This window comes from Bubalus kerabau, chromosome 18, assembly GCF_029407905.1.
Source record: "Bubalus kerabau isolate K-KA32 ecotype Philippines breed swamp buffalo chromosome 18, PCC_UOA_SB_1v2, whole genome shotgun sequence".
NCBI lineage: Eukaryota > Metazoa > Chordata > Mammalia > Artiodactyla > Bovidae > Bubalus > Bubalus kerabau.
Genome location: NC_073641.1, coordinates 37,771,416 through 38,059,773, shown reverse-complemented (window position 1 = coordinate 38,059,773; position 288,358 = coordinate 37,771,416). Strand labels below are relative to the sequence as shown.

Sequence of the window (288,358 nt, the reverse complement as noted above, 5' to 3'; positions counted from 1 at the left end):
CCTTCCTCACTGGAGTCTCTAGGACAAGGATCACAAAAGCCTACCCAGGCTGATCCTGCGGGGACATCTCCATAGCACCCCCTCCCCCATCAGGCCTCTTTCTGTGGACTTTTCCAACTTGCTTTTGCAGAAGTGGCTGAGGCGAAGTTGGCTCAAACCACTCAATCCAGTTCTTATTGGGGTGGAAGCAAGTTTACAAAAGGCCCATCAAGCCCTCCCAGATCTGAACACTGAGCAGAGCCTGCGGTGTGGTGGTCAAGGCAGAGGCAAGGCTGCCACCATCGGCAGAAGAACACGTTACACCCGGTCCCTCCAGGCCCTCCAGGCCAGGGGCCCAACTGCCCTCTGGGACAAAACCTTGGTAGTCACCCAACTTGAGAATCTTTTGAGCTCTTCCTGTCGCCATGCCCCACCCCATCCCATTCCACCCTGGCCTCTTTTTTCTCCTCCCTGGCAGCCACGGTGTTTTCAGATGTTTACCCTGGGTTAGAACCTCAGTGGCCAGCATGAGGCCTGGAGGAGAGAGGAGGGGAGACGGCCCAGGAAAAGGAATTCCTCAGAGAGGCATCTAGGGAGCAGCAGATGGATGCCCACTCTTTCTCTTGACGTCTGACACACTGTGTGTATGTCACACTATGTGTATGTTCCGCCTTTTTGAGGGAACACTCACCTCTGAATGCCCCATCTCCGTGGTCTCAGTCTGATCAGGACATCCGGATTCTGTAACATCACTGTATAACCATGCCCCCGACCCCGATTCCATCCTTCAGAGCTCTGAGGACATGTAACTAGAAGCCGCTCCAGTTTCTCTCCCCCTCTGTGGTGGACCCGTGTCACCTGCCGCCCTGGCATCATCAGCCAGGCATGCCCTGTCACACTCCCAACCGGAATGTCAGCTTGCTGTTTGAGATTCACACCGACACTGGGTCCCCAGAGGGCTCCTCCCAGAGCCAGGGCAGCCTGCGCTTGGGAACACATAAAAGCACAGGAGTCCCCTGGCTTTTTGGCAGCACTTCAAGCGCTAGCCCAATGAAGAGATCTTGACAGCATACTTGTAAACTCCACAGGCCCCAAGGGCTCAAACACCACGATATTTATGCTCGCGGGGTGGACAGCCAAAATAGTTGGGTTGTTATGCAGACGTGGGTCTCTTAGCCGGGGCCAGCATTTCTGACACCTGTTAATTGGCATTTGAGAGAACTCAGTCGAGGGGGGTGGGGGGCCTTTGGAGCTGCTGCCAACCTGTACCTGAACAGCAGGGCGACCTGTAAGCTTTTGGCCACCCGGTGGGCCCAGAGCAGGGGTGGTTTGGGGTTCCCTGGAAGTGGGAGGGAGGATGAGCAAGTGAGCCCCAGGGTTGCCAGAAAGGATCATCAGAGAAGGAAGAAAATAGGAAGGAGGGCGAGAAGAAAAGTAAGAGACTGAGAAGGAAGAAAAAAAATAGAGAGGGTGGTATTTTTAGATTCGCTAGCATAGAGCTTTGTGCTATAGCGCCCAGGGCCCTGTTTCTGCACGGCCAGTTCTCCTGGTCCAGGTTAGGACAAGCACTCCATCCCAGCTGAGGCAGACCCATCCGTGTTTCCAGGTCAGCTGCAAGACCACCTCCTCCCAGCAGCCTCCTCCAAAAACCCCCAGGTCCGGCTCCCTCTTCTGCCCATTGCTCTTCTCCTAACATAAGTTGAGCACTCCCTCACTCTTCCTGAACATCCGTGTTTCTCTCCTCAATGGCCTCCTCACCCTGATGTTCACTCCTTGGCATCATAATGGAGACTTTCTCTGGTCTGCACTGCCCACCACTGACCTAGACCCACAGGGGTCTTTGGTTTCCACAGCTGGATGGCTATTCTCCCACTGGAAGCTTAGTTCCGGGCTTTCTGCCTCAACTTCCACTCAGTGAAGCCCCTGCTCTGTCCCCATATAGACAGAGCTGACCTCAAGCTGACCTCAGGGCTCTGTGAACTTCATCCCTGTTCCTCCCTCGAGGTTTGAATTGTCCACAGCTCAACCTGAGGTGAGACTAGGTTTAAATGACTTAGTAAACATCACTTCTGTATTTCATTATTCACACATACACAAATGTCCAGAAAGTCCCTATATATGAACTGACTTACATTCCAAAAGTTACCTTGTAAATTAGTTGTTTGAATCTGGAAGTTCATAGGAACAATACTATAAATGAATTAGTTCATTCATTCATTCACCAAATGCATCTCAGCAACATTAAAAGGCAAACTTGCTGGGAACAAAGCCCCTCTCCTCAAGGAGTGTATTCCCTTGTCAGGGAGACAGATAACCCACAAATAAAAAAATATATATGGCAGAGGATCCAAGGTGCTACAGAAAGGAATACCACAGGGAAAGTGAATAAGGGTTACTGGAATGGGGCTGGGATTATAAATAGGGTGGCACGGGAAGGCTATTTAAGATTCCTGAAAGAGGGCGAAGAAAGTCCAGACACAAGGCAAGAGTCAAGTTGATCTGTTCAAAGACCTATAAGGCCAGAGTAGCTAGAGCTGAGTGAGCACTGGGAGACAAAAATACTGATTGGTTTCCTGGCCAACCCACTGGCGGTCAATTTAGCTGTAATTCTAAATCAATGCAAGACACCTTTATTGGGTGCTGACTCTCTGCCAGGGATTAGGACTGAGACTCATTCTCCCGACTTCCATAACCTAACTCTTCTCCCAAGACACAGTTTTCCAGATCTCTGAAGACAGATGCCTGTCCCACTGCCCTAGCCCCAACACACTCAGTTTAAGATTCTCTCCCTATCTTTGGTATACTTCAGTTTTGTCATGAGGTACTTTGTTTTTAAGTGCTTCCCTGTATACAGCTGCAGGAGTCGCAGGAGACACGAGTTCGATTCCTGGGCCAGGAAGATCCCCTGGAGGAGGATATGGCAACCCACTGCAGTATTCCTGCCTGGAGAATCCCATGGACAGAGGAGCCTGGCGGGCTATAGTTCATAGGGTTGCACACACATCTTCTGCCAAGTGTGAGGGACAGAGGATAAACGAAGTTTCAGGTCAAGAGCAGCCTCCTGAAGATAGTAGATTACCAGATTTATACAAAGGAAGGCATGCCTTTAGAAATTTTCTAGGCAATCATTTATTTTGAACACCATTGATTTCACAAATGAAAAAATGTTTTACCATCCTTTATGCTAATTAACCTGGTCTCAGATACAGGTTTTTAGATCAGGAGAACTGAACTGTTTTCTATTCTTCTTCTGTGGTGTTTATTTCTGAGTATGTGTCTCCGATATGCACGATATTCACTCACCATACACATCATGTTGTCTGCATTCAAGTATTTTTAAAGGAAACTACACGCACTGTAACAAGGATAGTTAGGCAAAAGACTTGGAAAGCCTCTATCCTTCAAGGGAAATCTGAAGATAGGAAATGGCAGTCACTTGTTCAGACAGAGGAACAAACAGCACACTCATTCTTGGAATGATTTCCGTTCCCTGGCTTGTTTATCATAACCCCTCTTTTGGCCAGAAAATGACTCTGTTTCCACTCAGAGTTGCTCATTCCATTACCATCCCACATAGTCTTCAAGAGACGCTTTTGATATAAAGATTTGAATGTAGACTCGAAGCTTCAGTGCTAGGAGAACATGAATCTATTCACATTTTGATATCATCTATATTTGCATTTCTTTCAAATTCAAGCTTGTTCAGTGCACCTGGATAGTTAACATTCCACCTTCGGTACTACTCTTTTCAATTCCTAAATTCTAACTTGTCCCACTGGTTTGGCAGAAAGACCTTGGGCTTCACCTACTGGCAGATTTTGATCAAAGGGTGGGGAGCTGGAATTCAGGAAGGTGGCACACACACTGACCTTGGAACCTAGCTGAAGGTTACAGGGACACCAGCAGAGTACTAGCAGGGTGTACTTGCCACTTTCCACTCATGGTGTAACCAAACACCCTCCATTGTACCACTCGTTTGGCTGCTTAATGTGAAGACCACACTGGGTTAAGAGCCAAATGTCTGGATTCAAGCTCCAGCTCTATCATCTGCCAGCTGGGTATGCTTTGGTAAGTCATCTGATGCTTCCCAAGCCCAATTTCACAATACATCAGATGAGGCTGGGGAGCGATCTCCGACTCACAGGGTGGACATCAGACCAAATGGCAGATTATGAAGACATAAGCTCTGTAAATTATAAACGTTAAGCAGGTGCAAAGAAGTATTATATCCATCATGCCCATGCATGTGATTGTTTCAGGCGAACATACCTGATCTTTACAAGTGGATTCTAAGATTCTAGAAAGGGGAGGCTATAAACTACAGGTCTTTGCACTACCTAACACCACCACATACCTACTGACACTTATTGGGTAAATGAAAGAATGAGATTCCAATAGTAGGGAAGAAGACAAGGACTTGGCTTAATATCATAGACCTGTGCGTGCTAAGTCACTTTAGTCATGTCTGACTCTTTGTGACTCTATGGACCATAGCCCGCCAGGCTCCTTTGTCCATGGGATTTTCTAGGCAAGAAAACTGGAGTGGGTTGCCATTTCCCCCTCCAGGGGATCTTCCTGACCCAGGGATTGAACGCTTGTCTCTTATGATTCTTGCATTGGCAGATGGGTTCTTTACCACGAGCACCACCTGGGAAGCCCATCACATACCTAGGAAGAGTATTCAACATCATCCACTCAACAAAACTTTATTGAAGACATGCCATGTTCCAAGTCTTGTGTAAGACTTTCAACATAATATGAGTGGCCTCTGACTTCAGGAGATTAAGTGGAATAAAGTGTTAAAAGGGCTAAGAAGAGAGTCTGAACTGAACACAATGGGAACACAAAGAAATGTTCGGGTAATTCTACCCCTTTGGGTGTTGAGGGTGGAAATGAGAAGAGGAAGGAAGAGTTTCATATGGAAGCTGATGCATGAACTGTTTTGAAAGATAAGTGGGCATGTGACATTTGGGGACTCAGAAGGTCTGGGTACTGTGTTCCAGAGGAATAATGTGAGCAGAACCAGCAAGTGAGCAGGGCCAAATCCTTACCTGTGGTTTGAAAGACCAGAGTAGAGAGCAAGGGAGGAGTGGTTAAAGAGATGAAACTAGGAAAGGACATCTTTCCCACTCTCAGTTTCTAAGAAAGGGGACCCCCTACACACACACACACACACACACACACACACACACACTTGACTTCTCTCTATGCTTGGGAGGTGCAGTGACTTCTCTGGCTGGTAAACTGGGAAGAACAGAGAGCATGTTCTGTTCAGCGCTGTTCTTCTTCTTCCTCTTGGGACTTGGAATGTCTGCCACATGGAAATCTGCTCCTCTGTACCAGTCCACACACCTGGGGCTGCAGGCTGGAACTTACCTAATGAGGAGTCAGCTGGCAGGCCCTTAGCCCTCATACTAAGTGGTGTTCTCCAGTTTAGCCTCGATCAGTAGTAAAGTGATGTTCTGGCCATGTTTGCACACTTGGTTTGCTTTTGCAGTTTATCCAGAGCCCACACGGGGAGGAGGGGCACTGTTTTGTGTTCAGTGTCCCTACCAGGGCCAGATCATGGAGGGCTTGGAAGGCTTTGCCTATACCTTTAAATCGCGTGGACCAAAGGGTCCCTGCTACAATGAGCATGCGACGAGAGGACCTGTAGAGGGAAACAGTTAATGAAGCTTTTGTAGGAAGAGTGTGGATCTGGATTTCAGGGGACCTGGGAGGCCCCCAGCTCTGATACCAACCCTCTGGATGACTTTGGGCAGATCACTTTAATGTTCCAGGTCAATTTCCTCATTTGTAGAATGAGTTGGTTTATAAAAATCTCTAGTGGTTCTCTCAACTTATATAAACTTAGAACAGGGAGGATTTCCTAACAGGAGGAAGTTTGGAACACCGGAGCAGGTTGAACAACATGGCAGGCTGTGGAATTTCTTTCCTTAAAGATCTTGAAAAAGCAACTGGTTTCACATCTCATTTGGATAAGCAATTTAACTTGTATATGCCATGTACTCGATCACAATAGTTATATGAATGTTCTTATTTAATTCTCAGGCTTCCCTGGTGGTTCCATGGTAAAGAATCCACCTGCCAATGCAGGAGATGTGGGTTCAATCCCTGGAGAAGGGAATGGCAACACACCCCAGTATTCTTGCCTGGGAAATCCCATTAACAGAGGAGACTGGCGGGCTACTGTTCATGGGGTCACAAAAGAGTTGGACACTACTTAGCGACTAAATAGCAATTTAATTCTCATGCTAACGTATGAAACAGATACTACTATCATTCCTTATTGATATTCAAGGAAACGGAGACTCAAGAAGACTTAGATAACTTCCCCAGGGGCTGACAAGTAGTAAGCACCAGCACTGGACTTTGAACTTGGGAGGTCTGACGCCACGGCTGCACTGTCCAGCGCTCCATTGCACTGCCTCCGTGCTAAGGGGCAGCTCTGGGTCTTTTCTCAAAAGCCCATCATGATCCATGGTGTCTCTGGAGGGACTCAGTGTGCAGCTTCTCAGACACGTGCAAAAGGCAGGTGCTTGGCTAGTGAGAGAAACCAAACTCTTTTGGCTCCCTCTGAGCTCTGTGCCCTCGCTTGTGACATTCAGGGGTGAGAAGCACTTGTTTGGCAATTAATAACGCACCGCCTTGTCACATCTCTTTATTGATGTCTTTATTGTTGCTCAGTTTCCATGTGCTTGAGAGTTGTCTCCTTCCTTCATACTGATTGCATAATTACCACCTGTCAGGCACTGCTCTACACACCTCAAATATGTCATTCCATTTAACACTCACAACAATGCTTCAGGGCAGGTACTATTATCATCCCCAGTTTACAGCTGAGAAAACTGAGGCACACAGGGAAGGATACTATAATATCGCCGATAGGACAGAGACGTTGACAGCGTATAGCAGAGCTTCGGTAAATATCTGCAAATGGATTGACTAGTCAAGGTTCATTTATTTCAAAGACTCCCTTTGCCCAGCTCTTTCCATAACCTTCCATTTATTCTCTGCTTAGCTTTATCTTTTCTATAATTCTTACACTGGCTGTGTCTAAGGTGCCAATTGAAAACTGAAACAACCATCCAGGTGTGGAACATTTCAAAACACTTGAGGGCAGTGTTATTCTAGTAGGCCCTGGGGCAGATACAGGAGGCTCCCAATACAGAATACACACAACACCTTCCACTTAATAATTGTGCTTCAGTTGACTACCTTATTGATGGTATATTTGCTTGGTTCATGATCTGCTGATAAGCCTGTTTGTTCATTCTTTTATGAATTTCAGGCCTGAGAGAATTTTTCTTGCTTTTTTCGTTCTGTATTCATCTGACTTTTGGCTTAAAAGTAAAATAGGAGAAACTAAAATCAGCAGAATGAGGGCTGCATGCAGTAGATATGCTTTTCTAAACAGACGTGTGTGTGTGTATTTTGGAAGGTGACTGTGGGCTGGCGGTGGCGGGAACCTCTCCTCTCTGCCCCTTGAATGTCCCGTGAACAATCTCAACTCCAAAGCCACAATTTCTATGTTTACTTTGGGCTCTGGCAATGAATGATTAGTCTTCTCCAATGGTGATGCACCCATTTTGGACACGCTTTCTACACTTGCGTTATACTTTGCAGACCACCGCCATGACTGTAGCTGGGACAATGATCGACAGTGGCGGCAGCAGTAATTCACATAAACCACAGACTAGTCAGATGTGCAAGCTGAGGTGGATGGACGTGTCCATCACCTCTTGTACCCTGACTTGTTTAAGCCCCTTGTGGACAAAATTAATTTTCCACGAGAAGAGTTAAACAAGAATGAACAGAAGAGGCTCTCTGCCTCTTTACTCCCGACCCTTCTTTAGTGAACACTCTGCTCCAAAATTGTTAGGGAAATCTCAAATTCAACCCTGGGCATGTTTCTTTTGGCTTCACTTGTGACACATCTCTAAATAAATGTTAGCATTTTACAACGTTGAAAAATACCAGAAATACACATTTCTCCATAAAACCCAGGAAATTCTCAGTATTAGCGCACGAGCCATAATTCCACGACTTTTTACTGGAGAATGAAGGTTCACAGTCTCCTCCAGTGCATGCTTAGGCCTCTCCAGACCAGGTGGTGCAGGTGGCCATCTGGATAGAATCACCATCAGCCCAGAAACAAATGCTCTGAAGACCCCAGGTTTCGATTTCCTAACAGGAGACTCACATTCTGCACCTGAACCGCTGGTGTGAAGAAAATATGGACACACTGAATGCACCTAAAGAAAGGTGATGCTCGTCCACACGTTCTTGCGGTACAAGTGGGAATATGTCATAACTTCTCCAAGAATACAATACACAAGAGTGAAATCTGGTCATGCAATCTATGACTTTCCCAGGACAGGTAGTAAATACAGTTCATCTATGTTACAAATCAAGAGTAGGCCACAAAAATCTGAAGAGGTAATTCACAGAAGAGGAAACACAAATGGCCACTAAACATAAGACGAGATGACTTTTCATGGTGGTTATTAGGGAAACGCAGGTGAAAACTACAACAGGTTACCATTTTATGCCATTAGATTGGGTATAAAATGACAAAGTGATAATATGGACGTTGAACAATGGGAAATCTTTGTGCCCTGCTGGTGGGAGTGTACACTGGTTCAATTATCTTAGAGAAAAATTTGGTATTGTTTAGTCAAGGTGGAGATGTGTATTCCCTCTCCCTTAGGTAGTCCACTGGTAGAATAAATATCATATAAGTGCAGGGTAGATACTGCATGGATATCTGGAGTAAGATTGTTGGTTAAAACAAAACAATGGAAACTATCTAATGTCCATCTACAGGGTACACATAAATGGTGGTACCTTCATATAATCAACTGCTAGATAGGGTGAAAATGAACAAGAGTGACATTCATCAATGTGGATGAAGTTAAGAGAACAAAACCACTTGTAGACTAATAAATACAGCATGATATCATTGATACTAAGTTAAAAGCAGGTAAAATACCACGTGTTTCTTAGGGATCCATATATATGCATATAATAAAAGTGTGAAGAAATGCATGAAAATGAAAAGCACAAAGTTCAGGATGATGAGTTGTTCTGGGAAAAAGAACACACTTGGGGAAGGATACACAGAAATCTATTATTTTGGTAACTTTTCATTTCTTAAGTCGAGTGGGTATTCTTTGTTTTCTACTTTATACCAGTGTGCATATATTAAATATTTTATAATATACTTTAATATGCATATTCCCTATGTGGGTGCACACACACAGACACACACTTTGAGATAAACCTATGGTGTACGAGACTATTATTAGCAGAATGATGCACAATAGCAACAAACCAGACACTACATATATATGTGATATATTGATATGATATATATATATGTATATCCATATTAAAACAAATGGGTTAAAAATAAAAATAAATAAAATATTCCTTTGAGATGCCAAAAAAATTTCAGAGTTAGAAAGGCTTTAGAAACCATCTAGATCAACAATTTCCCTTTAAATATGATGACAAATAATGAAAATCAGAAATGGAAGAGGAGGCATTATAATTAATGGCACAGAAGTAAAAAGGAATACAAGAGGCTACTATAAACAATTATACTCTAAAAAATTGTATAGCTTAGGAGAAAAGATACAGTCTTAGAAAAACATGGGATATTAAGAATGAATTAGCAAGGAATAGAAAATCTGAACATACCTATAGACAGCTAGTAAGGAGACTGAACTAGTAATCAAAAATATTTCAACAAAGAAAAGAAGAGGACCAGATGGCTTTACTGGTCCTTCAATCCTTCTCAAGCTCTTCCAAAAAATCGAAGGGGAAGGCCTACTTCCAGACTCCTTTTGCAAGGTCAGTATTACCCTGATATCAAAGTCAGACAAAGAGACTGAAAGAAAACTACAGACCAATATCCTTAATGATATTGATGTAAAAATCTTCAACAAAATGTTAGTTAACTAAATTCAACAGCACATTAAAAAGATTATACATCATGATGAAGTAGAATTTATCTCTTGGATGTAAGGATGGTTCAACAGACAAAAATCAATGACCATAACACACTACATTAAACAGAATGAAGGACAAAATTTACATGATCATTTTAACTGATGCAGAAAAAAGCATTTGGCATAATTTTAAAATTTTTTGATGAAAACACTCAATAGACTATGAACAGAGGGAAAGGTCATATATTAAAATCCTATAGCTAACATCATACTCAACTGAAAGCTTCTCCTCTGAGATAGAAACAGGACTAAGATATCCACTCTCACCATTTTTAGTCAACATAGTATTAGAAGTCCTAGCCAGAGCAATTAGGCAAGATAAATAAACAGAAGTCATTCAAATTGGAAAAGAAGAAGTAAAATTAGCCGTTTGCAGATTATATGACCTAATATGTAGAAAACCCCAAAGATTCTACAAATATGAAACTGTTAGAATAACTAAACTAATTCAGCGAAGTTGCAAGATGTAAACCAACACTCAAAAATCAGTTGCATTTCTATGCACCAATAGTAAAAATCAAAATAGAAAATTAAGAAACTGATAACATCAAAAAGAATAAAATACCCTAGAATAAATTTAACCAAAAAGGTAAAAGACTTACACACTGAAAACTACAGAACAGTGATGAAAGAAATGAAAGAAGAGATAAATGAATGGAAAGAAATCCCATGTTCACTGGAAGACTTAATATTGTTAAAATGTCCATATAGCTCAAAGCCATATACAGATTCAATACAATCCTTATCAAAATCTCAATGGCAGGTTTTTGTAGAAAGAAAAAAAGTCATAAAATACATACAGCATCTCAAAGAATCCTAAACACCCAAAACAATCTTGAGAAAGAACAAAGCTGGAGGCCATACACTTTCTGACTTCAAAACATATTACAAAGCTATAGTAATAAAAACAGTATGGTGTCAACAAAAAGACAAACATAAACCAGAGGAACTAAATAGAGAGCCCCCAAATAAACCCTCATGTTAAAGGTCAAATGATCTTTAACTGGATACTTAGGCTACAGAATGGAAAAAGATAGTCTCTTCAATAAATGGTGTTTGGAAAGTTGAATATCCATATGCAAAAGAATAAAGATGGACCTTTATCTTACATGGGTTTCCCTGGTGGCTCAATAATACAATAAGTGAATTACAACAAGACGTGAACCGAGAACTTCCAGATGTTCAAGTTGGATTTAAGAAAGGCAGAAGAACCAGAGATCAAATTGCCAACATCCATTGGATCACAGAAAAAGCAAGAGAATTCCAGAAAAACATCTACTTCTGCTTTATTGACTACGCCAAAGTCTTTGACTGTGTGGATCACAACAAACTGCAGACAATTTTTCAAGAGATGGGAATACCAAGCCACCTTACCTGCCTCCTGAGAAATCTGCATGCTGGTCAAGAAGCAACAGTTAGAACTGGACATGGAACAACAGACTGATTCCAAATTGGGAAAGGAGTACATCAAGGCTGTATATTGTCACCCTGCTTATTTAACTTATATGCAGAATACATCATGTGGAATGCCAGAATGGATGAAGCACAAGCTGGAATCAAGACTGCCAGGAGAAATATCAATAACCTCAGATATGCAGATGACACCACCCTTATGGCAGAAAGTGAAGAGGAACTAAAAAGCCTCTAGATGAAAGTGAAAGAGAATGAAAAAGTTGGCTTAAAACTCAACATTCAGAAAACTAAGCTCATGGCATCTGGTCCCATCACTTCATGGCAAATAGATGGGGAAAATCAATGGAAACAGTGACAGACTTTATTTTCTTGGGCTCCAAAACCACTGCAGATGGTGACTGCAGCCATAAAATTAAAAGACACTTGCTCCTTGGAAGAAAAGCTATGACCAACCTAGACAGCATATTAAAATCAGAGACATTACTTTGTCGACAAAGGTCTGTATAGTCAAAGCTGTGGTTTTTCCAGTAGTCATGTATGGATGTAAGAGTTGGATCATAAAGAAAGCTGAGTGCCAAAGAATTGATGCTTTTGAACTGTGGTGTTGGAGAAGACTCTTGAGAGTCCCTTGGTCTGCAAAGAGATCCAACCAGTCCATCCTAAAGGAAATCAGGCCTGAATATTCATTGGAAGGACTGATGCTGAAGCTGAAACTCCATTACTTTGGCCACCTGATGCGAAGAACTGATTCATTGGAAAAGACCCTGATGTTGGGAAAGACTGAAGGCAGGAGGAGAAGAGGACGACAGAGGATAAGATGGTTGGATGGCATCACTGATTCGATGGATGTGAGTTTGAGCAAACTCCAGGAGTTGGTGATGAACAGGGAAGCCTGGCATGCTGCACATGGGGTCACAAAGAGCCGGAAACGACTGAGTGACTGAACTGAACTTATCTTACACTATATACAAAAGTTAAAGTACTAAATATAAGACCTGAAACTATAAAAGTTCTAAAATAAAACAGAGGGAAAGACTTCATGATACTGGAGTAAGCAATGTTTTCTTAGATATAACACCAAATGCACAGGCAACAAAAGCAAAAACAGACACGTAGTGCTACATCAAACTTTAAAACTTCTGTTCCGCAGAGGGTACAATTCTCAGAGTAAAAGGAAACCTACAGAATGGGAGAAAATATTTGTGAATCAATTATCAAATAAGGGATTAATCTCAAGAATATACAAAGAACTCCAACAACAAAAAAACAAATAACGTGATTAAAAATAGGCCAAGGACTTGAACAGGTATTTCTCCAAAGAAGATATACAAATGGCCACCAAACAAAAGATGTTCTATATTGCTTATTATCAAGAAATGCAAATAAAAATATGAGATACCATTTCAAAACTGTTAGAATGGCCACTACCCAAACAAAGCCAAACCTCAGAAAATAATGAGCACTTGATATAAAGAATATGAATATAAAGAATTCCCGCTGTTGGTGTGATTATAAAATGATATACCATTATGAAAAACAATACAAGATTTCTAAAAAAAATTAAAATAGAACTACCATATGATCCAGCAACACCACTTCTGGGCACATACCCAAAAAATTGAAAATAGGATTTTGAAGAGATAGTCACACATCCACACTCATTGCAATATTATTCTCATAGTCAAGATCTGGAAGCATCCTAAATGTTCACTAACAAATGGATGGGTGAAGAAAATGTGTACAGACATTCAATGGAATACTATTCAGACTTAATAAAGAAGGAAATCCTGGCATGTACTAAAACATGGATAAAACTTGAGGATGATTTGCTAAGTCAAATAAGCTGGTCACAAAAAGACAAATATTGCATAATTCCACTCATGAGAAAGCTAAAGTAAACTCATAGAAACAGAAATAGGATGGTGGCTGCCAGGAGCTGAGGGGAGGGAAAAATAAGACGTTTTTCAGTGGGTATAGAGTTTTCATAATACAAGATGAAAATGTTCTAGAAATCTGTTGTATAATACCATGAATGACGTATAATTACCAACACTGTGCACTAAAAAATTATTTAGAGGGTAAATTTATGTTGACTGTTCTTTTACAACTAAAAAATGAAACAAAAACATGCTGAGCGCAAGGACCAGGATGATGGAATGACTTACCCAAGGTCATGAACTAGCTAGTGCTGGGACTAGAATGCAGGCTGGCCAAGTCCTGATCACTGCCCTTTTTCCTACACCTTGCCAACTCCTTGCCCTGCTGCTGCTGCTGCTAAGTCGCTTCAGTCGTGTCCGACTCTGTGCGACCCCACAGACTGCAGCCCACCAGGCTCCCCCGTCCCTGGGATTCTCCAGGCAAGAACACTGGAGTGGGTTGCCATTTCCTTCTCCAATGCATGAAAGTGAAAAGTGAAAGTGAAGTCGCTCAGTCATGTCTGACTCTTAGCGGCCCCGTGGACTGTAGCCCACCAGGTTCCTCTGTCCATGGGATTTTCCAGGCAAGAGTACTGGAGTGGGGTGCCATTGCCTTCTCCATGCCTTGTCCTGAGTTCTGTCTTATTTGTAATACCATTTTAGAGACTTGAGATGGCCTTTAGTGAGGACTGCTCCAAGGGGAGAGTCAAGTCTTTATTGAACATGATAGCTCTGTTTAAAACATGGCCTTGTATCTTTGTGAGGCTTGCCCAACAAGCTTCCACAATTGAGTTCCTAATTTTACAGCAAGCAATCACACATTCATATTGTGCTCAGCTTTTGCCGCTTTTCAATTATGGAGCTCAAGCCCCTTCGGAGGAGGTTAAGATTCATGATTTGCTTACTGTGTGAAATGACAGCTATATTATAGAGTGAAAAATGAGAGGCCTAGAAAGGTCAAAGGGCCTATCTAACACTACAATGCCATCCTTAAGGGGAACACGCTTTAAGGTCAAATTATTTAAAACTTCTCCCCCCCTCCTCACTTCAGCCTGATTGTTGCCTGTCTCATTCCCCAGCAGTGGGAAGTGGTTAAAATACAGAAACACAGAAGTTTTAGTCCCAGCATTATCTTTTGCCCTTGGAAATGGCCTCCTTGCCTCTGTGGGAAAGGTATCAAGTGTTTCCTTGGTTCTAAGGACAATTTTTTTTTGCAAATTTTTGTAAATTGGGGTGACTGAGACTCTGAGGTGAGGCAGGGCATGGGAACCCCTTTTCAGAGCGGGAATGTGGGCAGGTTGCAATAAGTAGCTCCTGCAAATGGAAGTGAATAGCCAAAAGCGCCCGGAGTCATAATTCCATCTGCACTGAGGCAGTCATAACTCATGGTTTCCTGAACACTCCAGACGCTCCGGAGGGTAATTAGGGCTGCCTTCTCAGGGGCCCACATGCCCTAAATGGGGTCCAGTTGGACCGACAGACCCCCCCCTTCCCCCCACACTTGGAATTGAGGTTGGGCACCTGGTCAGCCAGCCTCCTGGTTCAGCTCAGGCTCTGGGTTTAGGAAACAAGAAGCTGCCAGCCCTTCACCGTCTTCCCGGAGGGTGTGCTTCCTCTGGGTGAACTTGTCAAAGTTGGCTTCCAGGAGGAAGACAGACACAGACAAACGGTGGCCGCGTGGGGAGGGTCCCGGCATGACCGCTGCCCCCGCGTGGGAGCCACGTGGACCCCGATGCCACGCCTCTGAACGGGGGCAGGGGAGCGTCTGCTGGTGCCTCGTGGACCCCTGGGACCCCAGCATTTTGGGGCTCCCTGTGCCCCGCCGGATCTCCCACCTGGCATTCCGCACCCTGGGGCGGGCACGCTGATGTCCCTTCTCCAGCCCCCAGCCTGACCCTGACCTCTGGGTCCTGAGGTTGGCACGGATTTATAACCCTGAGCTTCTTTTTATCTCTTCGGGAAGTAGACGTTTTGCTTGGGAAGTTTTTCAATTTCCTCCTGGCCTGGACCAAACCGCTCAGATTTCCAAGGCCGAGCTTCTCCTCTCCTTCTGCCTGGGAGGCTCACTCCGCCTGCAGACAGGCCCCTGCAAAATGCCTTGAGGGTGGAGCAGACAGGCCTTCCTGACAGGCCTCCCCCTTACCAAAATGCATATGAGGGGCGGGGGCGCAAGGACGGCCAGCCATCAGCCCTCCCTAAACGTCCCCTCCAAAGCGACCACAGATTCTCCTAAGCCACAATCTCCCAGGACAGGGCCCCAAAGCGACACCTTCCCCCAGTGGCCGCGGTGGTTCTGAAACACCCCAAAGTTCCATTCCCACCGCTGGAGTCACTGTACGGTAGACAGAATGGGGCAAAGCAAACCTTAGTCCTCCTACCTTTAACCCTCCTGAAACTTTATAGCATCATTCGCAAGAAAAAAAAATGAACCCAGGACAGTCCAACAACAGCATATATCAGGCTTCTCACCAATAACACTGATGCCTTTTTTTTTTTTTCAGAGAAGTTTTCATCCAATTACACACAGATCTTTTTCCCCCCCTCCATAAATTCCCCTCCTCTAATCCCCATACTCACCCTCCCACGCAGTTTTCCCTCTTAGACACGATGTCATCTGAAAGTCAGGGAAAGCAGTAAAGTCAAGGCATCCCTTTTATACCTTGGTGAATATCTTCCGTTTTGATGGCTCTTTTATCCTGCAACGCTTCACCCACTTCATATCCCAGGATAACTTCACCCAGCACTGAAGTACCGCCAGCCGGCTCAGAAGGGCAAAGTGGCAGCTGTTGCTCTGTTTAAGGCAGGAAGTGAAGAAGAACATGATATTCAATTAAAACTGCAGGGGGAATTCAGATAGACAGCAGGGTCTAGTGGAGACCAATGGCCTGGGAGATCAGCCGGTCTGAGTTCTCTCCCCAGTCTCTGCCACCAGCTCCTGGGGGTGACCTTGGGCCTGTCACTAAAACGTTCTGGGCCTTCGTTTCATCTGAAAAATGGTGGTGATGATACCTGCATCCTCGCAGGGATAGTTATGAGGATTAGAGAGATTAGGAAAATAAACAGGGCTCTTTTGATCCCTTCAAAGTCAGCAGCAAAGGATGGATGGATGCAGAAAGCCATCTTAGGCTGAGTGGATTCGGCTGCCAATTACAGGATGTGATCTGAGGTGTAATGAAAAGGCGGCCAGAGCCGAGATGTCTCTCCCACCAGCCCACAAAGCTGCTCTGAAATCCCGCTGTTGGAAAACAAAGAGCTGGGTTCAAATATGAATGTGACCTCTAGGAGCGGCCTTCTCCTGAGCTAGCTGGAACAGTTTGCCAGTTTCCCAGGAGAAAAAAGGGTCCTGAGTGAGTGAGACATTTGAACAAGTCCGTGTTATTGGAGGAGAGTTTAGTACAAAGAGAGCGAAATTACCATCAGCATCATGGTGGTTAGGGACGTGGGAAGGGGAGTGATACTTCAGAAGCTGGTTTTTAAAAACACTGTAATCAATGTTAGGTTGTTGATAACAGTATGTTATCAATGTTATTATGATAACAGTAAGATCGCCCTGCTGAAGCAATGTTATCTGATGTTTGTTCTCTCTGTAAGATGCTGTATGCATCCTTTTTTACCAAGTTTTGTTCTTCATATGTCCATGCTCACTCGCTTTAGTTGTGTCCGACTCTTTGTGACCCCATGGACTGTAACCCACCAGGCTCCATGGGATTCTCCAGGCAAGATTACCATGGCATCCTCCAGGGAATCTTCCCGATCCAGGGCTCAAACTCGGGTCTCTTACATTTCCTGCATCGACAGGCAGCTTCTTTTCTACTGGTGCCACCTGGTAGCCATCCTATACGTGTATGTTCAGCACACCAGGAAGAAGAATGATACTGCAGAAAGCCTTATGAAGATGATGACTGCGGTTATGCTGACCAGTATCATCACTGCCACACACACGTCAGGCATCACACCGCCGAGGGTGGAGCGTCCCAGCTCTATCACTTTGTTCTGGGGCCCTGAATACTTGAGCTTTCTGAAACCCAGTTTCACCATTTGGGAAATTAACAGACCTGCTTCACAGCTCTTTCCAGAGGATCGAATGATGTGGTGTAAAGTGCAAAAGGCATATGTATACGACAGAGGGCAATTCAAAGGGGAACTGTTGTCTCAGTCAGAGTAGGCTAGGTTACACCACAGTAACAAGCAGCCCGTGACATGAGCGTTCTGTGGCTTAAAGCAATAAAGGTTGATTTCTTACTCTTGCTACAGGCCTACCACAAGTCAGCTAGGGGGTGCTCTGCTTGTGGTAGTCACAGTGGGACACAGGCAGAACAGCAACCTCTAGGTCAGAGGTTAAAAAGGAAGTGCCCTTGGCTCTTAAAGTTTCTGCTGCTCCTTCCTTAACCCAAGAAAGTCACAGGGCCCTATGGACTTCAGGGAGGCAGGGGATTTTAGTCCTACTATATGTCAGAAGAAGGGAGATCTGGGATATTTATTCACAGCCCTAGGGCAGGCACGGTTGCTGCTCTACAAGGCTGGGTAAGATGTGATCCTTGCATTCAAGGAGTTTACCCAGAACTAACCTCTAAAGCACACCCCAGAAGCTCCAGAAACAGCTCCAGAAGAGCACATGTGCATTCTGCCCTGGATTTCCACCCTTGCCCCCATCTCCTCCCAGCCTTCTCAGGCACTCATTCCCATCTCAGGAATGCCTTTGTGAAAGGAGGCTAGAACACCCTCCTGCTTCCTTAGCCTCTGCCACACTGGTTGTAAAATAACCTCAAGGCCTTTCTTTCAGAGCTGGTGTCCTCCCTTTGTCCTTCATCTAGACTGCATGGAGAGGTGCCCAGGCAGCAGGCCCCTCGGGATAGCCTCCCCTGGCTGCAGCTAATTGCACCAGGTGTGAAGCACAGCTCCTCCCCTGCCCCCAGCCCTTCCTGTGCCAATGCAAGTTGACCTTCCCTTGGCCCAAGCTTGGAGCTGGTATTTCGCCTGTAGGGAAGAAGCAGGCAAACTTAGGTCAGACTTTGCCCCTCCCAGTCTCCCTTAGAACCGGTTTCCAGCTCTCCCAGTGTAGACATCTCCCACAGCCCCTTCTCCTTCATCCAGAGATTCCTAGCATGGCCTCAGATTCAGCAAAGTTTTCCCTCCTTCCTCTTGAGTCATGTCCATTCTCGTAGGCATTTCAGTTGGGACCCAGAAAGAAAATGAAAGGGTTTAACGTAATATTATTAGTAATAATAATAAGCATAATAGCTTACTATGTGCCAGCCTCTGAGTACATTAAAGTATTAACTCATTAAATACTCACAACAATTCTACAAAATCGGGACAATTTTCTCATTTTCAAAATGAGGAGGAAACAAACCCAGAGAGGTGAAGTAAGTTGTCCAAGGCCACGCAGCTAGTAAGGGACAGAATTGGGATTTAACCCCAGCAATCTAGTGCACAGCACATGCAGACCGTTTTCCATAATGGTAGTTATTTATACAGTGTTTGACAGAGGTGGTTGATAGACTGCAAGACTGATTCACTTGCCGATGCCTTCCCAAGATATTATGAGGTCATCACTGCCCTCTGGTGGTCATTGATGAGCATTGCCACTCAAAATGCACTGACCATAACCCTCTGGCAAAGAGCTTCACAGAATTCAGGGTGAATGGGCAAATAAACGTTCAGCTCACATGCCACAATGTCGTATTGACTATTTCCCTCTGGCTTGGTGTGTTTTACATTTGTTTTTCCCCTGGAGAAAAAAGAAGGGAGAACAAAAAGCACATGGGCAACTCTCCACCTCTGTGAGAAAAAGCAGAAGAAAACCACAATTATGTAACTATCAAATAACAAGTCTGTGTGTTTATTGTCATGGAATTTGTGATGTAGCGTAGATGCCCATGAAATGTCATCCTAAACAGATGCAAAAGCACATTTTCAGTCGTTTATAACTAAGTTAAGGTGAAATTCTTGCCTTAATTAATCAGGGTGTTCTTCCACTATAGAAAGTTGCATACAAGAAGATCCTTATTTTTAAAGTTCAGCCATTTTGGACTATCTTTGTTCAAATAGAAATCCGAGGTCATTTTTTGTTTTGGTGTAGAAAGACGAAGATGATCATTTCTGACGGACTTGTAATAGGACAGCTTGGCCTGAGAAACAGTGTTTCAGTAGTGACTACAATTGTGGAGTGGGCCTCCCTGGAGGTGCTAGTGGTGAAGAACCTGCCTGCCAGTGCAGGAGACATAAGAGACGCAGGTTCGATCCCTGGGTCGGGAAGATCCCCTAGGGGAGGGCATGGCAACCCACTCCAGTATTCTTGCCTGCAGAATCCCATGGACAGAGGAGCCTGGTGGGATGCAGTCCAAGGGGTCGCAAAGAGCTGGACACGACTAAAGTGACTTAGCATGCGTGCATGCACAATTCTGGAGCTTCTTATTAAGCTCCAGCCAAAAGGACCCCTCAAACAAGGTGATCCAGTAAGTCTTCATGGGGAGGAGGGGGAAGGGGAGGGAAACGTGAAGGGGGACATGTATTCCTACTTGTAGCCGCAAAAAACTGGTCTCGTCCTGGAAGCTGTGCCCTGGAAATGGCACAGATGAAGCACCTGGTATCACGTGGGAGGCCTGAGGAGTCAGGGCTTCTGGAGGCTGGGTTTTCAGCCCCCAGACGGAGAATCATTAACCCTCAGCTCTTAACTTGGTTAGATTCCCTCCTTGAGAAGATCAAGTGAGTTATGCATGCACAGATCATTAGTCACACCAACAGCAAATCCTTCACCGATCAGAATTCCTCTGTGTATGTTTCAGTTCCTGCCAACACACCTTGTTCATATCAAGGTGCAAAATCACAAAAAAAACTGCTGATAAGAAGTGTTAGTAAGTCAGACCTATCTTCCAGACACACTTAGGATCTGCACTTAGCCTCACCCACAGATCATGTCTGGACCATGAACATTCATATCCTATCCATGGGTAACCTTTTTGGTCCATGTCCACACTTCAAATCATTATCTTGATATGGGCCATGTGCATATCCATTGTTCCTTGCCTCTGTCCCAGGGTCCCAATTTGCATCCAACTGCCCAGTGGCAAGTTCCACCCAGTTGTCCCTCAGCCCCCCTTGCTCAGCATGTCCAAAGTGGACCCACGTATACCATCCCTGGTGCCTCTCCTGGACGTCTTCAATTTATTTTACCAGTTTCACCATCTCCCTGTGATTCCAGATCAAACCCTGAAAGTCACCAACTTTGCTTCATGCTCTTGTCCCACCCACTGGACCTAGTCACCTGCTGAGATCACTCACATCTGCCCTCTACTTCTGGCTTCCCACTCTTATCACCTCGGATGGCATGATGCACTGGATGAGTATTCAGAGTCAAACATGGGTTCAAATCCCAGCTCTGTTGTTTATTATATGTATGAGTGTGGACTTTACTTAATATAATCAAGCCTCCTTTGTACAATGGAAGATTGATGATGAGTTCAAGGTGGGTAATCTAGGTTAAATGTCTGGCATGGGGGGCAGGTGCTCAGTTCAGTTCAGTTCAGTCACTCAGTCGTGTCCAACTCTTTGCGACCCCATGAATCGCAGCATGCCAGGCCTCCCTGTCCATCACCAACTCCCGGAGTTCACCCAGACTCATGTCCATCGAGTCAGTGATGCCATCCAGCCATCTCATCCTCTGTTGTCCCCTTCTCCTCCTGCCCCCAATCCCTCCCAGCATCAGAGTCTTTTCCAATGAGGCAACTCTTCGCATGAGGTGGCCAAAGTACTGGAGTTTCAGCTTCAGCATCATTCCTTCCAAAGCAATCCCAGGGCTGATCTCCTTCAGAATGGACTGGTTGGATCTCCTTGAAGTCCAAGGGACTCTCAAGAGTCTTCTCCAACACCACAGTTCAAAAGCATCAATTCTTTGACGCTCAGCCTTCTTCACAGTCCAAGAAGACTTTCACATCCATACATGACCACTGGAAAACCCATAGCCTTGACTAGACAGACCTTTGTTGGCAAAGTAATGTCTCGTGCTCAGTATATGTTATTTCTTTTTTCCATTCGGGCCTTGTTTCTCACCAGGACTGACTTGTGCATGCTAAGTCACTTCAGTCATGTCCAATTCTCTGCAACTTTCTATGGCTTGTAGCTCACCAGGCACCTCTCTCCAAGGATTCTCCAGGCAAGAATACTGGAGTGGGTTGCTATGCCCTCCTCCAGGGGATCTTCCCCATCCAGGGATTGAACTCACATCTCTTTAGGTATCCTGAATTGGCAGGCAGGCTCTTACCACTAGCTCCGCCTGGGAAGCCCAGGGCTAACTTGACAGCCTCCTAATTAGCCTTTGTTCCTTTGCTCTCAAACACTAGTATGGATTGAACACTGCCTATTTGCCAGACACTAGACTCTCTGCTGGAGAAGGCAATGGCAACCCACTCCAGTACTTTTTGCCTGGAAAATCCCATGGATGGAGGAGCCTGGTGGGCTGTAGTCCATGGGGTTGCTAGAGTCGGACACGACTGAGCAACTTCACTTTCACTTTTCACTTTCATGCATTGGAGAAGGAAATGGCAACCCATTCCAGTGTTCTTGCCTGGAGAATCCCAGGGACGGGGAAGCCTGGTGGGCTGCCATCTCTGGGGTTGCACAGAGTCGGACACAACTGGAGCGACTTAGCAGCAGCAGTAGCAGACTCTCTGCTAGGAAGAGAAACATTAAACAATTCCACAGGGTGCTGCCCCCATGAAGCTTATAGTCCAACAGAGAAAATTAGATTCTTTCCTTCCAACAATTTATTTTCACTCTTCTGACAAATGAATCTTGCTAAAGCACAGATCACTCATGTCATCTCCCTCCTCAAGACCGTCAGTGGCCCCCCACTTCCCATCTCATGAGATATGTATTCCTTTGCCTACACTCAGGCCCTCCTTAGTTACTAAGGCCCTTGCCTCCTCTTGCAGCCTAATTTCCTCCACCCCACAGACCCTCCTTTCTGTCCAAGCAGAGCTACTTGCCAGTTCCACAGTAGAGTAGATAATTATCTTCTTAAAAATGTCTATTATAATGTCCTTCCTGTTGGGAGAAATCCCCATGACTGAGAATCTTGGTGAGAAGCAGAACTCTCTTCCCATAGAAGTGGGAGCTTCCCACTCCAATGGCTTCTGAGACATAGGCCAAAGACCAAGGCTAGGACAGACCAGAACCCTACTCAGGATTCTGATTTTTGAGGGAGTGACATGATATCAGATGAGACACTTAAAGGTTTTACCTGGAAAGGTCTTAAGGAAGAGAATATTTACAGAAGTATGGGCAGGGTTAAGGGGGTTAAGAATATCACCACCAGGGATTGGCAATGCCCTTGGGATGTATTTATAAAGACAAAAGTTTATGTCTCCCCCTCCCCCCGACTTTAAAAAAAGTGGCAATTTTATAATTTTATCAGCAAATATGAAGAATCACATAAGAATGTACTCTCAGCTTTTTTTTGCACAAGGAGGAAAGGGCGTAATTTCTGCCTGTGACTTTCATTCAAGCGTCTGGAAATGACCCTAGTTGTTAGCTTGATTAATAGACTGAAGCTAGTAAATGACATCAAGACAAGACAAATTCCTTAGTATGATGTAGAAAAAGAACTCAAAGACCTAAAGAGAAGGGAATGCTGGAGTGGATTTAGCATATTTGATCCGCACCCCTCGTCTGTAACCTGCTCCAGTATTCTTGCCTGGAGAATTCCATGGACAGAAGAGCCTGGTGGGCTGTGGTCCACAGGGTTGCAGAGAGTCAGACACGACTGATTGATGGAGCACACATTACCATGTTAAGCAGAAGAGCTGACTTGTAATAGGAATCATCAGACAAGAATTTCTGACTGGGAATTCCCTGGTGGTCTAGTGGTTAGGACTTGGTGTTTTCCATGCCGGGGCCCCGTTCAATCCCTGGTTGAAGGATTGAGATCCTGCATGCAAGCTGGATGGCCAAAAAAAAATTTTTTTTTTAGCCAAAGTGAACTCATTCTGAATTTCCATGAGTGCATGGATTATCCTATTTGCATAACTAAAAATAACTTTCACCATAAGAGACTATGTTGTTGTTTGGTCCGTAAGTCATGTCCGACTCTTTTGCTACCCTGTGGACTGTAGCCTGCCATGGACTGTAGCCCTCCAGGCTCCTCTGTCCAAGGGGTTCTCCAGGCAAGAACACTGGAGTAGGTTGCCATTTCCTTCTCCAATGCATGAAAGTGAAAAGTGAAAGTGAAGTCACTCAGTCGTGTCTGACTCTTAGTGACCTCATGGACTGCAGCCTAACAGGCTCCTCCGTCCAAAGGATTGCAGTCACTACCGACACTGAGCTGGTGAGCCCTGACAGGAACACAGGAAGGAAAAAATACCTGCCATCTAGCAGCTGTGTGACTGCAGCCACTCCCCATGGTGAGCCCTGAGGAAACTCGGGATGTGAAAACACAAGATACGGGCTACAGATATCTGAGGTGCCTATCAGAGGAATGATGCCAGTAAGCCCAGACTCTTGCATCTTCCCATACATGGAAAAGCAGTAAACTCCCTAATCGGGAATATTGGTTTTCTTTAACTAACAATCATCTTTTGACATTCAGGCTAACTGCCCTCTGTGACAAAACTTCTATGTAAACCTGGCTGTCCCCTCAAACCCCTTGCCTCCTTGGAGCAGCTCTCTCAAGGTAACTGGAAATGCTGCCTCCCAGACTTAAGTTCTAAAAATTCTCACCAAATAAAACGTAACTGTCAAATTTAGGTTGTGAGTATTTCTGAAGTCTACATGACCACATGTCTGACTTGAGCTAACCACTATAACAGAAAGTGACAATAGACAGAAAAGCACATAAATAAGCCTGGTTCATTAGGAAGGACTCTGCAGTAACGTCTTGAGGACACAGCGTGGCTATTCATCTTAGTTTCCCAGAGATCCCCAAAGACCATTTACTAGGGTAACTGTGTACTGGGGAAAGATAGCATTTTGACACTGACTCTAAGCTAACAAATTCTTAGAGATTACAGAGGGGGCTTGGGGAGGTGATATGATGAGTGACATTTTGTCCAAATCCACCTTGAATACAACTTAGTGAGATCCCAAGCATATCCTGATTATTTCACCAGCCCCTGGATATATAGTTTAAATTAATATTTTTAACACTTAGAAAAATCCTGATCTGTAGGATAAGATGATCTTGTAAAAAACCCAAAGAAGATCCAAAGAGCCCTACCAAAATGGTTTAAAAAAAAAAGGAAGCAGTACCAGTGATGTGAGATGATGGACCATTAAGAAGGCTGAGTGCCAAATAATTGATGCTTTTGAACTGTGGTGTTGGAGAAGACTCTTGAGAGTCCCTTGGACTGCAAGTAGATCCAACCAGTCAATCCTAAAGGAAATCAGTCCTGAATATTCATTGGAAGGACTGATGCTGAAGCTGAAGCTGAAGCTCCAATACTTTGGTCAACTGACATGAAGGGCAGACTCATTAGAAAAGACACTGATGCTGGGAAAGATTGAAGGCGGGAGGAGAAGGGGACGACAGATGATGAGATAGCTGGATGGCATCACTAACTCGATGGACATGAGTTTGAGCAAACTCCAGGAGCTGGTGATGAACAGGAAAGCCTGGCATGCTGCAGTTCATGGGGTCACAACAAGTTGGACACAAATGAGCAACTGAACTGAACTGATACCATTCCTGGGTTAGAGGAGGAAGATACTCATATAAATTGTTGCTACTTGAGAGATGCAGGAGTGGTGATTCTCCAAAATAAGGATAATAATGCTATTCACCTCATAGAGATATTGCAATCATTAAATGAGTTAATACATATGTCTGGCACACTATAGCCACTTAATGCAACTTAGCTACTATTTCCATAAATATTGATAATTATAAATCCTATTTTAGTCTGCATGGGGGTATGCAGAGAACACCAAGATCTTGGAGAATTACTATAGATTAAGCATAATCCGTGGAAGAAAAGTTATGACCAACCTAGATAGCATAATGAAAAGCAGAGACATTACTTTGCCAACAAAGGTCCATCTAGTCAAGGCTATGGTTTTTCCAGTGGTCATGTGTGGATGTGAGAGTTGGACTGTGAAGAAAGCTGAGCACTGAAGAATTGATGCTTTTGAACTGTGGTGTTGGGGAAGACTCTTGAGAGTCCCTTGGACTGCAAGGAGATCCAACCAGTCCATTCTAAAGGAGATCAACCCTGGGATTTCTTTGGAAGGAATGGTGCTAAAGCTGAAACTCCAGTACTTTGGCCACCTCATGCAGAGTTGACTCATTGGAAAAGACTCTGATGCTGGGAGGGATTGGGGACAGGAGGAGAAGGGGACGACAGAGGATGAGATGGCTGGATGGCATCACTGACTTGATGGACATGAATCTGAGTGAACTCCGGGAGTTGGTGATGGACAGGGAGGCCTGGTGTGCTGCGATTCATGGGATCGCAAAGAGTCAGACATGACTGAACTACTGAACTGAACTGAACTGAACTGAAGCATAATCAGGTAGTGATAGGCCCTGGAAAGCAGACATTAACAGGGATTCTGGAATTTAGGTAAGAGAATGAAAAGTAAATCCTTCCCAATTCAAAGACTTTCCACCTCAAACTTCTCTTAGGGGTTCAGCAGTCTGGGCACATCAGGATATCTCCTCTGAGGTAAAGGGGTGTCACTGTACTTCACACCTCCTACTAAGAGGCCTTGGGACTGAGAGGCTGGGTGGCCTGTTTCAAGTGGGTGTTGAGGCTACCAGACAAGATGGCATTTCCCTCCTCCTATGGATGCACTGAAAATACATTCAAGAGACAGGCTTGGGAGGTGGGGATGAATTGGGAGATGGGGTTGACGTATATACACTACTGATACTATGCATAAAATAGATGGGCTTCCCAGTTGGTGCTAGTGATAAACAACCTGCCTGCCAATGCAGAAGACCTAAGAGACACAAGTTCAATCCCTGGGTCAGGAAGATCCCCTGGAGGAGGGCATGGCAACCCACTCCAGTATTCTTGTCTGGAGAATCCCATGGACAGAGGAATCTGGCAGGCTACAGTCCATGGGGTCACCAAGAATCAGACATGACTGAAGTGACTTAGCGTGCATGCACACATAAATAGATAACAAATAAGAACCTACTGCATAGCTCAGGGAACCCTACTCATTGCCCTGTAGTGACTTACAAGGGAAGGAAATCCAAAAAAGAGGGGATGTATGTATACACAGGGTTTCCCACATTGCTCAGTTAAAAAGATCAGTCTGCCAATGCAGAAAATGCAGGTTCGATCCTTGGGTCTGGAAGATCCCCTGGAGAAGGAAATGGCAACCCCCTCCAGTATTCTTGCTTGGGGAATCCCATGGGTAGAGGACCCTGGACGGCTATAGTCCATGCAGTCACAAAAGAGTTGGACACAGCTTAGTGACTAAGCAACAAATATGTATCTGCTACTGCTAAGTCACTTCAGTCGTGTCCAACTCTGTGTGACCCCATAGACGGCAGCCCACCAGGCTCCCCAGTCCCTCGGATTCTCCAGGCAAGAACACTGGAGTGGGTTGCCATTTTCTTCTCCGATGCATGAAAGTGAAAAGTGAAAGTGAAGTCACTCAGTTGTGTCCGACTCTTCGCGACCCCATGGACTTCAGCCTACCAGGCTCCTCCATCCATGGGATTTTCCAGGCAAGAGTACTGGAGTGGGGTGCCATCGCCTTCTCTGAACAAATATGTATAGGTATAGCTAATTCACTTTGCTGTACAGTAGAAACTAACACAATATTTGTAAAGCACCTATACTCCAACAAAAATCAAAATTTTAAAAAAGAGGCCTGTACATCATCTGGGTTTGCATTCACAAGTTCCATGGGATGGTAGTGAACAAAGAAGCTGGTGTTAATGGGTGAACCCTCCCCAGGGCTATTCCTCCAGGGCTCAGTAGAATGGGAGTAAGCAAAAACACCTATCTCCTGAACTTTCCCTGGAAGGAATTTGACAGCATACTTTACAAACTGTTGTTGACTGAGGGTCTGACTTCTAATTAGCATGCATCTGAGTGTTGACTGAAACCCTCCAGGGAGCCCAAAACACCTGACACTTTGGCCCATCTTCTCCCTCAGGCTCACTCCAACAATGTAACTAAGTCACCAGTATTGATTTTTCCTGTTGTGAGACCAACAGTCTTCTAGGAAGAGGTAGTTTCATCCCCCTGGTTCCCAGCATGAAGATGCCGGGCAGCAGAGTTCCAACAGTCCATGTAGTGAGTGAGAAACTTTTGTTGCTTGTTACGAATACCAGACCACCTGACCTGCCTCTTGAGAAACCTATATGCAGGTCAGGAAGCAAGAGTTAGAACTGGACATGAAACAACAGACTGGTTCCAAATAGGAAAAGGAGTACGTCAAGGCTGTATATTGTCACCCTGCTTGTTTAACTTATATGCAGAGTACATCATGAGAAACGCAGGGCTAGAAGAAGCACAAGCTGGAATCAAGATTGCCGGGAGAAATATGAATAACCTCAGATATGCAGATAACACTACCCTTATGGCAGAAAGTGAAGAGGAACTGAGGAGCCTCTTGATGAAAGTGAAAGAGGAGAGTGAAAAAGTTGGCTTAAAGCTCAACATTCAGAAAAAGAAGATCATGTCATCTGGTCCCACCACTTCATGACAGATAGATGGGGAAACAGTGGAAACAGTGTCAGACTTTATTTTTTGGGGCTCCAAAATCACTGCAGATGGTGACTGCAGCCATGAAATTAAAAGACGCTTACTCCTTGGAAGAAAAGCTATGACCAACCTAGATAGCGTATTGAAAAGCAGAGACATTACTTTGCCAACAGAGGTCTGTCTAGTCAAGGCTATGGTTTTTCCAGTGGTCATGTATGGATGTGAGAATTGGACTGTGAAGAAGGCTGAGCGTCAAAGAATTGATGCTTTTGAACTGTGGTGTTGGAGAAGACTCTTGAGAGTCCCTTGGACTGCAAGGAGATCCAACCAGTCCATTCTGAAGGAGATCAGCCCTGGGATTGCTTTGGAAGGAATGATGCTGAAGCTGAAACTCCAGTACTTTGGCCACCTCATGCGAAGAGTTGACTCATTGGAAAAGACCCTGATGCTGGGAGGGATTGGGGGCAAGAGGAGAAGGGGACAACAGAGGATGAGGTGGCTGGATGGCATCACTGACTTGATGGACATGAGTCTGGGTGAACTCCGGGAGTTGGTGATGGACAGGGAGGCCTGGCATGCTGCGATTCATGGGGTTGCAAAGAGTTGGACACGACTGAGTGACTGATCTGATCTGATCTGATGCTGACTGATACTACCTCCTTAGAAGCAGTGTGCTCTGTGAAATGTTAAGATGGCTTAGGCAGTATGTAATTAACAGGGCCAGTTTGTTGTGCTCTTCTGCAGATGGAGAATCCAGTGAAAACCAATGAGTATATTATGCAATTTTCCCCACCTTATGATTAGAGAACTGAGAAGTGGATGTAGAACCTAACCGAAGAATGCTGCCTCTCCTCTCTGAAGCTCCAGCCTCTGTCATTGTAGAGGTTATTATAAGCAGGAGAAGACTACTTCCCCCAGGGAAACCAACGATAACCACATGGACTTGGAAGCTGAGTATGCCACCTAACCATCCCACTGGATGAACAGGCAAGACAGTCGCCATTTGCTAGACTCTTGCCAGCTGTCTTCTGGTTGGGTCCTACCAGGGAGCAGTGACTGGACATTGGAAAGTGAGCAGGGAAAAGGACAAATGTGTGCTGTTTCTAGGTGCTAGAGGTATCTTTTCAGCAGATAGTAATAGATGCCTGTACGCTCTTGAGTCGGTAGACAGGTGCAGCCTTGCAGCATGGTGGAGATTTCCTGGTCCCTGGCATGGAGCTTGGTGCCCTCTCAATGGTCCCAGCACTGCCACACAGCGTGCCCTTGACAAACCAGCATTCTCGTGTGGCACTTCCTCCGCAGGATGCCCCAGCACCAGCTGTGGGGCCCTGTGTTCCAGGACAGCTCCAGGCGGCTTCTGCTCTGCAGCAGTCCCGCTGGCTGGAGGCACTCCTGGCAGTGGGGAGGATGAGTTGTCCACTGTGGGTGAAACCACTTCCTCTTCTTTGTTTCTGCAGCCATAGGGATGGAAACTTCTTCCTCCAGCTATGATTCTCAGCATTGCCTGGCCTTCCTGATTTTATCTTCTTGACCGATTTCGTGTTTTTGCAAACAATTCCCTGAATGAAATCCTTAGACATGTTTAGCTTGGTATCAGTTTTCCATATTGGACCCCAAATGATACGCTATCCATTTTAGAAGGCACATTCTGGGACATTCCTGGTAGCTCAGTGGATAAGAATCTGCCAACCAATGCAGAGGACATGGGTTCAACTTCAACCCCTAGTCCAGGAAGATCCCACATGCTGCAGAGCAATTAAGCCCCTACACCACAGCTCCTGAGCCCTCATGCCTAGAGCCTGTGCTCTGCAACAAGAGAAGCCTCCGCCAGCGCAGAAGCCACCACAAGGAGAAGCCTCACACCACACCAAAGAGTGGCCCCACTCGCCACAACCAGAGAAAGCCTGCGCAAAGCCAATGAACACTCACTGCAGCCAAAAATAAGTAAATAAATAAAATTATGTATATATATATATTTATTTTAAAAGCATATTCTGAATGCCCTCTCCTCCCTGAAGTCTTATCTGATCTCCCAGCCCAAAGTAGTCTATGAACTATTTGCAATTATTTAACACTTTTTGAACATCTTTTGACATTTGTAGTTTTCCATCTTGTATAGAATTCACTTATTCTATCCCACTCGATTTCCCATAGATGGTAAATACATTGAAAGCAATCACTGCATTGCAGTCATCGGTTTATCTCCTACAGCAACTAGCTCAGAACCATGAACTCAGCTGATGTTCTGAGAAAATATTATTTGATTTAAATTGCTGTTCCAAACGGTAACCCTAAGATCTTACCATTATTATCAGCCACCAAGATTGTATTGTCTTGGCTGTACTGTCTCGGTTGTACTCATAGCAATGATTAAATTTTGAGGTTAAAAAAATAGCTGAGGTTAAATTACCAAAAAATATATTGTATTCATAATTCCCCAAACCAAAATGGAAGTATTTATATACCTTATTTCCTGCCTTACACTCATTCATCCATACACATAAAACAGTGCTGTCTGAAAACATTTAGCTCATTTTAACTTCATGTTGATGATGAGAAATAGGAATTGATACACTTTTAGTTCACACAGTACTAAAAGGCAGAGTTTGGGCTCCTATCCAAAATACTAACTTCAAAGTCAAGTATTCTTTCTCACCTTTTGTCTAAAGTTGGGGTTCTGGAAAGTCAAGGTTCATATTTCTCTAAGTCATTTCTCCCTACGAACAAACTCCACCATTAGACAACCATATTTCCATGTTTTATGCAAAAGTACAAAATAACAGATTATTTTTTATTCCTCTTTCCTATGAAATAAAGGGGGAAATGACCATTTAATTCTTCTGGCTTAGAGAATGTGGACAATCGTGTTGTCAATTTCATAGTTCATTGCTCGAACATTTATTAGATTAGCAGCGGTTTAGAAATGCACCACCGAGCCTCCCCGTAGCTTGGCAGCTGCTTTTTGATTGCTTTTTGGAATTGTACTGCCTGTTCTCCCAAGACTACGACCAAGATTTAGTGAGTTAAAACTGAAATGCTGCAGGCAGAAACTGAATCCAATCCAGGCAAGGCTCAAGTTATTACTTTTTCCCACCTGTTTATTGTTCGGTTTTTCATTGGTGCCACTTCTTGTCTCGGGGGCTGATGTTAAAGAAGCAGATCTCCTATCTCAGAGCAACATTTGTGTCTTGGTAGAGAGGGGAGACTCATTCCATCACTAGCCCTGTATTGGCCCCCAAGCACCTGAAAATATAACTCCAGTAACTGATCTTGGGTTTGGCTGGAAAAGACTTGTTCTGTGGCCGAGGTATACGAAGTGCTATTTGAAGGGTACTGTGAATGTCCAGGCAAAAGTGTCATTCTCTACACTACACCCCTTGTTTTACACTGTGGTTGATGCCTAAATTCCAGCAACAAGTCACTTTTTCCTTTCCATTGGGTTTTTGAGTCCTTATTCCTGAGAAATTATCATGCTGATTTTGCTTGTCTGATCATACTAAATCTTCCTATCTGAGCAGGTAGTTTAGGCTCTAGAACCCAAAACGCAGAGTGCTTAGGATATTGCCTGGTGGTAAATCCTCCAACAATGGAAGTCATTACTGTCATTTGTCATCATTACTATTATTAGATGTGTTTTGTTTCCCAGATCAGCTAATCAGGATGGCTGATATTTATCACACACATACTACTCTAGGTTTATTCTAGACACTACTTTGCTATTTAATCATTGTAACCACACTAACAAATAGGTACTAATATTTGCCTCAGTTTTAAGGGTGAGGAAATGGAGCCAGAGACTTAAAGCAACTTTCCCAAAGCTAAAGGCCTAGAAAGGGGCAAAACCAAAATTCAACTGTTGGTTCCCTTAATAGTGTAAGAATTGAAGGGACCGCTGCAAGATGAGTCTACCAGACATGTCACCTACTCCTGTGAGAGTATCTCCCACATAGCCTACCTGAAAAACACTGAAACAAACTTGTCTAGACAAAAGGGGAAATTCAAAGGCTTGGGTCATTGAGGAGAGGTATAGGCCCTCTTTCTCTCCCAAACTTTCGAATAGGGCACATAATATCTGGAAGAGCCTGGTGTCAACTGGAAAAAAATAAAAGCACAATGTGAGAGTTGTGAGTTAAGTTCTATTTGGGGCAAAATGATAACTACAGCCTGGGAGACAGCATTTCAGATTGGTCTGAGCAATGGCTCCAAAGAGGCAGGGGAAAGGTCAGTATATATGTGATTTTGGTGAAAGGAGAGTGCATGCAATCAAGCCCGCATTTTTACAGAAGGTTACTGCTAGTCACAAGGAGCAGATGTCACCATGAAGGATTTAAAATATGAGGCAATAAAAGAATTGAGCTCATAAAATTTCATCCTGAAAATATCTAACTATCTGCAGACCTGTTCTGTCAGTCTTTCCCAGAGCACAGGGTGTCTCATTCCTGATCTCCACCCTGAACACCTCTCAGGGGTGCTGGCATTCAGCGGTCACAGCAGATTGGGATTTAGTCCTTGCAGAAGCAGATGGCCAGTGCCAGTTTGTAGCTGGCACTGGGCTGAGCACACCTGAAGGCAGAGGTGCATTGGGAGTATGGTTCTTGGTGTTCTCTTTGTTCACAGCCAGTGTGTGCAGTGGGTGACTCCCTGTGGGTGTGTTTAGGTTTGTGCACAACTTCCAGCCCTCACCTAGACATCTCTCCTCTGCCCCGCCATTCAAGGAAGCACACTAGAAATTAAGTGAATTAAGTTATGTCTTTGGGCCAAATAACTCTGGAGTGTTCTGGTGCCCCACTGGGCTGTCTCTAAGGCTCCCTGCAGGATGTCCAGGGAATGTGGTCATGCCTACCTCAAGAGAGCTCTGGACAGAAAAATGGGAGTGAGTAGAGGACAGAGGTATGACTGTGCAAACCCAGATTTTGACAACACATTTCAGACAAGGTGGAGAAGAGCGCGGTCATGTCATTTCCCCGGATTCCCAGCTTGGCAAACCCAGGCTCGACTGCCAGACTCAGGCTGCAGAAGGTGTCCAGTCAGCCATTGCTTCCGAGTGGGGACTGAGCCTGGGCTGACAACCAGGAGGGCAATGTGGCCGCTGGAGCGCAATCAGTAGCCATCTCTCTGGAGACCAGTCTGGCTCTCGAGTCTCCTCTTCCCTTGCTCTCCCATCCCACCTTTTCTGTTCTCATCACCTTCCATCTCAGCAGCCACTTCCCAGAACCAACAGTGGTGATGGTGGGAGCCTCTGCCATCATGTTGTAACCTGCCAAGTTCCAATGTCATGTCCCCAGGAGGTGAAATTATAACAGTCTGAAATGTGCCACGACATGATATATGAAAGCACGTGAAATCAGTAAAATGGAATTCAGAAATTTAGTTGTAATGCTACATTGCACATTTTGTTTATCAAAACAAGTGTATCTCTCTGTTAGTATGATGTAGAGGGGGAAAACCTACACTATGCTTCTCCATTCCCAACTTCCTGGATTTTCCAGGGAGAAATCTCTGTCCTTTTCCAGTCTGTCTGGACTTCTTTCCAATCTTCCCATTTCCCTCCTGCTCTAACCTAACCCCACGCCCTCCTTTTTCCTTTTTTTATATTCCTTTCACTTTCTACCTCACCTCTCTTTTAAAACTGTGACTTTGCAGTTCCTCCTACTAGAAGCAAGATATCCTTCCCAACCCCTTAATGTTGGGTTAAGCCAAGGAACATGCTTTGCTCAGTGGGATGTTATAAGATATGATGCAAACAGAAGCTTGAACTGTGCTTGGCCAATTGGACTTCTGTCTCTTTGATGTGAAGAACATTTTCCAAGAATCCCATTGATCCAAGGATGAGGAAAGACAATTAGAACAGAACCAGAAGCAACCTGCAGCTTGGAGCCCAGATCATCCCAGCCTGGATCAGCCACCTTGTAACTGATCTGCAGCTGAATGAGCAAAATTCAACTATCATTGACTGTAGTGGGTTTTGCAGTTATTTGTTAACTGCAAAATGACTAATGAAATGACTAATGAAAATGACAAAGCAGAAATCTGACCAAAAGTGACTCCCTCCCCTCTCCTCTTTTCCCTGAGACCTGGAATATGCATGTAAATACTTTTCTTTTCCCACAAGGCTTGTACATGTTTAGCTGGACGTGATTTCATGCTGTGGAAAAGCTTTGACAGGCAGACGCTGTTAACCAAATTCCTCAATTGCCTGTAGGTTTTACAGTGGTGGATTTTTAGGAGAAAAATGATAAGAAGTGACATGAATTTGGAAAGGATACTCCTATATAGTAACCTGTTACCACACAAAATAATGCCTAACAAATAACTGCAAAACCCAGTACACTCCAGGATAGTTGAATTTTGCTCATTCAGCTGCAGATCAGTTACAAGGTGACTGATCCAGGCTGGGATGAGCTGGGCTCCAAGCTGCAGGTTGCTTCTGGTTCCGTTCTAATTGTCTTTCCTCATCCTTGGATCAATGGGATTCTTGGAAAATGTTCTTCACATCGAAGAGACAGAAGTCCAATTGGCCAAGCACAGTTCAAGCTTCTGTTTGCATCATATCTTATAACATCCCACTGAGCAAACCATGCCCCTTGGCCTAACCCAATATTAAGGGATTGGGAAGGATACCTTGCTTCTAGTAGGAGGAACTGCAAAGTCACACAACAAAGGGTGTGAGGATGAGAAAGGCTGAAGAAACGGGGCCACTGAATTCAGTCGACCACTCCTGGGACAGCAGCGGCTGTATTTAAAGCCGTGACTAGCCCGGATTTGGAGGAAAACTTCACTTTGATAAACTCTGGTGGCATGAGGAGCCCTCCTGAGGCAGAGGCAGGGGGTGTGAAGGGAGTTGAGCACAGGATGGCCCACGACCGGAAGACACCAGTGAATGCTCTTTACTTCTCACAAGGGACCTCTTTCCAGGACACCATCTGCCTCTTTTTGTAACTTTCAGCCTGTCATTTGTCTAACTAGAGCCTCCATTTTTCACCTGTAAAATCGGCACAAGGAGGGAGAGAAGACAGAAAGAACTGCAAGACCTCTGAGTTACCTTCAGACTTAGGAGTTTAAGATTTCGAAAAACTATATTTAAAACATACTTACTTCCCTTGCCCCTTTCTCCCAAAGCTGCATTCACCTAACAAGACCTCAATCCAACTTTCTACCTGCTCCACACCTGAAGCCAGACCAGCTCGGTGTTCTGAAGGGAACCACACAGCAAGCTTGGCCAGCCCACCTCAAACTTAGGACCAAAAGCTCCAACAGGCTCTTACTGCTACTGGGCAGGTGTTTTATAATCTGCTATTACCTGTACTTTCCAACCTTATCTCTCCTCACATTTTCAATATTTCTTCCTTGCCTCATGATCATTGGATGACCTTACTTTATAACTTTTTGGACAATATAGAAGCAATTAAAAAAATACCCCATGTCCCCCCCTCCAGTTTCACCAATGGACCTACAGATGTATTTAGCTGCCCATGGCTGACAGAAGTGACTACAGCCAGATATGTGAAGTTCATGTAACATGCTGCTGCTGCTGCTAAGTCGCTTCAGTCGTGTCCGACTCTGTGCGACCCCATAGACGGCAGCCCACTAGGCTCCGCCATCCATGGGATTTTCCAGGCTAGAGTACTGGAGCATGTTGCCATTGCCTTCTCCGCATGTAACATGAGTAAGAAATAAACCTTTGTGTTCTGTTTGCCACCGAGATTTTGGAGTTGTTACTGCAGGACTGATGCTGAAGCTGAAACTCCAATACTTTGGCCACCTGATGCGAAGAGCTGACTCATTTGAAAAGACCCTGATGCTGGGAACGATTGAAAGCGAGAGGAGAAGGGGACAACAGAGGATGAGATGGTTGGATGGCATCACCGACTCAATGGACATGAGTTTGAGTAATCTCCCGGAGTTGGTGATGGACAGGGAAGCCTGGTATGCTGCAGTCCACGGGGTCGCAAAGAGTCGGATACGACTGAGAGACTGAACTGAACTGAACTGCAGGATAACCTAAGCCGACTGATACATGTGTCATCTTAGATATCGCACAATCTAAAAGTTGAAAATTACGTTTTATTCGAAGAGAATTTTTAGAACTTCAAGCCCAGGAGGCAGCATCTCAATTAAACCTGAGAGAAGTGCTCTGAAGAATTGCCTGGGGTTGGGGTTGGGGGGTAGGGTAGAGGGGGAACCAGGTTATATAGAAATTCTGTAACAAAGGGCAGGTAGTCTGAATGTCAAAAGATTATTGTAAATTACAGAAATCCATATATTCCAAGTTAAGGAATTTGGTGCTTTTCAATATATGGGGGGAAATGCAAGAGTCTGGGCTCACTGAAGTCATTCTTTCAAGATGCCCCTCAGCTATCTGGGGCCAGCATCCTGTGTTTGCACATCCTGAGCTTCCTTAGGGCTTACCGTGGGGAGTGGCTGAATTCTGATGGCTGCTAGACGGCAGGTATTGTTTCCTTCCCGAATTCCTTGGGACCTCACCTGCTCACTTTCCGGAGTCGCTGCAATTGTGACATCCTTTGTTTACTGAAATGGCAGGAAAGATTCCACTTCTGAGTGTTTTCTTTTAGCTTATCTGACTAATACATACAATGAGAGTGACTTTGTCATGGAAGAGTCCATAATCTAGAGTTAACAGACCTCCATTTGAAATGTAGATCTGACATTGGATTTGTTCCCTTGGAAATATCACCTGACCTCTGGACCTCATTTTCCTTGCTAGTAAATTGGAACTAATAAAATTTCAAATATAACTACGGTTATTATTTTTCTACCATAATCAATAATAGCAATTACTTCTACTTTTTGCTCTCTTATTATTGAACTCCTACCAGGCACTGGGGCCAAGCACCTTCCATGGGTTTACCCTTCCCCACAGTGTCATGAAGTAGGTTTATTATCTCCATTTTACAGATTTAGAACTCAAGGCCTTGCAATGCTAAGTAGTCTGGCCATGGTCACATAGAAAACAGGAGTAGACCGAGGGGACTTCCCTGGTGGTCGAGGGGTAAGACTGTGACTACCAATGCAGGGGGCCTGGGTTCAGTCCCTGGTCAGGGAACTTGATCTTGTACGCAACAACGAAGACCCTGCATGCCGCAACCAAGACCTGGTGCAGCCAAATGAATAAATAGAAATAAATATTAGAAGGAAAAAAAAAAGAGTAGACACAGGATGTTTGCTGAAGCTGGAACTATCGAACCTAGCAAGGATTTCAACTTTATACTTAGAAAGGAAAGCCCCCAAAAGGGAGTTTATAAACTCCAATGCACACACTTTAGAGATTTAATATTTTTAAGATCCATTTTTCTTAATTAGCTTACCTAACACAATGGCACCGTGCATAGGTGAGAACTACATACATAGTATTTGATTGTTTCTAGTTTTTTAAAAGGTTTTCTTGCTTTTGGTCACTAGATGGTGCTCAAGGCCAACAACCTCTCCCAAGCCTTCCCTGCTTGGCCATAAGTCAGTCCCCAGCACGGCTGTGCCAGGTATTCTGGCACTTTCACAACAGGCCTCACGCCTTCCTCACACCAGAGGGCCTGAGCTGGAAGAGCTGATCAACATCCATGGGGTTCCTGGCATCTGGAAACCTAGGCCAACACTGGGACTATATTCGGAACTCTTTCCCATAAATTTGTTAACATTTTTCCAAACCAAATAAATTTACCTTGGAAACTCCAGTTTAGAAACTTCAGAGGGCCTCAACCCAGAAATGACACGCCTGTCCACCTCTGGCCAAGATAAATTATCACAAGGGTTACCATTTAATGCAATGGAATAGGTATTTATTGGGCTTCCCAGGTGGCTCAATGGTAAAGAATCCGCCTGCCAATGCAAGAGATGTGAAAGTTAAGGGTTCGATCCCTGGGTCAGGAAGATCCCCTGGGGTAGGAAATGGCAACCCATTTCAGTACTTTTGCCTGGAAAATTGCATAGACAGAGGAGCCTGGAGGGCTACAGTTCATGGGGTTGCAAAAAGTCAGACACAACAGAGCATGTGCACACACACAGAGGCATTTATGCAATTTAAACTTTCCAGTTTACCATTACATTAAAGATCCGACTCTACTACTCAAGCATGGCTCACTGTGGCCAAAACCCAGGAGCGTATTTAAGATGCAGAATTTCAGGATCTGCTCTGGACTCACCGGATCAGAGTCTGCATTTGAATAAGACTGGGTGATATGTGGGATTACATTTCAGTTTGAGAAGCACACAAGAGCCACTAGCCCATTTGTGGTCTTCCTACAAAAAAAATTTTTTTAAGAGTCTCCTTGCAGGCAGATGAAACCATAAAGTTCTAAGCACAGCAGAATTTCAGTGCCCACTAGCCAGGGGCTCTTGTACTGGGGTTTAATCTGCACATTACACAGTGCAGATTAAATCATCAATCATCAATCAATTGATGATTGATTTTTTGATGGTCATATTCTCTTCTCTCTCTCCTCTCTCTCTCTCTCCTTCCCACCTTCCATTCTTCCCTCTCTCTTTGGTATATGTGCCAAAGATCCACCATCATATACTTGTATAATAATTGTTTAACCAGTACACAACAGCTTACCTTAAAAAGGTGTCCCTGAAAACACTTTTCAGTTTTAAGCTCCTTGGAATATTGATGTTTTATCCATTAGCCCTGATAATCAAGAGCCAATTATATGCTGAATGCTGGAATAAACATACACCACTGACTTCCTTGGTGATCCAGTGGCTAAGACTCTGCATTCCCAATGTAGGAAGTCTGGGTGCAATCCCTGGTCAGGGAACTAAGAGTTTGCATGCCACAAGTAAAGATTCCACATGCTGCAAAGAAGATCCAAGATCCCATACACCATTACTGAGACCCGGTGTGGCCAAATAAACAAACAAATATTTTTTTAAAGAATAAATAAAATTGTAATACAACATACACTACTTACAAACTCACACTGCAAAAAGGATGATGAGAATTGATTATATATCCAGCTCTTCCCTACCACACTGACATCATGGGTGTGTGCTCAGCTGTGTCTGATTCTTTGAGACCCTATGGACTGTAGCCCCCCAGGCTCCTCTGTCCATGGAAGTTTTCAGGCAAGAATACTGGAGTGAATTGCCACTTCCTATTCCAGGGGATCTTCCCCAACCAGGGATCAAACCCTCATCTCTTGTGTCTCTTGCATTGGCAGGCAGATTCTTTAACTCTGAGCTACCTAGGAAGCCCCATCACGTTCACATCATCCCAATACAATTTGCATATTTCTTTAAATGTTTTGGGGTCTTGTTGAAAAAAAAAAAGCAATGAAATATCCTTGATGGTCTTTGCTTTAACTCTCATCTTGTTCTTCCTAAGCCTTTTCTGTCTGATGCCCAGCATCTAAGGAATAAGGTAAAGGCCTGGACTGGGCCAGTCTTCTCCTTGGATCATTCCAGGGATAGTGACCTTGGTTTCATGTGCCTCCAAAAGAGAGTAAAGATTACCTAAAAGAAGAAGAGTTATAGAAGGGTAGGAAGGATCTAGAGGAGCACAGGTGAAGAGGCATCGATAGATGGGGAGAGAGAAGACAGGAAGGGGCAGTGGGAAGGTAGGAGGAAGGAAGAGTGAAGAAGAACTGAGAAAAAGTGCTGGTGATACAAGGTAACAACAATTAAAATTAAGGATAAAAATAATATGCCCCATCTCCTGCAGAATTAAAACCAGGGCCCATAACCTCTCCTCTTCACATTTCCCCAAACTCCTAGTTATATCTTCCTCCTCCCCCTACCCCCAGCACCCATGTCAAATTTCCGCATTACTGTGGCCACGCCTCCCTCAGCCCCCAGAATTCCCACGCTGCTATGGCCACCCCACCTCACCTTAGTCTGGGAGCACTGCCAGCAGGCTCTGGCTACAAGGATTTTGCATTAATATTATCTGTGTTGAAAAAGAATTCCCCCAAATATCTACCTGGCTCACTTCCTTCCTTAGTGTACTTTTCTGTTCAAAATCCCTCCTCAGGTCCACCCTACGGATAACTTTACAAACACACCTCCCCCATCCACCCTTAATCCTGCTTTATTTTCCTTTTCAGCCTTTATCACTTCCTGACAATTTACACATCTATTTATTTCATTCTTTGACTTGCTGGACCAGAATTTGAGTTCTAGGAGGCCTTGTTTTGCTCGTGATGGGACCTCCAACACCCAGGACAGTGGCTGACGCAGAGTCAGGGGCATCAAACCTCCATACAGGTGAGCGAGGGTTTGCGGCATTCTTCTAAGTCCGCTACAATCACCAACCTGTTTAACCTTCACCAGAACCCTGTGAAGCCAGGGGTTGTACTGAAGCGGAACCTGAGGCACCAAGAGAGGAGGTAACTTGCCCAAGGTTTCTTTGTTCGGGTTTTTCTCTGACTTGGCCTTGACCAATCTTTTTCTGGTAGAGGGCAAGGGTGAGAACACTATAGCTCGCTGGCCAAATCCAGCTTGCCATCTTGTTTTGGTAAAGAAAATTTCAGTGGAAAGCAGCCAGGTCCACTTTTTACATATGTCTGTGACTGACTGCCTTCTGGCTAACATGTTAAGAGTTGAGTGGTGTGACAGATACCACGTGCCCCGAAACATATTTACTGTCTGACTTTTTACAAAAAATGTCTGCTAACCCTTGTTTTTGAAAGTAACCCATCAGGAAAGCAAAGCCAAATCACTGGTCATCTGCTTGAATGTAGTGGCTCAGTAACTGTGTTTGATCATGTCTTTAGGTATTCAGACGAATTGAGGGAAAAGAACTCCAATTTTGGATTTAATACGTATGGGTTCTCATCTCCGTTCTGTTGCTACTTAGCTCTGGGATCTGAGGTCATCATTTCTTGTTTCTGGATCTGTTTTCCCATAGATCTGTTTTCCCACAACAATAATGTGTGCCTGCTAAATAGCTTCAGTCGCAACTTTGTAGCTCTTTGCAACTCCGTGGACTGTAGCCCGGCAGGCCTCTCTGTCCATGGGATTCTCCAAGCAAGTATACTGGAATACACTGTCACGCCCTCCTCCAGAGGATTTTCCCCACCCAGGGATTGAACCCGAGTCTCTTACATCTCCTGCTTTGGTAGGCGGGTTCTTTACCACCAGTACCGCCTGGAAAGCCCAACAACAGTAGTATGATAAGAGTAATAAGAGCTCTTGCTAAATGCCAGGCTCTCTTCTTGGCATTTTACCATAAAATAGTATGTTTGATGTTTGAGTTGGGCTCTTTGTAAATATACTGACTCTACGTATGGTAGAAGTATGCTTCCACACCCACTGGGAAATAAGTATAGCTATGGACTTGCTTTGGTGAATAAAGAGTTAGAGGAAGTGGCACATGTAAGTTTGACTCAAACTTGAATAGCCTATGCACACATTTCTTCATTCTTTTTTCATGTCTTTCTACCATGGCAACCAAAAATGTTTCAAGAAGTGGATATTATGTCAGTTGGGTCTCAGAGTGTGGATAATGCGGAGCAGAACCCCTGGTTTTCCCTCATAGAGCATAAGTATTTAGTACACCTGGGTTTTTGTTTGTTTCTAAGCCACAGATTTGGAACTGTTTGTTTCCAAACAGATTTGGAACTGTTTCTTACTGAAGCACCAGCTAGCCTATCTTGACTAATACAACCATTAAGATTCTCTTCAGGTCAAATTCTGACGTCTTAAAAACAAAACTCTTTCCCTCCTCAGGGGTAGGATCTTCATTGTTTTTGTCAAGGAAAGGTGACTTATGTGTGTACTGTGGATAAGGAATGGCAGAGCGTACAGGGGAGAGGGACAAGGAACAGGAGCGGGACAAGGTTCTCTCTGAATGACGATGGTAGCAGTCCGGATTGCCCTGTTATCATTTCAGTTATAGTTTTAGGCAATCTTATCCCCAAATATCTGCTCCTGTGGACACTTAAAAACTTCTATCCCTGCTCATTCCTTGGGTAAGACAGTAAAAGCTCTTATTAGAACATGCGTTCATGCAAGTGAATGCAGGCACATTGTTTTCTGAAGGGCGGAGAGTTAAGTTATCAGCCCTCACAATAAAAGACAATGTGTCAAATTTTATTCCCTGGAAGGCAAATGAAGGGGGCCTAAGAGAGATATATTTTGCAAAGAAATGTGGGGAAATGTTCACACATACACATTTCCTGCAAATAGAGAACCCAAATCAGCCAGGGAGTACAACCTTTCTAGGGTTGAGAGAGAACTCAAAGAGAAAGAAGGAGGATGAGGAGGGAAGAGACACACAATTGTAATTGTCAGTCAGACCCAGGATTGATATGAGTTTTAAGATGAAGAATGTGAAAGAGAGAAGTTGAGAATTTTGTTACTTTTGTCAATTCCACTTTTAAAGGTTCAGATTGGCACCGACATAGGTGACGGGTGGGCAACAAATATTATTTGAATTGTAAGCATGCTGTGTCATCTCCATAAGCCATTTTTTTTTCCTTTCCCTTTTTCCAGCAGAATGCCATCAGTTTGCATGCTTCCATTTAAAGTACAAGGACATCTGGTGGGCACAACAGTCCTCTGACTCATATTGGTAAACTTTCACCACATCTGGACATTGGGTGGAGTTATTTTACAAGTTGAAGGGGTTTTGCAGTCTTCTAGAATGGGCAACTCATGTCTGTTTTAAGATGAACCATAGGCCACCTAAAGTGTAGGTGGCCTTTTGTGTGATCTCTAAGCATAATATGCCTTGAGCTCTGTCGTGTCTGACTCTTTGTGACCCAATGGACTCTAGCCTGACAGGCTCCTCTGTCGATGGGATTTTCCAGGCAAGAACACTGGAGTGGGTTGCCATTTCCTTCTCCAGGGGATCTTCCCCACCCAGGGATTGAACCTGTATCTCCTGTGTTTTCAGCAAGGCAGACAGATTCCTTACCCGCTGAGCACACTGGGGAAGCATGTGACTGGTACAGACAAAGCTAAATGGCAGCCACATTAGAAGGCCAGGTGTCTGAGGAGGCGATGAGCCATGTGACTGTGCGAGTAGCTGCCCTGACCCCCAAGTACCCCAATAACAGCAAGCGTATCCTGAGCACTGACTCTGTGCCAGCCCACCATCCTCCTCTGAGAACGTTGGCCACCAGGCCCCACGTTGCACAGATCCCAAGGGACCACCCACTCCTGCCAATGTCTACATAGGTGCTCTTCAGACAGAATGCAAAGTGAATGTTTTCTGGGAGTGGTACACAATGGTGACCTTCTCCATCCCTAACCTCTTATGAGCATCTCACCTCCCAGATGTCCTGGAGATTGGCAAGCTTTTGCAAGCCATAGACCAAGTTTACAAAGCCAACTCTCCTGGCATGAAGGCAGGAGGGAGTGGAGTCTCCCAAGAAGCTAAGTGGGTGGGAAAAGATGGCATGAGACTTCGCACTCATGTTGTATGAGAGACAAAGGAGGCTCTGGGGCTAGAAGGCAATAAGGGGCTTTGGAAAGAGCAGGAACTTCCTCCTTCTGCACAGACAGAGGCGGGGACCTCCTTGGGAAAAGTCTCAGAGTCAGGACACTACTAATATTTCAAGGTACACATGAGTAGCATACATACTTAACAAATTTCAGGAATTTAGAGGAATGAGAAAGATTTGTGGGCTCAATAATTCTATTTCTTCCAGTGTTCTAATTATTTTATTTTACTTTGAGTGTATATTGCTTTTATAATCAGAGATGGCAACAGCTATTTCTTTTTGACAAAATTAACTCAAGTGTGCTGAAAAAAAGAGGTGGCGATATAAAATATGCCATTAATTCTTTATTATTTACACTGATTTTAATGACAATAATTACACACACACATATAATTATATAGTAATTATAATTTTGAAATAATTATTAAATTAATAATTAAAACAGTTTATTTATACTAATTATTGGGAATGCTAAGAATGAATGAGCATTGGCTATGGCATGGGATGCATTCATCATTTTCCAGATGTGTACTGAAGGGTAGAAGGTATTTCTTGCATCTGGATCATCAAGGCCCGTGAGCTTCTTGCTTCCAAAAGTCTGTCACATCATGTGAACATCTGTGCCTGGCATATCCAGTCCCTTAGTGATTATTAACTGGACTGAAAAGCACAGTTTTGCTATCCAGTGAACTTCTGGTTTGAAGTAAGTTTTTTATTATGAAAATTTGTTTCCCTGACCCTCCAGTGTTACTTTGATGTGTTCTGGTTTGAGATTCAGAGACCTGACTGCTACCCAGATTTCAAGCTGACAATCTTTGAACCATCTTGTATGTCCATTTAGAAATGTGAGCTTTCAAATCAGTAAGATTTTGCCTTAGTTGTTTGAACTTGTAACGCATTCCATAGCAAAGAGAAGAAGCCCCATCATGTCTGAAGCCCTGGGCAGCTAGAAGTTATAGCTTACATTATTCTCTTATGAGGCAGAATTTCTTTATATCCATATACACATGAAAAATGTGGAAAATGGTATTTCATGTCATTTTTTCCTTGCATTTTCCCCAACTTCCTTTGGCCCCTGTTTTTGTAATTACAGATGCTTTGTAAAGTGCTTAGAGACACTATTTATAGGGAAGGTGTCATATAAAATGAAGTTGCCGTACATGTGGCTCTACTATTGCAATGTCAAACATTTTGAGCCTGAGGAAGACAGATTTTTCAGCAGCAAATGAAAATGAAATGAACAAAATGCTTTTGATTCATTCCAGTAACACTGGCAAGTGATCTCCTGTAGCACCATGAGGTGGGAAAACCTTGCTTAGTTTCCTCTACAACATGGATCAGAAATGTGAAAAGAAACATTAGGTCTGAAATGGTAATAACTTCTGAATATGGAACTAAAAGGAAACTTGAATTCATTTAACCTTTTCATAGATGAGAAAACATACCTGATGCCTACATAGGTCAAAGGTTTTGCTGAAAATCATTCAGGTAGTGGAAGAGTCAAGCTCAGAATCCTGGTCTCTGAGTTCCCAGCTAAGGATGTGTTTTAGTAGATTATATTACCTTAGTCTACCTGCAGTAAGGGTTTGAGGTCAAACAGCCTCTCTCTTCCACTAAGATATGCTTCACAGCAGCATCAGAATTTGGGGACCATCTTGACATGAACTTTAACAGACATAGGCTTCCAATCTTTGTAAGTTGTATAGAGGGCACTGGGAAAAGAAATGCCATCCTGCTGGCTAAACCCACATGATAGAAAAAATGAGGAAGAATTTCATTAAAAATGAAAAATATGAAGACATTGAGTTGTAAGAAGCACTGATATCAAAGCTTTGACTTATGCTCATAAACACTGCCAAGCAAATTTTTTATGTTCTCAATTCTACCGCTTCACAGACTGAAATGTTCACTAGTTGGATTCCATTTCAAAGTTAAAATTCCAATTCAGTGAAGTTGCGATGAAGATCTGAGTTGACTCTTGTTGTTGTATGACCTAAGTTTTCTATCCATGCCAACTTTTTCATTTTTTCTGTTGTGCATTAATGATGGCTTCTTTTCCCCTTGAAGTTTAACTCCATAAAATATCCTCTATAACTGTTCTACTTGTCACAGTTCAAACAATTCTCCAATCAAATAGTGCTGCTTAGCACAATACCTCCTCTCAGAAAGCCAAAAAAAATAGATATGGGGCAAACAAAGTGCAGCTGTGTTGAAGCTGTTTAATAGCCCGCCAATGTACAGCCCACCAATGAGGGGGCGGGCAGTGGATGGGGCGGGTTGTAGAGACCCACAGAGACATCCAAAGAAAGAGCAATGATTTTGATTTCAGAAACAAAGTTAAGGAGTGCCTTTTTTTCAAAAGATACTTGAGATAAGAATGTAAATGGTGATCTAATGATACAGGCCCCAGCAGTAGGGCTGCCCAGGGAGAAAGCCTGTCTTATCAGGAAATGTTAAGCTGCTGCCACGGAGATGGTTAGCTGCCCAGGGAGAAGCACTCTAGGAGTCTCTGTGACTTTCTGAGGTGTCCATTAGGTGGATGAGGGTGTCTTATCAGCCCTATAAGACCCAAGGAGTCGATCCCATTGGCTTAGCCAGCAAGTCTTAACATCCCTGAAACTGGCTTCACACCATCAGGAAGTTAATTCTTTAGTGGTCAAGAAAAAGAAAGGGATCTTGTTTGGGGATAGGGGAGTCTGGAGCTGGCTGGTGTAAATGGCCTGAAGCTAAGGAAGAGAGTGTTTTACAATAAGCCATTGATGATACAGAATGTCAGACTGAGGCAGAGATGATATGAATGAAAACCATGGATGGGTTGCAAGACAGAGCGGAATGGGATTATGTCAGGTTCCCCCAATACAAATAGTGTTCTGACTTTTTCATCTTTAGGCTTCTGTGGAAATGTGTGTTTCCCGATTCACATGGGCAGATCAGTCCAATGTCACAGAAAGAGATGTGTTCTCTCTCCTACGGAGTTCTATGAAGCTCTAGATGGAGGGGTGCTTTGAAGTCAAACTGTAACCTTCCTTTCGGTAAGACTCACTTGCTAAAAATGACAAAAGGTATAAAATATTGTTGAATAATGTATCAACGGTAAAAATTTAATTCTTGAGGTTTAATTAGTCACTTGTATCCTATTTTAAAGAAACATAAATCATGGTGTTTTTCCCCATTGCTAGGGTGTCTTTTCACTCGATTTGATGAGCTTGGTCTGGGTGACTCATGGATATTTACAATCCTCTTGCTGGTTTCATATTTCTGAGCCAGGCTCAATTTTATAGACCAGTTAGTTTTACCATCTGTCTCAGTAATTCTCAAATATTACAGTGCATCAGTATCCACTGAAAACCTATTTTTTGTTGGCTTGATTTTTGGTTTAAAAAATTTTTTTTAATTGCAGTATAGTCACTTTGCAATATTGTGTAAGTTTCAGGTGAACAGCACAATAATTCAGTTATACATACATACATATAAATATATTCTTTTTCAGGTTCTTCTCCCTTATAAGTTATTACATGATATCAAGTATAGTTCCCTGTAATATATAGTAGGTCCTTGTCGGTTATCTGTTTTATATAGAGTAGTGTGTATATGGGCTTCCCAGGTGGTGCAGGGGTAAAGAATCCGCCTGCAATGTAGGAGATGCAAGAAACACTGAGTTTGATCCCTGGGTCAGGAAGGTCCCCTGGAGAAGGAAACGGCAAAGCAGTGTTCTTGCCTGGAAAACTCCATGGACAGAGGAACCTGGTGGGTTACAGTGCATGAGGTCACAAAGAGTCAAACATGACTGAGTGTGCTTGCAGTGTATATATGTTAATTCCAAACTCTTAATTTATTCCTTCCCGCTCCCACTTTTCCTTTGATAACCATAAGTTTGTTTTGTATGTCTGTGAGTTTATTTCTGTTTTGTAAATAAGTTCACTTGTATCTTTTTTTTTTTTAGATTCCACATATAGTCAGTGTGATATGATATCTGTGTTTCTCTATTTGGCTTACTTTACCTAGTATGATAATCTCTAGGGCCATCCAAGTTGCTGCAAATGGCATTTTATTCTTTCTTATGATTGAGTAAGATTCCATGTATATAATGGTGGTGGTGGATTAGTTGCTAAGTCATGTCTGACTCTTGTGACCCCATGGACTGTAGCCTGCCAGGCTCTTCTGTTCATGGGATGTCCCAGGGAAGAATACTGGGGTGGGTTTCTATTTCCTTCTCCAGGGGATTCTTTTCAACCCAGGGATTGAACCCATGTCTCCTGCATTTCAGGCAGTCTCTTGTATCACAAGCTGATTTATTTTTACAGCTGAGCCACCAAAGAAGCCCTCCATCAGTCAGTGGACACTTAGGTTGCTTCCATGTCTTGGCTGTTGTGAACAGTGCTATAACGAACATTAGGATGCATGTATCTTTTGATTTATGGTTTCTTCTGGAAGAATTGATGCTTTTGAACTGTGGTGTTAGAGAAGACTCTTGAGAGTCCCTTGGACTGCAAGAAGATCCAACTAGTCCATTCTAAAGATCAGTCCTGGGTGTTCTTTGGAAGGAATGATGCTAAAGCTGAAACTCCAGTACTTTGGCCACCTCATGCGAAGAGTTGACTCATTAGAAAAGACTCTGATGCTGGGAGGGATTGGGGGCAGGAGGAGAAGGGGACGACAGAGGATGAGATGGCTGGATGGCATCACTGACTCAATGGACGTGAGTCTGAGTGAACTCTGGGAGTTGGTGATGGACAGGGAGGCCTGGCATACTGCGATTCATGGGGTCACAAAGAGTCGGACACAACTGAGCGACTGAACTGAACTGAACTGAACTAGATATATCTCCAGAAGTGGGGTTGCAGGATCATATGATAACTCTATTTTTAGTTTTTTAAGGAACTTCCACATTGTTCTCCATAGTGGCTGCACCAATTTACATTCCCACCAACAGTGTAAGAGTGTCCTTTGAAAGTCTGTTAGAGTGAGCCCTACTGACTCTACTGTTCTTGAGCCGTATTACCAGAGATTCTGATTCAGAAAGTGTGAGATCAAGGAACCTACATTGTGACAAGTGCTGTAAGTGATTCTGATTGTGATGCAGTTGGTCTACCAGTGGCACTTTGAGAAGCCCTGCCTTATCCTTTTCTAGTTGCTGTCTCCTGTATGTCTTGCCCTCCCTCCATTTCCCATCACAGAATTGTTTTATGATCCATATCAAGGGAAACCACATCAAGGCCTCAAACTTTCTCAAAATCCATTGCATATGTCATCAGCACCCAACTACTTTCCCAATCATTCCAACTCCATCCTAGATATCTTCCATCCTTTGGAATCCGTCTCTAGAATGTCCTCTAAAATCAGGCAAAGTGAGAGATTATTAGCTTCTCTTTAGGCAAATGACATCTCTTTAGCCTTTTGGTCCTTCAGCTACAGAATAAATCAGTTGGACAAGATCAATAGTTCTCAAATGGGATGCAGGGTACCTGTGAGTCTTTGTGGAATGCTAGGAACTGATGCTTTTGAACTGTGGTGCTGGAAAAGACTTTTGAGAGTCCCTTGGACAGCAAGGAGATCAAACCAGTCAGTTCTAAAGGAAATCAACCCTGAAGGACTGATGCTGAAACTGAAACTCCAATACTTTGGCCACCTGATGCAAAGAGCTGACTTATTGCAAAAGACCCTGATACTGGAAAAGACTGAGGGCAGGAGAAGGGGTTACAGAGGATAAGGTGGTTGGATGGCATCACCAATTCAATGAACATGAGTTTGAGCAAACTCTGGGAGACAGTGAAGGACAGGGAAACCTGGTGTGCTGTAATTCATGGGGTCACAGAGTTGAACATGACTGAGCCATTGAACAACAACAAATAAAATACAGAACCATTTGCTTAATTCCAGGAACAATTTTACTAAAACAAAACTTGGCCATGCAATATAAAATCACAACCATGACCACATGAGTAGAAGACTGTCTTTCTCAAAGATGGCCACACTCAACTGTATAACTGTATATTCCCATATGTTCTTTTTTTAATGTGACTTACATCTCTTTCACTGAGAGGTGGGCTGTATGTTACCTCCCCTTGAATCTGGGCAGGAGGCTGTGGCTGCTCTGATCCACAGAATATAGTGGAAATGATACTTGAGAGCTCCAAGCTTAGGTCATTAAAAGAATACACTTCTTGTTTGTACTTGTAAACTAGCCTCCATATTGTGAGGAAGCTCAACTATAACACGAGGCAATCATTCTGCCAAGAAAGAAGTGGTGTCACCCAGGTGTAATGATTGGATTAACGGAAGGAGAATTTTTGCTCTGCCAGCATTAGAACCATCTCTTATTATCTATTTCTGTGCTGCTGAACTTAGAAGTTTTCCAATTATGTCTATTTATGGGTTTTCTATGGTAGACCTGGTCATCATAATAAAGAGTTTTTGTTTTATTCTAAAAGCGAGGGAAAACTGTCCAAGGGATTTAATAAAAGGCAAGACATTATGTTTTAAAAAGATAATTCTGACAGGTTCATGAAGAATGAGTTGTGTAAACAAACAGACTCTGGAGGCCTGTAGGAGGTTATTTTAGGGAAAAAATTATGGTGATGTGGACAAAGTAGTGGCAACAGTAGTGAAAAAGATAAATATATAGCTTGGGGATGTGCCCTGGAAGGAGAGTCAACAGGATGCCCCAGTGGATTTGTCATGGAGATGATGAGAAAATCAGGATTATATTAGCTTTTTGACTTGATTACCTGGTTGGAAAATAGAGTCATTTACTGAGATACTTAAGATGGAGGAAGGAACACCTTTGGGCTAAGGAGATGTAGAAATCAATAGATTGTAGATTTCAATGTAGAAATCAATCAGTCCTCTTTTGAGATCCTATTACTCATCCACACAGATATTAATATATCAAGTCCAGAGAAGGATACAAGTGTGGAGTTGAGGAGAGAGGTCGAGGCTAGAAATATAAATACAGGCATCATTAGCACATTAAGGTTCTTCATGTATTTGTTTTCATTTGGCTGTGCCAGGTCTTAGTTGTGGTGTGTGGATCTTTTCTTTTTAGCTTCAGCATGTGGGATCTAATTCCCCAACCAGGGATCACATCCAGTACCCCTGAACTGGGAGCATGGAGTCCCAACCACTGGACCACCAGCAAAGTCCTCACTGGTGCTATTTAAAGCCGGGGGGGCTGACTGAGATCAGGGAGAGAAGAGCAGTTGGGAAAATCAAATGGGTGGAGGCAAAGCCCTCAACAGTCTCTGTTTGGAGAAACAGAAGAGACGATGGAGCTGACAAAGGAGACTGAGAAGGAGATACCACAGACAGGAGAACCAGGAAGGGTCCGTGTTGTTTACAGGAGCTTAGAGCATGCTGATGGGAATAGATGAATAGAGGCAGGGGAAAAACCGAAGAAAAAATAGAAATAACCACAGGAGTAAAGACCTTGAGAAGGTGAGAGAGGGGGTTCAAGCACAAATGAGAGCTGGTTTTCCATAGGAACTAGGACACCTTTGTGACTGGCCAGAGTGGGGACAGACTGTGCCTGCACACAGGCTGCAGGCTGGTAGATTTGCTGTGGGAAGATGAGAGAGTCTGGCTTGAGTCACTTGCTCTAAACCCACTTGTTTATTTTTTTGATAATCCTATGGAAAACTTCTTTGTAGAAGCCAGCTGGTCTGGGAGGATCAGAAGTTGCATTTGGCATTGTTCAAGGCATTTGTATTGCAGAGTTAATAAGCTCAGAGCTAGGATGGGCACCTGATAAATGGTGAGGTTATCACCATTTATCTTTAGAAATCCTCCGTCCCCCAAGTCCTTCACTATTTCTCCCACCTCCTCATCCCGTTGTTCAGTGCTCTCAGTACTTTGGTAACTCAGGTCAAAGAGACAGCATCAAAGTTCTCCGTCCCAAGCTATAAGGGCTTCAGTGTCACCCTTCCCAGGACTGTTTGCCTTTTTAAAAGAGAGTTCTGGGAAAAGAGAAGACAGTTCCCAGTGCAAATTCCCAGTGGAGGAAAGGCAGGCATGGGGAAGATTTGGGGGAGTGGCTTTCCTCCTTCAAATCCCAGTGGGGACAGCAGTCATAAACAATTAGAGGGCTGAGAAACAAAGCATCAACCAAACTGCTGCTTACAAATCTGATTACTGCTCACGGATGCTTTCTGTTTTATCTTTCAAGGTATGTAACTGTGACATAGTGTGACTGTGCGCCATTATGGTGGGGGAAAAGAGGAAGACAAGGAGGAAGAAAAAGAGGAGGAAGGAAGAGGGAAGGAGAAGGGAGAAAAGGAAGAAAGTATATTGATTGGTGTAGTTTGTGGCTCTGTAATAATACATCTCTTTCAGTCCATGAGATTTCCCAGGCAAGAATACCAGAGTGGGTTGCCATTTCCTTCAGTCCATGGGGTCACAAAAAAGTTGGACACGACTTAGCAACTAAACAACAACAAATAATACCTCTCTAACAATCCATTGGTTTATTTAGTAGCAACGTTAGTTGGAGTGTCCAAACATCGGGATTCTAGAAGAAATGGACTTTTAATGAAAGTTGGTTTGGTGATCACCATCAGCCATCACGCTAGCCTTTAATAATAAAATTTGAAATTTCAGTTAAAGTGTTGTGTGCCATATCAGAGGCAAAGGAAAGAAATAGAGCTTGACGTTTTCATAATAAGGAGAAAAGCAGAATGATCCTAAGAATGGTAATGGCAGTAGTAACAAGCTATGAGAGTGGGCAACTACTGTGTGCCGAGCACAGTGCTTCATTGCTCAGTTGCTAAGTCATGTCCGACTCTTTGTGACCCCGTGAACTGCATCATGCCAGGCTTCCCTGTCCTTCTCTATCACCTGGAATTTGCTCAAACTCCTGTCCATTGAGTTGGTGATGCCATCCAATCATTTCATCGTCTGTTGCCCTCTTCTTCTCTTGCCCTCAATCTTTTCCAGCATCAGGGTCTTTCCCAGTGAGTCAGCTCTTCACACCAGGTGGCCAAAGTATTGGAGCTTCAGCTTCAGCATCAGTCTTTACAATGAATATTCAGGGTTGATTTCCTTTAGGATTGATTTTGGAGCCCAAGAGAATAAAATTTGCCACTGTTTCCATTGTTTCCCCATCTATTTGCCATGAAGTGATGGGACTGGATGCCATCTATGATCTTGGTTTTTTGAATGTTGAGTTTTAAGCCAGCTTTTCCACTCTCTTCTTTCAATTTTATCAAGAGGCTCTTAGTTCCTCTTCGTTTTCTGCCATTAGAGTGGTATCATCTGCATATCTGAGGTTGTTGATATTTCTCCCAGAAATCTTGGTTATTCTTGCTTCATCTTGTTTGTCTTCATCTTGATATCTTCAAAGTCCACACTTTCATAAAGTAAGTAGCTATAAAGTCTGCAAACTTGGAAAGGTTAGGAATAAGGTGGCCCTCGAAATATACAAGGGTAAAGGGAAGGACGGTGATATATAACAGTAAGATTTTGTCAAATTCAAAGAACACGTGTTCCCTGTGTTGATTTCTACCGCAACTGTCCCTTCTTCACTCAAGTCAAAGGAAACAACGTTTATCATCTGCATCTGCCTTTTCTTCTCACATCTAGATTTCTGAATATTTCCCAGACTCTCCACGGATGGTGAATGTTTTGAAATGAAAATACCTTAAGGTTAACCTACCCTTAATGCAGAAAGTTATCACTCAACATAAACCCACACGTGGCCCCCTCACTGTTGGCCAACAGCTGACGCTGAGGGTTATGCTATTTTGCATGGGGTGGCTCTGGTGGACAGAAGCCAACAGTATCAGAGTCACATCAAGCCTGCATCTGGATCTCATCTCTGTTATTTATTCACTGTGTCACCTTGGGCAAGTTCTTTAGCCTCTCTGATGCTCAACTTCCTCTTAAGTAAAGCAAGAAGACCCTGTTCTTCTTGTGAGGGTCAAGTCAGAGAGTATATATGAGCATACAGAATTTTTAAATGAGGAAAAGGACATTGAGGGAAGCAGAGCAGTTAAGAAAAAGATGAAGGAAGAGAGACAGACAGAAAAGCAAAAGGGGGAGAGGAGAAGGGGAGGGGGAGGGGAAGGCGGAAAGAAAGTGCTTTGAAGACTGGCAATTTGCTTTGCACATATGGGAAATATTTGTTTACTGGCTATAATGATGAATCAATTTCAGTGAAAATAATCATAAAGAATAGCTAACAGTTTTCTCTTTCTCTTCTTCATCCCCAGTAGTTTCCATTATCTGCCCCACCATTTATAAGGAGGTAAAATCCCAGGGTTACAGCATCACCTTCTTGGGGCAATCCTAACAAAGAGGAAAAAGAAAACAGGATGGAGGTTTTGGATAATTCAAAAGCTGAACAATAAGCTCCTGAATAATTGAGAGCGGCTGCTTCTGCGCATTGCTTCAAGCCCGTAACAGAGCTGGGCCAGTCAGGTGGACATACAGCGAGGCATTGTGCACCCCCCATACTCACCTGTCCCCAAACACGGGGCACAAGTGTTTGACCTTGACCCAAATTCCATCAAGCCCAGAACAGTCTGATCTGCATTTGGTGAGCAGGCTTTGTGTGTGCTCATCATGTATACATCATACATATTTACAATAGTTTGCCATGCTTTCTAATGACTGCAGGGAAACTCAGGCTATCTGTCTGCATACATTGCTATGTATGCAGAATTAGGAAAATATTTCCTGAAAAAGTGTCGGTTGAATGATTCTTAGGTTATGAATTTAGTAACTGGCAACAGTGTTAATTATTAAGTGAAATCTATTATATATATTGAAAGTATTCGTCACTCAGTCATGTCCGACTCTTTACAAACCCATAAACTATAGCCCGCCAGGCTCCTCTATCCATGTGATTCTCCAGGCAAGAATACTGGAGTAGGTAGCCATTCCCTTCTTCAGGGGATCGTCCCAACCCAGGGGTCGAACTTGGGTGTTCTGCATTGCAGGCAGATTCTTCACCATCTCAACCACCAGGGAAGCCCATAATACATAAGAGCTTCCCAGTTGACTCTAATGGTAAAGCACCTGCCTGCCAGTGCAGAAGACTTGAGAGATGCAGGTTCAATTCCTGGGTTGAGAAGATTCCCTGGAGAAGGAAATGGCAACCCACTCCAGTATTCTTGCCTGGGAAATTCCATGGACAGAAGAGCCTGGCGGGCTACAGTCCATGGGGCTGCAGAGAGTCAGACACAACTGAGAGACCAAGGGTACATATACATATATTTTATATCTATTTAATTATGAATTAAATATATACAATACATGTAATTATAAATTAATGTATTATAGATTTAGAAAATAAATGAATATATAATTAAGTGAAATCTATTCAGATTTTCCTGGAGTTGATTTTGCCATCTTGAATTCTGAATAAAAATGCATATTTAAACTCCCATAAGAATCAGTAAAAAAAAAAAGCTCCCAGTTCTTGTATTCTTCTGAATACTACCGAGATGCAATAAATAATCCTATCAGACAATGCTTGTGCTATGAAGCCTGTGATTTCTTTTACTCTGCAGCAGAAACCACTTGTCAGGGGGCTCATTAGTACAGGGCAGATGCCGATATCCCTTCAGAAGAGTGTGGGCACCGAGAAATAAATGCTTTCTTAGAGTAAATGGGCCAGCAGCCTCTGCTACATTTCCACATCTTTGGCCTTTCTCCTTAGTCTGGGAATGGAATGAGGTGTTTTCCCCAGAAGTCAGTCGGTCACCTTCTTTATATCACAGGAGGTGAGAACTCAGTCCTGGACTGGAGGTGAAGTGGTGAGCAGGCACTGGAATGGCTCCAAATATGGGTGTGAAGCTGTAGTGTGATGATGCCCAGGGAACCCAGCCCGTGTAGGGTGGGCTCCATCACTGCCTGTGTGTGCGTGCTAAGTCTCTTCGGTTATGTCCGACTCTGTGAGCCCATTTACTGTAGCCTGCTAAGCTCCTCTGTCCATGGGATTCTCTAGGCAAGACTAGTAGAGCGGGTTGCCATGCCATCCTCCAGGGGATCTTCCCAACCCAGGACTCAAACCCAGGTCTCTTATGTCTGCCTGCACTGAAAGGCAGGTTCTTTACCACTACACCCCTGTCAGGTTACAGCAGAGGAACCACCTTTGGCTAAAAACAAACAAATGCTTGCATTGCTCTGCTGCAGTCTACCTCTGGCACCCATGGGAACTGCTAGGGGTCAAAAAGGGACAGGTCATGGGGTCTATTTGAAATGAAGCAAGTGTGTTTGCTGTGGAATGAAGTCCTTGGGGCTGTGACGCTAACTAAATGGGGACTGAAATCCTAATGTCTGGGGCAGACACCCCTGCTTTAGGTCTTGACCCTGCTGTGTCCATAAATATTTCTGAGATCAGAATCAGGCTCTGTCCATGCATTAGCCTATATAGAGTTACTAAGCTTTCAGAATATAAAAGCATCAATGACCAAAACACACACTTTCTCTCAAAGTGAGAATGAAAATGAGGACCTTCAGATTTAGTCTTCAAAACAGCTCAATGCTCATTCACTCTGCTGTTACCCTCACGTGTTCTTTCTTTTGAAATTATTTCACCAAATGCAGGGCAGGGAGGGAGCATCAAAGGGAGACCTGGGCAGCACAAGGGGACCAAGGACAAGCTTGAAGGAGTATTGATCAAAAGGCTGAACATTCATCCTAGGACTCAGATTCTAAAAAATGGCTTCTTGGTATCTAAATTACCAATTTTAGATAAATTCTTTAAAAAAAAAAGTTCATTCATACAAAATCATTTTTCTTAAAATCAATGATAAGAAGCTTGTTGTTTATAGACGAATGTTTCCTCTCTGAACTGTACAGTAAGCACCACTTCAGGACTTTCTTCCACTCTGTTGCTTGAATCACGAAGTCTCCTGTGGCAGAGACTGGGTGATCTTTCACTGAACCATTTCCATTTTCCTCCCAGGCATGCAGCTCTTTTACCAGGAGACTTAATGCAATGAGCCATGGAGCACTCCATAGCATTCTGTCTCTTTCCTTTCAAAATTAATATTTCCTTCACTGCACAATCATTGCTTCTAAAAAATGTGCTTTTATTTTTTAAGTTGATTTTAAAGCAAAAAAAAAAAAAATTCTGATGTGGTCACCAAATTTGGTAATTAATTGAGTGAAGAGATTGTGATTACCAGTGGCCAAGCATATGCTTCTTATTATCAGTTTATCTGAAAATGGCTTTTTCTTTCCTTTTCTTTTCCTGATTTAACAGAATATTTTTCCACGAGCCTAGTTTAATGGGCTCCTAGTGATGTTCTAAGTGTTCGCTTATATAGTATTGGAGAGCAATGGGTTTATAAGCTTAATGAGGTTGATGATTATAGAAATTCAAACCAGAATCATTTTGGTAACATATGCAATTCTTTTTTAACCTCAATGTATTTGTCAGTATCTAATACATCAATATCATTTGACTTTTAGCCTTTCACACAGGCAAACAAAATAACTACATTTTTAGGTTGCCAACAGTGAAGTTTCAAGGAAGCATTATGATGTACTTAAAATTGACTTTATAATTTAAAGTCAATTTTATTGTTTGTGTGGATAATGTAATGCATACTATAGCCAAACAACATAAAGGATCACCTAGTGAAAAATTGAGTTCTTTTCTCTCCCTTGCCTTCTAGAAACTCAGTTTCTCTGAAAACTGCCACTATTACCCATTTCTTCTATATCTTTTCAAAAGTATTCTATGTATATTTAAACAAACATTTATATATTTATTTTCCAAAAAAATGTAATATTATACTTAAATACTGTTTTGGAACCTTTCTTTTTTAACTTAACCATTATCATCTAGAAGTTCTTTCCATACCAATACATATACAACTTTTCCACTTTCTGTACAGTATTCCATTCTAGGGGTGTGCCATGTTGGTTAACCATTTCCTATGAATGGACATTTATGTGGTTTCCAATACATTGCTATCATAATATTACAATGGGTATATTCACCCAATAATGTCACTTTGCATGTATGAGAGTGCCCATCTGTTAACTAAATACCAAGGGGCGGGAGATATGAGGATTTTTATTCTGAGACATACACATACACATGCTTGTATAGCCATGTCTTTAAAATGACCAGTGTTGGACTCTCCCACTTTGGAGGAAACCAAACAATTATCATGATGAAAGAGCCAGCAGTTTGCTTGGCCTTTCTGGGCCTAGCTGTAGGGTTAAGTAGATACAAAAGCCTAGACCTAAGGATGGTCAACGAATTTGCAAGATGCAGAGATGTCAGGAGCTTGGAGTAAGGGAGGTAAGAGAGGAGTGAAAGAAGTGGACCAATGACATTTAGAATTAAGATCACCTGGCTTAAGATGCTAGGAAACACACAGGTTAGGGAAGGGCGGCTACCTGAAAATGATCATTGTGTAATTGTGGTGAAGGGGGAAAGAGCGATGGAGGCAGACATAGAATGAACACAGAACCTGGAGTTAGAAGACCTAGCTTTGAATTCTGGCTCCACTAGAACGAGTGATCTGCGACCGACTAAGATAGCAAGGCTTACTTCACAAGGGTTTTGTAGGGGAGAAAAAGGAATGCATGTGAAAATGCCTGGAAAATGTTGAACTTAATAACTCTTAGTGGAATCTGAATGAATTTAGTTTTCAACATGTTTAGGCACAAAGCAATACTAACTTCAGAAAGTTTCCCAGAACATCAGCCCCATAAGAACAAGGCTGTGTCAGGCTTGTTCACTGCTAATGTCCCCTCTGCCCAGAATTGTGGCTGATTCCTAATGGGTATCCTATGAATGAAGTTTGGGCCTTCTCTACTCCACGGAGGAAGGAAATGAAAAGGCATAGAGAGAACCTGGTTAAGGTTAGAGATAGAGTTTTAAGAATTATACCCTTATAATTATTAGTCCTAATCATTCTTTATAAAGAAAACCTAACAATGTAGGCATTCTATGAAAATTTACTGATTGCATAATTTAATGAAGAAACGAATGAACTTTTCAGAGTGCTTTCAGAAAATATTTCATGAAGTCGCTGGGTTCCCCACACCCTACAGGGAGAAAAATATTATTTTCATTTGCATTATTGGATTGTCCAGAAAGGTCATTCAGGTTTTTCTGTAACATCCTACAGAAAAACCCAAACTTTTGGGCCAACTCAATATTTATATTACAATGACTTGGACTGTTGAGAAGTTATTCCATATTTTACTTTTTTTTGTATTTTTAACTGTTTTTTGATCTATGTTTTGCTTGGGATAAATTAACACATGTGCTGTTGGCCACATATTTCTAAAGCCTGTTTTACATAGTCATGTTGTTTATGTTGCCATATGGAAATACACAGATAAGGAGAAAATTCCTCAAACTTTCTCACTGACCAGGTTTTTGAAATTAAATAAGGAAATTGAAGTAGATGACCTTGAATGTCCTCTTTTGGCCTAAAATTGTATAATTCTGTGAATAAAAGTACAAGGGAAAGCAGAGGTTAAAAAAAAAAAAAAAAGCCCGGGATCCCTGTGGGACAGAAGCCACGTTACACTTGGAGTATGATAATAAACACCTCTCTTTTATGGAGTGTTGACTGAAGGCCAGGCCTTACATACCTTGTTTCACTTAATCCTTACAATCCCTATAAAAGGGGTGTTGGAAATTCTGCCTGGTGTCCAGCAGCTGGAAAGGAGATCGTTCTAAGCACAGACCACGATTCGAAGCAGCAAAGTTGCCAATAATAACAAGCTTTGTAAAAGTAATTGCTGCCTCAAGTTGAAGAACCGAACCGTTCCCCTCCTCCCCTACTCCCACCCCACCCCGAAAGGGCCGTTAAATCCAGGGGTGGTCCCCCCAGCTATAAGACTCACAGAGATGGTGTCCCCTTGAAGGGCAGGGTTCTGTGTGGTAATGACTTCATAGAACAGGGCTTTTTTACTTGCTTTTTCGCTTTCTCTAGAATCAGTTCTCCTTCTTGAATGGATGATACTCTTTCTCCCTTCTAGTTTCTGCTTCTGTCGTGAACTTGCCTAACTCTTGCTGTAGCACAGAGTTCTTAGGCTCTTTCTGTTCATATCGGGTGTATATCAATAGTCAGGGGTAGCTGGGAACTGCAGATCTCAGTGCTCACGTCTTGCTACAGGTAATAAAAGCAAGACTCAGACAAACTCTTCTCTCACACAAACATTTACTCACAAGCAAGCATCACTCCGATTCTTGCCCCTTTGGCTACTCCCATTACTCCGTGTTTAAATGACACATTTGGGGCAGATGCCATCACATCTTACAGGGATGGTTCAGTTAGCCTGGTTGCCATTAGGCAACCAGAATCCTCCAAGCCAGTGGTAGACTGGGGACAATTGTAGAATTCAACCTTAGGAACCATTTTATTGTGTGAAGAGATTATATTCTTAAACCCTGTCCATTCAAAGGCAGGCAGTATGTCTACGTTATTCTAGCAGCTGACAAACTTGGTGCAAAGGTCAAATCTGCTCTGTGCCTCTTTTTGTAAATAAAGTTTTATTGGACCACAGCCATGTCATCTGATTTTGTGCTACCAAGGCAGAACTGCATGATTGTGACAGATTATTCACTTGCAAAGCCAAAAAAATTTGTTATCTGACCCTTCCTGGAAAAAAAAAAAAAGTTTTCTGACCCCAGCACCAGCCAATCCACATATATGGAAGTGAAAGCCTTAGTCTAGTCGTTCAGTCATGTCTAACTCTTTGCGACCCCATGGCTTGTAGCCCACCAGGCTTCTCTGTCTATGGAATTTTCCAGGCAAGAATACAGGAGTGGGGAGCCATTCCCTTCTCTAGGGGATCTTCCTGAACCAGGGATCAAGTCTCCTGCATTGGCAGGCTGGTTCTTATCACTAGCACCACCTGGAAAGCCCCCAGGTATATTAAGCAGGACTATATTCAGCAATAAAAATCCATTGCTATTAATAATATCCATTTTGCTAATTAGTAAAACCTCTGGTGTGGATCAGAGATAAATGTAGCTGAAGTGTTTACAGCAGCTACCTCTGCAGGGTGGCCTTCCTATTAAATATTAAATGACACCCCCATAATATGTTCTATTAGGGCAATAGTAGACTCAGAGTATTTGTTAAAATTAACACACATTTATAGAACATTGTCAATTTTGACATTTAAAAAGTAAGTTGCAAATCATCTTAGATTTTCTTTTATTGCATCTCAAAGCTTATATTCGTTAATGATTATGATTAAATTCGGACTTCCCCAGTGGCTCAGTGGTAAGGAATCTACCTGCAATGCAGGAGATGCAGGAGACGTGGGTTCAATCCCTGGGTTGGGAAGATACCCTGGAGGAGGGCATGGCAACCCACTCCAGTATTCTTGCCTGGAGAATCCCACGGACAGACACACCTGGTGGGCTACAGTCCACAGGGTCTCAGAGAGTCAGACATGACTGAAGCGACTGAGCATGCATGATTAAATTTTAGATACTCTCATATCAATAACAGTGTTCAACCCAGAGTTTGAAAAGTATGTTATCCAATTGGATCTCAATGCAGTAGCTAAGATAGAGCAGGTTTATATAATCCCATTTTACAGAATAAAAAATCTGGGGACTTCCTTGATGGTTGGTGGCTAGAACTCCAAGCTCCCAATGTAGGGGGCCAGGGTTCAATCCCTGGTGAGGAAGCTAGATCCCACAGGCTGTAACTAAAGATCCTGCATGCCACAATGAGGATAGAAGATCCCGCATACCTCAACCAAGACCTGGCACAGCCAAATAAATAATTTTAAAGAAACTAAGGTCTGAAAGCATATCTACTTTTCCAACAGTTGTAGAACTGGTGAGTGATAGACTGAGGCTTGAATCTGAATCTATTCATTTTCCAGATCTTATCATCTCTTCTCTATGCCATCATAACTTCCCAATAACAACAATTAATTGATTTTTTTGAGCAAATTGCAGATTTCAATTTCAGCCAATGGAAATATATTCTATGTCTAGTAAATAGAAAAAAAAAATTCTTAGGAACTTAACTATTTTGCAAACTGTTTCTACCTCTTTTTCTCCACATTTTTTATTCTTAAAGTTTTACAGCCATCATTGGGTTGCAGGATTAGTTATTTGAGGTGGGGAGTAATTTCCCAGGGAATCAAAGGAATGAAGGTAAATGCGTGAAAATGGATCTGTTTCATCAACTACATAAAATGAGACTCTACAGTGTCAAAGAAGTCTTTGAAGGACCACCTTGGACTTAGAAGTCTGTAACTGGCACAGTATAATAAGGCTCCAGGGCTGGTCATAGACATTAGAAGAGGAAGAAGCACATTATTAGATTAATGAGTTCACCCCACCTCGCTTTAAATGCTGGGTTGTTCTTCCAGCTGTGTTGGTCTGCATGGGAGATTCAGTTTTTAATGATGGGCAGTGGGTTACGTGACCTGGTGTAGCATCTCCTCAGCCTTTCCTCAATCACTATTCCCCATGACTCTGACCCTCAGTTTCCCATAATCTATTCATTCCCATCCTATGCAATCATCTTGGTTGGATTTAAGCCCATAATTGGCGCTGGTGCATTTTGCTTCTTCCCCCTGCAGGTTCTGAGTTGGAGACAGAAGAGGCTTTCCTCCAAGACATCCCTTCATCTACATGGGCTCCAATAGGCCTCAATCATTACCATAACTTTAGGTGAAGAAGGGCAAAGGGCAGTTCAGGAATAAGAATGTTAAGGTGTGAGTCCAGAAAGGAAGCTAGAGGGCATCTTTCCAGACCTTAGCGTGATCGTCTGCTAGTGACTTGGATGACAAGTCAGAACCATATGGATTCTAATAACCAATAAGAGCTCTCATTGGAGACTTTTAAAAACAGCTTTAATACAACATCAGTAATGTAAAGAGACAAAAATGAGTTTAGGTGTGAGCCCACCAGTAGATGGTAAAACAGCAGCAATGTTAGGAAAGAGAAGTCGCTGTGTGTGCTTTTTTGAGAAGACTCAAATCTCTTAAAGATAGCTTCTCATGTCTGAACATCTGGGAATCTTCTTTGTGATTCTTTAGTTGACTTTTGATGGAAATAGCTGAGTCAATGTTGGGAAGAAGACAAGACTTTCAAAAGTTTCGGCTTGAGATTATATATTTATGATCTGCCTGAAATATAAAAGTGGGGAAAACAATGAAATCTTGAGTATTGATTTTGGGGGAGAAGACTTCCCTGATAGCTCAGCTGGTAAAGAATTTGCCTGCAATGCAGGAGACCTGGGTTTGATCCCTGGATTGGGAAGATCCCCTGGAGAAGGGAACAGCTGCCCATTCCAGTATTCTGGCCTGGAGAATTCCATGGACTGTATAGTGCATGGGGTCGCAAACAGTCGGACAAGACTGAGCGACTTTCACTTTCAAAGATAATTTACTTTTCACATAATATTAACTTTAGGACTATGTAGTCAATCATTCAGGATAGGTTAGGTTATCCTGTGGCAACACACAACTGCAAAATCTTAGTGATTTAAAACAACCGAGGTCTACTTTTCATCCAGAGAATATACCCCTTGAGAGAATTAACTTCACTCTGGAACCCAGGATTATAGAAAAGTAGCTCCATGGAACAAGACTGAGCATTGTGATAGAATAAGAACTTTGGAAGATTTGAACCAGCAATTAAGTGCTTCAACCCAGAGTAACATTTGCTAACAATTCATTGGCCAGTGCTGGTCACATGCCCCACTCAATCATAAAAGCCCAGGAAGAATAATCTTATCAACTACCCCAAAGGCAGCTAAAAATATTTATAAAATAGTACTAATGATTTCATGTCATTAAGATCAACAGGGCAAAATCTGACCTGGAGTATGTTCAAAATCATGTACACCAAATGATTCTGTTAAGGCTGACTTTGAAAAAACAGATTACAATAGCCAGGGCATGGAAACAACCTACATGTTCAATAACAGATGAATGGATAAAGAAGTGATACATACATACAATAGAATTACTCAGTCATATGAAAAAATTGGGTCATTTGTAGAGATATGAATGATTTAGAGTCTGTCAGAAAGAGTGAAGTAAGTCAGAAAAAAAAAACAAATATTGTATAGTAATGCATGTATATGGAATCTGGAAAAAATTATACAGATGAACCTATTTCTAGGGTAGGAATAGATACGCAGAGATAGAGAACGGACATGTGTACACAGGGAGGTAAGGAAGAATGGGATGAATTGGGAGATTAGGATTGATATATATTTGCTACCACATAATATAAATGGGCTTCCTTGGTGGCTCAGCAGGTAAAAAATCTGCCTGCAATGCAGGAGATTCAGGAGATGTGGACTGGATCCCTGGGTTGGGAAGATCCCCTGGAAGAGGGCGTTGCAACCACTCCAGTATTCTTGCCTAGAGAACCCCATGGACAGAGAAGCCTGGCCGGCTACCCATCCATAAGGTCACAAAGAGTAGGACATGACTGAAACATGTGAGCGCACATGCATATAAAATAGATAGCTAGTGGGAAGCTGCTGTACAGTGCAAGGAACTCAGCTCGGTGGGTGACAACCTAGAGGGGTGGGATGGGGGTAAGAGTGGGAGGGAAGTCAAGAGGGAGGGGATATATGTGTATATATATAGCCGACTCACTTCCTGGTACAGCAGAAACTAACACAACATCGTAAAGCAATTATATGCCCATAAAAACATAAAAATAATTTGCAGACACTCACAGTAGTGAGAGAATCTACTCAAAGTTTCTCTGCCCTTGGAGAGTGAATATGGGGATATCCTGGAAAGTGTGAAAAATATTTATGCCTGGGGCCCATTCCAGAGATTCCGATTTAATTAGTTTGAAGTGCAGCTTGGGCATCAGGATCTTTAAAAACTCCCTGAAGTTACACTAAGATTTGCTTAAAGTAGAAAGCCACTGATTTGATTTACAGGTCAGGGTTTTATGGTCATTTTCAACTCCAGAGTTATCTGTGCATCTGTGTGGTCTTAAGTCAATTAACCACTCTGGGTCTCTATTTTATTATCTGTGAAATTAGGAGTGGAATACAATGACTGCTACAGATCCTTCCAGTCTTAAAAATCTCTCCGAGACCACTGACTTCTATTTAGAAGGCGTTTCAGAGCTCAAGTTAATGTGTAAGTGCAGCCAAATCACTCTGTAAGTTCATCTGGTTAAGCTCCTCTATCTTCGATAATGGAAACAGGGCAATAATTGGCAGGAGTCTTTATGAGGTAAGGAGCTGTGTTTTTTTTCCTACCAAACCAGAAAGCTTGGCCAGACTTGGGGCTAAAGTCATGCTGTAAGAGAAAACACGAAGTTAAGTTCATCTCTTGGTTCTGTGTGGACTGAGGGTCAACATCCTGCTCTAAGATGAAAAAATTGTATGACCTAAGGCTATTCAGGTAAAAATAAAATTTAAAAAGCCACTTCCCTCAATTCTTCTTGCTGAAAATGAAAAAGTGAAAGGTTTCACCATTTCTTCACCGTGTAATCCTATCTCAGGGCTCTCAGTGTCTTAATGGCGTATTGATTGGCCCACACGCCTGCTATCTTTAAAGAAGCATTATTACTCTGTTGGGCCCAACATAAAAAACTACTTTTAAAGACCTTTTTAAGGTTTCTTTTTTTTTTTCAAAAGCTTCTTGGGGGTGTATTGAGCTTCTGTGGCAACTGGAATTAACTCTACAAGGCTCTTTCTCTATTTCTGACACAGTGAATCAGCTGAAGACGGCAGGTTATCAATGACCCATAGGAGGGAGACGATAAGAAGGCTCTGGAGATAAATTAATGTGGTAATTAGTTATGTGGATACCTGTATTTTTAGGCTCTTTCTAAATGCTTCTGTTGCACTGGAAACTCATGATAATTATCAATCGCCATCTTAAATACGTGACATTGACTAGTATTACAGGGCAGAAAGTGAAGAGAGGAGAAGATGGATTGTAAAAATTAAAACTGTTAGATGTTAATCTGTTTTTCAATTATCAAAATGCCTGACAAGCTGAAAAAAGACAGAATCTTCATTTAGAGCTCTGCTATATTTATTCTATGTCTGCATCTCTCTTCTTCAGTTATTAGAAAAAAGCATCAGAATAATTTTTATTGAATGCTTAGAAAAATATATGATGATAATAAACCAAAATATTGTCATTGTGGGTGATGGTATTGTGAATAGGTCTTTTCTTCTTCCTTTGGGAATCTCTAGGTTGCACTACTTTTATCCATTAACCAAAAAAAAAAAAAAAATTTAACCTCACTCCTTCAATGTGTTTTTGGGAAAATTACTTAACCATTCTGACCTCATTCTGCAACTGAAGATGAAGATAATAATAGTATCTGTCTCAAAGAGCTGAGGTAAATATTAGGTTTAATCACCTGGAATAGCTGATACTTGATCATCTTTTGACCTGTGAACATGGCAATTTGAAATAGTTCAGCAGAGTATTAAATATTCGGCATTGTGCCTGACAAATACTAAGCACTCAGGAAATAGTCACAGTGAAAGAATGTTAAAGAAATACAGAGAACAAATTTTAAAATAGAAAGGACATGATATGCAATTTGAAAAATTAGGTTTGTGGAGGTATCATCTGCATATAGCTTACAGTTCTAGAAAAGATGACAAACACATACAGTTGAATAACTACAGTCAGGACACAGAACAATTTCATCATCCTCTCAAAATGCACTGCGCCTCTGTAGCCAGCCCCTCCCCTCTCCACAGTCCCTGGTAAGTGCCAGTATTTTTCTATCCTGATAGCTCTGTCTTTAAGATGAATTTCTCCCTTAGTTTGGGCTTCCCTTGTGGCTCAGCTGGTAAAGAATCCGCCTGCAATGCAAGAAACCTGGGTTCGATCCCTGGGTTGGGAAGATTCCCTGGAGAAGGGAAAGGCTACCCACTCCAGTGTTCTGGCCTAGAGAATTCCATGGACTTTATAGTCCATGGGGTCACAAAGAGTCAGACATGATTGCGCGACTTTCACTTTCACTTCCCTTTCCCCCTTAGTTTAATTAACTAAATGTATTAATTTGCCTCCTTCTTACGTGGACACACACTTTCAGAGGCAGAAGGGAAGTCCCCTCCCTTTGGCTAGCCGCTAACTTCCACAGGAATTCAAGGTGTGGAGAGGGCAGGGACAGGCATTTGCTGAGACTCGACTTCCAGGTGTAGAGAGGTTCATTCCTCATGAGAGGAGGCGAGAATGTACACAGGCAGCCCATTCTGACTACTTTTCCTGGGCTCCCAATGTGGTTATGGACTCGGACTTTTCTGTTGATTATAACAGGTACACATGCTTGCAGGAGGTCTCAGCATCTAAGGTCAATTTAAATTATTCCATATCTCCAGAAAGTGTTTAGCAAAAAGCCCTTCTCAGTCCGGTTCTCCTTTTAGAAGAGTGCGCATCCTGTGGGTGTAGGCAAAGCCCTCCCTTCTTAGATACTGGGGTACTTTTATGAGGGTCAGGGTTGTGGTCATACCCTTTGAGGTGTTTTTTCTTGCCTTCTAAGCATCTCTTCTCCCCTCATGAGATCACTGAGAATAATGGCCTTATTTCACATTTCTGCAAGTCTCTAAAACATCCACTTTAATAGAGGATGGGGCTTCCGTGGTAGCTCAACTGGTAAAGAATCCGCCTACAATGTAGGAGACCCCAGTTTGATTCCTGGGTCAGGAAGATCCACTGGAGAAGGGATAGGCTACTCATTCCAGTATTCTTGGGCCTCCCTGGTGGCTCAGCTGGTAAAGAGTCTGCCTATAATGTGAGAGACCTGGGTTCGATCCCTGGGTTGGGAAGATCCCCTGGAGGAAGGCATGGCAACCCACTCCAGTATTCCGGGGTGGAGAATTCCATGGACTACAGTTCATAGAGTTACAAAGAGTCAGACACGGCTGAGTGACTTTCACTTTCACTTAATAGAAGATGGTATGCTCACACCTGCTTTTGCAGTCAGTGTATTATCACAGGATGTGTGACATGCAGCCTCTGAAAACCCCATCAAATTCTCGGGACAGAAGGCAAGTCAAAAAAGGCAAATGGCATCCTAATATTATAGGAATAGTTTCAACCTTACAAATCCCACAAGAAGGTCTCAGATACCCTACTCAAGGGTCCCCAGCACTATCTTTAAAAACCACTGCAATAGACCACTCTTAAGAATCCTAGAAAACTCTGGAAGTTATTACATTAATTCTGGAGTTGAGCTTTATTTAAAAATAATTTAATCTATTTATTTATTTTTGGCTGTGCTGGGTCTTTGCTGCTGTGCGGGCTTTTCTCTAGTTGCAGTGAGCAGGGGCTGCTCTCTAGTTGGGGTGCACTGGTTTCTCATTGCTTTGGTTTCTCTTGTTGCAGAACACAGGCTCTAGGGTGCCTGGCCTTCAGAAGCTGCAGCATGTGGGCTCTGTAGTTGCAGTTCCTGGGCTCTAAACCACAGGCCCAATAGTTGTGGTGCACGGGCTTAGTTGCTCTGAAACATGTGGGATCTTCCCAGACTGGGGATCAAACCTGTGTCTCCTGCATTGGCAGGTAGATTCTTTACCACTGAGCCATCAGGGAATCCCCAGGCTTTAAAAAAAATATATTTATTTATCTCTTTATTTGGCTGCCTCAGGTCTTAGTTGAGGCACAGGGGATGTTTTGCTGTGGTGCGCGGACTCTCTAGTTGTGGTGTGTGGGCTCCGGAGGACTCAGGCTCAGTAGTTGAGGAGCACAAGCTTAATTGCCTGGCAGCACCTGGGATCTTAGTACCCCAACCAGGGACTGAACCCGTGTCCTCTGCATTGCAGGGTGGATTCTTAACCACTGGACCACCAGAGAAGTCCCTGGAATTGGGCTTTTGATGTTTTGTACAATTTCTAACTTCTAAAATTCTGTGAGGATACTGTTTATGAACCTAGGTTTTGTTTTTATTTCAGTTGCAGTTTCCTTCCTCATCTTCATCCTCTGATGGTGTCTGTCTGATCATAGTCTCAACACAGAGGAGAACCTCTCCAGAAAATCACCAGCCAAAGCGGCAGTATTCTCTCTAGACAGAACATTTGATAAAGAAGGATGTCAAGTCAAGTGGATAAACACATTTTATTGAATTCCTTAAAGATTTTAAAAAATTACTTTGGAATAGATCACCCTAGCCTCATGTATTAAATGACTTAGAGTATGATTTTTTTTTTTTTTTTGCTATATGCATTTACCACACTTATCTTTAGTATTTTTTATTCAAAGATAGTTTCACAGTTTTTAAAATATAAAATGTAAGCTAAAATCATTTGATTTGCTTAAATATCATATGTCCATTTTTTGTCCCTAATTTTTAATACTCTTATGCCTGGATTTCTAAGTTTATACCAGGTCTTCTCAGAAGAGCTTTAGAGTAGGCCTCTGAGTTCTTTGATGTGAACTCTGCTTTGAACTTGGAAATGTTTCCCTAGTGTATTTGCTTCTCCACTTGATCTGTATCAGCTTGACTCCTCCCAAGTGTATATTGAAGGAGTTGTGCTAACTGGCAAATCTGTTGTTCATCGTTATGTTAGGGCTAGGAAAGTGGGGCCCTGTGAGTTCAAGCCCTCAGGCACTCTTTCTCTGCAGGATTCCCCTCAAGGCTTAATACTTTCAATTCAGAGAATCATAGAATATTAGAATGAGGAGAGATCTTCAAGGTCATCTAGACCCATGCCACTCAAGAACTAAAGCACAAGTACCACCTGGGAACTTGCTAGGAATGAAGAATCTCGGGAGCCACTCAGACCTACTGAATCAGAATCTTCATTAGAACAACAAGATTGCAAGAGATGAAGTGTCCATGTTAGTGTCTGAGAAGTGCTGCTCCAGACCAGCCCCTTATCCAGTGGAGAAATTGTATCTGCAGCATCTTCCACGTGGTGGTCCCCTTGGGCTCAGATGTCTTCACCTTCAGGCTTTGGGATACAGATCAGTGATTCTAGATCAAGATTCCTAACTTTGATTGCATATTAAAATCACCTGGTGAGTTTTTAAAAATTCCAATGTTGAGGTCTCATCTTGGACTAATAAAATCTGAACCTCTGGCATTTGTGTTTTATGAAGTTTCCCCACAATAGCCTAACATGTAACCAAGTATGGACCACTGTTCAAGAGCTATCCATTTGCAACTTAGGCCATTTACTTCATTCCTGCTTTGATTTTCTGTGAAAATGCAAATATTCCCTAATTTCCCTGGAAATAGGGGTGTGTTGTTTTTTTTTTTAAATCATCCTAACTAACTGATGGCAAACTCTTTAGTAACATGACAATTCACACAGCATTATTCTGGGATGGAGGAACCAGCAGTTAGGAAATCTCACGCCTTGTTCTTGGTCATGACCAGTTCTTGGTCAGCTAAACTGCCTTGGGCAGGAAGGGGCTGGGTCAAGCAGAGAACAGGAAGTTCTTTGGCCAGCCCACTTCAGGTTTCTGGTCTGTCTTCTTGCTTCTGCATTCATGGTCCCTGGGGTGAGGAAGGTGTAAGGAGGCAAGAACCTCTATAACTGCCACGCTATTGGGCCCCTGCAGCTGAGTATGGGGTCCCCAGTCTAGTCCGTGGTCTAATAGGGCTAAGGCAAATTTTGCTAATGTCATCATCTTGTTGGCCTCAGAAGCAGTTGGTTGTTTTTCTCCACTCAATAATCCTCTTGAGTCATAAGCGCTTTTGTTCGTGACATGACTATTGAGAAAACTGAAACCTGCTTCTATTACTTTTTTGCAAGAGTTGTGGGAGAATGATTTTCTTGACATTTATTAGCTTTAAAACTATCCAGTTTTATTTTGATAGTACTACATTAGACTAGTTGTTGCTTGAAAGTGTGTAAATCATGTTAACAGTAATTCTGAACATATTAAATTCATGATCAAGTCAAAAATTTGAGGACTTGGGAGACAGTATTATTTTAAAGGGAAATTCAAGTTATCACCCATAGTCATTTTAATTTACTATTAATAAAAATATAACAGAAAATGAACTCTTAATAATAAATAAATTTAGAAGTTCTAATATCCTAGAGTCCAATAAGTATCATTCACATATTAAAATAAAATTCAGAAAACGTATAGCTTACAAACTTTCCTTTATACATGTTTGAGGATGAAATGCCATCACATCTCCTTCCTCCCATCCCTGCTTGCTCAGTTGCTCAGTTGCCTAACTATCTGTGACCTATGGACTGTAGCTCACCAGGCTCCTCCTCCATGGCATTTCCCAGCAAGAATACTGTAGTGGGTTGCCATGCCCTCCTCCAGGGGATCTTCCCAACCCGGGGATTGAACCTGCATCTCTTGCGTCTCCTGCAGTGGCAGGCAGATTCTTTACCTCTGAGCCACCTGGGAAGCCCCATCCCTGCTTACATAGCCTTCAAATCTGTATATACATATACACATGTTGTTTAATCATGAATGTGACACATTAAATTTATAGACATGTGAGGGATTTAAAATTTAGATTCCTAGTTCTTTAAACATCCCAATAAGGAGTCTTAGAGATAACAGTAAAGTTTACTTTGTAGACTAAGCAGGTATTATAGGAAGAGAAGATTGTGGGTGCCTGAAAAGTATAGAGAATTTTAGAGCAATTCTATTCTCCCCACTCCAGTACTCCTGCCTGGAAAATCCATGGACAGAGGAGCCTGGTAGGCTGCAGTCCATGGGGTTGCTAAGAGTCGGACACGACTGAGTGACTTCACTTTCACTTATCTCTTTCATGCATTTGAGAAGGAAATGGCAACCCACTCCAATATCCTTGCCTGGAGAATCCCAGGGACGGTGGAGCCTGGTGGGCTGCCGTCCATGGGGTCACACAGAGTCAGACGCAACTGAAGTGACTTAGCATAGCATTCTCCGTTAAGGAAAACGTGGTTTGGCTTCCCAAGAAAATGTGAGAGAGGAAGATGGAGAACATTTTAAGAAGGATATTTTTTCTAATTATAACTCTTTTCTTCTACTACTACAACATTTGTATTTAAGAATTTTAAAATAAAATCTCAATTTTGGTACATGTATTCTACTTTTTTCACTAACTTACATTTTCATTTCAATAATGCTTTATTTTTATATTTGAATATATATGAACTGAAGTTAACACTTTAGTTTATCTACTCTACTTTCAATTAAAACATTTGGGAAAATCTCCCTGTAGTGACTTTTATAAATATTTTTTTAAATGTGAAAAAATCCCAGTCATGCTCCAAATGGATCTTTTACATATGTTCAGATTTCTTAAAGAAGGGCACACCTGTAAAGAGTCATCTATCTGAACAGGTAATTTTCTTATTTACTTGACTGGTGGGGTTTCCCTGGTGGCTTAGATGGTGAAGAATTTGCCTGCAATGTGGGAGACTTGGGTTTGATCCTTGGGTCGGGAAGCTTCCCTGGAGGAGGGCTTGGCAACTCACTCCAGTATTCTTGCCTGGAGAATCCCCATGGACAGAAGAACCTGGTGGACTGCAGTCCATGGGGTCACAAAGAGTCGGACATGATTGAGCAAGTAAGCACGTACATATACTTTACTGGTCATTGGGCTTTGCAGGTGGTGCGAGTGGTAAAGAAATCTGTCTGACAATGCAGGAGACACAAGAGACGTAGGTTCCATCCCTATGTCAGGAAAATCCCCTGGAGTAGGAAATGGCACCCCACTCCAGTATTCTAGGCTGGGAAACATGTTAAACTGTTAAAATGTGAAATTATGCTATTAAACTTATGAACTACTTCAGTATATTTGAGAATATACATGAGAATGTTCTTGATCTCAGTATCTTCCACTTCTGTTCCTTTCTCTCCCAATTTGTTTCCTTGACTTTTGGGTTTCTTCTTTGTCTTAATTTCCTTACATATAGCTCTCTACTTTTTGAGAAGGGCCCAGGTATACACCTGCATGGGTGAGAATACGTGGGGACACTTTCTTACATCTTCAAATTAAACTCACTATGTGGCTACTGTCTGCTTTTCATGCTGGTGAAAGTGAACAGCTTGAATTATGTGCTGTTGTTATTTCACCTCAACCCATGATTATCATAGAGTCTGGGACCAAAGCACAATTAAAGCCATCCCTCTCCTTTCACCCACATAAATACTTTGAGGACTGCCTTCTTCCTGCAAGTCAACATCTGACATTCTTCATCTGTTTCTTGCATCTTTTCCCCTATCATCTGGACTCAGCAACCACTTTGGTCTAATCCTTCAGCTCAGACACCAGGGCCATGGTAGCATTTCCCAGGATAAGCGGTTGGGATCTGGACGTAATTGAGGAGGATGTGCCTGACGCCACGTTGCCCAAACATGGATGCAACAATGTTCAAGCTGGGAAAGATCTTGTGCTCCTTCCAGTTCATCCCAGGAAACTGCTGCCAGGGAGGCAATGTGACTCATCCAGGGACATATAACAAGTAATAAACAAAGCAGGAAACAGGGAACATGGAAAGCACGCATACAGGATTAATTAAGAGGCACTAAAGCTGAAGGAAAATATGAATGGGGCTCAATGTTCCCAGGAACAGAGAGGACTAATCGGAGTGCTACCAGTGGTTAAGTGTATCCTGTGTGTATCTTTATTCATCTTGATGGCCTAGCCATTATTCCTTCCCTAGAAAATCTCTATCTTGTATATCATTATCTTTTTTGGAACTGTCTTTCATTGTCCCAAAGTACAAACCTTGTATTGGAAACCTTATTTCCAATTTACACTGAAATTATTCAGATCAAAGCTTTATCTCTGGCCTCGAGTCTTATTTGCCATCCTAGCAATAATCCACTAGTGGTTCTGGAATTTAACTCTGGAGAGGACTTAGCCTGTCTCCGTGATAAACATGAGTGATGCAATGAAAGAAAGCCAACATTTAATGAATGCCAAGGGTATGGTATGTACAGTGCCCTGGGTTATCCCATCTGATGGTCACAGCCTTTGAAGTAGGCTGTACATCCCATTGGCTTCCCAGGTGGCACTAGTAGTAAAGAATCTGTTTGCCAATGCAGGAGACACAAGAGATGTGGGTTTGATCCCTGTGTTGGGAAGATCCCGCGGAGGAGGGAATGGCGACCCACTCCAGTATTCACTAGTGGGTTCACTGGAGAATTCCATGGACAGAGGAGTCTGGTGGGTTACAGTCCACGGGGTCACAAAGAGTTGGATGCAACTAGTCTTGCTTCTTGCCTACATTCTATTACACAGGGGAGAAAAGCAAGGACAATTTCTCCCTCATCCTTCACCACTGATCTTTCTTTATATTGACAAATAACTTAAACATGGATCTAAGCCATTCCCTTTTATTTTTTAGAATTTCCTTGGAAACTATCCCATTCCTCCCTCCTTGAAGCAGTGCTGCCATCTTGACAGGCCACACAATTTCTTCTCTGGCTTAAATCTTTTCCTCTCACACCTCTCCTCCCCAGGGGCTGGGAACAAGCCAAGTCTCCCCTTCCTCAGCTGTTTTGCACCTCCTTGACATGTCCCACCTGGTGACATCAGACTGTATCTTCAAACCTCCAGTCCCCTCCTCCTCACTTCCTCCTTTAAGAAACACCCAAATACAATCAAACTCAGATGGAAAAACTGGCATTCTGCTTTTTTCCACAGGTTTTTTTTTGGCAGCAGAAAATCTGCTTTTATTTGCACTGTCATTAAATGACCCCGAAACTGAGCCAGGCTTCTTCTGCTTCCTACGCCCACCTCTCCAGAGGAGTCTCCCCTTCCCCTCCCTTTTCCCAACTCCCTATTCCCTCTGTCTGGGTAGACTGGAGATGATTGCTTGGAAACTCTGGGTCTGCACCCTAAGCCTTCTCAAAGGCTTTTGTCCTGCTGTGCGTGTGTGTATTAAATGTTGCATTTTGTCTTGTCTTTCTCCCTCCCTCCCTTCCTCCTTCCCTCTTTCTTTCTTTCACAAGAGACCCTGCTTTCCAACTTCACAAAGTTTTTCTGAGAATAAACTTTTTACAAGCGTTCTTGTTGTTTTTAAGTACTGGCATCTGTCTATTCTGGAAAAGTAAGGAGGTTCTTCTGTGGACTCTGAAACAGTGAGCCCCAGGACAAGGACAAACGTCGTCTCATCCAATACCCTCATTTGATAGAGGAGAAAAACAAGGTCTAAAGAGGTCAGCTGAATCACTAAAGTCCCATTGACTGTTCCAGACAGGGCTAGAGCCAGAGGGCAGGTCTCCTGACCTCTAGTCCACCGAGATTTTCTGGAGATCATGTCATTTCACAAACAAGCCCTGCATTTTGAAAGTTGCATGCTGACTCTTGAAATAGCTGCCCGTTAGTCTGCTGAGCAGTTGCCTGCGGCCACTTAGGGCTCCGGCATTTTGTTGTGTTGTGTGTGTGTGGTCGCTGGTGACCTCACAGCTCTGGAGACCCCAACGTCTTTAACATGTGTGTGTGTTGGGGGTGGTGGGGTGGGGGGGATTCCGTGCATTTCCAAGAAGATAGTAACTCCTGTTCTCTTTCTTACATTAAATCTGGCAGCACCAGATAGAATCACATGACCCATTAGGTCTGCCTTTCATGTCCCCCTCTCCTCTGAACAGCCTGCCTGTCTCAGACTTCTCTCCTTCTAAGAAAGATGGCTGGAGCCTCTTTGTTTCTCAGTCCCTACCATTCCTCCTCTCCCACCAGATACTCCAAGTAGGCTGCCCTATCTTCTTTTAAAATGCATTCATACTTTCTTTTCAACCCAAATAAAGACATTCCTGGGCTACCCCAGGTGGCGCTAGTAATAAAGAACCCGTCTGGGTCAGGATCCCTGGGTCGGGAAGATCCCCTGGAGGAGGGCATGGCAACCCATTCCAGTATTCTTACCTGGAGAATCCCATGGACAGAGGAGCCCGGGGGCTACGGTCCATAGCATTGCAGAGTTGGACAGGACTGAAGCGACTTAGCGCACATGCAAAGACATTACAATGATTACAATATAAGAAGTAAAAACAGCATCCTAGTTTCCTTCCCATGCTCAATTAACCCTGGAACTCTGTTCTGCATCTTATTTTGTCCACAGATTTGGGAATACCAGGTGAGATACCCTGGTGACTCCAGTCCTGTCTCTGGTGAATCCTGTTATGTATGCAAGCATGATTTAAACATTTGTGATTCGGAGTGCTGTATTTTATAGTATATGATTACGTAGCTTACCATTTGAAATCCAGGATCTTCCTCTCCTGACATACCAACAGCGTGTTCACTCTCATCTGGTGCTTCCTTTGCTCTGTTTTGTATGCACTGTTTTCTCACATCAAAACTCCACTTTTTTTGAGTGTGGAAGAGACTGTTGTCTTTTCTTTCCTATAAAGCATTCTTTTCTCAGCACAGAACCTAGCATATAGTTCAGTTAATGCTTGCTTCATATTGAGGATGGGGAGTGTTTACACTTTTTGCTGATCTATTTTTATTTGTGTATTTTCAGGAAAAGTGAAAGGGAAGCGTGAACTCTCCTCATTCTTTTTCTTCAAAAATATATACACGGACAGATGAAGCACGAGGAGGGATTCTTGGGTGGATGGTCATGTTCTAGTTCTTGGTCTGGATGATAGTTACACATATGTGCTCACTCTGCTATAACTCATCAGTTGGCACACTTCTTGTTTGTGCATTTTTCTGTACATGTTTTATGTCATTTAAAACAGGTAATATGTACTATATGATATATAGTTCTAGTCTGATAAGATACTGTGTTGGTGAAAGTTTGTGGAAATAGTCATGCTCCTGCATTGCTTGTGGGAGTGTAAAGTGTAAAATATCCTTAGGAGTAAATTTGGCCAAATTATCAAAATGAAAAGGTACTTACCCTCTGGCTGAGCAATGGCTAGCCTAGCAATGTACCCCAAAACTATTCTGCAATGTGGTCTATACTAGTAACACTGGAATCAACAGGAGGAAGAACAGATTGTTGTACATGATACAATAGAATATTATTCAGCAGTAAGTAAGAGGGAGGCAGATCTGTGTCTGCTAATTTGGAAGGAACTTCAGGTTAAAAGTGCTTCCCTTGTGGTTCAGATGGCAATGAAGGAGACCCAGGTTTGATCCCTGGATGGGAAGATCCCCTGGAGGAGGACATAGCAACCCATTCCTCTTGCCTGGAGAATTCCATAGACAAAAGAGCCTGGCAGGCTACAGTCCATGGGGTCACAAAGAGTTGAACACAACTGAGTGACTAACACTTTCACTTTGGGCTTCCCTGGTGGCTCAGACAGTAAAGAATCAGCCCACAATGTGGGAGACCCAGCTTTGATCCTTGGGTCAGGAAGATCCCTTGGAGAAGGAAATGGCAATCCACTTCAGTATTCTTCTCTGGGAAATCCCATGGACAGAGGAGCCTGGTGGGCTACAGTCCATGGGGTTGCAAAGAGTTGGACACTACTGAGAGACTAGCACTTCAGGTTAAAACGTATGTACAAGGTGCGTCTGTTTGTGTTAAGTATATGTGTATATATATATTTGCTTGTATGTTCATAAAATAACTGTAGAAGGACACACAAAAAAGTCTTAATATTTATTGCTTATGACGCAGGAAAGGGTAAAAGGAAACTTATTTCTCACTGTTTACTCCACTTGATGCACATTCAAATTTTATATGTATATGCAACCTATTCAAAAAATTAATTAAATCCAAAGCTGCTTCTTTGCTGCTGTCTATTTCTCACTCTCATTCATGGACTTTCTAAACATCCTATAATTGGTAACTTTGCCTTTACTTTCTTCTAACAGCCTCCGAATCCACTCCATGGAGGAAAGATCATACTCTTCTCTCATAATATTGAGTAAAACAGGCAGGTCACTCTTCTGCTGGTGACCTTATTAATTGAGTTTAGACCTCAAGTGAATTTGCACAGCTTTTTTTTTTTTTTTTTTTTTAATGAAACATTCAAAGCTTCTTTGCCCTCTTTAGCTCCCCTCCTCCCAGAAGGCAGGAAGAGAGTCAAAGACAAGTATTCCATTTGTCTTTAATCAGATTTACAAGTGCTGTAAACTGGTTGTCGGACTAGAAGAAGAGAAAACCTTAAGGGATGTAATTTGACAAGTGAAGGGAAGAAGTTGGGTCTAACATGTGCCCTAGATTTGTAACAAGCAGATCTCAAGAAGTAAGGTCTTATCTCCATGGCCTGAGAATCTGGAGCTATTAGAGGTCCTCAAAACTAAAATATAACAATATAACCAAAGATAATCGCAGCAAAGAAACAAAGGGGACTCTGATAGAACCAAGTCAGCTTCCTGATCACCCACAGCCAGCTGCAGAGGATGGAAAGGCCAAGGGTGAGGAGTGTATAGGTGCTTGTTGAGGATGTCAGCAGGAAGGCTGAAACTCAGCCTTGCAAAATTCGCAATGGACAATGTGTATAGATTTTTGAAAAGAGACATTCAAACCTACTGTATATACAGGGAACCCTACTCAATTCTCTGTGGTGATCTAAATGGGAAGGAAATCCAAAAAGAGGGCATATATGTTTACATATAGCTAATTTACTTTGCTGTACAGTAGAAACTAACACAACATTGTAAAGCAACTGTACTCCAGTAAAAACTTTTTTTTAAGAGAAAAGGAACGTTCAGAGAAAAAGAGACTTGGATTAGGTGGTGCTGTTTTATTAGATAATAAAGAGAAAGCAAACCCTGGAACATGGCAATGATTTCATCTAGTCCCTTCATTTTTCCAAGATACACTACAAGGAGAGCCTAATATTAAACACATGGATCTCAGGATTTTTGGTCCACTGCTGTGTCAGCTCGCACCTGTCTTCTTCAAAGTCTGGACTCTGGAACCAGACCACCTGATTCAACTGAAGCTCTGATTCTCAGAAGTTGAATGATCTAGAGCAGGTCACTTAACTTTCACAGGTTTCCCAGTTGGCTCAATGGTAAAGAATTTACTGCCAATGCAGGAGACACAGGAGATGCAGGTTCGATCCCTAGGTCAGGAAGAAGGCTTGAAGGAGGAAATGACATCCCATTACAGTATCCATGACTGAAAAATTCCGTGGACAGAGGAGCCTGGCAGACTACAATCCGTGGGGTAGCAAGAGTGGGACACGACTAAGCATGAACGTGGTTAACTTTTACATGTTTCAGCTTTCTCATCTGTCAAATGGGGATAATACTAATAACAATACCTAGCTGGTATGGCTGACAGTGGGATTAAACAGTCTTTTAAAGAGGGTCTGGTACATGGTAGGTGATACATAAATGCTAGCCATAATATTAATGGTTAATATTACTTCCAATTTTTAAATCAGGGAGAATAATTTTTAAGTGGGAAAGAGCAGAACCAACATGGGAGATAACTTCAGGGTAACAGTTACTTGGTTCTGGGTGTCACCTTAGGTCCAACACCTTCTCGGCTGGTGGTAAGGTAGACGCTCTTTATCACAGGTGGAGCTCAAGGCAAAGATGCTGAGGACAGACTCCTGAGTGGAATGGAGGCAGGGCTTTGAGACTAGCAGCCTTGGGGGGCAGACACAATGCCTGGCTACCAGACATACATTTAGTATCACCTTCAAAGTGAAGGGCGCAGTCTGTACGAATTTTCCCCTCCAGCTCCGTGTAAAAGGACAAACTCTGCTTTCACATCTAAGACTTCCAATGACTCAAGTCGAAGTGGGCTTTGAATTTCTTTATGGACAGTAGTACACTTGAGAACGCCAAAACAAAAGGGAACGTATTCTCAGCTTTGCTAATAAACCAGATCCGGCCCATTACAAACCCTCTAACCAGGGAATAGATACTTCCCTCCTAAAAGAAAAGTAGAAATCTTTGAGGGGAGGAGAAAAAGGGAGATAGTCAACATCGTTCCCTCCGGTTCCCTGAAGCCAGGTTAACAATGAAGGGCCTGGACGCCAGGAGCCTCCCGGGCGCGGCTCGGTGGGGCGGGGCCGGCGCGGAGTCCCCCAGGTCAGCCACCCAGGCTTCCTCTACGGGGTACTTCCTAGGGCCTTTGATCTTCCCCCAGGAACTGGCGAAGCCTGCGTTTTCCTCCAGGTTTGTTCCCTCTTGGTTTATTTATTGTATCCGCCTTCTCTTCTCTTTGGCTCGAAGATCAGCACGCGGCTGTGCAACAGGACTGGAGTCCCGGCGTCTCCTCTCGCCACCTGGAAATCCGGCAACATGCGCTTTTTCCTGAGTTCTCCGTAGCAAATACGGAGGAGAAAGGGTCTTTTTCGGAAACAGGGAGCCGATCTGGTGACCCTGGTCCCAGGATCAGTGGCTAGGACCCCCTGTTGGCCTCCAGGTCCAGTTTGGCTGCCGCGCTCCCCTCTCCAAGCCGTGTTTTCCCGGTCTACCAGGGAGCTCGAGCTCGCTTCCTTACCCCCAAAGCCGGGTTTAACCTAAAGCTTCATCTCCTCCCCTGGAGGGTCTCCAGTTGCCTTCCTCTACCGGGAGGGCACCCCACTTCCCCGCGCCTTGCCCTAATCTCCACCCGGCGTTTCCAACAGAGTGACCGGCTTCAGCTCTCCATAAGCGCGTTTTAAATCCCATTTATCTTCTTAGCGCCTGGGTCCCGGCCGGCCCCGCCCCCTCTTCCTCCTAGCCTCCCGCACTGCAAACCTCAGACCCTCGCGCCTCCCCCCTGCTACGCCCCTTACCCCGCGGGCGGTGGAGCGGCTAGAGCCACCTTTGGAGGTGTTGGCAAAAGTGCCCAAGGAAGGTGGAAGCGACCCAGAGGGGCGCGGCCCGAGGAGAGTTTACTAGGGGAAGGCGGGGAGGCCCCGCAAGATTTCAGAATCAGAACCAAGGCAGAGGGTCCTGGGCTCGCAATCACCTAAATCCTGCCCTGCGTCTCTAGAGGTTGAAGTCGGCCCCTCCTAGCGCGCCAATCTAGGTCACCAGCCGGGAAGGGCTGCGCAGGGGGTCGCTAGAGGGGTGATGGGCGGGCTGTCTGCCCCAGCGGTGGGCGAAGAGTCAGATGTCTCAGGGCCTGCCCCTCTCACTTCCACTCGATTGTAATTCCATCCCCGGGCGGGTAGAGCCTTTCTCCCTCCCTCCCACGGCCAGCCAGTCCCTCCCTGTCGGCTTCCTCAGCCGCCCCCTCACCCCCCGCCCCCCGCGCCGCCCGCCCCGCTCCGAAAAGCCCTGCCGCCCGCAGCCGGCTTTACTCCAGCACGCCGACCTCCCGGCTGCAGTCCTGCCTGTTTGGACTCCTCCTGGTCCAGCTCCCTCAGCCCTTCGCCTGCTCACCCAGGTCAGGGGCTCCGCGGAGGCCGCGTCTTCCACGTCTCCCAGGAGACGCCCTTTCCGTGTGCGCCCGGGACTTGGTGAAACTTTGCAGGCGCCCGCGGTGAAATGGATTTAATCCGAGGAGTCCTGCTCCGGCTCCTGCTCCTGGCTTCCAGCCTCGGACCCGGCGCTGCCCCGCTCAGATCAGCGCTCAGAAAACAAGGTAATGCTGTCAATGCTCCCGGGAGCATCGCGTCCGGAGCGCCCAGGTCCCCGTCCCCAGCGAGGACGCGAAGCTGGCGACGCACCTTCTCTCTCACCCCTGATCCACCGCACTTAACTGGGTTCTTCTCTGCCCAGAGCCCAGAAGAGACGCGAACCTCGCCCTCCCCTTTCCATCCCAGGCGGTTCCAGGGATATTTGTTTGTTGAAAGAAGGATCTCTTTTCCAGACACAGTAGAGCTGGAGGGCTCTGTATTTGACCACAGAGAGCTGAGAGTTGGGGCAGCGATCACACTGTCTCAATTAGAAGGATTGCAACTGTGCAGGAAAAGTCAAACGGCTCCTCCTGTGTCTCTAAACAGCTTATTGAATTCATACTGTCCAGAGCCCAGCCATTTCCTGTTGAGTGTCTGAAGATTTGCCTGGTGTGCCCTGTGCCCATCTCCGGTCCTTCCCACGCACTGTGTCGGGATGTGGCTTCAGATGTTAGGGGCTTCTTCCACTCGGGCTGTTTTCTCAGAAAGGAGCGCCCAGTGGGTTAATTTTATGCTATGTTTTGAGCTCCTGCCTTTGCGATTTAAACAAAGATATATAGCCTGATGAGCTATTACAGTAAACTGGAGCGAACTTGAAACACAGTAACTTGCATTTCCTGTAGTTACACAGGTAAAAAGTCTTGTGTTTTTGTCTACTTTGGTGTGGTGAGATTATTCAAAGTAGAACATTCTAAGCAAGAAAGTTCTTAACATTGTTTCTCTAATGATTTTTATTCCTCTTCGCTGAGGTTATATTTAGAATTCTGAAAAATCTGTTTTTTCTTACTTTGTAAGGAGGGTGTTGTCTTATGGGATTAATTATATCTTATGACCAATGGAAACAGTATAACTTTATTTGAATGCAGTCTGCAGAACTTTGCGGAAAGTGCAGTTTGTCTTCACAAGTAATTTTTTCAGAAAGAAAGAGACAAACCAGGAACATTTTGCTACTTTTTACTGGCGAAGTTGTGTCCGACTCTTTGAGACCCAAGGACTGTAGCCCATCAGGCTCCTCTCTCTGTCCATGGGCTTTTTTAGGCAAAAATACTGGAGTGGGTTGCCATTTGTTCTCCAGGGGATCTTCCCAACCCAGGAATTGAACCCACATCTCCTGCATTGGGAGGCGGATTCTTTTACCACTGAGCCACCAGGCAAAGAAAATTATCTTGGCAGATTCCTGTATAACTGCTTAAATATTTGCACTACTCAAGAATCTCTCTACTTGGAAAGATGACTTGTTGCTTTTCAGTTTTGGAAGACACCTTCACCCTTCAAGCTGTAGCTGTGTTCATCTACATCTTGCTCCCTGCTTTGAAATTTATAGTTGTTATTATTATCTGAAGCGCGCTTAAATTATGAGCTCTTCTATTCCTACCGATCATTGCCTTTGGAGAAAACAGCAGCAGTCCCAGGTGATATTACATTTGTTGTTTCTCTTCCTAATGCACACAGACACATATCTTAAAGCATTTCAATGAAGGAATTCTTCCTAACTTCCCTCCTTAAGATATGCAGATTGTGATCAACTCCCTTCTGTGGATTTATTTACATAAAACCATCTAGTCACAATTTTTTGAACAATGCATAGTTATAGCTGTAGTTCTTTAGCATGAGCAGTGTATGTAATGTTCTTTTAAGGATAGATTTCAATTCATTTAAGCAGAATTTTTTTAAAAAAGTATTGCACAAAAGCCTGCTGTGTAAAACTGCTCATATGGTTCACCATATTTCCTTTCTTATTTTCTGTAGTTCCTTTCCTAAAAATATTTCCTACCTGGTTCATCCAGGGTCTCATTCTGTTGTTCATGCCATGAATATGCTGTGTTGGTCTCTTTGGTTTTATTTGAAGCATAGATAGGGTTTTGATAGCAGAAACTCTACCTTTTAAATATTTTGGCACTTTAAACATATCAAACTGGAGGTAGAAGGAGTGTTTGGACTAGGTTCAGCCTAGGAGAGTTTTTCATTATTTTATAATTTTATCCAGACACTAGCTTTCAGGTTGCAAGGCTGTTCAGATTAAAATGACAGCTACTTCATAAACTTTGGGGGAAAATATCCTCCTGGGCTCATTTACATCCCTTGGAAAGACTGGTTTTTGATCCGGAAAATTGGTCCAGATTAAAAAGTGAATGTGCCCCACTTGGCTCTGATGTGAACAGCAACCAGCTAATTTATAATCTTCTCCAGACACCAGCAAATCCTGCGAGTATCCATGTGGGAGTTTCTTTGTACCTTGTTTCCTCAATAGAAATTGATTTGTGTGCAGTACTTTGAAGGTAGCATGGCTACCACCTAAGGCATACTGGAACAGTCCTGTTTTATTTGAATAGCCCTGTCTTTCTCCTCACACTCCTAAATCTATCTTTGACAAGTACGGCTTTGTTGAAGTCTTGGATTCAAAATCCACCTGAAAATCCCCCACCACCATCTAATTCTGGTGAGAAAGAGAACGACTATGTAGCTTGAAACTCAGTTCTGAGTTTCATTTGGGTCTAAGATAGGCAACCTTTCCCTCCACCCCAAGATAGCTACTCCTCTGTCATTAGTGTCAGTAACGCAACCTCTGCACTTGCTGAGACTCACAAGAAAGGACGGTGTGAAAGTTCAGTCAATTTAAATAATAATAACACTGATTAAGTGCTTGCTACTCTCTCCGAAGAACTTGACACATAATGATTTATTTAATCAACCCAACAGGTCTGTGAGATGGGTACCATTATTATCCTTGTTTAGCTGAAGAGGAAGTTGTGGCTTAGAGAAATTAAATATCTTACCCAGGGTCACTCAACTAGCAAGCGGGGCAATGGGAATTAAAGTCTCTGATATTTAGAAGCAGAAAGGAGTCCTTAATGGCCTGATTAGCAGAGATGTGCATCCCTTCAGAGAGGGTGTCGTCCTCCTGGATGAACGGGGGGGGGGGGCTCCCATGGGGCTCCCACATTCAAATCACAGATCTGGCAGGAATTGAAACGCCCTCACTTTACAGCTGGCTTGAGCGTGCGTGACTCGGGGACTTGCCCCAAGTTAACATCAGAAGCCGAGCCTGGAACTAGTACCCAGACCTCCTGAGTGATCTCCAGCACTTCCCTTACCCAGTCTCTCACCCGCATGTGCAGAGAGGACTGCTGAGCCTCTGATGTGGGGCAGGAGGGAGGGAAAGGAAAATCCAGACAAGACACATCTGCTGGGACCAGCATCGTCAAGCCACATGTGTTCCCACAAGCAGATTTGTATCTCACAGTGTTAGCTTAACTCTGGCACACAGAGAGAGCTGAGGGCTCCCCTGCCTTTTCTCTTTCCAGCTGCCTGATGTCTTAGGGTCAGTGGGACAAGGTCAGGTCAGCTCAGAGTTGAAGATTTTCCCCTGGAGAACTGGGGTTCACAGTCATTTTCGGGGGAGATGCAGGTCTGTAATCATTTCCTTTCCACCTTTCCTCAATATTTCTCTACCGATGTGGACTCAAACAAAGATCCAGGGAAACTCAGCAAAACGAAAGCCTGGAGGAACAGAGCAGATATAGCTCAAGGGCACTGTGCCTTGGGGGTTGATGGTGGGGAATACAGGCACCTCTAGGTGGTTTCTGCTTCTACTAGTGTGACATACTGAATGGCTAAAGGATCAAGCAGGGGTCATGGGTCATCTTGTTCTACTTCCCGCACCTACCCAGAATAACTTGATATTCACAAGAGTTTGCTTATATCCTTACTTGAAGCTCTCATCAAGTCCCTTTCACAGGGCATGTAATTTGGGGGACTCGGCTCTTCCGGACACCCTCTTCCTTTCCAACTAACCCTACTCCTCCAGGAGGCTGATCCAGATTGCCTTGCTTCTTGATGAAAACTGGAGCCACAAATGCCACGAGGGAGATTATGTGAGTGTGTGTACTCAGTCTCTCAGTTGTGTCTCTGACTCTTTGTGACCCTGTGGACTGTAGCCAGCCAAGCTTCTCTGTCCATGAGATTTTTCAAGCAAGAATACTGGAGCAGGTTGCCATTTCCTCCTTCAGGGGGATCTTCCCAACCCAGGGATCGAACCTGAGTCTTCTCCATTGGCAGGTGGTTTCTTTACCACTGGGCCACCTGGGAAGCTATATATATATTTCCCCCCCCTCCCCCCCTCCTCGGCACCTAGCTACTAGCATCCCATGCAGTTCTGGCACCATAGCATAAATATTTCCTCCAACCCATTCTTCCATCAGCCCCCCTAACCTCCAATTTGTTCCCACTTCACAGCCAATCCCTCTAAAGAAGCCCCTGCCTCTCTTTCTCTTTCCTTTGATTCTCTATGAGGTAAAGGGACCTCTGTGAGGCCACGATCAGGAGTAAATGTGTGTAACATGAGGCAGTACTTTCTTCCCAGAATTCTTTCTCATGGAAGAGTGACTTGATCAGAAAGGAACTGAGTGGTGTTTTTTGTTTGTGCTTTTTATTTCTTACGCTGAGACCAGGGCTTTAATAACCTTAGAATTCTTTTGGGAGTAGTTGTCCATCTGTTCATGGGCTGCGTGCGTGTGTGCTCGGTCGCTTCAGCCATGGACGACTTTTTGCAACCCTATGGACTGTAGCCTGCCAGGCTCCTCTGTCCATGGGATTCTCTAGGCAAGAATACTGGAGTGGGTTGCCGTGCTATCTTCCAGGGGATCTTCCTGACCCAGGGATCAAACCCGTGTCTCCTGCATTGCATTCGGATTCTTTACTGCTGAGCTACTGGGGTAGCCTATTCATGGGTTACTGTAGCTCAGAAGTGGTCCAGTGACCCAGAGATAGATTGCTGGGAAACAGGGCTCAGGTGTCTGAGGCAGAGGTGGGATCTCAGCTCCTGCAGGGTTATCCTGGGGAGATCCTGTCTTCTCCCGCCTCTCCCCCTTCACAAACGGGACTGTATTTCTCCCAACCCACTAAATGAATGACATGATGTCTTGATTGCAACAGAGAATCTTCTGAGCTGGTCAAGACCCTTGCCACTTGTTTTGGTCACAGCTAGTTACAGGTATTAGAAGTGCATCTGCTATTTCAGGGATTAAAAAAAAGGGGGGGGGGGTAAAGATGAGGAGATAATGCAGAGTGTAAATCGCAGTTAATAGGAGAAACACCCCCACTGCCACCCATCTTTGATTGCATTGGTTGTGAACCACCATTTTGGAGAAGGACCTCAAGGTGTGACTTTAATCTCCTGAGATGAGCTGGAAGACATGAGCCCTCTGATCTCATAGGTTGGGGGTTGGGTGTGGGGACAGGGAGAGACTCAGGTGAAAAATCAAATCAAATTGCTGCCACCAGAGGGCACATTTTCTAGCATTGGCTTAGAGCAGATCTTAGACCTGTGAGTCATTCTTGAACTCCTGTGTGGATAAGAATCCCTGGAGTGCATCCCAGACATCTGCTTTTTAAACAAGAACCTCGGGGCACGTGGTGCATGTGGGTCACAGTTTACACTTGGGGACATGACGGAGGAGAATTTGGGTTCCTCCACTGCCTCTCTTCCCCAGTACCTCCACCCCAGGAACTTTCCAGTACCCCGACATTCTCCACTTTGATAACACACATGTGTTTCAACCGGAACAAACCAGTGTCTAGACAGTCTGCAGGGTTTCTGAAGATTGGATTTAGGACTTGAGATCTTTGAAGGTCGCTGAAGGACATCTCTTCTGAGCAAGTCCTCCTGCTTATCCTCTTTCCCCTAGCCCTGTCACTGAGAGATGGCTGCACCCAGGAGGGACGACCTGCAGTAACATCAACAGGAAGCCGGGCTGAACTGTGCATGACCAGCCCTTTCTCCGGGCTTGGGTGGAAGCACAGACTCTGCTACTCAACAAGTTTGGGTTCAAGTTCTGACACTGTGTTTTTGTTATTGTTTTCTTTTTCTTTTTTAAAAAATTACCTGGTGACATTAAGGCTAGTTATATTAACTCTGTAAGCCTGGGTTTCCTTGTCTGTAAAAATATCGGGTTGGCCAAAAAGTTTGCTTTGGTTTTTTCATAATGTCTTACAGAAATAGGATAAAGAAAGAACCAACCAATTAAGGATTAAATGAGGTAATGTATACACCAAGGCATTAAAAAGGATTAGAAGCTTGAAGCTTGAAGGCAATGTTTATGAATTTGGGCTTGTTTAATCTGGACGGGGGTGGAGGGGAAAGGAGGAAAAAATATGTGTATTTCCAGGCATCAGAATAATTAACACAGACATGAGTTCATGTACCTTTTATCCTTTCTCATGCATGTTGGTGTATACTTGATAACATAATTTTAAGTTTACCGAGTTGCACAATTTTTTTAGATAAATTGGCAAATCAGAAAGACTCTTTGGTCAACCACATGCCTTGATTTGGGGTTTGGAGATGTAACTGTGAGGTTTGTGGTCTTGCTTGAGTGGATTCTTTTGAGAAACACTTACTCCAAGGGTGTTGGACGGTTTTGTCTGGTAATTGTCATGTGGAAGTTTTGTAGGGTGTTGGGGGTGGGGAGCAGCTATTCCTGAAGGAGAATTATCCAGACTGACATGTGACTGGAGGTACATGAAAATCTCCACGAAGCTAGATAGCTAAGAAATGGCCAGGGTTTGCTCATTGATCAGCAGATTGGAGTGATTCATGGCCACTATGGGTGACAGAGAAAGACAAGAGACTGGACATCAATGGCTCTTGCATTTCTTATTCATGATTCTGCATTTCCAGAGCTGTAAGAAAAACCCCACTTACCCCAGATAACCCCACCAGCTTATTTTAAGAATCAAAGGAAATCAGACTAGTGCTTTGAAAGAACTAAGGTGCTACACAAAGATAAGATATGATTATCTAACAATACTCACACTAATTATTATTATCTTAACTAATGGGATCAACCTTACTTTCTGAAGCTTTGATCTCTTTTCCAATCTCTTCCTCCGCATTCCTGCTAAAGATACGTGAAGATTCTTTCTTTGCCTGAGTCTGAAAATCCTGAGCAATTTAAATCTTAATACTTGTGTTTGCTGACAGGGCACCCAAAATCCCGAATCAGATTTAATGCAATGTTAATGCTGTTTATTTTCCTTGGTGCAACAAGTTTATATTAGCCAGTTAATGGTTTACATTGTGCAAAAGGAGTTGTATCAGCAGGCACTTTTCTGTAACATCTGGGCAGTTGGAAAAGTAATATTTAAATACAACCTGAGTTTAAAGCCTTCCTTGGACAGATGGCTAATTTTATTGATCTAATCTGACACTTAGGGATAGGTCCCATGATCCTTTGCTGGTAATTCTTAGGGTAAGCAGAGACATAAATACACTGGATGATGTCTGTGAATTAGACGCTTGTTTGTTTCTAATTTATTCTTTAAATACTTCAGTATAAACAGTCATGGTGTGAATTACTTTAATCTCTACCCTAAAGGCGCTTAATTAACATTTGAAGTTATCCAGGGTAGAAGGTACCGCTCCAACATAAGAGTTTGCACTTTTTTTTGATCTCTTGGTGATGTGTGGTACCAGTGGTTAAATATTTTGAACTTCACCTCTGTGCTGGCCAGTAATCTACACTCCAGGGCTAACTGGTTAGTTACTACCTGAAGAACTTTACTGCAAGGTCCACTTTCAAAGGTGGTTGGGGAAAGTACTTTGAGTGATGCTATCAAAAATGCAAACTAGAGGGTTTGGTAATTAGCACAAATTGTGTTAGAAATGTTTCCATTAGCGAAATATATGGTTGGCTAGAAAGACTGTGTGTGCCCTTCTATTTTTGCATGGACAAAAAGTAACAATCCAGCAAGCCCCGAGGGTCAAGCTGCTTTGGTGTTGCCTCAGAGCTCCATTCACTCCTGTATCTTTCTCACTTAACTGTAGGCTCCTTTGCCCAATGGCCCTGGATGACTTGCTGATCCTCCTATTAGAATACCAATGCAATTTTGTATTATCTAATTCTATAATATCTGTCTCAGCAATCTGCTTGCGGCTGTAACAAACAACTTCAAAATCTCAGTGACTTGACCTAAAATTTATTTTTCATTTACTCCAAGCCCAAAGTGAATGTTTCTTCATGGGCAGCTCCCCTGGGCTGCTCTCCTCCAAAAGGTAACTTGAAAACCTGTCACTTGGTCTTTAATACCTCCATCTTGTACTACCACCATCTTTAAAATGGGCCTCCAAAGTGTCATGGAAGGTAAATAGAAAGAAGACTTGTATGGGAGACATTTGTGTGCCGGGCCAGAACAGGGTCACTGGGCCCCAACCGAACTGTAATGAAGCTGGGAAATGTAGTTCAACTGTGTACACGGGAAGACAGTTACCACATGTGGTGAATTTTCTCTGAGGCAGTGATTTGGAGCTCCTAAGAGAACAAACAAGGATGTTAAAAGACCAAGTTATTTGAGAATTTTTGTGACTTGCCCATGAATATTTGTATATGTGGCAGAAGTGGGCTTGGAGTTTGCTTTCATTGTAGCGTATGTGCTCAATCGCCCAGTCGTGTCCAACTCTGCGACACCATAGACTATAGCTGGCCAGGGTCCTCTGTCCTTGGAATTCTCCAGGCAAGAATACTGGAGTGGGTTCCGTCTCCTCCTCCAGGGGATCTTCCTGACCCAGGGATCGAACCTGTGTCTCCTACATTGCAGGCAGATTCTTTACCACTGTGCCTTCTGGGTAACTAAATACTATTTGTTGCTATGTATTTCCTACATTTTACAAAAAGTAAAATTTATCCCTTTTGAAAAGTGAAATAACTACCCGGAGGGTTAAATAGAGTGAATTTCTAAGGCACATCAACTAGAACTCCAGTTTTTACCACAGTTTTCTAGAAGCTCCTTCTATTTGTGTCCCATAACAAAAAGGACTATTCATGGTAGAATAATTTATTCAGTGACAGATGCATCTTAAAATACAAAAATCATATTTTAGACACCACAGCCTGCTTCGACGGGGATGAAGATGGTGTGGACTGATCCCAAAAAGATAAATTGATGTTTTGTTGAACCACTGTGTTTTCCAAAGCACTTTCAAAGAAATAATCTCACTTGATCTTGTAACCCTCGCCCCACTGGGAAGTCAGGGGCTGATGACTTAGCAAAGAGGAAACAGGCCCAACCCAGGACATGAGCCTATCCCCTGATGTGTCAGCGCAGAGGTGTTCTTGCAGCTGCTGGGTCAGAGCATCACCACTGTGACCTGTTTAGCTCTGCAATCAGGAGGGACTTTGCCAACAGGACTCGCCCACCTTTCACTCCCAGAGGCTCCATGCCTGTCATGGGACACTCTGTGGAATGAGTTGGTGCTGCTTTCAGTTATACTCCTGACTGGTTGATGCGTGTTTTGCAAAATACATGATGACTGAGGGGCTATTTGCAAATAAGAAGCAGTTATGGCTGGAGGATGGCCCCAGAATCCTTCTAGTGTCCCCTATAGAAGACCCTTCTGGGGTCTCAGGGACACCCAGGATACTCAGCCTGGCTTTGTCATTCCTCCAAGCTTCCCATTCCTCCAACACGTAGCCATTTTCTTTAGTGGAAATGGTATTTGCTAGACCTTCAATGTGGCATATTTCAAAGGTTTATCATTCAAGTCTCAAGACTTTCTGGTAATTTCTTAGGCATTTTTTTGATGTTCTAGGAGTTCCTAATGGGTGTAGTTAAACAAGTATATCGTGAGGTTGGGAAAAGAAGGATTCTTTTGATAGTTGTTTGAGAGTAATTGATGGGCTTTGGCCACAACCTGCACAAATAACACACATCCCTGCAGCTTGGAAGAATTGTAACAAGAATCCAATCAAACAGACATGGGTTTCAAGCTTGGCTTTAAAAGTTATGGCTGCCTGATTCCAGATAGAGTACTTCATGTCTTAGGCTCATAATACCTATCACAAAGGTATTACCTATCAGATAAAATCTTATCTGATAAATCAGTGAGATAATATAATGACTGGAAATGCAGCTAGGAAAGTACTTAAACATTTGGTACACAATGAGCACTCCAGAGTTAGGCCATATTCATTAGGTTATTATAGTTTATAGAGTTTATATAGTGGTAGAGATGGTAGTTTTTCCATATTTGATATAACTCCAAATATTGACAACATTGACACAAATGTATAATTGAGCTTAGGCTCCCGTGAAAATGGAACTGAAAGGAATTTCATTTCCTTGATTTCATATTCTAGATTCTTCAAGTGTGCATCATCAAACAATGACTTTTGGTATCTAGATCAGTCATAAAGTTCATGTTATTGATGAAAGATCTGGAATCAGTTTAGAGTTTAATTAAAAAAAAAAAAAAGCTAACATTCGTTTTGGGCTTTTTATAAAGCCAGGAAGAAATAATCAAGATGCTGTATCAAGATTATATATAGCTACTATGGTGGTGATAGATTTTCATGTATCATCTGTATGGCTCCATACCCCAAAAAGAGGTTATTTGCAGTTAGAATATAAGGAAAAATTTTCCTTATCTACCTTCTTTGCTGTGGTATTAAGAGAATAAATATGAAAGATGCTGTTTCTCTGATATCTGCTCTCTCTCTGCCTGTTTTGAGTCAACTATCCTCCCTGCCAGAATAATCTTTCTAAAATGTAGTTCCAGTCCTGTCACTTTTGTGTTTAATATTCCTTTCTGGCTCCCTACTGCATTCCAGACTCTAAAGCTGAACATCCAAGGTCTATCACAGTATGGCCCCACTTCCTTTTCCTGTCTTCTCACTGAATACATGATCTGTATTCCAGCCAAGCTCGATTATTTGCTCTTCCATAGACCTCCTCTTTGCTTCCCAGTGGTGACCCTGTCCACATGTTGATCCTCACCCTTGGAGTATCCTTCCCTCATCTCTGCCCAAGGAAATGCAATGACCCTTCCAAGCTTGGCTCAGTTTCCCCTGTTCTGTGAGGTCTTCATGCACCCTCCCAGCCAGAAGCCCTTTCTCTTTTCTCCTGTTTTGCTTTGCTTTACGTTTTTGGTGTGAGGAGCTTTCCTGGCGGTTCAGATGGTAAAGAATCTGCTGCATTGCGGGAGACCCAGGTTTGATCCTTGGGTCGGAAAGATCCCCTGGAGAAGGGAATGGCTACCCATTCCATTCTCCAGTATTCTTGCCTGGAGAATCCCATGGACAGAGAAGCCTGGCGGGCTACAGTCCATGGGGTCTCAGAGTCAGACAAGACCGAGTGACTAACATGTTCACTTTCACGTTTTTGGTGTACTGAACTGTGCCTTCGGTTAGATTGGTATTTTGTGAAGGAGAGCACTCTGATGTCTTCACCTGGGGGTCCCCTCCATGGCCTGCTGGGGTGTCTAGCACACAGTTGGTCTTTCCCACAGTTATGCAATGAAAAACAATGGCCTTGCTTGGGGCAAATACGTTTTAACATGGTGTGATTGATTTGATCATGCTCCTAGCTCCCAAATTCATTTCCTTCCTCACTCATGATACAGAAAAGATGTCGCTTCTCTGTGTCAACATTTTTTCTCAACCTAAGCATACATTTGAAAACCCACACTGAAGAATGATTTAGAGAGGGAAATGGCCTAGGAGTCAGTGTGCAGCAGTACGTAATTTAAATTCTACCTCCACGTTGCCAGCGGCTATTGGAAATGTGGGTTTTTAAGGAGCGTCTGATTGAGTCCATACTGTGAAATATGTTATTTTTGATACCCAGAGAAGAGAGGTAGAATTTGAAGTAACAAGTTGGACTGCCTCAGACCAGCTTTTTATCATGGTTTGGGAGGTTAAGAAACAAAGGCAATAATACTGTTTACTCATACATCAAAAGATCGTGGGGGAGGAGGAGTGAAAGCAGCCCAGTGTGTTCAGTTCCCCTCCTTCCTCCATCTGTCTTTGAAACCAAAGGAATATGAGACTTGTGTGGGAATGGCATTGGCAGTATAATAGAAAAGGTCAGGTTGCAGGGGAAGGGATAAAGTCAGTCCATCTCTTGTAACAAGATCTGATTGTGAGTTTGGGGGGAAAACAGTACTCAACAACTTGCTTCAGTTTTATTGTATTGACCCTGGCTTGCTTACCAAGATCAATTCTGGAATCCTTGGAAAGTAAAGCAGCCAAAAGCTAGAGTCTTTGTTTTGTAAGGACTGTTAACACCTGATAAAATGAAGGCCCCTGTGTGGCCCAATTGAAAGCAACCAAATTGATTGACCCATTCACTAATTGATTTCTTGATATATACATATACAAGTGTATTATGAGTGTATGTGTTAGTTGCTCTGTTGTGTCTGACTCTTTGCAACCCCATGGACTGTATAACCCACCAGCCTCCTCTGTCCTTGGAATTCTCCAGGCAAGAACACTGGAGTGGGTAGCCATTCCCTTTTCCAAGGGATCTTCTCAACCTAAGGATCGAACCCAGGTCTCCTGCTTTGCAGGCAGATTCTTTACTGTCTAAGCCACCAGAGAAGCCCATGTATTTGTGTGTGTGTGTGTGTGTGTGTGTGTGTGTGTATGTTCACTAAGTTGATTCAGTCATGTCTGACTCTTTACAACCCCATGGCTTGTAGCCCACCAGGCTCCTCTGTCCATGGGATTCCAGGCAAGAATACTGAAGTGGATTGCCTTGCCCTCCAGGGGATCTTCCCAACCCAGGGATTGAACCCATGTCTCTTAGTGTCTCCTGCATTGGCAGTATATATAAAGTAGAGCTGCATTATAATAGCATTATAAGCTGTATTATAATAGCAGTTGAAAATGAGCAAAGTAAATGATTTGATGCTAAAGTATTTAAGAGGAAGTGATGTCTAAAATTCACTTTGAAATATCAATACATCAAAAATCAGATTCACTGATGGAGACAGGATTAAACTGTTGATACATGCTGACTCAGACAGTAAAAAAATCTGCCTGCCATGCAGGAGAGCCTGGTTTGATCCCTGGGTTGGGAAGATCCCTTGGAGAAGGGAAAGGCTCCCCACTCGAGTGTTCTTGCCTAGAGAATTCCATGGACAGAGGAGCCTGGCAGGCTATAGTCCATAGGTCGCAAAGAGTCAGACACAACTGAGCAACCTTCACTCAAACTCTCACTTCATCCATGTGGTGATTATACATATGTTCACTCAAACTCTCACTTTTCTATAATTTTTGATTATTTTCACAATTTAAGTGAAAAGATGAACTAAGTATTAAGGAAATAAATGAAGTGACTACAAAGTTTTCCCCACAAAGAGTGGGGTTCCATCATGTTCTGCTCTGCACCCAAATAACGATGGGTTTTCTACTCCATCCTGCTCCTCGCTCCACGTTTCCTCTCTGCTCTTCTCTGCCCTGCTTCTTGCTCTCTGGGGCTGGGCTTACTGCATTACTCGGGCTGCTTTGCCCTTGGCTTCTTTGAGTTCAGCTAATGAGAGACATCGGAAGGAGATCAGGAGAGAGCAGGGGCGAGACTCTGGTGTACTTGTGCCGTGATTCCACCCTCCTTTGGAGGCGCTGCATTGCTGGCAGCAGTCACGTTTTTCTAAAACTGCATCTCCGGGCCGCCCATGGCTTCTGACTCTGGCTGGCTCCAGGAACAGTTTTTTCTTCGCTTTGCACTTTCTGCACTGGGATATTGGCAGCATCTCACTGGTGCTGGCCTCTAGGTGCATCAACACCTCTAGTTGTTTCTCAGAGCTGTTCACACATCTGTTAAGTTGTCTTTTAATGACCATATTTTTAGATCAAATAAATTCTACTTCTTACTGGGACCCTAATTGCTACCTTTGTTACCACTGCTGCATGATATATCTATTTCTACTATTTTCCTCCTCAGGTGTAACCATGAGGTTTTGATTTGTGTTTAGCTTGCATTCAGAACTCTCAGAGGATCAGATCCGATTTAGCTTGACAATACCTGCTATAAATTCACAGAGTATCTACAAGAGCAACAGAAACTTTTATCTTTTGAGAATGAGCTTGTCCTCTGGGCCCAAATCTGCTGGCTTCTTGGCTAAGAGCACATTGAAACTGACCTATCCTTCACTGTGTGGTGTTGAGAAATTACTGCAGCGATGTCCAGGACTTTTAATAGAAATTCTAGGAACTCAGGTTTCTGAAACACATACGAAATGAATGCAAGATAATTCTTCATCTCTTGAGAAAGTTACCATGAACCTAAATTAACCTCTTAGAACTCCAGGGAATTTGACCTGAAGGGGAAGACCACAAGCTTGGACTTTCTCTCCACGTCTGTTAGGTTTGTTGCTAGTTTTTATGCTAATCATAATTTTTCAACTCAATTTTTCAATTTCTTGGCTATAAATATCTTGTACCTGATACTCTGCTGATTAATGTTTATTATTCAAACTTTAAAGAATTAATTAGTCAACACCCATTGTCTTCATTTGAATTTCCCAGGAACAGACCATAGGATAAATATTTGAATTAAAATCATTTATTTAAAAAGTAAAACAAACCAAAACAGAACAGCAACAAAAAAAGGACAGTGGGGAAGTGAGATAGGGAGTCCACTGAGAAGGCAGTCAGTGAAGGTTTTCTCATCAAGTGAGTTAACACTGTGAGTAATTGGAGCTTAGACTTACGGAAGAAACTCTAGAAAATGGTATAGAACAGGTGTCTCAGAGTTTGCCTACCTGAGGCGTGAGAGCTGTGGTATTTACATCAATTCCATCTGTCACCAAGGGAGGCCTGCCAGAATTATGGGCAGAGAAGTTTTCTGTGTTTGCTGAGAAAACTCTTAAAAAATTTTTTTTTAATTTATTTTATTTTGACTGCACTGGGTCTTCGTTGCTGTACGAGGGTGTTGTCTAGTTGCAGAGAGCAGAGGCTGCCCTCTAGCTGCGGTGTGCAGGCTTCTCTTTGCAGTGGCTTCTCTTGCAGAGCATGGGTTCTAGGCGCGCAGGCTTCAGTTTGTGGTGCGTGGGCTCTAGAGCACAGGCTCAGTAGTTGTGCTGCACACGGTCTCAGTTGTCCTGGATCTTCCTGGACCAGAAATCAAACCTGTGTCCTTTGTATTGCAAGATGGATTCCTAACCACTGGACCACTAGGGAAGCTCTGAGAAAATTCTTAAGGCGAAAGTTGCAAAGACTGGTAGCTGGAAGTGGGCTGGCCGGTCTGAAATGGCAAGGCCTGAGGGATTTTGGTGGGTCCTAACAGTTTTTCTAAACACATAATCAACTAATTTTATTTGGAAACTGAAGACTGAATTTCATTTACCATTTTGTTGGACAACCCTGCCTCCTCCTCTGCTCCCATGAGGAGTTTATGTATTATGAGAAGATGGAAAAAGATGTTTGGATACCCTAAAGAACCCTAGTTCTCAGTCTCAACCTATTGATATCTTAAGATTATCAGGGGAAATTTTTTTATATTGCAGTACAAAATAAAGGCCTCTGGGTAAAGAATCCCCCTGCAATGCAGGAGACACAGGAAATGAGGGTTCAATCCCTGGGTTAGGAAGATTTCCCTGGAGGAGGAAATCGCAACTCACTCCAATAGTCTTGCTCACTCCAGTATTCTTGCTTGAAAAATTCCATGGACAGAGGAGCCTGGTGGGCTACAGCCCAAAGGATCGCAGAGACTTGGACATGACTGAGCAACTAAGCATGCACACAAAATAAAAACTTTTGATTGAACCAATTTTCTAATTGGAGATATTCAAGAAGGGTGACTGTTTGGGTTTTAGATTCAAGAACTACCATCACCACCAACTACCCTCTTCCACCTAAAAAAGCTTTATTCATTTGTGCTAATTGAGAAGGCCAGTAGAAGTTGGAGACTTCATTGCTTATGCTTATGCTCTGTTGTCTAGAACTTGAGTTTAGGTTGTTGATTGTTACAAAGGGGAAGAACCCACATTAACATTTAAAGGCATGCATTGTTCCTTCACAAAACAGTAGTGATAGTTAATGCTTTTATAGTGCTTGTAATGTGCCAGGCACTGGTAAGAGCACAGCCTCTTAAGGCTGGCATCATAGAATCCTAGAATCTTAGCACTAGAAGGGACTTTAGGGATAGCTGGCTAAGCCTATATGGCTTAGAGAAGGTAAGTCACTTGCCTGGGGTCGTGCATTTTGTTAGTAGCACAATCAGCACCAAGACTGGAACCTTCTGACCACAGACCTAGTACTCTGTCTACTAGACCCACCACCCCTATGACCATCGGGGTAGGTAGAGACTCGCGTTCTCTTTTCATTGACTAGCTCTTTCCTTTTGAATTTGATTGTTTATATGTTTAGAAGTAATGAACCCTTCGCCCAGGCTCCTGTGACAGTGCCATGCTTGGAGAAACAAATGATCTGTGAAAAGACAGTCCAAGCTACCTTTTCAGCTCCTTGTTTGCTGCAGAATACAGGGTCTGTGAAAAGCACCATTTTCTAAGCCACGGAGATCCATAGGTCAGTTCAGTTCAGTCGCTCAGTCGTGTCCAACTCTCTGCAACCCCATGAATTGCAGCATGCCAGGCCTCCCTGTCCATCACCAACTCCTGGAGTTCACCCAAACTCATGTGCATCGAGTCGGTGATGCCATCCAGCCATCTCATCCTCCATCATCCCCTTCTCCTCCTGCCCCCAATCCCTCCCAGCATCAGAGTCTTTTCCAATGAGTCAACTCTTCGCATGAGGTGGCCAAAGTTTTGGAGTTTCAGCCTCAGCATCAGGCCTTCCAATGAACACCCAAGACTGGTCTCCTTTAGGATGGACTGGTTGGATCTCCTTGCAGTCCAAGGGACTCTCAAGAGTCTTCTCCAGCACCACCGTTCAAAAGCATCAATTCTTCGGCGCTCAGCTTTCTTCACAGTCTAATTCTCACATCCATACATGACCACTGGAAAAACCATAGCCTTGACTAGATGAACCTTTGTTGGCAAAGTAATGTCTCTGCTTTTCAATATGCTATCTAGGTTGGTCATAACTTTCCTTCCAAGGAGTAAGCGTCTTTTAATTTCATGGCTGCAATCACCATCTGCAGTGATTTTGGAGCCCCCAAAAATAAAGTCTGACACTGTTTCCACTGTTTCCCCATCTATTTCCCATGAAGTGATGGGACCTGATGCCATGATCCATAGGTAGACAGAGGTATTAGAGCGGAGGAAAGAGTACATTTGTACAGCATCAAAATTCCCATCTGAAACTAACTCCACAGTGTGATTTTAAGGGAATTCTAGGAGGCACTCTTGAAGGGGAAATTGAGGGGAAATTTGTGTCATAAGACATTGTCAGTGGCTTAGTTAATCACTTGGCTTGCTTCTCATTGTTGGGGATAACCTTGAGGAATTAATCCACTATGGCAAAGTTCCAGGACATTTTATAAAGCACAATTATAATCATACCTTGTCAAGTACTGTCTTGGGCAGAACTGATCCTTTAGAGCTTAGGTTAGCAGACTTTTTCTGAAAAGGGCCAGATAATGAATATTATTTATTTCATTTTTACTTGTTGGGTCTGTATTGCAACTACTCAGCTCATTCATTGTAAAGCAAAAATAGTCATTGATCAATATGTAAATAAATGTGCATATGCTTAAATAAAACTTTATTTACAAAACAAGCGGAGGACCACATTTTGTCAGAACCCTAGTCAGCCTGAACCTTTAGATAATGCACATCACCTGGCCTGCTGCTTCCTTTTGTTTGCTCCTCTGTGATGTCTGTATTCACTATTAACATTATTGATAATTTTTAAATTTTCCTGCTGAAAGTTTCCTGTGTCCTGGAAAATAGCTTGTCTGTTCCCAAACACAACAAAGATGCGGGTATTAGAACAAGTCCAGGGAGTTTAGCCTTAGATGTGAGTTATCCCCTAAGTTCTCCATCTGATGTAGATAATGGGCCATATATGACTGTGTCCAAAACACACACACATAGAAAGCATTATAGACCTGACCCACATCCTAGAACTCAAATTCTGCTTATGTTTTAAAGTAATGACAATAACTCTGTCTTAAAGGGAAAAAAGGGGGTTCCCTGGAGGTCCATGGTTAAGACTCCACGCTTCCACAGCAGGGCACAGGTGTGATTCCTGTATGCCATACCATTGTTATCAAGAGTAACTATTCTCATGTAATTATGGTAGAAACTCTTTTATCCACTCTAATTTGGAGTGGTCAGTTAATAGGAAGAGTCAATTAGGGGGATGATTTAAATATAGATATATTTTATTTTCAGTTGAGAGATAGTAATGGGAGACTTATGTCATAATATTTGGATGTAAGGATAATGCTTCTTTTTTTTAAAACATGGGCTCACTAATTAGAGTTCTTGGTCATCCGTCACGCCTAGACTGCAACAACAGGGCATTATCTGAGTGCCGAAATTTCCAGACATTTCAGTCTTTTAAAGTAGCTGCAATTGTTGCTTGGAAAGTACCATTACTGAGTTATCCCCAAGCAGTCAACCTAGTTTTTACAGAAACAACTTTTTCTCGTTTATTTGTATTTCATCCATTTACAGAATGAAAGGTCATGTAATTAAAATAACAACTGGGAGCAATGCAGCTGACTCTTGGTAAATAAGCACACCGCTCAGCTGTGTGGGGAGTGGGTGCCCAAGGGCCATAAAGACAGTGGAGCCCTGCCAGCCCAAGCCTTCCAGAAGCACTGGCAGCCATCAGTATCAGAACCCTTGAGAGGAAATGGAGGATGTTGGTTAATACAAGAAATAAGTTGGACTTTCTTTTGCTCAAAGTACTTTAAAGAGTTGTTTTGTTTGGGTTTGTTAAAACAAGGTTCCTGCCCTCTTGTTCATACTCATATTTTGCACAGGTAATTTCTTCAAAGTAGACTGTACACAAGCTTCTGCCAAACCCTGATGAAATTGTCAGCTAACTTGGCCTTGGAGAAGTTCAAATCAATGAAATTAATCAATGAGCTGAGTACCCTTCCAATCGGCCATGAACCTGTGTCTTCTGTAAAAAAGAAAAAAGAGGCAGTGATCAGTAAATTATTTCAGAATCAAAAAAACTTAAACACGTATAGCTTTACTACATACCAAGCATTATTTCAAGTGTTTAGAAATAACAGACTTTTATTCCTAACATGCCTTAGATGTATGCCATTTTGCAGATGAAGAGACAGAGGCAGAAAGTTGAGTGGCAAAACTGGGCTTTGAGATGGCAGGCTGGGCTTTCTTCCTAACCTTGTCTTTCTGCCTCTCCAGGGCTGAAGTTGTCCTGCAGAGAATGGGTTTGAAACTTGACCCAAATGAGTACTCTGACAGTCAGATCCTTTATGTCTTATAATTCACTCCAATAAGCACAAATGATAGGTTCTCAGTAAAGTGTATCATGAGGTATCAGCCTGGGAGGTGTAAGACAAGCTCAACTTCCCAAATCCCTAGTTCCTCAAGGAGGACTTGGTGGCCATGGTAGACTTCCAGTCCATAGGAGGTCCTGCTAGGCATGGCCCTGAGTAGGAGTTGACCAAGGCTCTTTAATCCTTAGCCATGGACCCTGAAACTCCAGCATACTTGGCTTTTATGGTTATAAAATTGGCATTAGAAAGCCAGATTGCTGGGCTGAATATCTGAGTGTAATTACCACCAGCACCATCTTGCTCTGCTTTACCCAGATTATAAAATTGTGATCAGACATAACTCCTGGGTAGTAACTTGGCACGTATGAAACGATGACCAACATATGAACATGCTCAGACAGTCATGTCTGATCTAAACAGACCCAGAAGGGGCTGAACACAGCAGGCGTGACCAGAGCCTACCACAGAGATCAGGCACAATAAGGACTCCACCAATATATAAGTGGTTTTTGTTGTCTTCAAACAAGAAGTATCTATGCAGGCAATGATAGAAGTATTGGAGACTGCAGATGATATAGTTACTCTTGTCTGTATCATCAGCATTGCTACTGGTGCTTGATTTTGGAGTCAGAGCTATTGTGCAATCCTGCCTGTTAGATTTGTGACTTTAGGCCGAGTTCCTTAATTTTTCTGAAGGTCAGTTGTTGTTTTTTAATATGTAAAATTTGGATTCATCTTTTACCTTTTGGAGTTTCCTGAGTTAAATTTTGTAATGTCTAGGTTGTGCCTAGCTCAGAGCTTAGTTTGCAGGAGTTTCAGTGATGTTCTTTACATAGCTCTTTGCACAGAAAGAATCATGGAAGGCTGAACCTAACCCTACATTTTCTGACTTTAGATGAAGTGTCTTTGCTCTTTATCACACATTCTCTGAAGGCAGACATATTTATGTAATGAACTGTAAGGCAAGGAACCATCCAGTCGGAATGTGCACCCAACTGATCAGAAGAAGATGGATTGGTGCTCTGAACTGAGACACAGAAGTGAACGTCGTTCATGTCCCGATTGGGGGTGGACAGGAACAATGACAAATGAACCCGATTGGGGGTGGACGGGAACAATGACGAATGAACCCGATTGGGGGTGGACGGGAACAATGACGAATGAACCTGTATTTGCTAATCACTTATTTGTGATTACATATTCCTTTATTTATTCAGCAGTTGTTTATTTAGCAAAAACTATGTGCCAGGTAGTGTGCTAACTGTTGGGAATAAAGTGAATGAGAAATAGAAACATTTCTCTAAAACTCATTAACGCGCTGCAAAATTCCAAAGGTATAATGATTCCTGTTGGAAATAGAAATTACTTAGTTGGTAATTTAACAGTGTTAGATTTAAATCATCTGATTACAGATTACAGAACTAATTATAAAGCTGAAAGGTACATTATGAACTGCTTTTTCAGTATAATTTCTTAATATAGACCATTATTAAGGTATTTTTATTTAAACGGGAAATCACTGTGCAGGTTAGATGGTCTAGAGACTTAAAAGGAAACTGTTAAAGATAAAAAGGCTTAAATGTATGGTAAGGCTGTTTTATTATATTACTTAATTTTCTTGACATCTTCTGGCACTTTTAATATAATTAGTAAAATAGCTGTAGGCTTCTGAGGTTATGAAAGAAAGTAATTTTGAAAACGATAAAATGAAGAAAACATTACTGGGAAGGAAAGGACCTCCAGTTTAATAGTATTTATTATGCATTTTACTATTTTCATCTTCTGATCAAATAGAAAGCCCTCATTTTGCAACTGGACTTTAACTAGAGTCTGATTGAGGAGTCCACATTTAAGATTGAGAGTGGAGTTTTCAGTTCCTGAGACTGATCCACAAGTTGAGAAAATATAGGGCTCCTATCAATTCTTGGAGAGGAATAGTAGTTTTGTTACAGAATGAAGCTTCGGACAATCTAAATGCTAATTTTTCAGACTATAAGAAGGAAAACGATGGCAAACATTTGCTTTTATTTTCCTTATAAGTTACATAATTCCATTGTCTAGACAGCACTAAATTAACCATATTGTTGAGCAATCCCTCCTCTGGTTGTGTAGACCAGATGTGTGTTATTTCTTCAATACTGGGGCAGTTTTAAGTGGTAGGAAGAGTACTGGGTTATAAGCCAAGAGACCCAAGTACAAATCATCTCATCATTATGTCCTATAATTGAGTCATGATCACTACCCATTGTTATGAGGGAAATTCTAGGGAAACCCTTGGTGATTCATCCCATTATTAACCCCCATCCCCTGGCCTCTGTGGGGAGAAGGCATGGGAAGGCTTCTTTAGATGGTATGAAATAGAACCTCTTTAAACTCATATCTCATACCAAATCAGCCTCTCCACTCTTCCCCTAGACTTGCCTTTTTAAGGCATCTTCCTTCCAATTTTCCAAGCTTGAGTCTCTGGAGTCATATTTAAGTCCTTTTTCCTTCTCTACTGAGTCTTCTTCCTTGAAAGTTGCTCTTTTATTTCCCTCCCTTCACATTTCCAGTTTCTAGATCCTACTTCAGACTCTTTTTACTTGAGGCTTGCAGTAGACTCTTAACTAATCTGCCTTCAGTTTGTCTTGTCTCTTTCCCACCTGTACTAGTCAGGGTGAGTGAGGTTATGTTACAGTGACAAATAATCAGAAAATCTCAATGGCTTAAAACAAAATTTACGTGTAGTTTGTTACATGGTCATCACAGATTCTAGGGCTTGATTTCCATTGCATGTTCACTCAGTGACTCAGGCTCCACTCTTTAGGATTTTGTCAGTTCTCAAAGGAGAAAGAGGTGCAGTATGATTTCACTCTGATAGTTAAATGTTCTGTCCTGGAAGTAACACCCTAGCTTCCACTCATAGCCATTGGCCAGAACTAGTGACATAGCAGAAACGTGGAGTCCTCTAATGCAAGTGGAGAAATGAATATTGGGGAACATTGGGGAGCTGCACTGTTCCATCCTACAGTGAAGGCCAGAATTCTCCACTGAAGACCAGGTCCTCCAATGAAGGTCATTGGAATCTCTGCAAAACATGCCGTTACTTAAAACCTTTCACAATTCCCACTCTATCAGACAGCCTAGAATTCATGGATCGCTAAGATGTATGGAATAATCACTATTTCTCAAGCCCTTATTATGTCAGACACCCTGCTATATTCTTTAATCCATTATATTATCTATAATGGATTATAGATAATATAACAACTATTCAAAACAGGCATTATTATCTTCTTGTGACAGATGAAGAAACTGAGACGTAAAGAAGGTTCTAGCTTGAACTTCTCCAAAATCAGACCATGTGGCAAAGGCTTGGATACTCAGAAGCCCAGTGAGGGAGGGGAGTTGTGATAACAGCAAGAGAGGAGTGTCAATGATGGATAACGAGTGGTTACCACCGGGGGAAGCCACAGAACCTCTGAGAGACTGCACAACAGGGCTCTACACCGAGGGCAAGGAACTGGGCCAGTTTTCCACCAGCTCCTACATATCATTGCTTGCTGCTAAGCTGCTAAGTCGCTTCAGTCATGTCCGACTCTGTGTGACCCCAAAGATGGCAGCCCACCAGGCTCACCCGTCCCTGGGATTCTCCAGGCAAGAACACTGGAGTGGGTTGCCATTTCCTTCTCCAATGCATGAAAGTGAAGAGTGAAAGTGAAGTTGCTCAGTCGTGCCTGACTCTTAGCGACCCCGTGGACTGCAGCCTACCAGGCTCCTCCGTCCATGGGATTTTCCAGGCAAGAGTACTGGAGTGGGGTGCCACTGCCTTCTCCAATCATTGCTTGAGGGCTGCTCTCATATGTTAATTCCCCAGCACTTTTCCCAGGCCTACCCACAAGCCAAGCACATGTTGTCAGCCCTTCTGCAGAGGTGAGCAGGCTGTCAGCTTTCTGGAAGTGTTGATTCCCCAAGGGGATATGGGCATTGGCAGCTAATGCTAAAGAGAGGTGAACCTTCTTGCATAAGGAATGCAGCAAATACTCTTGTCTACCACTCTCCACAAGGACCTCCCACTATTTACTAACACTGGAGGTGGATCTGGGTATTGCCAAAACGAATCACTGACCACTCTCCAAGCCATCTTGTCCTTTTTCTTTCTCTCCCTGTGTTCATACCATTTTTTCCTCGGGGAGTTCTCTCTTTTCCATGCCTCCTATTTAAATTCTGTGTTCTCTGCTCAGCTCAAACAACGCCTTCTCCATGAAGCTTTCTTTGATCACCCAAAAATCTGCTTTCCCCTCTTAACCCAGCCGTGATCAGTATGTTCTTTTAACACTTCCCTTGGTCTGTCTTGTGTGACAGAGATGCATGGACAGGTCTTTCTCTGGATTAGACTATAGGTGCCTTTGGGGCATAAATCCTGGTTTTTGCTTCAAATGCTTGGTGGAGTAAGGCAGGTAAATATGAAGGTACATGCGCACACCTCCATAGGCACATTCCTTTCACTTTCAGTCCAGGTTGGCCAACTTTGCCAAACATCACACTGAAGTCTGGATTTCAGGAGGAGGTGGTTTTCTACTTTTCTGCTCAATGCACCACCATCATCTTCTCTACTTAGCGGACTTCTGGCATCTGTGTTGCCACTTGCAGTGTCTGCTCCTGAGAGGGACAGGAGAGGTTGCTGACCGATGAGGACGGGTAGTCTCCAGCAGCCTGTGGCAGGTTCCTTTTAGCTGTCATATCTGGGGGGTGCATTGTCGTTCAGTTGCTAAGTCACGTCCAACTCTTTGCGACCCCTGGACTGCAGCACACCAGGCTTCCCTGTCTTTCACTATCTTTTCGAATTTGATCAAGTTCATGTCCAGTGAATTGGTGATGCCATCCAACCATCTCATCCTCTGTCATGCCCTTATCCTCATAACCTCCATCTTTCCCAGCATCAGGTCTTTTCTAATGAATCAGGTCTTCCCATCTGGTGGCCAAAGTATTGGAGCTACAGCTTCAGCATCAGTCCTTCCAATGAATATTCATGGTTGATTTCCTTTAGGATTGAATGGTTTGATCTTGCAGTCCAAGGGACTGTCAGGAGTCTTCTCCAGCATGACAATTCGAAAGCATCAGTTCTTTGATGCTCAGGCTTCTTTATGGTCCAACTCTCACAGCCATACATGACTCCTGGAAAAAGCATAGCTTTTACTAGACGGACCTTTGTTGGCAAAGTGATGTCTGGGGAATGCATACCTGTCCTTGTTGTTCAGTCACTCAGTCATGTCTGACTCTTTGTGAGAGTCAGAGACTCACGCATGGACTCATGCTACTCATGGACTGTAGCACGCCAGGCTTCCCTGTCCTTCACCAACTCCCGCAGCTTGCTCAAACTCGGGTCCAAACTCGGTGATGTTATCCAACAGGCTCATCCTCTGTCGTCCCCTTCTCCTCCTGCCTTCAATCTTTCCTAGCATCAGGGTCTTTTCTAATGAGTCACCTCTTTGCATCAGGTGGCCAAAGGATTGGAGCTTCAGCTTCAGCATCAGTCCTTGCAATGAATATTCAGGACTGATTTCCTTTGGGATTGACTGGTTTGATCTCTTTGCAGTCCAAGGGTCTTTCAAGAGTCTTCTGCAACACGACAGTTTAAAAAGTATGAATTTTGAATGCCTGTCATTATTGCCATTCAAAATGGCTGTGGAATGAAGATGGTTTGCCTCATTCAGGGGACATGACCAGGAGAGTGTGATTAACCTTCTGGGGACACATCTTATCTCCATAAACTGTATACCAAAGGTTGCTAATAGACAGGAGGCCACAAAATCCTCAGCTTTGTGTGTTCAGAACTGGAAAGAGGAAGCCACTCTTTAAGCATTTTCATTTGCACTTTCAGTGGTGCAGGCTGAAGAAGGGAATTCCACCTGACCCTCTCTCACTTCCAAAGAGATACTCTCGTGTTCCTGAGGATCACCTTTCAGGTTTCCATGGTACACCGGAGCTCCATGACGAGAAATAACAGCAAGATAGGTGGCCCTGGCATCCTCCATATGAGAAAACCTTGTGTCGAGGTTTTCTCACGTGGCATCTAGACTGCTCCTTGGGAGTATTGCTCTTCAGTTTTGAAATGCTGAGCCCAAAGAGGCACTTTGGCCACAGGTAGTAGTAATTCATTCTAAACAAAGAATGAATCTATCTCCTCTTTTCCCCCTACAAGATTATATTCTTAGTCAAATTCTTTTCTAAAATACTATAGCTAATAACTGCTTTAACAATTTCCTGCACAGCAAATTCTTAATTATGTAGTGGACTAAAAAATAAAAGGCAGCATTTTCTATCTGTTTTAAATGAGTTGCCTTTCGATTTCATTGACTGCCCCTTTGTTCTTACAGGGCAAAGAGTTTGTTTGAAGAGTGGGTTTGTCATGTTTCATGTGACTGTCTCCATGGCTTAAACAAAAAGTCTGCCAGAAAAACCTTGAAAAATTCAGCTTCTTAGTTGTGAGTCTCCCGCAGGAGCAGGCAACCTCACAGTTTGCTTTTATCTCTCAGATTCTGCAGTCCATCCCATTTATAAACCACTCATGTCCCCTCATTTTGCTGTTCAACAGTAACCAAGTACCCAAAGTCATTGAGTTAATTATTATTCCTATATCAAAGCTACATAAAGATTCCAGACATATGGAGAGGACCATGGTCACATGTACATGTATGGACAATTTAAGTCCACTTTGCAAAGGCACGTGTTGATATTAGGAAAATTTTGTATATACATGTGTAAGCAGGTTGGCCAGGGCTGGGAGGGCGAGCAGTGATTAATCAAGAAGAACATTTGGAGGAGTCAAATTTTGGGCCAGTGTTGGAGGGAAAGGGCATAATTTTATAGCAAGTTATATAAACATTTATTATTATCATACTTGGTGAGATAGTTGATATTTCTATGAAGAACCATTAACAATTGTTAAAAATAAATCCATTCCTGCTCTCTGTCTATTCGTCTCTCTATGGAACATACAACAGAGATTTGCCCTTGTGAAAAACTGCTGTGTTGGAAAGCTCCTTTCCTGTGTTCTGTTTGTTTTTAGGTTGTAGCTTGTATTTCTGCCTTTAAGCCTCTGACTCCATATGCTTTTCATTTCCACTCAAGAGGAGTTTGTACTGCGGTCAGCCAGAACTTCTAGTCTAATAAGGCTTTTTATTTTTGACCTTTTAATTTGTCTAGTGTTGCGAAGTATGAAGACCCTTTGCTTTCCAATCTGGGCTGGGGTGCAGTTGTTCTCATAAGTGGTTTGGTGGGAAGAACATGGGATTTGAAGGCAGAAGACCTGGGTTTGAATCCAGTCTTAGCTGTGCAACTTTGGATAAGACCTTCAAACTCTCTGAACTTCTGTTTCCTTGTTTGTAAAATAAATGAGAACAGTACTTATTGCCTCCAGAATGACAGCAAGGATAAATTTAGTCGCATACGTGCTGTAAATTTTAAACGTGTTATTTTAATGGTTAGTGCTGTGATTGTACAGGCACTGCTTGGAGGCTTGGCTGCCAAGAATTCCCCCTTTAAGTTCGTCTTCTATTTCTGAAACACTTTAATTGTGAACAGTTACCCACACCGAAAGCATGTTTTTCCTTATCAACCCCAAAGACACCTTTGGGGACTTCATGTGTGGTTCCTCAAGATATAAATGGTGGAGTTATAGGTTTTATGGGTTATTGCCTAATGTCAGTGCATCTTACCAAATTACCCAAGAAACCAACATTATGCTTGCAAGTCTTTATTCTTCTTCTTCATAAAGTATAGTGTATAAGCTTTGATGTCTACACAGGTGACTCCCATTTAGGGAGCCATTTGTAGGAAGGTATTAATATTTCTCGGTAATCGTTCTGTGGGGTTGATATGCACACTGGGAGATACATGTGGAAATGGATATCTATTAAGGAAAAGTAGATTCTAGACCCTGGTCTCAGGCTCACTCCAGGTGCACACTCATTAGGAACCCTTCATATTGATGTTTCTTTCATTTTCCTTATTACTCCATCTGTCAGCTATAATGTTACTAGATAGCAAATCACTCCAAAACTCAGTGATTTATAAGAGCTATTATTTATCCTCACTCATGTCCCTGCAGCTTGGCTGGGGCTAGACCCAGTCTGGCAGTGCTGTTTCAAGGTACAGGTTTTTCTGGGCTTGACTCATAACATTTTAGACTCAGGTCAGCCCCACATTTGTCTTATGTCTTTTCTGATTGAAGGGGCTGTCATGACGATAACAGAGGCACAAGGGGCAAGCCCAAGTGCACAGACCATATCAGACCTCTTATAATACCGTGTCTGCTGTTGAAGTTATACTGCTAAGCTTAAAGACAAGGAGCGGGTCAACAGATACACTCTGCTTACCCTGAAGCCAGAGCAAAGCACATGGCCATACCCAGTGTCAAAGGGTGGGGACATAATACTCTTTCCATGTTGGAGTATGGGGAGGTTGACTATTTTTTATCAGTAATCTAATAGTCTGATTGCCAAGTACATATGTTAAATTCCTATAAATAAAATACATAATGTGTGATGAGACTCTACAGTATAAACATAAAAGCTCCAATGCACCTCTACAAGGGCCATCCTGAAATGACACATAGAGAATGAGTCTCCCACACAGAACCATTTCCATTGTTAAGAGAGATAAGAAAGGCTGAAGGTTTTACAGGTTTGTCTCGGATCTAGCTATGATTCTTCTCTTCCGCTCCCTTTCAAGAAAGTGTATCTACCTTGACTTATTTTTAAAAAAGTAAATCACTCTTAAACTTTGGTCCTTTGGTACGATTAATCATGAATTGCTTGTAATAAAGCTCACACCGATGGCAACATGCCATGACTAAGACCCACAGGTGGATTCCACTAGCCAGTAACCAAAGTGCCTGGACGGTTGATTACAAAACAAAACCCACGGAATGCTGTAGTAATCTGGGCTCTGTGATGAACTTTTTATGAGTTTGGATTTGAAAAGGAAAGCATGTTTGTGCTAGTAATCAAGACAGAGAAGGACCATGCTTGATCTTTGAATGAGTGGGTGTTTTACCATAATATACTTGAAAAGTTTAAAAATATATATGCTTGATGAAGAAGGTATAGATGGACAAACTGTCTAAAGGGGATGACCAGGGGTGTGTTAGGAGAGTTCCAATATTTTGCCACACGAAAAAGGTTAGAAAAGAATCAATTGCAAATAAGAATTTAATTGATATTTTAAAAAATTAGGCTGAAACTGAGAGGAGAATCCTGACTTGAAATTTATATCTATATTATTGTTGCTGTTCAGTTGCTAAGTCATGTCTGATTCTTTGCGACCCCATGGACCTTAACCTGCCAGGCTCCTCTGTCCATGGGATTTTCCTGGAAGAATACCAGAGTAGATGGCCATTTCCTTCTCCAGATATAATTGTAAACCTTTCTACATACCCAGAATGCACCCAAATGATAAATAAGATTATGATGATGGTCATCAGACAACTAGTATAAACTACCTCCCACACTTCTAGTAGGAAAAATGCTTAAGTAAGGCAGAATGTATTCCATTGCTAAGCTAACCCTGTTTCTCAACTGACTGTGGATTGAAGGACCATAGTTTTATGCTATCTACTTTGTGAAGGCAAATATCACATTATAGGTGTTACAAGTAGCAGCTCTGGAATGGAGAGGAATACTTGTTATGTGTTTAGTGTTTGTGCTGTTGAAACTGCAATATACAATCAGAAACAAGCCCGAGAATCATTGTTAAGACACTTTGGGAAGTTCACACATCTACATCTGGTTACACCCAACACTCATGGTCAGGAAATTCATTAGAAATGATGTGTAGATGACAAAATAGTATCTGTGGGGTATTGATAGCATCAGGTTAAAAAAAAAAGAGTGGTTTCCACCCAGTCCCTTTATAGGAGAGACCCAGGCAGAAAGATAAAAAATCTCTTGATTCTTACTGCTTTAACTATTCTAAGTGAAGCTAAAGAATTGTTCTACAGGAAGCAATTATTAATTTTTGATGATGATGATAATAGAATCAACTTACAGATATGTACTCTAGTAAATTGAATCATTTGAATTCCAACAGAGGTCAGTTTAACTCTGAAGTCCATTTCAGATAGATTTAGTGGCCTCACAATATACTCAGCTGCCTCTTATTTAAAGAGAGTGGCATCTTCTTTACAAAAGAATTCCAAGTAATAAATGTCAAAGGAATGAGAGAAATAGAAAATCACTATTAGTCAAATGCTACAATAATAATGAATGCAGGCAGGATCCTTCAGTGAACATTTCCAAAGTTTGAAGAGAAGCTGAATAAAAATATCTCCCCACCCAAAGATACTTATTAATTCCAAAGGGAAAAATAGAAACTTTACAATGGAAAAACTTGGCAGACAGCACTGTATCCAAATGACCCAGTTTAACATCACCAGTAATAAGACATATTGACGTTCTGTAACCTTTGATATGACGAATTAAGAAGGGCGTCACTTCTGTATGGTTCTTGCCCAAAATATATGACCTCAATCGAACCATGAAGAAATTTCATAAAACCGAACTGAGGGATATTCTACAAAATAAGTGACCAGTACTCTTCAAATGTATCAGAGTCATGAAAGACAAGGAAGGATTTAGAAAATGTTGCAGATTGGAGGGGTTTAAGGAGCATGACAATTTAATGCAAGATAGGATCCTAGACTGGATTCTAAAATGAAAAAGGGCATCAGTAGAAATATGGGCAAAATTTGAATAAGGACTCTAGTTAGAAATGTTTAAACCAACTAATTTCCTGGATATTATCATTGTGCTATGATTATGTAAGATGATGACATTAGGGGAAGCTTGGTGAAGAGCATATAGGAACTCTCTGTACTATTTTTACAAATTTTCTGTTAAGTCTGAAATTTAGTAAATAAATACAAAGTTTTGAAAAATAAGAAGATAATGTTATAGCTTAGGTTAGTAGGGCCTATGAAGCTTATTTTTTACTAAAGGGTCATCCTTTTACCTGATAAAGACATTTATCATTATTATTTACTTATTCAGAAACAGAAATTCCAAGGATTTTAAAAATATCTTGGCAATGAACTTCAGATTACACAATTTTGTTTAGCATTAAAGCATTCATTGGGTATTTTATTCCTTTTAATTTTGCCCACTGGATTTTGGACTCTTTCTCCAGACTAGCATTTATGAACCACAAATCACATCAGAAATGGGAGGAAACCTTTTCTGTTCTAACCCAAATTTGCTTGACTCCTTGAGTCTGTCCTGACTCTTTGGGAATTACCTGATGTTTAAAGTCTAGCTTCTCAGGCGGGAAAAAAAAAGCGAGAGCCATTCATTAGTAAGTACGATTAGCCCTGAAGGGCTACACGTATTGTTCCTGGGTTCACTTTCCAAATACCAGCACTGGAAGATGTTCCAATAACTTCTGGGTGCTGAAAGCCTCAAACCATCAGAGCTATATCTGGGCAGCTGCCCCCATTTCCCGCCCCTGGTGTCAGGTAGAGAGAAGCAGCCAAGGAGGAGACAGCCTGGGGTGGGGTGCACACTCCATGAGGGTCCAAAGACATTTGTCCAGTGATTTCAGTCAGGATCCAGTGCCGTTCAGTCCAAAGCCACAGTGTGTGTAGCCCAGGAGAATGGCTTCTAGAAAGCTGATGTCCTCAAGGGTTTATGAAGCCTTGAGTGGAAAACCTCTCCAAGCTCAATAAGATGGGTATGAGAGGAGCTGTGGCTGAGGGGAGGGGACAGATGACTTGGTAACATGCTTGACCTAAGAACCTTTACTGGTGATGCATCTCGATGTTTCCTTCTTTGCCTTCTGTACCACAGTCGGCATTATTCAGAGGCTTCGGTTTTGAATAACGTGGCTCCAACTGTGTGTGAACAATGTCTGAGTTATCTTCAGAGATGATTTCCTAGCTACTCTTTTGCAAGGCTATCTGATTGGAGAGACAAAAGGCACCTCAACTCCTTGTACTTCTGTGTTGCTCCCTTGCAATGTGGCAGCTTACAGACAGCTCCCTTGCTCAGTCCTAGTGAGCCCACGCTTTCCCAGGCCTCTGTCTTTGGACCATCTCGGGGGCTGTAAAACACTTAATGGGAGTTCGTAAGTTGGGACTTTAAGTAAATTTAAGGCATTAATACTCTATTAGATAACTATTTGAATGCCTATGAAAATGAAAGTTTACTTCCATTAAGTTATGCAAATACATATAAACGGTAGTCCCCAACCTTTTTGGCACCAGGAACCAGTTTTGTAGAAGACAATTATTCCATGGACTGGAGGTGGGGGATGGTTTGGGGATGATTCAAGGGCATTGCATTTATTTGGAACTTTATTTCTATTATTTTTATTTTATTCTATTATATTTTGCATCTGTTCCACCTCAAATCATCAGGCATTCGATCCAGGAGGTTGGAGACTTCTGCATGTAAATATAAAATCTCTATACATTTATCAAACATTAGCCAAAATCATTGAATGCTTATTATAGATTAAGCACTAGTTTGAGTACCTTGCACTAATTTAATCTTTATACAAGATTGGGATACAAGTACAACTATTATTCCCATTTGATAGTTGGAAAAACTGAGGCACAGAAAAGCTAAGGAAGTCCCCTTAGTAATTACAGCTGAGTAATTACAGGTGAGTGATAGGGACAGGTCATGAATGGAGGTGATATGGCCCAGGGATTGTGCTCTGGGTCATTACAAGCTTTGGTTTGTATTTTGCAACACAAAAGAAAAGATGAGTGTAGGCCAGACTGTGCTTCTTGGATGTCCATTACTGTGAAAAAATAAAAATTCTATTTCTATAGTGTTCCCTTGTCCACTTGTTATTCTTTACCTATAAAGCATCCACGTACTACGTAGCTTACATAAAGAAGTTAGCGTAAACCCCAGTGAGTTGGAATAGAATTCACGGCATCCTGGCAGACACGTAAGTGTGGCTTGTCTATGCCCAGTCTCCTAGCAAGGTGGCAGACAGGAGTCACCTGGCAGCTATTTACTGAGCATCTGTTAGGTGCTGGGCACTGTTCAAGATACAGGAGATGCCTTAATGAGCAAACACAGACACAGATCTTTGCTATCATAGAGCTTCTATTCTTGGAAGATAGAGACAATGAACAATAGCCTGCAAATAAATACATAAATAGATACTAGCAGTGCCATAGAAGAACTAGAAATACTGCTGAGTTAGGAATAAGAAGAGCTAGGCAGGGACAGATACGGGCTGCTGTTTCCAGTAGGATGGTCAGGTCAGTCTCTCGGAGAAGATCAAAAGACTCTGAGGAGGTGAGTGAGTTAGCAGTATAAAGAACCGCCAGTAAACACATCCTAAGGTGGGAGTGTGCCTGACAGGTTCCAGGAGCATCGAAAGGCCACAGCATCTGGAGCTGAGTGGTGGGAGATGAGAGAACAGAGTTACAGTCAATCGGGGGTCAGATGGGGTAAGAGCTCGAGGGTCACTTTCATGCTGAGTAAGTGAGGAGCCACTGCAGGGTTTTGAACAGAAGAATCTCCTGGTGGGTTTCTCTTTTTAAAATAACACTCTGGCTGCTGTGTGGAGACTAGATGTGAGGCGGTTAAACATAGAAACAGGGAAACCTGTTAGGAAGCCATCACAGTAGTTCGGGAGAAAGAAGATGGTGACTCAGTCTGGGATGCATCAGCAGAGGTGGTGAGGAGTGCTCGAGTTGCGGCTTTATTTTGAAGATAAAGCCAAGAGGATTTTCTGATGTGTTGGATGAAGGTGTGAGTAAAAGAGAGGAGGCAAGAATGATGCTAAGATTTTTAGTCTGAGCAACTAGAAGAAGGACTATGTCAGTTTGGATGAAGGAGGCTGTAGGTGAAGTGGGTTTTGGGGGTGGTTGGTATCAGGAGTTCTGTTTTGGTGTGTCCCATCTGAGATGCTTGGTAGACATCCACGTGTCAGGAAAGCAGTTGAATACATGAGTCTGGAGTTCAAAGGAGAGGTCAAAGCCCAAACCATGGTATTTAAAGCCAAATGTAGAAGAGATCAGGCTGCCTAGGTGGCTCAGTGGTACAGAATCTGCCTGCCAGTACAGGAGATGCAGGAGACACCGGTTCAACCCCTGGGTCAGGAAGATCCCCTGGAGGAGGAAATGGCAATTCACTCCAGTGTTCTTGCCTAGAAAATTCCAGGGACAGAGGAGCCTGGTGGGCTAAAGTGTATGGGGCCGCAAAGAGTCAGACACTACTTAGCAACTGAGCATTCACGCACATGAAAGAGATCATCAAGAAAGGAGTGTAGGCACTAAAACACTAAGTCAGAGATAAGGAGGACCCAACAGAAGCTGCTTAAAGGGAGTGAGGTGAAACCAGGAGGAAGCCAGGAAAAGGTGGTGTCCTAGAGGCCAAGAGAAGGAAATATGTCAGGAGGACAAGCGATCAATTGGCAAACACAGTTAATAAGTCAGGCGAGGTGGGGACGCAGAACTGGCCATTGGACTTAGCACAGGTAGAGGACATTGGTGACTTTGAAGAATTCTGACCAAGGTGGATGTAAGGGAAAATGAGAGGAGGGAAGACAGTGGCTACAGACAGCTCTTTCTGGGGAGTGCTGCTGCCAAGGGGAAGAAAAATGGTGTTAGTTACCCGAAAACAGTTGAGTCAGGAGAAGTTTTTCTAAGATGGGAGAAATAACAGTAGGTTTAACTGGCTTATAGCTCAGGTTCTTTAAATAGCATTATGACATCTAGAATTCATAGAGAAAATCTGGTAAAATACTACTGCTCGTGTCATGTGGGAACTGAAAGTAGGAGGGGTAGAAGAAGATAAAAATTATATGCGAAGGAAAAGAGAGGGGTCTGAGGATTGATACCTGTTAAATTCTGTTTTGGGGGAACTGATTTTCAGCAATGGCTAGATCAACTCATTGTGTTGTGCCAGGCAACTTGTCCAGTGCCTGTATGCAGTTGGCATCAATCTTCCCCATCCCGATAGTCCCCCAAATCCAGCTTAATCCTGTGATAGATCACTCAACTAGATGCATCAGTTCAGTTCAGTCGCTCAGTCATGTCCGACTCTCTGCGACCCCATGAATCGCAGCACACCAGGCCTCCCTGTCCATCACCAACTCCCGGAGTTCACCCAGACTCATGTCCATCGAGTCAGTGATGCCATCCAGCCATCTCATCCTCTGTCGTCCCCTTCTCCTCCTGCCCCCAATCCCTCCCAGCATCAGGGTCTTTTCCAATGAGTCAACTCTTCGCATGAGGTGGCCAAAGTACTGGAATGTCAGCTTTAGCATCATTCCTTCCAAAGAAATCCCAGGACTGATCTTCAGAATGGACTGGTTGGATCTCGTTGCAGTCCAAGGGACTCTCAAGAGTCTTCTCCAACACCACAGTTCAAAAGCATCAATTCTTCAGTGCTCAGCTTTCCTCACAGTCCAACTCTCACATCCATACATGACCACTGGAAATAGATCTCATAATATAAACCTGAGATCCAGGTCTGAGATTCCTCTGAGGTAAGAGTGATGGACCTGGCATAGACTTGGGAGTCAGGTAAGTTGACATTCAGATCTTAGCTTGCCACCCTCCTGCTGTGGCCAATCAAATCTCTCAGCCTTCATTTTCTTATCTGCATGAAGGGAAGGATAATAATGACTACCTTATAAGGTTGTACAGCTTCTGTTGTAGCTCAGCTGGTAAAGAATCCACCTGCAATGTGGGAGACCTGGGTTTGATCCCTGGGTTGGGAAGATTCCCTGGAGAAAGGAACGGCTACCCACTCCAGTATTCTGGCCTGGAGAATTCCATGGACTGTATATCCATGGGGTCGCAAAGAGTCAGACACGACTGAGAGACGTTCACTTTATAAGGTTGTACAAAAATAATGAAAGAATAAATATAACCATAAATGCTGTCACACAAAAGAGCCCATAAATTAAATTCTTGCTTCCTTCTAAAATATAGCTTAATTATATTTCTATTCTTTGGGTTCATCTCTTCCCAACAATTCAGAGGCACTTCTTCACTTGGATCTTGAAACTTCAGACTCTATTTCTTTAAGAGATTTGTTTTTGAGTTGTCCAAGAATAAAAAAAAAAGAGCACCTTATAAAAAGCGTTTCTCCCTATGTTCAAGTAACTGTAAAATGGACAATATAGATTTTTCAAAAGCTTCCCTCATATCCAATAAGAGACAAAACCTTATTTCAGTTATTTCAACTCCAGGGTAATTTTCTGAACAGGCTGTATATACCTGAAGTGAAGATTTCATGAGTAATCTCTACTCTTGCCACTCCCTAACTGTCTTCATGCCCTGAAAGCCCAGACTCAACAGTGAGTTCATTCTGGACCCTTAGAATGCCAGGGCTTAGCAGCTACTATCTAACTCATAATGCACAGCTGCTCATGAGAAAAGATTACGGGAGGGTCTTCATTCCCATTTCACAGAGGAAGTAAGAAAAGCACCAGCAAGTTGTGAAATTGTGTAAAATACACCCGTTGTCCCTGAGATTTACCCAGAACACTTCTAGGGGTATCTTTAAAGGACTTCTTAAAGAGAAAAACATTTCCCAAGTCCAACTCCTCCTATCAGTCTACTGTAGTTTTCTCATTATTCCTCAGTCAGTGAGGATTTAAGGGGCGAGGCAGCTGAGCTATTGCCTAAGGAGTTTTAAACTATCACAAGGATGTCAAAATTTCACTGGAAATATAAGATGAAGACAATTGTAGTTACCAGAACTTCTCTCATCAGTTCAGTTCAGTTCAGTTGCTCAGTCGTATCTGACTCTTTGCGACCCCATGCACTGCGGCACGTCAGGCTTCCCTGTCCATCACCAACTCCTGGAGCTTACTCAAACTCATGTCCATTGAGTCAGTGATGCCATCCAACCGTCTCATCCTCTGTCGTCCCCTTCTCCTCCTGCCTTCAATCTTTCCCAGCATCAGGGTCTTTTCCAATGAGTCGGTTCTTCACATTAGGTAGCCAAAGTATTGGAGTTTCAGCTTCAGCATCAGTCCTTCCAATGAGTATTCAAGACTTTCCTTTAGGATGGACTGGTTGGATCTCCTTGCAGTCCAAAGGACTCTCAAGAGTCTTCTCCAACATCACAGTTCAAAAGCATCAATTCTTCGGCGCTCAGCTTTCTTTATAGTCCAACTCTCACATCCATATATGACTACTGGAAAAACCATAGCTTTGACTAGACAGACCTTTGTTGGCAATGTCTCTGCTTTTTAATATGCTATCTAGGTTGGTCATAACTTTCCTTCCAAGGAGCAAGTGTCTTTTAATTTCATGGCTGCGGTCACCATCTGCAGTGATTTTGGAGCCGAAAAATTAAAGACTCTCACTGTTTCCATTGTTTCCCCATCTATTTGCCATGAAGTGATGGGACCAGATGCCATGATCGTAGTTTTCTGAATGTTGAGTTTTAAGCCAGCTTTTTCACTCTCCTCTTTCACTTTCATCAAGAGGCTCTTTAGTTCTTTGTTTTCTGTCATAAGGGTGGTGTCTTCTGTATATCTGAGGTTATTGATATTTCTCCCGGCAATCTTGATTTTAGCTTGTACTTCATCCAATCCAGCATTTCTCATGATGTACTCTGCATATAAGTTAAATAAGCAGGGTGACAATATATAGCCTTGATGTACTCCTTTCCCAATTTGGAACCAGTCTGTTGTTCCCTGTCCAGTTCTGTTGCTTCTTGACCTGCATATAGATTTCTCAGGAGGAAGGTCAGGTGGCCTGGTATTCCCATCTCTTGAAGAATTTTCCACAGTTTGTTGTGATCCACACAGTCAAAGACTTTGCCATAGTCAATAAAGTAGAAGTAGATGTTTTTCTGGAATTCTCTTGTTTTTTAATGATCCCATGGATGTTAGCAATTTGATCTCTGGTTCCTCTGCCTTTTCTAAATCCAGCTTGATCATATGGAAGTTCATGGTTCACATACTGTTGAAGCCTGGCTTGGAGAATTTTGAGCATTACTTTGTTAGCAGTGAGATGAATGCAATTGTGTGGTAGTTTGAGCATTCTTTGGCATTGCCTTTCTTTGGGATTGGAATGAAAACTGACCTTTTCTAGTCCTGTGGCCACTGCTAAGTTTTCCAAATTTGCTGACATATTGAGTGCAGCACTTTCACAGCATCATCTTTTAGGATTTGAAATAGCTCAACTGGAATTCCATCCTCTCCACTAGCTTTGTTCGTAGTGATGCTTTCTAAGGCCCACTTGACTTCACATTTCAGGATGTCTGGTTCTAAGTGAGTGATCATACCATCATGGTTATCTGGGTCTTGAAGATCGTTTTTGTATAGTTCTTCTAAAGAACTTCTCTCATAGAGAGTACCAAATCCTCAGGTGAAATTCTTGTTAACAAAAGAATTCCTGAAATGCCCTGTAAGGAGATGAATCCATTGGCCCATAGGGCTTCTAAGTTTTTTTTGAGGGGGTGGGGTTCTAAGTTTTACTGAGTGAGCTATGAAAGTTTAGGTCCAGAGTTGAATTGCTGGGCAAGACAACTAAAGCTGAAGCCTGTGTATAACTGACCCTTTTTCATAATCCCCTAGGCAGTGAGCAGCTTGTCTTAAATAAGTATTGATCATGTATATGAAGAATATTGATTTGAGTTTCTGCTCAAATGTTTGGAACAATGGGTAGAGGTTAAACACACAGGTACTTTTACTTCTAGTCAAAGCCCCACTAAAATGATTTCAAAGTATTTTTTAAGTATATCTTTGAGTTTTTTTAAAATAGTTAATTTTATTTTGTTTACTCTGGGTCTTTGTTGCTGCATGGGGGCTTTCTCAAGTTGTGGCAATCAGGGGCTACTCTTTATTGCATTGTGTGGGCTTCTCCTTGCAGTGGTTTCTCTTGTTCCAGAGCACAAGCTCTGGGCACATGAGCTTCATCAGTTGTGGTGCCTGGGCTTAATTGCTCCACCACATGTGGAATCTTCCTGGACAGGGATCAACCCTGTGTCCCCTGAATCGGCAGGCAGATTCTTATCCACAGCACCGTTTGTTTTTGATTTTTTTTTTAAACAAAAAGATCAACAGAATTGGAGTAGGGAAACATCCACTGAATTCTTGAAGCTGAAAGGTATATGTAAGAGTAATAAATTAGACTTAAGAAACTACAGTCCTAAGCTGGCAGTAAGGAAAGCTAAATGCCTATAAGATTTACATCGTGAAATCTCCTAAGTTTCCAGAGACTGGAAGCACTAGATTCTTCTGGAAGTAGGAGGTGAATGGGGAGCTAAGATAAAAAGAAGTGATGCAAGTATGATTAAGAAGTAGTCAGAGTCCCGGGTATCTTTTTAACACCTACATAGCTGGGCAGTTCCTCCCCCTTCCTTTCCCAAGATTAGTAAAGCAAAAGTTCTGTGGCACTCATCACAGTTAAGATCAGTATCATATTGAAAAGTATATGTACACAGGATGCTGAGTCTTCATAGTTTTCTTCTTTACTCAGTTCCCATATTTTTGGCAGACAGACTTTACCCTTTAGGTAGAATATAGGAGAATATTTTTTTGGGATTTGACTAGCCTAAGAGGAACCAACCTAGATAGCATATTAAAAAGCAGAGACATTACTTTGCCAACAAAGGTCCGTCTAGTCAAGGCTATGGTTTTTCCAGTGGTCATGTATGGATGTGAGAGTTGGACTGTGAAGAAAGCTGAGCGCCGAAGAATTGAACTGTGTTCAAATTTGAAACTGTGTTCAAGTTTGAAACTGTGTTCAAATTTGAAACTGTGTTCAAAGCGCTTTTGAACTGTGGTGTTGGAGAAGACTCTTGTGAGTCCCTTGGACTGCAAGGAGATCCAATCAGTCCATTCTAAAGGAGATCAGTCTTGGGTGTTCTTCCGAAGGACTGATGCTAAAGCTGAAACTGCAGTACTTTGGCCACCTCATGTGAAGAGTTGACTCATTGGAAAAAACTCTGATGTTGGGAGGGACTGCGGGCAGGAGGAGAAGGGGATGACAGAGGATGAGATGGCTGGATGGCATCACTGACTTGATGGATGTGAGTTTGAGTGAACTCCGGGAGTTGGTGATGGACAGGGAGGCCTGGCGTGCTGCAATTCATGGGCTTGCAAAGAGTCGGACATGACTGAGCGACTGAACTGAACTGACTGAAGAGGAAAGACTTGAAGTTGATATTGAAAACTCTTGAAACAGCCACAGTAAATTTCATAGTCAAGAAGTCCACTAACACACAAAGTTTACAATGAGCTTTTGATTCCTGAACATTTAATTCTGAGCAGATAATCAAGGCTTCCTAGGTATCTAAAGAATGCCTCTAACATGAAAAATAGAAACAAAAATTATAAAAAAGAAATAAGCAACTTGAAAGGAATAGACTATGTGAAGAAAAGAAAATGTAAAAGAAAGAAAAAAAAATGATTCACTCAGATCCCTAGAAAGATCAGATATTGCAACCATAGAACATAAGCAGGATATTATATAAAAGGAAATAATAACCAGAGGGCAAAAAGAGCTCTGGAAGTTTAATAATATTATATAGAAATCAAAACTCACTGTAAGGATTAAAAAGAGAAATCTTTAAGGGCTTCCCTTTTGGCTCAACTGCAATGCAGGAATCCACCTGCAATGTGGGAGACCTGGGTTTTATCCCTGGGTTGGGAAGATCCTCTGAAGAAGGGAACAGCTACCCACTCCAATATTCCATGGGGTCGCAAAGAGTCGGACATGACTGAGCTACTTTCACTTTCACTTTGGAAGTGATAAAGAAATGGCAAAAGGAAAGGAAAGAGAATTAGTGCCCCATCTGGGATATCAAATATACAAATAACAAGTATTTTTCCAAGGAAGAACAGGGGGGGAAAAAAAAAACTACAGATGTCACCAATGGAATAATTCAGAGATATTTTCTAGAACTGAAGGGCATGAATTTATAGCTCAAAAAGGCCCACACATGAAAACAGATCCGAACCAGAGGGTGAAGACAAAATGCTACAAAATTCTAGAATGTAAAAACAAAAACATAGAAAAAGTCAAGAAAAGAGGTGGCTTTGGACTTCAACAATACTGATAATAAGAAGACTGTGGAGCAATTACTTCAAACTTCTGAAGGAAAGTGATTTCTAACTCAAAATTCCATACCCAGCTGAACTATCAATCAAGAGTGAGGATATAAGACTCCTGATACATTTACCTCTCTCATGCCTTTCCTCAGGAAGCTACTGGAGGATGACTCCACCAAAACAAGACAGGTAACTTAGAAAGAACCAAGAGGCAGGATATAGGATGCAGGGAGCAGGAAATCCAGCCCAGGAGAGTGATACAAGGAATCCCAGAATAATGATGGAGAGGAAATGCTAGGATGATAAGTACTTTAGATAAAGAGGGCAACCAGTCCAAACTGAAAGAAGTCAGCAGGCTCTGGATGATATATCTTCAGCAAAATGAAATTGATAAAATATCTGACATGTCTTAATGCCTTGAGAAGAGATTTATGAATTAAGTACAAAAACAAACAAACTACCAACAGTAAAAATTGTGTATTACTCTAGGGGACACAAATTAGGCATATTTGAATACTAGGATGGATTTATTATGTAAGGCCTGCACACTGTGATTCCAGAAAGGTTCAGAGGACACTTTGTTCACCAAAGCAGTGAGGAAATCATTCGTTAGGTGAGCCCTGGCATCCTTGAAGAGCTCTGCTGTGTAGACCAGAAATGACAATGGGAACTGCTGCCATCAAACTGAGGTCCCTGAATTCAGTGGGAGTGCTGGAATTTTCAGGGTTACATGGACCAAGAAGCAACATTTAATGATCAGAGATTTGGTGGGCATGGTTATCATAATCGGCAGCAAGCTGAGTAGTAGAATAGTCTTCTGACTGACTGAGATCTTTGATATTGGCTGGTTATCATGGCGATAGGTGGGAGCCTATTATATTGTTACTTGATTTCTAAGAGTCTAGGCCTTGTGAACAGAAATCTAATTTGAATCATCACAGTTTTTCTTTTTCTTTTTTTTTACAAGACACTATTCCTTTGACGAAGCACAAAATTATTAGTCAATCCACAAATCTAAGTTCAACGTTTAGTTACTTGGTAATATCTGTTCTAAGACAAAGGGAATCAGCAGAGCAAATGTTTTAGGCTCAATGGCTTCTTGATTTAGGCTGATGTTCTGGTTGGTTGTAACTTACTCTCTAGGCTCACAGAGAAGCTACAGCCCTTCTACAATGTTGACTATTAAAGTTTAATATCTAATGTTCAGGGCCACTTCACTGAGATACAATTGCTGCCATTGTTGCTGTTTTATGATTTATATTATTTTTACTTTCATGTGGCTTTCATTTTATTTGTTATTTATATATGCACTGAAGTTATGCTGCTGAGTATATGACATTTCTCAGACTAGTGAGAAATTGTCTGTTACATTGACAGTCCCTGATGAACCATGACTCCCTGTGGGTATTTATGGACTTCTACAGCCTCTCCTGGAAGCTGATGTGGAAGTGATGCTGAGTCAATGTTGTGCCTGAGTCTTTAGGAGTCCTGAAAGCTCCTGGTTTTTTGCACTTTGGCAAAAGCCAGCTACACATGAAGTCCAACTGCCCTGAGAGTGCCACATTATGGGAAAGCCCAGTATAAATAGCACATGAACGGGCTGCAGGTAGGAGAATGAATAAACCCAGCTAATAGCAAGAACCAAGCAAGGTCCTTGGTTGCCAACCCCAGCTAGTCTCCCAACCAGGAGCAGGATCAGCAAGCCGCCATGTGAGTGATGGTCCACCGTCTTGAAAGTGAACCCTCCAGCCTCCAGCTGGGAGGCCAGCCTAGCTGTCACTGTGCGAAACGAGAGAGAGCTATTTTCACAAAGCCCAGTCCGGATCGAAGAATCATGAATAAATAACTAACAAGGTTATTTTGAGCCACTAAGTATGGGGGTTGTTATTAAGTAACAGTTACAGTAGTATTTGTGTTTGTGTGTTTGTGTGTTGTACTTGGCACCTGGTGTAGCTCATAGATCTGTGTTAGGCTCCATTTTCTTAGGCAGCTATGAAAAAATTGCTGCTGATCTTTGCATATAATTCTCTTGGCAAAGATCTGTCTCTTTGGGTAGTTGTCCATCCAGTTAAATGTTTCAAACTGCTTAGACATTCAAGAGAACATACGCCCAAGAGTCTATGAACTCACTAGTCAAAATTTTCTAGTATTTTGGACCAGCAGAGTTACACTGCCCTCAGCCTTGTAGCTGAGTCTGGCCTGAGGGCTGGATGTGGCTTCTCGTGACCTTGATTGCTCTCTTGCTATTTCTCTGATCTGCTCATACTCTTGGTTCTCAATTTGCTTTCAGCTTCTGGGGAAGGCCTACTGATTCCATCCCCCTAGTTTTGTGTGGGAAAGAATACTTTCCCAGAAAAAGATGTTAGAGAGATGTCCCCTTAGGAATAAACAGACTTCTTCTTCCATGTTCTTTTCAAGTAGCCTTTTTAAAAACCTCTCCCCTCTAACAATCAGTATAAAGGAGAAAAGGCTAGCCTTTATCATATAAAAGTGACATGGCCAAAATGTTCTTTTAATGTTTGAAATTCAGCTGGTCCCATTCCTGCCCCTTTCAGTCCATCCTTCTCAGGGATGGGAGGCCCTGCTGACCAATGGGGCCCCTCTCAGCACTCTCACAACTCTCTCTCTTCTCTTGGTCAAACTTTGACTGGTGTCTTCTGCCCATGAGCCCTGCATGTGGTGAGAGCTGGGTTGTACCAAGAGATAGGAAGCTTGGCAACCAAGAGATAGGTGCATGGAAAAGAGTACCAAATTCTGAACCAGACAGATCTGGATCAGAATGCTAGCTCTGGCATTTCTCTAGTTGCATGACCTTAAGCAAGTTGCTCCTTATCCCCAAACTATCATATTTAATGCTTACTTTATAGAGTTTCTCTGAGGTTTAAAAGTAAATTGTGTTAAGAACCTAAACTATAGAGTGGATGGTCAAAAAAATGTAGCAGTGATGAAGAAGATGATGGTGATTGGCTCTAGAGAAAGAAAGAAGGGCCAGAGAATTCTTAACTGCTTCTTTCTATCAGGGCTACCTTACCAAGCTCGACAGATTGAAGAGGAATCGGGGAGGAGAAAGAATCTGGTGGGAGGAGCCAGGATTCGCTCTGGCCTGGGTACCACCTCCAGGTCTGTGTATTGCACTAAGCAGGCTGGGCACTGCGTTGCCCACTGGACAGCAGCACATGGTGACCGCCTCTTTGTTGTTTAGCTGCTCATTCATGTCCAGCTCTTTGTGACCCCAGGGACTGTAACCCACCTGGCTTCCTTTGTCCATGGGATTTCCCAGGCCAGAATCCTGGTGACTACCTAGGGATCCAAATTCCATGGTGGCAGCTGGGTGGAATTAGTCACAATGGTGTGCTGGGTACCAGCTTCCATCAACTCACAAGAGCCAATTGTTCAATTTTTAAGAATTTTACCAGCAGTTAAACACAGCTATTATACAATTTAAATGATATGAGCCTACAATCAAATCCTCAAAACTCATCACTTTTCTGATTATTTTACTGCATTTAGTTATCTACGTTCTTGAGATTATTTATATCTAGGACTTGAACTATGGAAATACTGCATAATTATGTGCTAAAGGAACATCTCTTTCCAACTCTGTGTTCAATAATATTTCACAGGTGACTTAGAACTGGCCGCGGTGTATTTACACCATAGAAATTGGCAAGGGCTACAAATGAGGGCATTTAAAAACCTTTACCAACATGCCACTGAATGTAGATAAGGCTGAGAGAAGAAATAGGAACAAAAGCATTTCATTCTTCTGGAACCCACAGTGTGTTAATTATATGTAAGCCAATCACTAACATTAGTGAAAGAAGGAAGGAAGAGAAAGGAAGGAAGGAAGAGAAAGGAAGGAAGGAAGGAATGAACTACCGAGGAGTACAAAGCAGGATTATGTTGCTCCATCTCCTGATCACTGTAACTAGAAAAAAACCCATGTGCAGCAACCAAGACCCAGCAGAGTCAAAAAAAACAAAAAACAAAAAACAAAACCTCAAGCAAAAAAAACTTATAAAACATGTATGAAACGAGTTGCCAGTCCAGGTTCGATGCACGATACTGGATGCTTGGGGCTGGTGCACTGGGACGACCCAGAGGGATGGTATGGGGAGGGAGGAGGGAGGAGGGTTCAGGATGGGGAACACATGTGTACCTGTGGCGGATTCATTTTGATATTTGGCAAAACTAATACAATTATGTAAAGTTTAAAAATAAAATAAAATTTAAAAATAAAATAAAACAAACAAATGAAAAACTTGGGAAGGTGACAGACAGTCCACTTCAGGACAGTAAATTCAACTCTTTGGAGGCAGGTAAGGTCCCGCCTGCATATTGCCTCTCACCATAATGAATGGTGATAACCCAACACCACACGATGACACTGACCACCACCACCACAGCTCCCGGCAAGAACTGTGACACTGAGAGGCTCAAATAAGTCATGATGGGGAATCCCAAGTCGCTCGTACAGTTCTGATCCTTAAGGGTTGCCAGTTACTTGAGGTACACACAAAGCATGGACATTACATGGTATATTTCATCTCTGGAGCAGAGGTTGATTCTTACCTTTTAAAGTGCGTCAACAGGTTTGGCTGACCTTTCACCTATGCTTTTCCAGCTCTTAGTTCTCAAAAATCCCCAAACCATCTCATCTTTCCTTTTGCCCTCCTAAGCACTGATTTGCTCTGAGGTTGCGTTCTTTAGATTAGCAGAGTGGGTAAGAGCTTTGAGCTCTGGGGTCAGACAATGGAGTCTAAATCCAGCTGTCCCTTGCTAGCTGTATAACGTTGTACTAGTTTCTTATCTGTGAAATGGGAGTGACAATCACACCTATGATGTGGAATTATTTTGAGGATTAAATTAATTATACATATTAACTTGAATTTGAGCAGGCTCTGGGAGAGGGTGAAGGGCAGGGAGGCCTGGCGTGCTGCAGTCCATGTGATTGTAGAGTCAGACATGACTGAGCGTCTAAACAACAACATAATAACTTATTGAGTTAAATTATTCAGATCTTACGTGACACATAGGGCTCAGAAAGTGTCTGTGATAATGTTTTTTATTAAAAGTATTTATTTATTTACTTTTGGCTGTGCTGGATCTTCTTTGCTTCTGCTTGGTTTTCTGTAGTTGCAGCAATTGGAGGTCTCTTTAGTTGTGGTTTGAGAGCTTCTCACCTGGGTGGTTTCTCTTGGTGCGGAACACTGGTTCTAAGTCACACACTCAGTAGTGGTGGCTCACACAGGCTTAGTTACCCCATGACATGTGGAGTCTTCCCAGACCAGGGATCCAACTTGTCTCCCCCCTGTATCAGCAGGCAGATTCTTAACCACTGGACCGCTCGGGAAGCCATGCTATAATTATTCTTTCGTTATTATTATATGAAGCTATTCCATGCTTCACCCCTGTAATATTTCAACCTTCCTTCCTGCCTTATTTTATACTTTCTCATCTTCTCTAGAAGTCTCTTTGTTTGAATGTTATAATTTAATGACTAAGAAGAGAAAAAAAAGGTATCAATTTTTTCCTAATGCCTTACTGTACCTATTAAGGCCATTATCATTTACCTTTCTAGCCTGACTTTGCAGACAGTTTTCAAACATAACACAGTGTTGCAAATCTAGTGACAGTGACCTTCATTAAGATTTTAATCTTGGAGGCATTTTATCCGACATTCCACTCTTTAAACCAATTTGACTAATAAACTCTTTCCTTTTTGCAAAGAGCTCTTCATATGTAATAACTACTGAAGAATGATGTGCTCTGTGTCACTCTGTGTCAGAAAGCCTGGGAGCCCTGGGAGATTACTTCTAGAGGTGGCTAGACGTGGGGATGAGCATCTCCCCCTTGCCCACCCCCAGCCTCTCTCTGCCTGCCCCTTGTCTTTCTCCCTCCTACTTAGACGCATAGGGAGAGAGTGTGTGTGTGAGACTATTGACATTTTGTATGCAGCAGCCACCTGTCTATTTTTTTGTGTGTGTATTTTTTGTTTCCATAGAAGCAAGACTGGAAATAAAGACGTCTACGAAAACACTGTAAAGTATTTACACTCCCCTCCCTATGAAGGTCTTTATCAAATCATGAACTTGAAGGAAAGTTTGCAAGCCTAGAATTGGAAATGTTGAGAAAGGAATGCAAAGAAGGAAGGGAAGCAAGGGTTATTAAAGGTCTTGGGCCATCCATGCCCTGGGAAACTGAGAGTATAGTTTCTTAAGTGAGGGAGAGGGGCCGCAGAGGGAAAATGAGAAAAGCATGAGAGCTGTGTGTACTAGTTATTTAAGGAGTGATGTGTCCAGTAGCTGGGGATGGGGGTGGAGGGGCAGCAGAAGGGAGTATTCTAGAGTTGGAATGCCTGAGTTCACACACAAGCTTCTTTCTAATCCTGTGATCACAGTCACTTAACATACTCAAAGCCTCAATCGTCTCATCTGTAAAATGGTATCCATCAGGTTGTTGCAGTGGACAAGGCAAGAGTCACGGTATAGTCACAAGAGCTGGATTTGGAACAGATCTATCTTGGTTCAGATACTGGCTCCATCACAGACACGCCAGCTGTGTGATTTTGGAAAAATTACTCAGTCTCACTGAGCCTCGGGTTCTTAACTGTAAAATAGGGACATAACAAACTTAATGATGGGATAATATAGGGGATCAGTCAGAACGTATCTGACATCTAGTAAGAGTTAGATGTTACTCTTCTGCCTTTAGCTATACCAGTGTCTGCCTTGGTTTTGTAAAGTACCCAGTACAGCACTTGACACAGTCAACACTCAGTTATTATTATCAATTATTTATTAAGATGCTTGTTTTTCTCTCATAATATAATGCATGCTCTTTAGAGAAAATATAAATATATGGGAAAGTAGAAAGAAAAATGAATCACTTTGAGCCAACTGCTGTGAACTTTTGATGATCTTTTCTCAGGGTTTTGCTCTGCATATTTCTGTGTGTGCGTTCATTTTTGTGGATTGATTTGTTTATGTAACATGATAAAAGTATTTCCTCATATTAGTATAAACATCATTTTTATGAAAGACCATCATTTACATATATGTTGCTATAATTTACTTAAATATTCTTGCCTGAATTCATGGGTTTTTTTTAAATGTTTCAATATTATATTGAGATGAACATGTTTGCATAATACTTTTTCACTTTATATCTGAGATGTTCTTTAGGATAGATCATGAGAAGTCAGACTACTATGTCATATTTGGATATATTCAAGAATCCTCAGACATTGCCCGATTACTTTCCAAAAGAGTTGTATAAGTAAAACTACAGTCAAAATGTATAAAAACACATCTCCGTTGAACTGGGTTTTATCATTTAAAAATTCTTTCAATTTGTAGATAAGCGATGGCCCTCAGTATTGCAGTAAGTTCTACTTTTTAATCACTCATGTGTTTTGAATGTTTTTCTCTGTGTTTTTTCAAAAAACGTCATCTTTTTTAGTAACTTGTCTGTTCATGCTTTTGTCCATTTTTCTCTATATATCATAAAATATTTCTGTTGTGTTTCATATGAGTTCTTTATATATTAGATCATATTAACGTTTTTTTCTGTCTGTAAATATTTGTACCCAAGTTGTATTTTAACTTTGGTTGTTGTTTTAACAGAAGGAAATGTGTTAAAAAGTTGTATAACCTGTTTATTTTGCATATGATTTCTTCTATTAACAAAACTTTAAAAATAAACATGCTGGGGTAGATGAGGGTGAATGGGGAGCATCTTGTTTATGTCTTTAAAACTATAAACTTATCTAATTCTTTAATTCATCTGGAGTTAAAGTTATGTTTGTGTGTTGTATGAATTAAGGCTAGAAATTGATTTTCTCTTTTAATTTGCTAACCAGTTGCCCTAGTGTCATCTATTGAACAATTCTTCCATTACCCATTGATCCAAGATGCGTTTCTTATCATAAATTAAGTTTTTTACATTCTAGGGCTATCTGTTCTGTTCTATTGATCTGCTTGTCCATTTCCATGCCAATACCGTGGTGTTTTAATTATAGTTGAAAGGTATTTCAAGTCCACTATTTTAAGAGAGAGCCAGAACAATTATGTGAATGTGAGGATATGGGCAATAGGTGCCTAAGAGTTTTGTTCTTCTTGCTGTCTTTGGGCTCTGAACAGGTCACAGAGCGACTGGTATTTGTTGAGAGGAGATACTTAGGGATGCAGCCATGCCACGATGAAGATTCCCTGGCACTAGCTTCCCTGGACAGTGCCCAGGTGGTTATCACTGCCATTTGCCTTTCTGACTCGCTTTTCCTGTGTTCCACATGAATTCTGCACGCCTACCCCCCAACCCCCAGGATAGCATTTTTCTTCATATCTTGGTAGAATGCTACTGTGGAAGCAATGTGGAGGAGAGCTGTAGCCAACTCATGGTGATTTTGTGAATGAATGGTAAATAGATCCTTGCTGTTGTAAGCCTCCGGGTTTGGGGGGTCATTTATTAGAGCAGCACAACCTAGTCTATCTGAACTGAGTATAAGAGTCAAAGTATTTAACAAATGATCTGACATGAGCGTTGACTAATCCAAACGGGTACCACAGGGGCATCACGGAGGTGCATACTGCCTGATCGTTGGCCACATACTTTATTCAAGTCTTATCATCCCATTTCTTTAAGGTGACTTTGCATATCTCAAATCTCATTTTCTGGGTATTGATTTTCCAACTTAGATTTTATAGTCCTTAGTGATTCCAGTCCCTCTTCTCTATTACCTATGGCATGATTTGCTGTGCTGGACAATAGACAGCTCTTCATATTTTATTGTTTCAGTTATGTTTATAATTTCTCCTTAATCAGATCGTAAATCCTGATAGGCATGGTCAGTGTTTATGCAACTTATGTCCCTTCACTGGCTATAGTGCCACACTGAACCTTCCTTCTTTCATTCCACAAATATACTTTCTGTGCATTTTTATGTTTCCAAAGTATATATGTAAGACATTCTAATCTTACTTTCTTAACTAATCATAAGATCTTATATCCCATAGTTAAACAGACCTGCGGAATTTCCTGGTGGTCCAATGGTGAGGGTTCTGTGCCCCTACTGCAGGAGTCATGGTTTTGATCCCTATTAAGGAACTAAGATCTTAGATGCTGCTTGCATGGCCAAAAAAAAAAAAAAATTAATAAATAAATAAATGAAAATAAACAGACCTGCACATATGGTCTGGATCTGGAAGCATTAGAGGGGGACAAGGACTTTGGCATTATCCTTGATCAGAGAGACTGCTCTAGAGCTTAGTGATTGAAGTGCTTGGTTTTTGGAGACCAGCTTACCTGGATTACTAGCTGCTACTTATGGGTGTGTGATTGGGGCAAGTTATTATGTCTCAACCTCAGTTTTCTCATCTGCAGAAGGAAGTTCTTTGTGAAGATTAGTATGTGTAGCAAATAGAAAGGGTCAACTATGAGTTATAAGTGGTATATAAGAGGTATTTTGTTATACATCTAGATTTTTTGATAATAAAATATGCTATCCTGTTTTTTCCTGATAAGAAGAGACAGCAGGTTTTATAGAAATAATGTTCATCTCTCATTGAAATTATGTACCTCCAAAAGGATAGGTTTTTTTTTTTTAACGTGGCTTAGAAATACTAAAACAATATCACAGGTCCATAGATTTTAGTATTTAGTAAAGTGAATTTTGGGCTTCCCTGGTGGCTCAGATGGTAAAGAATCTGCCTGCAGTGCGGGAAACCTGGGTTCGATCCCTGGGTTAGGAAGATCCCCCGGAGAAGGGAATGTATTCTTGCCTGGAGAATTCCATGGACAGAGGAGCCTGATGGGCTACAGTCCATGGGGTCACAAAGAGTCAGACATGACTGAGTGACTAACAGTAAAATGAATTTGGATTGTTTTTACTGGGGATAAAGAGTTTAAGCACAGAATCTGGTCCTTATATTTATTTGTTTTTATTATTAGTGTAGCCCAGATGTCTTTGCTCCCCTCTTCCCCATTTCTTGGTTGGTCAGTCAAATTTGGCTCCAAGATCCATGTGTTACTCCCCAAGGCTCTGGAGTTGTCCTTGGTTCCTGGTCTGTCTCCCTCACCTTGCAGTAGCTACGTAATCTCTCTCTTTCAAATTCCTCACCTCTAAAATAGGACAATGCTGCTGCTGCTAAATCGCTTCAGTCGTGTCCGATTCTGTGCGACCCCATAGACGGCAGCCCACCAGGCTCCCCTGTCCCTGGGATTCTCCAGGCAAGAACACTGAAGTGGGTTGCCATTTCCTTCTCCAACGCATGAAAGTGAAAAGTGAAAGTGAAGTCGCTCAGTCGTGTCCGACTCTTATCGACCCCATGGACTGTAGCCTACCAGGCTCCTCCGCCCATGGGATTTTCCAGGCAAGAGTATCAGAGTGGGGTGCCATTTCCTTCTACAAAATAGGACAATAGTAGTGCCTATCTCTCAGAGTTGTTATAAGAATTGCTGAATTAATACATCCAAAGTCTCTAGAACTGTAACTGACAAATAGTAAGGAATCAACAGAATTCAGTTACTGTTACTCTCTACTCCATAGTTTTGTTAAATTTGGCATTTTTTATCCAAGATCTGCCATCTCCTCCATCTCGCAGGCTCAATTCCTCACATTCTGCTGCCTTCCAAAAGCCCAGGTTCCTACAACATGACCCTCATCACCCCATGAATCTCCTTGAGATGTGAGGTCCATTTCAGTTGCTCTCATTATTTCTCTTTTGGGGAATAATCTTGTCAGATGAGTTTGACCCCTAGCCCCAAACTAGGGAGAATAAAATTTCTCCATTGTTTTATGTTACCTTTTAAGATGCTATTAAGAAAAGGTGGAGGGCAAGGGAAGACTTGCTGTTTTGGTCCAAAGACAAAATAAGTAGGATATGATTTTTGCCAGTAATCACTGCCCATGGAGTAAATCTGTTTCTTCCCATCAACATTCCAATGATTCTTCCATCACATAATCTTGGAAGTAATTGAGAACATTCATTTTGGGGTTGGAGAGGCATGAGGTCAAATCCTGGCTGCTCCACTTTCTATAATCTTGAACATGGCAATAATTGTCTGTTCTCAGTTTCTTCATTTAAGAAATGGGTATAATTACAGTATCTTGCAGAGCTGTTGAAAGAATGAAAAAGAGGGACAACGTCAGGCCTTTTCTTTGCAGTTAGGAGTCGCAGAGATCTAGAATCCAGTTTGGAATTACTGTGTTAATCCATGAATGGTTGAGGATGCAACAACCTGGGGTGGAAATTCCATCCTCTTTCCCTGGCCTGCGGATCTGTGTCTGCCCAGAGGAGGACTCCTTTCCCTACTTGTGTAAAAATAACTTATGGGCTCGGAAGTGGAGGAAGGGACTCTCTTTGTAAAGTGCTGATGAGTGCCAGGCTTAGAGATAGTGGTCAGCAAGTTATAGCCATTATCATCTTTAGCAAATTCATATCCCCAAACTATGAAACTACTGTCTTTAAGATTTCCAGCACTTTAGGAAAGGGGAGGTGATTGGTTACATTTCTGTTTTGAAATGACTATTATTCTCTATTCCCTAACTTCCTTGGTGATTCAGTGGTTAAGACTGCTTTCCAATGCAGGGGTTGTGGGTTTGATCCCTGGTTGGGTAGCTAAGATCTCACATGCCTCGTGGCCAAAAAACCAAAACATAAAACAGAAGTGATAGTGTAACAAATTCAATAAAAACTGAAAAAATGCTCTACATAAAAATTTTTTTTTAAATCTCTATTCCCTGAAGGACAAGACATTTTAAACCTTTTTGCGATCACATACAAGCTAATCCAGTCTACTGATTAATAAGCTTCATGTTCTACTAACCCCATGGCTTTACCAGGAAGAAGCCATGGGTGAAGTTTTGGCCAAAGGCCTCTTGCCACCACCCTGAAAATTGCAGGGGCCAGATTCACAGGGAAAGGCAGAAGCTGCTTCTGAAGCAGGTGTAGCCTGGAGACCCCAACCAGATGGGCCGCCATACGGTGCAGGGCCAGTGCTGGCAGGAGGAAACGGGAGAGAAACCTTTTTCTGAGGAAAGGAGGAAGCGTGAAAGCTGCTCTTCTCAGAGTCACTGTGGCTGCGCAGGCCCCACAGGTCGGCAGGCTGGGGTGATAACCAGCTTTCCATTGCTGATTTTCAGGGCTCAGGACAATTCTGCTCCAGCAGGGAGACAGTCTTGCCTGGGACGGGGACTCTGCAGGAGCGAAAGGGTCTCCTTTCTGGGATTATAATGAAAAAAAAAGGGAAGGATCTATATTTTTTCTTTGGTAGTTTTATTTTGGGATTAATTTTAAATTTACAGAAGAGTTGTGGCAATGGTATAGAGTTTCCATATGTCTTTCGCTCAGCTTCCCATGATACGATTATCTTATGTGGCCATGGAACATTTATCAAGGCTAACCCTATAATGCTACTAACAAGTGTACAGTCCTTATTCAAATTTTATCAGTTTTTCACGAATGTCTTTTTCTCTGTTTCAGGATCTATCCAGGGTAGCACACTGCATTTCATTGTCATATCTCCTCAGTTTCATTCAATCTGTGGACTATTCTCAGTCTTTGTCTTTCATGACCTTGACCTTTTGGAAGAACACTGATCAATTATTTTGTAGAGTGTCATTCCACTTGGATTTGTCTAATATTTTCTAATGATTAGACTGGGGTTGGGCATCTTTGGCAGGCATACTAGAGAAATGAATTATCCTTCATATCCCACCAAATCATGATGATGTCAACATGACTTCTCACTGGTGATGTTAACCTTGATCACATGGTTAAAGTGGTGTCTTCCAGGTTTCTCCAGCGTTAAGCTACCATTTTTTCCCTTTCATCTTCTATTCCTTAGAAGTGAACCACTAAATCCATCCCATACTGAAGGGGAGGAAAGTTAAGTTCGACCTCCTGGAGGAAGAATATTAAAGATTTTGTGGACGCATGTTAGAAACAACTATGGTCATTGAAAGAAATAAGTGAAAGTCACTCAGTCATGTCCAGCTCTTTGTGATCCCCATGGACTATACAGTCCCTTATTTCTCCAGGCCAGAATACTGGAATGGGTAGCCATTCCCGTCTCTGGAGGTCTACCCAACCCAGGGATCGAACCCAAGTCTCCAGCATTGCAGGCGGATTCTTTATCAGCTGAGCCACCAGGGAAGCATCATTAGTAGATATTTTTGATGAGTTACCTTGAGGCTGTCTTTGTAAGTACTCTCTCTCTATTTTAAAAATATTTATTTGTTTATTTGGGCTTCCCAGATAGCTCAGTTGGTAAAGAATCTGCCTGCAATGCAGGAGACCCTGGTTCAATTCCTGTGTAGGGAAGATCCGCTGGAGAAGGGATAGGCTACCCACTCCGGTATTCTTAGACTTTCCTTGTGGCTCAGCTGGTAAAGAATTCTCCTGCAATGCAGGAGACCTGGGTTTGATCCCTGGGTTGGGAAGATCCCCTGGAGAAGGGAATGGCTACCCACTCCAGGCTGCGTTGGGTCTTAGTTGCATATGCAGGATCTTTCGATGCGGCATGCGAGCTCTCTAGTTGAAACACACTGCCTCCAGAGCCCATTGGCTCAGTAGTTGAAGTGTTCAGGCTCAGTCACCTGGAGGCATGTGGAATCTTAGTTCCCTGACCAGGGATCGAATCCACATCCACTGCATTGCAAAGCAGATTCTTAACCACTGGACCACCAGGAAAGTCCCTATAAGTATTCTCTTTACCAGAGTTTCCCCCACTAAAGTTTGCCTTCACCTGTGGATTTTGCCTGCAGCAACAATCACTGTGATGTTTTAATGGGGATTCTTTCTTTTCTCACAAAGACCCTCACTGAAGTCACAATAATCCCCAAAGTCCGTTCATCTAGCAGTGAGGCAGAGGAATTGCAGGGAGGGTTGCCTTCTGTGGACACTGGCCATTTTCTCTGAAGTCATCTGAGTGGACTGTATGGGAGGCTGCTTGCAGACATCATCATCCCCAGCCCTTACAAGGACCTCCTGCATGGTTGTGGCTTCAGGCCTGTGGGATGGGGAGAATTCACAGTAAAAGCAAATAGCACATTGGTCCTTCCCCAGTGTCCCCTCTATACCCTCTTGGAAAGATGACCCTGTTTCCTACAGCAGACCCTTGCTGCTTAGGGTTTGGTCGAATGAGGCATTCTCTTTAGACCACAGACTGGAATGACCCACAGGCCTCAGCGGGTCTGATCTCGAGTAAATGGCCTTTGGTTCCAACCAAGACAGGGGTCTAGTGGCGGAGTGGCAACCCACTCTTGCCAACTGGGATTTCTTTTTTCTTGTGGTCCTTGTGGTACCTTGGACATCCGGGAGAACAAACTATGGCTAATTTGGGGGATGTCAGTAGAGTCTGATAGGAGGCTGAACTGAGGTCATGGCAGTAGAACTAGAAGGAAGATGTGGATTTATTTGATCAATCATTTAGTCAGTCAGACAGCAAATATTTCCAGACTGCCTATTATATTCTAGAGACTACTATAGGTGCCAGGGATTAAAGGCTGACCGCAAAAGGCCTGGCCCTTATGGAGCTTACATTCTGTGGGCTGTTGGGGGCAGTGTTACATCTGGAACATAGAGAGAGGGAGGAGCTAAAGATGCTCCCCGATTTTTGGATTGTGGGGAACATGGGAGAGGAGATTTGGAGACTGAAGATGGCTTCAAACTAAAACATTTTGGGGTTTGGAGTATCTATGAGCCATCAAGGCTGAGAAATCCAGTTAGATTTCTAATTTAGTTAGCTTGAAAAGATACATCAGGCAGGTGCCTGGGGACACTGTGTGGATGGATGAGACCACCTGGAAGAATGGAACTCACAGTGGGGCTCAGCCAGATGTATATCAGGACCACCTGCACAGCTTCTTCAAACTCCATGCATCAGTGTCCTGGACCCAGACATTCAGAGATTTTTGAAATACCCTATAGGGGCATCCTCCTGAAACCACCACCATTGACATGCCCTCTAAGGGGAATGTGATTATACTGAAGCAACAAAGGAGCTGAGAGTTACTGGCACACCTGATTGGAGGCCAGCCTCCAATTGAAAGCCACTACAGCTTTGTGAAACTTGGAGGTGCTGCTGGATGCTCCGAAGCATCTGACGAGGGACTGAGCAGATCAGGATCTTAGTGTCATCTCTTCACCAGCTGCTGAGATCTCACACGATGCTTAGCTGCTCTCAGTTTTAGCTTCCCCATCATTAAAATCAGAGGTTAGGGCAAACCAGTGGTTCTCACACTGTGGTTTAAAAACCAGCAGCATCGGCATCTCCCAAGAGCATGTTAGAAATGCACATTCATGGGCCCCATCCCTCACCTACAGAATCAGAATCAGGTCCCCCAGGTGGGACCTGCAATCTGTTATTCCAGTCTGCGGGAGTGATTCGGATGCTCCCAAACCTCAGAGAACTGCTGGATTAGATGAACTTGAATCTCCCTTCTGAGGGCTTCCCTGGTGGCTGCCTGCAATGCAGGAGACCCAGGTTCAATCCCTGGGTTGGGAAGATCCCCTGAAGAAGGAAATGGAAGCCCACTCCAGTGTTCTTGCCTGGAGAATTCCATGGACAGAGGAGCCTGGCGGGCTACAGTTCACGGGGTTGCAAAGAATCAGACGTGACTGAGTGACACTTTCAATTTACTTCTAGCTTAAAATCTTCTCTCTATATTCTTGTCCAGATGCTTTTGTCAGATTTCATAATCTAAGTTTCTTTGTCCTCCCCCATGTTAAAAGATCTGAGCATTTAATCATTGTTAATAATGAATCACTGTGAAGTGATTTAAATGATTTCTGCTTGGGGTGGGGAGGAAGTGCATGCATGTGTACATGTGTGTATATATGTGCAGGTGTGTGTGGCAACAAGCGGCACATTAGTAGAGGCTCACAGCTTCCACTTGCTTTTCTTGGTTAATGTGGTCAGAAGTGAGCTCCCACCAGTGACAGCAAAGGTCACAAGGGCAGTCTCACACACAGTAGGCACTTAACAGCTGGTTTTTGCCTTAACCCTCTCTAACACACCTGGAGTTAGGGGAGAGCAGAGCCTTGAAGTCCATCATCTAGTTGTTACCCTAGTAGGTTGCTCTGTGGTGCTCCCACTCTCTCCAGCATCCCTCTCCATTTCTGGCATCTGTGCTATGCTCGGCTTGTTGACTGATTCCTTTAAAAATTTTTTTTTGGACTGTAGTTGCTTTATGATGTTGCGTTAGCTTCTGCTATACAACGAAGTGAATCAGCTATCTGTATACATATATCCTCTGCCTCTGGGGCCTCCCTCCCACCCTACCCCATCCCACCCATCTCGTTCATCAGAGAGCACTGAACTGTGCTCCCTGCCCTCTGCAGCCGCTGCCCACTGGCTATCTGTTTTACACATGGTAGGGTATATCTGTCAGTCCTACACTCCCAATTCGTCCCACCCCATCCCCCTGCCCCCATCTGCGTACGTCTGTTCTCTGCGTCTGTGTCTCTATTCCTGCCCTGCAAATAGGTTCATCAGTACCATTTTTCTAGCGTACACATACATGCATTAATATACGATACTTGTTTTTCTCTTCCTGACTTACTTCACTCTGTACGACAGACTGTAGGTCCATCCACATCTCTGATTCTTAACAGGAATGTTGTTAGAGGCTCGCAGCTAAATTTCCCTCTTCCAGAAGACCCCAGCTGGGCCGGAAGGACTCCTCTGCAAGATCCCCTCACAACCCAGCTGGACCCTCCTTTATGAACCCAGCTGAACCCCCCTTTATGAAACAGTGTGATTCTTGGAGGCGGGCCTGCCCCTCTGCTAGTGCATCCAGAGCAAGAGTTCAAATGGACACCTCCATACCACCTGTAAAAACTTACAATCCATTCACTAAGTAAACTATTAGATACAGTTTTCTCTCTTTCCGCCCTGACCAATATACTTTCATGATGACTTGGAAAACCAGGTTCAAATTTAGATTTCTCAGACTCCTTGAGCTTTACTTTGAAAGAAGCAGCGTGGCCAGGACTGGTCCCTAAGGCCTGGTCTGGGGCTCCTCTTGTTCTGTCCCTCCTTCAAGGCTGTGCCTGTGCACACATGTGGACACCCCAGCCAACAACCCCAGCTCCGTCCACCACCCATCCTGGCAAACAGCAACCCACTGGCCACCCTGTCATTGAGGGTGCACACACCAGCAGCATGGGTCACCCTCAGAAGAGCAGACCCAGGGAAGAGGCCACTGAAGACCAGGACGCATGCTCAGGACTATTCGGGCAGGGAACCCAGGGTCTAGGGTGCTCAGGAAGTGGTCCGCAAGTGGAGGTGCCCCAGGCTCTTACAGGCGTGTCGTCGTGGCCTGGGACACACACTCAAGCCAAGGTACCTGGTGTGGCCAAAAGAGTATCCATACTGGTTCTTCTAAAGCAAGGCCCACATCTATCTAGGTCTACCTGTGCCAGGAACTGCTCTGAGCCATTCTGTTCCCTCTTACCTTTAGTGTTCTGGGGATGTTCCCATGTCATATTTAGGGGAGTAGAATATCAGAGTAGGGGGGACTCTAACCATCTAATCCAGCCCGGTGGTTAGCTAATGAGTAAACCAAGGCGTTGTGCAAGGGTGAAGTACATTCTGGAAAGGTGGCTTACTCTCTGGAATTATACTCTGGTGTTGTGGATTATATTCTGGAATTACACCCTAGAATGGTAGATTTCAGAGGGAAGCAAGATTGTGATGTAGACCATGTGCTGTGCTTAGTCGCTCAGTTGTGTCTGATGCTTTGTGACCCCAGGGACTGTAGCCCTCCAGGCTCCTCTGTCCGTTGGGATTTTCCAGGCAAGAATACTGGAGTGGGTTGTCATGCCCTCCTCCAGGGGATCTTCCCAACCCAGGGATCAAACCCAGGTCTCCCACATTGCAGGTGGATTCTTTTACCGTCTGAGCCACCAGGGAAACCTGATGTAAAGCATAACTGTCCCACAAAAAAGAAGCTAGAAGGGCTCTGGAAAACACTTTGTGCTGCTCCTCAGTGTGTGACAATTTTTCATCCCCAGGTAACTAGAACAAACACTGTTCTCTGTCTAAACCTACATTTTTAGTGTTGCCTTGAAGGCATCACCTTGAGAGTGGCTCTAGTGGCAGGTCCTGGTTACATATTCACAGTGCTTGCTTTAGTAATAATGGTTGGAGCAAGCTTCAAAAAGATGGAAACGAGGTTTTATTCCTATTCAGAATTTCTTGATTATTTTTAGTTAGTCTGGGCACTTTCCATTGCATCAGTGAATATTACTTGGTTCATTCCGTGAAAGTCAAATAACTAAAAAGCGAGCAATGTATTTCTGTCACAGATGATATTTTTGTTTGCATTTTGGAGTGTTTTTATGAATTGGATTACAAAGCTAATTGAATCAGAGATGAATTTTGTGCAGGAAGTCAAAGTATTTTATGAAATAAAATTACCATGAGAAAATGACCTAATCATTCAGAAGTTTCTAATGCAAAATCCTAACACAGTTTTGAAAAACTTCCAAAGAAGAAAGCCCCTGTAAAGAATAGAGCTCCCTCATGGCAAAGAAACACACTTTTTTATTTATTTATCTCTTAAGAAGTATAGCTTTTAGCTGACAAAAACACAGCTTCCGGATATATTGTATAAATGCATTATACTAGTTTAAAAGGCTACAGTTCTTCAAAACTAGCTTTCTATTGTATAATATATAATCCAACATTCTAAGCATTGTTGGTTAAATATGAGTGTTATTTTTGTATTTAACTGCTTAAATCTTGTTTATTCCACATGTTAGTGGCCTACCACTTTGATTTCTTTTTTAATACTGAGGAAGCACTGGTATGTTTTTATATCATAATAGATAAAATCCTAGAGGAACTCAGTGTTCCAAGAATTATCAAAAGTTTTTTTGCTTTCTTAAGAGTTTTTGGAGAGAGTAGCTTGGGTTCGACTTGCCCTGTCCAGTGATAGGACATTCTCCTTGTGACGCACCGGTTGGAGAGATGTGAGGTCAGTCTCGTTAGTTTCCCTTCTAATCTTTCACTTTTCCAGCCAGAAGAGATTGAGAGAAATACTTTGATTGGCTCATTCTGGTGGGGACCACACTCCGATGTCCCTTTATCTCCAAAACTGGTACTAGGCCAAGCCTCAAGACTTCCCAGCTGGCTTCTCTGGCCTTTCCAGGTCCACCCCCACTTGCCTGGAGGGACCCACTGGGTGGTGTGCTCCTGCCTTCAGCCTGCCCCCTATATGGATACTCCAAGGATCCTACAATCTCTGTGTAAATATTGTGCTGACTGGGCAAATACAGCTTCAGACGGCTCCCAGCTGGAGACCTGCCCTTCCTTCAAGGACACCTCAAACACACACACAAAGAGAGAAATGCTGTGCTCACAATACAAATGTGCCTTAAGACAAGGCCTCTGCTGCTTCCTTATGACAAGGTGACCCTTCATACAGCCCTCCTACTCCTAAGATTTAGAGTCATCAGTCCTGTGGTCTTCCACTGCTTTGCAGAAAAAAAGTTCCATTTATTGGCGTAATAGTTTATTAACACACATTCTTCTGAGGAGGGTGCAGGCTGAGCAAGCTGAGCGGGGGTAACTATACTCTTTAGGGTCTGGAAAGGCCAGAGAAACCTTAAGGGAAGTCTTGCAAGCATGTGTGCTAAGTCGCTCAGTCGTGTCCGACACTTTGCAACCTGTGGACTGTAGCCCACCAGGCTCCTCTGTCTATGGGATTCTCAAGGCAAGAATACTGGAGTGGGCTTCCATGCCCTCCTCCAGGGGATCTTCCCAACCCAGGGATTGAACTGGAGTCTCTTGAGTCTCCTGCATTGGCAGGCAGGTTCTTTACCACTAGCGCCATCTGGGGAAGTCTTGACAAGTGGCAAACAGGTTCCATTGCATGTGCAGCTCTCAACAGGTGGTGCTGCTGCTCTAGGCAGTGGATTGAGGAGGATTCTGAGGCCTCCATGAACAGGAGAGCATGGACTCCATGTGATCAATTTGATGCTGAGCATGACTTCCAGGTTTTTGAAGGTCATAGTGGATGGTGATACCATGTACTTGAACAAGGATTACTGGAAGGGCTCAGGTTAAAGAGAAAGATGATGGATTTAGTTTGGAGGTGTTGAGTTTGAGAGGCCCACGTAACATCTGGGTGCACTTGGCAGCTGGGTACATAGACCTGTCCTCTGGGAGAGTGGGCTGGCCTAGGGAGATGGACTTGGGGGGCACCAGTACATATGTATATGACGAGGAGAGATGAGAGTGCCTGGGAAGAGAGTATAGTGGAGCTGAGCAGAGGAGGTGGGCATAATCACTGAGGTGTTGTTTTCAGTCGCTAAATCGTGTCTGACTCTTTGCAGCTTCCTGGACTGCAGCACACCAGGCTTCCCTGTCCTTCACCATCTGCTGGAGTTTGCTCAAACTCATGTCCGTTGTGTCAGTGATGTCATCCAACCATATCATCCTCTGCCACCCCCTTCTCCTCCTGCCCTCAATCTTTCCCAGCATCAGGGTCTTTTCCATTGAGTCAGCTCTTTGCATCAGGTGGCCAAAATATTAGAGCTTCAGCTTCAGCATCAGTCCTTCCAATGACCGAGTACACAAACTTTAAGGGGTAGAGAGAAGATCCTCTCTTCTTTGTTACTTACTGTCTCTGTCTCCTGCCCCACTAATGAGATCTTATACCAACAGACTCTCGATCTCAGTTTCTTCATCTGTAGAGTAGGAATAATGTCTTCTTTCTCTGTCCCATACTGTTACAAAGATCAGTTGATTTCTGGTGAAACATGGTGGGTTGAAAAAGCATATTTACTACTGGTCCCTCCAAAACCCCACCGAAATACTTGTAAACTGGGGCAAAGGCATCAACCTGAGGAGAAAAAAAACAGACAGAAGATAGCAGTGATGAAATATGGAAACCAAAATGCACATGGACAGATAGCAGTGGATTTAGAAACTAAAGAATCATGGTTTTTAGGCCAGGAGTGAAGGGAAGAACAGAAGCTGACTTTGCCTTATTTCTGATATTTAGGCTGTTTATGATTTTTCTACATCACAGATGATTCTCTGAAGAACATCTTCATGGGAGCAGCCTTCTCTTAATATTCTTTCCTCATGGTCAACTGTAATCCCACATCTGAGAGTCCAAGGGAAGAAAAATACTTATGGATAGTACAGCATTTTGCCAAATTGCCTTTCAAAATGCCTGTGCTGATTTACTCTGCCATCAGTAATTTTTGGAGACCAGCACATTTATGTAGTCTTGTCAGCATTAGTTACTATCACGTAAACATTTTGGCTAACTTAATAGGTGAAAATGACATCTCAATTTTAAGAAGTTGTATTTATTTGATAACTAGCAAATGGAATGGAATACTCATGGAATCTTTTGCCATGTGTATTTACAAGCTATACTTCCTCTGGTGAGTTCTCTCTCCATATTCTATTTATTAGGGCCTGGATATGCTTTTTCCTCAATATGTACGAGTTTTATAATAAAGATATCCCTTGGCCTGTCATTCTGCTGCAGTTGTTCACCCTTTGATCAGTTGTTTTGATTTTTTCTTCTGTGAAATTTGAAAAGCATAATGAAGTTTTCTGAAGTGGAATCCATCACTTTTCTTTTGATTTCTTTACTTCTTTTAAACTTAGGAAGGTTTATCTTTAAAAAAATCTGACTTTCAATTCTTTTCCCTAATGTGATTTCCCATCTTTAACCACTGGACTCATCTAGGATAGCTTTGGTATTTGCCCCAAATGTCTGACCTGGCCACCTCTTACTCACCAGCTGCTGATGACCACACCTCCTACATCAGTAGCAGTCAAAGCTGCCTTTGTGCTCCTAAACAGTGGATGGCCCACACCTCTCCCCTGTGCTGCCCAAGGCAGAACTCCTGGAGCTTTCATCCTTCTCATTCACTACCCACATCCCCTCAGTTATGGCCCTCTAGGGTTATACTGGGTGTCCATGGTGGCTCACTTGTAAAGAATCTGCCTGCAATTCAGGAGATGTGGAGATGCGGGTTCAATTCCTGGGTCAGGAAGATCCCCTGGAGAAAGAAATGGCAACCCACTCCAGTATTCTGGGAAATCCCATGGGTTTTGTAGCCTGGCGGGCTACATTCCATGGGGTTGCAAAGAGTCAGACATGACTTAGCGACTGAGCACCAGCAGATATATTTAATATTATGTGGTTCTTCCCCTGACTCTTTGAAAAAAGTGTATACTGCTCACTCTGCTTGGGATGCCTCTCCATCCTCACTTTGTCTAATTTTTACTAGTCTGCCAGGTGGAGTCAGATGTCTCCTTACTATGTGCCACCAAAGTGCTCCATCCTTCCCTTTATGCTCCTCACACCAGGCTGTGATGTCCTGCTAACTTGTTTATGGTCCTCTGTCTCTCTTTATCATTAATGTAGCCTCACTGACTAAGCCAGTGCCTGATATGTATGGGAACCCAATACATACTCGTTAGGTATGTGGAAAATTAAATAAATGGAAGACTATACCAATAAAATAGAAATCATACCTGTCTGTGTCCCAGAAGGGCTTGATTTGAGCACTTTCCTAGAGAATATGAAAGTAAAAGAGATACTATATTGGAATTCGGCTTCTTAAGGTACCAGTATGTCATAGAGCCTATGGACTGGCTTGTTCAACAGTAACAGTTTTACCCTCCTTCTAAGCATCATTATTGTAATGCAAAGCTGGAGGAATAAAAATATTTCCCAGAGTGCCTTGCAGGCAGTATTCTACATGTAAATTATATCCAGTATGGTTAGATGCACTCTTGAGACATAATGGAAGGCAGTAGTGGGAGGAAGGCCACTTCCTGGCTGCTGTTTCTCCTGCCAAGAAAGGCCAACAAAACACAAGAACCTTTCCAAGCTTCACCACCACTTCCGTGTGTTTCTGCAGGCAGTTGTGGCAACAAGAATAGCAGGGTCAAGTGTGAAGGCAGAAACTTCTTGGTCCCGAATCACCACTATAGTGAATTAGCTAGCTGTCATCTCTCTAGCTAGTATCTTTCTCTCTTTCTCCTTTATTTATTCACATATTTGTAAAACAGAGCTAATAGAGACTCTTGAATTCCACTCCTCTAGTCTTTCTACCAATTTTGTAACCACCTTTCTGCTAAAAACACCTAGAGAGTTTTCTGTCCTGAACCATGGCAGATACACAAAGGATACAAGGACTGCTTCCCACTCATTGATCCACTGTAGCTCAACTTGATTGATTGTAATTTTTCTCCATTAAAGACAGCAGTGCTCTTCCTAGGATCTAAGTGAAGAAGAACTAAAGAGCCTCTTGATGAAAGTGAAAGAAAAGAGTGAAAGAGTTGACTTAAAACTCAACATTCAGAAAACTAAGATCATGGCATCTGGTCCCATCACTTCATGGCAGATAGATGGGAAATCTATGGAAACAGTGAGAGACTTTATTTTTGGGGGCTCCAAAGTCACTGCAGATAGTGACTGGAGCCATGAAATTAAAAGATGCTTGCTCCTTGGGAGAAAAGTTATGACCAACCTACACAGCATACTAAAAAGCAGAGACATTACTTTGCCAATAAAGGTCCGTCTAGTCAAAGCTATGGTTTTTCCAGTGGTCATGTATGGATGTGAGAGTTGGACTGTAAAGAAAGCTGAGAGCCAAAGAATTGATGCTTTTGAAATGTGGTGTTGGAGAAGACTCTTGAGAGTCCCTTGAACTGCAAGGAGATCAAACCAGTCAATCCTAAAAGAAATCAGTCCTGAATATTCATTGGAAGGACTGACACTGAAGCTGAAATTCCAGTACTTTGGCCACCTGATGCGAAGAACTGACTCCTTGGAAAAGACCCTGATGCTGGGAAAGATTGAAGACGGGAGGAGACAAGGACGACAGAGGATGAGATGGTTGGGTGACATCACAGACTTGAAGAACAGGAGTTTGAGCAAGCTCCAGAAGTTGGTTATGGACAAGGAAGCCTGGTGTGCTGCAGTCCATGGGGTCACAAAGAGTCTGACATGACTGAGTGACTGAACTGAACTGAACTGAGGATGAGATTGTGCTTATTGGTTATTCTGTGGTCTATGAGGGTTCTGTAAATCATTTCTGCCATCTTTTCCTCCCATTCTTGGCTTCTTTTGAGATTTCATTAGCATAGACCTCAACTCAGCAATAAAACTGGCCAGTGATAGATAATAGTACAGCCTGGCCTAAATATAAAACTACATAGGAAAAAATGTAGGTAAATGATTCAGATCTTTAACATATTAAGAGCTCTTTTCAATCACTGAATAATAAGAAAACTAACCTGATTGACGGAGAAGGCAATGGCACCCCACTCCAGTACTCTTGCCTGGAAAATCCCATGGATGGAGGAGCCTGGTAGGCTATAGTCCATGGGGTCGCTAAGAGTCGGACACGACTGATCGACTTCCCTTTCGCTTTTCACTTTCATGCATTGGAGAAGGAAATGGCAACCCACTCCAGTGTTCTTGCCTGGAGAATTCCAGGGACAGGGGAGCCTGGTGGGCTGCCGTCTATGGGGTCGCACAGAGTCGGACACGACTGAAGTGACTTAGCAGCAGCAGCAGCAACCTGTTTGAAAACTGTATGAAACACATTAAGGGAGGAGGAAGAATAGCCAAAGAGGGTATTAAAATATTCTTCTTTTTTTTCTTATCAGTGTAACAAAGATTTTAAAGTAATAATCAGATCTGGTGAAGATGTGTTTCTTATACTGGGCATTCTCATACCCCTCCATAAGTTTCTAAAATTCCTTAATTTTCTAGATGTAAGTTTGGCGACATTAGAATCTGCCTGCAATACAGGTAGACCCAGGTTTGATCCCTGGGTTGGGAAGATTCCCTGGAGCAGGGAATAGCTACTTACTCCAGTATTCTTGCCTGGGAAATTCCATGGACAGAGGAGCCTGGTGAACTGTAGTCCACGGGGTCACAAAGAGGCAAACATGACTGAGCAACTAACATAAACGTCTTTAAAATATGCATTCTGTTGGATCAGCAGTTTTTAGCTGGAGTCATTTTTGCCCACCACGGGACGTTTGGCAGTGTCTGGAGATATTTTTGGTTTTCACAACTATGATGCGTGGGTGCTACTAGCATCTAGTGGATAGAGACCAGAGATGCATCTCAACATCCTAAAACAGGCGAGTCTGCACAAAGAATACACGGCCTGAAATGTCGGTAGAGTGGAGGTTGAAAAATTATGTCTTAGACACTAAAGTTCTACTCTATTTACCCAAATGAAAACATTGAATGTACTTCAAGATTCATTTATTTAATCCTTTTTGGAGAGCAAGTCAGTAGCTATTAAAAATTATGATGCATTTACTCATAATTTTTAATAGCTATCCATCTTGGAAATGCTTGGACATGTGCATGAAAAGGCACACACACACACACACACACACACAGTGGTGTTCTTCTTTGCATTATTTTCAGCAGTGAAATTTTGGAAATGACTAAATGTCGATCAGCAGAGTAACAGTTAATATATGTGCATGCTCTGAGTACCAGAGGATTTGGCTATCTCACCACCCCTACTCTTTTCCTAAGGTCCTGTCCTCCTTTAGAGAGACTCCTATGCAGTAGATAGGCTTGGTGGAAGAACGATTTCCAAGACTCCTTTCATCCTGTCCTTTTCCAGTTGGGAAACCAGAAAAAAAGCGATATTTCTTTTCTGATCCTTTGGTCACGTGACCTGTTCGTCACATGACATTACTTTGGCCAGTCAGATGGGACTTTAAGTCTTTAACCAAGCCAGAGCCAGAGAAGGGTTGAAGGCCAAATCCCTGAGGGGCAGCAGTGGTGGCAGTGGGAGGTGTGCATGGCAGTTCCTGCTGATTGCTGGCGCTGGACCTCTGTAACCTGGTCCCCCAGAAAGGCCTGTACTTCTGTTATTGAAAACAATGGTGATGGAAGGCCCGTCAGTAACCCAGTAAGTAGACACATTAGATATCTGTGTGTGGAGAGTAAATCCCATGGATGGAGGAGCCTGGTAGGCTGCAGTCCATGGGGTCGCTAAGAGTCAGACAAGACTGAGCGACTCCACTTTCACTTTTCACTTTCATGCATTGGAGAAGGAAATGGCAACCCACTCCAGTGTTCTTGTCTGGAGAATCCCAGGGACGGGGGAGCCTGGTGGGCTGCCGTCTATGGGGTCGCAGAGTCGGACATGACTGAAGCGACTTAGCAGCAGCAGCAGCAGCAACAGAGACTATCCCAACCGATATGTTACAGAATTATAGACAGTCACTAAAAAGGAAGATCATCAGGACATATTAGTAAGTGTAAAATCAAACTGAAGAATATTCATTCACTCAAGGAGTGTTTGTCGAGCCCTTCCATTAATTAGTCTCTGTGCTCTGAACAGGACATACCTAGTTTCTGCCCTCATGGAGCATTATTTAAAAATAGCAAAATATCAGAAAGAAATTAAGCACAGCAATAGTAAAATGAGATAAATTGTAAATTATGGCACATGTATTAAGTGGAAGAGCTAATGTCCACTTGATACAGAAATAAAAAATTTTTTTTAGTAAATGTATACTATCAGTTTATATATATATATATGTATTATATATACTAATTGAAATAACATGAATATATTGAGTATATGTGCATATTATATATAATCAACAATAAAACATTAAAATTATATATACATTATATCAGTAAAATCTGTAAATATGTCTGTATGTATATATATCTATATATCTTTCAAAAAATTCCATGTAATCAAGAGAAGGTATAAATACTGTATTACAATGATGGCAGGATTCAATTCTGAATGATGGAAGTTTTTTGTTTGTGTTTTCTAAATTTTGAAATCTGCATATGTTGTTTTTATAAATGTAAATTTTATTATTTATAACCATAAAATTATTTAAGATAAGAATACAGTAAAATGTTTGAAATTTCCTAAACCCATTTTATGACTACACTAAGCCACATTTATTAAATATTCAACATTAAGAATATATGAGCTATATAAACAAATGTATCTATATAACATAGCAGTAAAACATATACGTTACTTAGTTATAAAAAAACACCATTACTATCTTGCTTTAAAACATTCCACACTCCTTGGCCTACATGTGCTGTGCTTAGTCATTCAGTTGTGTCCGACTCTTTGCAACCCCACTGACTGTAGCCCACCAGGCTCCTCTGTCCATGGGGATTCTCCAGGCAAGGATACTGGAGTGGGTAACCTATTCCTCCTCCAGGGGATCTTTCCAACCCAGGAATCCAGCCGGGGGCTACCTGCACTGCAGGCGGATTCTTTACTGGCTGAGCTATCAGGGAAACCCTCCTTGGCCTATGCTATCCTGAATTTTCCTTTGCTGGTCCTTGAGATATTAGCAGTTACAGAAGGGACTGTGGGCAGTAGCTGAGTTGATTTCCCTCCCATTGCCCCGTGGGGAGGGGCCCGCAGAGGTCTGGTGCAGTCAGCTGACACAGGAGTGGCCTACTAGACAGCTGTCTGCATTTCTGGCCTCTGGAATCATCATTCAGTATGCTCTCCATCTGTAAGCACACACTCTTACATCTTGTGTTAAGTGTACTCATGGTGGGATGCATGAAACTTCTAACACCATCTCTTTTGTTTTGGAGCAGGCAAGGTTGGACCACCTCTTGATATCATGCTGGATGCTCTGAACTGTTCAGCTTTCAGCATACAATGGAAGATGCCTAGGCACCCTCCGAGCCCCATCATGGGGTATACTGTGAGTACCTGGGCACAGGGATTTCTCTAGTGGGTATGTTGGGGGAACTGCACCTCCTTCCCATCATTGCTCCTTCTCGATCTGGCCTCCTGATATCAGCCCTCTCATGTCAGGGGAGCCTCACTCTCCCTCCATGAAACCAGAGGAGATGTTTCCCTTTAAAGGGCGTTTGTAAGTGTCCTGAAAGTCAGTTGGATCTATTGGGTCCTGACCCTGTTCAGTTCAGTTCAGTCAGTTCAGTCGCTCAGTCATATTTGACTCTTTGCAACCCCATGGACTGCAGCACGCCAGGCCTTCCTGTCTATCACCAACTCCCAGAGTTTACCCAAACTCAAATCCGTTGAGTTGGTGATGCCATCCAACCATCTCATCCTCTGTCGTCCCCTTCTCCTCCTGCCTTCAATCTTTCCCAGCATCAGGGTCTTTTCTAATGAGTCGGTTCTTCGCATCAGGTGGCAAAAGTATTGGAGTTTCAGCTTCAGCATCGGTCCTTCCAAGGAATAAGGGATGGAGGAGCCATCATAGTCAACATGAGAGTCTGAAATGCAGTACTTGGATGCAATCTCAAAAACGACAGAATGACTCTGTTCAGGGATGGGAAAATATAAACTCAGTGGAAGACATGCTTCTTGCTCTCCAATTGCCCACAGTCAAATTTGGAGACCAGAGCAGAAACATGGGAAATGATGGGAAGTCACTGTCGTCAGTAAGGACAGAATAATGTAAAACCTGAATGAAAGTGATGGGGTGGACAGGTAAAGTGGAGAAGGGGACAGAGAATGCATTTCTACCTCTGAGAGGTGAAAGATTGGTCTTTTAAAAAATATTTTCTTTGAAAAGTGTTTTTAAAAATGAGTGAATGTTTTGAAGTTAGGAGGTTTCAGATAAATTCTTGGAATTCTGAAATCTCTGTGAATATATCCTCACCCCAGGCCCACAAGCCTGCTGGAGCTGAGCTGTCCACTGGGCTGTAAACTCCCCACGAGACCCCAGACCCACCATTCCCTCCTGTCTCCCGTTCACCAAGGGAGAGAAGGCATTTACCAAGCTCTTATCCTGTCGTCATTTTAAAGCAGAGAAATGTATTTCTGGATACAGGTAGATGCAAAAGTGGGAAAATGAAAGACTTCCTGAGGGAATGGTGGTTTCAGAAAAAAACACTGGGAGGTGGGTTGGCCCTCTCTACCCCACTGTACAATGTATCTCTTCCCGGCTTCTACAGGCTTAGGAGTTTGCGACCCCAGCCGGGTATGTCTGATGTTTGCTGACAAAGGGCTAGTGTGTGAGAGGTGAGGCAGCTCACGTCAAGACCCACTGTGGTTGTGAGAGCAGCTTCGGCCTTGGGTCCTCGATCTGGTGGAGAAGTGTCAGCCCCGCTCTCACGTCGGATGTCTGCCTCTTTTCCAGGTCTTTTACTCTGAGGTCGGCGTAGACAAGTCCCTGCAGGAGCGGTCCTATGGTGTGCCGCCTGGCCTGGATACCCCGACCTCTGTGAGTAGCTCCATCCTGGCAGCCCCCTCGAAAGCACACCGTGTGAGTGACATTTCACTGATGTTCAGAAGGATTTCTAATTTGGTGTGTGTGTGTGCCTCTGTATGTATAATAATAACAACTGTTTGTATAATCCTTTGGAATTTAGAATGTCTTTCTTGGCCATAACCCCATCACATACATCTCTATCCTCAGAAAGGCAGCCATGTGAGGAATGTTTCCATGGACTCAGTCCACCCCATTTATCCTGTGAGAAAACAGCCACCTTACAGCTGTTTTTTCCCCCTGCTTCTTTTCTCTGTAAAATTCAATTCTGTTTTTTTTTTTTTTTAAATCTCAATAAAGCTTTATAAATAAATATGACACATTTGTATCTTCTCAACTGCCTGGAGACATAATGCAGAAGAAAATGATGTAATTGGAAATGTATATTCAAATGGTACAAGTTGTTTGTTTTTCTTCTCCAGCCGGCATCCTGTCCTTCCACTAACCAACTGCTGGCTCTTCATCTATTTTCCTTCTGTTTCCTGTCAAGGTCTCTCGGGGTGAATTTCTCTGCCTTAGGCATGTTCTGTTTTCTTTTCTTTCACTTGCTGTCTCCTTCTCCATTCTCCTACAATTAATCTACAGACTAGAGCCCTTTTAATTGCTCTGCAAGGAGTTAGCATCAGTGCCCAGAATACTGCAGCTTTAACAGCACTGGTGATGGAGGTGGTGTCTGTCTAGTAGATGCCTGCCGGGGGCTGCACCTAGAAACCTTCTTGTCATCTGTGAGGAGTAACCACCACTTACTGAGAATCTGTCACCTGCCAGCCACGCTCCCTCATGCTTTACATTTCTTTTGCCATTTAATCCTTACAACTATCCTATGACCTGACAAGGATGCTGAGACTCAGAGAGGTGAAGTGACATTCTTCAGATCATACATTAGCAAGTAACAGTTGACTGTAAACCCAGGGCAGACTGCATTCTGAGCCCTGCCCTGGCTATTTTTACCAGAGCACTCATGACTCAAAAAGAAGAGATGCATGTCTTCAGCTTGCTTGTATTTTGCATGCTGCTTTTATTCTCAGACTTTTGCTTAAGTACCCCTCAGTTGCCTCAGAAGCCCTCAGCCCCAGCTTCTGTGGTTCATTCTGTCCTAAGAGGGGGCAGTTGGGTTGTTGTTGCTGTTCAGTTGCTCAGTCATGTCCGACTCTGCAACCCCATGGACTGCAGCACGCCAGGCTTCCCTATCCTTTACTGGCTCCCAGAGTTTGCTCAAAGTCATGTCCATTGAGTCGATGATGCTATCTAACCACCTCATCTTCTGCCCCCACCTTCTCCTTTGGCCTTCAGTCTTTCCCAGCATCAGGGTCTTTTTCAATGAGTTGGCTCTTTCTATCAGGTAGCCAAAGTATTGGAATTTCAGCTTCAGCATCAGTCCTTCCAATGAATATTCAGAGTTGATTTCCTTTAGGATTGACAGATTTGATCTCCTTGCAGTCCAAGAGACTCTCAGGAGTCTTCTCCAACACCACAATTCGAAAGCATAAATTTTTTGGTACTCGGCCTTCTTTATTAATTCTCACATTCGTACGTGACTACTGGACAAAACCGTAGCTTTGACTGTACAAAACTCTCTGAAAAGTGATGTCTCTGTTTTTTAATAAACTTTCTAGGTTTGTCATAGCTTTCCTTCCAGGGAGCAAGTGTCTTTTAATTTTGTGGCTGCAGTCACCATCCAGTGATTTTGGAACCCAAGAAAATAAAATCTGCTGCTGTTTCCATTTTTTCTCCATCTATTTGCCATGAAGTTGTGGCACCAGATGTCACGATCTTAATTTTTTTCATATTGAATTTCAAGCCAGCTCTCCTCTTTCACTTTCATCAAGAGACTCTAGTTCCTCTTTGCTTTCTGTCATTAGAGTGGTATCATCTGCATATCTGAGATTGTTAATACTTCTCCTGGGAATCTTGATTCCAGCTTGTGATTCATCTAGCCTGGCATTTTACATGATTTACTCTGCATATAAGTTAAATAAACAGGATGACAATATGCAGCCTTGACATACTCCTTTCCCAGTTTTGAACCAGTCAATTGTTCCATGTCTATTGCTTCTTGACCTGCATACAGGTTTCTCAGGAGACAGGTAAGGTTGGACTGTTACTCCCATCTCTTTAAGAACTTTCCAAAATTTGTTGTGATCCACACATTCAAAGGCTTTATTCTTTCCATTAACTATACCTAACGGTTAGAATATGCTACCAAATTGTAGTATTTGATTACCTTGCTGATTTCAACAAATGTTCACAGTTGCCACTCTGCCCAGGACAATATCACATATGGTTGCTGTTCTTGGGCAGCTTTTGGGGAAATCACATTTACACTGGGTCTCCCAGGTGGTGCTAGTGGTAAAGAACCCGCCTGCCAATGCAAGAGACATAAGAGACATGGATTCGATCCCTGTATAGGGAAGATCCCCTGGAGAATGAAATGCCAATACTACTCCAGTATTCTTGCCTGGAGAATCCCATGGAAAGAGGAGCCTGCCGGGCCACAGTCCATTGGGTGACAAAGAGTAGGAAGACTGAAGTAACTTAGTACGTGTTCACACACCTTTACACTAGATAAAACGGTTAGAGCAATGTGAGACCAGATTTCATTCACATGCCACTTACCAGACAGACTGAGGTTTTGAAGATAGAGAGATTAGTATAGGAACAGGTGTTCAAGAGGTAAAATCTGGGACTGAGATTTGAAGCAGGGGCAGTTTCTGGAAAAGGCAAAGAAGACAGGGGACTTCAAATCATTTGAACCAAGGGACTGAACACTCAAGTGTGCATACACATTCTTGTGCTTGTGTGTTTGGGTGGGGTAGGGGGATTGCAGAATACACAGAGTGGAGAGAGGAAATGATGATTAGCGATAAAGGCAATGAGTCAGGAAGGGGGAGGGAAGAGGTCTGGTATAGCAGAGTGGGCTGACATGCATTCAGATTCCTGTATGATAACAAACCCCCTGGGTGCCCCTACTGGGTCTCAGCTTCCTCATCAACAGAACAGGGATTTGAATAGGGTCTATATCATGGGTAGTGTGTCTGTGGTTCCCAGCCTGTGTACTATGGTACTCCAGGGCTCTACAGCAAACTCACAGGGGCTTTGTGGAATATTTGAATGTTGCACGGGAAATAGCAACATCTGTGTAAACTTCCACTACCAAATCTTTGGGGTATAACTATTGAATAAACGGAACTGTTAGGGAGTTTTTTCTGGATTGGTGGTGCTGCTAATCCAGTATTATTTTATCCTGAGAACAGAAAAAGTTTGGGACCCTCTGTACTCGCATCATCCTACAGCGTAAGGATGTTGTGGACATTAAACAAGGTCATGGTCATAGAACCCTCAGCACCACACCTGGCGCAGAATAAGAACTGAGTGAGGGTTTGAGAGAATTCACATTGCCGAGGTGTGCGTTTGCTGCCCTTGACTGTACATGGCAGAAGGGCAGCCACACTACGGGTTCATTTTAGTTCCTGCAAGCTTTACTTTCCTCTCCTTTTCATATTGTTTGTTTTTTTTTTTTTTTCTCCTCTCCAGGGACGATTGGATCATCAGATGATTTTTGTAAGTATGCTTCAAAAAGTTAAACCCTTGCCCCAACCTAGGAGTCAGGGGGTCTCTGTTCATCAAAGTGTCAATTTTTCCTGCATCTTCCTCATCGATTAAGGCCCACAGAGAGTGCTTGGTTCTAGGGGAAGCAGCAAAGGCTGGGCATACGGGTGAATTTTTAATCATTTAGAAAAAAATGGCTTATATTTCACCTGGAAGAGTAAAGTTAAAAGCAATATTTTTAAAGTTTGAAGTAATTTAAGTTCTGCTCCCAAAGTGAAAAAGATTGAAAAGGAGAGAAAGTATTTCAGCCAGCAATCCCTGTAGAAAGTGCTCCCCCACCTCCCCTTCTTCTTTCCTCACTTTCTCTAACAATTCTAGACCTTGTCAATGAGACCAGACTGGGTATCTAAACCTGGTTGATTGACTTTCTGGACTGATTGCCAAACAGAGGATTGGGTTGACAAATGGTTAGTCTGATTCAAATGAAGAATTGACCAAAATAACCTGGTGGTTGCTGCTGCTGCTGCTAAGTTGCTTCAGTCGTGTCCAACTCTGTGCAACCCCATAGACAGCAGCCCACCAGGCTCCCCTGTCCCTGGGATTCTCCAGGCAAGAACACTGGAGTGGGTTGCCATTTCCTTCTCCAATGCATGAAAGTGAAAAGTGAAAGTGAAGTTGCTCAGTCGTGTCCGACTCTTATCGACCCTCTGGACTGTAGCCCACCAGGCTCCTCCGTCCATGGGATTCTCCAGGCAAGAGTACTGGAGTGGGTTGCCATTGCCTTCTCCATAACCTGGGAGAGTAGGTGGAATTCTGATATTTTCTTTGATACTCTGCCTGTGTAAAAGCTTCTGATTTGGTTAGCATTTGGTATCCACACTTTTTAATCCCATGGACAGAATAGCCTGGTGGTCCACAGTCCTGAGGGTTGCAAAGAGGTGGACACGACTGAAGCAACTTAGCACCCATGCACACACATCAGTTAAAAATTATTTGAATATATACCAGAGTACCAATATATATATGTATTTGTAAATTATATATCTGCGACTCTACTAATATATTGTGTACATTCTAAAATCCTACCAAATTTTAAGTGAGGAGATAAAATAGAAAGTTCTTATGTTTTCTTTGGGTATTTCAGTAAATTTTTGTCTTGCTAACTAAGGGGGAATAAACTATCACCTTGCCGTGGATTTCACCGGTCTGGCTGACCCAGAATAGTGATGCTATTTGGGTCTTACCCAAGGTTAAGAGATAAAGCAGACAGGAATCATGGGACTTGCATCGAGTCCCAGCTCTGTCACTAGAACAGGGGTAACTGTGGGAAAGTCTCTGAGCCCCTGTAAACATCTCTTGACTGTAAAACAAAGGGGCTGGTTAGTAATGGTTTCCACCTGGGGGTTTCTTTGTTCCCTGTGGCATATGGAAACATCTGTGCATTCTAGTGATCAAGCCACAGGGATACTGACTGTCCTTCGATAAGGGTAGATCCATATAAGGGAGGTTTGTTCAGCCCCAAAGCCAATGCTGCCCTTCTTACAAAACCCTGAATGATACTCTTTCTGTGACCACTCGGGAAATGGAAATCCTTCCAACTCTTCCCCCAACTCTGGCCTGCCCTGCCTTCCTTGGGACCTTTGAAAGAAGACTGTTTGGGAGATAACCCTTTTCTATTTCCCTGTGCCTCCCATCTATTGATGCTAAATAGTCCCAACTTCTATTAAGGCAACCAAAGCACAGATTTGACTTGTGAAGTCAAATGTGATGTTGAATCCAAGGTCACTAGCCACTAGTGAAGGTTATTTTAAAAGAATTATAAAATTTCCGTGTTGAAACCCTGGCCTAGAGAAGTTAAGTGGAATCCCTGAAACTGCACAGCTGTCTGGGTGCAGAGCCTGGGTCTCCTGGCCCCTAGTCCAGCGCTCTCCCACTTCATGCCTCCTCTCCGCTGTGCTTACTGGATGCCCTCCTGTAGGGACCACCTGACCAGACTAGTGAACAAGACAACATCCAACTTCATTTCTGGGAACAAATGACTTGGTTTTCCAGTAGTAGGAAAAAAATACAGCATGAATGGGGTTAAAGGTGAGATCTGATTCAGGGTCAGAGATTTAAGTTCAGAACCATTTAATACAGTTTCATCATTGGAGAGGGAACAGGGATTCAGTTAAGAATAGTCCTGTCTTTTCAGGGGCTCCTCTTACATAGCTATCCAGGTTGTTTTTGTACATTGGGTCTAGTATGAAGTAGAATGAAAGTTTAGCGGTCCCCAAACCCAAGGGTTGGAGAAGGAAATGGCAACCCACTCCAGTACTCTTGCCTGGAGAATCCCATGGACGGAGGAGCCTGGGGGGCTACAGTCCACGGGGTCGCAAAGAGTCGGACACGACTGAGTGACTTCACTCACTCAAACCCAAGGGTAAAGGGTGGCACAAGGGTAAAGAATCCTCCTGCCAATGCAGGAGACGCAAGTTCAGTCCCTGGGTCAGGAAGATCCTCTAGAGGAGGGCATGGCAACCCACTCCAGTATTCTTGCCTGGAAAATTCCATGGACAGACAAGCCTGGCGGGCTATATAGTTCACAGGATCACAGAGTAGACACGACTGAGCACACAGAAGCATGAGACAAACACAAAATCCAGTTATTCTGCAGCAGTGCACCCATCTTTGCTCTCTCTCTAAGGAAAGGATGGGAGGGCCCAGAGGAGGCTGGAATTCATTCAGGCTTCTACTCCAAGAAAGTAATTTCTTTTTCTTTGTTTTTCACCGTTGTGTGCAGAAAGAGGTCCAAGAGAGAAAAGTATTTTGACTCATTTTCAAACTTCCATAAGACAACAAAACACTTTGTTTTTCTACTTTGAAAAGGGTATATTTAGCATCTTATCTAGTTTGATGCAAGGCTGAAGTAGTTGCCATGAGACATTTAAGGACAGCAGTAGAAAGATTTGTGGGATTTTATGCAGCATTTTACTAAAGAATTCAAGGGTTATCACAAGTCATACTCTCTGAGGGATTCCATTTGGAAGGAGAGATGCACGAGGAAGAAGAGACGGTTAAAGCACTGACTCCAGCTTCTCTTTTAATAACCCCAGCTACGCAGTCCCCTTAACCTCACTCCCTTATGCTCACCTACCAGTCTGTCAGCTCAGGAAAAGACCAGAAAAGACTGGAAATAGTTTCTGGGAGGGTAACACTTCGCCTTTCAGAATATACCTGGGCTAAAGGTCATGCCAATAATTCCATGTCTAACAAAAAATTTAGTTGTTTTTTCATCCACATTAAGAACTTTTATTTCTGTAATTTCCCTTGATTTTTAATGATCACTTTTACATTTCTGATAACATAAATTTCCTTGTTTACAGATAAAATAATCTGATCTTCAGTGTTTATGTTATAAATTTTTGTTCATTTAAATATTATTTAATATTTTTCACTCATGTATTATCCAATTAGAACTTTGTCCATGGAGTCAAACAAAGCAGGGTTCCAATCCCCACTTTGCCACTTAATAAATATACAACCTTGAGCAAATCATTCACTTTTTCAGAATTCAGTTTTCTCCTCTGGAAATGAAAATAAGAGTGATACCTACCTCACAGGGCTGACGGAAGAATTAAATCAGGCTCTGTATGTTTCTGGAGCAGAGGAAACACTCAATAAATGGTAATTAATGGTGCTGTGTTTGGTATTGATGCATAGCTAATATCTGCAGTAGTCCATAAAACCGCATCACCACCCCCATACTTCATACAGGGTAATGACTTCACGGGAGGAAAGAATTCTAAAGCAAAAGCCTGTGAGGGCATTGGATTGGTTTGAAAGTGTATTTTTGCTTCTCTGGGGAAAACCTGGGAGTGGCGGTTGGGAGAGGAGCGAGACAGCGGTCTTGTTATACCTGCTGCCTCCAGCCTCTTCACCACCCAACTTGACGTGCCCCAGGAGACAGATGGTAGGACTGGGATGCACAGATGCAGAGAATTAGAGCAAGGGCGAGGGTGGGGCTGTGGGGCTGGGAAAACAGCACCATATGTTCAGCAAAGACCCTTCATGCAGTTACATGGAGGATGGAGTCGTTGGGGAGAGAAGGGATGGAAGACGGGAGACACACACCCGCCCCGGAGGCTGTAGAAATGGCCCAAGTAAGGATTCAAGGCAAATGAAAGGAGGGAGCAGGTCCAAAAGGCAGGTGGATGTGGCTGGAGACAGATTGATAAAAGGAAGTCAGCCTTGTCTCTGTATTACTAACTCCAGGTCTAGGGCAGAGATATAGAAGCTGATAATCCAGTCGGAGGGATTATGAGGAGAAGCTGGTTCTTGATGAGGTAATCTGTTTATGTCAGACATCTTGGTTTCATTTCTTCCATTCATTCACTAGTTCATTTATTCATTCATCATAAAAGCATTGCTTGAAAATTTGCTCCATGTCTGGCAATGCTATTCTAAGCTTTGGCATGCCAGAGGAATACGAACTTGTCTTGTGCCCTCAACTGGGTGGGGAGAAGGTGACCAATGAGCAATTACAGTCTAAGGTGAGTGGTGCTACATTGAGGTACACCAAGGGCACCAGGGAAGCATAGAGGAGGGACACCTACCCAGACTGGGGTCGGGGGCCCAGAGAAATGAGGTAATGTCTCAGTTGAACTGAGTCATGAAGGATGAGCCAGGCAGACATGGAGAGAAGGGCATTTCTCATAGAGGGGGCCGCAGGTTCAAAGGCCCCGAGGCAAGGAATTGAATGGCATAAATTTGAGCCCTGCCAAGTTCTTCAGTGTGACTGGAATGCAGAATGTAAGGAAGGAAGGTGGCACGGGATGATGCTGGAAGAATAACCAGGGGGACGCAAAGATGGTATCATATTTGGGGTTTAAGAAAATTGTTCTAGCAGTGTGGAGTCCAGATTGGATGTGCAGAAAGTATTGGAAGCTGGGAGAGTCAGAGGCATTGCCGTCATTATGGGGACTTGGACTTAAATGGCTGTGAAGATGAAACTACATGGACAGATTCATGTGATATGAAAGAGTATTGGTACTCGATTGAATGATGGTTAGACAGCAGAGGTGAACAAGTGTTGAGAATTCCTGGTTTGGGTAATGAGGGAGAGAACACAACAGTTGAAGCAGCTTTTTGTTTTGTTTTTGGTGGTTGGAGGAGGAGTGATTAGGTGAGCTTTGGTTATGTTGAACTTGAGTTGCGTGGTTGTTGAGTAGAGAAGCTCAAGAGGCAGTCATAAACTCATGACTGGGGATGAAGAGGCAGCTTAGAGCTGGGGATGGAGGGAGATGTCGTTCGAAGGTGCCAGAAGCTAAGGGAGTAGTAGATGAGCTCACCTAAACAAGGCTACAGAGTGAGAGGAGATGGTGAGGGGTGAACTTCTGGGAAGGACCAGCACCGAAGGGGCCAGCAGAGAATGGGGAGTGGGCGAGGGATACTTGAAAAAAGACGAGGAGGAACAGACACGGTTTCCAAGGGAACCAAGAGATTTAAGAGGCAAGGGTGGGTCACAGTATTGAAAGCTGCAAAAAGTCGAGTAAAGATGGAGACATCCCCACTTGGTGGACCGCAGAGTTGTTGTGGCGACTTTGGTAGAAACATCTCAGTCGTTTGTAGTGAGGAGAGGCCAGATGGGAGCAGGGTGAGGAGGGAACAGGAGGTGAGTAAGTGGAGACAACTTCTTCAGGAGGGTTGTGTCTCTGGAGAGGTGACAGGGGTGCATGCATGGTGGCGAAGAATTGATTGCTTTGAAAATGAGAGTGACTTGAGCACAGTAATAAAGGATCTGGTAGTTAAGGGAGAGGTTGGGGATACAGGAGGAAGACAGGAGGGGAGACAGGTGGAACTCAGAGGTGAGGCAAGCCCAGGACCAGTGGTTCACAAACCTGGCTACCCATATTAGCATCACCTGGAGAGCTTTAAACAGACTCAGGCCTGCCCACCCTCAAGTTCTGATTTAAGTGATTTGGAGTAGAATCTAGCATTGGTATTTTATTTTTAGATCTTTGAGTGTTTTTAAAATGCTTTCAGGGTTAACGGCTACTATAGTAAGTATTCAATAATTATTTGTTGAATCTTTTTAAAAAGTTTTGTTGATCAGTTGATTAGTTCTCCTTATCAACAATGACTATTTAGTCATTTGCAGGGGATGTTGTGAAGAAATATAAGACAGGATGGCTGCTCTCAAGTGGCTTGTAATCCCATGGAAGAAATAGTAAAATTTTAATATATGAAAGTGCTAATTTAGTGGCGTAACAGTGGGGTAAGATTGAATCTGCGTGGTCAGGTGTCAAGGGGATATTTGGGCCTCAGAGAAGTGGTAGGACCTAGATAAGTGGAGAAGAGGAGGCGTTTCAGTGTCTAAGACAATAATCATTACAATCCTGTTGCTTGAGGATGGCCTTGGAACCAGTGACTTTACACACATTACCCCAAATGCTATAACTGTGCAAGATAGTTATCCATCATCCCCATTTACAGAGGAAGAAACTGATGCTCTGGGTATTTAATGTGAAGGCCACAGCTAACAGTAAGTGTCAGAGTCAGGATTCAAGCCCAGGACTGATAGATTCCATGTGAGTATCATTTTCACTACAATGTGCTGAGACCAATGTGCCCTAGGCTCCCACTTATATAGCACTGAAGACTGCAGTTGGGGTGTCCCTGGTGGCTCAGATGCTAAAGAATCTACCTGTAATGCAGGAGACTTGAGTTTGATCCCTGGGTCAGGAAGATCCTTTGGAAAAAGGATTGGCTACCCACTCCAGTATTCTTGCCTGGAGAGCTCCATGGACAGAGGAGCCTGGAGAGCTCCAGTCCAGAGCATCGCACAGTCAGACACGACTGAGCGACTAGCACACAAGCACACACAGGCCTCAAGATGGAGTGAGTCCACTTCAACTGGGGCTTCTTGGTCAAGGCTTCTGTGCAGGTGAAGTTCACACACACACATTCCTCATCCATCCTCGTGGTTTTCAATGTGAAAATGTTAGTCACTCAGTTATGTCCAACTCTGCGACCCCATGGACTGAAGCCTGCAAGGAGCCTCTGTCCATGAGATTCTCCAGGCAAGAATCCTGGAGTGGGTAGCCATGCCCTTCTCCAGAGGATCTTCCCAACCCAGGGATCAAACCCAGGTGTCCAGCACTGCAGGCAGGTTCTTTTCCATCTGAGCCACCAGGGAAGACCCACCATGACCCACCAGCAGCATCACTTGGGAACTTCTTCGGAATGCAGATTCTTAGACTGCTTCCCAGACTTACTGAATCAGAAATCCTGGGGGCCCGGCTTAGCAATTTGTTTTAAGAAGCCCTCATGGTGATTCTGATGCAATTTGGGAACCAAAGTTTGAGTCCCTCCTTTATGGATGCAAATCAAGACCTCAGTTTGCTGTTGTGGCTAGTACCTGAGCATGGGTGAAATGCAAATGGAAAGAAAGGGCTGGAGGATTCCAACCCTGGAAAAGATCCTTACCTGAATTCCAGCAGCCTGCTGCTGCTGCTGCTAAGTCGCTTCAGTCATGTCTGACTCTATGCGACCCCATAGACGGAAGCCCACCAGGCTCCACCGTCCCTGGGATTCTCCAGGCAAGAACACTGGAGTGGGTTGCCATTTCCTTCTCCAATGCATGAAAGAGAAAAGTGAAAGGAAAGTCGCTCAGTCGTGTCCAACTCTCAGCGACCCCATGGACTGCAGCCCATCAGGCTCCTCCGTCCATGGGATTTTCCAGGCAAGAGTACTGGAATGGGGTGCCATTGCCTTCTCCAGCAGCCTAGTACTCTTATTGAAGAACTCAGATGTTAAGAGCAACAGCTGATAAGGTGAATGAGTCCTAGTTCTAGGACAGTGTATATATTCCAATAAAACATAATTCACTAGTCTTCGGAAATACGTCATGATGCTTTTCTCTTTGCAAATTAAAATACTTGGCCAATCCTAGAGAAAGCAAAGGACTTCCCAGGTAGCTCTAGTGCTAAAGAACCTGCCTCCGAATGCAGGAGACATAAGAGACGTGGGTTTGATCCCTGGGTCGAGAAGATCTTCTGGAGGAGGGCACAACAACCCACTGCAGTATTCTTGCCTGGAGAATCCCATGGACAGAGGAGCCTGGCGGGCTACAGTCCCTAGGGTTGCACCGAGTCAGACATGACTGAAATGACTTAGCACACATGCACACAGAGAAAGCAAAACAATCTCCCAAGCAAATTTCACAAGGGCCTCAAGATGCAGCCCTCATGGAAATTGTCTGGTTTGTCTCAAAGGAACTTCTGATCATTGATACATTTCATGTTTGGTCATCTACAGGAGGAAGTGATCGGAGATTTGAAACCAGGCACTGAATACCGCGTGAGCGTGGCAGCTTACAGCCAGACTGGCAAAGGGCGGCTTAGCTCTCCTCAGCATGTTACCACTTTGCCCCAAGGTAAAATGGGTCTGATTCATTAAGAATAAGAACTGTTATTTAGGGCTATTCATTCATTCCTCCATTCAGTATATACCAATGAGGATCGACTCTGTGCCAGGCCCTGTGCTACACTAGGCTCTGGGAATTCAGTGGTGAACAAAACAGGCACAGCCCCTGCCCTCTTAAAACTTAGCGGGATGGGTCAAGATATTATCTATTTAGTGTGTGGCCATAGATAATGACAAGTGTTTTCCAACATGATGTAAGATCTTCTTTTGTAAGATCCGATATAGAGGTGCAGTAAGAATTCCCTAAGGACGTAACTACTAAGTAGACATCTGATAAGTAAGTGGGAATTAAGAAGGTGAGGAAGAGGGGTGGAAAAAGAGATTTTACAGGCCAGGGAAATCTAACAAATGCTCACTGAGGTGGTGGTGCGGTGGGTACTGGGGGACACAGGTGGTCTGAAAGCATCGTCGCTCTCAGGAGCTCCCTGGGGAGGGAGAGGTGCATGGTTAGCGTGTAACTCGGTGTATCTGAGTCCACTCACGGCTCTGGAGCACTCAGAGGGAGCACTTCCTCACCCCAAGTCTTAGGAGGGTTTCAGAAAGAACCATATCTTTGGCCTGGCTTTTGAAATCTGCATAGGATTTTGCTAGGAAGAGGAGGCAGGAAAAATATTTCTGGCCGAAGCAACAGTGTAAAGCTGGCAGATGTGAAAGTCTGGATATGAAAATAGTAACGGCAGTGACCTTGGGGTGATAGAATCATCCTACATCTTCACACATGAGAGCTTTTCCAGATGTCCCACCATTGGTATGTATTCTGATGATGGGGGTGGGGAGAAGGGAGGAGGTCCACACACAGAAGAGTGGAAAGTAAGTGCCATTACATTAAGCATTTCATTTTCCTCATAAGTAAATATCAAGGGGCTTCCCTGATAGCTCAGTTAGTAAAGAATCCGCCTGCAGTGCAGGAGACCCCAGTTCAATTCCTGGGTTGAGAAGATCTGCTGGAGTAGGGGTAGGCTACCCACTCCAGTATTCTTGGGCTTCCCTTGTGGCCCAGCTGATAAAGAAACTGCCTGCAATTCAGGAGACCTGGCTTCGATCCCTGGGTTGGGAAGATCCCCTGGAGAAGGGAAAGGCTACGTCCCTCCAGTATTCTGGCCTGGAGAATTCCATGGACTGTATAGTTCATGGGGTCGCAAAGAGTTGGACATGACTGAGTGGCTTTCACTTTCAAGTAAATATCAATTCCAACACGCACACAGAGGTCTTAAAGGGTACACAGTACTGTGTGTCCTGGGGTCAATAGTCTGCACATAATTTAATTTAGTCGGATTTCCAGCCAGGGGGGCTTGGGGAGGAAGGGAAGATCAGCACTTATTGATAAACCTTATACAAATCCAGTGGAGAATCCAGTTATGATTTTTGGGTGTATGCTTATTTTGGTTTGGACTTTGAGAGGCTGTTCTGAACAGAGATGTTTAGGTTGTAGAAAGCACGTGTTTTTTGGATACATGAAACCTCTCCAACGGCAAAGACTGCAGCCAACTCCAGTTGTTTGCTGTCCTGCCTAGACTCCTGCCTGCCTCCAACAGCACCCCAGCAGCCGCACGTCACTGTGGTTTCTGATTCCGAGGTGGCCCTGTCTTGGAAACCTGGAGAGAGTGAAGGAAGCTCTCCTATTCAGTACTATTCTGTGGAATTCACCAGGTAAATATGTGTGTCATGTTCAGAAGCCAAATGTATTGACCTCAGGTATTCCAAACACTGTAGAAGTCTCCATTGCATGTGTGTTGAAGAAATGACAAAGGCTTGGAGGCTTGACTTGGGCCAACACCAGTCTCTAGCCTTCTTTGATGGTGGGTCATCTGGTAAACCTATCTATACTCACCTCTTCCCCATTTCCCTGCCTCAGTCAGACTGTCCTAGGCTCTGAAAACTCCCGAGGTACCACCGCCAACAAGTTTTTCAAGCTCACCACTGCATTTCAAGCTCAAAACGTAACTCCCTGGCTCTGAAATATTATGACTGAAGTGTATGTTTGATGGTGACTTTCTCGAGGGAGAGGAAAAAAAAAAAACAAACCTTTAAAAGCAACTGCAGGGCATTGTTTGCTTTACATCCATATTGCTGTGGGGCAAGTTTCTGGGTTTGGTTTCAGCTTTTTTCTCTCATCTACTTCTCCAGCTCTCATATTCAGCTCATCAGAGGGCAGAAGAGTGATTAGAAGTTCTTCTAAGAACTTACAGGTGTAAAAACATGGATTCTCAATGCTGCTGTGCAATTTTAAGCAAAGACAAAAACCAGAACACCCCAACCAACCAATGAGCAAAAGTAATTCCCCGTCTAGGACTCTTCCTTTGAGCTCTAGTTGCAGCTGAATTTTGAATGGAGCACCTAGCTAAGGAAAACAAAGTTTGTGGAGTTGGTGTTCTCTACATTAAAAGTGACAGGGTTCGTCTGAGGCCAGTTGCTTCATGGATTCATAAAGAGACTTATTTAGCACCTCATTCCCGAGGCTCTCTGAAGCTGGGACAAAGGATTCTGCCAAGATTTTATTAGCTCTGCTTCCGTTTCTTGACTTCCTAGCCTATTTTTTTGGTAGTAGAAAACAGATATTTGTTTCTTCAGAGAAGTCCTGCACTGAGTCTCTTTAAGGCTTGAGTACAGAGCTCATTTCGGGAGGGACTTATTGAACTGTAAGTGGCAGGAGCTTGAAAGATGAGACCATAATGTACTGGTCCCTGTGACGGTCAAGTCCTGTGACAAATCTAAATTCGAGGAAGACGAACTCCGTGTCACATCAGCAGTCTGTCTCCCTCCGTCTCTGTGCAGTGTTTCCCCCTTTATTGGCTTTATTTTCAGGCTCTTCCAATAGTGTGGCAAGATGGCCACCAGGCACTGAAAGCTTGCTGTCTACTAGCCTGGCTCCGCACTGGAGAAGAGTGGGTCTTTCTCAGTGGACCCATGAGAGCCTTAGTGTTTATTCTAGTTGGCCAAGCTCCGGTCCCAATCATAGTGGCCAAGGAGAAAAGTATCCTAATTAGCCAGGTACTTAAATTCTGAGTTCTGGAACTAAGGACTGGTGGGTCACTCAGATCTAAAGTATATGAATTGAGGGTTCCTTAAGGTTGCATCCTTAAAGGAAAATTATGCAATTAATGGAAAAGGGAGGAACAGATGCTGGGAAAATCTAAAAATAAATAAAAGATGTTCTCAGCAAAGCTCCAGACCAATGCCCTTCATTGAAGATAATCTACAGTCCTGCTGTTGAACAGATTTGGTAGGCAAAGCCTGGAATGTGCCTGGAGTAGAAAGATTTTAAGCCTGGTTCAAATAGTAAAACTACGACAACAGAAGTTCTTACAACTTAGCTTTCTCATCTGTAAAACTTAGAGTGAAACTTATAATTTCTAATTCACTTGCCCAACACAAGCAAAGCAAAATGTAATACTTTCAAATTTTGAAAAATGTGCAATGTTTTTCATAGTAGCCCAGCAGATCATCTCTGTAACTTCCAGCAAAAATGATGGCTATCATTTACTGTTTATTTTGTGGTAAAACCTGTGTTTTTTAAAAATTTAAGTCTGACATATTGGTAAAAGGTGAAAATCACAGTTTCTTGACCTGTATGTGGGCTTCCCAGGTGGTTTAGTGGTAAAGAATGTTTGATCCCTTGGTCGGAAAGATCCCCTGGAGAAGGAAATGGCAACCCACTCCAGTATGCTTGCCTGGGAAATCCCATGGACAGAGGAGCCTTGTGGGCTACAGCCCATGGGGTTGCAATAGAGTTGGACATGACTTAGGGACTAAAGGACAACAACCTGTGCCAACAAATGAAAAGTAGAATATGAAGGATGGATTTAGAACCAGAGCTGGAAGGGAGTGCTTGCTGCCTCTTCTGCCACCAGCAGGGGGCACTGTGTAAGTCACTTCGCCTCCTTTAGCCACACACGATGGCTTCTACAGTTTGAAGTCTCCAAAAGGAGAATGTTTTAAGAGGACTTCGGTAAAAATAGACTTATTTGGAAGAGGGAATGAGAAAGTCAGGAGGGGGATGGAGGACATATGACTTGTGTTACAGAAGTCTCTTCTACAGGCAATGGGGTTTCTAAAGGGGTCTGACTCCATGGAGTTCTCTTTGGAGCACAGATTTACTCTTGAATTTGCTTATCAGAAAGACAGGAGCCATTTTTCCCTGGTAAAACAAAGTTCCCACCCTTCCAGGCTTGGCTGGCCTGTGGATTAAGGAGGTAGGTCTAGGGATCCAAGGAGCAGTGACGTGAGCACAGTGTATGCTTTTTTTCTATGCTGGCCTTGAGAGGCGAGTTAGGCTCACAGGAAACTCTGTATCGCAGCTGCTGCTGAATCAGAACAAAGGCAGGTGACACAGACCCCAGAAGCATTGACTACGATGTCCTTATATGGGTGATAAGTAAATATGGGTGATAAATAAATATGGATGATAGCTTCTTCCCACCTTATAGTGCATCATGAGGAGGACCAAGTAAATTCACATATGAGAAAGAACTTCGTAGATGTCAAAAAATCTAAACAAGTGTAAGGTATATATGGGTGTTATGTACCTACATTTAACAATTATAATTCTTCTCCAGCAAAAGATGCATCTAAACATTGAGAATGTTATTACCTCTAACATTTGAGGGACTCAGACCCCAAATTCTGTGTATAAATATTTTAAAGGTATATACCATTTTAACAAACTGTTAAATTTTTTTTTTTTTTATGTTTATCTTAACAAGTATGTCTTTACAATATCCTGGAAAGCTAGGTTCAAACTGAAGAGTTCCAAATGGAATATGATGGAATGAGGAAAGCTAGCTTCTGGTTCCAGCTCCTATACTAGGGATTCTGCTTCTGTTATCTCTTCCGAATACGTACTCTTAGTCAAGTTAGTTTATCTCAGAACCTCCATTTCCTCATCTGTAGTATTAAGCTAATGAGACCCTCATTGAAGAATTGTTGCTTATAGTCTTCAAAAAGTTTATTCATAGTAGACATTCTGTATCTGTTTCCTTTTCCCCATGCCACTATTTCCCCTTCACAAAGAAAGAAATTGGGACTCAGTTGCTTAAGTTGCTTTGCCAAGGTAAAATGACTGGTTAGGGACAAAATGAAAATTAAACTTCAGGTCTCCTGATTTCCAGCCCAGTGCTTTTTCCACAGAGCCCTACACCCTCTTTGCGTGTGTGATCCACCTTTGGAGAGGTAAGCGTGGACTCAGCCCGCCTGGAGCCCTGCTGGCTGAGGAAATGGGAAGCCTCATCTTAGGCTGCTGTTTGCTGTTATTGCAGAAAGAAAGCTCTCGCAGCTTGTTGTGCATTTAAAGTTTGGCTGCAAAATAAATCCCCACATTCATTTGTAAACATCTCAGACTCTATCCCATTTCAGTCGAGAGCCTGAGGATATGTGTTTAGAGAGAGCTTTCCTGGACTCTCAATCAGAAACTGCAGTTAGTGTGAGAGAGACTTTGGGGGTCTTCAGTTTTCTTTTTTCCCAGAGAGGTCTGTTTAATGCTTAACATTGAGGTTTTTTTGCCCAGATACCTCCTGTGTACAGAAACACCTGTGACAGGTCTCTAGTGAGCCAAAAAGTTTATTTTATACCCAAGAGGCAGGCTTTTGACAGCCCAAGGCTAAGAAATTGTAGAATCAGTGTATTGCCAGTGGTTATCCTCAGGTTTCACCTGAATGTGAAGTTCTTGCCTGAGTTCTATCACTGGAAGATGAGATTCCAGTCCTCTGTCTTGGTAGGCGCTTATACATCAGTTGTGGTTCTTATTCAACAAGGATAATGATATCAAAGGCATGTTACAAAATAGACTAAAAATTTTCCGAGGAAATATTTAATTGGCTAATAAAAGATTAACCTGAAAAACTATAGATAGGCCACTGACTGCTTTTCTGCTAGTTTTGTTCATATATGGACACTTCATGTATGTGTGATGCTCTGAAAGGGGGCTTCCCTGGTGGCTTGGACAGTAAAGAATCTACCTGCAATGCAGGAGACTCGGGTTCAATCCCTGGGTCTGGAAGATCCCCTGGAGAAAGGAATGGCAATCCAGTATTCTTGCCTGGAGAATTCCGTTTGGACATTTCATGTATTTGTGATGCTCTCTTAAGTTATGGGCTTTAGGACCAAGCAAAGTTTTGTTCCTCATCCAGCTTCTATCTCCTGTAAATTGGAGGATACCTACACATGAGCACCTTAAACAGACCCTCTCAGTATCAGAGATGAAGTTTGGTTTCTGACTCAGGCAGGATGAAGCTTTCAGATGAGAGTAATCTTCATAATCTCGCCCAAGGTTGCTCTGGGGGCTATTCATCAGCTTCCTTATTTACAGTAGATTTTAAATTTTTAATCAGTGTAGAAAATATTTGAAGAGGCAAATTCTAAGTAAGCCTGCAGGCTGTAACATATTTTGCAATGATTTTAAAACTTTTTCCTCCTGCTTTTCTAGAACAGAAAAACCATGCATTTGAGATAGGAAAGGTATTTTATTTCTAAAGCGATACTGAAAATTTCTTTGTGGGCAGCAATCTTAGTGTTCATTAAAATATGAACCAAGCATAAATATAGCTACCTATGTTTTGAAATATTTTGGCTATAAATATCTGAGAAACTTTCCTCATTCTGCCTAAGAATTTCCCTAGGGTAAGTGCTTTTCTCATAAGCAAAAAGCCTATACTATGGTGGCAATGAAAATCCAAAGGCCTGGAAAAATAGTCCTTTGAAGTTTCAATTGAGGTAACATGTTCCATAAATGCTATCTATCAAGTTGGTTAAAGGTAAAAATAGTTTTTATTTAACTTACCTATACAGTAAGTCCCCTACATATGAACCAGTTCTGTTCTGAGTGTGCGTTCGTAAATCCAATCTTTTTCATGTCCAACAAAGTTAGCTTAGGTACCCAACTAACACAGCTGGCTTTATATTACTGCACTATAAGAGGTTTATAACATTTTTCACAAAAATAATATATAAAAAACAAATAAAAAATAGAGAAAACATTTTTAATCTTACAGTACAGTACCTAGAAAAGTACAGTCATACCTGCTACATCACCACTGCTTTTGTGCTTGCTTCTGGACATCCTGAGCTTGAAATAAAGATTCTGTAGTACTGTATCCTGTACAGTACCGTGCAGTAAAGTACACAAAAACACAGCCACTTGTACCGGATATATGCATGTGACACCAGACGTGTGAACTAACTTACATGATTGGCCATGCGAACCCATGTTCACATTTTGAAAGTTTACAACTTGTAGGTTTGTATGCAGGGGACTCATTATGTAGCTTTTTCTGTAGGTGTAACCTGATTGGTTAAAATTGCTTCAGAGCTTTGCACTGTCCACTGTTAGAAAGGGCAGATTAAAACTCTTTTCAGTAATTTTCAGTAAAAAGGCCACTAAGGCTAATTTTGAGTGCATGTGAAAGTTCAAAACATTTCTCTGTGTTTTAGGGACACAGGTCAAGAAATGATCTCTAAATCTCAACCCAAGACAGGAATACTAATAAATATGAAAGAGAAGTGCTGCCTCTCTTTTCTCTTTCATACCTTTCTGCCTAAATAATTCCCTGGTCCCTTGCAGATGCCTTCCCTAATAAGACTTGCAAAATTCATCTTCACGCAGAGCTGCTTTTAAACTAATTGTAATGTCTACATATTGGTTTTACTTGAGAATCTCAAGGTCATGCACACCTGGGTGGGTTTTGAAAATTATTTTACAAATTGATATTTTTGTCAAAAGTCATCATCTGTCGTTCCATCCCATCATCAATTTCCTCAGGCTATAAGTAGCAAGTGAATTTAATTAGTTTCTTCTTAGGCCCTGCAAAGACTGTTCCTGAAATGAAGATCAAGTTTGGGATTCAGAGTAGAAGTTGAACGGTTGATGGATTTTCCTTGAATAGTTTTAAGGGATGACATGGTGTGACTCATGGTCAAGGTCACCGACTTTGAAGGTTAAGGAAGTGTTCCATTCAGAACTGAGTCTTACAGTCCAGTATTTGGTATTATCTCTCGGGTTCAAGTTTGTCCACATGTGGAATCAGAAGACACAGTTCTGAGCTGGCCTCTGATCTTGGGGACAAGTGGCTTGATTCCAGTTTTAAGCTTTCTTACATGTGAAATAATGCTGAACAGTTTGACTTCTAACATCTGATGACTCTGATTTTCTGTCCTTGTGATCCTGCCTCCTTGTCCAACGCTCGTCTCCACCATTTTTAAACCATAAGATTTTAGTTAGATTACTTAACTTCTCCGTGCCTCAGATAGAATGGAGATAATTTCCTTACCTCACAGAGTTGTTATGAGATTAAATGAGTTAATGCATACATAATGCACAGAACAGCACTTGTTATACAGTAAGTGCTCAATCAGTGCAAACGATTCTTAGTAAGGCTTTTATGGTAGGTCTTTTCTGTTTTCCTTTATAGCCGTGTTCTTTCTTGTCTAGAGGTCTTTATGCTTGCTATCCTCTGCTAGGATGGTTCTTCCGCTTCTTTACCTAACTCTTGTTCATCCTTCAGTTCCTCTGCTTAAGTACCACTTCCTCTATGAAGCCTTGCCTGAATCCCTGCCCCCACCTCAGACTAGGTTAGGTGTACCTGCAACATTTACTAGCAACACTTAGCACACTTGTTAATTACTTGGTCAGTCTCTGTCTTCCTTGCCAGGACATGCAGGTAACATCTTGACTTGCTCCGCTCTGGAATAAGATGCCTAGCATGGAGGAAATGTAGCACATTTCACACAGGTGCTGGGGAACCTTTGGACATAGGCAGTCATGGGACTGAATCCAGAGACTGTCAACAACTAGCTGCCACCTTAGCAAGATCCTTAACCCTCTGAACCTTACTTGCCTTGGCTGTAAAGTAGGGATGACAATTGTGGATACTTCAGGAGGGTTGTAAAGATAAATAGATGTCTACTTCCCAGGTGGTGCAGTGGTAAACGTATCTGCCTGCCAATGAAGGAGATGCAAGTTCGATCCCTGGGTAGGGAAGATCCCTTGGAGAAGGAAATGGCAACCCACTCCAGTATTCTTGCCTGGAGAATTCCATGGACAGAGCAGCCTGGTGGGCTACAGTCCACGGGGTCACAAGGAGTCAGACAAGACTGAGTGACTGAGCACGCACAATATTTAGAAGAGTGGCTTGTGGAAGAATGTTTTTAAATGTCAGCTCTTTTCTTTGCCCTGAGCCACATGGAAACATATGGCCACGGTAGTCACAGGAGATTCACTGAATCCTTTAGCAATAATTTCCAAGGCCACAACAGTAACCAACATATATAGAAAAAAAAAAATAGACAAAACCCAAACTGGATCTGCATGCATGTCTCCTCTCCTTCCCCCCAATCCAAAGCTGTTCATTGCTTTTGTTTTCTCATCATAAAAGGGATAGCGGTATGTGGTAACACTTCAGATATTACCTAATGTATAAGACTAACTTGAAGGCTCCCATTGTGATCTTATTTCATATTGAATGATAACTTGTATTTTGGAGACTTTATAACAGGCAAGTGAATTGCCAGTTGCCAACTTGTTTCATAGTGTTTTACTAGAGTTTATAGCAATAACTGGGCAAATGTCTGTAACATTTAACAGTGATGTAGCTCTGTGTTGGTTTTCCTGCCCCCAAAAGTATAAACCTGATATATTTAAAGAATTGTCCTTACACAATTAATTAATTTTGGAGAGAATAGGAAACAACAACAACAAAAAACTCCCTTTCTTGTCACGAAAGTATTAAGAAAGTTGTGCTAATTATGAACCTTTCTTGCCGTCAACAGTAGAAGTAGAAATAAGCAAGAATAGGCTTGTTTGGCTGTCACCTAACATTTCATGTTAACAAGTGGTGGTTTGTGAAAAACTCCTTTTTTACCTTTAGTTTCCAAATTGAAAATCTCAGAACCACCTTCCAGAGTGGTGCCTCGTCCTAGAAATTCTGATAGCCATCAAGTTTCTCCACTCAGGCTCAAAAGGAAGGGCGATTCTGAATGTTTTTGCAGAAGTTTCACCTACAGTTCTACAAATTGATCGCTTAAAGCTTCAGTGCCTCCTACCGTGAGCTTTCCTGATGTAATCCCAGGTCAGATTGATGGGAGGTGACACAAATCGAATTCTTGCATACCAGCATTGGGAGTCATTTGTAAACTGTAAATGAAAGTGAGCTCTCTAGTTGCCCCTCCAGGGACAGATTGCCAGCTGAGTTTAGCATTACTCCATTCTATCCATCTGTTTGTCGTTTGGTTGGGTTGAACCAATTCATAAATGAAGAAAGCGGAAGGTCAAATAATACATCTTTTTTTTTTTTTTCCCTTGACTGTGATTACTTAGGAGTTTTGGACTTCCTCTGCAGTTCATTTTAATGTAGAGCAAATCCTACCTAAAACCAAGTCTGTAAAATTGAGAGACTTAGAGACCTTCCTGAGCGCGAGGTTTTCTTTCACTCCTTTGTGTTCATTCTGGATAATCTATGGGATCTTAAAGCAGGGCGCTTAACCTGCAGTCTGTGTACCCCCAGAGGGTTCATGGATAGAAGGCCAGGGGTCCCTGAACTTTGATTGGACAAAAATTCATCCTTAGCTTTACCAGCTGAAATTCAATTTATTCAAATACAAATGTAGTCAACTGCAGTGGCATTAGCAATTCCTATGCCTTTGTCATCTTTAGGGATATTTTCTTATCCCGTTACAATTCTTGCATATATCTCAAAGTTCCATTTATGCATATTACTACGATGAAATTATTATAGTTAATGAATCCATATCTAGGTATTATTTGCTGCATTGATGAAGAAGTATAATGATACGTATATTGACTTATCATAATTTTATTCTTGTTTTGGTCATTGTTTCTAGTATATTTAATCTGGTATAGGTTTCCTTGGTAATCCTATGCATTTTATACATTTAAAGTTATTATTCTAAAAAGGGATACTAGGCTTCTACAGATAGTTAAAGTAGCACAAACAAAGTTAAAGACTGTTGTCTTAGACCAAGGGTTGACAAACTCTACAGGGCCAGGTAGTAAATATTTTGTGCTTTGGCAGCTGTATGGTCTTTGTCTCAGCTATTGAACTCTTCCTTTGTAGCAGGAATACAGCCATAGATAACACCTAGACAAATGGGTGTGGTTGTGTTTCAATAAAACTTTATAAGAACTGACAGCCAGCTGAAGTTTGCCACCCTCTGGTTTAGGGCATCATGTTATTCCCAATGTCCAAGCCTGAAGATATTTCAGTTCAGTTCAGTTCATCCTTATGTGCACACATTCATCCAAACATGTACATATTGAGTATCCTCCGTGTGCAAAGCATGTGCAAGAGATTTTGGGGTGAATCGGCTACTACCTTTGCTGGAGCAGTCCAGTGGGGAAGGCAGAGGAGCAGAGTCCAGAGTGGTGAGTGTTGTGGGCAGGGGTGGAGGTCCAAGGGCCTAGGGGAACACAACTTTGACATTTAACCCAGATTCCTGAAGGAATCTGGGAAGGCTTCTTAAAGGAGCCAAGAAGGATACATCAGTGATAATCAGGCACAGGGGAGAGAGAAAGCAGTGTGCCACAGCTCAGGCTAGAAGAAACTACTCTAGCAGTGTCTTGGAGGCAAAAGGAAAATGTTCTTGGACTTGCTTAGAAGCCTGGAGCTCTGTGTGGTGAGAGAGAAGCCTGGGTAGGTAAGTGAGGTTTGGAGCAGGAAAGGCTTTATAAAGGATCTCATGTTCGTCCTGAAGGGAATAGGGAGCTATGGGAAATGTCAAGTGGGAAAGGGACTGATAGAATTTGCATTTTGAAAGATCATGCAGACATTCCAGGGATCACAGAAATGAATAAGACAATAAGCATGTTAATGAGCTCACAGCCTACTAGGGAAGACAGAAATATAAAATTACATTAGAAGGTAATATATTCAGTATAATGGTAGAATCAGATTTAAGAGGTGAGAGAGTCCAGAGAAGAATCATTTCAATTCTCTTTTGGAAATGATGCTTGGAAGGAATAACATGAAAGAAAATATTGAAGGAAGGAGCTTCCAAATAATCCAGGGTCCTTCAGTAAACATTAAATCATGGAATGCTAGGTCCCATATTGAGGGAAGGAGGACACATGTATCTTGGATTGTACTGTAATTAGGCTTTTGGTCCACTCTATCTCAGGCCCCGAAGAGTGGCCTCTGCCATCAAGGCCACTCTGGATGTTCTATGAATCCCCTAGAGGGCTGTTTTCTGCTCCAACAAATTCCACTCTCAAAAGAATTTTCTTAGCATTTAACCTAAGCATTTCTTAGCATTTAACCATCCCTAGTCCTATTTCCTAGTTAATGTCTGTAGCATGCTTGAATGTCACTCCTCATCTCAGCTCAAACTTTCTGGAGAAGGGGTTCTCAACCCATGGACTCATTAGAAGGCAGAGAAATCAGTTGAAAGTGTCCTGACCAACAGTTTTTCGAAAGTAAAGTGGAACAGAAAAGAAAATATCAGAGGGCATCGCACATAAAAAAGTAAGAATTATTTTGTGAAACGTGTTTCAGTTGTGTTGTTTCACAGTGTTCAGTGTGTCTCACTGTGGATCATTCAAAAATGTTGAAAAGCAGTGCCGTAAAGAGTGCTGTATCTAGAGCATGCATGCTGTACCGCGCTAAGTTTCTGCGGTCGTGTCAGACTCTGTGTGACCGCATTGACTGTAACCTGCCAGGCTCCTCTGTCCATTGGATTCTCCAGGCAAATACTGGAGGGATTGTTGTGCCCTCCTCCAGGGATCACCCCTACCCATGGATTGAACCCAGGTCTCTTACATCTTCTGCGTTGAAAGGCAAGTTCTTTACCACTAGCTCCACCTGGGAAGCCCTTAGTGGGATCTTACCAGCATTAAAAAAAGAGAGAAAGGAAAAGAAGAGAAAATAGTAAAGTGAATAACAGTAAGGATAAGTAATTTTTCTTAAAATTTTCCTTTCAGCTTTGTACTCACATATAAGTCATATAGTATACGTATATGAATAGGTATATTGGTTTGCTTTGCAAAAATGTATTTCTTACTGTGAGTTGAGGTCAGAAATGTTGAATGAAGTCCAACGTCTGACTGTGTTCAGAAAGTAGCTGGTTACATTTCTGCTGATGGGCACCCAACCTCTGCTTCAGGACACCCACCAGTGCAGAGCTCAGCCCTCTATGCGGTTGACTTCGTTGTCAACCATTCTTAATTGCCGTCTAGGGGGTCTTCTTTATAAGGCACTGCCATTGGTCTCCTTGTAAGGAATTATTGGGTCTCCTATTCTGATATGAAAAACACTGAAGGCATTTTCACCATCTCCATTTGACCATCTTATCTCTCATCTGAAGACACGAGCCTATGTTCACTGTATTCTCTCTAACTCAAGCCAGACAATAACCAGTCCTTTGCATTCTGCCTCAGTGGAGATGGGTCTAGGGCACTTCTGCCAAGTAATCAACCTAGAAAGCCATTATTTCCCAGGATATGAACGCTGGACCTTTTCAACAGCAGGTTGTCCAGAGAATTCATGTTGAGTGTGTGATCAGTATCCCCTGCTTCCCCATAGATCTTTGTCACACTGGGTTTTCTCCACCATATATCTGTGCCATTTGCTTTCTAGAAAGAAAAACCCGAATGTAAGATTTTACATTTATCATTTGAGGTGGCTTTGCACTTTTGTTTCTGCACACGAGATCGTCTTGAATTTTTGTTTTGTCGTGAATGTCTTATGAGGCCATGTTCCAAGCAACTATTTACATTTCCTAAAGCTCTTCTTTTTCAGATAGTTGGTTAGTGTATAGAAACAGAACTGATTTTTGTATTTTTTTGTATCTTGCAACTTTACTGAATTTGTTCATTGTTCTGGGTGAAATGTTTAAGGTTTCCTTTGTATGATACCATGTCATCTATAAACAGAGACAGTTTAGCTTCTTCCTTTCCAATCTGGATGGCTTTTATTTCTTTTTCTTGTGTAACTGCCCTGGTTAGAACTTCTAGTACTAGTTTCATAGAAATGGTCAGGGTGGGCACCTTTGTTCAGCCTGTTACTGATCTTAGACGAAAATTGTTTAGCTTTTGACGGCTGAGTATGACGTTAGCTGTGGGTTTGTCACGAATGGCCTTTATTGTTGTTGTTTTAGTCACTGAGTCGTGTCTGACTCTTTGTGACCCAATGGACTGTAGCCCACCAGGCTCCTCTGTCCATGGGATTTCCCAGGGAAGAATACTGGAGTAGGTTGCCATTCCTTTCAGGGGATCTTCCCCACCCAGGGATTGAGCCAATATCTCCTGCATTGGCAGACGGATTCTTTACCACTGAGCCACTAGGGAAACTCTTGGCCCTTATGTTGAGGTAAATTCCTTCTGTACATAACTTGTTGAGAGTTTTTACCATGAAGTATGTAGAATTTTGTCAAATGCTTTCTCTGCATTTATTGAGACGGTCATCTGTTTTTCTCCTTCGTTCTGTTAACGTGGTGTATTAGTTCAGTTCAGTTGCTCAGTCGTGTCCGACTCTTTGTGACCCCATGAACTGCAGCACGCCAGGCCTCCCTGTCCATCACCAACTGACAGAGTTTACCCAAACTCATGTCCATTGAGTCGGTTGTCTCATTCTCTGTTGTCCCCGTCTCCTCCTGCTCCCAACATCAGGGTCTTTTCAAATGAGTCAGCTCTTTGCATTAGGTGGCCAAAATATTGGAGTTTCAGCTTTAACATCAGTCCTTCCAATGAACACCCAGGACTGATGTCCTTTAGGATGGACTGGTTGGATCTCCTTGCAGTCCAAGGGACTCTCAAGAGTCTTCTCCAACACCACAGTTCAAAAACATCAGTTCTTCTGCACTCAGCTTTCTTTATAGTCCAACTCTCACATCCATACATGACTACTGGAAAAATTATAGCCTTGACTGGACAGACCTTTTGTTGACAAAGTAATGTCTCCGCTTTTTAATATGTGGTGTATCAGACTTCCTGATTTGCTTACAATGAACCATTCTTTCATCCCAGGGATAAATTCCCCTCGATCATGTAAGATCCTTTTAATGTGCTATCAAATTTGGTTTGCTGCTATTTTTTTTTTCTATTTCTGTGAAAATGGCATTGGAATTTTAATAGGGATTGCGTTGAATGTGTCCCACTCCAGTATTCTTGCCTGGAGAATCCTGTGGACAGAGGAGGCTGGTGGGCTGCTGTCCATAGGGTCACACAGAGTCAGACACGACTGAAGCAACTTAGCTTGCATGCATGCATTGGAGAAGGAAATGGCAATACACTCCAGTATTCTTGCCTGGAGAATCCCAGGGACAGAGGAGCCTGGTGGGGTGCCGTCTATGGGGTCACGCAGAGTCGGACACGACTGAAGCGACTTAGCAGCAGCAGCAGCAGCAGCAGCAGCAGCATTGAATGTGTAGATTACTTTTGATAATATAGACATTTTAACCATACTTATAAGGTATCATCTACAATTTCTACTTACATTATTTTCAAGTTAAAATTTTAGAGTCACTTCTAAAGTTACCTGATTGCAAATTCTTCTGGAATTTTATAATCTTTTCACTGTTTTATAGTTGTGTTGCTTTCACTGAGTTCAAAGGCAGTTGTATTTTAATGGCTCAGCTTTACCAAGTCTTTCAAAAGCATTAACATAACTATCACCTATATTTTTTACTCATATTCACTAGTTTATATAATATTGCATTAAACGACATAATTACAATAACAAACACAAAAGTCATAAATAAATTTGGGAATAAACCCAATGGGTAGCTAGATTAATGGGAGCAAGTGAGGATCACTGGGTAACCTGACAGATTGGTAGACTGATAAGGAAAGCTTTGACTATGTGTGATATGCAGAGAGGTGCCATATGTTCACTTACCTAGTTATTTACGGCTAATGTTTTTATATATTATACCCATCTTTCATATAGATTAATTGATCACTCATATTAGGGACCCATATTATTTATTGTCCTTGAATATCCCACAGTGTATTTTCATGTAGCTGGTGCTAATTTTATCCACACCATACATAGAACTATTACTGCACCCAGAGATGTTCTATTCCTTTTCAGTTACCAGAACCCAAATATATTTGAAATCTAGCTTAAATTCTTCCTAGTCTTGTATTGTTTCCCCAGGATGTCAGTTCACATTGACCCATTCAAAAATACGGCTCTCAAAATAGGTGCCTTTGCACTGGCTTCCTGCTGGTCCTTAAATGTATTATCTGCCAATTAGATTATAAACTCTGAAAATGGAACTGTGTTTATAGTTCCTTAGAGCCTCCCAGAATATAGCTTCCTTGATGGATGCGTGGCTGATAATCATTAATCACTTGCCAAGTGAGTAGCCCAAGGCAGCCACCCACTGGGTTTGATGATCCCAAGAAAAATGATTGCCCACTAAGGGTGAACTTGGCAATAGTCAAGGTGGTCAAAATGCCAAAGAAAGGAAATAAAACAGAAATATATACCACCCTGTGGTTTTATGACCTTGGATAAATTATTTTCCATCAGTATCCACACGGGTAGAATGAGAGACTGGACTAGACAGTGACTTCTAAAATTTGGGGGATCATGATTATACTTGAGAACCTGATAAGAGACTGAGGACCCTTTACTTAGGAAAATGAAACGATGTTCACACATAGAATCTTGCATGTAATTTTGAGAACCCTTAGGCACTGGGACCAAGCAGTCTCTAAGATTCCTGATAACCAGCCTGATGCTACCATTGCCAATGGCGATGCTTCTTCCTACCCAAACAGTGAGTGAGTCTTGATTACTTGAATCAGCTAACTGGGTTTTGAATAGTCGCTGCTGACAGACTTGTATCTGTTCCCTCTGACTTCCGCTGCCCAACCAGCTCCCAAAGTTGTCCTACTGGCCTCCTGAGATAGAGGATGCACAATCCAACCCTTCCCACTCTTTGGGAAAGTGTTTAAGTGCCTGCTTTGCTCGTGGCTAGCCATCTTTACCTGGGATGGCAGCACTTGTCTTAGTCTGCATCTTCCCCTCTAGCCTTTTCCTGATTGGGGAAATCGGCAGGCTGACGTTGCTATGGTGATTCGACCGGCAACTTTGTAGTTAGAATACAATGATTTTACTTAGTGGAAAAAAGATAAAGCTATTCTTTGAGGATGCACTAAGACAATACTTTAACCTGATTCTCTCTCTCAGCCTCACCTTTGCACTTTTGTACGCCTAGAGACTCTACAAACATTTAAATGCAAAACTCATGACAAAGTCAGAGGCAAAATGTTTTGAACTGCTATTCAATCTACGTGAGCTTTGCTCTCAGTGTATACAATGAGATGAAATGTTAATAATGTCAATCTCTTATTCACTGAAAATATGACTTTATTTCTTGCATTAAATGAACAAATACAAAATAGTCTCTTGCTGGGGGAGCTGGGAAACTGTTGAACGATGAAGATTGTTGCAGATATTTGCAGGTAGCCCTGGGTGGACAATGACACATTTTGAGCGCAGCTGCAGGTCCTTTCCTCTATAAATGTCACAAGGGAAGCTTAGCAAAGGATAACAGAAGAGTTTTATCTAAAGATCACATCTTTCCTGACTTTACTGTTGGGTATCCCCTATGACTTTCCTCTGCGAAGTGATTTTGTTTTAATTAGAGTTTGTAAATGTGTTTCCTTCCAGTCACTAAGGTTTTCTCTTCAATGGCAGAGTTTGTTTACATGAGAAGTCCATCTTTAGGGAAAGGAAAGTCGAAAGAGAAATGAGCCCTACTTCCTCCAGTGGCCATCCCCGCGACCTCTGCTTCTCCAAACACGTGAATTCTTGTGAGATATGAGTCCCATAAGCTCCTCATCAGCACAGTTAGCCCATGGAAGCAACTTTTACCGGGCTTTAGGACTCCTCTCTCTTTAGGACTGTCTCTCATCAATTCTTGCTAATGAAAAGCAAGGAGAGCACATGTTAGAGAAATCCATGCCCTGTCCACGCATCTCCTTTCATCAAAATGAGCGTTTATTTGCTTGCCTATTAAGTTGTTCGTAAAGGACAGATGTCAATCTTTTTGCTTCCTGCCGTCCTCTAAATGGGACTTCCCGAGTGGTGCAGTGGTAAAGAATCTGCCTGCCAATGCAGGAGACACAGGAGATGAGTATTCCAATGCGGGTTCGATCCCTGGGTTGGGAAGATCCCCTCAAGAAGGAAATGGCAACCCACTCCAGTATTCTTGCCTGAGAGGTCCCATGGACATAGGAGCCTGGTGGGCTACAGTCCATGGGGTTGCAAAGAGTGGGACACAGCTGAGCATGAACATGCACTCATGCACGCACGCACACACACATTGCTCTAGACATCTGTGAGCAGAAGTGTTTAACAATTCAAGAGCTGAGAAGTTGGTCAGGGAGCAAACTAAGATGGAGACTAACCCCTGCAACCACTATCACCCCATTTTTCATTCAACATCAAAGATCTCAGTCTAATCTTCCCCCATCAACCCAAGTAGGCCTCACGTTTATCAGCTGTGTGACCTCAGGAAAGTTACTTATCCATTCTGTGCTTAATTTCCTCTTCAAAGAAAGTGGGGATGTTTAATTTTAATACCTACTTCATAGGGTAATTTTGAGAAGTAAATGAGTTAAAACATTAGAAAAATACTTGATACTTCATAAGAACATGATAAATGATAGTTATTGTTAGTTATTAATAAAAATCCTCCATTCCAGTTAGGCCATTTGCACTGTCCCTCAACCATGCGCAAATATTCCCAAATTTTATTTTGCAGTTCTCACTAGCTGAAAAGCTCTCCTTTCTCCCTCCAACTAGGAAGCCCATATAGAACAGCACTGTCCGTTAGAAAGTGCAAGCCTATACGGAATTTTACGTTTTTTAATATGGTCATTTAAAAGTAGTAAGAAACAAAGGAAATTAATTTCAATAATGTATTTTTTAACCCACTGAATCTAAAATATTATCATTTCAACACATAATCTATATAAATATGAATGAAATATTTTACACTTAAAAGAATCCATTGTCCATTTCGCACTCATAGCACTTCCCAATTCAGATGAGCTGCATTTCAGGCACTGATTAGCCACCTTGGCTAGTCCTTCTGCATTGAAGTTCACAGGTATATAGAGTAAGCAGGTGGCCCAGGGTTGCCTGTCAGCTCTGTGAGCTGGGCACATCCCTTACATAATGCTAATCCATGCTGAGCGTTTACTATGTGATGATGTTACCAAACCACACTTGGGTCCTCTTGTTGGCTCAGTAAAGCCAATCCACTGATACTGGCTTGTGGTGAAGGGAAGTGCAATGTTTGTTTCAGGAGCAAATCAAGGCATCCAGGGTAGCTAGTGTTTTAAAGTCCTGAAGACTATCAGGAAAAGGTTTTTAAACATGTGTGGGAATGGGTTGTAGGTTGTGTGACCAGCTCCTGGACATTCTTCTGATTGGTTGGTGGTGAGGTAATCAGGAGTCAATATCATCAACCTTCTGGTTCCAAATGGCCTGGGATCTGTGTGCTTGTGGGCAGCATACAGTTAACATCTTCGCCTGGTGGGAGTTTCAGTTGCTGCAAAACAGCTCAAAGGACATGGCTCAGGATATTATCTACAGCCCCTGAAGTGAAGTGAAGTAAAAGTTGCTCAGTCATGTCCAACTCTTTGCAACCCCATGGACTATATGGTCCATGGAATTCTCCAGGCCAGAATACTGGAGTGGGTAGCTGTTCCCTTCTCCAGGTGATCTTTTCAACCCAGGAATCAACCCAGGTCTCCAACATTGCAGGTGGATTCTTTACCAGCTGAGCCACCAGGGAAGCCCTTGAGAGGGAACTAAAATTCCTTGACTTTTTTTAAGGGCTTAGCTACTATTATTTTATCTTGTTTCTTGTTCTTTCTTTCTTTCTTTCTGCATTTTCTCACTTCTCTGATTACATTTATTCTTTGACTAAAATTTTTCTGGGCTTCCCAGGTGTCTCAAATGGTAAACAATCTGTCTGCCAATGCAGGAGATTTAGGCAGGAGACGCAGGTTCGATCCTTGGGTCAGGGAGATCCCCTGGAGGAGGAAATGGCAACTCACTCCAGTATTCTTGTCTGGAAAATTCCATGGACAGAGGAGCATGGTGAGCTACAGTCCTTGGAGTTACCAAGAACCAGACACAACTAGCAATTGAACACACACACAGAGTTTTTCTACAGCCAGAAGGCAGGCTGAGAACATTGGGAACTGGGGGGTCTTGTACTGGGAAGGTCCCATAGGGTCCTGCTCGGTTACAGTGCCAGGCACTGTTGCTGAGGATAAAGAGCTCATTTCTCCTTTAAGACGGCCCTCTTAAGTAGGTACTTTTATCACCCCATTTTACAGATGAGAAACTAGAGACTTAAAGAGGCGAAATAGCAGCTAGTGATCAATAGAGGCAGGATTTGAATGGCTCAGTCTAGCTCCAGAATTTGTTCTCTTAACCCCTGTATGTTGTCCCTTAGGTGGAAGCTCTAAGTCAAGGTCTGCACTCTCTGTAGGGTTCTCAGAAGGACATGTGAACGTTCAGCAAGTTGGCACAGTTGTGCCATTTTATGAAGAGTAAGAATGGCTGTGAACAGAGTCTTCTTGGGTTTTCCCATGGAAGTTCATACAACTAGTTGCCCTAAAAATTTATATTTGTTTATTTTGCGAACAGATTGTGAATAGATAGAATCTGTGCTCTCCTGACCCCTGGGAATAGGGACTGTCAGGGGAAGGCTTGTTTATGAAACATCTGGCAGGCAGAGTCCTTGAAAATGAACTCCTATATGGGAATCTTTTCACCACAGTCAAGGCCATGCGAGGAAAAGCCAATGGTCTTGAAACAGCACTGAACACTGGCCCTAAAAATGATCTGCTTCATTTATCAGCAAGGACCTGCAAATTTTCACCTGTGATGTCAAATCGAGATGACTTTTCAGTAGGAAATGTTTACTTATAAGTCTTGCTTCCAGTGTTCAAACACTGTTAGTTTGCATAGCCAGCAAGCTTCCATTTTTTCTGCTGTTCCTAAACTACTGTTTTTCATTCTGCTTTTCTTTTTTATTAATCAATAAAGGCCAGATTTCGACAAGAGTTGGACCTCAATCCGAGAACAGATCCAGATGGATTCCATGGTTATCAAGGGCCTTGATCCTGATACCAACTACCAGTTTGCTGTGAGGGCCGTGAATCCGCATGGTTCCAGCCCTCGAAGTCAGCCCAGCAGCACCATCCGAACTGCCCGTGAGTACCGCAGCCCCTCTGAAGGACAGACAGACAGATGTAGCTGCCTTGCTGGGCTTGCCTCGTGAGGACCCGATTGACCGAGGTTTCTTAGCTCCCCACAGCTGGCTGCCTGTGTTGGGGCTGTCCTCAGCCTTTCATTCTGCGGTTTTCTCACCCCTTTGGAAGTGCGAGGCACTCAACAGGGCCAGGCTGCTTCTATGTACAGGAGGTCAGCAGAAGGTTTATTTTTGCATTATCCTTAGGGAGTTTGAGGTCAGTTTTCTTTCATGAGCACAAAACAGACTGCATACCAAGATGATGTGCAGCCTCCCCAGCCCCATTCCCTTTTCATCTTGTAAAAAGATGGATTTAGCTTTGAATCATAGGAGAAAAAATACTGATCCCAGACCCATCAGGGTTAGTCTTCACCAGGAAATCAAAGATGCCCAAGTAAAATCGGTCACTCTGAAGGATGGTCAGGGAGGATTCAAGCTGGCTAGCAGCCTGATGTGTAGCTGGGGGTCCCGCCAATGGCATAGGCTCCTGAATATCCTAGATCTCTCTGGGGGGCTGGGGAAGGCTTGGGCCAGTCCATCACATCATCTAGAGGGTCTGTGAAAAGTCAGAGTCTGATTATGGTCTGGGGTTTAAGGAGCTCCCACATGATTCAAGAACTACATTTTGATTGCTTAGTCCACCTTGCCAGTCTGGCTTAGAAACCTTTGTCATTTGGACGTGGGGGGTACTTGGACATAAACCTAGTACCCTATGTCTTGGGGAGATCTGAGAACTATTGCAGTTCTTTTGTCTGAAGACATCTCTTCAATTTTGCCAGTTTAAGTTCTTCCAGGTTTTTGTGTCTAAAGAGCCGTATTATCATCCCTGGGTCCTCTTTACCCAAGAATGGTGCTCTCCGAAAAGAAGCCGACTTAATACTTTCAGAGGCTTGCCCCTGGTCAGCACAGAGCCCTGTGTTTATTGATTAGTTCATCTGAATAAACTCCTCCCCTCTCCCCACACAACACTCCAGTAACTGACTTCCTTGCCCACCTGCTGTTTCCAGGGGTGGCTATTCACCAAGTTCCCTAAGCCCCTGGAATTCTGGCTCTTCTGCAAACAGCTCTACCTTAATCTTGAACGTGAGGGCTCTTTCAGATTGAATTGTTGGGGGATATGGTGGGGCCACACCACACACACACCCTACATACACTATGACAACAGTCACCCAGCAATTGTTCCCCTGCTCTTCTTTAGGATTTGGAAGCTAAAACCCCCAGTTAGGTGGTGAGGATGGAACTCCTTCTCTCTAGAAGAAATGTTAACAGTTTTATTTCAAATTGAAGCAGGGCCACCTTCCACTCTTGCTGGATGAGATCTACGCTGTAATCTTTGGTTAAACTTGGTGATGCATGGCCAAAAATTGGGACCACAGTAGCTGAGTCAAGCCTCAGGGCCTGCCTGTGCTTTGAGGCAGGTAGTTGGTCTTTTGGTGTTATACTCTGAGCAGGCACTCTGTGCTGTGTGCCCACCCACCCCTCCCCAGCGTCCAACTCTTCTGCTTCCATTTCGTGAGCTGCCCTATGCTCACTTCCTTCCTTCTGCCCCTAGTATCTCCTTCTCCACAGAGACAAGAAAGTAGAAGGGTGAGCTAGAACAACTTGAGTCAGGGGAGGGGGCAGGAGCAGGGCATCTCTTGAACTTTGTTTTTAAACTGAAGCACTAGACTGGTCTTGGAGTTTCTGATAAGTATTTCCCCATTGGTGGATACCAGCTTTGTGAATTAAGTGGGATAAGGTATGTGAAAGTGCTTTACAGATGTATAACGTTTTGTAACAATTGGTCTCCCGTATGCAGTAAAATTTGATCATTTAAAGGAATTGTGTGCAGGGAATGTGGCTGGTTCAGTGAAAACTCAACTGTGAAATATTCTTAAATCCAATTTAACTGTTTTTATATAAATATGGTTACTCAAATCAGAATAACAGAAATGGAATTTATTAAGTGGCCTGTCTCATGATATGTAAGAATGTGCTGTAATGGGTATTTCAGTTGTGATATTTTTGTTGTGATCACTTTTAATGTTTTAGAAAACCCTGTATTCTGGCACATTCATACTTCTTATTCTGCTGTTTGTCTGGACTATTATTTTACCTCCAAACCCACTATTCCATATATAAAAATGCCTAATTACCAAGTAGCCCTTATTGGAATTACAATAAATTCCGATTATCAGAGGTACCACTGGGAAAGCCTCCTAAGAGCTGACGCCATCTGGAGCACTTACCTAGGAAACCCCATTTTAATCCTTGCAAAAATCCTGTGCTTGAAGAATAGCATCCCTTTTTGTAGATTTTAAAAAATGGAGTCTTTGAAAGATTATGTATTTAGCCAAGAATAATAATTGCAAAGGCAGGATTTGAACTTGGGTTTGGCTGACTGCTAAAGCCACTTCCCTGTGTGAGATTCAAACTAAACAAGGCTCTTATTCTTCTAGTGCAGAGTAGCATAAGAAAGGTAAGGTCAGCAATTCAATAAAATACAGGGACAGTCTTTGTAGAATCTATGGACTAGGAGGTTCTGACAGCTCAGAACAAACCTCTAAGGATTTTTTTCTTTCAAAACCTGTAAGGTATATTGTACATACCAAAAGGTGAGTAAAGCATTCATACAGGTCTGAAATTCTTCCGGTTAAGCATGGGTATAGCCCTGGCAGTTTACAGCTGGCAGCCCTTGTGATTGGTTAGACCCAAGCCAAGAAGCTATTAAACATTTTGAACACCTCCTAAAGGAATCTGTGAGATGAGTATTTCCACATGTTGGGCTTCCCTTTTTCACAGCTCCTGCTTTTCCTCACCTCTAGATCTTTCCTGTATGGACTTTTTCTTGGCTCATGCACACTTTGCTCCCTGAACAGTGAACCTCAGAATGGTCGTTCAAGTTGACTATCAAGGATCAGAAGACCCCATGGGAACCCTTAGATCCCCACTCCTCTACACCACCACTTGTTGGGTTCCTCTGTGATCTTTTTTATGCCTGCATCCACCACCTTTCCTAAAAAAAAATATAACACATCACCCCTATTAACTTGCAAAATGTTGACTTTCTCTGGACCTATTAGTGCAGGACCCTGTTAGCGGCTTAGTTGCTTAGCTGGGGTCAGTTGGCAGATCTCGAGTGCTCTGAACCTGTAGCTCAGAGCCAGGACCAGTGTTTTCCTTCACTGGTGCTCAGCCTGCATGAAGAAGATGGATGGTTTCGATGGCTTCACCAGGGAATTGTGATGTGTGTTCAGCATCCACCTCTTAGCTCCACAACCTTCCAAGTAGAACAGGAAGGAAAAATCCAGGTGTTTAATTGCAGATTCTCTACTGAGAACTAGATCATTTCAGGCCTTGAATGATAAAAGATGCCATCCATATTGAGTCCATGCTCTCAGCAGAGATTTTTCCACATGTCAGCTCCTAATTCTGTTCCTCTAAGGAAATACAGAGAAGATGAAGATCACTATTCCTCACTCTTTACCCCATCCTATGATACCTGTTTTCTTCAAGAAAGAAATACCACCAGCCACTGTAATTTGCCTGTTGTTCCATGGCATTCTTTTTTCCCTTGGTTGATCTTATAAATAAGCCAGTCAGAACAGGGGGCTCATGGAACCTCACGGACACAGGTGCACAGGTGTGACATTGTAATAAGACATGTATTCGCCCTGTCTGGTGGTCACTTATTCTCTGGGATCCAAGCTTACCTTGGATTAAGAAGGATGGGACAAGTAATAAAGGGTATGAACTGTAAACAATAGAAATGGCAGAAGTCAGAATTCATGTGTTTTCTTTTTTTTTCCCAACGACAAATGAAACGAAAAGTCACTCATATGTGTAACCAACTCTAGGATTATATGACCTTCCCTGGGAACGTTCCCTTGGTCCTACCACCCTAAAGCATTTAATTTCTCATATCCTATCCTCATGATATAAGCAGAGAAAGAACCAATAAGTTTTTGGTGATGTGAAATTGGTATTCTCAGGGCAGTCCCTAGTAAAAGGTGTTCTTCTGTTCCTAGCAAAAGTCATTTTACTTCGTTCTGCCTTGGGGCTTATGCACCTTCTGTTTTCTCTGATTGGAACCGTCTCTGCCCAATCTTTCCATGTCCCCATGACCTCCCTCCTTTTCTTCTTTAAGACCATTCATAGCTCAAAGGTCACTTCCCCAGACAAGCTTCTCTAAACTTCTCACCCTGTTTCCTAAGCCCCATTCCCTGCTTCTCTACAGCCCTTTCACCGCCCAAAACGATGCAGTGCCCTGTCTCCTCCTCCAGGATAAGCTCCATATGGAGTTGCAATGACTTATTAAGGTCATGTTCCCAATACCCTGTACAAAGTAGGTTCTCAATCAACATCGACTGAGTACGTGAATGACTGAATTCCACTTCACAAGCCAAGAGCCTGTGACTACTTTGGAGACTGATAGCTTTCTACTGCTGCCATCTGGGAAATTCAAAAGAAGATGTGAGGAGAAAGTTGGTCTAGAGACCCACCAGGCCAAAAATGCGTTTCCCCGTTGGCAAGGTTCACAGGGAAAGTCAAGCTCCTGGATTTGCAGTGAGACACAAGTAAGAACAAAGTAGAGTGAGAGAGTGAGGGAAGAAGGAAGGGAGGAGAAGAGGGAAGGAGGAAGAGGGGAAGGAGGAAGGAAGGCAAGGAGGAGAAGAAGGGAGAAAGCAAATCTGGGGAGTAAGTTCAAGGCAATGACTCTTTCAAATCAAGTCCTTACTTCACTCCTGTGTTCTTTCTTAATCATTAGAATAAGCTTTAGCATTTCTATGCTAGATTAGAGTACATTTTCCTTTTGGTGCTCACATGTCTAAATGTGATCTCAGATCCTCAGAGATTGTGTAGGGAGGTATGATGGTGTTTGATCTTTGCCATACTCTTCTCCCCATGATCCATGTTCTTCCAGTTTCAGAAACTTCCTCTTCTGCTGAACCAAGACAATCTAGCCTGGCCCCAATCAGTAAACTTTCTGCAATACTGCCAACCTGATTCCATGGTGTTCCTTGACTCCCCACCAACCCATCTCACTTTTCCTGTCGCATTGACCTACTTACTCAGACGTTGCTCTCTGTTCAGTTGTTGCCGGGTGTATATCTGTTTGGGGCGGAGTCGGGGGGGGGGCTTTCCTGATAGCTCAGAATCCGCCTGCCAATGCAGGAGACCCCGGTTGAATTCCTGGGTCAGGAAGATCTGCTGGAGAAGGGATAGGCTACCCACTCCAGTATTCTTGGGCTTCCCTTGTGGCCCAGTTGGTAAAGAATCCACCTGCGCTGCTGGAGACCCGGGTTTGATCCCTGGATTGAGAAGATCCCCTGGGGAAGTTTATGCCCTTTTGTCATGCAAGTCTTCTGGCTTTTGCCTAGTTTTGCTCTGAGATTAGAACCTTTGTAATTGCCTGACTCTCTTTCCAGAGACCAGCTCGGCATGCTGGGGCTCCTGGCTACATGTTCTCATATATGTAGCCACAAACAGATGTCCATTATCCCCAGTCACTAGAAGGGCTTGTGTTTGGTGGCAGTGCCCTGCATTGACCATAATCATGAGTAGCAAGGAAGCCAGTAGAGGCAGAGGCCGTGGCACCCCTAGGGGTGGGAGGAACATTCAGGGAGGGACTGGAGGTGTCTTTTTCCACAATTCCCATGACTTATCATCCATCACCCTCTGGCAGCTTTCATACAACCTCCGATCAGTGTCTGTGAAAAGTTCTCACCAAGCTTTGAAAGCTCCTCACTGCCCACAAACACTGTACCCTTGCACAGAGCAGAGTCTGGCAGCCGTGGCTGTGTCTGAGGCCCAGGGAGCTGTCCTTTCATTACCTCGTTGTGAGACCTTCTTGGAGAGTCATTTAATCTCCCTGGGCCTCAGTGTCCATATCTCTCAAAATGGGTACAGTGATGTCTGAGGCAGGTAATATTTTCTACTTCTCAAGATTATTTCAAGGAAATACATGTGAAACAGACATTATGACATCTGCCCACTTTTTTCAAAATGAAGGTGAGGTTGATACTCATTTCCTCCATGCATAGTTACTGAAGGATGGTGTGACCGACCTAGGTGACCACCAGCTGGTGTGTCGTGTTTTCTTTATGACTCTGTGCCCTGAGCTGTTCTCCTAGGACTTGAAGTCATTGGATCTTCAAACTTCTGCAGCTTCTTCACTGTCAGCCTTGTTCTAGGTTAGATGTTAGCTCAAGGAAATGTCATGGCTGGTATGATCTCTCTAGGAATCAGCCTTATTGCCGATACGAAGTAAGTTTTAGTGGTCTGGTGAGGTCAAACCAGCAAGATTTACCAAAATGTGACACAAAGTAAGCAAATTCTATTGAAAAAATTGTGCCAATAGACTTGCTTGACATGGGGTTGCCACAAACCTTCAATTTGTAAAAAACACAGTATCTGTGGAGTACAAAAAAGTGAGATGTGCCTGTAGACTGTATATTTGGTCAAGTGGAACATTTTCAAGGATATGAAAGTTGCCTTAAGTTTGGAGTTGCTGATGTAGAAACCCTGGCAGAACTGGCTTCATCATGGGCCTAGAAATTTATTTCAACAATCATGTGTTTTGGAAAAACAGGTGGCTGTCCAGATTTGGCCTATGGGATGTAGTTTGCTGATCTCTATATTACAATGCTGGGATTTTTTCCCCAAAATTTTAGGAGATTCTCCAGGAAGTTTAAGAAATCCTCTATTTTGTAGCAATTTTGTCAAAATTGCAATGGATTAATTAGTGCATACTAAGGGAATTGTCCCCTTGATAGAAATTCCTGTGACTTAATTTTCACATGAATGTTCTGAGATAAAAAAGAGACCTGCAGAGCCTGTAACCTAACTGTGTTTGGACAGGTTTGCACTGCTGTGAACAGAGAGGGTAGGGGGAGAGGGAGAGAAAAAAGAGGCTTTGCTTGGCATTACTCCAGGATCTTGGGACAGGCCTATAAACTGGTGAGCTTCACTGATTTGTAAATCTGCAGAATGTAAGGTGAAAAAGCGAACAGGAGGAGGAAGAAATCATTTGTTTCCCTCCTCGCCTAGACAGATCTGCATGTTAAATGTGCAGTTTGTGCATAAACATAATTTCAGGTGTGATTTTACACTTAGGTGCCTTTGAGGTAATCGCTCCATTGATCTGCTAATGCCGCAATGCCTGTAAAGCTGAGCAACACTCATTTGTGCAACTTTATTGGTTCTAGAGGGAATGATTCACTTTGCTGCTTAAATACCTGCTACCTATTAATTGCTCTTCCGAGGCCTTTCTACATCCTACATTACCATCCATTTACTTATAATCGGCACACCGATGTTTTACCCCCTCCGGCTAGAGCTGGAAGAAAGACTAAAACAAATGATAAGAAAACATACTTTTCCAAAGAAATGGCACTTAAGGTGCTCTAGTTTCAGCTGTAGCATCTCTTCGATCTGTCAGCTAGCGTTTCTCAACCACACGGTGAACAACCATATACTACTTATTCCACTCTGGCTCAGTGGATTTTGAAACATTAATATGTTGACATGAGTAATACAAAGATGTTCTTACTATTTTTCCTTTTGTTTCCTCCTATTTCCTTGTTATTCATTTTGTTCTCTTTATACTCATCATTTCATGGTTCACCTTTTCTGCTCTTGGGAGCAGAAGAGATGAAGCTTGCTCTTACACAATTCTTCATAGGGATTGTTTCTTAGTATTTAGACCTCTGAATCACTTAGATGCTTTGATGAGCGAGGAGAGCTGCAATCATGGTTAGGCGCAGAGAAGGGAGTGGAAGACATCAACTCGACCCCGTGACAGACGTGTGGGAGGGACACAGTTCCCACTGGCTGAGTCTGATGGAGCTTGTCTGATTCTGCCACCAAACAGGAAACAGATATGTGCAAATAAGAAGGAACCTCGGGAGAAGGATGACTTTTATAATGATCTCAGGTGTCTCCCGCCTCCCAGCAGGAAACAGAGGCTGTGCATGCGCCGTTGCTAAGGCGTGTCTGACTCTTTGCTTCTCCGTGGACTGTAGCCCACCAGGCTCTTCTGTCTGTGGGATTATCCACACAAGAATTCTGAAGTGGGTTGCTATTTTGTCCTCCAGGAGATCTTCCCGATTCAGGGATCGAATCTGCATCTCCTATAGCTCCTGCATTGGCAGGCAGATTCTTTACCACTGAACCACCTGGGAAGCCCAACAGAGGCTATGTAATTGGGTAATTTGAAGTGAGCTTAGTGAAGGGACTGTTTGCAAAAGTTTGAGTAGATGCAAGGAAACCAAGAGGGGGCAATTACCAGCTTCTAGAAATAGACAGGGAGGGCAAGTGTTGTGACTTTCACACATGTGTCACATACAGCTTCCTAGGGAGGAAGTTGGAGAACAAATACTCTGACTCTTTTCCTCTCTCCTTCACTCCCCTGCTAGTGTCTCTGGATAGGCAGATACAGCAAGAAGTCAGACAGGTCTGCCTCCGAGGACCCAGAGCAGAGGTAGATTAGAGGGGGGACACTTTCACAAGAAGTAATAGTATCATCTCATATAATAAGAGAATGGTACCTTTTACATGGATTGCAAAAATATGGATTATTTTTGGTCTTTCACTTAGAGAGCGCAGATCTTATCTCATTCTTCTTTGCCTATGTAGCTTTGCCTACTGAGGAAAAATGCACGTGGGAGTCGTGAGTTAAGTTTCATTTGGGTGCAAAACGAGGACTATAGCCCAGGAGACAGTATTTAAAATCACTCTGAGAAACTGTTCCAAAGAGGTAGGGGATATGTGATTTTGGGGAAGGGAGAGTACATGCCATCAAGCACACTTTTTTTTTTTTTGGCAGAAGCTTGCTGCTAGTCACAAGGAATAAATGCTACCACGAAAGATTTTAGTGCTTTTGTAGATACGAAAAGATACAAGAACTAGGCTCATAAAATCTGAAATTATCTATCTGAAGACCTGGTCTGCCATTTTTCCCAGAGCACAAGGTGGTCATTCCTGATTTCCACCCTGAACTCTCTTCGAGGGATGATGGAGGTCAGCAGAGGCCATGATTCATAATTTAACACTTTAGAGGTAAATGGCCAGTGCCGATTTGTATTTATTTCCTTGAATACAGGAGATAATGAGGTATCACAGCCAGTATTCATTTACTGAGGGTTTGTAAACTCATAGAGCTGGAAAGCACCTCCTCCATATTCAGCACCTGAGGGAACTGAAGCCCAGAGCCCTGCCAGGGTCACTTGGTGACAGATCCTGGGCAAGATCCCAGGTCGGTGGCTGCCTTGTTTTCAGCTTCATTCTTAATGTCCACGGGATTCCTGTTTTCTAAGTAATATCAGCTTCTCAAGTTATTTTATGATATATCCACTTCCTCTTTCAAACAAATATTTCATGCCCACTATGTGCCAGGCGCCATTTCAGATGCTGGGAATTCAGCAGTGAACAAAATCAACAAAAGGAATCCCTGTGCTCACAGATCTTACATTATAGTCGGGGCAGGCAGAAGGTGAAGAGATAACATTAAAAATGTAGATAGCGTGTCAGATGGTGAAAGAGCTGCGGAGAAAAATAAAACAGGGAAGCCTATGTACAGTCAGAATAAGCTTCCTGAGAAGGTGACATTTGAGTAAGAAAGACTAGGTGAACTGTCTGGATAGATCAATGTGTATCCATTGATCTATCTATTGTCTATCCATCCACGTGGAGGGAGAGCTCAAAGGTAAATGCTAAAGCCTTGATGCAGGATCATCCTGGGGTGTTCATGGAAGGGCAGGGGTGCCAGTGTGGCTGCGTTAGGGGGTTGTGAGGGTGAAGAGTAGAAGGAGATAAGAACAGAGAGAAAGGGAAGTCTCAGGTGGTGGAGGCTGATTAGGACCTTAGTGGAGGCCATTGGACTTTGAGTTTTCTTGGAAAGAAAAACTGGGAGACTGGGAAGACTGAGAAAGCTGGAGGGCAGGATGGACTTGACCAGAGGGGCAGAAAGACCTTACTTAGGTTTCAACAAAATCACTCTCATATACAAGAAAGAAGGACTGTAGATGGGCAAGGATAAGAGCAGTGGGATCATTAAGGAGACCATTGCAGTAATCCCAAAGCAAAATAGCTTTTTTATTGTCTGTAAATAGTAAAAGTAATCCATACTTATGATTAGAAAAAAATATGAGCAATATATGAAAAATCAAGATGAAAATGTTCTCTAATCTTAGCATCCAGACATAACCATTATTAACATTTTGGTCCATAATCATCCAGAATTTTAAAAAACCCAACATGAGACCACAGGGCATATATTGTGTAACGAAAAATTATTCTGTTACACAGAAAGTACTGTGCAACAAAATACCGTGAAAGTGCTAGTCGCTCAGTCGTGTCTGACTCTTTGCGACCCCGTGGGCTGTACCTACCAGGCTCCTCTGTCCACAGAATTCTCCAGGCAGGAATACTGAAGTGGATTGCCATTCTCTTCTCCAGGGAATCTTCCTGACCCAGGATCAAACCAGGGTCTTCTGCACTGCAGGCAGATTCTTTACCATCTGAGCCACCAGCGAAGCCCCCAATACTGTATACATCTTTAAATATAAATAAGTATAGCTGTACATCATTAATTTTAGTGACCACAGGATATATTACTGTAAAACTCTACCACATTTATTTAATTCCTTATTGATGGACTTTTACATTGCTTCACTAAAATATATAAAACTGGGCCACTTGATGGTTCTCTTCCTTATCTTTTGGCTTGTCCAAGTTTGTGTTACCCCTTGGATATCTCTATGAAGGAGGGTAGGTCAGGACTGTTGTTCATCTCTCCTTAAGTTTATCAATGGATAGACCAATGTGTGCAGTCAGTTCATAACATGGATGGCATTTGAAGTCCAGCTTTCTTCCTGCTATTCTAACCATTATTAATAGATGTTTTGATACATAGTATCCATGGGGCTTCCCTTGTAGCTCAGTTGGTAAAGAAACTGCCAGTAATACAGGAGACCGGGGTTCTGTTCCTGGGTTGGGAAGATCCCCTGGAGAAAGAGATGGCAACCCACTCCAGTATTCTTGCCTGGAGCATGGACAGAGGAGTCTGGGGGGCTATAGTCCATGGGGTCGCAAGAGTTGGATATGACTTAGTGACTAAACCACCACCATCCATACTAAAGCATGGTGTTCATACACAATTTTGGGACAAAAATCACCTGCTATGAGGATGTAACTATTTTTTGAAATTCAGATCTCATACGAGAGGTTTTGGTGATTCCAGCTCCTCCTTCCCACTTGCATGGAGGGTCATTAGTCTTGCCAACTAAATCTAACCATAAATCTAACCATGCTATCTACCATATTTCCAAATGTAAGTGTATGTCCATTATGGCCCAGTGAAATGTTTTTCCCAACATTAATTTTGATCCCATGGTTGTGGAGGGATTCCAAAAACCCATAGATTCTGAGGATCACAAACATTAGGGAATGACCAACAATTGCTTCTCAGGAGGATGAGTGAAGACTGATCCCCAGGTGGCAGTAGTTCACAAGTCACCCAGCAGATGGCGATAGTTCACAGACTTTCAGAGCCTGAGAGCCCTCTAGCATCAGCAGTTTGAAGTCTCTTGAGGTGCTTGAGATGAGGACGAAACAGAGAGGTTCCATAAGTTGCTTCAGATGATTGACTTCTTCCATGGTTAACTAGTTCCACTGAAATGAGAGAAGGCAGCTAATTTTAGCTTTTAACTGTAATGGAAAGAAAAGTCTACAAGCAAAAAGTGAAATCTCTTCTGTAATCTGAGACTTTGATAGTATCTTGCTGCTGCTGCTGCTAAGTCGCTTCAGTTGTGTCCGACTCTGCGCGACCCCATAGACTGCAGCCCACCAGGCTCCCCCGTCCCTGGGATTCTCCAGGCAAGAACACTGGAGTGGGTTGCCATTTCCTTCTCCAATGCATGAAAGTGAAAAGTGGAAGTGAAGTCGCTCAGTCGTGTCCGACTCCCAGCGACCCCATGGACTGCAGCCTACCAGGCTCCTCCCTCCGTGGGATTTTCCAGGCAAGAGTACTGGAGTGGGGTGCCATTGCCTTCTCCATGATAATATCTTACTTATAATCAATGCCAAGCCCTAATGATAAAAAGAAGTGATTCAATAAAGTTATCTCTAAAATAAAGTTAAATAAAGGGCTGTGAAATTCAGAGAGAATTAGAACAATGAAAAATGGAAGGGTGCGAGAAGAAAAACTACAAACTGGAAATTAAAGTCGGATTTTTCTTGATTGTTTGCACATCAGACATCACCATTGTTCATTCCCTACATTAATCTGGAGACTGTTTTGGTGATGTTCAAGAAAGTAAAGAATTTCGTTTCTGAGTCTACAGTGACTATGTCTCTTGCTTAAACATTCACTTGGCAATTCATTTTTTAAAAATGTGTATTAAGTCTTAGCAGTAAGTAAGATACTGCCCTCGTGGATCTTACATGTGGGAGAATCAGTCCCTGTAAGGAAGTAGAGAATGAAGTAAATAATTATTGTATTAGCCTACATGAATAATGGGCTTCCCTGTAGCTCAGTCAGTAAGGAATCTGCCTGCAATGCAGGAGACCTGGGTTCCATCTCTGAGTTGGGAAGAGCCACTGGAGAAGGAAGCGGCAACCCATTCCAGTATTCTTGCCTGGAGAATCTCATGGACAGAGGAGACTGGCAGGCTACAATCCATGGGGTCACAAGAGTCAGACACGATTTAGCAACTAAACCACCACCACCACATGAATAATATATCTTTAATGTTATATATTAAGAGGAAAAGAGAGGGGCTGAGAGGTCATGGAGGGTGCAGGAGCTACTGTTTGGGATAGGCAACCAAGGAAGGCTTCTCTTCAAGAGAGATTTGAGCAGAGCCCTTCCTTGTGGAAGGAGCAGCAGGTGCAAAGGCCCTGGGGTGAGAGCAGGCTTGGGATGTTCTACAAGCAATAAGGAATACAGTAAGAGAGACGAATGATGGGGAAGTGAGGTCAGAAAGGAGGTCAGTGGCCACGGTCAGATCATGTCCAGTCTTGTTCTGGTGAGGACTTAGGGTTTTATTCTAAGTTAGATGCAAAGATCTTCAAGTGTTTTGAGCAACAGAATGGTTGATCTGATCTACATTTTAACTGGGATCACTGGCTGTAGTGTGTGGAAATCAGCAGAGAAGATGACTAGAGAGACAGTATATTGCTTGAAGGAGAATATATATGAAAAGAAAAGAGAATCAAACCCAAATCATGGAATTTGGGGACCCACAGGTTGTTTAAGGACCCAGCCAAGCTTCCCTGATTTTCTGATAAGGAACTAACTGTCACCAGATCATACGACTAGTTCTAGGTCACTGCTAGTTGCCATGAGTGTTAGAGTCATGGCACTTTCTGTCAGCGCTCCTGGCATTTCCCTCCCTCCCCTCTGTGCAGAGACCCCTCTTGCATGCATGATCGGGCCTTTCCATGCAAGAGCAGTGTCACTTCTTACCATCTGACACTTCATTTCTCACCCATCTCCTGGGGATTCGTAGCTCCTTTTTAGAGCTGAGGGACTTTTGTTTCCATGATCCCATGTGGGGACCTTCCACATGAATTTCCTGAGATGCTTCCTCCATTGCAAGACTTTGTGTCTTTCAGCCGGAAGTTCTAGGATTCTTCTCTTCTCTTGGTGCTTCCAAGAGCACCTTCTGATTGTGAACATATACTGAGTCCTGCTGCACACCCACCTCGTGAAAACCCTGTGCTTAGACTGGTAGCGTTCTGTGCAGTCAGACAGTTGTCTAGAGGGACCTGGTTGTAAGCCCGATGGAGATTAAGAATCTCTGGAGATCAGTGTTTCCAGATCTTCTGTTGCAATAGGCCCCTTCAGGATCTTTGTTTCAGATCTTTCTCATGCATTTCTTAAAGCTGCCTGAATGCTCAGCTTTATTTTGGGCACCATAGGCTATGGTTCTTAACTGAGGGAGATTTGGTCCCTTACAGGGCACCAGGCAGACTCTGGAGACATTTTTGACTGTCTCAGCTGGGGAAAGGTGCTACCGGCACCTTGGAGAGAAAGGCTGGGGATGCTGCTAAACACCCTACAATGCACAGAAACCCACCCTCAAAACACACACATACACACACACACACCAAAAAGTGATGCAGCCCAAACTGTCGGTGGTGCTGAGGCTGAGAAATCCTATTACAAGTCAAAAATAAAATGAGAAAATCTAAGCCTTGCTCAAAATAAAATGGCAATCAGGCTGGAAAATTAACTGACGTTCAGAAAATCAACTTGAGTGAAGAATTTTTCTCAAACTTTTTTGGATGGCAGCCCACAGTAAGAATATACAATTCTCATAGCAGCCCAGAGCACACAAATATATCTCGAAATACGTGTGTGTGCGTGCAAACGCCTCACAGAGCTGTACTCATGGATGCTAAATTCAGAGCTTTATGTGTTTCATTTGGTTCCATTTTTGAAAACTGTGGTCAGGTCCCAGTGAGTTATTTTTACTCTCTGCCAACTCCGGGAGATGGTGATGGACAGGGAGGCCTGGCGTGCTGCGATTCATGGGGTCGCAAAGAGTCGGACACGACTGAGCGACTGAACTGAACTGAACTGAATGAGTTTAAAATGTGCAGCTTGAATAATACTCAATCAGATATATAAGGAAATTGAATAGAGTTTCATATAAATGACATATCAGTCCTTTAAGGCATAGAGTGAGGATGGACTCTCTATCAAAGTCACCAAAAAGGATCAGCCCTTAATTCCACAAATATTTTTGCCACATCCTTGTCAAAGAGAGTTGAGCCAAGCCTTCCCTTCCAAGGTTCAGGATCCAGTCCAGGGAGCAGACACATGCCGGGCAGCATACAGACGGGCTCTGCCGCACGGGGAGGAGAGTGGTTTGTTTTGTGGATCTGGGAGCTGGGAGGTGGGTTGGCAAAGATTCCACGGTGATGTGTTGTTGGGCATGGCTGGGACGAGTTGAGTGGGATTTCTCCAAAGAGGATGGGAAACAGGAGAATCCAAGCAAAAGGATTTCTGGACTGGATGATGAGGGAGATCTTCAGGGGTGTGCAGGAGCCCAAGAGATAGAGGGGCACAGAGGGAGAAAGTAGAAATCCCCTGCACTCGTGTTAGTGCACATGCGCTCAGTCGAGTCCGTCTCTGCCACCCCATGGAGTGTAGCCCGCCAGGCTCCTCTGCCCATGGGATTCTCCAGGCAAGATTACTGGAGTGGGTTGCCATTTCCTCTTCCAGGGGATCTTCCCGACCCAGGGACCTAACCTGAGTCTCTGGCATCTTCTGCATTGCAAGTGGATTCTTTACCACTGAGCCACCTGGGGCTAATATAAAAGCGTCTCCATTGGCTGTTACTCTCCTGATCCTCACTGTTTACAGAATCAAGGCCACACCCCTTAGTCCAACATCCACCGTCTTCCATGGTCTAGCCCCAGCAGCCTTTCTACCTTGTTGCCCTTGGTCTCATAGCATGCGACCTCCACCCTGGCCGATGGGTCCTAGCTCCACTTACTGACAGCAGGCAGCAGGAGGCTGCCTGCTCTGTGGTGGTGGTGGTTTAGTCGCTAAGTCATGTCTGACTCTTGTGATTCCATGGACTGTAGCCTGCCAGGCTCCTCTGTCCATGGGATTCTCCATGGAAAAATTCTGGAGTGGGTTGCCATTTCCTTCTCCGGGGGATCTTCCTGACCCAGGAATTGAACCCAGGTCTCCTGCATTGCAGGCAGATTATTTACCAACTGAGCTAGGAGGGAAGTTTGCTCTGTCCCTTTCTCTTATTCCCTTGCTCAGCAGATTCTAGATGGTATTTTCTCAGGGTGTAGGTTTCAAATCCCTGCAGAAATTCTTCCTTTAGAAAGCGACTCATGGTGAGTCCACTGGATAATTCCATTTAGACAGTGAATTCTCGGTGTTGGCATGTCATGATTTTCTCTCTGGTGGAGAAAGGTTTGTGAGGCTTCAATGCTTGGAGACCCTGAGCGGCACCCCTGGTTCCTCCTCTACTCTCTGTGTCTGGATTTAATCAATATGCCACAATATCTATTTGAAAACCAGACCAGATGACTCTTGTTTCCATTCATTTTGAAAACGTTTCTTGGGCACAACTAATCTCATGTCTCAGAGAGAGGCTGGCTTGCTACTGCCACAGACTCTCTATGGAGTTTTCAATGAATTGTTGGGCAGGATTAGGGGTTGGATTGAGGGCCAAAACCAGCCTCCCTTCCCTGATTTAAGACCGGCTTTTATGACAATATTTACAAGCAGGAGTTGTTTTCATCGTGATGGGGCACTGATGGGCCCTCCCTAGCTCAATTACCACCAGCGGTCTCTTCCACAATGTGGCTGTCTTCTGGGGCCGTGCAAGCTTTGGGGTGTGAGTTTGCTCACGATGGTTGAATGTATTTTTCGTGTACTTTTCCTTCCAGTTTCAATGAGATATAACTGACATACCACACTGTAAAAGTTGAAGGTGTACAGCAGAATGATTTACCACAAATACCTCATGAAAAGATCGTCACAGTAAGTTTAGTGAACATCCGTCCTCTTGTATAGGTACAAAGTTTAAAGAAATAGAACAGTTTTTTCTTGTGATGAGAACTCATGATTTACTCTGTGAACAGCTTTCATATATAATATATAGAGTGTTAATTATGTTTATGATGCTTACATTATATCCCTGGTCCTTATTTATGCTTTAACTGGAAGTTTGTACCTCCTGACTGCCTTCAGCTTTCCCTCCTGCAGTCCCCATCTCTGGTAACAACAGATCTGACGCCTTTTTCTGTGCGTTTGTTTTTCTTTGCTTTGGAAGTAGAATCGACTCACAACACTGTGTTTGTTCCTGATACGATACTCAATATAGTGATTTCTATGCATTTCAAAATGAACACCCGTTATGATTTATCCGTGTAGAAAGATGTTACATGACTTAGAGGGTATTATGTGAAGTGAAATAAGTAAGACAGGGGAAGACGGATACTGTGTGATCTCATTTACACATGGACTCTACAAAGCAAAACCAAATGAACAAACCTCACAAAGCAGAAACAGAGATGCAGACACAAAGAACACGCAGCTGACTGTCAGAGGGGAGGGGGTGGGTGGGGAGGAAGGACGTGAGTAGGAAAAGTGAAGAAGAGGTCCAAACTTCTATTCGCAAAACAAACGAGTCACAGGTGTGAAATGGACAGCAAACGTATTTTTAAATCATTTCTATTTCACCTGTGTACAGAGTTGTTTGAGAAAATTTATACACACACTCACACATATTAATTAAAAAGAAATACTATGATCAGAAACCAAATAGGTGACACAATTGTTATGAGATGAGATAGTTAAGTCCTGGATGTCACTAAACTCTGAATTTCCTATTAGCAAAGATGAGAAAGAAACCAAGTTCTGAGAGAACTCTCCATGTGTGACCAAAGGATGCAAACCAATATTCCAGTGAAAATAATGTTTTTTTTCTGGATACAATTGCAGGAAGAAATTACCAAAGGAATAATTATATAAGGAATGTTTAACAATTGTAATGACATTGTAAGGAAAAGAAGTATGTCAAGGCTGTATATTGTCACCCTGCTTATTTAACTTGTATGCAGAGTACATCATGAGAAATGCTGGGCTGGAAGAAGCACAAGCTGGAATCACGATTGCTGGGAGAAATATCAATAACCTCAGATATGCAGATGACACCACCCTTATGGCAGAAAGTGAAGAAGAACTAAAGAGCCCCTTGATGAAAGTGAAAGAGGAGAGTGAAGAAGTTGGCTTAAAACTCAACATTCAGAAAACTAAGATCATGGCATCCGGTCCCATCACTTCATGGCAAATAGATGGGGAAACAGTGGAAACGGTGGCAGACTTTATTTTTCTGGGCTCCAAAATCCCTGAAGATGGTGACTGCAGCCATGAAATTAAAAGACGCTTACTCCTTGGAAAGAAAGTTATGATCAACTTAGTATATTAAAAATCAGAGACATTACTTTGTCAACAAAGGTCCGTCTAGTCAAGGCTATGGTTTTTTCAGCAGTCGTATATGGATGTGAGAGTTGGACTATAAAGAAAGCTGAGCACCGAAGAATTGATGCTTTTGAACTGCGGTGTTGGAGAAGATTCTTGAGAGTCCCTTGGACTGCAAGGAGATCCAACCAGTCCATCCTAAAGGAGATCAGTCCTGGGTGTTCATTGGAAGGACCGATGCTGAAGCTGAAACTCCAGTACTTTAGACACCTGATGTGAAGAGCTGACTCATTTGAAAAGATCCTGATGCTGGGAAAGATTGAGGGCAGGAGGAGAAGGGGAGGACAGAGGGTGAGATGGTTGGATGGCATCACCGACTCAATGGACATGAGTTTGGGTAAACACCTGGAGTTGGTGAGGGACAGGGAGGCCTGGCGTGCTGTGGTTCATGGGGTCACAAAGAGTCGGACGTGACTGAGCAACTGAACTGAACTGACTATAACAGTGGTTTGAATTGTGGTTTTATAATGAGAAAAAAAATGTTTTGCATGACTCATCTCAGTCTCTCTCTTCTGCCTCCTGATTCTAATTGCAAGATCTGAACCAAGCCCTGTCTGATGCTAAGCCAATTGGAGGTTGCTACCTGCACCCCACCCCATCTCCCCAGCCCAAGTCTCTCCCACACAATCCATTTTTCACTCTCTGCTTTTCTAGATCATTCCCATCAGCATGAAAACATGTATTCCATACTCACAGAAAAGACTTCCTGAACCCCACAGCCCCTCCATCTACTGTCTCATTTCTCTGCTTTCCTTCAGGCTAGAGTTATTGAAGCATCTACATTTACAGTTACTACTTTTTTCCAGCCTCCCATTAATCCAGCTCACTCCAGTCTGCTTCCAGTCCCACCACTCATGTGAAGAGCACCAAGGACTCCATATTTCCAAGTATAAATTCACCCCATGAACAGAGAACATGTCATTAAACTTGTTAAAATAATGTTTTAATGATAATGTTTTTATACATCTGACTATTTTATTAAGACAAATTGCTAGTAGTATCATAGAATAACAAAATCAGGTAACTCAAACACTTCATGAAAGTGAAATTGTTAGCCACTCAGTCATATCTGACTCTGTGACCCCGCAAACTGTATAGCCCACCAGGCTCCTCTGTCCATAGGATTTCCCAGGCAAAAATACTGGAGTGGGTTGCCACTTCCTTCTCCAAAGGATCTTCCCGACCCAGGGATCGAACCCCAGTCTCCCACACTGGAGGCAGAGTCTTTGCTCTTTGAGCCACTAGGGAAGCCAAAACAGTTGATATGTATCTTGCAGAAAGAGAAGAGCTCTCATTTTTTAAGCCCTGTTGTCCTCCTAATGCTATGGACTGTGGTCTTCTGTTATTAATAGTCAGTTGAGAATTATTGCTAAACTCCCAGTGAAAACGAATGGTTAGACACTCAGAAAGAACATTGCCACATACCAGATTAAAGCTGGCCTTTCAACAGACATTTTATTTTACATTTATCACGTGCAGAGCACCCTGCAAGAAGATTCGGTTCTTACAGAAAACATTCAGTCATCCCCTCGCTCTCTTATTCAAATGATATGAGCCTGCTGTATATGTAACCCTGCCAGACACTATTGCTTGCCTATCTAAATTGTACACTGCCCACTCCACCTCAGGTCCTGAATAGCCCCACAGAATGTTGTCAGTAAATTAGTATTCATTATTCTCTGAGGTTACAAAGGTTCCACACTTGAAATTTTCAGCACACCATGATGAAAACATGGCCTGAGGTTATACTGCTGTGTTCACAGCCACCTCTCGCATCATGCTTTGCTTATGTATCTCTGCCATCAGCAGGTAGTAGAGAAGCAGGTACCTAACACCTTGGTTTCTGGCCATCTGCTTAGCTTTCCACAGCCCCATTATCTTTAGAAAGGGAGACTCCAGGGGAGTAGGATACAGTGGGTTGTGCTTGGTTGACTAGTTTATGTTCTTCAAAAGACAACTCTCCACAGGGGTTATGCAATTGGTGCCTCCTCTGTGTGTGCCAGCATAAAGATAAAGGAGTCCGGGAGGCTTTGAGGTGAGGGCTCTTGAGGTCATCTGATGCCTGGCATGCCATTCTTGGGCTGTAGTCAAATAAGAGTTTCATGAAGCATGATGAATGGGAAAGAACAAACATATGTGCCTATGGCTGGTTCTTTAGAGCCACTGTCTCCCAAGCACCCCGCCCCTACCACCATAGAATTGTACCCAGGGATTACTTTCATTCAGGTGAAAGAAAAGAACCAGAAGGATTGTTTGTGGGACGGGGAGACCATTTAGCATTCTTGCAGACCCTCCGAGTCCCTGTGTCGCCAAGGCTGATGTTGGGGTTTTGAGGATGCTCAATGTTTCACACTTCCTCTCTTTGTCCATTTTTTGAACCAGTTGAGAAATAAGAAATAAACTCAGAAGATACAGAATGGAATATCTTCCCTAATTATGATAAAGGCTGGATCAGAGAACATTGTTTACTCTTAAGGCACAAGCTCCGTTTTGCCCAGTCCAGCCTATGGAACCCACCTGAGGGAAATTTTGGGCTTGCAGAGAGGTCATTTTTAATATCTTCCCAGGTCACTGCTTTCCACTTGTCAAGGTGGAGAGGGAAGGTGCGGGGGGAGACCCATTTGTCCCCAATTCCTTCCTGTCTCCCAGGTCCTTTGATAGATTAGCTTCACTCTGTTCGGAAATATGGACCAAATGCTTCTACTCAGCATCTGTCTCTACCTCTGTAGGGAGGTGAAAGGTTGGCCAAGCATCCAGCAGTATTTCAGGAAACTCTTCTCCTGACTGCAGCTTCAGGAGTGGAGAATGAGTGTTCCTTTCTCATCCTTCATAAGAGTGGTTAAGAAAAGGGTCCCAAATACAGCCTGGTTCTTATGAATGAAGATGAACTCTGATAAATGATAGCTCACATCATCTAGGAGGCTTATAATGTTGAACAAGGTTACAATCCCCAAGGTGTGTAACTTCGGTGCTGAACTAACTCCTTTTTTCTTTTTTATCCACATAAGTGAAATTCCCTAGTTGTTTCTTTTTCAGACTTCTCTTGGAGTAACAGATGCCTGTAATATGTCTAAATCAAAAGCGTAAACTTTAGGGTCACAGAATGCTAGTGCCAACAGGTCATCAAATCCAATCCCATTCCTTATTTTATTAGAAAACATGAAACCCAAGGAGATTAAATGACTCATTCAAGGTCACACGGTCACTTATGTCAGTCTCTTTCCCAATTATTGGTTTCCATGACTAGGGTATTTCCAACTGTATCATGTTGATACATCAGAGAAAACCGGTATAACCTCTATAAAAACAAGCACATAGGTTTTTAAAAAATAAGTCATCCCGTAATATAGAAATTTGACTTTTGTTTATCAATTTTCCTCATGGCAATAACCCTTGAGCTTGTTTTGTATTCAGTCAATGGTTTGACTATTCTCATCCTAAATAAATGGCTCTTTTTTTAATGTTCTCTTTTCCTAATTAACAAAGTGCCAAGTGGAGAGAGATAAGCTATGCACTTTAATTACAATAACCCCAGGCTATGGGGGGAATGCTTATCACTGGCTTGGACTGTATGTTCTGTGCTCCCTTAGAAAGAGCACTGGCAAAATCTTCAGAGAAGCAGCGGATTTGAGATCTGAGGTGCTGGGGCCATGAGAAAACAAGAGTGGGGTCTTCATTCCAGCTGTCTTCATGCTGCACGGTGTCTCGTCCTCTCTCTGCTCATTTCCTTCCTGTTAAAATGGGAAGTGGTGATGATTGTGAGAGACGAGCTCAGATGGTGCAGCAAGCACTGGAGTGCAGCATCAAGAGTCCATAGGTCAGCTCTGCCACCGATGAGCTGCCTCTCTGGGCAAGTCACATGGCCTCTCTGAGCCTCAGCTTACTCCTCTGTGAAACGGACTTGTTAGGCTTGCCAATCTCCAAGGTCTTTCCGCAAAAGTTAAGATGTCTTTGACTCTAAGACTTTGTAATTCCACATTCTCGTCCCACTCTTATCTCACGCCCTTTGTTTCCCCAAACTGAGCAGTAACGTCTGGCTCTAAAGAGATATGTTACATACAGTGTCAAACAGGAGCAATGATTATAGAGACTGAGTAATCTTATTCATTGAACAAGACATGTCTTATTTTCCTTGTCAAAATGAGCAGAGAGTCTGGAGTCATTTGTGTTCTCATCATGGTACCATTTCACAGCAGTGGCAATGGTCCTTTCCTTCAAGGAAGAGTTTCCTTCCTAGGATGAGTTAAGGGGCAGGACGAGGACTCAGTTACCTGCACCCTATCCCTGGCTCCACTATATCCATCTGGCTGAGGTGCCTTGTATGTTTGGTGTCGAGACATTTGTATGCTAGGGTATTGTGGGTGTCGAATTAAGGGTCATTCAGCCTGCTTCTGGTATTGACTTTTCCGCTCATGAGATGCATGACCTTGTATTAAGTTCACATCTCTTCTGTGGCCTGAGTTTCCACATTTATGAAATGAGAATTTTGGACCTCATGGTCTTCCAACTCTAAAGAGCTAGTTCTGAGCCGGGGAAAGAGACAGGAATGGTGACAGTCTGGGGAGAATGTTTTTGGATTGGGGGCAGCGTCTCACCACACAAGGATTTGTCCCCAATATTCTGCCTCTTAAACAGACCTGAGCAGGCGGGCTAGGACAGGGCAGAGACAGACTGCCACTGTCGCGCGTGCTGTGGTGTGAGTGTCCCCATGCCTGGTGGAGGTCTTAGCTGTTGGTGTATGTGTGAAGCATTAGTTAAATGGAGGATAGGGAGGCATATCCAGAAATCTAAAATATAGTTCCTGCCCTCAGGGCATTCACATTTGAGTTGAGAAACACAAGGATTCCAGAAAGTGTAAATACCATTTTAAATATCCATTGAGTTCATTAAACTATGGATGCTTATTCTGAGCTCAGGATTAGAGACATATCTGTGGTTGAACAGCCCCACCGAGGAGAAGATGGAAGAATTGTTCTATAGGACTTGGCAGCTCCATCTTTTCTGGAGTCACCATTTTTTCCCCAGAGTAGTCTGATGTTCTCTTTTTAAAATATTACTTGATTTTGGTCTTTGGATGATACACATTCAGCTCTGTCTCTACAGAGTGCATGCAACTGGAAGGGTAGGTAAACTACGTATTATGATACAGGAGAGGGGAAATTAGGTGATGTGGAGAAGAGCGTTAACCAAAGTCTCAGGGTAAGAAAACAAGTTGTGTTCACGAAACAACTAATAGACCAGTTTGGCCATTGAGACTTTGGAAGAGGGGAAAAAAAGAGTCAAACTACAATTTGGAGTCAGATCATAGGTGGCATGTGAGTGAAATTTGCTCAGTCCTGTCCGACTCGGCAACCGCATGGACTGTATAGTCCATGGAATTCTCCAGGCCAGAATACTGGAGTGGGTAGCCTTTTTCTTCTCCAGGGGATCTTCCCAACCCAGGGATCGAACCCAGGTCTCCCACATGGCAGGCAGATTCTTTACTAGCTGAGCTACAAGTGAAGCCCAAGAACACTGGAGTGGGTAGCCTATCCCTTCTCCAGTGGATCTTTCCGACCCGGGAATCGAACCGGGATCTCCTGCATTGCAGGCAGATTCTTTACCAACTGAGCTATCAGGGAAGCCCCATAAGTGGCATAATGTAATCAAAAAGAGACTAAGGATGAAGTTTACTGTCTGTGTGCCTTTGAGCAAGTTATTTAATCTTTCTCAGTTGATATCTCCACATGGTAAAATGTTAGTAATAATACCAATTTCACAGGATTTGGCAAGGATAATAGAAAGAATATATGCACAGCTCCTGGCACAAGAAAAATGATAAATAAATGTTAATTTTATAAATCCCAGACTCCTCCACAGTGGTTTCTTCTCTTACAGGCAATGGGAAAACAGTGACCAGGCAAACCTGGCTTCCGGTTAGGCCAGACCTAACTGAAAAAGTTGTTTGTTTTTTTTTTAAAGACAGTCTTTTGATCTTAGTCAAACCGCTTAACTTCCCTGAATTCAATTTACTTATCTGCAAAATGAAATCTACCAGACTTACACTGCAGGATAATTGTAAAGTTGAGGAATGTATGATGTGAAGCACCCAACAGTACCTGTCTGTATGAGAGAGGCGGTAGGCTTCAGTACACAATGGAGATGGGATAAGGGAGGAAAAAGAGGAGCTGTGACCTTTGTTGTTGTTCTGTGTCTCAGTCGTGTCTGACTCTTTGTGACCCCATGGACTGCAGCATTCCAGGCTTCCCTGTCCTTCACCATCTCCCTGAGATTGCTCAAACTCATGTCCATTGAGCTGGTGATGCCATCCAACCATCTCATCCTCTGTTGGCCCCTTCTCCTCCTGCCTTCAATCTTTCCCAGCTTCAGGGTCTTTTCTAGTGAGTCGGCTCTTCGCTTCTGTGGCCAAAGTATTGGAGTTTCAGCTTCAGCATCAATTCTGCCAACGAATATTCAGGGTTGATTTCCTTTAGGATTGACTGGTTTGATCTTCTTGCTGTCCAAGGGACTCTTAAGAGTCTTCTCCAACATCACAGTTCAAAAGCATCAATTCTTCAGCGCTCAGCCTTCTTTATGGTCCAACACTCACATCCAGACATGACTACTGGAAAAACCATAGCTTTGACTATATAGACCTTTGCCAGCAAAGTTTTCTGCTTTTTAATATGTTGTCTAGGTTTGGAATAGTTTTTCTTCCAAGAAGCAAACGTCTTTTAATTTCATGGCTGCAGTCACCATCTGCAGTGATTTTGGAGCCCCCCAAAATAAAGTCTGTCACTGTTTCCATTGCTTCCCCATCTATTTGCCATGAAGTGAAGGAATGGGATGCCATGATCTTAGTTTTTTGAATGTTGAGGTTTAAGCCAGCATTTTCACTCTTCTCTTTCACCTTCATCAGTAGGCTCTTTAGTTCCTCTTCACTTTGTCCCATAAGGGTGGTATCTTCTGTTTATCTAAGGTTATTGATATTTCTTCTGGCAATCTTGATTCCAGCTTGTGCTTCATCCAGCCTGGCATTTCGCACGATGTACTCTGCATATAAGTTAAATAAGCAGGGTGACAATATGCAGCCTTGACATACTCCTTTCTCAATTTTGAACCAGTCCTTTGTTCCATATCCAGTTCTAACTGTTGCTTCTTTACAAAAGTATACAGATTTCTCAGGAGGCAGGTAAGGTGGTCTGGTATTCCCATCTCTTTCAGAATTTTCCACAGTTTGCTGTGTTCCACGTAGTCCAAGGCTTTAACTTAGTCAGTGAAGCAGAAGTAGATGTTTTCCTGGAATTTTCTTGCCTTCTCTATGATCCAGTAGATGTTGGCAATTTGATCTCTGGTTCCTCTGCCTTTTCTAAATCCAGCTTCGACACCTGGAAGTTCTTGATTCACATACTATTGAAGCCTAGCTTGGAAAATTTTGAGCATGACTTTGCTAGCATGTGAAATGTGTGCAATTGTGTGATAGTTTGAACATTCTTCGGCATTGCCTTTTTTTGGGATTGGAATGAAAACTAACCTTTTCCAGTCCTATGGCCACTGCTGAGTTTTTCATATTTGCTGGCATATTGAATGGAGCACTTTAACAGAATCATCTTTTAGGATTTGAAAAAGCTCAGCTAGAATTCCATCACCTCTGCTAGCTTTGTTCGTAATGATGCTTCCTAAGGCCCACTTGACTTCACACTCCAGGATGTCTGGCTCTAGATGAGTGATCACACCATCGTGATTATCTGGGTCATGAAGACCTTTTTTTGTATAGTTCTTCTGTGTATTCTTGCCACCTCTTCTTAATATCTTCTGCTTCTGTCAGGTCCATAGTATTTCTGTCCTTTATTGTGCCCATCTTTGATGAAATGTTCCCTTGATATCTCTAATTTTCTTGAAGAGATCTCTGGTCTTTCCTATTCTATTGTTTTCCTCAGTTTCTTTGCATTGTTCACTTTATTTAGTCTCCAAGTCATGTCCGACTCTTTTGCAACTCCATGGGCTGTAGCTCTTCAGGCTCCTCTGTCCACGGGATTTCCAGGCAAGAATACTGGGTCGAGTTGCCATTTCCTTCTCCAGGATTGTTCACTTAGGAAGGCTTTCTTATCTCTCCTTGTTATTCTTTGGAACTCTGTATTCAGATGGGTATATCTCTCCTTTTCTCCTTTGCCTTCTGCTTCTCTTCTTTTCTCAGCTGTTTGTAAGGTGTCTTCAAACAACCATTTTGCCTTTTTGCATTTCTTTTTCTTGGGGATGGTTTTGATCTCCTCCTGTACAAGGTTACAAACCTCCATCCATAGTTCCTCAGGCTCTCTGTTTATCAGATCTAATCTCTTGAATCTATTTGTCATTTCCACTGCATAATCATAAGGAATTTGATTTAGGTCATACCTGAATGGCCTAGTTAGTGGTTTTCCCTACTTTCTTCAATCTAAGTCTGAATTTTGCTACAAAGAGTTCATGATCTGAGTCACAGTCAACTCCTGGTCTTGTTTTGGCTGACTGTATAGAGCTTCTCCATCTTCCACTGCAAAGTATATAATCAATCTGATTTTGTGATCATTGAGATTCTTGAATTCTTAACCAAAGAGCCTGGACATCTATTTTGTAGGCAGTGGGAGTCTGAAAATGTTTTTCCAGGTAGAGCATTATAAGATGAAATGCAGAGAATCTTGACATTCATGAGAATAGTATCTATGTAACAATGACTAGAATGTGTAGGGTGCAAGAGTGAACACCCAGGAGGTACAGAGACCCATCTACTGAAGATAAAATCCATCTCTCTCCATGCATGTGCTATATTAATTCTTTTATTATCATTTGAGTTCTTTCTAATGAAATTCAGCAATTGTGAAAATATAAAAGAGACAAAGATAAAATCGAGAGTGAAGAGGGTGAGAAGAAAGAGACAGGGAGAGAGATAGAAAGATACAAAGATGCAGAGAGACAGGAGAATGGGGAGCTGTCCCCGGCTTCCTGGATGCTTGTGTGTAGACATCTGGCACACAGCTGTGCTGGCTGGATGCAGGTGGTTTGAAAGAATTTGCATCTAGGTATAAATCTGGCAACAACAGGCTTGAATTTTCAGCTGACATGTGGGCTGCTTTAAATAAAACTAGGAAATTGGTGTGGAGGTGGTGAGAAAAGCTCCACCAAGACATGCCTCATACCTGAGAAGAGGACCTTCCCTGCCATCTGTGGATCACCTGCTGACCATGTGCTCCTCTTCCTATGACAGGAGAAGATGTCTGGCCAGTGGTGTGCCCACTGAGCAGGCTTCCCACACTCCCTTTCTGTCATTTCCTTCAGTTCCATGGTCAATCTGCTTGCTATTTTTCTTAGAGGAGGGTGAGTTTGCTTTTATGAGAAAGATGTTTGGCTTAATTTATTCTGAAAGCAGATTTGTCTTTAAGTTCAATTTATGTTTTTAATGTCATTTTTCTTTCTTTTTACTAATTATTCAATAACTAATGAGCATCAGTGACCTACAAAAGTGAGTTTCTGTTGCCAGAGTTGTTACAGCCATAAGGTTCAGTACATGGTTTGTCTGAATCAGGGAAGGCAGCTGGTACCTGTGCTTACCCCCAAGCCACCAGGAGGACATGGGGGCGCTATGGAGCAGCACTTTAAAAGACCCTCAGACTGTGGGGGTAGGGCTTCCTGTGTCTAGCCTAAGTCCTGACTTTCAGATCAGTAGATTTTTCTGAATGACAGCTGAATAAAACCATTAATCTGACCATCCCCCAAGGAACAATAAGCTGTGTTGTCCCCTACAAGTTTTTCTCAGCCCACTTTTCAGTTTTGAAAGATCTTCCTGTTCTATGGATGGAAATGGTTGACACCCAAGATGTCACATGGGACCCCTTTTTTTTTTCTGGATGTGTTTGCTGTAGTATAATGTCTCTTTCTTATTTTAAAGAACTTTTAATGAAATATCTCCTACATCAAAAGTATATTTAAACATATATTAGTTTATGCTTTTGTATAATATATAAATGCTCATGGGTATAAAGTTGGCTTAAAGCTCAACATTCAGAAAACAAAGATCATGGCATCCGGTCCCATCACTTCATGGGAAATAGATGGGGAAACAGTGGAAACAGTGTCAGACTTTGTTTTTTTGGGCTCCAAAATCACTGCAGATGGTGACTGCAGCCATGAAATTAAAAGACGCTTACTCCTTGGAAGGAAAGTTATGACCAACCTAGATAGCATATTCAAAAGCAGAGACATTACTTTGCCAACAAAGGTTCGTCTAGTCAAGGCTATGGTTTTTCCTGTGGTCATGTATGGATGTGAGAGTTGGACTGTGAAGAAGGCTGAGCGCCGAAGAATTGATGCTTTTGAACTGTGGTGTTGGAGACGACTCTTGAGAGTCCCTTGGACTGCAAGGAGATCCAACCAGTCCATTCTGAAGGAGATCAGCCCTGGGATTTCTTTGGAAGGAATGATGCTAAAGCTGAAACTCCAGTACTTTGGCCACCTCATGTGAAGAGTTGACTCATTGGAAAAGACTCTGATGCTGGGAGGGATTGGGGGCAGGGGAAGAAGGGGACAACAGAGGATGAGATGGCTGGATGGCATCACTGACTCGATGGACGTGTCTGAGTGAACTCCAGGAGTTGGTGATGGACAGGGAGGCCTGGCGTGCTGCGATTCATGGGGTCACAAAGAGTCGGACACGACTGAGCGATTGATCTGATCTGATCTGATCCAGCATCTACCTTAAGAAATAGAATATTTTAGAGTACTTTCAAAGACCCTGTATGTCAGCCTCATTCATAGTCCTCTTCTAACCTTTCCCAGGTATTTTTGATCATTGCCTTGTTTTTCTTTTCTTTTTTAAAAAATATTTATTTGGCTGCATCAAGTCTTAGTTGCAGCACCCAGGATCTTCAGGGCATCATGTGCGATCTTTTTCATTATGGCTCACAGGCTCAGTAGTATGGCATATGGGCTTAGTTGCTCCACCTCATGTTGGGTCTTAGTTCCCTGACCAGGGATTGAACCCACATCCCCCATATTGCAAGGTGGATTCTTAACCACTGGACCACTAGGGAAGCCCCCTGCTTTCCTTTTCTTAAGAGTTTACATTACATACACAATGGGTCTTCCATATTGATCTGTGGTTGGTTGAAACCATGGATGCAGAACCTGCAGATACCGAGGGCCAGTTGTGCTCTGGCGTTTTATGTAAAGAACTTGAGCATCTGCAGATATTGGTATCTGAGTGGGTCCTGTACCCTAACCCCAAACATACATGTATGTTTGTGTTAGTTGCTCAATCATGTCCAACTCTTTGCAGTTCCATGGACTATAGCCCTCCAGGCTCCTCTGTCCATGGAATTCTCTAGGCAAGAATACTGGAATGGGTTGCCATTCCTTTCTCCAGGAAATCTTCCCAACCTGAGGATCACACATGGGTCTCCTGAATTGCAGACGGATTCTTTATCGTCTGAGCCACAAGGGAAGTCTGCATGTGCATATGTATCCTTAAATAATATATAGTTTTTCTTGCTGCTGATTTGTATGTAAGTGGCATCAAACTGGTATGTTCCTTGGCAACTTACATTTTTTTTTTGCATAAAACCATGTGAGATTAAACCATGTTGATGCATTAAATGCCTCAACTAAATGTTCATCCATTGCCTCAACTAATGCTTCAATTAAATGTTTATTCTTCTTCCCTGTTACATAGTTTTCCACTCCATAGATATATTTAAATTCACTTATCCATTCTCTGTTGATAGATATTTGGGGTGTTATTATAAATAGCAAATTTAGCAGGTTCTTTTTTACTATTATAAATTATGATGTTGCAAATTGTGTTATGCTCCTGTCTCCTGGTATACATGGGAAAGATCTTCTCCATATTTTGTAAGTGGGAGTGAGATTGCTGGGTCAAAAGGTATGAACATTTTCTACTTCATTTAGTATTTCCATGTGTTTTGCAAAGAGGATATACCAGTTTACACATCTAACATCAGAGTATGAGTCACCATTGATTCCATCCGTGGCAATACATTTTATAATTTTAATTTTTAATTATGAACATATGATAGCATATTTACAAGAGACTTGAAAAATACAGAACAAAGTTACATATAGTTCCACCATATGTTACAATTACTTTTTTCAAGTAGATAAATTAAGGTTTTTAGTTGGAGTTTCAATATCAAAGTCTCAAAATTAATAGAATGCATGTACATTCTATTATTACTTCTCTGTAATAGAAGATTCTTCTCTTCTATTACAGAGAAGTAGGATGACATAGTAGACCTGAAAAGCACTATGAACCAATTCAACAATTAAGATTTATACAATTTTCACACAACAGTAGGATACAAATTCTGTTCAAGTTCCCATAGACTGTAAACTGGGAAACACTGGAACATATCCAGGGACATAAAACATGGTGCACAAATTTCATGGTCTAAAGGTAGAAATACATTTTTTTTCCAGGCCCTGCTGTGCAGCATGTAGGATCTTGGTTCCCCAACCAGGGGGTGAACCTGTACCCCCTGCATTGGGAGTGTAGAGTCTTAACCACTGGGCCACCAAGGAGATCCCCTTGGCAATATTTTTTATTATCTGACTTTTGTCTTTGCCAGTCTTGTTGGTATAAAATGGCAGCTCTTTCTGCTTTTTATGGGCATTGCCTTGATTACTTATGAGATTAAATGTTTTTCATATTTTTTGCTCAATGTTGCTTCCTTTTCTGTGTGGAATTCCTTGTGTGTTTCTGATGTATCTCCATCCATTCATTACGGCTGTGTATGGGCTGTGTTAGGATAGAAAAGGGAGCAAAGCAGGTGCTGACTGCAGGCTGCTGCTTTCTCTACGAAGGTCCCGAGGAGTCAGGAAGTGGGCGCTATGGACCCCATTATGCAACCGACACAGAGGCTGGCGAGGATGATGACACATTTGAAGACGACTTAGATTTGGATATTTCCTTTGAGGAGGTAACAAGAAGTCCTGCTTTATAAGCCTGGGTGTTTTTGTTTCCTTGCTGAACAAAGTGGTTTAGTCAATGGACCACAAACATCTTACTTAAGAGTTACTTAAATTGGCTCACTTAAATTGGCTCATTTGCTTCTAAAACGTATTTATTTCCTCTGACTATTAGTCTCTGGGTGATTGTAAATGAATAGTAACTAGATATCAACTATGCTGATGTTCTAAAGTCAGCCTCTGCTTGTTGACGTCACCATTTGTCAAAAGCATATTTAGATTCCAAGCAAGTGAAATTTTATAAAGTCAATATTGATACAGAAATGAACAATTCCTTGAAAAAGTAATGTGCCTTAATGATGCTGTAATAAAGATAAATCATGTAATATCAGTTTTAGCACTGATTTTCTGAGTAATACAGGGGAAGGTACTTAAAATTCTTGAACCTGAAGTTCTTTATCCATAAACTGGAGTCACTACGATTTGCCGTCTCTATCTCCCAAGGTTTGGGGAAATATCAGAATAACTGTAGTTTCATGCATTAGACATCAGCCATAAATAAGGCAGTCTAATTACTGTGCTCCATGTTAATCCTGAACTTCTTTTCCTTCTCTGACTTTAGGTTAAACCACTTCCTGCTATCAAAGAAGGGAATAAGAAATTTTTTCTGGAATCCAAGATGGCACCTAGACCGAACCCAATGACTGTTTCTAGGCTTGTCCCCCCAACCGCAGCCTCTCTCCCCACAGCTGCAGCGGCCCCCCAGCCCACCCCAGTGGACAGGAAAGGAAAGCATGGTGTGGCTATGATGCCAAGGCTTTTTGACACGTCTTGCGATGAAACTCTTTGCTCTGCCGACAGCTTTTGTGTCAGTGACTACACCTGGGGGGGCTCTCGATGCCACTGCAGCCTGGGCAAAGGTGGTGAGAGCTGCTCGGAAGGTGGGTGCGTGGGGATCGATGCCACTGCAGCCTGGGCAGAGGGGGTGAGAGCTGCTCGGAAGGTGGGTGCGTGGGGATCGATGCCACTGCAGCCTGGGCAGAGGGGGTGAGAGCTGCTCGGAAGGTGGGTGCGTGGGGATCGATGCCACTGCAGCCTGGGCAGAGGTGGTGAGAGCTGCTCGGAAGGTGGGTGCGTGGGGATCGATGCCACTGCAGCCTGGGCAGAGGGGGTGAGAGCTGCTCGGAAGGTGGGTGTGTGGGGATCGATGCCACTGCAGCCTGGGCAGAGGTGGTGAGAGCTGCTCAGAAGGTGGGTGCGTGGGGATCGATGCCACTGCAGCCTGGGCAAAGGCGGTGAGAGCTGCTCAGAAGGTGGGTGCGTGGGGATCGATGCCACTGCAGCCTGGGCAAAGGCGGTGAGAGCTGCTCAGAAGGTGGGTGCGTGGGGATCGATGCCACTGCAGCCTGGGCAAAGGCGGTGAGAGCTGCTCAGAAGGTGGGTGCTTGGGGATCGATGCCACTGCAACCTGGGCAAAGGTGGTGAGAGCTGCTCAGAAGGTGGGTGCGTGGGGATCGATGCCACTGCAACCTGGGCAAAGGGCGTGAGAGCTGCTCAGAAGGTGGGTGCGTGGTGGAGTGGGTGGGGATCGATTCCACTGCAACCTGGGCAAAGGGGGTGAGAGCTGCTCAGAAGGTGGGTGCGTGGTGGAGTGGGTGGGGATCGATTCCACTGCAACCTGGGCAAAGGGCGTGAAAGCTGCTCAGAAGGTGGGTGCATGGGGGAGTGGGTGGTGGGCTGAGCCTACAGGGAGCCAGAGAGCAGTACTGCAGTCCACAGAAGGTTCCTTCTAGTCCTTTTCCTAAGATAAGCCCTTTCTTCCATGTTTTAGTTATTAAACTAGCTAGTTAGCAATACAGGGCAAATGTGAGTCTTCCGTTGCTTCTAGTTGAATAGCAGCCGTATTCCTGTATGTACCAAACATGTAGTCCTTTTGGAGCAATGCGTAAATCATCCCAATGGCACCTTGGGGGTGGGTTTACTTTTGTGACACCTCTTCTTCAAAAAATACAGCAGAAATCTGTGCATGAAGGTTAAGAAGGATACTAGTCGAGCCAACGTGTATTACACAGTTGTGCAATGTGAAAGTAGGTGTCAGTGGCCTTAAAGCCACTGATTTCTTTTTAGAGTGGCAAGTAACAATCTCCAAAGATCTGATTTCTCCCTAAGAACTTCAGAAGCTCAATACCCCCAGGAATGAGAATCCTAGGGGTAAAGAGTAGAAAAATGAAGATGGTAAGCTAGGCTTAACAGACTATTGGGATTTTTACTTAATGATATCCAAGCAATGGTGTTGTGTATTGATGTTTTGCATTTGAAGAAGTGAGCAAACAGCATTCTTTTGTCTTTTTCTTTTTTCAGATATTGTTATACAGTATCCTCAGTTCTTTGGTCACTCCTATGTAACCTTTGAACCTTTGAAGAACTCTTACCAGGCATTTCAAATTACTCTTGAATTTAGGGTAAGAAGGATTAATCCTTTTATGAGCGCCTGTTGGGCACCGTCACACAACAATGTGCTGCATCAAAGGGAGAAGGAGAAGGGGAGAGGAAGCAGAGGGTAAACCCACTCACAGGGCAGCGAGAACGATGGGCACATTTGCACACTCAAGGGCTGCAGCAAAGGGAGAGTGGGTTGTGTATGTTACCAAACTATGGAAATGGCTGGTCTGAAAGTTCCCAAGGAGAATGTTTGGGTTCCAGCCATATTGCTCATGTCAACCTAAAAGTTGAGAATTACGTTTCATTCAGCAGATTTGCTGAGGACTTGAGCCCAATTGCTGAGGACCTAAAGGGCTTTCCTGACAGCTCAAATGGTAAAGAATCTGCCTGCAATGCGGGGACCAGGGTTCAGTCCCTGGCTTGGGAAGACCACCTGGAGAAGGAAATGGCAACCCACTCTAGTACTCTTGCCCAGAGAATTCCGTGGACAGAAGAGCCTGTTGGGCTACAGTCCATGAGGTCCCAGAGAGTTGAACCCAACTGAGTAACTAACACTTTCACACTTTAAACCTAATAGCTCTGAGAGCCTATTCCCTGGGCATAATGTCCTCAAGTCCATCAAATAAAACATAATTCTCAACTCTTAGGTTGTGCCTTTTTTTTTTTTTTTTTTTTGCAGTTGACTTTCATAATCATGACCAGGCCAGGATTTCAGAAGGCATAAATGCATTCTTCATCCCCAAATCCCTTTTAATGGAAGCCCAGACAACCTTCCTTGTTATGACCGCACCTGCACAGATAGAAAAACAGCCATAAGCAACCCTGGCGCTGGCGACGGCCCAATAGATGCTCTTCACTGAATCAGCTGCAGTGCCTTCAGCTCAAAGGGGTTCTTTTGGGTATCTCAGATGACAGGAATAGGTTTGGAGATATGGAAACAAGTCCCCTTTAAGGGCAGAGTGTTGAGAATCCACAAGATGACTTGTCCCAGTCTAGGACAGGCAGCATGGGTGAAAACCAAACTAGTCCATGGGCTGCTTGTATTGTCTTGTTCTCCTAATGCAAGGAAAGATGCAAATCTGCTTGGGAAGAAAAAAAAAAAAAGGAAAAACTGGAATGCTCTTTGGTGAGAATAGAATTTGACGAGGATGAGAGGAGCCCCTGTGGGACCACAGCCTCTGTGCCCACGGTTCCCTGGGGCTCTGCTGGTGGGTCCAGCAAGGGTACAGAGTGGGTCAGATATGGGACCGCCTTCCTCTCACGTCACTGCCAAATCCTCATACACTGTTCATGTTGCTGCCCCTTGTTTATTGAAAATGAACTAGAACTGTGTACCTGGGAATTAATTGGAGTCTGCATGCTTGTAAATAGGACCTCATGGAGATGCTCGAGTTTCGTGTCCATGAGTGTTTCTGGGTGGCCCTCTGTGGAAGAGGAGGTGCTCATTATTCGTGTGGCTTTTGTTTGTTTAATAACAGGCAGAGGCTGAGGACGGCTTACTGCTCTACTGCGGGGAGAATGAGCATGGCAGGGGGGATTTCATGTCCCTGGCTGTCATCCGGCGCTCGCTCCAGTTCAGGTAACCTGGCAGAAACCCCTGGAATGTTTAATACTACCCTACAATGTGTTTTCCTTTCTGTACTGTGAACAAAACCTATACTCGATTTATAGTGTAAATAAAGGAACTGTGTGTATTATGGAGCCTGGACCAGTCTACTAAATACTGGGGTATCAAGATAGCAGGGTAACCTCTGAAATTTGAGTCTGGAACCTTGTGATCATTCATTCACTCAACAGCAAATGTTTTCTTGAGCCCCCACAGTGTACCTGGCACTGCGGCAGTGCCTGGGGATGCAGCAGTGAGCCAGAGCCCATCAAGTTCCTTCTTTCCCGGAGCTCTGGTGGATGCGATGGGAAGAAGGCTGGGACCTTCTCCTTGTCCCCTGAAGTAGATTCAGCTGACAGCCATGGAGCCCAGAGAGGAGCCCACAGCCTCCTGGAGGTTCCTAGAGACTCAGACCGTATCCTCATCTTCCCTCCAGACTGTGATGGACTGTTTGACTTACCTCCTCTGCCCCGATCATTTGTGTCCCAGTGCATCTTGGAAGCCACCCACCTTTGGTTTCTGTGTGGTTTTCTGGAGGCAGAGTTCTGTGGATGTGTTTTAATCATCCTCACAGAGGTGTACCTGGGACTATTTGATGAGGTCAGCCAAGTGCTTCTCCATGGCTTACTGGTCAACATCCCCATGGTAACATTCCCTGGTGACCTGACCTTCAACAAGTGACTTAACCTCTCCCACTCTGTGTTACCTCCCAGGGTTACTGTGAGGATTAAATGCAGTAATACATAAGAGTACTTAGAGCAGTGCCTGAACCATAGCAAGCACTCAGTAAGCACCAACCATTATTGTTTTTTGATTATTTCAGCACCAAAATTACTTTTGGTTAAGATAGATAAGACTGTCTGTGAAGCGTTCCACATGGGGTAGAAAATTACCCCTGCCCCCTGCATGCTTTGCTAAATGCATTGCTTGATGGGAGATTGAGTTCAGCTAGTAGGATCCAGGGCAGTGGTCCCTAACCTCGTGGGCTCTAATGCTTGGAGTACCTGAAGGACTCTGCTAGCCCTGCTGGTTATTTGCTAGTAGCAGCTCTCCATCTCTGCAACTCCTACTGTGTGATTCTGAGATCACCCCCTCTAGGTCAGCCAGTTCTGCAATGCCTCTCCAACCCATTCCTGTCCATTGAGGATCAGGAGACAAAGGGAGGCCATGAGAAGCAGGCTGCAATTAGTGCACATCCTGGAAAGGACAACACTATATGTCATGGCCAGTGTCCCCCTCTGACAGCCTCAGGACCCGAGGGGGAGGTGCTATGGTGGCTGCTTAGAACTTGGCTGGAAGGGGTCAGAATTCTAGATGTCAGGTGTAGTGACCGGAGGGCACCCCAGGACATACGGAGGTTGGGGGAAAAAAAACAAGAATAATGCAACTGTCTGAGAATGCTCCTTCTCCACCCACACCCGCTCTGAGCCACAGCTTCCCATGGAAACCACACCTGCCCTCAGGCCCAGCTGAACACAGATGGCAGTGCTGCCCAGCTTGCCAAAATAAGTGTGAAGACCCATTTTGGGTTTTTTTTTTCTTCAACATTTTATTAATATCATGGAGGCTGTCATTTGGGAGTTGTGGGAAGTCCCCAGAGAAATCCCCAGACACAGAGTGACTCAAGCTCTATTCTCCTCACCTTGAATCCATGTTTAGTATCCGGCCATCTCTGAGAAGGAGAGAGAGGATCTTAGCTGCCCAGGATTCTCTGAGTTACAGAGAAAGTCGGGTTAAAGGAGGCCCCATGTTGAAAGATCCTGCAGGCAGATTAAAGACAAGACTGAGGTGGTCCTAGGGAAGAGGCGTCTTTCTAAGGAAGTTTTTCTGTGTGTGGATTTAAACCCATAAGCCTAGCTCTGAACAGACAGGCTCTTAATGAAGCTATTACTGCCCTGGAAATGATGTCCATTGAGTCTGAACACAATAGTGAGCTTCCCTGGTAGCTCAGCTGGTAAAGAATCCTCCTGCAATGTGGGAGACCTGGGTTCAATCCCTGGGTTGGAAAGATCCCCTGGAGAAGGGAACGGCTATCCACTCCAGTATTCTGGCCTGGAGAATTCCATGGACTACACAGTTGCAAAGAGTTGGACACGACTGAGCGACTTTCACTTTCATTTTGATCTAAGAGTTTTCTTTTCTTCCCCCACAGGTTTAACTGTGGAACTGGGGTCGCCATCATTGTAAGTGAGACCAAAATCAAACTCGGGGGCTGGCACACCGTTACGCTCTACAGAGATGGGTTGAACGGGCTGCTGCAGCTGAACAATGGCACCCCAGTGACGGGCCAGTCCCAGGTGAGTGGGCGCCTCATTCGCACCCTCCCGCCCAGCACTCTGGGATGGTCCCGCTGCAGAGAGCTGGCAGATGGACTGTTGTGAATGGTATACTCAGGCAACCCAGCTCTGCCAGCTTTTCCATTGAGGGTGGGCTTTCAGGGCTCATGTCCATCCCACACCTACTGAGGAGGGAGACTGAATATGCCGACATCGTGGCCCTGGGTGCAGGGACATGCAGGAGGTCTTGTACCTGAGGATATGTTCTTTTTCTACAAGGACATCAAAGCGGAGGAAGACTCCTGTTGGAAGAACTGAAGCCTTTATTAGTGCCAGACACAAAGCTTGCTTTTAAGACAGAGCTGTCGTAACCCTGTGACTTTAGAAAATCATCCCGAAAGGTTCACTTGGTTCAATATGCAGGCATAATCTATTCATCCACCTTTTTTGGGGCCATGATTATAGGAAGTGGTAAAACAATTTAACTGTTGGGCTACTCAGCAAATCACCTAGGTATTCACATATTTGTCATGCTCTGAGCAATTTTAGGACTGTGTTTAGAATAAACAGTTTGGATTAGCAACCTGCCAAGGAACCAAGTCTGTAATTATAATCAGGCAGGTGTTTGTATTCTCTGAGGAAAAAAGTAGCAAGAAAGCCTTTGTGTATATGTGTGTAGCTTTCTCCTTCCTAGGCTCTTCATATTCTTTGCTGACAAGGCAAGCTGTATAAAGGGTCATGACTTGCTACTAAAAAAAAAAAAAGAATAGAAAAAATAAACCTCATCATTTGGATCCCAGTGTTTGCAAAGGAACAAGAATACAAATGTAGTCAATGTGAATCCAAGAAGATCATTATACAGATATGCATATATTTCTAAGGAAGGGAAAGAGAGGATAAATGCACTGCAGACTCAATAAATGCCAGAACAATGGGTCTACTATGGTTAAAATTAAATTTGATAGGAATAAAGAAGCTTTGAACTTGGGTTCAAAATACTAACCTGAATACAAGGTGGAGAAGCTGTAACAGAAGTAATACATGTATGAGTATTATATGGTTTAAAACAAAGAAATTCAATGAAGGTAAATAAATAGGGCCATATGATAACATGCTAAAGAAATTATAGGTTACATTAATAAAGGCATAGCATCTACAAAAATGGAGGTGATGATCCTATTCTATTCTGGTGCCTATGTATATAGTTTGCAGTGCTCTAACAGTTGGGAAGATCCCCTGGAGTAGGAAATGGCAGCCCACTCCAGGATTCTTGCCTGGAAAGTTCCATGGACAGAGGAACTTGGTGGGCCATAGTCCATGGGGTCAAAGTCAGTCAGACATGACTGAGCATGCACAACAGTGATTCTAATCCTCAGATAGAATTGCCTTCAGAGTATATGATTTATTGAATATAATAATTAATTACAAAAGGTATATAGTTTTGTGGATACTCAGGGTAACATCTGCCTCTCTACTACCAGGATTTGCTAAGCAAGTTGTATAAGTCAGACTGCAAGTATAGAGTGTTTAAGAAACTGTCTTGAGAGATAGTGATCTGTTTTAAGTCAGGGTTCCCCCAAAACAGACCTGAGTTGATGAGTCTATGCAAATGATTCACTAAGAAAGGAATCCCATAGGAAACCTGCGATAGAAGGGATTAAAATGAACAAGGGAGGGATAGAAGTCAGCAAGAATGAGATCTAAGGCAAAGTTTACCAGGATCTGGCATTAGCCTGATCCTACAGGGGAGCTCTGGAGTGTAAGTTGTACCTCAGAATAGTGCCAACCCAAAGCAAGGGGGTTGGACTTTCACAATCACCCATTAAAACCTGTTAAGAGCTGTGCTGAGGGAATGCAAATTCTAGTACCACCAGTTCTTTCCATAGGCAGGCAATACAGGCTTCAGAGACCCAAAGGTAACCCTTATTAGAGGAAGATAAAGGCTAGGCTCAAAGACTGTTATCCCGGATGTTGTGAAGGGAGCCTCAGAGGAGCTATTCACCCCTATGGTGCACTTAATGCTCCAGAAAAGAAGAAAAGGATTTAGCTGTTGGGCTCCTGCTATGGTCCTGGATCAGGGAATGGGGTCAGAAGGATGGGATGAGATGAGGATGGGATCCAAAAGAAGTAAATCCTGAGGATCTTGATGAAATAAGCCAACCAGGCACTCAATTCACCTAACAAAAAATGTAAATAATTAACCTTTAAAATCCACTGTAAATACTTCGAAGCTGCCTAGCTTTTAATACACTATTTATAAATGATTCTTATCTATTCATTAGAAAAGATAAAGCAATGAATAGATGTTTTACTTATTGATAACAAAAGTATAAAGGGTAAAGATTACATTTCAGTGGCTTACATTCTGGAAACTTTATAACTACTGGCAGCATGCCTTTACCCAGCCCTTCTCTATACCTTTTAATCCAAACAAATGAGATATTTCTGCAATAAAAAACAAATAACCAAGAGCACCTTAATTTTGTCCCACTTCATGTTCAACTCTGTATTTTATAACCTCAAAACCTACAGTCCAAATTGTGGTTTAGTCTAAGATTGGAAATGTCCCTACTTAGCTGTAATAAGACTTTAAAAAAATGTATCCATGAGTAAATTTCAAAATATTTTGCAACTCAGTCTTGGCAATTTCCGTCTCTCACAAATGCCTCTTGCAGGACATAGTATAAAGGTGACCGGGATAGTAAAAGGATAAACGTTAGCCCACGTATACACAAAATTAGTATTATCACCTTTTGAGACACAGAATAGTCCTATGGCCCATCCAAGATACACAGTAAATTGGTGTCAGGACTGGAAAGAGAAAGTTTGTTTTGGATGCCCAGCACGGTACACTGCCTGTTGGCTTGCTCTTGGCGTTGACTGACCTTCCTTTCCCTTTGAGGCATTCCAAAGTCATCCCTTCTCAAAACACAGCTCTCTGAGTTTCCAGTGCTAACTGTGGGTTTAATTTTCCAGTAGGACAATGACTTAAAGATAAATATGGGTGGAAGAAAATCCATAAATTGGATATATGGATATCCATATATATATATATATATACATCCATATATATATATGATAAATGGATAAAGAAGATGTGGTAATATATAGCTTCCCTATTGGTTCTGCTGGTAAAGAATCTGCCTGCAGTGCCAGAGACCTGGGCTCGATCCCTGGATTGGGAAGATCCCCTGGAAAAGGGAACGTCTACCCTCTAGTATTCTGGCCTGGAGAATTCCATGGACTGTGTAGTCCATGTGGTTGTATGGAATACTGCTGCTGCTAAGTCGCTTCAGCTGTATCCAACTCTGTGCGACCCCGTAGACAGCAGCCCACCAGGCTCCTCTGTCCATGGGATTTTCCAGGCAAGAATACTGGAGTGGGTTGCCATTGCCTTCTCTGTATGGAATACTGCTGCTGCTGCTGCTAAGTCGCTTCAGTCATGTCCAACTCTGTGCGACCCCACAGACAGCAGCCCAACAGGCTCCCCCATCCCTGGGATTCTCCAGGCAAGAACACTGGAGTGGGTTGCCATTTCCTTCTCCAATGCATGAAAGTGAAAAGTGAAAGTGAAGTCACTTAGTCGTGTCCGACTCTTAGCGACCCCAGGGACTGCAGCCTACCAGGCTCCTCCGTCCATGGGATTTTCCAGGCAAGAGTACTGGAGTGGGGTGCCATTGCCTTCTCTACTACTCAGCCATAAAATGAATGAAGTTCTGTCATCTGCAGCAACACAGATGGACCTAGAGATCATACTGGCACTGTATTGCATCTTAATCATGTCCCTCATCTGGTGTGTTTTAGCTTTTGACTTTGTTTAGTGAGTTATGGTTTCCATCTTTCTTAAAGGGCCAGTACAGTAAAATTACCTTCCGGACACCACTCTATCTTGGTGGCGCTCCCAGTGCTTACTGGTTGGTGAGAGCAACAGGGACAAACCGAGGCTTTCAAGGCTGTGTGCAGGCCCTCACTGTTAACGGGAAGAGATTGGACCTGAGGCCCTGGCCGCTGGGGAAAGCGCTCAGCGGGGCCGATGTGGGTAAGTGGTTGAAAGTGGGAGGTATGCTCCTGTGTGTCGCTTTTCTGCTTTGGGTCAAGGATGGTTAATACAGAGCTTCAGGAGGGAGGTGAGCTGACGAGTGAGGTTGGTGCTCTGCAGACCTGATGACTCTGAATCTGAACACCAGGACATGGTAAATAAGACCACGGGTGCACTGGACCCTCGGTTGTGTCCTGCTGCCGTCTTGGCCTCCTTCCTGAAATGCAGTCTGGTCCAATCTGACGAGGCAATGACAGTTGAGTCCTCCTATCCTTCTTCATCCAGTCCAGTGGAAAAACCAACACAATAACGTGGAAAGATCTTTTGTATACTGTCTGCTTCTAAAAGAAGTGGTCACATTCAAATTTTGACTGCTGTGCCAAATGCATTATTGTGGCCCTCTCATGTACTCCTCATTGGAGAAGGAAATGGCAACCCACGCCAGCGTTCTTGCCTGGAGAATCCCAGGGATGGAGGAGCCTGATTGGCTGCCGTCTATGGGGTCGCACAGAGTCAGACACGACTGAAGCGACTCAGCAGCAGCATTTACTCCTCTGACTAACTCTAGGAAATAGAAATTATTACTATGTTTATTTTATACAAGAAGGCACTGGGGCTTGTGAAAGTTGAAGAATTTACCCAAAATAGGGCAGAACTAGGTTTGTGGATTTTTTTTTCTATTTTCTTTTTCTTTTTTTAATTAAGACTTGATTGAGTAGTTTAAGGTTCACAGCAAAATTGACAGGAAGGTGCAGAGATTTCCTGTATGCCCTCTGTCCCCACACATGTATATCCCCTTCCCGCAATATCAACATCCCCCATCAGAGTGTTTCTGGTGTGCAGCAAGGTGATTTTGTTATACATGTATACAATAATTTGCATTTGTTAATCTCAAACTCCCAATTCATCCCTCTCCTGCCCCTGTCCTCCTTGGCAACCACAAGTCTGTGCTCTGTGTCTGTGAATCTGCTTCTGTTTTCTAGATAAGTTCATTGTTTTGTATCTTAGAATCCACATCTAAGTGATATAATATGGTATTTGTCTTTCTCTGTCTGACTTACTTCACTTAGTATGATAATCTCTAGGTCCATCCATGTTGCTTCAGATGACAGAACTTCATTCTTTTTATGACTGAGTAGTATTCCATTGTATATGTACATACTGCATCTTCTTTATCTATTCATCTGCCATTGGAGATTTTGGGTTCTTTCTATGTCTTAGCTTTTGTAAGTGATGATGCTATGAACAGAGGAATGCATGTATCTTTTTGGATTATAGTTTTTTCCAGATATATGCCCAAGAGTGGGATTACTCAGTCATATGTAAGCTCTATTTTCAGTTTTTTGAAGAACCTCTATACTGTTTTCCATAGTGACTGTACCAATTTACATTCCCACCAGTAGTGAAGGAGGGCTCCCTTTTCTCCACACTCTCTCCAGTGTATTTGTATACATTTTAATGATTGGTCCATTTTTAATTGGGTTGTTTATTTTCTTATTACTGAATTTTAAGAGTTCTTTATATATTTTGGATACAGTTCTTCATCAGATGTGTTTTTTGCAAATATTTTCTTCCAGTCTGGTTTGTCTTCTCAGTCCCTTGACATTGTCTTTCAGAGAGAAGAAGTTTTTAATTTTAATGAAGTTTATCTTATCAATTATTTCTTTCACAGATTGTGCCTTTGGTGTTATAGCTAAAAAGTCATCACCTTACCCAAGGACATCTAGGTTTTCACGCATGTTACCTTCTACGAGTTTTATAATTTAATGTTTACATTTAGGTCTGTGATCTGTTTTAAGTTAATTTTTGCAAAGTTTGTAAGGTCTGTGTCTACATTCATTTTTTTGTGTGTGTGCTTGCCCAGTTGTTCCAGAACCATTTGTTGAAAAACCTAAGATTGCTTTTAAAGCAATAAGGACATTTATTCCATAACTGAAGGCAGCTGATAGATAATTTTAAGGTTGGTTAGTTCAGTGACTGTTTTAGTCAGTTAGGGCCACTGTAACAAAATACTACAGACTAGGTGATTTAGACAACAGAAATTCATTTTCTCACAGTTCTGGAGGCTGGAAATTCAGGATCATTATGTTGGCAGGTTTGGTTTCTCTGGCGGCCTCTCTCCTTGGCTTGTTGATGGCCATCTTCTCATGGTGTCCGCGTGCGGCCTTCCGTCTGTGCTTGACTCTCCACCAGTCAGATTGGAGTAGGGCTCACTCACATGACTTCAGTTAAACCTTAATTGCCTTCCACAAGGTGGTATCTCCAAATACAGTCCCATTGGGAGTTAGGGCTTCAACCTATGAATTTGGGGAGGACGTGGTTCCGTCCCTCATAGTGACTCAGTAATGTCAGATCTCTGGGTTGGCGTCTCTGTGGTTCTCTTGTTTCTCACTCATAATCCCAAGATGGTGCCACAGCTCTGAGCATCACATCCTCGTATGACATTCTCGTGGCAAGATATGGCAAGTCCTTTTCTTGGGTCTCTCTGTTCTCCATCTTCAAGATGTTCTTTTGAAAGAATGCACGATGATGCCACATTCCTGCAACCTAACCTCTACTGTCACATTTGGCTGCATTTGCTTTACCACATGGGCTTCCCTGTAGCTCAGCTGGTAAAGAATCTGCCTACAGTGCGGGAGACCTGGGTTCGATACCTGAGTTGGGAAGATCCCCTGGAGGAGAGCATGGCAACCCACTCCAGTATTCTTGCCTGGAGAATTCCATGGATAGAGGAGCCTGGCAGGCTGTAGTCCACTGGGTCACAAAGAGTTGGACACGACTGAGCCACTAAGCACGCACGCACACATGCTTCTCCATGTATGATCCTATTCCACCCTCTCTCCATTCCTGCATCAGAGCTATTTGGTACTCATAACTCCAGGTACAGTTGGTTTGTGTCCTTGTTTTATAGCTGATTAGCTGAGCACATGCTACGTATAGCCACCATTTGGAATAACTTTATTCTCCTCAAAATAAAAGCTGTGACAAACCTTGACAAAAAGGAGAAAAAAAGGAGAGACATTACTTTGCCAACAAAGGTCCATATAATCAAAGCTATGGTTTTTCCAGTAGTCATCTACAGATATGAGAGTTGGACCATAAAGAAGGCTGAGTGCCAAAGAATTGATGCTTTGGAACTGTGGTATTGGAGAAGACTCTTGAGAGTCCCTTGGACTGCAAGGAGATCAAACCAGTCAATCCTAAAGGAAATCAGTCCTGAATATTCACTGGAAGGACTGATGCTGAGGCTGAAGCTCCAATACTTTGGCCACCTGATGGAAAAAGCTGACTCATTAGGGGAGACCCTCATGCTGGGAAAGACTGAAGGCAGGAGGAAAAAGGGATGACAGAGGATGAAATGGTTGGATGGCATCACCAACTCAATGGACATGAGTTTGAGCAACTCTGGGAGATAGTGAAGGACAGGGAAGCCTGGTGTGCTGCAGTCCATGGGGTCACAAAGAGTTGGACATGACTGAACGACTGTAACAACCTCAAAATTCCTATAGTAGGTGCTATGATTAGCCTCAATGTTTACAGATGAGAGCTGGTGCTTCAGAACAGTTAAGTAACTTGCCTAAGGTCACACAGCTAGTAGATGGTAGAGCTGATGAATGGTGACCTCAGCAGTTCTGGCTCAGTGTCTGCCCTCTTAACCACATCTGCCACATCAAAGCCTCCTGAACTGGCTTCAAATTGCTTCCTTCTACTTTTCTCACTCCTAAAGGTGACACCATTGTTAAAACTACAAACGATCAAGTTTACTTGAACGGAAAAGATTACTTCCTTCTTGTTATTCCCTATGTTACTTTTCCCCTCAATTGATCACTTAGTCAAGCAAACAATCAACAGGTATAACTAGAACTATTATAAAGGCGCCCACTGTGGTAATGTAGGAACCATCAGGCCCATCAGAAGTCTCCTGTGGTGTAGAAGGGTCTGAACTCTAAAGGTAGGTTGCCTGGATTTGGTAGATCAAATCCAGGTAGTTAACTGGTTTGGGACTCAGTACCCCATCTTTGGGATTCCCTGGTGGCTCAGATGGTAAAGAGTCTGCCTGCAATATAGGAGACCCAGGTTTGATTGCTGGTTCAGAAAGATACCCTGAGGAAAGGAATGGCTATCCACTCCAGTATTTTTGCCTGGAGAATCCATGGACAGAGGAGCCTGGCAGGCTACAGTCCATGGGGTCACAAAGGTGATACCACTGATACTACAAACAATAGAGTTTACTTGAAGGAAAATGATTATTCTCTTCTTCTTATTCCCTATGTTACTTTCTCCAACTGAGCAACTACTACTTTTGCCCCATCTATAAACATAACTGCCTTATAAGAGTGTCTTGTCTAGATGAGTCATGGTGCATATAGAGTATTAGAATAAAGCCTTGCACATAGCAAATATGTTGTAAGTGTTTCCTGTTGTTAATATTATTAATAATAATGTGGCTTCAGTTTATTAATAACAATAATCACAGGGTATAAGTTGTTCCTTCTTTCTTCATTGAACTATCAGGGAAATAGCCCTGAAGGACAGGTCTGGCAATCTCAGGGCTGTAGAAACCTCTGACAAGAAGTTAAGAAGTTGCAAAGTTGAGCAAGGGCCAATTCCTGACAACGTTTTAAATTCTACAATACCAGCCTCTCCATTGAGTGGATAAGCTAGGAGGGTCCACCTTGCAGGCTCTGGGCTCCCTGGGCAGAGCTATGGGCTTATTATTCTATGAATCTTAATGGCAGGCATTGGTCACATGACCTTTTTTCATTTCTTCCCAGTTTTTTTCTCTGTGATAGAACAGGGCTAGCTATCCTTTCTCACCCTCCATACTTGCTTCCCTTTGAGTGTGTTCTGTTGAAGTCCAAGTTCCTATAAGTTAATGTGGTCTCAGCACAGTGGAGACTGGGCTCTTGTAAACAGCGGTAGTTTCTGGTGGAGATGCAGGCTTCCGGAAGAGGGTGAGGACGGTTGCAAGTCATGGCTCCTCCCTCTGATGTCTAACTTGGCATTGCTGTTGTCAACCTCAATGTTTTCTCTGTCCCACCTCTACCCCCCCCAACAAACACACTAAACCCATTTCCAGGGGGCCTTTCATTACTCAACCCTTCCCACCTCATCACCTTCATTAAATTTTTTCCAGTTAGTGGACTCTCTCTGAACTCACATTTTAGAATAGTCAGCAATCTCAGCAAAATTTTGCAAACTTTGGCCCAGTGTTTTCTTTTATTATTTCCACCCCAAATCTCCAACCTAAACCACCACCACTCACTTTTTCCAATCCCATCTTGGATCCCCACACCCTGCCGTGTCATGCAGCCAACTCCCCAAATTATTTGAGATTCATGAAGTCTGCAGGGTCCGTGGGTCACACTGGTTTATCACCCTCTTACTCTTTTTTCCACTCAATAAATACTTAAGCTCCTGCTTAGTGCTGGTCACAGCTCTAGGTGCTTAGGATAAAGGAGTGGAACAAGACAGGATCCCAGCTCATTCCTCCTGGACTTGCCATGCGTGTGTGTGTGTGTGTGTGTGTGTGTGTGTGCGCGCGCGCACGCACACTCATGCGCTAAGTTGCTTCAGTTGTGTCCAACTCTGCAACCCCATGGACTGTAGCCTGCCAGGCTCCTCTGTCCATGGGATTCTCCAGGCAAGAATACTCGAGTCGGTTGCCATTTCCTCCTCCAGGAGATGGTCCCAACCCAGGGATCAAACCCGTGTCTCTTATGTCTCCTGCACTGGCAGGCAGGTTTTTTTTTACCACTAACACCAACTGGGAAGCCTGTACGTGCCATGATGAGGGACCAAATTAATCAAATAATCATCACTCGAGAAATGTAAAACTACAATTTGGAGTCAGTATTACAAAGGGAAAGTGCAATGCTAATGTATTATGGGCGAATTTATGGGGTAGGGGTCAAGAAAAGGATTTCTGAGGATGTAATGTGAAGTTGCGGAGAAGGCAATGACACCCCACTCAAGTACTCTTGCCTGGAAAATCCCATGGGCAGAGGAGTCTGGTAGGCTGAGGTCCATGGGGTCGTTAAGAGTCGAACACGGCTGAGCGACTTTACTTTCACTTTTCACTTTCATGCATTGGAGAAGGAAATGGCAACCCACTCCAGTACTCTTGCCTGGAGAATCCCAGGGACGGGGGAGCCTGGTTGGCTTCCATGTATGGGATCGCACACAGTCAGACACGACTGAAGCGACTTAGCAGCAGCAATGTGAAGTTGATATCTCAAGCAAGAGTAGGAGTTAGAAAGCAGAGGAGAGGAAAGTGCATTCCAGGCTGAGGAAATGGTCTGTCCCAGTGGGGATGTGTTTGTGGGCGTGTGGGTCTCATGATCTAGTGTGTGTTTTGGAAAGATCCCTCTGACTACAGACAGCTTATTGAAAGGGGTCGTCCTTCATGGGGGTGCATGTAGGCCAGCCAGGAGCCTGTACAGTAGTTCAGATCAGAGATGACGGGTTTTGATCGAGGGTGAGAGGAATGGCAGACTTGTCGGATCTTTAGCAGAGGAAATAGACAAGCCTCATCACTGGGCTGGGTGGGAGACGAGGGGCAGGGAGGCTGTTCACTGTCTGCGTCTGCTCAGCGTATTCCATTCCGCCCTCTCTTTCCTCCACGAGGACCTCCTCTCTCTCCTGCCCCTCACTTCATTATCTTGCATAAACCCACGCAACAGCTGGTGAATAGTAGGTGTCGGTGTCAGTTAATTTATGTGTTGGTGCCTATACACATGGTCTTGCAACTCCTTCCTCATGCCCTCAGAGTTGAGAGTTCTCTCTAAAACTAACCTGTTCATCTCCGCTCTGCACCATCCTTCCCTATATTCCTGGGATCTTGCTGCCAGGATTGTTACTTCTCAATAACCCAAGGTTTCTTAACCTTTTGTGTGTCATGACCCCTTTGGCAGTCTGGTAAAGTCCATGGAACTCTTCTCAGAAGGATGTTTTCAAATGCAGAAAATAGTATGCCTGAAACAATTTTATATTGAAATAAAACTATATAGTAAGTTTCATTAGTATAGTGCTGTATGTTTCTTTTTTTAATGAGCACTTTTAAAGAGATTTTTTAAATTTATTTATTTTTGACTGCGCTGGGTCTTTGTTGCTACGCGCGAGCTTTCTCTAGTTGCGGTGAACGGGGGCGACTCGCTAGCTGTCGTGCACGGCCTTCTCATTGCGGTGGCTTCTCTTGTTGTGGAGCATAGGCTCCAGGATGCACGGGCTCAGTAGCTGTGGGTCATGGACTTAGTTGCTCCCTGGCCACGTGGAATATTCCCAGACCAGGGATCAAACCGGTGTACCCTGGATTGCCGGGTGGATTCTTAACCACTGAACCACCAGGCAAGTCCCTATACCATTCTTTATAAAGCATTAGAGACATGATTCTTCGATGGTGGGTGCAATAACTACCATGCTTTCAAAGGCGTGATGAGCATAAGTGAGATTTTGAAATACCTGCAATAATATCTCCCTGAGCTTCTGGGAACCCACCTTGTCTGGATCCTCTGGGTCCTCTGTCTGTTCTCACTTGGTCTTCTCTGCTGGCTCTTCTCCCTTCCCTGGTGCTGTGGGAGCTCCAGGAGCCCTTCCATCCTGTCTTCTGTCAAAGAGCCCATCTGCTCTTGGTTTCAGGCTCACCCCCAAGTGGCTGCTGTCCCACCAGCCCTCACCTGTGTGCAGGATCTGCCCTGGTGCCCAGCATCAGACACTTCCACCATCACCTTATGTTTAAAGTGAACAAAAGACAGCTTCTCCTCCACTCCTCGGAAGCCCGGTCCTGTTCCCAGCCTCCCTTATTTCTTTCCTCTTGCCTCTCTCCTTTCCATCTTCCAAGCTAGAAGCCCTGAGGTTATGCTGGAGTCTTCCTCCACCTTTAGCCTCCAAAATGAGCTGGCTACTCCTCCTTGCCCTGTGCCTCTTTGATTGTTCCCTTTCTCTCCGTTTCCTCTGCCATCAGCCTCTCCAGCCATGGTTTACCTCCCCGTGGGCATTTCTCCTCTTCCCCACCCTCATCCCTCACAATCCATCATGCATACCTTTGCCAGCACGGTTTTGCTGAAAAACTACTTTCATCAAGTAAATATCTCTGGCTGGCTTTCGAGCCCCCTCCCTGTCAACTCCCACCATAAAAAATAGTTACAAAGCAAATGTGTAAAATAATTGTTCCCGTGTATATCTAAGATAAACCAAGGACCCCACTTCTTCCTGTGGCACCAGCATTTCTCTGAGAAAGACTCCCAGCCCAAGGAGATGGGTGGAGCCGGAGAAGCTGTGCGAGTTTGGCTCCCTAAAGCCAAGTCAGCCTCTCTGTGGATGCTGGTGATGTTCTCAGGGCTATGGCTGGAGAAAAAGACCCACGATCACTTCTGCCTGAACTTGCAGTGCCCCCCCACCCCCAGCTGGACCTCCCACCTGGCTGGAGAGGTGCGCCATCTGGAAGGGCTGTAATGAAACTGTTACCAGGTCCTTAAGTTGGTCTCTTTTCCTGGGTACAGAGTGTGCCAAGCCCTTCCGCCTCCTCCTGAGGAGGCTTTGGGAGAAGAAAAGACGGGATCAGTTCAACCAACACAGATGACTGATGAGACAAGGATAAGAGACTCATCCTGCTGAGATGACACAATCATGACATCAGGGCTCTTCATCTCACGAAATCGGCGGGGGTGGGGGGTGGCAATGTTAGGAGAGGGGGTGAGGGGGGAGGGAGAGAGCTCCAGGCTCCATCAAATCGGAGACTGTGGGATGCCAAGCTGGATTGCTCACGGCTCAACCACAGATGCACCCCGTTTTCTTCCATCCTGAGAAAACGTGCTTCGGACTCACCTATGTTGTTCTGGGCCAGGTTGTGACCCATCTGCCTAAGTTCGTTCTTATACACAAGCAGAAAAGGAAGAGCAGAGAAGCAGAAGAAAAGCAACCCAGGAAAAGTCAGCTTGTTTTCATTTCATTGGGCTGACTACGCTTGGAAATGGCCAAGAGTACCTTTTATGGGTGTCTCCATTGTGTATTTGTAAAGAGAACTAAGCCATCTGATGTTGAACCTTTCAGCACTTTTTAATTCCGGTCACCTTCCTGTCCCTCATGAGACTGTAACTTGGGGCTGAGAAATAAGGATTCTGGAACCCCCTGCTAACCCCTGCTCCCTCTCTGCTCCTGTCAGAGGAGTTGACAACCCAGGCAGTTAATAAGCTTCGACAAGGCTGCTTACCTCCCTCTGTGCTTATCTTGCTCACCTCTGTGTTCAGCCAACAAGGCAGGCAGCACTTAAGGTAATTGAGGCCACACAAATAAGAAGGCTTTTTAACATAAAGCCTCTGCTGACATTGGAGGCATGGAAACACTCTTGTGGGAACAACAGCGAGGTGAATTACAGCAGAAACGGCTCCGTCATCCCTGTCAGGGTTCATAAAATTGCCTGGTAGTTTAATATTTGATTTACTTTGTCCACCCTGTTTTAAAGCACCTGTGTGGCTTCTCATAAAGAATAAACCAAAATCAGATTAAAATGAAGGGAAGGGCCCACATCTCCTGAAAGCTGGTTTGCAGTTGTGCAGAGATGCTGATCAACAGGAGACGGGCATGAGCTGTATTTGTTCAGAATCGCACGTGGTTGGTCTGGCCAGTCTCGGACAGGTTCACTTGATAAATCAGCTTTGTAATTCCCGTTCTGTTTTTAGGGGAGTGCAGCAGTGGGATCTGTGATGAAGCCTCGTGCATCAACGGTGGCACCTGCACGGCAAGCAAGGCCGATTCCTACATTTGCCTCTGTCCCCTGGGCTTTCGAGGTCGACACTGTGAAGATGGTGAGAAAGATGCAAATTGATGGCGGTTTCTGTCTGCTTCGTTAATTCACCTTGGTGTAATTTTTCATCAATGCATATTTAGCAAGGTTCCACATATTTTTATGGGATTAATGTTGCTTTGTGGGGAGGGATGGGAGAATCTTTTTTTCGAACCAGGTGGAAGTGTCTTCAGATGTCAAAGTGGCAAACTGGTCAAAAGACAAGTTCATTTTTTGATGTTCCTGGGCCGATGCTTTGGTGAGCTCCTCTTGGCCCTCAAATAACTCTGAAAAGCTTATATTTGTGTGGTTTGTTTCAGAATTTGAAGCATTCACAGCTCAGGCTCCTTAGAATATCTGACAGTTTGGAGAAACTGCTGGAAAGCCAAACACAGAAACATTAACTCTGTGATGTTTCTTTTTCTTTGTACTGTTCTGCTGAATTGTTCTACCTCTCAACACTGTATTGATTATTAATATATATACATATATACATGCACACACGAATCCACACAATAATAATGGAATTTTTTAAAAAGATTTTACAAAAAATCAAGCAGGGATGAAAAAGTTTTATCTTTCTACCAGTGATTCAGATTTGGCCCTAAGACACCATCATCCTAGAGAAAAGGTTTTTTTTTTTAACACTGTATAATTTCAAATCTTTGTCACCTCGAAGAGGGTGTTGTGAGTCAGAGCAAGGAAGAGCTGTTCTATTCCATCTTCGTATTTCTGTAGCCTCACATACTAAAGGTTGGTCCTTGCTCACATCGCTGCAGGTCAGTGGGAGAGGGGTGGCTCTGGTCATTTAGGGATGCCTTGTAGTGGCCCTGCTAGGATCTTAGAATCCTCCATTGATTCCCACATCCAGCCAGTAGGTGAGAAAGAGCGAGTGGGGGATGGAAGGAAGCTATAGGAGCCAGACCTGGAATGCCTTGTACTATTCCCAACCACATTCCACTGGTCAGAGCTCAGCTACACCACCCACTTCTCTTCAGAGCAGCTGAGAAATATCCTTGAGTTCTATACCCAGAAGGAAAAGAAGATGGCTAGTTCTAGCACGAAGGGGTTTCTAAACCACGCACTTGCTTTTTCAGCTTTCACCTTGACCATTCCTCAGTTCAAAGAGTCTCTGAGGTCCTACGCTGCAACCCCCTGGCCTCTGGAGCCCCGGCATTACCTTTCCTTCATGGAATTTGAGATCACATTTCGGCCGGATTCGGAAGATGGCGTGCTCCTGTACAGCTATGACACGGGCAGCAAAGACTTCCTGTCCATCAACATGGCAGGGGGCCACGTGGAGTTCCGCTTTGACTGTGGCTCTGGGACTGGTGTTCTCAGGTAAGGGCTGAGACTGTCAGGGGCTCTCCTCCCTTCAGTAGCCACTTGGAAGAAAGGTTTGTCTTCAACCAGTTGGCTCTCTTCCTGTCTTCTGTATATAGTTGTCTTTTCTGAAACCTGTCCTGATGAATAGATGATGTACTTCCTAGAGATCATGCTTTCCTGGTGGCAAGGTTTCCTTTTCTCAAATAACTACCTAGCAGGTAGCGAATCTCTGCTTCAAACTATGGAAAATGGGCTGGCCTCAGATGGGGGTAAACTTTCTTCCTCTCCACCTGAGATCATGCAACACAATCAGCAGAAACTTCATAAATTGTCAATCAGTACCTTGCTCAGAGCGTCACTTGGTGAGCACTTGGCAAATACATAACAGCTAGTTGAACAAGTAGGGACTTACCAGGTGGAGCTAGTGCTACAGAACCCGCCTGCCAATGCACAAGACTTAAGAGACACAGGTTTGATCAGGAAGGTCAGGAAGGTCCCCTGGAAAGGAAATGACAACCCACTGCAGTATTCTTGCCTGGGAAGGAAGGTCAGGGGCCAGGAAGGTCCCCTGGAGAAGGAAATGACAACCCACTGCAGTATTCTTGCCTGGGAAGGAAGGTCAGGGGTCAGGAAGGTGCCCTGGAGAAGGAAATGACAACCCACTGCAGTATTCTTGCCTGGGAAAGAAGGTCAGGCATCAGGAAGGTGCCCTGGAGAAGGAAATGACAACCCACTGCAGTATTCTTGCCTGGGAAATCCCATGGACAGAGGAGCCTGGCGGGCTACAGTCCACGGGGTTGCAGAGAGCAGACAAGACTGCAGTGACGTAGCATGCATGCAATAGAAATGTAATGAACAGAAATGTCCTTGGTGGCCTCACATTTTTTTTTTTCCTCTTTGGCCATTGGAAATGGGGTGTATCACAGCCACATTCACATAGAAACATTAAATCATTATTCATCTGCTCTATTTCCCACAAATGTTCTATTGGCAAAAGCTTACCAGGTCATTTCCACGTCATTTCCATTAGATTAAGAGGATTTCAAAGGGACACCAACTTCCTCACCAGCCTTGAGTGAACACAGTGCCATTATTATACATGCTCCCATGCAAATAAATGCATGACTCACATAATCATGGTGTGACATGATGTCACCTAAAATATCAGTGATCGATTATCAATCGATTGGGGTGGTCTCACTTTAAATTTTAACTTTCCTCTTGCATTATTTCTTTGATGGCAACTAGTTATTTGGCATGGCTCTTACCATTCTTCATATAAAGAAGCGGACAGAGAATCACCAGTGATTGCAAAGTCCTTTCCCTGACCAGTGTGCTCAAAAAGGCTGTGTGATGACTGATTTCAATGGCATGGAGTAACTAAGTGCTTCTAAAGGGCTTGCTAGTGTCTGTGGACTTGATTCTGGGTTATCAAAACTTTCCCTCTGTTACCTAGTACTGTTCGTCAACTCAGCAGATCGATTGTTCTCATAGAATGTGGCAGGATCTCTGAATCCCTCAGAGCCTGCAGTTGGAGGTGCAGGTGTTTTTCTTATTTGTTTATGTTTCCCTCTTCTAACTGTGTTCCTCCCGTGGGAGTTTTTACCTTCCCAGCCGGAGGCCTGCTGATCTAATGCACACACGCTTCTTGTTCCTACATTTCGAGAATTCTCCTCTTTTGAAACTCACTAGGGTGTTTTGTTCAACAGTGCCCTGCAGCAGGAAATTGGTTAGTCTTTGTTGTTGTTTTAAAGGAAATTGTGGGCTGTATTCAATCACAATTTATATTGCTAGACTTCATCTCTAGAAAGAGTTCTTTGTCAGATGTTACAGTCATGAAGTGAAAGTGAGTCGCTCAGTCGTGCCTGACTCTTTGCGACCCTAGAATTCTCTAGGCCAGAATACTGGCGTAAGTAGCCTTTTTTCTTCTCCAGGGGATCTTCCCAATCCAGGGATCGAACCCAGGTATCCCACATTGCAGGTGGATTCTTTACCAGCTGAGCCACAAGGGAAGCCATGCGTTGCCCTTAACTGCTGTTATCATTTTTCCTGACTGATGGAAGGTGCTTATTGCCTTAGGTTTCAACAGTTCTTTAAAAGTACAGTTCATTCTTGTCCTTAAGGTTGAATTCCTACACATCAGTTTAACACCTCCCACCTTGGGGAATGGACAAATATTTTTGTGTCTCTGATTATACAAGAACATCCTGTGTCTCAAGACAACTTTGGTGGGTATTTAATTGATTCAATTTACATATGATTATGCAAAACAGCCTAAACAACTCACTTAGAACAATTTGTCAAGTCAAGAAAGGAAGAAGACACCTTGAATATCACCTTGTACTTTCAAATGGCTTCTTCCTGGGTAAGGAATGACTGGAAGGGGCTGGAGAGGGTTGTGGCTCATCAGCCCTCCTCCTGAACAAATTGCCCCCTGCCCCCTGCACATCTGCAGTAGCAGCTCCAGCTGCGGGGTCACAGACACGTGGAACCTTAGAAATCCAGCATTTCTCTCTTTCATAATTCGGTGCCTATTTTTGATAAGAGTTATTTAAAAATTTTTTTTAAACATAAGTTATTCCTTCCCTGCTTGTCAGGAAAGGTGCCTGTAAAAAAAATCTTTAGCGTTAGGTGTGATGAAAAAGAAGCAAGAACTCAAAGTAACCATCATCTGCTCCCCTGGGCCACCCCTCTGCAGTGTAACTGACAACACCCATCACGGTTAATGTTTCAGGTGGCCCTTTGGAAAATGTTTATTTTAAAAACCATTTCCAAGACTTCCTGCTTCATTAAGACAATTCAGTGAAAGCCTGAGCTACAGGAAGCCATGGAGTTGGCCACATCATTTTAACTTTAGGCAGAGGATAAGGTGGTCTAATTTATGATGAACTTGATTCAAAAATCGAGACAATTGAAATGAGCTCATGATGGCAGCGATCAATATCCCTGTGCTGAGGAAGGCAGTGTATTGACAGGGAATGACCTCTACAGGACAAGAACAGGCTCAGATGCTGTTAGTTATTATGGAGATGGGCTGCTGAATGAGATCTTTATTGCATATTGATTGAGCCAAGGTGATTAAATTCTAATTGCTAAGGACAAATGGCAAAAGCATTTGCCAGAGCGAAAAATCAAGTGAGGGGGTGGAGACCTTTCAGTAATTGTGCCATTGGTATTCCTGGTGGGTTTCCAAAGATGATCCAGGACCACAGAATAATTGTGAGGTTCAGAGAAGGCCAGGAACTATATATACATCTTTAGAAACACAAATGCAATAATTATACTCTTTTTACACACCTCGCTGTGAAATGTAACATGTAAAAATCTTACCAATATCATTTAAACTTCAAATGCTTCCATCTTGAATTAATAATTGAATTTTTAAAGTACTTTTAATTTTTTTCACAATATCAGACAATGTGGAATCTGCCTCCCAAATATGTTATTATGAAACACTTCAAACATATAGCAAAGGTGAAAGAATTGTGCAATAAACCTTAGACCACCACCTACTGTCTACAGTTAGCATTCTGTTGTGGTTTCTTTATCATGTGTCTGTTCATTCTTATATTCCCCCATCCATCCATCTTATTTTTTATGCCTTTCAAAGGATGCTACAGACATCATTACATCAAGGAATCTGCTTTACATCATAGCCTATATAGTTTTCTCTTCTTCAAAGATTTCGTGCAACTCTGGTCATATTTTACCCCCTCATCTTGAAAACCAGCCTAATCCTACCCCCATTTCATACTTGGTGATAAGGAATAAGTAAAATGATAAGTGAGATAGTCCTCCCATGAAGGAGTCCAGTAAATGGAGCTAGCTCTGCTGTGTTTAACAAGGGGACATGAGGTTCTTCTCTTTGCTGGACAGGACGAGGTGCTGAAGGTGGGCACACTCCGTCAGACCCAGATTGGTGGACATTATCTGCAACGCCAGTGATGCTAACCCAGGTTCAGTTTCCTTCCTTCAACAGGAGTGAAGAGCCCCTCACCCTGGGCCACTGGCACGAGCTGCGTGTGTCCCGCACAGCAAAGAATGGCATCTTGCAGGTGGATAAGCAGAAGGCGGTGGAGGGGATGGCAGAGGTAAGAAGGACATCTGTTCCTGATGACTCGTGGGAGCGGGGTTACTGTTTCCTTCCTGTCCTGGAGACGAAAGCATCAGCACAGTGGTTAGTACATGGACTCTGGTGCCAGTTCACCTGAGATAACACCCGAGCTTCCCACTGGACGAGCTCCTTAGCTTTGCAGTTCCTCAGCTGGGAATGGGATTGATAATAGTAGGGGCCTTCACAGGGGAGGGAGCTAATACCAGTGTCACTTACAGAACTGCCCACCCGCTCCACGGCTCCCTGCCGGCCCATAGCTTTGTTCACATTGCTATATAAGGTAGATCAGAACACCAACGCAGAGCCAGTGATGGGGGTGGGGGTGTGATCACACATCTGACAAGAACAAAGACTCTGAAACCAGACACCTAGGGTTCAAAATCTAGCTCCATTCCTTATCAATGATGTGAGCTCAGACCAGTCTGATCACTTGATCTCCCAAGATGGTGTTTTTGCATCTAAAAAAATAGGGTAATCGTGATAATAGCACTGCATTATAGGGTTGTGAGAATTAGAATAACTGTATTTCTCAAATACCACAGAACCTGGCATATGATCAGTGTTGTGTAGCTTTACTTATTATTATTGCTAATAGTGTACTCAGTTCAGTTCAGTCATTCAGTCATGTCCAACTCTTTGCGACCCCATGTACTGCAGCACACCAGGCCTCCCTGTCCATCACCGACTCCTGAAGCCTGCTCAAACTCATGTCCATCGAGTCCGTGATGCCATCCAACCATCTCATCCTCTGTCATCGCCTTCTCCTCCTGCCTTCAATCTTTCCCAGCATCAGGGTCTTTTCAAATGAGTCAGCTCTTCGCATCAGGTGGCCAAAGTATTGGAGTTTCAGCTTCAACATCAGTCCTTCTAATGAATATTCAGGACTGATTTCCTTTAGAGTTGACTGGTTTGATCTCCTTGCAGTCCAAGGGACTCTCAAGTCTTCTCCAACACCACAGTTCAAAAGCATCAATTCTTCAGTGCTCAGCTTTCTTTATAGTCCAACTCTTATATCCATACATGACTACTGGAAAAACCATAGCTTTGACTAAACAGTCTTTTGTTGGCAAAGTAATATCTCTGCTTTTTGATATGCTGTCTAGGTTGGTCATAGCTTTTCTTCGAACGGGCAAGCGTCTTTTAATTTCATGGCTGCAGTCACCATCTGCAGGGATTTTGGAGCCCAAGAAAATAAAGTCTGTCACTATTTCCATTGTTTCCCCATCTATTTGCCGTGAAGTGATGGGACCAGATGCCATGATCTTAGTTTTCTGAATGTTGAGTTTTAAGCCAGCTTTTAAACCCTCCTCTTTCACTTTCATCAAGAGGCTCTTTAATTCTTTTTTGCTTTCTGCCATAAGGGTGGTGTCATCTGCATATCTGAAGTTATTGATATTTCTCCTGGCAGTCTTTTTTTTTTTCTATACCTCACCACTATTGCCTGTAATATTTTATATTTTTGTTTTGTTTTGTTTTAATTTTATTTTATTTAACTTTACTATATTATATTGGTTTTGCCATATATCAAAATGAATCTGCCACAGGTATACATGTGTTTCCCATCCTGAACCCTCCTCCCGCCTCCCTCCCCATACCATCCCTCTGGGTCGTCCCAGTGCACCAGCCCCAAGCATCCAGTATCGTGCATCGAACCTGGACTGGTGACTCATTTCATATATGATATTATACATATTTCAATGCCATTCTCCCAAATCATCCCACCCTCTCCCTCTTCCACAGAGTCCAAAAGACTGTTCTATACATCAGTGTCTCTTTTGCTGGCAGTCTTGATTCCAGCTTGTGCTTCATCCAGCTTGTCTTTTCCCATGATATACTCTGCATATAAGTTAAATAAGCAGGGTAATAATATACAGCCTTGACATACTCCTTTCCCAATTTGGAACCAGTCTGTTGTTCCATGTCCAGTTCTAACTGTTGCTTCTTGACCTGCATATAGATTTCTCAGGAGGCAGGTAAGGTGGTCTGGTATTCCCATCTCTTGAAGAATTTTCCACAGTTTGTTGTGATTCACACAGACAAAGGCTTTGGCGTAGTCAATAAAGCAGAAGTAGATGTTTTTCTGGAACCCTCTTGTTTTTTCAATGATCTAGTGGACGTTGGCAGTTTGATCTCTGGCTCCTCTGCCTTTTCTAAATCTAGCTTGAACATCTGGAGGTTCTCTGTTCACATACTGTTGAAGCCTGGCTTGGAGAATTTTGAGCATTACTTTGCTAGCATGTGAAATAAATGCAATTGTGCAGTAGTTTGAGCATTCTTTGGCATTGCCTTTCTTTGGTATTGGAATGAAAACTGACCTTTCCAGTCCTGTGGCCACTGCTGAGTTTTCCAGATTTGCTGGCATATTGAGTACAGCACTTTAACAGAATTATCTTTTAGGATCTGAGATAGCTTAACTGGAATTCCATCGCCTCCACTAGCTTTGTTTGTGGTGATACTTCCTAAGACCCATTTGACTTCTCATTCCAGGATGTCTGGCTCTAGGTGAGTGATCACACCATCCTGGTTATCTGGGTCATGAAGATCATTTTTGTACAGTTCTTCTGTGTATTCTTGCCATGTCTTCTTAATATCGTCTGCTTCTGTTAGGTCCATACCATTTCTGTCCTTTATTGTGCCCATCTTTGCATGAAATGTTCCCTTGGTATCTCTGATTTTCTTGAAGAGCTCTCTAGTCTTTCCCATTCTATTGTTTTCCTCTATTTCTTTCCATTGATCACTGAAGAAGGCTTTCTTATCCCCTTGCTATTCTTCGGAACTCTGCATTCAAATGAGTATATCTTTCCTTTTCTCCTTAGCCTTCTGCTTCTCTTCTCTCAGCTATTTGTAAGGCCTCCTCAGACAACCATTTTGCCATATTGCATTTCTTTTTCTTGGGGATGGTCTTGATCACTGCCTCCTGTACAGTGTCACAAACCTCCGTCCATAGTTCTCAGGCGCTCTGTCTATCAGATCTGATCCCTTGAATCTGTGTGTCACTCCCGCTGTATAATCGTAAGGGATTTGACTTAGGTCATATACCCGAATGGTCTAGTGGTTTCCCCACTTTATTCAATTTAAGTCTGAATTTGGCAATAAGGCAAATTTAAGTTTGAATTTTGGCAAACTAGCATGACCTCAACAGTTCAGATTTTCCACTCAGGTTTATAACTTTCATCCATGTGTTTATTTCCAAGGTCATGTCCAAAGGAAAACAGCATTTTTAAGGATAGCTAAGAGACATTTGTTTTAAATTACAACCTACTAGCATTCTGTACACACATGAAATTTACAGACCCCTAAAAACAGAGGGGACCTCAGATTTGCCAGGATTTTAATTACAACAGCCTTCATTGTGTGCATCACAGATTTAAAGAAGGTATTGATGAATGTGACTGTTCTGATAAGAAAATGAATTGGTAGGAAAAGAAAGAAAGGGAAAGAAAAGGGACTCTTGGTGGGGAAGGAGATCTTGGTTGAGGAGGGGAGTAAAAAAGGAACTTATCAGGAAGGCAGCTTCAGGGACGGCAGTGGTGGAAGGAAGGTCCTGTGAGAATCAAGGGCCTCCTCAGGAATCAGAAAAATCCTAACCTGGGCTCTGCTTTAAGAGGCAAGTACCCTAGAAAATGTCCCATATATATTAGGAAGTAAGGAAAGATGGAAAGAAGGAAGAAAGAGAAAGTAGGGTAGGAAGGAAGGAAGATGTATGAAGGAAAATGGATTTTAAAGCAAGAATGGGATTCACTTTCATACAGTCCAGAAAACAGCTGATTTTAGTCCTAGACAGAATTAGAAGCTCACAGATGTAGATCTGTGTGTTGACTTAATAATATAAATTCACAAAAGCACTGTATCACTCTAGGCCTTAGTTACCAACATCTGTACAACAGTAACAAAAACAGGATGGGCGTGTTTGTAAATAGTAGGGTTAAGGCCTTTGATTATAAATAAGGAACTATTTGGGACACAGTATTTACCCATGAGATCCTGTAGTGAAGAGACAGCACAAGGGTAGAAACCACACACCTCGGGTTCTGTTACTGCCATACCAGGACTGGTAGAACCAGCGTCCTCTTTATCGGCTTTTTGAATGGATGGAGCTGCCCACCTGGAAAGCAGTGTAAGCAGGTAGGAGGGAAGGCGTGACTGTTCTGTGTGCATCTGAGGGTGGTTCTTGGGAGGCCTCCCTGAGACCAGAGTGGGAAGACCCATGCTTGATCTTGGTGAGTTAAACCTTAATCAGATGGCCCCCCCAGGCGTCTCTGCCTCCCAGCTGTTATACCCTGTTCAAAGGCTTGGTCAGTGGGGATAGTGGTCTTAGAGCTTAGAGAAGGAGGGGGACAGGGGTTACAGGTTACGCTGGAGGCTAAGCCAGCCCCTAAGGGTCCAAACCACACCCGACATCACATTGCTCAGCTGGCTGCACTGAGAAACACCCGCAGCCCATGATGAGTCAAGCTGTGCAAACTCAAAGGGGCAGTGCTCCCAGGGCTTCAGAAAACCCATCAGGGGGTTTACTCAGGTTTTCCAGCCACTCTCAGCTTAACGGAAGTGGTGGATCCAGGCACTGAGCGCCTCACTTTGGTGGGTCTGTTTGCTTCCCTCCTGTGGTCCCGCAGCAGCCCCGCCTTTTGTCCACTTCAGGTGGTGGTGGCGGAGGCGTGGGGGGCAGGGGGCAGGGGGAGGACTTTGATGAGGAGCCAAAAGAGACTTCTGTCACCCCACAAGACCCCACCCAGTTTGCCTGACACAACCAAGAAACTCCCAAGTTTTTTTAAAACAGCCTGCTTCTCTGAAGTCCCTTTGACCTTGCAGCTCTCCTCCTTTCTTCCTAGTTTTTTATTTTAAAGACATGATGACGATGGGTCTCTGTGGGTGTGTCCTGACAGCTTCTGCCTGGTTCCCTAATCCACAAGGATTCCTGAAATTGCCTCTGATGATTCCTTGCATCCCCATTCATTAAATAAGAACCCTCAAAGCTGCCTGAAGGTTATTGACAGAAGGCGGTTCAGTCTGTCTACTACGAGACCTCTCTGCTGTTACCTGGCCGGACTCAGCCACACCGAGTGCTCCCCTAGATGGAGCATCCTCCTCTCTGCTCCCCTGTCTCCTCTTCTCCACCCCGACTGGACCCCAAATCTATTCTCCTCCCTCTGGCCAGTGATAGTCCTAAAACACAGATCTGATTACTCTCTCTCTTGCTGAAAACTCATTGTTCTTTTGGTGAAGTGTAAGTTTCTACCCATGTGTGATGTGGTCCCTCCGTGCCTTTGCCTGGTACCTAACATGCCCTTCAAGCTCTGACTCCAGCCAGTTTCTGAGACTCAGTTTTGACTCTTCCTGCTTCACCTCCCACTCCCTAATTCTGAAGCAGAGTATGAGATGCCCTATCCCTGCCAGGTACCCCCATGGTCACCTGGACAGTCCTCACAGGGCTTATCTTACCTGCCTGGTTACTTGTCTGTGTTGCCCCACAGTGTAAGCCCCTGGAGGGCAGGGACCGGGGCTTTCTTACTTACTGTGGTTTGTGCACCACTTAGTACCTGGGACATGGTAGGTACCTAACAGTATTTGTTAAATAATTGAATCCTGCTGCACTTTGTATTTCTTTTGACCCTAAATCAAAGGAAACAATAACTTATGTTACCCCAAATGTGTTCATTCCCAGAGGTCTCAAATTTACATGTTATCTTAGGGCATTTTAACATTTTGCTTAAGATGGTTGAAGGAGTTTAGACATTAAATCTCACACACAGCTTGTTATCTAGCCCAGCCATTGGGTTTAGGCTGTTGAAATGACCAGAAGCAGGAGAAGCCTTTGGGGATTGACAGTGGGGATCTCTAAGAATCTGGAAGGGATTTCTCTGCCCTTTGTATATGATAACAAGGAATGCCTTCCACTCACCATGCTTTCCCTTTCTCTTGGCCTAAAGAAATTCTGTCCTTACCATTAGTGAATATATCAATAAGTGCTGTACTAGAATTTGGATCATGTATCCAAATCTAGGCAAAGTGCTAAACCTGTGGGATCTCAGTGCCAGGAGAGGCTCAGGCACACGTTTGCCCCAAATAGCAGCAGCTTATAATGAGGGGTTATTTCTCATCCACATTACATGTCCATCAACAGTCAGCTGCAGCCTTAATCTGAGACCCAGGCTGAAGGAATAACAGTGATCCCCAACGATTTTGGCACCAGGGTCCACTTCGATGGAAGACAGTTTTTCCACGGAAGAGGGGTGGGAGGGTAGGGATGGTTTCAAGATTATTCAAGCACCTTACATTTAGTGTGCACTTTATTTCTATTATTATTACATCAGCTCCATCTCAGATCATCAGGCATGAGATCCTGGAAGTTGGGGACCTCTGAAATAGGGATAGAGGAACAGGGCATAGTGAACCACTCCTGGCTCTGAAAGACTCTGCCCAGAAATGATTCATTTCTCACCTGCTCATGTTTTGTTGACCAAAGCAGTTACATGGCCCCACTTGAGGCTGACAGGTTAGAGGTAGCCTTCCTGCAGGGAGAGAGTGACACCGATGATGTAGTGGTCTACCGTATTCGCTTGCATTTTCTGGATGATGAATCTTAGAAATGTCCAGAAATTTACAAAAAATCAAAAAGGTGGTAAGCAGCAATGAAAAACAAGACAAAGGTTGGGCCAATATGTATAAAAATTGTCATGATGAGTCTTGAGACTACTTCAGCCATTTGTTCCCTAACAGGGAACCAGAGGCACAGTTGGTTATACCGTGTTTTGTTTTTAATCTGTTGGCAGGGAGGCTTCACCCAGATTAAGTGCAACTCGGACATTTTCATCGGTGGGGTCCCCAATTATGATGATGTGAAGAAGAACTCGGGCATCCTCAAGCCATTCAGTGGGAGCATCCAGAAGGTACAGGCTTCCCTTCCTCATGCGCATGGTGTGAACTTGACTACCGACAGTGGAATTGAGAACTGTGATCAGTGCAAACTGCTATACCCAAGAAAGAAACCATGAGGAAGTTTTTAACATTTTTAAAATTATATTTTTTAGTTCTCAGAGCATACCTTTCCAACCCCGCTTTCTTATAGCATCTGCTCCTAGCTGTGCCCAGCGGACATCTCATGAATGCAACTAATGAAGATGAATTTTTACAGTAAATCTACTTAAAATATCCTAGTATTGTTGAGGGGGCAGTTGGACCAGGTCACTGCAGACACTTGTCAAAAAGGGAAGGAAATGGATAGAGTCTCATAGTGACTCCTGCTTCTCTTTGGGGTCACTTGGCTTTTTGCTCAAGGCAAGACCCAATTGTTTTTGCTGCCTCCACTTCCATCCCCACCACCCTGTTTTAATGGTTGTTCATCAATCATGAAACCAAACTCTTAAGAGCACAGATTAGAGTCCTTCCATAGAAGGTTCGAGAAAAAAAATCCACTCAGCTAGTAAGAGATAGGACACTGACCCCATTCATATCTGTCACATGTTCCTTCTCTTGGGGCCGCCTGTGATCTCTCTGGTCATGAGATTATGTTCTGTCTACAACAGACATGTAAGTTGACCCACCAACCCAGAGTCCAGGACCACTAAACATGGGGAAAAAAGGATTTGAAGAAAAACACATCCGGTTCCTGGATGTCAGCCAAGTCCTATTTCTCTTGGCAACCAGTGAAGGAATGGGGGCTGCCAATCCCTGAGGGGGATCTGAGGCAAAATACGGGAGGCACTAAGGTGATGGAGGGGCAGTGAGAGGAGGTCCTCTCAGGATGTGCACAGCTGGGCTCTGAGAAGGGCCCCAGGGACTCTGTCCTTCTCTGTATCCCAGTGTGGGGCCCAGAAAAGGGACCCAGTCAATATTTCCCCGCCCTGCTGTGCTTCCCTTTGCTGCTGAACTGTGAGCTCAGTGTCACCTCAGTTCAGACTGTTGTCCCCCCCGTGAGTGGGACTGGCCATGTGAAATCATGGGTTTGAAATTCTACCTTAGGAGGTAAGCTGAGCTGCTGAGAGGCTTCATCTTCCTTCTGAACATGTCAGGCTTTGCTCTCTTCACACAACACATACAAGCCTTTCCTCCTTACTTCCTGGAAGAGCCCCCTCCCCTCCCAGTGACCCGGTCAGTAAGCGAAAGTGAAAGTGTTAGTCGCTCAATTGTGTCCCGACTCTTTGTGACCTCATGGACTGTGGCCTGCCAGGCTTCTCTGTCCATGGAATTCTCCAGACAAGAATAGTGGAGTGGGTAGCCATTCCCTTCTTCAGGGGATCTTCCAACCCAGGGATCAAACCCAGGTCTCCCACCTTGCAGGCAGATTCTTTACCGTCTGAGCCACCATGGAAGCCCCAGCCCAGTCATGGCACTTGACTCAGTTTCTCGTGACTCGGTTTTACAATCGTCACTCGCAGCAAGAAAGGGGGAGCGTGTGGAAAGGTTACGGCTCTTCTCTGGTAGATTTTGAGTGGCATGCCTGGAGGATGGTTTTCTCCCAGCTTTCCTGACTCTCCAAAAACTAGACAAACCTGTGGAAACATGGACGAGTGGCCAGAAGTACCCTTGCTAACCTCTTAGAATCCCCTGCACGCTGGAGGTTACCCTAGAAGCTCTCTCTGTCTGAGTTCTGCAAAGCCTGAAGAACCCTGAAACACCCACAGCTGAGGGCCAATGCACACTAAGTTTATTTGAAGTCGGGGAGCCCAGTGACCTCACTCTATTATTCATCATTTTCACTAAAGCCCATTACAGGGAAGAGGGGTGACAGCAAAGAGTTGTCTGTCCTGGTGAATGTGCACAACAGCACTGAGAATGTGACCTGAGTTTCACTCCGGAGAAGAGGATGTGGAGAGGTGGGGATTCCGGAGTGCTGGGGAAGGAGGAAGCAGGAGGGAGGGGGGCAGCTGGGGAGACTGTGTTGATAGAGCTGGAGGAGGCTGCAGAGAATACCAGCCAGGAAGACACAGCAGTACATTTACACCACCTCCAGACTCTATCACTGCCCCCGGCCCCACCTTGGATTCCTGCCTCTGTGACATTTTGTGTTGTATTCTTCCTTACTCTGCTTTTTAGCTGCATGTCTCAGCCTTGGCTGCATCTTAGAATCGCCTGGAATGTTTCTTTAAACTTACCGGTGACTCAGTTTCACCCACAGAAATTCTGGTTCAGTTGATCTGGGTGGGGCTTGGGCATGAGTATATTTCTTAAACCCCTCACCTCCCATGATTCCAATATACAGCATTAGAAACCAAATTTTGTAGTAATTGGCTCTTCTTTATGATTGCTCTGAGTGGCCCGGTTTTCCAGAACCAGAGGAAGCTGCTTGTCTAGTCTTGTACATGATGCAGATTCTCCCAAGCACCAAATGTAGTTACTTCCATTCCTGCGTCATTCACAGAACTCCGAAAGTAGTAACCAGACTTTCTCTTTTTATTTTTAAAGCCACTCCCCCCCAGGCGTAGTTCAGGTTGGTGTGCTGAGGGAAGCTGTAGAAGACTCCAGAGCTGATTTCTGAATCCCTGAATTGCTTTATGTTTTCTTTCCTAAGATCATCCTGAATGACCGGACCATCCACGTGAAGCATGACTTCACGTGGGGCGTGAACGTGGAGAATGCAGCCCACCCCTGCGTGGGGTCCCCCTGTGCCCATGGGGGCAGCTGCCGACCCAGGAAGGAGGGCTATGAGTGTGACTGCCCCTTGGGCTTCGAGGGGCTGCACTGCCAGAAAGGTACACTCTGTGTGTGTGTGTGTGTGTGTGTGTGTGTGCATGCACACGTGCTGGGGAACTGCTTCCTGGAGCAGAGGGAATGGACACACTGTTTGGGAGACTGCCACTCTTAAAGGACCAGTTGATTACCCTGAGACAGCCCTACTGTTTATTTTTATTAACGATGTTTAATAAACATCGTTTATTTAATTTAATTTAATTTAATAAATTAACATCGTTTAATAAACGTTAATAAACGTTAAATAATGATTAGATGATTCTTTACCAGCTGAGTCACCAGGGAAACCCAGATGATTAATTTTATATATATATATATATAAACTACTTTAACTATTTAATAATTAAAATGCTGAAATACTTCTGTAAACAGTAAGTAAGTAGCTCCCCATCACAGCTACTATGGCTCCTTCTCTGAGAATTGCCCCATGGTCTAGAATCAAAGGGTTAATTCATAGTATTGGGTGGGGGGCGGTTTCCAGGACCTGTGATCTGAGCCTCTCCCAGAGCCTATCCTGACAGGTGAATGCCTGGGCTTTATAGACTGATAAATATTTTGAAAAAATATTTTTGACTCCTACCTGTGAATGCTACAAAGGGAACTCTTGCCAAATATGGCATAATATGAATTGTGCATTAGTTGCTACAAGCTAGAATATGAACAACCTTCTGCAGACTGCTGTTTTCCATGCTGTATATGTTTCCTCTGTACCTCAGTTTCTTCATCTGTAAAATGAGAATAATACAAAGATATTGTTTAACTCAGAGAAAGGTAGTGTAGATTACATAAGGCAATGTGTATTCCTTAGAAGAGGAATGAGGCAGAACTCATATTTCTCAGAAGAATACCTAGTAAGTAACAATAGCACCCATTATCCATTATCTGATGCTGAAGCTGAAGCTGCAGTACTTAGGCCACCTGATGCGAAGAGCCAACTCACTGGAAAAGCCCCTGATGCTGGGGAAGACTGAGGGCAGGAAGAGAAGGGGGTGACAGGATGAGACAGTTGGATGGCATCACCAACTCCATGGACCTGAGTTTGAGCAAGCTCTGGGAGATGGTGAAGGACAGGGAAGCCTGGCATGCCGCAATCCATGGGGTCACAAAGAGGTGAAGATGACTGAGCGACTGAAAAACAACAACAACAAGCCATTATTATTCTTGGTGAGAAAAATGAAATCCACCAGCAGGTGCTGTGAGCACTTAACTTCCAACTTGCCTTTGTCTGAAAGCAGAGCAGATCCCAGATTGCAGGTCCTGCTGGACTGTTTTCCACGCCTGCTCAAGGGAGGCAGAGGCCAGGGTAGGGTCTAGAAAGGCCCACGCCGTGCAGCTGCATCATGGTGAGCCACATGGACCTTCTTTTTAGAATGTCGGGGAGGCCTCACCTCTCCAGGAACTAATAAAAAAAGGTATACAGGCCTGAAGGCAAGAAGGCAGCTGTCCTAAGTGAAGCACTGCTCTCTCTCTCTTTCCTGTTTTTTTTTCCGGGTTTTTTGATTGTTCTCAGCAAGTAGGGCTTAGAGGAAAACTGTAGACTACAGGTAGATATTTCAGTATATGGAGTGCTAGGAGAAGTTGTTTTGCAGCAGTCTTGGAAAATACGAAAGATGCCAATTAGCCAGTTGGAAGATTAAGTAGTATTATATTGAAATGAGTTTTGAAACCCTCACAGCAAATCATATGAAGTAAGTTTACAAATGTAGCTCACTCTAGTGATGAACCCCTAGAGAAGAGGAACGGCGCCATTTGTGAATGATCCTGATTATAAAGCTAACAAGGAAATCACTGTTGAGCTAACAGCAGGTACTTGGAGAGATTTAGCTCTAGTGGCCTGTTCATTCAGAAAATTGGATCTGGATTTCACACATCAGTGTTTGAATCTCCTAAGTCTCCAATTTTACCACAGGCAAATGCAAGCTTGCTCCTGCCTTAGATGCTAACACTAAGGGTCAATATATAAAGTCCAGGATTAAATGAACATTTAGCTTCTGGAATTAAATAGAAAGGAAAAGATAATTGGTATCTTGGTAACCCTTGCTTCCTGTTACAGAACATTAACCATATAGATGTAAAGAGCTTTGGAACTATAAGTTCAGGTTCAATGAGAAATATACCTCTCCAAAATGAAAGTCAGATCGCTGATGAGGGCCTGGGCCTTCTGGCAAGATCCAAGAGATTGGGCAGTGGCAGTGTGGGGGTGGTCTAGGCAGCATTTAGAGCCCTTTTTTCTGCAACATCCTAGGCTACAACCAAGACTAAAACTCAGAGCATCAGCTGCTTTCACATTGTATCAGCATTTCCTCGTGCTTTGAAATAGGGTATTTCTGGAAAAAGGGCAATTGTTGCCAGTCCTAGAAGATTCATACATAGGAGGCATGGCCTGTATCATGTAATTTCTTCTCCTTCTATATGGCTTGAGAGGATTAACGGAATTGTGGGTACAGGTTAGGGGTGTTAAGGACAAGTTTTCAGGCCCCAGCAGGCACATAGAGGTACACCGTTACTGCTGTGATTGTTCAATAAGCTTCTAGGCCTGGATAAGTGTCAGAAAGAAAGGAAAGAGAGCTGGCAAACTATACTGTTCCACGGAGATGCAAAAGAACAGTCTAAAATTTGGGATATATTCTTAGCGGGAAAGACAAAGACTGGTTAAGAGCCATCCTTGGTTATCAAAGAGAATCGCACCTGATCCAATAAGATGCTTCTTACCCTTATATATTTAAAAGTTTCTCCCTCCATGATGAACAGATCATGCTTCAAAAGCAGAAACGTGTTCCCTAGTGTCTCCCACAGATGTTAAACCACCCTTTTACAGTGTGCAGCATGTCGGAGAAACCCCCAACGCCAGGCCTCACTCAGTCCATACCAAGGGGCACCTTCTCCAGCAGGAAGTTAGTTCTGGGGATGTTCAGTGAGTCTGGGTCTCTCTGCCCTCCTCAGTGAGGAGTTCCACTGGGGCCCTAGTCAGGAGACTAGACACTGTTCTCAGCTCTTGGTAGTATGGGAGGGCTGGGGCTGGGGCGATTCCGGGCTCTCAGACCATCAGGCCATTAAGAGGGTCTTGGGAGCCCCGTCCCACCCTTTGTCTCTACAACATCAGAGGCTGAACAGAGTCTGAGCCCAGATGGAGGTAGGCACCGGGCTCCCACGGAGCTGCAGGAAAGTGAGTCTCTGTGTCCCCAGCTGGGGCTGGAGAAGCCGGAAGGACTTCAAGGTCCCAGCCACAACTTCAGATACCAGCAGAAACCGTAAGGCGCGGTGGTCCCCTCACCTTCCATCTGGGGCTCTCACTCTCGTGTGCCTTCTTCTACCACAAACCTCAGCACCCCAAGCTGCAGCCCAGTCCTGAGGTCCCTTTCTCATCTCACCAGAGGGGTGTCAGAAAGCCGATACTCCCCATCCTTAGAGATTTCTTTCTTCTTTCTCTCTACTCTCATCCAAATTTGCCCATTTTGTGTCCCAGGCCGTAAGAGCTCTTGTATCTAAGTTACTAACAAGGGAAAGCAGGGTTTCACAAAGCACAGGTGAAAATTTAAGTTCTGGAGAATACTGATGGCGGTTTTGTGCTCGCACAGAGAGATGGACAGCAGAACATTCACACGCGCAGAATGGGAGGGGAAATTCCCTGGTCTAAGAAAGTGAGTCGCTCTGTCATGTCTGACTCTTTGGGACTCCATGGACTCTAGCCTGCCAGGCTCCTCTGTCCATGGGATTCTCCAGGCCAGAATACTGGAGTGGGTTGGCACTCCCTTCTCCAGGGGATCTTCCCAATCTGGGGATCAAACCCAGTCTCCTGCACTGTAGGCAGATTCTTTACCATCTGAGCCTGAAATAAGACTGAGTAATCCTGGGTAAAGCATCGCTTCTTCTGCGGGACTTCTCAGAGCCTTTGATATGTTCTGAGTGTCCAAGACAAGGGTGTAGGATGCAGCTCTTTCCTCCAGGGTTTCCCCCAGCCCGTGGCAGACAGGCCACTTGGGAAAGGACCGAGATCTGATGGTACTCCCTTCCCTTCCCTTCCCAGATTACTGAGAAGTTCTGACTCAGACGGTGCAGGACCCTTCAGGCCACTAGATGGGAGTGTTTCTCTGCAGCAGCTGAAGTTCCACTCACTACCAACACCGAAAGCCACTGGCTTAGGTCACACATTTGTCAGGGACGCACAGTCCTCAAAGATGGGAACCTGCCTGATCATAATGATTGACCACATTCTAGACACTTCACAGTGTATTTAGTAAATTCATATCAAATTGCTGAGTCTGATTGGGGGACAGGGGGACATCCCAGAGCATTAAAAAAAAAAAAAGTAGCTTCATTAAATATGAGCTGTAATTTAAGAATACTCCGTATGAAAAAACACAAATTCATAAAACATATAAATTGTGCATACTATAGGGAATTTCTTTTCTTGTATCCTTAACCAATGGAAAATTTGGAGGCATTCAGCCTGGATGTTGATTTTTAGATAGTTGAAGGCTGGTAGTGTAGAAAACAATTTTTTAGCTATTACTTACTTTGTGGCTGCAGAGTCAGTTTCATGGGACCAAGACGGCTGCTCCAAGCAGAGCTGTCCAGCAAGGGAGAGTGCTGCCTGTGGACGAGAGAGCTGCCCACCCTGGAAATTCAGTCCAGTTCCCTGGGACTGGATTGCCATCGCTCAGGAGGTTGTGGGGAGGAGTCCTGGCTGCTGGAAAAGCTAGGTTACAACCCCAGCTCCTTCCTTCACTAGTCCTGGGACTGCGTGAAGGAGCCAGCAAGTTTTCTTCCACTCTTTATAGTCCATTGGGAATTTCAGGTCCCTGAAGTGGAAAATTTGCCTGGCTTGCAGGCTGGCTATTCATTTTGTCACCAGATGTCTCAAGCTTTTAGGTCTAAATGTGAGGAAGCACCAAAAACAGTCTTTGAGTAGTGCCTTTGCCACAAGAAAAAAAAAAAAAAAAGACAGCGTAGAAGAAATTAGATCTAAAGGGTTAGGATAAAATATACTTGTGCTTACAATATTTTAAAAAACTGCAAAAGGCTAGAAAGGACTAGATGGCTACTTCTAACTGTAATGTTTTAGGATGGAATTAATGTTTATCCACATATACTGATGACATGGAGTATATTTTCACCGTGTTTGTGTTCAGTGGTGTCATTTCTAGAGTGTTCCCCTGCTTTTTATTAATCATAAGATCTGAACCTTGTAAAGGGGGTGGGGTGGGAATTAGGGTGATATTTTCCACTGTGGAGAGAAAAGAGGCAGCTGGCTGGCTTATCATTCCTTTTTCACGTGTAGCCTGGAGCCAAGAAAAGGTAGTGGTCATTGACAAGGTAAGTAACTCTCCAGGAAGTGTTTTCTCCAGGTTTAGATTAAGTGGGCATTGTCAGTTCAAGGTCAGGGGAGCCCCAGAGGTGTTAGACAATTTATTAGACACATCTTCCTGGTCCACCACCACCTGCACCCCAGTTACTAAGCCGAGAACTGCGGAGGTGTGTTGGGTGATTTGGTGCTAACCATGCTGAGAGAAAATATTTCCAGCGGTTTCTCACGAGGGGAACGAGTGGATTCACGTTCCCTCAGAGGAATGTGAGTTCCTGCAGGGCTTCCCAGGGGCTGTGCAAGGCCGCTTTCCAGCGCTCTGCAACCACAGTAATTGGGATTTTACAGTGACTGTGAGATTCTGACTTGCCCTGTTCTGTTTCATGCTGGCATCTGGCAGAGTGTGGGAACTACTGCCTCAACAGTAAGTACAATGAGTCCTCCAAGAAGCTGGGACGGCTCCTGGGCTGGTGCCAGGTCAGTCTCTGGACAGGCTGTGGGCACAGTGCTGGCCAACCACCTGCAGAGGGTAACAGGGGACACACCTCTCAGAGGGGTTGCAGCCTCCCAGCGAGATCGCCAGCCCTGGGAACACACTTGTCTCCCGGCTGGATCTTGGGAAGCCCTGAGCTAGAGGGGCTTAGTCAGCAGCTGGACGGGGCTCACGCACACATCCCTTTGAGAGTCCAGGTGCAGAGCACGTCCTGATCATTTCCAGGAGTGCAGACCCATGTCCATCCAATAACAGCAGGGACGGGCCCTGCTTGGGGCTGAGCCAAACCCAGCAGGGACTCCAGAGTGACTGGGAGGGATGGCTTCTCCTGCTGTCTGACATCAGCAGCTGGCAATTCAGGGTCTGCCCGCCCAGCTGCGAGCTCCCCTGTCCTCCTGCGTTTCCCCACTCTTGCTTCTTGTACCCCATTCTCACCCTCTTCTATATTTTTGCTTCTCCTGGACTTCTCCCCCAGCTGCAGCTTTTTCATCCTCTCTGCATCCCCTGCCTGGGGCTGCCATCCACTTGGCTGTTCACTTTTGTGTTGTTGTTTTTTTTCCCACACCTTCTCCTCCTTTGCTTCTCTGACATTTTCTTTTCTCCTCCTCTAACGTCTACTTTCCCCTTCTTCTTGTTTCTTCCCACCAACTTTCTACTTGTGGCATTTTACATCTTTTTTCTTCTCTCAGCTTCCTTTTCTTCCTTCGTCCTCCTCCTCACTTAAACCAGAGGGTGGTGCAGCTCAGAATGTGAGATTAAAGAGCCATTCACTTCCAACTCTAAAAGGCCCTCCGGGTCGACAGCCCCTAGTCCTGGGCCATGCTGCCTCAGAGGACAAGAAAGTAATTTCTTGGATAGTTACCTCAAAAATTCTCTTTAAAATGTTTGCTTCTCTTCCTCTCCTTCTTTTCTTTCTTTCTTTTACTCTCCCCCTCCCCCAACTTCTCTTTTTCTTCCTTCCTTTTTTTTTTTCTTACTTTTTATGAAGAATACAGGAGCATGCTGTGGGTGACCTGCCAACACAGGAACTTTTATTTGGGGGCCCAATGTCATTTTGGGCTTCCCACGTGGCTCAGTGGTAAAGAATCCACCTGCCAATGCAGGTGACACCAAAGAGGCGAGTTCAATCCCTGAATGGGGAAGATACCTGGAGGAGTAAATGGCAACCCACTCCAGTATTCTTGTCTGGAAAATTCCGTGGCCAGAGGAGCCTGGTGGGCTACAATCCATGGGCTTGCAGAGTCCAGACATGGCTGAGCACACTGCGCAATGTCACTGGGTTTTGTGTTTTACTGTTATTTTTTTTCTTTCTTCCTTCCTTCTTTTCTTTCTTGCCTTCCTTCCTTCTTTTTAATGTGTAGAAGTTGAGTTTAAACTCTCCTGTCATTTGTAGTGTCGATAATTACACATTTTTTCTCTCCTGGATGTAGAGATCTTAGTTCATCTTCTTTGTGCCAACCACATATCTTGTGAAACTATGACCTATTTTATAAACGGGCTTATTTTCTCTCATTTTGCACATTTATTTGAACATGAGATTCATTTTACCTTAACTTTTTTAAATTGCCATTTCTCTGTCTTTCTAAAGAGGAAAGTGATATTGCTGTGATCTCTTTAGAAGAAATCCTCTAAATTATCCCTAATTCATGACACCAAATGCTACTACTTAACTTATTCCTTTACTCACTGTGTAGAAGAGGGTGCTTCCTCAAGAAAACAAAGTAATGAGAAGGAAACACTTCTAAAATATTGGAAAGAAGGCTGAGGGCCAGAGTTTGGTTCATAGTCTGTTTCTCTCTTAGCTGTATAATCTTGGGCAAATCCTTAATGATTATGTGCCTCATTTTCTTTTTCTATAAAATGGGAATATCCAAGCCTCCCCTTCCCCGATACTTGCTGCTCCTTTGTATGGTAAAAATTTTGTGAAGTAGAACATCAGAAAGTGCTTCACAAAAAACAGTCAAAGCCTATCCATTACTAACCAGTATCTGACGTTGTGACCAAATGGGTTCTAGACCAGGTTGGTTTCAAATAGAGAAATCCTGGTGGATTTTGTTGGGGGACTGTTTGCCTCCCTTGGAGAACTTCTAGGGCTATCCCCAGCTGCTCCTCACATGGCCCAGGGCCTGCCCTTTAGCTTCCAGGAATAACTGGGCACAATTCAAGGTTCAGTATATTGCAGGGCCTTCTCGGTAGGGCTGAGGCAGATAACAGTGACAGCCAGCCCCAGGGAGGGACCACCAGGGAGACGCCAACTCCAGGCAATCAGGCCAGATCATCCCAAAGCAGGCCAAGTGCCTGTGCAGCCAAGAGGAAGGGGCTGCCAAGTTGATAAATGTCCTATTTCCGGGAGCTGGCTTTCGTTCTTTTCCTGCCGCCTGGTGGAGTCCTGGGGTCAAGAGAGCTGCATAGCACATAACCTCTGTTTTCTGTTCTGTCTCAGCGATCACAGAAGCTATTGAGATCCCGCAGTTTATCGGCCGCAGTTACCTGACGTATGACAATCCAGATATTCTCAAGAGGTAAGAAGACCCCTCGAGCACCTTCCTTATCTCCTGGGAGGTCAGTTTCTCATTATCTTTCCCAGAGCTTTTCCTTATCTTCCATGCCAGAAGATAATTCTCCAAGAAGGCACGAGAATTTAGCTGTAGTCCCAGGGGAAGAAAACATACAAAATAAACATAGAAACTAGAACAAAACAACACATACAAAAAAATAACCCCACAAAAATGTAGCCTTTGAACCAACCTCATGACTTAGCAGCAGCAGCAGCATGACCAAAACCCAGAGCCTTTCTGGTCAAAGAGGGACAATGGTCAGCCCTGGGATTTCTGATACTTAGGCTTTGAGGAGCAGTGAGAACTCAATGCTCCTGAAGCCAGGGTTACATGCATGTGATTTCTGGCAGGGGAGTCAACTTCATGCTACTTTGTGGCCATGGTCTGCCTAGAGCCAGCTGTGGAAGGGTTCTGGCACGTCTCCAACCAAGCAGAGAGCTCCAAGTCTGTGCCCTGCTTTGAATCATCATCAGTGAGGTCCACTGTCCTCTTCAGGCTCTTTCCAGTTTGGTGGTGGTGGGGCTTCTCGGCTCTCTTCAGGTGGATACAAGAGCATGACCAAAGAGATGCCCACGTCACAGCTGGGACTTTTAATTGCTGGTGACTGAAAGTCCAGCCCTGCTCCAGAGTCCAAGCTCCTGGTTTCAGTTCGGTTCAGTTCAGTCGCTCAGTCATGTCCGACTCTTTGTGACCCCATGGACTGGAGCAGTCCAGACTTCCCTGTCCATCACCAACTCTCGGAGTTTACTCAAACTCATGTCTGTTGAGTCAGTGATGCCATCCAACCATCTCATTCTCTGTCGTCCCCTTTTCTTCCCACCTTCAATCTTTTCCGGTATCAGTGTCTTTTCAAATGAGTCATTTCTTCACATCAGGTGGCCAAAGTATTGGAGTTTCAACTTCAGCATCAGTCCTTCCAATGAATATTAAGGACTGATTTCCTTTAGGATGGACTGGTTGGATCTCCTTGCAGTCCAAGGGACTCTCAAGAGTCTTCTCCAACACCACAGTTCTTATAAAGCTCCTGGTTTGGAAGAGCCTAATTAGGCTATTTCCCATGAGGAAGACTGGCTTTGGTGAATCTAGTGAAGCTCGGCTTTGGTGCTTTCAGTTTGCCCTTTTCTCTTTCTTTTCCTTCCCCTCCACTCTTTGTAGTTTAGAGAGCACCACTCCCCACCCCACTGCCAGCACAAATCTGGATATTTTCCATTGTCTCAGGTTGATTGCCTCGTCACAGACTAAGGCAACTCTTTAAGCCAAAGGCACACAGTTCTTAGGGTGGAATTTGGTGGTTTTTCAAGGAACAAAGGCGGTTAAGAGACATTTTCCTGGGGCATTGGATGTCCCTGGTGTTTCTGAGCACAAACCAGACAGACCCCGCTTTGTTCCTCTAATCCCATGTTGTGTTTCTTGAAGTTGTCTTGTGTGGGCCATAGGCAAAATGGAGTCCCAGCCAAGAAACCCTTTTCTTTCTTCAAGTCCTTACACCCAAGAGATGAAGGGATGTTCAGTCCCCAGAAACTAGGAGGGTGATCCTTAGCGAGGGGCGCCAGGTCGTTTGGGGGAGTGGAAGGGTTTGGTGCAAGTAGGAGGTTCAAATCCCCAAAGCAGAAAGCTCAATAACACCTGTGTGCGTACATGTATAGATTGCATCTATGTGTGCAGGTGTGTAAAGCTGCAGAGAGAAGTCAGGTTCAAAGTCTGGTTCCGTTAGATGCCTTTGGCTGCAAGTAACAGAAAACTCAGGCTTCCCAGAAGCACAAGTGCTAAAGAATCCACCTGCCAATACAGGAGTCATAAGAGACCCACATTTGATCCCTGGGTCTGGAAGATCCCCTGGAGAAGGGCATGGCAACCCACTCCAGTATTCTTGCCTGAAGAATTCCCTGGACAGAGGAGCCTGGTTGGCTATACAGTCTGCAGGGTCACAAGGAGTCAGACGTGACTGAAGCAGCTGAGTGCACATACACACACACAACAGAAAACTCAGCTCAAAATGTCTTAAACATGAACGGTAAATATTATTTCATATAACAAACTGTCTAGACTTAGTCTGGATCCTGGGTTGATTAATTCAGAGAATCAATTGTATTATCAATGACTCATTTTCCTGCCTTGTTATCCTCAGCATATTTTGCAACAATCATACCCTTTATGGTAAAAAGACAGCTGTTCCTAAGATGCTCATTAAATAGTTATAAATCATGGCAATATACAGTACAATAAAATAAAGCCCTTTTTTTCATGTGACTCTCTTTGAAAGGAAGAGACTCCTAGAGTCCTCCTGATAAACTTCCTCAATCTCATTGGACAACAGTGGGTCACAGACCTACCCCTAAGCCAATCACTGCAAAAGAAATGGAACCGTGTGATTGACTTGTACGAATCAGTGTATCCAAGGCAAGTGAGGGAAGGAAGGAACCTTGAACAGAAGACTAGGAAAAGCAGATCTCTAGGGAATAGCCCGCAGCTGGATTGCTCCGCACCTGGTTTGGTGGAGTGTCATGGACCCTGCTCCTCACTCACCACTCTGAGACCTGTCTGGGGAGAGCACACTAGACCTCTTCCTGTCTATCCCAGGCTCTGGGAAGCCTTAGACAAAAGCCTCCTCCACTGGTCACTACTGAGTGCACTCTACAAGCTGCAGGCCACGTTCGTTAGACAGGCGCGTGACAGGAAAATGGTCAGGACTTGTCCAGTAGAGCCATCTTACACTATGAAGAACAACATTAAACTGCATTTATTCTTACTTCGCCTTGTATTTAAGGACCTCATGGTTACTTTTCTCCCTTCATCGGATGAAACACTGGCCACTTCCTAGTGAAACTGGATCTCTGAACTAGTCTATTCCCAAGAATCAATGAGAATATCCCAACATTAATAGGAACCGATAAGCAGTGATCTTATTCCCAGCCATCGCTGTAGGACTGGGACCCGCCCTTCCTGAGCACCCCTTCCTTCCTCTCAGCTTCCTGTTCCACTCCGCCCTGCCTCTGCCCCAACACCTCTCAAGACCATTATCCCATCGAGGCGCCTTCCTTGTCTGATGCTCTGCCCCCTGTCCAGTCACTCCTTCTCTGCGTTCAAGGACATCACCTCCACAGATGGCCATCCACAACCACAATCGTAGCCCTGAGCGTTCAAATCTCTTGGTAATTAAGTAACCCACTTCCTTTTGAGGAATGGGGGGCACTTTCCCAAGGGCTCGTGAGTGGTAGGACAGGAAGGAGGTTAGACTGAGGTGTGTATTGGGGATACAGGCTGGGGCTGTGGCATTGGCCAGGGTCTGGCTTATCTGTCACTCATCAAATGCTCTCTGTGGTGTTCAGCACACTTGGGGAAAGAGACAGACTCCATGTTGTAGAATGAGGAGTTCAGACGTTTAGACCCATGGCATGGCTCATAGTGGTGACACCTTTTCTAATCTCCTGATAGTGTCAGAAACATTAGACCATCTTTATAACTGGCAGACAAAACCAGGATTACTCAGAAATGGATGTTGGTGGAGACTGGTTGATTTGGTGTAATGATTTGTGTCTTTCCTCCAGGGTGTCAGGATCAAGATCAAACGCGTTCATGCGGTTTAAGACAACTGCCAAAGATGGCCTGTTGCTGTGGAGGGGAGACAGCCCCATGAGACCCAACAGTGACTTCATTTCCTTGGGCCTTCGGGATGGAGCCCTGGTGTTCAGGTAACCCTTACACCGGCTGCCGACGTATCATCTTGTGATTTTTCTCAGCCAGTGCAGATCATGCCCAACAGAGGTTGCAGAGGAGCCAGAACACAGTCAGCCAGAATTAAGTGTGGCCTGAAGCTCCAGCTTAATTTGAGGCTCCTGGTCTTTCTCTCCAGTATCCATTTCCAGAGCAGCAGTCCATCAACTACAGCCTGGTGGCCGAATCTGGCCCCCTACCCATTTATGTGGCTCGATGGTAAAGAATCCACCTGCCAATGCAGGAGCCACGGGTGCTGCGGGTTTGATCCCTGGGTTGGGAAGAACCCCTAGAGGAAGGCATGGCAACCCACTCCAATACTCTTGCCTGGAGAATCCCATGGACAGAGGGGTCTGGCAGGCTATAGTCCATAGGGTCGCAAAGAGTTGGACATAACTAAGCACACATACCCACCCATTTTTGTAAATGAAATCTTATTGGAATACTGCCACCCTCTTTTATTTATGCATTGTCAATGACTGCTTTGAGGTGACAGTGATCCACTTGAGTAGTTTCAATAGGAACTGTATGGCAAAGCCTAAAATACTTATTATTTGGCCGCAAAGAGTCGGACACGACTGAGCGACTGAACTGAACTGAACTTAGAGAACAATTTTGTGGCTCCTGTGCTAGTATGTTATTGCCATCTACTCCCCACTTACAAATGAGGAAGTAGAAGGAGGACTTTGATCCTGCCAAGCATGGACATGAGCATTTGGCCCAGTGCTCACCAGCTCAGGAAGATCTGAAGATTTAGCTGAGAGACCTGGCTTTATATTCTGACTCAGCTCCCTAATCCCTGTGGAGCCTTGGGAAGGAGAAGGCCTGCTTTCCAATCTCCCACTGCAAAGAACAAAGCACAAACTCATACCTCAATATAGCAACCCCACATTTGCATTTTTATAAGTGCTTCTCAGGTGATAATGGATAAGACAGTTCTAGAAGTTCTACATGAGTTTAGACTGATCTCAGATTTGTCACTGGGGAAGATCCCCTGGAGAAGGCAATAGCAACCCACTCCAGTATTCTTGCTTGGGAAATCCCATGGACAGAGGAGCCTGGCGAGCTACAGTCCAAGGGGTCACAGAAGCGTCGGACATGACTTAGCAGCTAAAGAACAACAATGACAAGCTATAAAGTGGCTAAAGAACTACCAGCACAAGATCTCACCACCAGAAGCTGGGTGGAAGCTGGGTGGGAGCCAGATTCCCAAGGGGCAGGGGCCAGCTGTATAATATGAAAGAGCTTCTCTAGAGATGGTGATGATGCAGCCCCACTTGAGGGTAGAAATATCTTGTTTAGAACTGTGCTTCTCAAAGTGTGGTCCCTGGACCAGCAGCCTCAGCATCATCTGGGAACATGTTAAAAATATACAAATTTTCAGGCTACACCCGTGAACTACTGAAACAGAAAAACTTAGGGATGAGACCCAGCAATCTGTTAACTGTTTCTCCCGGTGATTCTGACGCCTGCTATGGTTTGAAATGCCTGCTCACTCTCTAGACCATCTGCTCCATGGGGGAAGGAATTTCTCTGACTTTTCCTTCTTTAATCCCCAACCTGGTGACCTGCACAAGTGTTCACTAAATGATACAGAATTAACTGGAGTTGAAATAGATGAAGGTGAGATAGGGAACTACAGAGAAGAAGAAGAAGGCTGAGTTCTGGGGCTTCGGTGGGTCCTGTGCTGGGATTGCTGACAGCCAGGGTACAAGAATAGAAGTCTTGGCAATTTGAATAAAGGACATTTTGAAAGGAAATGTCGCTTGTCCAATGCTTGCCCCTACATAGCTGAGCATGCTCAGTCAAGTGACCCTATGGTTGTTGAGGACTTTGGGGAGCAGAGTGTGGTTGAAAGCTGGAGGCTGCCCCAGAGCAGTTTGCACCACCTCCACCCCCTCCCCGCGGCCCCAAGGTCAAATGCTGAGCTCTTCACACCCCAGTTTCAGGCTGGCTGCTGCAAAGCCATTTTCTTGTGGTTTTCCTGTGGTTAACCTCGCCAAGGCCTCAAGTACTTGATTGTGCCCAGAAAAGGGAACTGAAACAGTAGCTCAGCCGTGGGTGGGAGGCCCGACTTCCCCCCTAAACCGCCAGCGAAAACTCAGCTGGACGGGGAAACTGTCTCCTCCCGGCCGCCCTGCAGCTCCCACTGGTTCTCACACCCTGCCCAGGCCAGACCCCCATGCCCTCTGGGCACCGTTCTTACAACTCCACTCCATCCCGATGTGTTTCTTTGGTTACCAACTCTTTTTCAGGTTTCTGGAAATTGGTCCCACGTTTCTCTTTTAAGCTTGGAGTTCTGGCCGAGTTCTGAGTAAAGGGCACCCTCCCCAGCTCAGCCCCCACACCCCAAAGCAGACATCTGTGCTCATCCCTGGGCCTGGAACCTGGCTGCTTCGCTGCATTTCCTTCCTCTGGGCAGCTATTCCCCCCACATCATTCACCCGGCTCAGAAGTACGGAATTCCTGGGGGAGGCTGGGCAGAGAGGTATCAGAGAGTGGCCAGTGGTTTAACATTGTCAGCCTACACAGAGTCAGCTGTGGGGCTCCTATCTGAGGTTACTGGATTCCTGGGCCCACACCCAGAGATGCTGGTGGAGGAGGTCCTGCTGAGTGCCAGAATCTGATTGGAAGATACCAGGAGCCACACCCTGAGAAACTGAGTCTGGAATGGTCAGAAACCAGGGCTTCAGAGTCAGACATGCCTGATTCCCACGGCCACGTGATCACCTGCAGGTTATCTGACCTCTGCAAAAGGAAAGGGTTAATCATGAGGCCCCAATGAGTTAATTCATGTAAAGGGCTTAGTGTAAGGCCCGGCGTGTCTACTTATTAGTGAGTGATAATGATTATCCCTGATCAAGTGTTTACTCTGTTCAAAAAACTCACATCATGAACATATGTAAGGGAACTGGCACAATATATTTTAGCTATTATTATTTTGAATAAGGCTCTGCTGCCATGCAGCTTACATCAGTGGAGCCTAGAAAGTAAACCTGTTGATTGGGTAGATGAACCATTTTTGAGGTTTTAGTGTTTGATCCAATTTCAAAGCAAACAACAGGAAATCTAAGATAATACGGTATAATCTTAACATTCTTCACCTAAATGCTTGTCCTTTTTGCTAATTTAGTGCTCAAAGTGCTTCTGTCAGAGAATAAAGAAAAGCACTGGAATTCAACAAAAACATTATTTATGGTTTTGGTGCAAATTAAATTAAAGAAAGGGAATCAGAGTGCTCAGTTGAGAATGTGGTTTTTGTTGTTTGTTTTTTTAAATTTTGTTTTATGATTATGTATAGGACATAAAACTAGGTGTGTAAATACCACTTTACTGGGGATATTACCTACTAATTTTCCATATGACTTTGATAACATTTTCATGCAGCAGAGAAAGGGAAGCAGTCTGACGTTAGCCAAGTACCCTGTGCTCTGCTTTAATGGAGGCACGACCAAGTATAAGTACCGCCACGTGGAGGCAGTCAAGTGGCTTCCAAGGGGCCTCGCCTGCTGGCGTTTCCTAGTGGACCACCTTTGTGCTCAGACTCCTGGCCTTTCATGTGCACCAGCTTGAGTAGGTAAACTGGGTTCAAGATAACCGATTCATGCTCACCAGGTACACGGGACCTTGTAGAGAAAGCAGACACGCATTTATTTGTTCATTTATTCATGCATTCACATATTTTTTACCTTTTTTTTCTTTAAATTGAGATTTAACTAAGTGAAGTAAGTCAGAGAAAGACAAATGTCATATGCCGTCATTCATATATGGAATCTAAAAAAAAATGAGGCAAATGAATTTATCTACAAAGCAGAAACAGACTCACAGACATAGAAAACAAACTTATGGTTACCAAAGGAAGGGGGTAGGAGGGATACATTTGGAGTTTGGAATTAACAGAGACATACTACATATAAAATAAATAAACAACCAAGTCCTATTTTATAGTACAGGGAACTATATTCAATATCTTGTAATAACCTATAGTGGAAAAGAATCTGCAATCAGACGTATATACATATAATATTATCTGAATCAGTTTGCTGTACACTAGGTGGTAAAGAATCTGCCTGCAATGCAAGAGCCCCTGGTTCTATTCCTGGTTCTCTTCCTGGAGAAGGGACAGGCTACCTACTCCAGTATTCTTGGGCTTTCCTGGTGGCTCAGACCATAAAGAATCCACCTGCAGTGCGGGAGCCCTGGGTTTGATCTAGGTTGGGAAGATCCCGTGGAGGAGGACATGGGAACCCACTCCAGTATTCTTGCCTGAAGAATCCCATGGACGGAGGGGCCTGGCGGGCTACAGTCCATGGGGTCACAGAATTGGACATGACTGAGCAACTAAACACAGCACAGAAACTATCAAAGCATTTTAATTCAACTATACTTCAATTTTTTTTTAATTAAGGTATAATTTACATAAAGTGTACAAATATTAGGTGTACAGCTCAATACATTTTTTAACATACAAACACTTGTGTGACCACTACTCGGAACAAAACACAGAACATTTCCTACACCCAGGAAGGCTCCCTCATGCCCTCTCCCAACAAAGGCAATCACTGTTCTTGGCCATTTATTATTATTTAAAAGAGAAATTCCAGGAGGATGTATATCAGGTGTCTGGGCAAGCGGGAGGTTATTCGAGAAACGAGAGGGAGTCGGTGGGGTTGGAGACTCAGGCCGTCAAGGAGCCAACTGGGCCGCTCCCCCACCTGCAGTGGTGGCTGGATTCCTGTCTGCTGGGTTCCGTGTTTGCTCCTTGAGTACAATCTAGATGAACAGGCATGTTACCAGGCTAGAGAATAGAAGAAGAAAACCCATCCTTTGTCCAGACACAACTGAAAAAGTGTCCATTCGCTGGGTTACAATCCCACTCCAGTCTAGTGCTGCCGCAGTTCTACCTAAGTCACCTTGTTCTGAGACCTGGGTGTTCCTGGGTGTTTTGGTTACATATTCACAGTCTGTTGGTTTACTTTCCACATGACTACTCTTCCAGGAGAGGCTTGACAGGTTTAACTCTGGGTGGCAATTTTCTCCTATTGCTACTTCCTCTAGGTGTACTGTCCATGCTCTATCCAAGCTGCATTAAGCACTGCATGTATTCTTGTGTGGCGCTAATGGTAAAGAACTTGCCTGCCAATGCAGAAAGCATAAAAGATGCAGGTTCAAGGCCTGGGTCAGGAATATCCCCTGGAGAAGGGCATGGCAACCCATTCCAGTATTCTTGCCTGAGAATCCCATGGACGGAAGAACCTGGTGGGCTACAGTCCACAGGGTCACACACAGTCAGACACGACTGAAGTGACTTAGCATGCACACAGGCATGGGGTTATTTGCTTGTCTCCTACTATGTGCTATGCTCTTTATATATATTATCTTACTGAACCTTCCCTAAGATCCTTCAGGGTAGGTATTATGAACCCATTTTACAGATGAGAAAATTGAGGCTCAGACAAATGGAGCAAATAGCCCAAGATCACACAGCTAGGAATTGGCAAGGCTGGGAATCAAGGCAGATTCCTCTAATCCAAGTGTCTAGGTTCTTTCTCAGAGAAGGCAATGGCACCCCACTTCAGTACTCTTCCCTGGAAAATCCCATGGATGGAGGAGTCTGGTAGGTTTCAGTCCATGGGGTTGCTGAGGGTCGGATACGGCTGAGCGACTTCCCTTTCACTTTTCACTTTCATGCATTGGAGAAGGAAATGGCAACCCACTCCAGGGTTTTTGCCTGGAGAATCCCAGGGACGGGGGACCCTGGTGGGCTGCCGTCTATGGGGTCGCACAGAGTCGGACACAACTGAAGTGACTTAGCAGCAGCAGCAGGTTCTTTCTATCACCCCATGCTGCCTCTCATAAAAGCCCACATAGTAATTCAGCTGTATTTCTGCCAACCAGCTCTCAGCCTTGCTTTATACTCATTCATTTCTTCAACAAGCATTTGGCCACTAAATAATGAAATCTGAAAATTCCACCTCCAGGCTGCTTCATACAAGAAGACACTTGATGTGGGAAAATTCATTAGAAAACAGTGGATTTTTCTGGGTCAGAGCAACAGCTTTGTCTCAGAGTTTGTCAAGTCACCCGAGTTCTATTCTTGGTTAAATGTCGATGGGCTGTGTGGCTTCTTTGAGACTCCAGTTTTAAAGAAAGGACTCATAGTGCTTTCCCTGGGAAAAGCCAAAGCTTTCTATTCTTGCTCTTTTGTTGGCTTGAGTGCATAGAAGAGCTCAGTGACTAATCCGGGTTTCCTCTCAATTTCCTGTTTCTTGGCCAATGAGCTAAAGGAGAGACATGTCCTCTTACAACATGAGGAGAGAGTTGTCTGGGTGGAATGCATTTTCCTTCAAAAGCATGATTACATGGGCTTTATTATATTATCAAGGGGTGATCTATGCAGCTGGCTCAGTGCCCAGCCTAGAATAGTCATTCACTAAATATTTGTTGTTTTTAATTAAATTAGAATAATTGAATGAACACTGGACTAAGAGGGATATTTCTCTCTGGTAAACAACATATGCGAGTCTTCTGATCCCCTTAGCATATCAGGGTATCTGGCAACTGAAACAGAAAACAGAAAGCTTCGGAGTGGATCTGCTATCCAAGAAAATGTGGCAGGGGGAGGGGCGCAGGTAAGACCCCAAGTGCAAGTCCTATACTTTGGCTTTGAGATTTTAGGCAAATTCCCTTAAACTCTTTGGGACTCAGCCTACTCTGCAATGTTTTGTTCTGTTCTGTTTTTTTGAAAAATGAAAACACATGTATTCGTTTCTGAAGACTGCCATAACAAATTACCACAAATTGGGTGGGAATAGACATGTGTTATCTCACAGTTCTAGAGGCGAGAAGTCCGCCGTGGAGGGCTTGCAGGGTCACTTCCTTCTGGGGCTCTGAGGAAGTCTGCTCTGTGACTCTGCTAGGTTCTGGTGATCGCTGGCACTCCTTGGTGCTCCTTGTCTTATCGCTGTATCATTCCAGTCTCTGCCCCTATCTTCACGTGGTGTCTTTTGTGTGTGTCTGGGTCAAAATTTCCTCTTTTTATAAGGACACTAGTCATATTGGATTTAGGGCTTCACTAACCCCAAATGGAGCTTCCCAGGTGGCTCAGTGGTCAAGAATCCCCCGGCAATGCAGGAGATGTGGGTTTGATCCCTGGGTCAGGAAGCTTTCCTGGAGCTTCTCCTGGAGTATTCTTGCCACTCCAGTACTCTTGCCTAGAGAATCCCATGGACATAGGACCCTGGCAGGTTACAGTCCATGGGGTCGCAAAGAGTCAAACGTGACTTAGCGACTAAACAACAACAGGAACCACATATGACTTCCTCCCTAACCCCATATAACCCCAAATAAACTCTCTTAACTAATTGCATATGCAAAGACCTTGTTTCCAAATCAGTTCACTTTCTGAGTTTCTGGCTGCTAAGCTGCTAAGTCACTTCGGTCGTGTTCGACTCTGTGCGACCCCATAGACGGCAGCCCACCAGGCTCCACCTTCCCTGGGATTCTCCAGGCAAGAACACTGGAGTGGGTTGCCACTGCCTTCTCCAATGCATGAAAGTGAAACGGAAGTCGCTCAGTCGTGTCCGACTCTTCGCAACCCCACGGACTGCAACCCACCAGGCTTCTCCGAGTTTCTGGACCCAAGTTCAATTCCTGGGTCGGGAAGATCCCCTGGAGGAGGGCATGGCAACCCATTCTAGTGTTCTCACCTGGAGAATCCCACGGACAGAGGAGCCTGGCGGGCTACAGTCTATGGAGTTGCAAAGAGTCGGACACAATTGAGCGACTAACACTTTCGCTTTTCACTTAGATTCTGGGTGTTCATTAATTTTGGGGGGATACTGTTCAACCTAGTACAACACCTTACAAATGATAAAGTCCTTCTTTTTCCTTATACAGTAATAGTATACATGGAGCCTAAAATAAATCAACTTTGAGGGCATTATGGTAAGTGAAAAAAGCCAGTTACGAAGAGACAAAAACTGTTTGACCCTACTATAAGGTACCTAGGATTGTCAAATTTACAGAAAGAGAAAGTAAAATGTTGGTTGCCATGGACTGGGGGAGGGGGACATGGGACGTTGTTTAATGAGTACAGATTTTCGATTTTACAGGATGAAAAAGTTCTGGAATTGTTTGCTCTGCAATGTTAATATACTTAACACGACTGGACTGAACACTTAAAAATGATTAAGTCTGGACTTCGATAGAGGTCCAGTGGTTAAGACTCCATGCTCCCAATGCAGGGGGCAGAGGTTCAATACCTGGTCAGGGAACTAAGATCCTCTTTGCCGCACAGTATGGCCAAGAAAAAAAAAAGGTTGATCGTAAATTCTACCACAATTAAAAAATAAAAAATCAGTTTTGATCATTCATGGCCTAATTTGGGAACCTAGTGTCTTTTTAGCATTGTTTTGTGTTAAAGAAACGGCCTTCTGAGCTCCAGAGAGCTTTCTCATTGGGAATCATTTATGAATCACCGTCTGCCTGTGCGTCAGTGCTATCTTCTGTTCTCTGTCTTGTTCTTCTCTGATGCCTTTAGCTATAACCTGGGCAGTGGTGTGGCATCCATCATGGTGAATGGCTCATTCAACGACGGTCGGTGGCATCGAGTCAAGGCCGTTCGGTGAGTACCTGTCCCAGCATGAGACAGAGCTGATGGGAGTGCTCTCCAAGTCCCTGTAGTCCCACTTCCTGTTCCCCCACCTGGCCTGGCATCCCAGTATCCCTGATTCCACTCATTAGGACATCTCGGTACCAACTCCCCCCGTGCCCATCACTAACACTGCAGGTCGGAAAGGCTGAACTCCCAATCTTCACTCAACAAAGGCCTTTTGGAGAAGGAATTTTATGATGGCTAAACTGGAGGAGGGTCTGGTCATCTAGTGAGATCTAGATATCTCTATAGTGAGATAAGATTTCAGGACAGGTAGACTTTGAGGACAGAGAAGGCAATGGCAACCCACTCCATTACTCTTCCCTGGAAAAATCCCATGGGTGGAGGAGCCTGGTGGGCTGCAGTCCATGGGGTCGCTAAGAGTCGGATATGACTGAGTGACTTCACTTTCACTTTTCACTTTCATGCATTGGAGAAGGAAATGGCAACCCACTCCAGTGTTCTTGCCTGGAGAATCCCAGGGACGGGAGAGCCTGGTTGGCTGCCGTCTATGGGGTCGCACAGAGTCGGACACGACTGAAGCGACTTAGCAGCCGCAGCAGCAGACTTTGAGGAATGCTTCTATTCTTGTTATGCAGGCAATTGCCCCCACTGTTTTTTGGTTTTTGACATTACATTACCTGAATCTTAGAAGCCATGTGTACCCTGCCCCAATTACACATCCTCCCCCTGCTCACAGAGCTCACTACCCTTACTTCTAATTGATTTAGGGTGAATCATTCCTTTGAAATTAGTTTTGCTATGTATATATCCCAAAAACATATTTTTAGAAACTGATTAGCAGGTCCTAATTCAGCTGTATAAAGAAATGTCAGTCCTGCCACACTTGATGCAGGTCTCGAGATGAGCTGAACAGTCTTTGGCTCAGGTTCCCTGAGAATATACCATAGTACTTTCTGGGGAGGTCAATAGGCGAGGTCATGAGCAAAGCTTGGGAAACACGGGCCCACCGTGGTCAGTATCCTATGCAGTTCATGTACAGGATATGATGGAAGTAGCCTTGCTGGACCCCGTTCTTCTTTCCACTGTGCTTCCTTCGATTCCAAAGGATGTGGCAGGGCACAGAGGCAGACCTGTGCCCATCAGCTGTCCGGGTGACCTTGAAAGTCCTTGAGAGAGTGATTTTGATGAAGCCCCAACTCTGACTTGTTAAAAAAAGATGTCTTACTGTGGTGAATATTTACTGGAGTAGGTAGTCATTCCCTTCTCCAGAGGATCTTCCCAACCCGGGGATCGGACCAGGTCTCCTGCATTGCAGGCTGATTCTTTACCGCTGAGCCCCTGGGGAAGCCTCAAACTGCTCATACTCCAGCTCAATTCCAAGATCCTTCAGACTAGGTGGCTTCTAGGTTCTTCATTTTACATTTTTCAAATCTAAGATGCCATTGATTATAAAGTATATCCTCATTCTGGACATATTAAAAATGAAAAATTCTTAGAACTGATGAAATAAAGTGTGGAAAATGGAATTTTTAGAGTAATGGGGAAAAGCCGTCACAGCAGGCAAGGCATTGCCCATCACATCCTTCTGGTATGAGATTTTGAAAGAACATATCCAAAATGGGGAAGCTGTGTGGTCTCAGGGTGATTATAGAACAGGCTAGAAATACCTCTAAAGCTAGTTGCTAGAAGAGTTGTTATCAATAAATGAGGTTTAGGCAACCAGATTTCTATCATTATACCCCACTCCCCCCACAAAAGGGGTAGGGCCCAGAAGTTTTGGAAGGTAAATGAGGGGCTGAAAACAGATTGGCTTAAAAATCTTACTTAAGGTGTTAGACCCCAAGCTCCTTGTACTTCATATAGCTGGCATGCTGCCCTTTCCCTACCCATGGAAGAATAATGAAAGTCAATTCTCTGGAGAAAGTGAATAAGGGTCTTTGAAATGGGAGACATTAGGTATAGCTAAACATTGGACTAGTCTACTCTGTCTATATTAATACTGGAAACTATGTGAAAGTTCTGTGTTGACTATTAAGAGCCCTATAAATCTTCCCCTCTGAGATTCCGGAGTGCTGAGAGCCAGGCCTGTTTCCCACAGAAGAGTAAGAAATCCAGGTATCCTCCAGTGATTGCACCAGATCACAATACAGTCACAGAAGCCATCCTGCACATGCGGCTCCCATAGGGCTTCCAGTCTCCTCCTCAGTCCTCAGCACTGAACTGTGGAGTGGCAGTCGGGGATCACTAAACATTTGAAAAAAATCTCCAATATCAAACATGGATATCAGAACAGATACATAGAACAAAGCAACTTGGAGGAACCAAACTATGAATGAAAAAAAAATGATATTCACATCATCAGAGAGTTTCTTGTTTCTGTTAACCTGAGAAACAAGAAGTGATGGCTATCAAAAAAAAAAAAGGAACAGTAAAAGACAAGAAAGAACTCATTTTAGGACGAGAAGAAAGAAGAAGAGGTGTGGCTGGTTCTTGGAAACCCCTTAAAATGCAAAGTCCTTGCCACAGAGGAGCACCTCCATCCTGCTGCCACTTTTGGGTGACTCTGGGTCCTTTGGCTTCCCAAGTGGCGCAGTGGTAAAGAATCTGTCTGCCAATGTAGAAGCTGCAGGAGGTGCGGGTTGGGAAGATCCCCTGGAGGAGGAAATGGCTACCCACTCCAGTATTCTTGCCTGGAGAATCCCATGGACAGAGGAGCCTGGTGGGCTACAGTTCATGGGGTCGCAGAGTCAGACACGCCTGAGCATGCATGCATGCGCCACATGGGTCCTTTAGAAGCCTCTAAACCATTCTTTGTTCTCCCCGAGAGTGATCCGCCGATGGGGACTGCCTCATTGGTTCTCACTGCGCTTAGAGTAACAGCACCAGGTGTCACCATGTCACCACCACTCCTCCCATTAAAGTTCTCTGGTTCCATCCCACATTCGGAATAAATTCTAAGCTCCTTTTGCCCCTCAACATCTGCTTCTGGCTTCACATTTTCCTATTCTATTCCCACCTCTGGAATTCTGTATGCTCAGACTGTCCAAACCCCCGTGTCTTTTCTCTCTTTGCGGTTGCCACTTCCTGTTTGCATTACCCTGCTCCTTCACCTGACTCACCCAGCCTTCAAAACGCATCTCAGACAGAGTCTTTGTTGAGAAGTTTCCCCTGGCCTTCTCTCCATCTCCTGTAGGATTTCACAGCACCTGGGCGTTTTTCTACCACAGAGTGGTGACACTGTGTGATCACTGGCAATTTTTTCTTTTTCTTTTTCTTTTGGCCTCAGGAATTTGGGTGATTTCTTGGTTTGTTTCATTTTGACAGCTCCATCATTTAGTACAGTGCCTGGTGCTTAGTGAGGACTTGAATACATTTCTGTTAACATGAGTACATGATTGAATGATTAAAGGAAGCTCCAAAGCTGGTGGTGGTTTTTACAGGGATGGCCAATCAGGAAAGATAACCGTGGATGACTATGGGGCCAGAACAGGCAAGTCACCTGGCATGATGAGGCAGCTCAACATCAACGGAGCTCTGTATGTGGGTAAGTGACCTTGACCTCCAGCAGAACCTCAGCTATCCAGTGCCTTTTCTTAGTCTTCCCTTTGTTATGCTGGGGCTTCCCAAAGTCGTGCACTTCACTGGATCAGTCAAATACTTGGAAATCAGGAAACTTTTCAGATATTCCATTCTTCCATTTTCTGAACTTCTGACTCATGGCTGAGGGGTCAGGAAACACTTTGGATGGTTTTGTGCTGTGGACCAATCCACCAGGAAAACCCTGCTTGTTTATAGAACAGGAACCTGCTAAATATAGCTCCTGGAATTCTCCTGGAGGAAGGAGTATCTTTCTTTCTGGCCCCTCACAGAATTAGAATGAGTGGTATTTTTATAAATAGCTTAGAACCCACTAATGCAGACACATAAACATGGAAAGACACCTCTGCCTGTAGGATATTTCCTAAAAGTGAACTTAATTGAAAGCATTCAACATCAGTGTGTTTCTTTTGGTTTAAGATGGCATCATCTCTTGTCACATACTACATATTGTTGACATTATACAACATTTCTTTTTTTTTTTTTTTCCCTCAAAATTCACCAGGTACTGTGTTGCTTTAAGTGGTCAGCTAGGTCAGAAAATCATGTATGAGGCAGATACTTAACGGCTCTGATTGTGTATTTCACTGATCCAAGTCAACTTGTCCCTTCAAGGTTAATTATGAACTAGATGCGATGTCCAAAGTTCTAGGTTCTGCACCCTTACCTTGTCCTGTCAGTTGAGGGACGTGTTGGTCAGTAGCCACTCAAGCATCCTACAGAGACGCCCTCCCCTTTGGCTCAGGTCATCTCCCTCTTGCTTCCTGGCAGGTGGAATGAAGGAAATCGCTCTGCACACTAACAGGCAGTACATGCGAGGCCTCGTGGGCTGCATTTCTCATTTCACCCTGTCCACCGATTACCACATTTCCCTGGTGGAAGACGCCGTGGATGGGAAAAACATCAACACTTGCGGAGCCAAGTAACACCAGCTGGCCCTGCCCAAAAGACCGAGCCTTCAATCCTGAGAGTCCCGGGGGCCCGAGACCCTGCCTGACACAGAGGCACGGGGACCAGGAGTGTGTCTTGTCCTCAAGGAGCAAGTTCACCCTGATGAGAAACTAGAACCGAGGCGGGAGTCCCTCGGTGGCCTTTCCTGCTGACACTCTGTGGGCCAAGCCCAACGGAACACTCTGTGTAGGAAGCATGAGACTTCGTCCACTGAGTGTGTGGCGGCTGCCAGAGAGCACACATCAAGGCGAATTTCCGAGCCCGTCTGCTGTAGTTCAATGACTGTGTTGTGATTCATAGTTCATTTTAAAAAAAAGAGAGAGAGAGACCCAAAGGGCAGTATTAAAATACTTCTCTCCTCTCCTGACTCATCACACTCTTACTGACAGCAGAATGACTGTAAAACCTTGACCCTCTGTTTTCTCACTTCGGCCCATGAATAACTAGGATTAACCCCTTCCCCTCCTCGCTGGCTGGTTCAATGTGCTCGGACTATGAAAATAAGGATGAAGGGAGACTAGAGATAGAATCATAATTATGAAGCTGCCCGCCCCCCCCCTCCACCGCCGCCAACCCTGGAAAGTTTACCTTTAATGAGAAATCCTTACTTTTTATAATGCAAATCTCAGAAAATGGGCACCATGATTTTGTAGCTCTCCTTTTGTATGTGTATATTTTTATAGTGACCGACTGTCCATGCGGTATACTTTTGCGAGTTTGAGTGGACGACCCTGAGTTCTTCGCACACTTCCTAGAATTTTCTCCCAAAGGAGACTTGTGTGGGCCCTTCGTGGCATCAGTGGTGTGAGGTGGGTCACAGGGGTGGGCACCTTGGGGAGCTGACCATTCCCTCTTGGTAAAGGATGGCTCAAAGAGGCGAATATGAAGCTTCCCGAACAAGCAGATGAGAAGGCACCAGTGTTACTGAGGTGGGTCACTGTCCTGGTTTTGAGAGAAGGGGATGTCTGTAGTACACTTGAATAAAGGAGATGAAGGCTACCATGCATTCATTTGGTTGTTCATTCACCCGTGGAGGGCTTACTGCTCCCTCCCAAGGCCGTGTCCAGAAATGAATGTTGCAGTCAGTGTTTCTGAGGCTGGGCAGTGGGCACCCTCGGCCTGGTCTGAGCATCTGGACAAGAATCAGGGAAGCAGGGTTGCTTCCTTGGTAGTCACCATGGTGCTGCTTAGCCAGCTCATGAGTGACGCTGGGGACGGCGGGCTCCCTGGCAGATCCCCCATGCTGGGACTTGCTGAGGAAGGTGAGATGAATGCTGCTACCAACCTAAGAGGAGGGAAATATGATCCACTCACAGAGGCACCTACGAGCAGCTCTGCCGTGACTCTCCTCTTGCGTGTGCAGCAGGCTCTCAGCGAAGGCTTGAAACTGCACCAAGCACCGTTCTAGGCACATTAAGAGTTCTAAAAAAATGAATAAATAAACTAGAGACATCCACCTTGAATTTCAGCCTTCTGCCTCCTGTCTTTGGGGACCTTTGATGACCAGGATGCTTCATCCCAGAGCAATAAAGGTAACAACAATTCATCCTCTCCTACCTAATGTCACCTTGTGAGTGCAGTGTGGAGAAAGTTACATGGTGGAAAGTGGGTGTCACCACCTCCCCACCACCCTCACCTCAACAGCGTCTCCTTGGAAACATCCAGGGGCAAGGCTTCCAAGATATAATGGAGTTGCTTTCACAACTCCAGTTGAGTCACATTTTGAATCAATTGCCTTCAGTCAAAAAAAAAGTGAGCAAACTATTCAGCTGAGCTGAAGCCAGAAGAGTTGTGCTATTTCTCTCTATGACTGTTATCCAGGGAAACACGCAGTAACCTGGGGTTGGGGACCCGGGAGTATATGTTGGAGCTGATGAGGATGCTGAACTGCCTTGCTCTGGGTGGGATGCAAAAGGAGCTGGGAGGGGAGGGGTGACGTGTGATGGAGTCAGAGCCGTAGAGATGCTGTGGGTGAGAGGGCACCAGAGTAGGGGGACCCAAGAGGAGCTGATCACATGGGAGGCTCAGGGTGGGAGAACAGGCTAAGAGATGGTATATACCAAGCTGGGAGCAAGCTCCTTCACCCTCTTCCCTCTTGGCCCCAAATCAGGAAACGCGGGGTGACTTTATAAAAGCAGTGGTGGTTGGCAGGATAAAAACTTTGTCCTGATGCTAAGGGATTAGATTGGGGATTAGGTGAGCAAGACACCCAGGGAGAACTCAGGCTGGCTCTGTGGCTCCCCCAGGTTCCTTGCTAAGTGTATCTGCTATCTATTGTCCTGATAATGCTGCCTGACAAGCAACCACAAAACCTCAGTGGCATACCGCAGAGATGTGTTGATTGCTTCCACGCCTTAAGTGGTTGGCTTGGCAGCCCTGCTGATCGGGGTTGAGCTTGACTTGGCGGTTCTTCCAGCCTCAGCAAGACTTGTTCACAAGTGTAGGGTGGCTCACTTAGCATGGCCTTGGCCAGGACGGGGAGGTGGCCGGGGGTCTGCTCCATCCTCCTGCTGGGACCAGTGACCTAGCCTGCCATGCCCTTTGCATGCTGATGGAGGAGGGTGAGAGCACCAGAATCGAGGTCTAAGGCCTTTGACAGCCTGGGATTGGCCCTTCCTCGCGTCACTTCTGCCACATTGTGTTAGTCCGAGTCCATAGAGTCTAGGCATGAAGGAATAGACTCTTATCTCCATTGTGAGAGCAACTACAAAGTCGCATGGCCCCAGGCAGGGATTCAGGGAGAGTGAGAAGTCAGGGCCATTAGTGCAAAGAGTCCAGGGCAGCAAGTCCTGGGAGGCCGCAGGGACAGCCCAGCTGAGGTGGGGAGGGACTAGCCCCGCCTCCAGCCCTGCCTGCTGCGCCCTGTTGTCCCCATTCCGCCTGCTGCCATGTTCCTTCTGAGGAGCAGGGCCTGGCGGGGGACGGGACCTGTGCGTGGCTTTGTGGCAGCAGCTCCGTGGAAGGCAGGAGCAGGGTGCTGGCTGGACTCTTGGCTGCCCAAAGAGGTTTGAGGAGCAGCCAGTGAGCTCGGAGGTTAATGCCAGCCACCCCTGTCCTGCCCAGGAAGGATATCATGAAGCATGGGTTCCTGAAAAGCTTTTGTCCCACAAGCAGGATTTGAGAAAATTCCCCTGAACTTCCCATGTGTTCTTAGTAAGGACGGCTGGGGTGAGGTCAGGGAGGGGAATGTTCTTGCTTTTCTTAGGAAAACTAACTTTCACGCACCCTGTGTTTCCTCTCAGCTCGCCCGTGGGATCTCTCAGGAAGGCCTGTGGAGTCGTCTTTGTCCCCTCGCTGCCCCAGAGTCCAGGGACCTCGGTGCCCCTGTGGGTCAGGCACACCCTGAGCGGCTGCCCTGCTCCTCCTTTTTTGCCTTCTGTCCAGTCCCCAGGCTCCTCCAACACAAACAGGCCCTCTGCTTCCCACGCACACCCAACAGCCCTGGTGTCAGCCACTGGTGCTTCCCTTCCGATTCCTTCCCCTTCTTCCACCCACCGCCCACCTCTCCTCCTCTCCCCCTTGCGAGGAGCTGCCTGCCTCCTCCCCGCGTGGGAGGAAGATCTCGGAAATGTGCCCAGAGCTGGCGGACCCAGTGCTTTCCACTTGGAGGAAATGCTGCATTTTTCACCTTTCACCCAGAAAAATATGGTTCTCAGCGAGCTTGTTTTTATCCCCTGAGAGTTTCCCAAGGAAAAGGGGATCGCGAATAGGAGGGCTCCCAGCCTCTCACAGAGTCCTGACAGCCAACCCCCTGCCCCCTGCCCCCCGCCCAACCCTCCACCCCCAGGGTTGCTTCACCCCTGAGAGGGAACCTGGCTGCTGGGAAAATAAAGGCAGAGAATTCCAGCTTCTCGCAGAAAAGGTGGTTCATCCTTGAGGAGAGGGGCTTGGACAAAGCATTCCCTGCTTCCTGTTTCCCTTCCGGTCCTCTTCCCGCTCCTCCCAGTCCAGAGATACACAGTGGCTGCCCTTGAAGGTGGAGATGGAGCACATGTGTGCCCTGCGACAGCCAGACAGTCCCTTAGCCTCAAAGGGTGTTGTGTTTATCATGTCAAAGGCAGGAAAGAAGAGCTCCAGGACTGCCATCCAGAAGGAGCCCAGAGGGGAGAGGGCTGGTGGCATGGAGTCAAAATCAGAATCCCGAATAACTCAGCCTGGCCCACAGAGTTACCTCCCAAGATGGAGAAGTGGGGTGGGGGTGGCGGTGTCATCACCGCCTCATCCCTTGGTGTTTCTACAGTGCACCTTAAATATGCTCGGAAAATACCAGCGGTCCTGCCTCACAGCTTTGATGAGGATGTGGAGTACGAGGTCTGAAGGCATTCAACTGGTGGGTCTCGGTGGAAGTGACAGGCTGCCATTAGGAAGTTTCAGTTTATAGGTGGCTGTGTGCTTAGAGGCAGCAAAATGACTAATCCAGTTCAGCAGCATGGTCTGGCTTCTGAGACAGGCCCTGTGAGTAATTGCACTTCAACCTCACATTGTTAGAACATTCAGATATTTGATCTCAAAAACAGCCCTCCTTTGATGATGGCCGGAGCCGGCAGGCAAGGCCAATAGGACGCACAAAGACAGAAGCTGGCCGGAAGGACCAAGTGACTTGCCCGTGGTCCTCACATAAGGACACGACCACGGTGCTTCACTGTGGAAGCACCTGACCTGACCCGCAGTCAGATGCAGCGGCCGCTGGGCCCCACCCAGGCTTGCCCAGTGGCATTCTGGGGCTCCCTCGGGTTAGCTGTCATTGACAGGAGAGTCTTGTGGGTGAGGGGGATTGGGGCCAGTCCCCTAGTGTCTGCCTGCCAGCTTCTCATCACAGCTCCAGATCTGCCTTCTCCCAGAGCTCTCCCATTGCCAGGACTCTGGGTTGAGCAAACCTGGAAGCAGGGACCAGAGCTGCTGCGTCGGAGAGGGATTCAGGCTCCTGGCAAACAATGAGGTCTGGGCTAGAAGTCTTTTCCTTCTCTCCTTTGCCTTCTCCACAAATAACCTCCAGCACTCAGGGGGAGTTGCCTTAAGCTCTTTCCAAACATGGATGTGTCCTGCTGGGGCCCCTGCCTGGCCCTGGCCAAGCCGAGAAGTACAAAAGCAGGGGAAGAAGCAGAGAAAACTTCCTGTCTCTCCTCATCTTCCTCCTCCTCTTGCCTTTGCTGAGACGTCTTTATCCTAGAAAGTGTGCGGCTCCAGGAGCTCTCGCCTTTTCCTGGAAAGATGTGAGAGGAACTCTGTGTCTCAGCAGTTGGGATGAGTGATCTTTGACTGTCTTTATCTCTCTGACTTGCTCAAGATCCAAGGCACACAGATCTTGGAACACGTGGTATCCCTCCCCTCCACCACTGCCCCTGCCCCCAACCATGTCCCAGCAGCTCACCTCCAAGCCAGGGCCCGGCTTGAGGCTCTGACCTCCTCGGACAGCCTGGTGCTAAGGGACTGCACTTCCAGCTTGTCTGAAAGAGGACTTGGGTGGGAATATCCGTGAGAAGGAGGTCAAGGAAGTGCAAGGAATTTGATCATCTGCACTCATTTAGAAACACCAGTAACAGGCACCAGGCCAGAGGATTAGCTGTGGAAAGCCCTGTTAGGAAATGGCCTGAAGGAAAACAGAGGCAGAGACTCAGAGGGCTGTGGAGGAGAGGGAGTGGGGGACCGGCTGCATGATGACCGCCCCCCATCCACCCCCTGCCCAGGCTGCAGGCATTCTTTGCTCTCACAGAACTTACGGTTCACAGGGCAACTGTGGGTATGAAATGGGGGACACTGTCCAGTAGAGTAGAAGTTGTGCCCACTAGTCTGGACCACATCCCTCAGAAATAAAATAAGCTAAGTGATCTCCAGGTCCAGCTCCTCAGAGAGGGTAGGGGAGGTAAGAGGACTTCCCCAGGGCTGGGGCCTTATTCACTGTCACGTGACTGGATCTGGTCTGGAAGCCTGGAAGCCTTTTCCTTCTCTCCTTTGCCTTCTCCATAAATAACCTCCAGCACCCAGGGGGTTTGTTTGGAGTTTGTTCGGAGGCTTTGAAGTTTTCAGGATGGAGGGTGGGAATGCAAAATGTTTTCCTGGGTCCTCGCAAGCATTGTTGGAGCACCTCGTGACCACCACAGGCACTCACTATATGCAGACCAACTCAGAGGAGACACAATGAGAATATAAAGGAGAGTGAAGACTCTGTTCCTCAAACCAGCGTGGGCCAGGGCTATGGGGTCATCACAGGCTCAGGCTCTCTTCCAAGTTCATGGGGCACCTTCTCTGTTCCTTCAAAGCCAGCAGTCTTTCTGAAAGGCCTGGTCTCTCTTTAAGAGCTCTCCTGATTAGTTAGGTCCACCCGGGATATCCTCCCTTTCTATTAACACGCAGCCAACTGACGAGTAACCTAATTATGGGAGTGACTTCCTGTCCTGTACACCAGCTGAGCCACACTCCAGGGTTGAGTTTGTACCAGGTGTGTGCATCCAGGATCAAGTCTCAGGACCATTTTAGAATCTGCCTCCCCTAACCCTCTTCAACTCTGGCTCCCAGTCTCTCCTACCTCCAGACCATGCTTCAACAGAGACCAGTTTTATTTTCTTCAAGGGCACACTTGAAGTCATGTGCTATCCCAACTGAAGAACTGCCACGGTCTGCAACTTCCCCAAACCATGAGCCAAACCAAGACTGCCAGGAAAAGAACTATTCCCAGAGAATATAGCAATCTTTTAAAATTTCTACTGAAGAAAAAAGACGAACCCACCTGCCAATGCCGAGGACACTGGTTTGATCCCTGGTCTGGGAAGATCCCACATGCCACAGAGAAACAAAACCTGTGTGACACAATTACTGGGGCCCTGTGCCTAAAGCCCGTGCTCCACAACGAGAGAAGCCACTGCAGTGAGGAGCCTGAGCATCACAGTAAAGGCTAGACCCGCTCACCACAGCTAGAGAAAGCCTGCACACAGCAACGAAGACCCAGTGCAGTCAAAAAAAGAAAAAAAGACATATCAAGGAATTTTGCAAAATCCTATTTCCCCTGGGTCCTGAAAGCTTCACCAATGACTAGGGGTCCAGCATGGATTTGAGTGGTTGAGCCCTGAGTAGCCCTTACCCTGAGCTCCTGCTGGCTGCCCCAATATCTTAGAGGAAATGGGATATAAGTGGGAGAATTCTGCATTAGGTCAGAATCTTCACTAGTCACTCAGTGGTGAAGATTGCACTTAACAGCATAGGAAATGTGGTTTGGGACTTCCCCAGCATCATGTGCCAACAGCGCCTAAATTCAAGTGTTGCTTCTTAGTGCTGGGAAAATCTGTGCCAGAAGCTTCATCTGAGCTTAAAGTCCTCCATTATTCAAGGAAAAGTGTGAACTGTATGAATGGCCAGAATGCTGCATTTAAAGAATTAATCTATCAGATCAGATCAGATCAGATCAGTCGCTCAGTTGTGTCCAACTCTTTGCGACCCCATGAATCGCAGCATTCCAGGCTTCCCTGTCCATCACCAACTCCTGGAGTTCACTCAGACTCACATCCATCGAGTCAGTGATGCCATCCAGCCATCTCATCCTCTGTCGTCCCCTTCTCCTCCTGCCCACAATCCTTCCCAGCATCAGAGTCTTTTCCAATGAGTCAACTCTTTGCATGAGGTGGCCAAAGTACTGGAGTTTCAGCTTTAGCATCATTCCTTCCAGAGAAATCCCAGGGCTGATCTCCTTCAGAATGGACTGGTTGGATCTCCTTGCAGTCCAAGGGACTCTCAAGAGTCTTCTCCAACACCACAGTTCAAAAGCATCAATTCTTCGGCTCTCAGCCTTCTTCACAGTCCAACTCTCACATCCATACATGACCACAGGAAAAACCATAGCCTTGACTAGACGAACTTTTGTTGGCAAAGTAATATCTCTGCTTTTTAATATGCTATCTAGGTTGGTCATAACTTTCCTTCCAAGGAGTAAGCGTCTTTTAATTTCATGGCTGCAGTCACCATCTGCAGTGATTTTGGAGCCCCCCAAAATAAAGTCTGACACTGTTTCCACTGTTTCCCCATCTATTTCCCATGAAGTGGTGGGACCGGATGCCATGATCTTCATTTTCTGAATGTTGAGCTTTAAACCAACTTTTTCACTCTCCACTTTCACTTTCATCAAGAGGCTTTTGAGTTCCTCTTTGCTTTCTGCCATAAGGGTGGTGTCATCTGCATATCTGAGGTTATTGATATTTCTCCCGGCAATCTTGATTTCAGCTTGTGTTTCTTCCAGTCCAGTGTTTCTCATGATGTACTCTGCATATAAGTTAAATAAACAGGGTGACAATATACAGCCTTGACGTACTCCTTTTCCTATTTGGAACCAGTCTGTTGTTCCATGTCCAGTTCTAACTGTTGCTTCCTGACCTGCATACAGATTTCTCAAGAGGCAGATCAGGTGGTCTGGTATTCCCATCTCTTTCAGAATTTTCCACAGTTTATTGTGATCCACACAGTCAAAGGCTTTGGCATAGTCAATAAAGCAGAAATAGATGTTTTTCTGGAACTCTCCTGCTTTTTCCATGATCCAGCGGATGTTGGCAATTTGATCTCTGGTTCCTCTGCCTTTTCTAAAACCAGCTTGAACATCAGGAAGTTCATGGTTCACATATTGCTGAAGCCTGGCTTGGAGAATTTTGAGCATTACTTTACTAGAGTGTATGACTTCCCTGGTGGCTCAGACGGTTAAGCGTCTGGCTACAATGTGGGAGACCCGGGTTCGATCCCTGGGTCAGGAGGTTCCCTGGAGAAGGAAATGCCAATCCACTCCAGTACTATTGCCTGGAAAATCCCATGAACAGAGGAGCCTGGTAGGCTACAGTCCATGGGGTCCTAAAGAGTCGGACACGACTGGGCGATTTTCACTTTCACTTTACTTACTAGCGTGTGAGATGAGTGCAATTGTGCAGTAGTTTGAGCATTCTTTGGCATTGCCTTTCTTTGGGATTGGAATGAAAACTGCCCTTTTCCAGTCCTGTGGCCACTGCTGAGTCTTCCAAATTTTCTGGCATATTGAGTGCAGCACTTTCACAGCATCATCTTTCAGGATTTGGAATAGCTCAACTGGAATTCCATCACCTCCACTAGCTTTGTTCATAGTGATGCTTTCTAAGGCCCACTTGACTTCACATTCCAGGATGTCTGGCTCTAGGTCAGTGATCACACCATTGTGATTATCTGGGTCGTGAAGATCTTTTTTGTACAGTTCTTCTGTGTATTCTTGCCATCTCTTCTTAATATCTTCTGCTTCTGTTGGGTCCATACCATTTCTGTCCTTTATCGAGCCCATCTTTGCATGAAATGTTCCTTTGGTATCTCTGATTTTCTTGAAGAGATCTCTAGTCTTTCCCATTCTGTTGTTTTCCTCTATTTCTTTACATTGATCGCTGAAGAAGGCTTTCTTATCTCTTCTTGCTATTCTTTGGAACTCTGCATTCAGATGTTTATATCTTTCCTTTTCTCCTTTGCTTTTCGCCTCTCTTCTTTTCACAGCTATTTGGAAGGCCTCCCCAGACAGCCATTGAGATTTTATATATTTGTGAAAAGAATAACACCATAAAATATTCTATTGATATGCAAACATTTTCAAAATGTTATGTAAAAGAATCAAGTTCCAAAATAGAATATACAATGTAATTATATATATATGCATATAGGTACAATATATGAAAGTATGTGTAAATATATATACACATAGGAAAAATGTCTAAAAGGACAAAAAGTAAAGTGTTAAAAATGCTAATCCTGCATGAGAAGACTGAGCAATTTTTTTTCTGTTTCCTTTTATCTACTCTAGCTTTTCTTAAGTGAGTCTATAGTGATTATTTATTGTTCTGTCCATTCAGAGTATCACCTCCCTTCTTTTGGGGGACTGGTCCTCCTCTAACTTTATGTCATAGTTGGAAAAGTAGCCTTTAAATAGAACATCTATTGAACCACAGGACTGGACCAGGGATGGACACATGACACAGGTCAGGCCAGCCAGGGTCCTTGCTGGAGCTGGGAGGAAGGGTGCCCTCTTCTCTCTGAATATAAGGCTGTAAACTTGGAGAAGCCTGGAACGATGGATTGGGGATGTCTGGCCTGAGAGTTGTGGGTGAGAGAATAGAACCGTGTCAGTTCTGGGGGGAAACAGTGCAGCTGACAGCAAGTACCAGGACCCCTGCCCGCAAAGTAAATGCTGGAGAGGTCAGGCAAGGATTGCCTCCTAAAGAAGCAGATATGCAATTGGGAGAAGAGAGATGGGAATAGATGGGAAGAGAGATTCCTCTGTCACTTGGAAGGATGTCAAGAACTTGACTGAGAGAGTGAAATACATCTCCAAACAGGAGGAGGTGGGCGATGGGCATTAGGTGGGAGGACTGTAACGTGTGGTCACTTCACATGAAGCCCATTTATCTGCTTTTGTCAGATAACAGCGCAAGGGCGAACTTCCTTTGAGGGAGACTAAAGGGTAACTGCATTTCACAAATACAGGAGCATCTACCATGAACAACAGAAGCTTCCCCCAGCTGACCTGGGAAGCCTCTTCCTCTTCTAAGGGATTCCCAGCTCCAGGAGGACTGCCCTGGCTTCTCCTCCTCTCCTTAGCCCCAGAGACTCTCCCACAGGTGGTCACCTCTCTGTAAGATAATATCTAGGAAAACACATTAAACTGCTTTCGCTTTCAAGGCACAATTATTTAAAGAATATTCATCAAGCATTTGTGATGCGGCAGACACTATGCTAATCTCTGTGGACACAGCTGTTCAATTCCCGTTATCAAATGAAGCCTTAGGATTGTGCTAGAACCTGAGAGGTGGGGGTGCTGGGAAGGCAGATGATGGGGTTCCCAGGGTGCTGAAAAGACTTCTCTGAGCAGCACCACCTAAACTGAGCCCTGGAAGAAGTTACCCAAGTGAAGAAAGGTGAAGAGTACAGCATCGACCCGTGAGAAGAGATCCTGGGCTTTGCTTAGCAGGACTCTGGCTGGTGAACCCCCTCTGGGAGATGTCACTAACCTGAGGTGCACCTTAAGCCAGCTTTAAGGCACTGACGTCTTTAAGCGCTGGTCAGAAAGTCTTGAGTTGTATCCGAGGTTTCTCAAAGGACAGAGACATGAGTCACATAGTGAAATGTTATCTTGGGGGCACTGTGGACATTACCTGGAATCCTCACAACCGGTCAAAGGTAGGTAAGACCCACAGCTCAGAGCTGAGAAGAGTGATATGAGAGGTGGAGAAAATTCTCCAGGGTCACCATGGGAGTCAGAGCTGAAACTGGTGGGGAGCCAGGGCAGCTGCTGCCTGGGGTGTGGCACCTGCATCGATCACAGGGGAAAATGGAGCCTCAGACGGTGACTGAGAAAATCAGACCCTCGGTACATCTCTGAAGAAGGCTCATCGTCTGCGCTGTCCTTTGGCAATTTGGGACCAGGAAAGGCCATGTATCCTTAAAACTCGGCTCCTAAAGTCTTCCTGCCTCTCCATCGACTCAAGGAAAATGTGGGTGCCGGTGTGTGCAAGGCCTTTAATGCCCGGAAGACACCCAGACTCACCCTGCTTCTGAAGGCTGAGTCCAAGTGAAGACCCAGCCCTGCAGCCAAGATTCAGTTAGCTGAGGAAGGGAGGGGGAAAAGGTTTAAAGTAATGCTCAAAATTCTCCAAGCCAGGCTTCAACAAGTATGTGAACCGTGAACTTCCAGATGTTCAAGCTGGATTTAGAAAAGGCAGAGGAACCAGAGATCAAATTGCCAACATCCGTTGGATCATCGAAAAAGCAAGAGAGTTCCAGAAAAACATCTACTTCTACTTTATTGACTATGGCAAAGTCTTTGACTGTGTGGACCACAACAAACTGTGGAAAATTCTTCAAGAGATGGGAATACCAGACTACCTCACCTGGCTCCTGATAAATCTGTATGCAGGTCAGGAAGCAACCGTTAGAACTGGACGTGGAAAAACCGACTGGTTCCAAATTGGTAAAGGAGTACATCAAGGCTGTATATTGTCACCCTGCTTATTTAACTTATATGCAGAGTACACCATGAGAAACATTGGGCTAGAAGAAGCACAAGCTGGAATCAAGATTACTGGGAGAAGTATCAATAACTTCAGACATGCAGATGACACCAACCTTATGGCAGAAAGCAAAAAAGAACTAAAGAGTCTCTTGATCAAAGTGAAAGAGGAGAGTTAAAGAGTTGGCTTAAATCTCAACATTCAGAAAACTAAGAACTTGGCATCCGGTCCCACCACTTCATGGGAAATAGATGGGGAAACAGTGGAACAGTGTCAGACTTTATTTTTTGGAGCTCCAAGATCACTGCAGATGGTGACTGCATCCATGAAGTTAAAAGACATTTGCTCCTTGGAAGAAAAGTTATGACAAACCTAGACAGCATATTAAAAAGCAGAGACATTTTGCCAACAAATGTCCATCTAGTCAGAACTATGGTTTTTCCAGTAGCCATGTATGGATGTGAGAGTTGGACTATAAAGAAAGCTGAGCGCCAAAGAATTGATGCTTTTGAACTGTGGTGTTGGAGAAGACTCTTGAGAGTCCCTTGGCCTGAGGAGATCCAACCAATTCATCCTAAAGGAAATCAGTCCTGAATATTCATTAGGACTGATGCTGAAGCTGAAACGCCAATACTTTAGCCATCTAATGCGAAGAACTGACTCATTTGAAAAAACCCTGATGCTGGGAAAGATAGAAGGTGGGAGAAGGGGACGACAGAAGATGAGATGGTTGGATGGCATCACTGACTCAATGGACAGGAGTTTGAGTAAACTCCAGGAGTTGGTGATGGACAGGGTGGCCTGGTGTGCTGCGGTCCATGGGGTTGCAGCGAGTCGGACATGACAGAGCGACTGAACTGAACTGAGACTTGAAATTCTTGCTCATCTTTCAAACATTTAGGGACATAATTTTGAGCTCCATTCAGGGCATGTGTGTGTGTTCAGTTGTGTTTGACTCTTCACAATCCCATGGACTGTGCCTGCCAGGCTCCTCTGTCCATGGGATTCTCCAGACAAGAATACAGGAGCGGATTGCTATTTCCTCCTCCAGGGGACCTTTCAGACCCAGGAATCGAATCTGCAGCTCTTGCATCTCCTGCATTGGCAGGCGAATTCTTTACCACTGCGCCCCCTGGGAAGCCCCCCACACATGGCAATTGTACTCATTTTAACATAATTCCCACTTAACAGTTTCTATCACAATCATCCTTAACAACTTTTGTTTCTTTAACCTGAAAGTAATCACTCTGGGATAAAAATCATCTTGGGTTTAATCCCAGATCAGTGCAAGACATCTCTTGTTCTTCATCATCACTGGTTCTTACAGACTGAATAATACTTTTAATTCAATTTTACTGTTAGTCACTCCAGGGGAAGGGTAATAGATCAAATTTACAGGCCGTTGAAAACTAATTCTTACACAGGCCCTTTGTAATGAATGTGAGTTTGTAAGCTAACATTTTAGTGTGATGCTGAATGCTATATATTAAAATGATTATTCATACATCTATATTTTGTTTTTCCCTACTAATGACATCATTCCACTCTTTTTGA

The 288,358-nt window shown here is 43.8% G+C and overlaps 1 protein-coding gene and 3 long non-coding RNA genes across 6 annotated transcripts in view; 2 read left to right on the top strand and 2 right to left on the bottom strand.

Moving 5' to 3' along the window:
- Positions 1-16,110, bottom strand: part of LOC129633152 (uncharacterized) — a 23,615-nt gene extending 7,505 nt beyond the window's left edge. The window contains exon 1 of the long non-coding RNA XR_008704924.1: positions 15,899-16,110. This is a non-coding gene — a long non-coding RNA (uncharacterized LOC129633152). The remainder of the gene's footprint in view (positions 1-15,898) is intronic.
- Positions 16,111-64,434: 48,324 nt separating this feature from the next.
- LOC129633005 (uncharacterized) lies at positions 64,435-69,476 on the top strand. Its single transcript, XR_008704797.1, has 3 exons — positions 64,435-64,532; positions 65,015-65,093; positions 68,219-69,476. It is a non-coding gene; the product is annotated as an uncharacterized LOC129633005 (long non-coding RNA).
- Positions 69,477-78,886: 9,410 nt separating this feature from the next.
- LOC129632763 (uncharacterized) lies at positions 78,887-80,595 on the bottom strand. The gene is made up of 2 exons (XR_008704659.1): positions 80,464-80,595; positions 78,887-79,376 (listed from the first exon to the last, which is right to left on the bottom strand). It is a non-coding gene; the product is annotated as an uncharacterized LOC129632763 (long non-coding RNA).
- Positions 80,367-276,185, top strand: EGFLAM (EGF like, fibronectin type III and laminin G domains). 3 transcript variants are annotated; one of them, XM_055554439.1, is made up of 23 exons: positions 80,367-80,665; positions 148,483-148,592; positions 150,000-150,083; positions 153,663-153,689; positions 161,976-162,093; positions 163,658-163,793; positions 183,164-183,330; positions 214,192-214,307; positions 214,919-215,237; positions 216,658-216,758; positions 218,217-218,317; positions 220,497-220,641; positions 224,470-224,659; positions 234,340-234,465; positions 235,541-235,784; positions 239,749-239,860; positions 246,657-246,773; positions 249,395-249,575; positions 257,815-257,893; positions 261,478-261,621; positions 270,186-270,269; positions 273,704-273,807; positions 274,632-276,185. In XM_055554439.1, the coding sequence occupies exons 1-23, from the start codon at positions 80,569-80,571 to the stop codon at positions 274,784-274,786; spliced, it is 3,057 nt and encodes a 1,018-aa protein (XP_055410414.1). In that variant the 5' UTR covers positions 80,367-80,568; the 3' UTR covers positions 274,787-276,185. The 3 variants fall into 3 exon arrangements, with proteins under 3 accessions (XP_055410414.1, XP_055410413.1, XP_055410415.1); XM_055554438.1 differs by having other exon boundaries at positions 150,000-150,125; XM_055554440.1 differs by lacking the exons at positions 80,367-80,665; positions 148,483-148,592; positions 150,000-150,083; ... (4 more) ...; positions 214,192-214,307; positions 214,919-215,237 and adding an exon at positions 215,475-215,485.
- Positions 276,186-288,358: the final 12,173 nt, after the last annotated feature.

Excerpts from the sequence above, each read along its gene's own strand:
- EGFLAM (XM_055554438.1), top strand. The coding sequence starts at position 80,569 with ATGGATTTAATCCGAGGAGTCCTGCTCCGGCTCCTGCTCCTGGCTTCC. Across the intron at positions 162,094-163,657 it reads TGTTACCACTTTGCCCCAAG|ACTCCTGCCTGCCTCCAACA; the intron begins GTAAAATGGGTC and ends TGTCCTGCCTAG. Across the intron at positions 273,808-274,631 it reads CAACGGAGCTCTGTATGTGG|GTGGAATGAAGGAAATCGCT; the intron begins GTAAGTGACCTT and ends GCTTCCTGGCAG.